This window comes from Varroa jacobsoni, unplaced genomic scaffold, assembly GCF_002532875.2.
Source record: "Varroa jacobsoni isolate VJ856 unplaced genomic scaffold, vjacob_1.0 scaffold_1070, whole genome shotgun sequence".
Classification (NCBI taxonomy): domain Eukaryota; kingdom Metazoa; phylum Arthropoda; class Arachnida; order Mesostigmata; family Varroidae; genus Varroa; species Varroa jacobsoni.
In genome coordinates this window covers 1-206,098 of record NW_019213972.1, presented here as the reverse complement: position 1 = coordinate 206,098, position 206,098 = coordinate 1, and the positions used below count along the sequence as shown (strand labels likewise).

Below are 206,098 nucleotides of genomic sequence, written 5' to 3'. Positions count from 1 at the left end.
CTAAAGGCTCTGCGACAGGTTGTAAGGTTTCGATGATCCAATAGGCAAAGCTAAAGTAATTCAGTTCAATCAATAAGCATCGATTATCAGTATTAGCGTTTGTTCTGGATAAGCTGCATTGTACCGTCGTCATCAGAAAGCTCTAGACAAAAGTTTAAGTCCATCAATTGGTCCTAGGTGGATCATTAGAACATTAGGATTATTCATGACTAGCGAACAACCAAAAAGCGATCCTTTGAACCATCGAATAATTGGCTTCTTGGTTTAGCCGTGATGAGTCTAGATGTCGCCACTTTCTCATAAATTTTTTTAATTAACGGTATTATTCAGGCCTTGGTAAGACACTGGTAGTTGACTTCGTCTTTTTTTTTTCAGGTAAATCCGATCGGTTCGGTGGTCCTTACTTCCCTCTTCACATGTCTCGGTAGGTTACGTATCGTCATCGCACAAGAACGAAACTCCCGCGGGAAAATGAACAGCTTTTTAGTACTAATGACAGTTGTTTGCTTAATTTTGCCGATGCAGCCTCAATTGCGGAGGTTTGCGCACTTTTTAGGTTTGATACTGTCAAATTCCAAATTAAATCATTAGTAATCGGCTAAGCAGGGGATACTTGTAAAATCTCAATAAGGAAGATCTATAGTGTCAGGTATCCATAGACCACACTCAATTTTATTTCAACCGTACTTTAAAAACACTTTGGGCCATAAGTATCATAAGATTATATATAAGAAAAATTCAATAGACCAAATTATGATTCACAAGTACACCTTGGATGAAACTCGTATTCGCTTCATGCCTCTGTGATACTGCACGTATACAAAGTTTGTCCAGCGTATGTCGAACCCCAGCCTTATCACGCTCTTCACATTTATTTTTACCATTCGATTTTTAATTGTCCGTGTCTTTGGAAGTGGCTTCCTTTATTCTACATGTTCATCGATTCAGTACATCGTTCACTCTAACTGCGCATGACATTTTCATTTATTGCTATTAAGATGGAACTTAATTGTACCTTCAAAAAAAAGCGTGCATGCTACGCCGCTTCGTTGAGTGAAACGAATGGCCTGGAAGGACGAGCAAAAGCATTACCTCACAGCCGTCCTTCCTGCTACGACTAGACGCACACTTGTCTGTTGGCAACCGTGAGGCCAGCTGCTTTAAATTGATTCAATGAAAAATCAGAGGAAAGGCAATGTGCTAGAGTACAAAATAGCCGAGAGCAGACGCACACGATGACTCGAACGGCGACAGACGCACAAACTAACGCTTGACCAGCAGACATGGTAACGATTAGGCGAAAGGACGAAAAGATGTTTTGCAAATTTGGTCATATCTGTGACAATGCGGATCTCTGCAGACGCTTTTGCCCTCGTGTGCTTGTTTACCATGGGTTACTTCGTTACCTTATCGAATAGGCAGTCGTTTATTTTGAATCAATTTCGATGAAATAGTTGACATGACGACACGCTCCCGAGGATCCCGCGCGTAATACCACGGCATGATATTGCAATGGTGATTACTGACAAATTGATTCTTGAATAAAAGAAAACCCGAGTTCGGTGAAAGGAATGTTGATAACTTCTATAAAACGTAAATTGTAAATAGAATTAATAATGGAATCATGTCAGTAGGGCTGCGCCTAAACTGCACTAGCTATAGCCTACCCTAGGCGAGTAAAGGGACATGCTCAGCCTATTTAGGCATTTATCTGTGTATATATCATTTTTGCATGTCCTACCAATATTGAAACCTTTCTCCCATACAGTTATTGGGTAGCTATGTGTGTATATGGATATGGATTGAAGACATAATAGAATGTCACCTTTACTTTGTCAAAACGAACACAATTAGTGCGTTCAGATTTAAACTAGATCCACTCATTCCTATCCAAACAATAGTGCCAGCTTCGCTTACTTATCGCCCTATATATTCTCTACATAAGCACAGATGATGTCCCGTTTTGGTGGTAGCTGTTTTAACAGCTATTGTCAATTCGGTTCTGAACTAGAAATTGAAGTACTTAGAACCACGATTGGACTTTTGGATTCAATTAAATAGATGCCTCTCTGCATCGCCATGAAGTGCCGACATATTATATTCTCGTGTGGTATATCGATACCGAAATCGAGCTACAATTTAATCGAAAAATTCGAAACAAACGCAAAAAATACAATTCACAAGGGAAACAATGTTAGTCGAGCATCCTCTACTCTGCTAAAAAAAAGGGGGCATGGAAGAAAAACACGTTAACTGTCGTTTTCTGTACTGCATTCAACAATTAGCGTTCTGCAGCTAACGCGAGAAAAGATTGATCAAATAAATCACCAAATGTATAAACGAATCTTTACTTCAGCTAGGAATGATTTTGTTACGATTATATTAGGGTTCAGTGAAACATCAATTCAACTTCACAGAGAATTACATATGCCTCTGATTATTATACTGACCCAGGTGGCCTATCTTGCAGTATATACTATATAAAAATATATTAATAAAGTTATAGCTCTATCCCGAGTTAAGCTCGACGTATCGTGCTTGTAAGAGGTCTGCTGTAATAATAAAATAGTTATTTTTATTATTACTTGGGTGATAAGATGCATCGGCTTCCTCAGACGGGGTAGTGTGCGCAACAGTGGCAACGAAGACTAATGAGCTTCATTTCTGTCGCGATGGGCTGGAATGGATCCAACGAAGCTCGTCCTTCTCTTACCTTCTGTACACGCCTATATGATAATTTAGACATCTAGCAATTTCGAATTATAAGATAACATTGCAAGGTCACCCTGACCCATACAACATCATTACGCGCGAAACCTACGAACAAATTACTGCGCCTGTCCAATCAGTACTGTTATACTTTTTTTTTCTGTCATCTGTGATGTTCGATTAAAAATAAGGTGGCTTAGTAAGTTAACTGCAGGACCAAACAGGTGTCCGGCTTATTACTACACATAGACAACTTTTTTGTGTTTCTCCTGCGAAATATTCCGCAACATCAAACAGTTTTTCTCCGGTTCACGTACTGATTCGTACTATAGTGGATTAATATAGTTCCACCGTACAAGACATTAAGAGCTTGTAACATCAACGGGGCGTAAAACCCGAGAACAAGTTCAACAAATTCCTTGTCAATACTATATATAAATAAAAACGATCTGCGCTTGTAATACAAAAGCAAGATATGTTCATTTATGAATGATTTGTAGGCTTTCAAGACATTCTAAACAACAAACAAGTTATTTTCAATTATCTTATAGAGAGGTTCGCGAATGAAGATATCTTACGGGCTAGAGAGCATGAAGATCCTGCCTAAAGCAATGACGTTTCACCTTAGCACCTATATTATGCCTTTAGACACAAGTTTCAAAGGATCCAAAATAACAACTGCTGCTGTATAATCCGAAATAACGAAATTTATTTTAATCACATTGGCTAACAACATCGGGCAAAAGAGGAGTGTTCTTGGTAAAATTTCCCGATAAAACAGTATGCCGATTTATATTAGTAACGTGTGTTTTAAATAGGTCCGGTACGCCCTGTTAACGCACGAAATGGTTTGCGTCAACCGTTTTTAGTTACGTGTGGTTGCATACTTGTCCCACGAATGGTACGAATACGTTGGCTTAAAGATTATTCGATCAGAGAAGGGTAATACTGGCCTCGGTAAGAAAAGAGCTGGCTTATTCTATTTTTAAGACGAATGTACTATTTCAGAAGAGAGAGTGTCCTGCGAAGAATTCTCTCAGTTTGAACTGAGAACAACTTCCAGGGTTACGAGGATACCTATACCGGCTGCATTCAAAGCTAATTAATCCAAGAGGGCGAAACACTTTAGACCTTGTCGCTTGTTTAATATCGTTCCAAATTTCAGTCGGCCAGAACGGTGCTGTTTGTGTGAATTTAAAGGTTGAAACAGTTGTGTGCGACCGTGCTGAAGGCTATCAAACAGATCTGACAAATCAATTCCCGCCGCAGTTCAGGGGAAAGTAATGTCTGTATTAGTATCGCATATGGCAAACTTACTTGGATAGAAAAAGAACACTTTGAATACTGGGAGCCAATCTATCATAATACCAATTCGGAGAGTATAAGCTCTGATCGATCCGTCATATCGGTGGAACGATAAATATTCATCCATAATCAAGAGCGGAAGAAAGATTATCAAGCAAGACTATTCCTTCATGACACTCGAACGAACAATATTAGAAATAGGTAGTAACAAGGAAGTCGCTGGTCTGCAAAGACACGCGGAGGTAGCGTGATAAGCGAAGGTCAGATCTATTTAGGAAAACATAATTATATAGGTTATCTAACATATTTACCGTGTATTATCGTAAACCAGGCATATTTATCAACATTAACTAATACGACTTGTCTTTATGAAAGATGCTAAAATATTCTTAATTATTTCTGTAGCCAAACTAGACAACTTCCTCTGATAGCTGACACACGCTGTGAAGCTCATAGATCGTAGAAACGATGCAATGGATTTTGGCTGGGCTCGTAAAGGAGTGGAAAAACGTTGCTGCTACTGCCCAGTTAGCTTTATTATTTTGTCATCCGTCCGAGTCCCATATTTTTTTGTCTAGGACTTAGTATCCCGCTCAATGAAATATTGTCTATGTATTCATCTATAATGGCTACCTCCTTATTAGAAGGACGTTACAAGATTAATTGTTCACGTCGTCTGTCGGTGCTATGCGGTTAACGACATACGTGTTTCTATACGTTTTGCTTAACTGTTAATTTTTTCTTCTTCGTTGGGGTAGTACATCGAGTATGTCCGATAGCGTTATACACCACGCACTGCGTTTTACACTAGGAACTATAACCTGATATCGCGATAATTTACTCGTTACTTGTTATGCGGTATACAGTGGTGCTTATTATGTTGCTGTGCAGTATAGCTTTGGATACTGTTTTCTTAGGCGGCACAACCCGTTGGGGCGCTGTTGAAGGAGTGGCAGCCATTTAAAAAGAAGCCAGTAATAATTTAGACATGATCTCAATATGGGCAGCTAGATATTTTCGAACCATCACGGCAGTGCACCGGTAACCGATCGCTAGCTCTCAATGGCAGTAATATTGCTGTGTTAGTTGAGTACTTCGAAAACGAACAAGCAAGGAATAGCTTAGAACAATGCCGTAAATCTGATGTTAATCATACGCTATACGTTAGTATCTTTTCTACTGACGGTCGTTGTGCATTATGGATCCATGTCAAGTTGTTCTACTGTTATTAATAAGCAGTATTACACTAAGACGCCTTATGAAGACTGCCTAATGCTGTCCGTCAGAATAGGCTCGATCTCTGGACCGACTTGCACAACAAAAAAAAACAAAACAAAAAAAACAACGCGTTTTTGCAGAACTCTTTGATGCTTGCATTGCCTCAACGTTTACGTTCTCCGATTCTAGTCCCCTGCTACTATTTCTGTTCTCGAAGCTCAGTAAACACCTCGAAGAAAAGCTCTGAAACGATCGAGAAAGACCAAGGAAAATTAAATCGAAACTGCTCAACGAAAAAAAAACTTCACTCCTGCGATTGAGTTCGAAAATTGCTCTAAAGACAAACAAAAAAATGGGCGCAACTGAACTGCGTGCCATTGGTTCGAAGTCAAATTTTCGTTTTTAACTTAGTAGTACGCATTATATATTAGGACCGCTCTAGCTATAAAGGTAAGGTATAACTGATGCTGATGGTAACTTTTCGATGTCTTCATCATCATACGCTTGATAGATAATTCGTTTGTTTTTCTCTTAACAGAATCCTGTTCTTTAATAAAGTGTTGTACTACTTTTACCAGCTCTGTTGTTTTACTACTCATTGCCGCCGTGGCTCTAATTTCTAACTGTTAAGCGGATCCAGTTTAGAACTGGGAGCCAACCGTTTAATAGATGCCCGACGGAGGTACTGGACGCAAAACCTGAAGCATAAAAAGATGAATAATCGCATTCTATTCAACATCATTTTGTTGGCTTACATAAACATCCCTACATAGTCCTGTAAAACTTGGCAATAACAGTAAATTATCCTTATAGCAGGCAACAGTTATCTGCAGTTGTCATGATACTCCCTAGGTATTTTTCTCGGAGGACGGAACTGGGCGATCGAGCTTCAATTGGAACGACGGACCGCTGTAATAGGTGTTTTGGTGATGGAATAAATAAGGTCGGGCACCAACGAAGCAAGGAATGTAATATAAGCAAAAATACAAAGCCAACCGTGCGGGCATGTAGATCTGAGAGGAGCAACGTTGACCTCTGGAAGCGCAGAAAACGGGCCGAGATGTGGCACGAAGCAACACAAGGCGAAGATGGCTATTTCAAATTGTTTTACCCAGACGAGACCTTTCTCGAACAGGAAACTGCTCACCAGGCACGGATGTCATCCTATAGCCATCATAGCTCTCATCTCTGACAAAAACATCGCCATATTAGAAATACGTTCAATCCATGGTATAATGGCTCTCTTAGGAAGGTTGAAGTTGGCTTGTGGTATCCCCGAATGGCATTTTGCGACGCACACAATAGTATACGCACAACGCGTAAGGAGCGAGTATTGATGTCACGTCCCTCGGCCGCAGTCATGAGCAACTACTCGTCTGATGTCGGACGCTGGAATATGTTCGTTCTGACGTACTAGCTTAGGTTTTGTACGGATTCACTAGCGTTTTCATCTTGCCACGCCTCACCTATTTGCAGTAGCTCGTTTTGCCAAAATCTCCTATTCCCAGCTCCATTTCTATTCTCGCGCCTAAATACAACCACAAATGCTGTGGTTTTCAGCTAGCCATATCATATATTGTCTTTGGCCTGTTAAAATCTTCTGTAGAAATTTATTAAAAACAATGCCTAGCAAAAATCGGGAGACGACTCCACGTCGAAAATGTATGCAGGTGGAAAAGCCTGCCAGAGTGCTGCCCATTCCCATCCAATCTCTAAGTGGAATTAATTTATAGTTTATGGATAGCTTCTAGTAAGTAAGCTGTTCTTCAAGAGGCACACACGAGTATGGCAGTCTTTTGTTGAACTGCTGTCACTTACGTTTTAGCCATCCAGTCAACAGGGTCGAGTTCCAGAAGTGTCACCAATGAATTCTACATCTAAGAAAAGACAGAAGGTTATCCAAACCACCGGCAGCTAGCTCAAAAGGTATCACAACATATTTGTAGTAGGCTACCGCCAAATTTATCTGATGAATCCTGAGTTACCAATACGAAACTCCACGTCATTGAATATAGATAACGGAAAAATGAGTAGAGGCCGACTATCAAAACAATCCTACGTTCGACATCAAGCAGTCCTGCGCTCTGTTTATCAGGGTCTTTTGGGGGGTTGTGGACTAGCTCCGTACTCTGTAAAATAATATGATTGCAAGGAAGCCGTTCGTTACAAAATGATGTATATGTTGTTTGTCAATAGGTTAAATCGCTTCAAATACGACTTAGATATGCATAGGTTCGTTCAAATATGGTACAGATAAGCTACAAAGAATGGTGTCCGTAGCGTAATAGACGGTCCTTGTATAGTCTACACCACCATTAGTCGAAATCAACATACGCATTATATTGTGCCAAAATTTCAGTATTTTGTGATTTTCGTAAAGGTGTGCTACTGAACCCATGTTTTTCCATTCATCGAACTCGGATGTTAAAGGTTGCCGCACTAATTTGCAGTGTCTTTTTCTAGTGTCTTATGTAGAAAGACCTGGTATTTTATTCGGATGTTCAAAAGGCCAACTATAATAAAGATTCTTGTGCGGTTTTGAGTCTGAAGTTTTCATTTAATAAAGGGCACTTCAGTACCGAAAAAAGTGTAAGCCTGAAGCAAGTGTTACGAAAACACGGTATACCGTGCAATGGGATCTCTCTTTAACACCTCTGATACTGCATAAACAAACAAGTAGGTGCTGAAGCGCTCGCATAGGTCGAGCGAATTAAAGTTCGCATTTTCCCGCTTCAGTTTCCATACAAATCATTTAAGAAGGTAGAAGTAGCAAAAACAAGGAAACGTAATCTGCGTTAAGTTTGTGTACCGCGCATAGTGAGACTGAATACTACTTAAAATGTAGCCTTATCCTTTAAGAAAAGTGTATTTGATTAATATAGCATTACATTACCACTACGTAGTATTTCCCTCTGGTTGCATAGCGGTGCTAAGTCGGGTCGACCAAAGCGCCGTAAAAGCTCTGAGCCCTTTCAACAATGTACAGCAATGTTTAGCTGACCGTTATTTACGTGCTTGAATGTTCGTAAGCTTTAATCCCAAGTGGGGTTCAGAGTAAAGTACGCATCATTTTTCGGTAATAAATACACTCTACAATATTGTTTTCTTGTTTCTTCCAAAAAAAAAAAGAACAAAATTTGTAGCAACGCCTAATGACAGTAGTACACAAAAATCTCAAACACTTTTATTGTCTCTAGTCTAGCAGATCGTCTACGTGCGTCATTGAATCAGTCGTAGCTGAACTGGCTGGCAAAGAAGCGTAGCATTGTTTTCATGGACAGAAAGCACATATTTGTATTCCGTTCGTCTCTCTTTCCTTTTGTTCCCAAACGGGAACGAACTAGCGGCGTGTCGAGCGGCAAATGCGGTGGCGTTTGCATTTTGAAGTAAGAAGTGCGTCTCCATCATCACAGTGTACAATTGATTCAACAATTACAGATCCAAGGTCGTCACAAGCGTCACTTATTTGCTGATCACGTAGTGGAACATAAAACGTACTAACGACTTCCTTGATCACACCATCTTCCCTGATGAAACCCATTTTAACTTAATGATTATGTAGCTAGGGCGCAGATATACCAAAAGTGGGTGTCGAGTAAACACTTACTCATACAAGGCCACTGTGCGGTGCGATTGTAAAGGGAACTGTGCCATTGGACCCTGTTTCTTTTAACATGAAGATGAAATGCCTGCCGGTCGATGGGAGTTCTACCGTGGCATGTTGAAAGGCCTGTTAGAGACCGAAATGGATACAAACAGCTTTTGATTTCAGCAAGGCGCGGCCTTCTGCCGCACCGGGTCCAGCTGCCTGGAACAATGTTTCCAAGCCGGCTGATCTCATTCCGCGGCGATAGTATCGAGTAGCGTCCCCAATCATACAACTTGACTTGTTTCGATTTTTACCTGTTAGGCTATGTCAGGGGCAGTGTTTATAAAATAACACCGAAAATAATCCATATTCTTAAATACCGTATTCGTGAAGTGATCGATGAAGTTGGTATTGAATTATTCACGCGTGTAATGCAAATTAGTGCGGAACAGATTGAGTTCTACAAGTGGTCCCTAGGGCGATATTATATTTCTTTATAAAGCAAATTACGTATTCTCAATTTTGTTGACATAAAAAAAATCAAGCAAGCGCGAAAGTAGTAGTTTATAGTATATACTTAAATGATATATTGTAGAACTATTCTAACCTCATTAGAGGCGTGCACAACTTCACCCCGGAAGACTTTAGAATGAGACCTATCTGGTCGGATGGGTTAATATAGACTTTTTAAAAAATCTGAAATCGACACGCTCATTTTACGTGAAGCAGAATCTGTTACACATCAGTCACATTTGATTTAGGACATCTTGAAAAAAAAAATAGCAAATTTCTATAAACGTATCTGTTGGTACTGACAGGTGTTTTGCAAAAATTGATTTCAAATTTCTTAAAAGCATTTTTTTTGGCGCAGGACAGGCGCGTTACACGTTACACTTTAACTTTAACTTGAATTAGCGATGTTTTGACCATACATCTAAAAAAAACTGTCAATTTCTTAACCATATGGTTGGACCATTATATTGGGCGTTAAAATACACGATAGGCCTTTGTCCCATCACAATTACCACCATATTCAAATTCCTCACAAGATGTAGGAAGAAAAAGCAATGAGAATAGGAAGAGATTCAATATGTATAAGCTAGGAACCCAGACCTGTTAGCCGGTGGAGACAGCAAACTGGCCGATGTGTTGGCTTTCTGAGTGAGACTAGTGCGAGCAACCATTTCAGCAGTTATTTCAGAGAATTTGGGATAGGGTTACGTAGGATTAGAAATAGATTGAAAAACTATGAGCCACTGGACGTGGGCAATTACCTATTACCCGCCAGCAACCATTGCTGCTCACCTGATCGACACTATCATAACTGCAGTAGTGAACTTGAGCCGAGGCGGCAATGCTCCGTACTACTGTTGTTCGCATCGACAAAAGCGGGTAGCAAGTCGATAAAAATCCAAGCGTCGAGGGTGGAACCCGCCCGCAAAAACAGGCCCGTGAAGAAGATACTCTTCTAAGAGGACAAGCCGACAAAAAAGAGGGGGGGGGGGGGCTCATCTAGCGTCTAGGCAGAGTGAGAAAGAGGGTAACGCAGGCCCATGTGTCTGCGTCTGAGTCTCTGTGATGGTCCTAGATCGTCTCTACGAGGAAGTCCAATGCTGCCAATGACCGGCAGCCACTTCTGTCGTTCCGTCTTCCTTTGGATATTTTTCATGAAAGGGAATTCGTTTGATACGATCGGATCGCTAGCGCGCACGTTGCAGTTGCGCCACTGCCGCTTGTGCTTTTCAGCTGTTCCCTTACGTGTGCAACCGGTATGGAAGTCACGTCCGCTTGGCAGCGATTGCTACACCGTAGAACAAGAGAAGCTGATAGTGAATGGACGAAGGCGTAAACTTTGCGACGAAAAAGGAATGCTGCAACTGAAAAAGGAAGCAGAAAGAAAAAAACAGGCCAAAAGGAGAAAAAAGTGACACGGCGGCTAGAAGATGGGGTGTAACAGCAGCAGCTGCAGCCGCAGGAGTAGTGCGGGCCAGGAAAGAACCTGTTATAAGTGGAGAGTTGACACCTGCGTTTTAACACGTACTGAAGCTGCACTATCCGCTGTTTCTTTTGCAGGAACCGAACCAAGACGTGTTTGGCGATGGGATGGACGGCCAGTGGATGGGTTGGTCCGGAGATGGTGTTCGTGTTTAAGTTCGCCTTTTCAGTGGCAGAAGCAGCTGTAGAAAGAGGACAAGCGACTCTTTCCTCCCTTTAATATTTTAGTTGTCCCTACAACTGCCGACCCGGGTTCCGATCGCCCCCATTGCAAATGAACCTCTTTTCCGGTGCCCACGCATTGATATCCTGCTCCAGCCTACCCAAATCGTCCTTGTAGTAGAAAACGAGCAAAAAGCGTAGTCATGTTTATAGTATAGGTATTGTCTGAACGGACAAAATAAGCGCGAAAACCCCAACTAAACTGCTCATAGTTTAACGTAGAAAAGCAGTCTACTGTTTCAGTAGTCCATTTTCTGTTTCCACCGGCCAAAGAGAGTAAAAATTATTTCTGAACTATAACACGCACGCATCAGTACTTTTGATTTGCTTGTAAGACAAAAAAAGCCTGTGGCACAATGACAACTACTTCCGTCCGGTACAATGATGCTTAAAATGGTCAGACGTAAGCGCGCGGGGAATTGCGACCCAGAATTTGAATATATTATGGAAAAAAACATTGAAACGCAGCTAGGGATTGTATTCAAGACCTCGCGTTGCCGTTAGCGCTTTACTCACCACGGCGGTAGTTTACCAATATACGCCCGTAACGACATCGATTTATTCACTATACGCCGTAATATATTTATCTTATTGGGTGTTGTTTTCCTATGCCCATTTCGATTTCCAAACGTCTACCATAGTCAGGGGAGAGAATTCTGAGCTTCAACTTCACCTTTGGCGAAACATGCTACAAATCAATTTTACTTGATGGAAGAAGTGCCTTGCTCAGCGCCAGTTTACCAGATAAGCTGGCTGACTTTAAGGAAAATACTTGCTCAGGTAGCCATGGAAGGCGGCGTAGTTTAGGTGGTTAATGCGCGTCTCTCAAAGTGCCATGGCAGACATAAGCACGCGGCCATTGCTAATCCGGATTTCAGCATTGTCAAATGATTACTGTTAGAGAAGTATCCAAATCCAGAATGTTCCGTTTGAGATGATACCTAGCGCTCGATGCATTTGATACATATAAACTATTGAAGTGTTCATTTAGATTGCTAACGACATATAGGATAATGACATTATCGATTTATGTAATTACCTGGATTTGTAAACCTTTCGCTTCTATATCTCACACAAGATATCACGTGAGCAAGCTCTACAACAAGGAACGCTGAATCTAATAAAAATCCACCTTGACTAAACGATCGGCAAAGGAAAATTATAGCTGATTTCGAAGACGCTGAGAGTAAACGTACATTTGAAAAATACATACCGCCATACAAGGGATAAAATGTATTCTGTAAAAATACTTGTGAAATAGAAAAAATGTTGATATTTTGCTTTTTAAAAACCACCCATCAGCGAAAAAAACCCTAGACAAAAAGCAAAGACAGACAAAACACAATTTAGCGCCAAAGAACTAAGATTCAACAATTCGTGATATATAATGAGAGTTTAAAAAAAACTCGTACTGCTACGAGATAAATAATTAGCGCCGGTGGTTCGTTCAGGTCTATTGGCGAGTATGTATCATACAGGGTTAGTTCGTTTACAGCTGTGTCAGACATTTAGGCAAACTACAGACATTAACGTTAGCTCTTTGATGATATGAAGGACATGATATCATCTTTAGCTATGCTAATTAGGCACGGTACAGTGAAGGATTTTGTTTCAGGCTACGTCCAAATGGCCAAGTTGCTTTAAGGTGAGGGTTTCCTTAAAAATATTATAGGCCTAGCGACGTATAATCATAATGTAATATTTATGGTTCACCATTCTATCGAAGTTAGTTCGGCTGTTAATTATAATATCGCCGAACTGGGCTGGACTTAAGTACTTATGTTGCTCTAGATCATTCACTATTTATCGTGTCGACATTTCATGAAAATTCATGTCTATTTTAGACATTGTTTCCATTAATCAGCCTGTTACATCTATACCAAATTAGAGCCATGATATGTTAACGTTTGTTTTTCGGCGTGTTGCCCGCCGTGACATACATTGTCGTACGTAAACGCAGCAGCCAGTAACCAATTCTGTAGGTGCTTGGCATTATTTACACACACACATATATATATATATATATATATACTTCTTGAATCGGCGGTCCTACAAGTGGCCGAGATGTCTTACAGCTTTACTCAAGTACAATTTCAAATGGTGCCGGCGATACACGAAGGGACCTGTTGTGTTCAAGTAAGAAGAGTCGAAAAACGTCGATCAGTGCTTATCAATGAGAAGATTGAAAGCACCTCTTCCCGAATGCCCATTCAGTTCCGGGGATGCAACGCGATTACATTATCGTGAGCAGACGATTGGCTACGGACATTTAACCAGCTCTCCAATTTAGTCGTCGATTCATTGTAAAAAGTATCTCTATTTCAACCTGAAGTCCGTCGAATTTTGCGGTAGGACCAATAGCGGTGGAATGTGCAGTACAGGCCAGAAATGTTCCCTGTATATGTATATGTACATGCTTGGAAAGGCTTTAATGGTGGTTCTGGTGTAGTCTGCTTCAACTCTTTGGATCCCATTGAAGTATCTTCATTATTTCAGCGTCCGATCGTTCCATCGTGCTCGAACCGATAGTCGATGTGTTAGGGGAATCCATACAAATGTGTGCATGCATATGTAATATTTGGCTAGGCAGCACGGTCAACAACGGACGTCAACACGGTTATATGTACATATAACCGTGTCGTGTTGTCACTTAAGCGATGTGCTTCTTTTTGTTCATTAAATAATGAAAGGAATTATGAAAAATGATGGCACTTCGACTTTCACACTCGCACGAGCAAGCGTGTCACCGGTAGTGTTTCATACTACACGGCAGAAGGGTGAACTCGAAGATACGTGTTACTGAAGGGTTGCGTATGCTTTTGTGTGCGTGTGCGTGTGTGTTCTATCGCAGGAAAGAGAGCTCATTGGGCGGCAATTGCAAAGGACATTGGGTGTAGTGGTTCTATTCTTCAATAGAGGCAGAACAGTCGCTTAGCAGACGTGCCAGTGCTCATAGCTGCAAAAACATGTCTCAGCCAGCTTTCACTGGTAGTGACAACGCAAAGAGGACGGCGAGGTGGGAAAATATGGCTATTAAGATCTTATAGGTTGGATCGCCACTTAGAGAAAAACACCCTCGGTATGTAGTTAATAATCGTTGCAGCGTTAGAGCCTTGGCTAACGGTAGTTCACGTAGGAACGATAAACATTATTGTACTATGGTCTATGTCGAAATTCGTTATTTAACTAATTTTAAGTACACGTATTTCTAATTATACCACTAGCAGCATAGGTCTATTTGCATATATGTAAACAACGATCTGAACAAGATTTGCCATATGTCATGCGCTACGAAGTCTCTCTGAGGCGATCGGCTTCGAAACGAGGAAATGCGACCAGAGACTTAGCTAATTTAGCATCGTCTGCGCACTGCACCAGTCGCTTCAGGGTGACCTATGGGCCTAGAGAAGGTAAGGTTGCTAAGTAAGGTTGCTAAATATGGCTGCGGTGGCTGTGGCCTGTCGGTAATAAAGCACTGCGCGAAAGCGATGACAAATGTGCGCGTGAACTTCTAGTGCTGCAACATGGACCGGATTAATCAATAGGAAGACGGTACTGAACACAGCACGTGCAGTTTTTCTCTCTACCTTTTTGGATGTCTCGCTTAGGACGCGGGGTCCATTGGCTTTAATGAAAAAGGGCACCGTTTCTGTGCCATCCTGAAGGACTTCGGTATTTCAGCGCCTGGAGTATATAGATCATGTGACAAGTCAAAAGTTGTGAAATTTGGTTTGCGTAAATGCTGAGGGTAACCTACAATTATGCAGAGAAAGGAGCTACGCTTCAACGCTCGAGTTACCTAAAACATTTGGTACGTAAAACTTAGCATACAATTAGTCCTTTATATAATGTAAGGGCATTTTTGAAATGTTCTATTTCCCTTCTACATTGTTCTCGTTTGAGCATTTGAACACCATAAAATACAATGCTTTTCATGGTTCTAGAAGAAGATATGGTTTACACTCAAAAATTGGTCATTGGTTATCTCTTTGCTAAAATAAATCCCAAAACACGTGTTTCTCATTATCTATCACTATTCAATATGTGTAGATAAAAGAAGTTATTTTTATCTTGCATTATATTTTTGAAAATTTCCATGCCTGTTACAAGGACAAAATAAATGGCTGATCAATCCATTTTAAATCGTTGCGCATGCCCGACATTGAAAACTCAAACTATAAATGCAGCGTAAAGATTTGAATTTAGTTTAGATCCGATAGAGGTTCCCTTATATTACCTTTTTAAATACCTAGATTTTGAATGACCAAAACACAGGCTTGAATCAAGACTGCACAAAATCAAGAATGTCCATATGTTAGGCTTAAAGGTTAGCCGGAATGCTAGGAAGATCGGCTGCGTGTTCCTAGGAAAAGTCGATTCCTCATTATAATGCTGGTTATCAACTTTTCGCTTGAATCCATTTTGACGCGTCGACTGTCTGTTAACAATGCAGTTAATTGGCCGTTTAAGCAGAGGAATTAGGGGCATTACTGTAGATTGTTGCCCAGTTTTAATGTATCGATCTGGTTCCAAAGAACAGGCTACATGCGACCTCGAAAGAAAAAAAGCATGTTAACAAAAAGATGCGCTGAAAATTCCAAGGTTTTATTTATTTATGATTTTTCTTTATGCTAAGTTCAAGACACCTTTCGGTTGGCGCAATATAATAATAGCTTGCTTAAAATTTCGATCAAAAAACTTTCAATGAAGTTTGAAGGAGACAAACTAAACTTGAGCTAATTGAGTGCCATTGGAAAATTATAAGTTTATTATTATAAGAAGTTTAAAAACAAAGGCATATTGAAAACGTTGGATAGTTTTTTTTTTTTTTAATGGTTTTTCGTGAGGTAGAGCGTTGTGGGAATTTATTAAAGGTTGTAATAAAACAATGTTTATTAATGGCCCAGTAATTTTAAGTACGGAAATTAGGAGGGTGATAATCATAGAAAAGGTGTCGATACCTCAGGATTATAAACAGTGGAGTCAGCTGCTGACGCTTTGAGCATAACAACGCATCGGGAACGTCTGTTTCAGTAAAAGCATGTAGTTATTGCCAGCTTAATAGAAGATTTCACGGAGTACGTGTGAAAAAATGGAAAATAAAGTTAGCTTCGTAAGTTGAATCCAGCACAAACGGAAACCCTGTGGTTTTCTCTAGAGGCAATTTGCGCTATCATGAAATTTTCCGGCCAACTACATAGCTCCGGACAACCTATTCTACACAAATTATTGTTAAAATCTGGCAATATTAGAATTTGTTCAATAATATAGAGAAAACACTTCCTTCTCTTCCACTTTGGGCCGTTTCACTTGAGTCTATACTATCGCTAGTTATCGTTATCATCATCGGCATGATTATCACCTTTCTTAATAATTACGTTGATGAAGTTGGTGAAGTACAGCGATCGCTCCTCTTAGCAGAAGATGTGTTAACTTAGGGTTGTTAATGCGGTTCCGGCCGTCGATCGCCGAAGTTCCATCAAAACAATTCCATCGTTTTAGGCTACTCTGGTAATGATTTTTGGCTCGGAAAAGAAAAGATAATCGTTGATTCCCTATGATACGGTTCGTTGAACTTCAACTGACGCCTCAAACGATTTAAAACGATTTGAGCATCAACGCTCGTCTATAAACCTCTTATGAATAAATATTTATGACATGATCTAAGGATATAGAGAATGATTCAATAATAGGAGTCTACTGTATCGTAGCAGAGACACAAAAAAAACTTGTTTTTTGACAGGAACGATATGATTGGCAAATATGGGAGAACCTCAAACGCAGCCATAACGAAAAATTATAGGTTAATAAATACAATGATGGACAATGTTGTATAATAACTGCGCCAATATAATAGCAAAAAGTGGCTCAGAGAAAAGTAACCAATGTTGATCTGATCCAAGGTAATGTCAGGATAATAACCGCCTTTCAGACGCTAGGTCATTGGCAAACCACGCTATATTGCCCTTTATATAGCAAGCTGTTCATTCCGATGCCTTCCATTCGTAGGGAAGCGTATGCCAAAATTTCCAGTAAATCACGACTGTTTCGTTGAGACTCCACAGCCAGTTGGTAACGAAAGACAAGACAGGTGTAATTTTAAGATAATAGGACCTTTAAAAGTCCAGGAAATAGAGGTACAAGAGGATTCAGGGTGCCTTAAAATTTTTCTATGTACCCCAAAGATTTATACACTCTGTATTTGTTCAGATACGGAGGTTTAGTAAGCTATAATATTTAGTGGTATAACAAAGTTATTATGTATTTGGTAGGTGAGCGAATTAAAATACGTGGAACAGAGGTCTGGGGTGTCAAAGAGATCTAACTTCGTAGCCTTGTACAGACGGTGACGAACAAGCCCTTCAATAAACAGATGCTGCAGTTGTCGATAGCAAGTGAACATTTGTGCCAAAATAACGTTTCGTGCGACCGTTTAAAAAATTATATAGCGGTAATTTTAAAAACATTCGATATCGATACTCAATCGTTGCTGAGATGTGAAAGCACACTGTGCTGAATAAAGCAAGATGAAAAGAAGGAACAGTGAAAAGGCTAAATCTTATGTCCATGAAGTTTACTTAAGATAAGTATTTACCACTACTTAGAAGAAACGTGGAATAGAGATGAAAAAGCCTACTGGACAACTACCAAGCACAACTCAACTTTCCTCATTTGAGCCATAACGTGTCTTATTTTAATTACCTATTAGTAAATAAAGCAATTTCGAAATTGAACATGTGCATGATCCAAAATTGTCAGTAGGATACTAGATTACTGAAAGAAAAACTATTAAAATAATAAGACTAGTATTAATAATAGTAGTAATAAAATAATAAGAAGATCTGTAATTGTTAACTTTTTTATTTAAATTTTCGCTTGGATATTTAATGTGTAGTATTTGCTAATCTAATCGGCCTAGATAAAAATAGATAATTACTGTCAAATACTTACTACCTATTCCTATTTGTGTGCCCGCTTATTACAGTATATAACTGTTTGCTTCATTGCTATCCTTATTATCATCTATAATATTAGCATTAGCATCATCATTGTGAAAGACACGCCCTATATATATATATATATATATATATATATAATTAATCCTTGTTCCAGTAGATGACCTTGACTCGTAAATACTAAGCTCATCTATTGGGTACTTGTATTTTCCGTCAGGTCGCATGTGCGTCCTTTTATCGATTTGTCTGCACAACTTTTATTTTATTTTAGTTTATTCATTACTGTCCTTATTATTTGTTTATTCATTACTGCCTTTATTATTTTGTATATAAATAGAATATATCATTTGTTTACCAGAATGGATGCTCTTACCGAAATTTATGGGCGTGGTTTGTATGCCACCCTACCCGTAATAGAACGTTTTATAAATACCTCTGTACTCGTAACTTATTGACGACGTATAATAATGTCGTGTATCTAATACATATATATATATGTATATATAAATATGCTGACAAACGTCATACTATCCTCTGGCAATGATCACACTACCTTGTATCCGGATGTTCAGAACACTACTACTCCCTTACACTCAGTACTCATAACATATGTTTTGGATGACATTTTTTTTTGTCAAGTAACTTATTTCGAAGGGGTTCGTAAAAAAAAAGATCGAAAGTTTTCAACTTCGGATTCAAGGTTGAAGCTGAAAACTGGCTTTTAAATAGATTAGATTTGTGACCAGGCGAAGCAAAACGTTTTTCTGCGGGAATTACTTTTATTAAATTTAAGTAATAATAATAGTTAATTATATAAAAATGGACCATCGAGTACGAAATAATAGGTCTTTCGAATTTCTAATATGTGCCATATTTATTATTATAGTAGTATTTCATATTTAATACCAAAATGAATTGCAATCATAGAAGTGCTGAGATAATAATATTATCTTTACCATCGATAATAAAGCTTATATATAATAATACTTCATGCATAGTAAAAGTATATAATGCACTTTTAATTATAGAAAGAATCATTCTAATAACCCACAATATTATCATAAAAAAAGGTAGTAACGATAACACGAAAACTGATACTATAAAAAAGGGTTTCATCCATTCCCTAATTGATGATTGATTATTTCATTGAGCAGTAAGTAGGTCCTGCCTATTCCGATTGTTCGAAGGCGCTGCAAGACGAAACCCAATAAGCAAACGCTCTCAGCTCAGATTTTTCATAGAAACTCTTAACAGATTCGTGTTCGTTTGGCCGGTATTTGAAAGTTATGGATGATTGATAAGATGTTTGTACGTAAAAGCTAATCATTTTTTAACATCGCCATGTCATAGCAATGCACAGTGTTTCTAAGTGACAGACTTCCTTGTTTGTCAATAAACACTTATATAACAAGGTAGACATATAACATATGTCTACTTCTCTAAGTTAAATAAGTTACAAATGTATCTAACAATTACGACATTGTTATACTATTTAGTATATTTAACATATGTTTTGTTGTTGTTGTTGTTGTTTTGTCGATGTGTACTCGTTAGCGGTACGTCGCGTTGATAGACCCGCAAATGAAGGTCGTAGTCGACATTTTTCGGTGCTACGATCTTGGCTCCTTTTAATTTTGATGGCATTCTGTTTGTCCTTTATACTCTTATCGTTTTCGAAGCAGAGCCTATTTGAACACTGAAGATCTTGTTATATGCCCCTCCCCCTACGTTCTTGGTTCGTTTATGTCTCCTTAGTTGCACCCCGCGTTTATAGTAAATTCTATCCTTTGTTTTATTCTAGCGAATGAGCAATGCCCGTAGCGTTACTGGGTTACGCTTCGTGTGTAGCGTTGCCCATGGGCCTTTCTGCTCATTCCTTCTCTTTCTCGCCTCGAACAATATATAGAAGTATATGCACACTGGAACATAAGTGTAAGTTATGTCTATATAAGTCAACGTGACTCGGTCTATTCCTGCAACTACATGCCGTATACTTTGTGTATCTACACTGTTTTGCTGTTCAGCCATAGCTGGTATCAGTAAATGTCTATCTTGGAGCATTAGGTAAGCATCATGCACTACATGCAGCTATGCAGGGAATCTAATCCTTGCTGCGCTTGAGCATTATTTGCTAGTTCTATACGTTTCAGTTGGCTGGTTTGTTTTTATGTGCTGTTTATGACAGCATTAACCTTCCCTGTCAGAAAAAGTCGATCAGCTGCACAACAGTCACATTTTTTCCCTAATCGCCTATTTAAATCTGATATTGCACTGTCCATGCGTCCGCCTTTGCTCTGTCGTCGTCTGTTACCATTTTGCGTGTTGTTCTGCCATATATACTGTTGTTGTTGTTGTTGTTATATAATGATATCTTAAGCGTTGTCAACCGTCCCTCGCGACAGACAAGCGGTAGTCACCGTAAGCCTTGATGTGTGAGGCGGTAATATTGTACCATGGAGTATAACTAATAGCGGATTGATTGATTGATCGATCGATAAATAGAACGCCAAGAGGGCTAAACACGAAGATATTGTGAGAAGGACGACGGTGGATCATGGGTGCATATATCAGCGCAACCCGAAAAGGGGCTGGTTTGGTAAGGTTTGTTTGCGATGTAGCCCAGCAAACTAAGCTCGTAATGGTGGCTCAGTATGGTCGATGTACAATAACTGCAATCACCGTTGTGACTCAATAAGAGAGAAAAGGATTATTACTCTCGCAGGCGTTGTTACTGGTAGACACCAACGAAAATAGATGATATTACGTTATTGAGCTTCACCATTTATCGAGTCATATATCTCGCACGAAGAGCTGGTCCAGGTCTACGGGCAGATAACACTTGATTCATATATCTATTTATAGTAGACCAATTTCTTACCCAGAAGCTTATTTAGACCCAGAAGCTTAATGGCATACCCTCGGCCAGTTCGTCCAAGTGATGTTGGCAAACCATGTTCATTGTAGCATATCAGAATACGAGATATAAGCGTCAGCGCCTATCTTTTTATGGATCGAGTAAGGGTTTCAATTTTCTACTTTGTTTCATATTGACTTCATAAAGGAGTATCAGTAAAGTTTAATCGAAGATATATATATATATATACAACACCTGTGTAATGACTGCCAACCAAAAAATGATGCGATCTCTGGAAGTACTAAACATCTCATATCTCTTAGAGCAGCAATAAAGGGCAGAGGCACCCTAATACTAATGCCCCTATTAACAAATGTGTCACTGTTTATATCTCTTGCTACCTTAAGGTTATCTCGAACTTTTTAAATAATAAAAAGTATGTATGTATAGATAATTCGTCTGTTGCTCTATTTAATTATTTTACTATAGGAATAATACGGAGAGTCATCCTTGTTGCGGAGAAAAAATTTCAGACTGGAACCAAGCATCTAAATCTGGTTATTAAAAAACAAAAGAATATTAAACGAATACTACGTACCTTTAAGATAATCCGTGTTAATGAGTCGTTTTGATAATAATTAAAGACAACGAGGCTCGCTACCGGTCCCCACTTGCCCACAGGAGCATTGTTGGCTGGTCTGACTTGTCTTTTAGCAAAGGCCTAACAGTTCCGCGGACGTCACGGGCGTGTACGCGTATATATATATATATGTATAGTTTATACTTGTGTAAAGAGAAGACTGTTGCATCCTTTAAAAGATCTCGTAGAAACTCGTATAGTTGAAGCGTTTAGAAAACCACGGCCTTGGATTGATACGAATCGATCGATGACATCTTTAACTATAGTTCGTTACAAATGATGTCTGTATGCGCTCCTGTTTCGTAAATTAAATATCTTGTCGTCTGCTTAATTTTGCGAGAACGGAAAAAGAACAACAAACGCAAATAACGCCATCTCGCATGAGAAAGTAGATCAAGCTGCTTTTTGATGTCGAGTATTTTTTGTCGTTCCCTATTTACCGTTAAGTCCAGATGTTACTGGATCGACCTGGAGATTTATTGACATCTCGAGTGTGTGCGTGCAGGCGTGCGTGCGTGCGTGCGTGCGTGCGTGCGTGCGTGTGTGTGTGTGTGTGTGTGTGTGTGTGCGCGTGCGTGCGTGTGTGTGTGCGTGTATTCTATGCGGAAAACAAGTAGCGATATCGATTGCTAGAATACGGTTAGATGTAGTGGTAGTCGTAGAAAGAAGAGGTGTAAAAGAGGCAAAGGCCATCCTCCGGAGAGGAGCGACTCGCCTAAAGGCGGGCATCGACGGAGTTTAGTTGTGGTTTGGCATCATTTTCACAAAATGTCCAGATTTCGTTCGTTGATTCATATACCGGCTCACATATGGCAATAAGTGTTCTCGCATGCGGGCACGGTACAGTAAAAGATGGACAATATAAAGTTGTTTTGACTTATCTTGCATTACTTGAAATAGTCGAGTGTTAGTAAAATAGAACAGGCGCTATACGGCGAGTGCCGCTAGAACAATTGTCGTCGAAAAATTGCTTGTCACATTGTAAAGATATACGGCAGAGTAAACTGTCGATTCTCAACTAGTTGAGCATCATTGGCATTAGTGATTGACTGCAGAGTTACGTTGATGCTGGTGGAGAGCTTCCACCGCGGTCCAGATCTGCTCGAAATTTTGGTCACCTCTCACTTGAACCTTGTCGTATATTGTTCCCTACGTAAGCTTTGCGTGTGAATGTACATACGTATCTTTATCTATGTTCATAATCGATGTCTTTCTTCCCATACACGCTCGACGTCCCTGTTATGATGGAGCAAGAAAACAGCCTGAACACAAGGTTTCGCTTGTAGTTACCCTTCAATTTTCATAAACTCCCCAATGATTCGAATGTACAGAAGGCATTGAATGAACTGAGTCTGTCGTATGACTCGACCTTACCGAGTGGTTCGAGTGTCTGAAAATACCGAACAGCAGAAAGTATCGATGGTAAGACGATACAAACATTCTAACACAACCTGCTTTGATTGTTATTTTTCCTAGTACTTTCAGTTATCTATTCTAACAGAATTAGTACGGATATTAACTGAGTGCAAACAAAGCATGCTCGCAATGGACGCCGTGAGGTGTATGAGGCCGTACAGTTGTACGGAGTCAGCCAGTTTCCACCACTGCCTTATAGGCGCTGCACTTTGAAGTCGCCTTGGGCCTGTCTTTTTCCTAACCTGTTGTCTGCATCAAGTTATGGCTATACAATCGTATTCTGTATACCTGGACTGCAGAGTGCCGGTCCTACTGAGGTGGCTGGCGGAGGTCTGTCGAGAGAAAGAGCCCGACCCAATGTGCGCCTTGCTTCCGCTCTGTGGATCGCCGCTGCCGTGCGAGTTACCATTATATTGCTGGTGCTGTTGCTTCTGTCGAAATTGCTGATGATACTGTAGGTCATGCAAGCGAAGCTCGCGTATATCCTGTAGGGTAGCTGGACGGGCTATCTTGGTCTTAGCGACCACGCCGCTTTCACCGCTGCTCATGCTGTTGAGATTGGCTATTTGCCGTTGCAGCTGATGAAGATGGAGCGAATCTGCCAATGCTACGCCAGGAGCATCAGCCTCGTCGTGTAAAGCACCAGCTGCGCCTGTCCCTACGGCACCGTCCATATCCTGTGTCTGATCGTCCATGTCCTCTCTAACCGCGAAACGAATGCGAAAACGCCAAATGACAACACTATAATCTCCCAATTCCCAAACAGCTTTTCACTACAGTGACATACATAATTAGTTTAGACCGTCACTGAGCAAAGTTAATTGGCCTAGTTGTTTTATCTACAGTACGTAATTTTTGTTAATCAACAAACTAAATGGAATACACTGTCCACTTCTGCCTACATGAAGAAAAAAATATCCAAAACTGGGGTTTTGTAACAACGTCGTACATATATATATATAATTAAGCTTCAGTATTAACGTTTTGATTTTGTGGAACTTGTTTGGGAGTAGGACTCATTTGGGACAGTGGAAGTGTGTTTGCCTGTGACAAACCAGTGCAAACTCGGTACTTCTTAGATAAAATTCTAGTTCTAATTGTTTTACATTGGGATGTAACTTAACGATTACGTCCTACGAATAATCTGTTACGCCCAGAAAGAGTCTCATGGTAGGAAAAGGCGATAACAAAGGCTACGATGATCATCTAAATAAAAGTGTTAAGGTAGGCACTAGTATTTGCGGAGCTTTTTATTACCTTGAATCAAAGTTTGGTCTCGAGCCCTGACATGCGAGGACGTGCCGCATCTCTTTGAAGAATTCGCACAAAATATGTCCCTGTAATAAAACAAACGCCTATAAGAACGAGAAAATATGATATAAGACCGGTTTTATTATGTTTGCAAAGAAAAATTGCATCTAATTCAATAACACAGCTTTCCTTGTGAAACGTGGAAGACCCTTGCAGTTGTTAGTCCCGCTGCTATATGGCCGCCTCCGTAGCCTTCCATAACTGGCTTAGATAGAGCAGATTTATGCGTAGTAAACGCCTTAATGAAATGGAGATCAATTTTTTTATCATTATTTCGCGATCGTGCTTTTTACGTACTTTAATGTTCGTGAATTAAACGATGTTATCAAGCGCCTTATAGTTCAATTATGCTATCACAGTCCTTCGTTTCTAGCTTTCTCCTTTCGGTGTTGGTTACTCAGCTCAATTACGGTGATTGATGACCACCTTTGTGGCACTCCTTGATCATCGGCAGGCCTAAACCGTACTCAACTAACCGCTTAAAGCCTTCTGCTAACCCTTAAATCGGTGCTCTGATGGCTGAAAGCTATATTGGTTTTCTGCGACTTGCTCATAGGGCGAGAATAGCTACTTGACAAAAGAACATTGTTGTTCATCATTCAATTCGATTGTTTTCATAGATTCGATCATAGCTGTATAATACTTGTCACGGTGTAAATGTGGCCATCACGAATCGCGTTCCTTCCACTTAAGCCTATAGCGAATATTTGTGCATTCACCTTACAAGCATCACCCTTAGCTGACTTCACTACACGTAAAAAAGGGCTGTGGTCGAAGCCGAAGACGTATATGTGTAGAAGGTTGCTCAACGGTCGAGAAAAAGTAGATCCCCTTCACAAATGCTCCTGTACTCTATTGCTGAGGCGTGTTTGCGGTAGACTGAACCTAATAGATGTGCGTGGCAACTATGGAACGCGACAGTGGTAGTCTTAGCGGTAAAATGCGGCGTCCGTTAGAGAATAGATGGACCGAGGAGGAGCTTAAGGTGACAATCTCTGAAAGATGCGTCGCTTTTCGGAGTTTTCGACGGGTAGAGTAGCGGGTGCAGCTGCTGTCTATTGCGTTCCCTACTGTTTCGCCTATGGCTGCTTATGAATGCAGGACAGCAGATTATAGACGTAACGAGGCACTGAAACATGCGTAAGAATGCTCAGAGTGAAGTGGAACCTAGAAAAGATGGCAGTAAGGGGTTGTGGCCAGCCGGTTAACTGGCAGGCCGTAGCCCACTGTGCTCTTTGCCGTTGATCTAAGGCCACAAACGTGGCAAAGGAATCAAGAAAAGGTAATCTGGTGGTGCCTGGCGTGAGGCAAAGACGTCAATGATTGTCTGGCAAGCATCAAGAAACAGTACGTACCTAAGTGTAAACGCTTTCAATGTAAGCCGAAAATACTCCCATAGAGTAATATAAAAGGACGAGAGGAAATCGAAGGTTCCAGTAGTCGGGATATGGCAATTACTGAAAGAAGGAAAGCTGGAGCAGATGTAGAAAAAGCATTGGCTTACTGCATAGTGGCGTAGACCGAGCAAACGGCAGAGGAAAGTAATCAGCATTAGAACTGGTCCCTTCGTGAGCATTACAGACCGCAGCTATCCGTCGATAACCGTGTGCTGCTTCTGCTTGGTTTGACCTGGTTCTTGTTCAAAGGGTCTGTTCATCTGCCATGCCGTCACCATCGTAGCGTTGTTGCGCTCCTGGTTTCCGTGCCAGCCGTCACTTTCGTTTTTCCTGGGTATTGCGGAAACTGCAAGTTGACGTAGGCCATCACGAAACACCGCAAAGCGTTTTGCCATCTACCCGAGAGAGATCAGGCTAGGAGCAGGATTGAGGGGGGGGGGGGGGGTCCGATGAGGAAGTAAGGCTTAACTGGGCTGGCTGTTACGCGACGCAACTCGACTGCATGGTAAGCTCCATTATACTACTTACTCGTTGGCCGTAGGGCAGCTTGGCGCGCTTCCAGCAGAACTCGCAGACAACGATGATTACGCCGACGGTGCAACCCACGATGAGGGTAAGGAAGACGCCTCCCACCGAGCCCATGTCCATCTCGCTCGTCGACGACGCGCCCTTCTCGTCGTCACACTTCACCAGTCCGCCTTGTTGCTAACGATGAACGCCGAAAAAACGGCGAGTAATAAATAATAAATCAGGATTGAAACAATAACGATCAACAAATTAGAAATAACGGATAATAATACGAATGCACCAGCGTGTATATAATAGCGTAATAAAGCATTTCATCATCATCGTTATCATCATAATGGTATGTCAAGTATCAAGTATCAAGTGGCTTATTCTAAAATAGTACCAAATTATGTCGTCACGTGCTTTTTTTTTATATATACGTTTTCTTATATATACATTTATATATATATATATATATATACATATATAAGCTGTTCTCGTAAACTGTTGACAACAGGATTTATTCAGTCAGTATAATATTTTATATTCTGTTACGACAAATGTTAAATACCCGTCTATCGTTAGAGCAGACTCAGATAGGGTAGGTTTTTATTAGAAAATATTGCGAGATTTTTCGTATTGTGTTTACTCAAATACTGCCTTAGTCTGGCAAACAGGAACCGCAAAAAATAAAGTAACACCGGATGAAATCAATCAAAACCTGCTCATATAAATAGTAGTATTTACATCATGGCAACTAGGACATGTTTCAGTAGGAATTACTACCAATCGCAATGTATTATTCTATTAGCTATAACCTTACAACAAAGACTTCTCTCAACATAAATCGCTAGTGATAACCCCGGTCTGGCCCATCACTGCCCGTTGACACCAACGTAACAAAAACATAATTTTATAAAAATCCAACCTGATCTTATGCAATTTCTTCTGTATCTGAAGATCGTCAAAACGCTGGTTTTTCAATTTCACATTGATGCTATTGTTGCGTAGTGTCGATCGTAAGCACTGACAAGTTTCGATATCTGTCAGTATCACAACATAAATCAGGCAACGATCATACGTTATCAGTTGTATTGTTTTCTAAAAGTTTCGTGAGTCATATACTCTCCGCGGACACGTACCGTGCGGATCCTTAGCAGAACTTCGAAAGTTCGATCACTTGGACTTGAGTAAACGCAAGCAATTTTTTCTCGCAGAGTAGCAATTTGACGGACAACGATCTCTGATAGTTGTTTTCGTTCGTGTACCATAGTGTTGAGTTTCTGATCGTACAGCGCTTGCGATTATGAGATCTACAATGTACATTGAGGGAAGTGGGCCTGTGATCATATTCGTGAAAAATATGCACCTGCTGCCCACTTTCTTACAGCCGTGTCGACAAATACTACACGATGTTCATTCTCGAACAAGAAGTTCCTAAACACGGGTTTCGAAATAACGATATTTTTATCATTGGCGGGAATAACTAGATTGTTACTAGCAATGTCGCCTGCTTGTGATTTAGCTAGCAGTTAAACACTTTTGCTTTATATTGAACTAAAATTTACCATTTCAGCCCAAAAACGTAACAACTATATAAGAAGTTCCATATTTTTTAGACGCTAACTCTCTAGATATTGAGAATCCCCTTCAAATAGATGTATACATCTACTAGTAAACGTACAATTTAGTTAGCGATTCAGCGAAAAACATGTTACAGATATCACGATAACCCCACTTTAACAGAGCATGTATTTGGGCTTCTGAATTTTTGTTTTCGTAATATGTTCAACGACCCATACACGTTTTTAGGCCTTAGTTATATGATAGCTGCTTTCTACGCGCTTCGCCTATAATGCACAGCGCGACAGAAGGTGCGTCCGTAGGTAACAACAGTTGGGTACCTGTACTTTTAAGCACCTTTATCTTTTATATGGAGACCTGCATTCGAATTTATAATATAGTTAAATGAATTTAAACATTTTTCAAACCCGCTGCAACCTGCTAACAACTCCGTCGGTTCCCTTTTCTGCTGGAACAATGAAGCCGCATTGCTCGTACAAGCTATACTTAGTAGAATCCTATCAACGCATTGATATAGCGAAAACCACTGTACAAACGATAACATGGAGCCTTACGTTATAATACGTTATCTTAGCTGTACATAATTGTATAGTACGTACCTTCCACCATTTCATTTTTAAAGAATGCAGAACTCCCTTTTCCTGAAGGATTAAAATTGCCGATGTGAGAGCACTGCGTAGAGGGGACTCTGAAATTTTATCGAGTCAAACGCAGTATTTACGTCAAAACTTCAACAGTATTGCACACTGCATTTGGCAGTCTCTAAGAACACCGTCAAAAGATTGTTATGAAGTCTCAGTGGGCACAGTAACATCCGAAACAGCTGAATTGTACACTGCTATAGTTATATCTAATTTTTTCTCTGGTTTAGGTATGGCACTATCATACATTGGGGTCGACGTCGGACATTAAAAATAAAGCAAAAAACCTTGAATAATAGGTTAACACATTCCAGCGGCGAGCGAAGGAACAAATAACATGCAAGACCAAAGTAAACTTGTCAATGGCGAATCCTGTACTACAGTCATCTTGCTCCTATAATAACGTTCACTAGTTTTCATGCCTGGTCGTAGATATGGAGGGGTGCTTAGCGACTACATTGCTTGAAACTGAGAAGTTCCACATACGCATACGTACTCAAAGGTGTAGCGATACCGTAGCCTTTGTTATCAAGCAGACCTCCGATCTGTGTGAGGTTGCAGTTTCTTTCAACGAGGTACTCGATTGACAGAGCCTCCATCAAGTAAGCGTAGTCCCCACGCAGCACCCTCTCTATACCCTCCTTGTTCGACGACGTGAACACTGCCGGTCGTGCCGTCTCCATGTACGTCCACATCCGCTTCATCACCGGGTCGTTATGTTTCTGCTCAAGGTTGTCGTGCGCAACACTTTTAGACACAAAGATCTTCAAACAAATTAAACTATGGAGTTATAAAACAACTTTAACAACAATGGCGTCACAAGCCGCAACATTAGCCTCTATGCGGAAGTGTTCCGCGCGAAGACTTTCACAAGTGGAATTACGCCTAATGAAACGTACAAGAACACGTTTAATCCCTTTGTTTAGAAATCAGATAAGTAAATGTGTTTATTTCAGGTACTGCCTCAAAGAGAGATTGCCACAGACGGCCGTTCTGTCCACCATAAAACGAAGTGTGTTTACACCGGTCTCGAAGTCAGTGAACTCCTCAGATAGATCACATTCTAATAGGCAAACGCGTTACTACTACTACTACTGCTACTACCATGGAAATATCACCACCAAGACTCGTCTGATGTTATAAACCAAACATATATTAGGTTTCTCTTAAAAATATAGCCACTTAACCGCATTTAGGAATTCATAATACATTTACGCAAGTATAATTTGATGCTCCTCAGTAGGTGTATTTATTTAGCAATACAGGTTATATGGTGTTAAATGAACGGTTCGTACCAATATTAAGTAAAGAGAAATGGGTGCCTAGTCTTTTTATGATAATACTGGCACCGCTGCTGTTCCTGCCATTGTAGCCGTTGGGGCACAGTCATTCATGAGCATGTGACTCTACAATAAAAAAACTGCCGACGGAAGGAAGAGCTCGGGCAAAGTGAAACGTACGAAGCGTCAACTATTCGTCGATATCGTCGCATTTTTGGAAAGACTAAAAAAAAAAATAAGAAAAAACGATAGAAAGCCAACTTTCGTAATTCTGTAGTGACTCCGGAGGCGCCGTTGGGTTTATGGTACGATAATTTCGAAAATAACCAACAGAAACCATTAGCCACTTAATCGACCCCAGCGTCATGCTGCTTTAGTACAGTCGCAGAAGACAAGTTGAGTTAGTCGGTGAACTTGGCGAACTAAAGGCCTCGGTCCAAACAAAATAGCCTCCATAACACTTCAGGCTTTGGGTTGGGGCTAACGCTAATTTACCTATGTGGACAGTTATTTGCCACAACAAATGCAACTCTTCTCTTCATACGAGCGCCTATAAGACACAGCAACGAGGTCAAAAAGTGTTGTTGGGCAGTGCGCGCTCACTGTATTAGGACTCCGATTTGCATATGATGACGAAAAAACCGGCACGCGTGACGGACGCAGCAGCAGCCAGACTAAAATAAGCCATCACTCGTATGTGCGATGAGCTCTTACTGGCTATCGCCCGGTAAAGAGATTACACCACGGCTCGTGCGTATGTAGGTGGAAGCGTGTTTGCGAATGGGTCATTTCGCAAAGATTGCTTTCAGCATAATATCAATCAAGGTTTATAGCATAGTAATCCGTAAATGTAGGCCGCTGTTGAGCTATAATGCGTGTATGGCATTTTTACCTTGAAGAAACCATATGTGGATCCTCCTCCAAGGCATCCGTAGGCGATCTTAGTCTGCTTGGCCAGATCGTTGGCATTTTCAATGGGGGCTCCCATCCGGGCGGCTGTTAGGAAAGCCGCGAGATTCGCTGTATACGATGAAATAAGGATCAACGTGAAGAAGTACCAGATCGAGGCCAGGACACGAGTTGAGATGGCCCTGTGCATGTTATAACCCATATTGTTAAAATAAAGAGAAATGTAAAGGTTAAGACAGAGATGTGGTAAACTGTTATGAAGTTATAGTGGATAGTTACTTAAGTTAGTACGAACAACTTCATATTCTATTTCCAATGAAATAAAAGTGAAAGACGATTAATTTATTTTCGTGGTTTCGGAAGATTTAATTTATTCGTAATCGAACGATTCTGTTGCACTAAAAGCTATCATTTGTTTTCTCTGCCTTAAGGTTAACTGGAAGATAGGTCAAAGGTTCATACATCGAAACTTGTCTATAGATGATTAACTATCTAGGAAGCGGTCCACGTCTAAGAATCGTTAGAAAAATTTCTACTACACAGGACCTGATCCTATTACTAAAACCTGGTACTGTCAAAGAGCAACGGTTATAAAGAAGTAATTATGGTCTTGATCCATGCGCTTTATGTTTGCTGCTTTTTCTTACCTAGGTACCAGATCGGAGCCTTGCTGCATAATGGAACCCATAGTGAACCAGAACGCGTTTTGCAGAGAGCTGAACTGGTTTTCCGGCTCCGACTGGGGATCGCAAGGGTGTGAGGGCACCCATTCATACGGCGTGAATCGGCCCAGCACGTAGACGAGGATCGATACGAACGTGTACACGGTGAGCGTGTAAAACCATACGACGATCGAAAACGGATAGAGAAATGAGAATATGGCCGGTTCCGATTTTTCAGGCTTTTTAAACAGGATTGATATTCCCGTGTTCATGAACGGAATAGTGAAGTCTACCACCTGCTCACGTTCATATGTGATCGTTAGATCAACAACTGCAATGTCCGCTTTCTGTAAATAAATGACAGTAAAGCCAAAAAAAGTTCAGGTAAATGCAACGAAGTTCAAGGTGATGATTCATTCATCATTGTTACTCCTATTTTGTTTTAATGGTAAAAAATTTATTCCGAATATATAGCTAAGGGTCTACTGTCGAAAGACGATATTTTATTATTATTATTATTATGGAAAGATCATAGCTGATTTCTAGTAGTACGTATTCGAAATAAGTTCGTTCCGATAAATTTGTCCATGTCAGCTATGTGACCAATACGTTCAGCTGCGTATGTGTGGCGCTAGATATATTAACTTAGAACTGTACCTAAGACGGCAAGTTCCAGCAGACGCCTGAAATTCGGTGCGGTAGTTTGTTTTTCTGGCTTTGTTTGCCTATGATTTATCCTATTGTCGTTCAAGCCCCCTTCAAGAGATGGCGTAGCCATTGATCGTTGGATGTTCGGTGAACACAATGGATTACGCCTCACGTTCATTGGAGCAGTCTGACTATATCAACAGATAGGTCCTGGAGAATCAAACGGTCAACTTTGTGTACGGGAAACTATTTGTTTATTAAATTTATGTGGAACTCTTTATTTTATTCGAATTTATGTAGAATTTTGATAGAAATGTTTCAACACACTGGATTTTCCAACAAATGACGGGAAATACGTTTGTAATCTATGGTCCATCCCTGTGGTCCACGAGTCGATTATCTTAAAACTTTCAAGAAAATTTTAAGATAATCTAGATTGAATGGAAAATTGAAGGGCTCCGTATTTATTATACCATGGTATGCCTCTTATATTTAGTGGAAGTTAATATAAATAGAACTGTTATAAATGAAACGGCCCATCATATACACAAAGATACCATTCAATCAGCAGCCTCTTTGTATGATAAGTAATCTACATCACAGGACGCATGGCAAAATCGATGTTCTTTTTGGGAAGCGTTTTACAATAAATGGTACGCTATTGTTTACGTAGATAAGAAACATAAAAATGATTACATTGTCTTCAGAGTGTGTTATTTAGTTTGTAAGAAACCACATAGAAGATGTCGCTCCCTGTCATGAGTGGTCATTTTACGCTCATTCCTAAACGCGGATTTTTAGATTCAGCTATAAAACGACCATGTTTCATAGCAAGACGATTGACAAAAAGTCAATTATTCTCTGCGAACAGTGGCAAATGACTTACGAAATAGCCGCAGGAAGAAGCATATACGTCTGTGACCAAATCGTCTAGCACATAAAATCGAATCAAAGGAATTAGGATTAAAGCCTGTAGCTTGCACGGAATACAGCCATTGACTAAGCTCCCTACCGCCCGCCGCAGTAAACCACGCTCACTTTTAAGTATGTACCGTGCATAGTGCCAGTAAGTGTATTTAATGTACTGGATATTCCTAAACTTCACTTTTAGATACTATAGGATAAAACCGTTTCGAAAAACCCATCCTGCAATAATAACTTAACAGATATTAGGTATATTAGCAGAGTAACGTTTGACACCCACTTCAGGCGTTGGTTTAACAACGAAAGCTATTGAAACGGCTTCTCTTCAAGCAAATGGCGTCTTAATGAAAATATTGTTGAGTTATCTGTACGCAGTTCCGAAGAGCTCTGCCTCTCTATATTTGTACTGCTAGCAGCCGTGTTTGCCGGGCAAGGTAACTGCATCGTCACAACTCACTTCTCACAACCGCAGTTACCATATATATTGAAATTTAGTACTCATCCATGATTTACTACTATTTTGCATATAATTTATACGCGATATTTCCTAGGTCGTAAAAGCCACTTTGGGCTGACGACACGCATATCGAAAAAAACCAATGGCGATATCAAAGCGATTCATCTGGATATCCGAGCCCACACGAACTTTAAAGTGGTCGTTACTCAACCGGCGAAAAATTCCGTAAACTTAAAAAACCTTTTATAAACAAAAATCAATATAATTTTCTTTTAGAAACGAATATGGTTATCTTTGGAACGCCACTGCGTTTCCAGAAGTCTAGAACCGTCCGCTTAACCACAACGAACAGTCTGTTGTCGGCATTTACCTATCAGCTACAGAAGATGCTTTAGCCAGATTTTGCCGGACTGGTAAAGGACGACCAGCGTTTAACTAGGTAGGAAAATTCCGACAGTGATCAGGGCGTGATGGAAAAATATGGAGAGGCCAGTTTTCTAAGGCGAAAGGTGCAATGCTCAAACTCAGGTAACAACAAAAATGTGGATTGACCCAATAACTGATACAAAGCTTCAACGCACTTTCTCAATACATCCTCATTTACTTGTCAGCCAAGTTAGGCAGCCACAGTTAAAATGACCTGCAAAATAAAATGGTTGATATCATTACAACTACGAATTCGCGAACGGTATATTTCAACGCGATGTTTCGACTTGCAGAACCTGTAATCGTAATTAGAAGGGTTAAACCCGCAGATGTGGCGTCACTGTGCGTTAAATTAAAGTTTGTATTGATCGACTCTAAATAAATATGGCTCCTCTAGGCTACCGAGGGCTCTACTAGGTAAACACGATTTTTTTTTCCTATGTTAAGGTAGAAGTTGCTCAGCTACTCCGCTCTTTACACTGCAATGTGGCAGGCATACCCTAATAAATAATGTATATATATTTTAGAATGATTTTTACGACTGGATGCATTCCACGTCAGAAATATCCACGTAACGCTTCTGGCCAAAAAAAGTAAAGCTGAAACTTTCCGTTAGATCTAGATTGACCAGTTGAGGCTCAAAACTCCGCGGCGTTCCTACATGGTCGAGATCACTTCCACTCTATCTAGACTATGCGTTTCGAATAAATGCAGAGCCGGTTATATACTCATTATATGTTAAATAATCAGTTTTTAGTAGACCATCCAGCAAAAACGCATTCTTAGTTTTAACAACGATATCTAGAAAAGGACGCCGGACCTCATCCCTAACGCATTAATTGCGACCCTATAAAACCTTTATCCGCTAGCTTGCTGGCCATCTGACCATTTGCCTCCCCGCACTAAATCGAAACCCTATTCCCATCCATTTGTCATATATCTATCTACCGAATGTACTTAAAACAGCATTGAATATTATATATATTAAGTTAGGAAGAATAATATGTCGTGCAAATGTAGAAATATCTTAGCCATATATATTAGCAAAAGACGACAAAACAATTCATAGTATTACATTGATGATGTTTTTATCATGACAAGTTTAGTAATTTAGCGTCGTACACACTTATACTGGCACATTTTGAAACAAATGTACCGTATTGCACGACAGCTAGCCATTATTATGCATAATAATAACAGTGTTTTTCTAGAAATGGTGTAAATAACATGGTCGATCTCTCCAATTTAATGAAATACTACCGTCTATTGAGAAAGCCGTATCCTTCAGTGTTCACCGTCCCATAGAGGTACACATCTAAAAGCTAATTATGATTATTATTCCCAGTAAAATTATATCATATAATCGCTTTCTTCTGAAATGGACCAACGCGCATGCGCGTATAAAAAAAAAATCAATAGTCTTCGTTCAAAAGGACACAAACTATTCTGGCCTCGTGCTGGATACTAACTACAAGAGGTGATCACTTTATTATCACTAACCCTTTGAATGAGTTCACCGACCATTCCGTTCCATTTTCCGTCTGGTTGACGACTTCCGTACTTTCGATCTGGCGATATGTAAAACGTGTAGTTAAATTTGTACAGGCTTGCCAGTGCGGCGATAAGATCAATTGCATAGCCGTAGAACCGATCATTGCCAGTACGATTTTCCGAAGGCGGATGTAACATCGTGTATGGTTCATTCTGCGAAATGAGACCGAACAACAAAAACAACGGGGTTTGTCGTGCTGTTGTGAAAACCGGCAAAGGAAAACAGAAATGTATTTCTCTCTGCATCCTCAGATCTATTAATAAATATATCCAATCCGAAAACGTTTATTAAGAGAGCTTCTTTGAACAGCCGGATACTAATCTATTTCTAGGAAAATTTCAGACGTTTACTGTGGCAGCTTAACGCAGAAAACAAACTAGCAGGGGTAACCAACCCTAGTTGTACTTATAGCATCGTATAACAAAAGGACCATCGAGAAGATGCAGTTCAGGAGCAGAAGGATTCTGCTCTGTTCAGCCTGTGGCCATTAGAGACGCTACCATAAAATAGCTGAAGGTGAGGTAAAATAACTAAATTTAGACATTTTATTATTATTGCTTTCAGCGGTAAAATTAAACTTGTTACTAATGACGCATAACTTACACATATTAGTACCTAATACGTGTAAGTTGTGGAGTTTTTTTTTTAAGTTCAAGTTCTGCCATCAGTGGGACGAATGTTTTCTCAAAGCTATGAAGTTCATCGTTGTCGTCATAGTCGTTGGAAAAGTTCATCATGTTCCATGAAGATTGTAAGAATCTTATACGCTACGAGATACTCCTATTCTCATACACTTGGTTATATTCCTGCTAGAAAAACACAATTCATTTTGTCAAAGATTTTGGAACACGGCGTGATTTCATACTCAAGGTAAATCCTACAGCCAACATGCACTCAAGATGGCATTTCCATGCCCATAGAGCTTCTCTGAATCTTTGAGAATTCAGATGGTCATTTCTAGGAATCGTATGGGTTCAGTGTTTCAATTTCTTATCGGAGTGTAATCTATCGCTAAACTAGCACCCATTTTAGGAAAATAGCAACAGGTATACGAATCTCAAGTATAAAGCGCGAAGTATATAAAGGAACTATTATGCCAAGGTCATGTTTGGTTCGTGAGAGCTACGACCGTAAAGGGTCATTTCTGCTAGTAGATTTTCTTTTTAAAAAACTTTCTCCTTCGCGCTCAGCGTCGATGTATACTTATTTCGGAGAACTTAATTCTCCAGTAAATTGAAGACATCATATGAAAGCTTAATTTCATATTTAGTTTAATTATTTTCACATATATTAACGCCCGAATAGCATCTAGTCAAACTCTATATTTAACAAATCAGAGTCTCACGGTGATTCAGAGCGTTTGAAGTATATCAGTACCAACTTCCTGTTGATATCGATTAGCTAGACTCTCGGGCCGCCAATCCGCTTTTCTACCTTTGACTTGATTACTTTGATTCTTTTACTTAACTTAACATAGCATATAGCAACAATCATAACATTGCGATAACTTGCCCGCACTCTTTTGAAGTTACTTCGTCCGCTTATTTAACACGAATGAATTTTAGTTGTCTTACAATAAAATTCTCAAGGCTTCGAGTTTTCCGTCCGGTATCGCCGTTAGACATTCAATCAGATGGCTGGTTCCCACTACGAAATGAAGTGTGTCTATGTTCAGGCTTAAACCTAAATCATGGGACGTCCCTAAGGCCCCAATACAGATTCACACCTAACCTAACAAATTATTACAAACCTACATCTTTGCGATTCCGATATGCTTGAGAACCGCTGCTTCCATCCCGTTATTATTACCTTTGATTCGGTCTATAGCTTCATTCATCCTGACCTTCCAGTAGAATGTTCCTGATTTGAATTTCGTATTCGTTATAATTATATGATGATATTAACAACGTTTCTTTTTCTTTTAAGAAGTTTTCTATAAACCTGCTGATATGGACCATATAGTTAAGATATATTTCACTGACCAAATGCGCATCACGGTTCCTATAAAGGAAGGAAGTGTCCGAAGGACCGGCGTAGACTTAGCGTTGAATCTGTTTTTCAAAACATGAGAAACGAACACCTTTCTAATGTGGTCCTTTCAGGACATCTTAACGGTTTCAAGTAAACTGCCAAAAATAAATCAGCTTTTATAAAAAACGGCATTATGAAACAATCGAGCAATATATACTTAGATGAAGCACTATTTAGCCAATGGTTGTTGAAAAGAAAGAGTGAACTTGTTGAAATTGTATTGCACTCTATCTATGCGAGAAAGAAAAATCTCTCCGGAGAACAGTATTCATTCTATCAAGGAACATAAACCATATATGGCAAAACAGTTTTGCTTTCATCAACCCTTTCAACTATCTACCAACCAGTATAATTACACCTTCGTACAAGGGAAAGAAACTGTCCTTCGGAATAAAGCATTTGTCTATTTCAACAATTTTAGCAATTACGAAGTATTTCAATGACGATCAGTATTTTACTGCCGGATGATAGAAATATGTCGAATAGCGGAAACTACTTGTAAAAATAATGTTGTGCCCGTACTAGAGTGCTTGAAAAACACTTTCTAGCATGAATACTTCAGAAAATCTTAACGGTTGTTGAACAGATCCCAAAAATGACTAGCTTCGCTCTCTATCGGAGAAAGGGACTGCTTCAAAAACAAATCATTAGAAATCAGCCTGTTCAGATTACTAAACGAAACCGATGCGAATTTGAGAGATAGAATGCAAGCAAACAAACAAACAGACGCAATACTATATATATATATATATATATATATATATATATACATTTTACGATTTTATTACATAACTTAATATTTTAGAAATAGTACTGAGTATTTCTTAGTTTATTCTACTCGTCGATTTAATAAAAGTGTAGAAATATTTCTCAACTTATTTTTTAACAACAATATTGCGTTAAATTGCTGCACTTACAAGCACGGTTACAACTCGCAAGGTCATTCCTTCGAGCGTTCGGCTGAGGTCCGCTTCCTGTTCAGTGCGATTGGCAGCATTAAGCTTGAGACCCTCTCGCGGGCTCCATGAAGCAATCTTTTTTAGCCCCGTGTATTTGAGCTCCACGACGTCCAGGCCGAACTCGTCTCGTGTCCCAGTGCGACGGTTCAAACGTAAGTCCCCACTCAGCCCCCGGATTCGCGCCTAGAATAGATAAGAAGAGTATAGGATCTCGATATTCTGTATACAGTCAGGTACTATAAATCATTCGTACCATATAAATACCCAGATGCATTCAAGACAAACATGTTTAACAAAGGTCATCTCAGTGACGACTAAGGCAGTTGTGAGGCTGGTACCATAAGCCAGTATGGTATAAATTGCGAGCTTGGATCTTATCATTGGATATTTCATCGGCGAACACCCGATTCACACCCGGCGATCACCCCGTTAAAGATCCGGGTTAGAAGAGGGAGTGATTTTTATGAGAGGAAAAAGCTACCGAATAGTAACGAGGGCCCACGGGAGTTTCGCGGCTACGACGCTGAGTGCGCGCATTTCATCACTCTCGCATTAGTATCAAAAAAAAAAACCCTGGAGTCGAAAATGCTGAGGCGTTCCCGGCCAAGGGTCGCCGAACGACAAGAAACTATGTTTTTCCTGATGTGCAAGACTATCTAATTTACAACACAGTTTAGCCACTATAGTATGTAACCTAAATTGTGTACAGCAAACTCGAGTGTCAAGTGCTCAGAGAATATATATACACACGAGTTAGAAATTATTTTTCCGGACATTCCTCCTGGTATGGTTAATTCAATTCTTCCTTAAGTGTTCTGCTCAGTCGTCTATAACAGAGCACGATAGACCAACCTATTATTACTAGTTATTACAAGGTTAAATATTTCAAGTATGAGCTAAAAGAATATTGTATATATTGAAAAAAAAAAAGATTCAAAGCCCTAAGCGAAACAATCCGCACTGTTCGCCGCTAAAATTATACTGCAGATATTGCAATTATCTGTGCTTTCAGCGGCCACTAAAAAATACCCTATTTCCAGCATACTGCTTCTTGAAATGTATGATTTTCTCAGCTACAAGTAAATTGTTTGTCTTATGGGTCGTCTTCACGTGTATGTGTCTTAAAGAAAAAGTCCAATACGATTTTGCTGCATAGAGACTATTTTCTGCAAAGGAGCGTATATATAAACCCAATGGAAAATTATCTATCTTCCACGTCTGTGAAACATTTTTGACCTATTAACATGTGTGTTAGACAATTTATGAACGGCTCACTAATAATTAGTTCCTCATTGCTCAACTTATGTTAGGCAAAAACCTTGGCATACTAACGTAACGTTGTTCAATCACTTATTTTCTTACATCATTCTCTTATTATTATATTAGTGCTACGTCGTTATATTAGCAAGGGCAGAATTTAGTTTTGTCGAGGCATAACTATGTAATTGGTTTTTTCCAACCGATCAATTTTAATGTCGGGAAAGCCATTCGCACGTAATTGAACATACCTTTCCAGGCACGTAACTTGTTTCGAATAGTAATATGCCTCTCGTCTCAACCGACAGTCTTCGATGGAAGAACATACAAAATATCAGATGCGTATAGTGACCTTAGTTCTTGTAGAACAAACCGATAATGAAAACACCAGCGGACGTAGTGTATGGATGTTGTTTGATAGGGGAGCCTTGAGTGACTCCTCAGAAACGCTATTATCTACTAGCGCCAGAACAGCCGCAGATAAGACGACAAAAAGTCTTCACAAAGAGGTGTGCGTGTATATTTACCCACTGAGAAGATACTGATTGTTTTTGTTCTACGATGGCTCTATTCTTCAGTAGTGACAGGATCACACAGACACCTCTAGAGTAACGAGTTCATTTGACCGAATCTGTCTATAATTTAAGGGTTCAGTGTCAAAAAAGCTGAAATCAAATGTGCACATTATGCAGACAATCGAATTACTAAAAAGTCTATTAATTAAAAATAACAACTTACAAGGTTTATAACTCAGTTATCTTTATTTAATGTGTTTGCGAAAGAGTCCTTTAAATCATATCTTTTCTCGAAGCACAAAGTATAGATTTCATTCCATTGCTATGATATGCAATGGAACTACTCAAATGTAAACGGTAAAAGTTAACATTTGAGCTTTACAGAGGTCCTGTTACGCAAGTTGAATTTACGTTAATTACGAATTTCCAATTTTATATATTCCCGTTGTACTGAGCCAGTCGTAATACGTGTGATTAGTCCCATGCTGTTTTTTTTTTATTAGCAAAAGAATTGCCATCAACGATTGTTGGAGGAACAATCATCATAAAGCGTTACCATCGTTTATTTTAGATATCAATGTACGCCGTTGAGAAACATACTTCATATAATGTAACTCTTCATAAACAACAGGTCTCCATAACACTTCTCGGAGTACCACAAATATTTCATTACCAACACCGACTGGAAAAACAACTGTCTCTAGGCAAAAAGAGGAATAGGACAAAAACGCTTGTTGAGTTTAGGAGCTGTTTATAAACAGTAATTCTACTACTAAACCATAATGAAAGCTATGTAATAGTACGATAAATAATAAAGGAAATTACGTTAACAAATTAAGCATACCAGTGACCTCTGGCTGTTCTGGCCTCCCCTGAGCGCTCAAGCAGAGCCGCACTTGGCCGCGCCACCTCAGCAGAGTGACACAATAGCTACTATTATTTTGTCGGGCTACGGATCCTTCTTACCCCTTTGATGGCCTCAAGCAGGGCTTTGCCGTGCTCCCAGTGCGCGCTCCGGTTGCAGTCAAGCTGCGAAAGGACCAACGGGCCCGCCCTTAAGTCCTTGTCCTTGCTGTTGTCCTTGCCTTTAGCGGCTTTGTTATCCTTCGCGGCCTCTTTATCCTTCTCCAGGAGAGCCTCTACGCCCGCTGCAACCAAGCTGACTGCGTCATACAGCAGAGCCTCCGCTGTCTGCAAAAAAGCGGGAGTACAAACACAGTAAAGCTTTACGGGCACATCGCTTCATGTACAAGTGCTAGAAGACTGACCATCGCGTTATGTGGTGTTTACCCTTAACACTTATTTTCATATTGTAGCCTATTTAAAGGCCAGAGCAAACTACTAGTTAGACATGAGCAATGTAACCGATCATCGCCAAGTCTATATGCCGGCATATAAGATTAATTTTATTATTGACTACCGAATTAGTTTCAGGATTCAAAATATCACTAGCGAATACAGTGATGTTGTTTAGCCTTAATACATAGCCATTTTAATGATTGTTCATATTAATTGTCTTTTGGTGGGGTTCTTTTCATGAAATTACAAATAGAAGGCAAAAGAATGAAATCGTGATAGTAAGTATCTGCTCTTCGTTGACTTCACGTTTATAGACTGGACGTGACCAACCTTGCCCCCTATTTTCCTTTGTTTGACAGAATCGAAGGAAAATGAACGATTACGTCGCCGAATAGAATAATTATAACGGCGAATAAATTAACACAAGGGATTTATTTAAAGTAGCTGTTGCCAAAATGGTTGATCAGTAGGCAGATGACACGCGTTGGAAGGCAGTTCGAGACTCTACAGGCTTAGGTAAGGCGGTAAGAGGTGTCGTAGTTGATCAAAATGTTACACATATCTCAAGGGGGCCGTAACGCGATCGTATTAGCACAGTTAAACTCACTCAGAGCTAAATGGCCCAACGGGGCATTTGTGTATGTAGATGCAATGACAGATCATTGGGCCTTGTATTGTCATATACACACAGCGCCACCTAAGGCAGACGCAACCAGGCGCAAATAATAATAGCACTAATGCAAAAAAATAAGCGCGTTGTCTGCAGTTCAATCACGCATACGGTATTGTTACACGCATTTAGTACTGCCTGCCTTTTTATTTTCTCTGTTGCCATTCTGAGCTTCGTGGAATCGTTGCTATGCCGATACCAAAAAGCTGCTTGGGACGCCTATCGGTTTAGCGGAGGCATAGTGCATACCCAACTTTCATTAGTACTGTGGCAGTATAGACTAGTTCAAGCAAACTGCCTCTAGGGGTACGATTACCCCTCGGGAAGAAAGAAAGCACGAGGTACATTTAAGCTAGCAAAAGTACTCCAGCGACAATGGCAACACAAGTACAGAAAACTCAATTAGCTTTCGTGGAGGGAAATAAGCGATAAAGTGCTTGCTGCAGTGCTATGGGAAACAGGCAGTGGAGGAAAAAATACGAGAACAGCGTAAGGGTAGAACCCAGCAAGTTTGTGTCCTCATATGGAAATGCTCGTTGGTATGGCAAATTGCTCGGGGATGACCTCGGATAGCTATTCGAGACCGTGAGAACACGAGCCCGAAAACGACAAGCAATGCAACGAGATAAAACGGAAGGCGTAAGCGGTAATAGATTTTGTACCAGCAGCACCGACACCAATAAAAAACAAGGCGCAGAACAGGCAGGGCTATCCGTACGCAGTCGCCCCCCCCCCCCCCCCCCTGACTTTGACCGATGCTTTTCTGTCCAGAGAGCTGGCCTCGATTTGCAATTCCTACTTCCGGTGAACGAAAAAAAATTTTACCTCACGCGTGTTTAAAAAGATGCCACTATAAATACTTCGCTGGCCATTACCTACAAAGGTCGATTTAAAAGTGTATATATATACTACCGATTTCTTCTAGGAGGTACGTAGTATACAGATAGTAGCCCATAGTCCATACATTGGCTTTACACGTACAGCTGATGCCGTCTTCCCGCGACCGATACAAGACGCGTGGAATGAAACAGAGTAAGACTGCGTGGCCGATAAACCGAGAAGGTGCATTGGGGAATGTCGAAGACGGAGCAAATTCGTTGTCTACGTCGAGTAGAAGTAAAACAACTCGGAACAAGCCGGTAACGACTTCAGCTGACCGCCCCATGTTTCGCGTCTCCACGAGTGATGTGACTGAGAAAAGGGCCACCAGTAACACGGGGTAGTAACACCGAGAATGGAATTCGTCAACCTTATGAACGCGCCCACATGCACGCCTATTCGCACAGAGGCGCAGACAGACGCACGTCGAAGAAACCTAGCAACTACAGGAGTAGCTGGAGCGGAATTGCAGTAGTCGTGAAACGAACGCTAACAATTTACAATAATCATTTTTTTTAGACTTGCAGCTTTAGAGGTGGTATACTTTAAATTGGTTTGGAGCGCTTTATAGTCTTGTTATGGAAACGAACCGTAAGTTCTTGGAGAATTGCATGCAAATGCTACTACTGATGTAACCCTAACTGCGAGCGTAAACCTGAATCAAGTCACGGAATGGAAAACGTGTCCTTTATTATTATAAAGCCTTTTATAGATACAGTGCTGTAAAAAAAAAAAAAACCACAAAGTTTTTTTTCTCGAGTTAGCAAAAGGCCACGATGAACTGACGCAAATTATTTATTACAGCTGCCGAAGTTCATGTGAGAGTATCTTATTTAGCTTTAACACTTGTTATTTTTTATCAACTTAGCAGTTTCTAAATGTTCCATTTAGATCGATTTTACCCAAAGATTCAAATACGTATAGTGCAGGAAGAAAAGTAGACCTGTTTTGTCAAGGCAGTTTTAGAAAATTCTGGCAAAAAAAATCAAGTGGATTTAATAGATAGCTAATCTATAGAGCCGGTTGGCACTACAACAGGCACAGGCAAGAATGAACGGTGAAATATACCCTGGGAGGTAGCAAGGTTTAGGGTTATTCAAGAGGGGCGAACCTCGACTGGCTTGAGGTTTTTGGAAGGTTGGAAGAAGATTTTTGGCCATGGAGAAGCGCATCAACCTACCGTAGATAAGGCAAAGGCACCATTACCAATTAATTTTTCCAGATGATCATTTGTATGCAGAACACATACTACTGTACAGCGTGGATTTAACTGATACGTTTAATCAGCCGGCTCTACGTAAAATCGCCGTGTGCCCTGCGGGCTGGGGTAGAGGGGGCTGGGGGGCGGATCTGTAAACGAAAGCTCTAATCCAATGTTAGACTTATATAAGAATGGTTTAGCAGTAAGACTACATTAATATCATACATATTCAGTTTCGTCACCTAATAGCTTGCTGTAGCATGTACGTAAAAGGTACGACCCACACAGCTGTTCAGTATAAAAGTAAAAGTATCACTACATTATTGACAGGGGCAAGTCTTCAAATTATTTTTCATTACGATGGCACTAGATTCACGAGTATTTGAGTATCATGGCCTGTGACGCTGCTGGTAATTTGTCTTGTAATATAGCAACCGTCGGTCTGTAAGAAACTTGAAGGACAGTTTCACGGAAACTGAAATATTCACTAAGTATATAGCAACACTAAACTATTACTAGTCGTTCCCATCCGTAGGTACGTTTTATTCAAGGGAAGCAACTTGTCTGTCTATTCCAATGTAAGTTTTTCCCTATTTTATCATAACGTATGCAGTGGTACATATAAGCAGGCAATCGGTACGCCTGCAGCCGTTAATGGCATTTCTCGAGATATGCAAGCTATTATGATGCCTTATATTGCGTTATGGAGCGTCGCCATTGAAAGATGTTATGAAGTATGTTAGAGCTATTTGAAGCTTCTCTCGAAGATGTTCGGTCATACATATTAATTTCTGCGATATCGTTGACGTTTGAAAAGGATTTTCCAGAAAAATTTTAAACAACAATTCGTGATTAGAATTTACCCTGCCGACTGTGACGTAAATGATAATGTTCATCTATATATTTTTATTACACCTAGAATTGATTTATTCAACGCAATCCAACATTTTACGGAAACGAGCACCCTTTGATGCCGATCTAAATCTTAGGGAAATATATTAAGTTAGCCTCGTCAACGTTTCTGGCCATGAGACAACGTAGATGGCCTTGGTACTGATTGAAACCCAGAAAATTTCGCTTTTTTACCTATTGATTTGTCAGTATTAAGTATGACTATAATTGGAGATGTTCTCATGCGCACTTAGTGATTCCCAAACTATTTTTTAATCTGACATCTCAATTAAATGTTGAAATGTCTTACAGCCGTCTACCGCGTGCAGAAGCTTTCGAATGACCCGTAATAATGATTAAGATCATCCCTAATAAACTAATCGGGTTATTTCAGAAATATTCAGATGGATTGCAACGCGTGAATAGCTTCAGACCTTGATTCGAAGGTGGCCGTTTTATGTGTGTGAACATGTATTAAACATACTGTCAAATCTGCTAGCACACACTGTGAAACTAAAGCTTTCGCAATTATTACCTCGTCCTGGCGGTTACTTTTTCTATTAATCTCTTGCAGCTTTATATTGAGTTACTAACGCCTTTCTATTATTTGTCTAACAGCCTTTCAGCCATCGCACCTGTACGACAGCTGTCCGTTCTCCATTTATCAGCCTACCTGCTGCTCCTCGACCTTCTTTAGGACATTCCTTCTACTGAATATACTCCTCGCTGTTGTTTTCTTTTCAAGAACGCAGCGCTAAGGGAGATGATTAACGACTGACTCTTTTACGAGCCACTTACCCAAACCAAAGCGGAAGGCAGACATACTGTTTATATTATGGATCACATAATACATGCCACATAGCTTCTACTACGATCATGTGACGGACTCCCAATGCACCTTATACCGCCCCGCACTTTGCTGGAGAACGTATCCGCATAGAAAAGCCATAGAGAAGCAGGCCTCATTGAGGAGTGGTATAACGCGCGTGTACTAGGACAGTGGGACGGACCGATGGGCGAACGAACGAACCACCGTTATGCTGCGCGGGTAATCTTCTCATAAAGTAAATCTGCTCGGGGAAAAGAGCACGCCGTTCTGATTATGAAGCTGCCTGGCAGCAAGCACGACCGGCACCAAGCATGATTATTGCTAGGCAACTGGACCACGGTTGTGCCGCCGTGGAAACACGCGGCTCGGAGGATTATACACACCTGAATCGGAGAAGAGGACAGGCTGACGGTGCGATTGCCATCCCGTTTGCGTAAAAAAAAATGATATATACTTATATGTATATAGCGAAAGTTATAGTTTCTATCCAGTATTTATTCTAGGCCAGTTTCTCGTTGTACGTGCAGCTCGTGCCGAGCTGAAAATGAGGTGAGTTAGTGAAAGACTAGACGAAGGGCAGGGTTGTCGTAATTTGGCATACTTTTCTTCCACATCCTTCGTTATGAACCTTTCTCGTAGCGAGAAACGCAATTGTTACCGTTCCTTCGTCCGGCTATCACCGATGCCGTACAATCATTATAGGCAAAGATACAGTTGATGATAGCCTGTAGCCGCTTTCGTTAGACTCTTCCATTGCTTCTACACAGTGGTGATTTATATAATTTGGAGAAATGCTACCATCGCGGCTCCACACACAGATGCGTTAACCGTGAGTCAATTTACTTTGTCCTGCACGGGTTGGAATGCACGATTGTCCTTCCATGATTTATCCGATGTTGGTGCCAGATGAGGTATGGCAGCTCATTGGGTCTCCATTGGGAATTCAAGTAGCTTCAGATGCCAATGGTGTGCTAAAAAGTTAAATTGTGACGAAGCTGAAGTTTTGACGAAATCGTTCACATGTATTGTACTCTCATTGTAGCAAGGACAGGTAATCGTCGTTAAAAGTAACATCTCGACAATGCATGCCCACTCATAATGGTAAAGAAAGTACTTCTGCCGCAAGTGCTGATGGCGTTAGGAACGTTTTAGCTAACATTGACTATATCATTGCTATGTGTATTAATACGCAATTTTGACTGAGTTTAAAACAAAGCCATCAAATAATACTAGCGAACAATCCCTACTGAAACTCCAATACTCTTCAACTATAAAATCAAGACCGATTGACAAATGACTGGAATATAAGCTAATCTGCATTGACTGTTTACGATCTGTGCTGGGGTATGCCTTCGGAGGTAATTCAACACATGTATCATGATTCAATTGCCAAAATAAGAGTTTTTGGAGCTAATCTATTTTGACTCTAAATGGTATATTGATCTGTACAGGAAATAATGATACTGTAAATCCACACGTGTCTCAGGCGTCTAAAGACTTACGAATCTCGCGTGTTGCTCATCTGCCCATGTTCTACACTCAGCTTAACGACTGCTACGAAAATATAAGTTATTCCGTTTAGATTCTTACTTAGATCTCGATATAACGAGACGGACACAGTAAGCCAGAGCGAGCAAACTATGAATGGCCGCAGAAGCATGTGCTAAGGGCTGATTTTGCCGCTGCCGCTCACTTACCGAAGTGAGGTGCAAGCTGGTACCCAAGGGTTAGCAGACAAAAAAAATACTCGTTGGCCAGAGGGAAGTCCTGTACAAGCTTGCTGTCGGTCGGAGTCTGCGTTGAATTCCTATGCAGATTCTTTTTCTTCCCAACATTTATGTATATATTTAGTACATATGCTTAGGTAACACTCTCGGCCCGTTGCTTTCGTCCATATCAATCGACCTCCACTGCAGCACATTGAATAGCGACTCTGTCGACAGGGTGAATATCGGACCCTTTCGCTGCCACCGATGTACGGCAAACCCAGTCAGTAATTGATTATTTCCCAGCGAGAAAGGAGTGCCAGCAAGCTGTGCGGGTACGTATGGCCGAGTGTGATCATGACAGACGGAAAAAAGCGTTAGAAAAGGAGGAGGGGTACCAGAATGTATCTTCGAGCGTTACAGTAACTAATGCTATCCTATATTATGTACGTTTAGTGTGTAAAGGCCATATTTGCAAGGGTCTCCTTGACCGCCCATTCAGGACCCGTATACATGCAAGTACACATTCACAAACACGTACAAGTTTTCTTATAGATGAGAGAAACGGCGTCATAGATCTGTTTCCGTTCAGTGCCAGCAGTTTTCGCTACTACCCGTATGTGTCGATCGAATCGGCGTGTATCGATATGCCTTTAAAATTGATATTTACCGTTTGAATTGTAACTCAAATACGAGGCCAAAACTCGAATGAGGTCAGTGAGCTTAGGGCTTTTAGCAGGCCTGCCAGACCCATGACGTGGTTCTCTACAGTCCTGTCGCCGGGGGTCGGGGAAAACTAGGCCGTCCTGGCCTAACACAGCCGAACCGCCGTCTTTCAACCGATTGAACACCCATTTCCTTTACCTGCAAAGGCACTCACAGTAGTCAGTAGAGTGCCCCAGTAAAGCTTCCAATGGCAGTAGAGTATAAGAGAAAACTGACAGAGCTTAGAACAGGGAGCGAAAGAGCACGGGATAAGGTAAAGTTTTGACAACTGACCGGCCTGATACCTTCGAGGTGGCGACAGTTCATTACCATGGTCGAAGCCATTCTTCAACTAGTTCTGTGCCTGGTTCGCGCCTATTCGCCCTAATTATTTCGTAAAATTCCAATAAGTCTTTTTTCGCAGTGCTTTCCAGTAACTGCGTCTGTCAATGTTTTCCGCACGACAGTCCTAAAGCAGGTTCTGCGTTAGGCTATTGGCTTTCAACACGTTTAGTTCACAAAACTTGAAAAGTCTACTTAGTCTAAGGCTGCCAAGTTTGTCCGAATGTTTTATAACTTATTCGGCAATCGTCCATAAAGAACAGCGTCCGTTTGTCGCATGACAATCCTATGGAACTGGTCCAGCAATGGTGATTATAGACTAAAATGTGATATATTTACTTTGTATTAATCGAAGGGATCATTGTTTCGCCGGTAATGTGTAGTACGAGGTTCGACCAAATATAGCTTCTAAATAACGTAACAGACGGTCAGAGATTTCATATCCACCAGTAAACTAAGTTCACTCAATCGCGAATTAGTTATGGTTAGTGATTGTTTTTGTTTTCACTATCATCGTTGAGTATTTTTTTGTTTTTTACTCAGTGTAGGACAGCTACGTATCTAGCGTAATGAAACACGTTAGCATTTTTGAAATTGGTTGATGAAGTAGAATCATTACACGATACAGGTTAGGATAGGGATAGGAATTGAAATGTAGAGAAAGCGAGTAACAATATATAATGCGTTTTTCTATCATCTACCATATTTAATCATACCTGGTAATTTGCATGGACATTTGAGCCAAGAATTTTCAGTTAACCAAAATTTTACGGTAATAGTATCGCTTAGTTAATAAAAATAATATTTTCTACTTATGTAAATAGACCAAAACTGTATTTACTTAAATAGTGCAGAATCAGCATTCCCTAACTTCAGCCTACAAGTAATAGATAAATTTCACCAGAATTTTTACAACAACTATCTTCGAGTGGGAGAAAACCAGAGAGACAAAGAGCTTTCAACAAAGCAGATAATTGGATACCTATTTCAATATGTTCCATGATCATATCAAACGTAGTTTCATCGGAGCGTCAATAATGTAGCAGCACATATATCAAACGTAGTTGCAAAATTTTGACTGGGTCAGACTGAAGCCTTGAAGAGGCATTGGCATTGCAGTGCTATCTTTTGATGGGTCGGAAAAAAGGTAACGCTCGCAGTGGCATCCACACTCGGACCGATGGGGGTTCATGGCACCGTTGCCTGAATACAAAAGCAGAAGGTAGGAAAGAAAAGGAACAAACGGCGTAATATGGATAGCGCAATAAACACGTGCAATAAATATAGAATGAAGACGACAAGCGCGCCATCTGTGACTTGTTTTTAGAAACGTGACGATGTGCTGCGTCTCTTTGAAGGACACAGGAGACATGAAATGGCTTGAACAAGTAACACTGTACAATGCATAGCGTCAGTATTCCAGATTGAGGCAATTTCGGAAAAAGCGTTTCCTCTAGAAAAAAAAAGTACTGTGCGTACATATAACAGTTACGCTTAAAACTGCACAATTTTAATTCGGTCAAAAACAAATCACCACGTGGTATGAATGGAATGAAGGAAATCCTTTGAAAACTGCCAAGGAACATGCCTCCTACAACCATCATATGGAATACGCAGATGACTTCATGAAATATAGGACTGCACTTATAGCTATTATAGAACACTGTCTATATGACGATCGCATAAAACAGAATAACATCCAGAACAAAGTGTAAAGGGTCCATATCGATTCGAAGTTATCCGTCCTAACTCGAACCACAGCTTTCGCCATCACACAGAAAGGCCAATGACGTACAGGGAGCAAAGAAAAAGAAACGGTACATACTTTATGTCTCACCAATGTAACAAGCAGACCGAAAGATTATGGCTACTTCTACAAAGCGATCTTTGAGACTAGTGAGACCGTCGCCAAGGCGATAGTCTTCACGACAGTTAATTTTTTTTGAGGTGGTGGGGCCCGATCCACATTAGCATCGAAAATACGGCAGACTAGAACATGAGGAGTAATTACGTCGATGCAGCCTGTAAACAGGCTTGAGAGGAAATAAGCAGTTCCTTATACGCAAATCCAAATACGGTATATGGTATGTAAAAGTGGAATATGGTAGAATACGAGCAACACTTGTCCTCAAAACAAAGAAAGATGAACTTCTAATAATTGCTCAATGCAACTCTAAAGATTCCGACACCTTAGCAAGCTTTCTGTTTTAGTTCGTTTATCAAGACACTGACATGTGTTAGTTCTTACCAAAATATGAGTATTTTCACTGCGAAACTTCCATCATTACCTGGCAACGCATACAAACACACGAGATCGCCTCTGTACCAATGTTGTACAGTCCCCCTGATCGGCTGAAGACTGAGGATGACTACGTTTCCATTGAATCAAAGAGGATTGTCGCGATGTGCGTAAGATAGCCGGGATCGCCTCGAGAGCCGGTCATTAAATTGATTCCGTACATAGAGCGACAGTACTGTGAAAACGAGGACTATATAACTTAAATGTGTGACAGGACAAGCAAGCGAGCAGTAGAACGTTTTCCTTACTCGGAACTGTAGGTGACCATGATTTTTGGGTAACACACCGTCGACTGATTTTCAACGGTCCTGAAACCAATGGGATTGTTTGTCGTATGCTTTTTTTTCCCTATGCCTAAAACAAACATAGGATTATTCCACAAAAAATATGGGGTCAGTCAAGGAGTAGCGATCATACAGCATATACCCACTGACTTGGACATTCCTATGGGAATCAACAAGGTTTTTAATAGAATACTAGACAGTGTTGCTTGCAACTAATGACACTCACTATATTAGCGCACTCGTGCATCCAGATGTCGAATTGTATCACGAACTCATCACAAGGTTGCTCCAGTTATATACAGAGCAAATAAAAACCAGGAAAACTAGGCCGCGGCGGAACCACGGTTGCTCGGGAACTAAGATTATGAAACATTGAGGTTAGGCGTCAGCATTTATTCGTCCTACTACAGCACACAAAAATTTTATTAGAACGCATCATAGCGCAGGCTAAACGTAAACAGCCGGCGGGAAAGCCAACTCCTAAACTAGGAGCAGTAACAATCTCACTTGTGTCTGCGCCAGGCACGAGAATAGCGTATATCAACCCGTGTCGATCCGAGTCGCCTACAGTTCTAATTTAACAGTGTTCTGGCCAGGCAAGATAGAAGGCAATGTATGAAAATGCCTGCTCAAATGACGACAGCAGATGAAGAAATAAATTAGAGTAAACAATCAAGAAATCATACCCTAAACCCTGAGATGAATGAATTTCCGTGAAACGACAACCCCACTGCGATCCGGTATTTGATACTGATTACGAAGAATGACCGATAAGCACAGATCAGTGAACGCTTTCATGCACACAGATGATTTTCCGGCGTACACACCATTTGTAACAAATACTCTCTGACTTCATTTACGTATCAGAGATCAGACTAGAGATCAACGCATAGAAATCGCAAGTCCTAAACTTCAAACAAAGGGGACAGTTATCAAATGTAGGTACACTTCGACTAAACGAAGAAGTACTGGATAACCCGCTAACTCCGAGTGGTAGATCGTTTGCAGCGCACCTAGAAAAGAAAGCTTTTATATTCTCATCTGTGATCGAAGGACTGCGGAGACCTGTTGACTACCTCGTTTCATTCTTCCTAGATAAGATGCTCCAGATATCCTCTGATGAGATAGAGCCATGTTGGGATAATCTTTCTGTCTATGCATCTTACGCATAGAAAAGGCTAAATTTTCCTTCCAGTGGGACTGCATCCGTCCATAAAGAAGCGATCAGACTACGCACTGGCAGATACGCCGCTGTTTGTCGTAAACTATACTTACTGCCAGAAAAATTTGGATATCTCCAATTTATTAGAAGTTCTTAGATAGAAGAAAATATCCGACTTTGACGCTACATTTTCTAACACTAAGACAACACCATAAGCTGTACACTCACCAGATATGCGGTCCGTGGGTTCTGTAACGTCTTCTGTAACATTCATTATCATTATTTCAGAGATACGTATTTTTGCAAATACTGTTACCTGCTATGCCTTCGATATCATGCCGAGAACTCGAAAGTATTACAATACTGCTGACAGGACTGACATCAACGTAAAAACCTCTTGACAATCATAGGAGCAGACATGCTTCTAACTGTTGTTCAGTAGTCGCTGCATCACATACGTACGTTCAGGTGTCTGCTTGGCTGTAGGAGTAACGATTTTCTTCGGCCTGGTAGTGATATTCCCAAACCTCTGATCGATTGAAAAGTGAGATTCGTAAGAAGGAAAAGAACTACCAACGTTGGTGTTTTTTTATTTGATAATATTCCGCACTTGTCAATGGTCTTCGAACGGTGCCCCCCCCTATGTGTTTTTCATAATCACACACGGAGAATATATACATATACACAGACTGTGAGGACCGCCCTACTGAAACATTCTGTTCTATATATAAATATAGGTATATTCTAGGGTGTACGTCATAACTGTGTTCGAGGTGACCTATGAATGTGTTTATCACCGTATAGAATTTCAAAGGCGCAAAAATCTATAGGCAGTCTAGTATATTTTCGGTAGGGCACTTACTAGGGCAGGCCAAAGCAAATGGTGGACTGGTGGGTCATAATCCCCCCCCCCCCCCCCAAGGGAGATTCAAAAAAGCTCGATTGACCCTAGTCTGTCACACGCGCTGATATTGTTTAAAACTATGTACAAACTCTGTTAATATGCAACCACCATTACTCTAAATGTTACCGGCTCCTATTCAGACATAATTAACGCTTTTAGGAATGTAAGTCTGCGCAATATTTTACGGACTCCTTAATTAGAGAATAACACTCATTCTTGCTTTTAGGCGGTGCTAGAGAGGAGAGGGGTAAGCTTCGTTGACTTTCATTAAGAAGATCTACAATGCTATCGATTGCGAAGCTTGGTGAATATGCTTATGACAAAACAGTTAGTTCTGTTTTCTAATAATCAATAGTGCTCTAAAGCTGAGAATTGTAAAAAATATCTATTATTCTACAATTCTGGCCAGAGTCCTGAATTTAGCCTATGAAGGCTTGTTTGTTTGTAGCAAAAAGCGATTACATAGTCCTGTTCTGATAGCGGTGTTTTTATTGCGAATACTGTAATGGTTTGCATAAGCTAGACATACATTCTTTCAACATTTATCCAATCTGTTTTGTCAAGACATAAAAAGCGTTTTTTTAGCAACAAGCAAATTCTAACTGTGTTTATTACTAAGTGATATGCTTATTTTAATGCTAGAGCCAAAAAACTTCTATCCACGCGGAACAATATATGTGGTTACATTAGGTTGACTTTCGAAAACCCGTTTGTTGTTTTTCTGTCGGCCCCGTTTACGCAGGTATCTACGCAAATGTGCCTGCCTTGTGCTGATGAATATTTTTTTGGCGAGACAATAAAAAGACACGATTTTAACGAAGATAATGGTTTTCCTTTAAGGGAAGTTTCCTCGAACAGATCGTATTTGCCTTCTTGTTAAAATCAACCGCACAACAGGGAAACGAACACAGAAATATTAAATCAAACGTCTGTAGAAACGTATGCTTTGTCTAGAACAAAGCATCTAGGAGGATAGTAGTGAATCAACACAAATATACATGGTGATAACGGTACGTGTTTCACGAGAACAATAAGATTAACCGATAATTTTCTTCAGCGAACTATATTTATTAAGGTGCATCCACTAATACGGTATAGTTAGATTTTTCAAAAATGCCTCAGTCGTTGACATAAAATTTTCCGTTTACCGAAAGTATTCTGAAATTAATCTTATTGATTTTCGAATTCTAAGCGAAAAATAGAAAAATCATCGATATCTATTGAAGATTTTTTGATGTGCTGAAAATTCACAGAAAAATTAGCACAAATCGCCGTAGCATGGCTGTTTTGCACGTAAATAATCGTCAAAAAAAATTACTAAACAGCGTTTTTTCAACAATATATAATATAAAATAAGTTGATAATTTCTCAGCCGCGGGCTATTTCTATGTGCACTGATATTATTTTTCAGCCAGGCACGGAAAAGGTATGAAATGCAGGCATCACGAAAGTCTTCGATAAGTATCACGGCCCCATTTTGATCAAACGTCAGCCAAAATACTTTAAATTAAATGAAAAATAGTAACATTTTCCAAACATTAAGAGATCTATTTTACGTTAAAAAAAATATTATTCCGTTGAAACGTGCTTAATAATAATAATATATAACTACACCAATAGATGCTTTTAGAACCTTTCAGTACTTATGCACTTCTTTCTTTTTGTGATCTTCGTCGTTCTTAAGGTAAATATAAAAAACCGAAATCAACCGAGCGAACATTTTACACAAAAAATATTTCGTCTCGAACGATTTACGTCTCGTTCGACAAAGGTCGAGATGTTTCCTTTGATAGGCAAGGTTCCTAGAGATTTCGCTCCTTACCTTTGGCTTTTTTTAAAAGCGGCACTGCACGCAATCTTGGATAAACCCTATTTTTTTTTTTATAAACAAATTCCTAAATCATCTTTTCGCTTTCTTTGCCATTATCTAACAACTCTAAAAAAGTAAAAACGTCCGCAGTGTATTCAAGCCTCTAATTCCATGGAAGTTACTTACCGACATCTGATCAATAGAAGCTGGTAGTCCGCTGCTAAGGTCACGGGGTTTTCGCCAAAAAAGCGCTGTTCCAGTTAAACCCCTTTTTCCTGGCGATCCTAAACCCTTTGAATGGCTGGCACTGACACCAGAATCCGGTTGGAGACCCTGAGTAAGCGCCCAGTCGCGTCGCACGAGCTGCACGGCTACGCGATCCGGGTCGATGATGCGGAATGCGGTCACGTTAGCTTTAAGCGAGTAGAACTCGCGTAAATCCAAGGTGTGGAAATCCTAGACACAGGAAAAGTCATCAATTAGAAAAAAAACAGCGGTTATTCAAATTTAGACACAATTTCAAGAATAAGTAGTTTGCCTCATAACTGTCCTTGGGCTGCATATCTTCCGTATTGATTTATAGAGTTTCTGGCACCGCCAGCATTGGTTTGCTTGTTATTGGTCGACTCCTATATGTATATGTACTGCCTCTTCACCGTGCTCAGAGCGGTCATATTTTATATGGCAATAGCCTCAACTTAAGAGGACCGCTCCTTTGAAAAAACTTACGTACACTTTTTAGTAAAGGTTTGTAATCTCTACGCACAAAAGGCACGACTTAGTCAAACAGCAGTCCTTCTCGTTCAGTTTTTCTTTCGGAAAATTTGAATATCTCATTTGCAGAACGACATACCTGCATGAAGCCACATCATAGTCAGCACATTGACCATACTTCAGAGAAAAAAGTCATGCATACGGTACGCCTCTTACGGTCCTTTCCAGCTTTCAAACTAAGGAAATCAGTTCAAATCATAGCATAATACGATGAACGCCTCGTCATTGAAACACGCAGAACAAAACTCAGCTAGCTTTCCTTACATGTCGTACAGTCATAGACTTCCTTTGCAATGCCACTCTGTGTCATGCGATTCCTTTATCCTCTACACCTCTATCTATGTATATAGTTATTTTTCCTTGTTTCCCTCTCTGTTTTATGTTGCAGCTTCTTACATTCTAAGGCTTTTGTTGCTCTGCTTTAAGTAGCAGAAGAGCATAAGAATAGGCAAAATCTTGTAGGAAGTGGGGGGTTTTGTGTCAGTGGATGCGCCTGTCTTCAGGAAGAGGATATCTTTCGATATGGAATGCATACAGAAAATGCTACTTTCGAACCTATTCAAGAGCAGACAAGCGTGTAGAACGGACCTCCGCCCTCTTTCGTTCACACATTGGCCTCAGACATACACACACGCACACATCCACTTGCGCGTTTTAGATCACGCCCCACCGTCTTCACTGTTGATGGTAACGTAGTAATTTCATTCACAGTAATGCTTGTATATCTGTGGACCTCAGTGCATGAGAACCAGCGTTGCCTTGTGTTGTCAGCGGCAGGCTGAATAATATACTACTGTGCAGACGGTTTGGCAAGCGCATCCCTCTTAGATGTTGTAAGCTACAGTAAAATACGTTCATGAAATCTTACGGTGTCCAATGCAAGGCGGCTGCAGGGACGAGGGGAAAGAAGCGTTGAAGAGGATAAAAGTAGGATACCGAAAGAGAAGCACAAATTCCAGCCCGTCACCGGCTCACTTGCAGTAACATCTTTTTCCTTCTTCACATCCTTTAACTTATCCTCTTTTTCGTTGGGCTTAGCTCTGTCGGCTAGGATACCGCTGTCAGATGGTCACGATTTTACCCGTCGCGCTACCTAAGAGCACTGGGCCAGCCTGGTTTAGCTGTGCCGGTATGCGAGCTGGCGTCCCCAAGTCTTCACTTGCGCTTGGATGGTTTCGCCTTGAGCTTGTTTGGGGGTGCATCCTATGTAATATATATAGCCTTCTTCAAACAACCCCTCGTGCCCACAAAGACCAGTATGTCTACTCTGGCGCGTATCCCTTCCATAGTTCATTGGCAATACTTGTACAGTCTTATGCACAAATAATACGAGTAACCGCGGCAATTGGATGTAAAGGTAAGTGCATGGTTTGAGACAGCTGACCAGTAACCCAGACGCTGTCAACGGCAGATGGGCGAGAGTACCGTAAATTGATAACAGCTCCGCGGAGACAATAATTTTCGTCTGGACGCTATGATCGATGATAGTCGATACTATACGTAATATTTTTCTTTTGTGCTTAAATTAAAACATCGGAAAGTATAAAATGTAGATAATAATCGGAAGTTGGGATACGTGTATATGGTACTCACGAGGCCCATGACAATATAGTCGTGGTAGAGTGTCGTTTGATTCACCTCCTCCGCCTAGAACGAAACCATATATAATTAGAAGCTTAAAATTAACATTTAAGGTCATGGTCAAGGCTTTATCTAAATCGTTCAAGCCTTAAGACCAAAGTTTTCTAATTGAGCCACAGTTTGGGCCGGATCGATCGACGACACTTCTTAAATGACACTACAACGCCATCTTAGAAAGCTCTGAAGTCTACTTCATACAAGTATATAATAATATGCGAACCGATTAAGTTCAAGCTTCATATTCAGCTATTAAAGATATGTTTGGAATTAATTTGTCCTTATCCAGCAGTTCATCAGCTTTTGCACCACATTAATTATTTTATAGTTTGAGGATAATTACATCAACAGTTTATAGAAAACGGTGTGTGAAGATCTTCAGATTGTGTGGCCATGTGCAAATGTATTGGAAACGTACGCACATCTTCAGGCTACGTGGAAACGTGGCATACCCTCCGAAGCGGAATATTTATAATATATCAATACTCGATATATAATTTATAAATAATGGCAAAATTAGCTTAGATAATAGATAATAGCGCAAAGTAATGGAAATCTCTATATTCCAAACTGAAACATAGCAACGATTCCAAATCTCGTAATCAATGAAGTGTGCTCAGCGTAAATGACAACCGGGGCAGCTACGATATAACTTAAATATCTTTGACAACAAGCTGCGATATCGAAGTTGTAGTTACAGCGCCATCTATCATTCAAGCATGCTAAACTTATGCACAAAAATGGTTATGCATTGGTAGCCTATATGTTGCCTAATTATTAGGTATCCTAGAGATGAACATAACATATTTTAAGTAAATATTCTCTTGTTGTTCCCTATTGCCGACAGAGGTTTGTGGCCTTAAGCATGTTAAAAAAACTTTCAGTTCCTTTCAAGTATTTCATGACTTCAACGTGTGACTATGTCCGTACAATCAGAGCACATTTAACGAGCCCTATATATTTAGGGGAAATATATAGAGCATAAAGAAAAACATACAGTGACTTAAACGTTATTTCCTTTGAATTTCTTTATGCATAATATAGCTTTTTTCTTATTTTGATAAATATAAGAAAGTTACCTACGGTAATATATCACAATACTAATATGGCAGCTATATTCCAGTGAAAACGCTAAATATGGACAATGAACCACATACTTAAGCATATGGAACGATAACACAAAAACTTAACAACAGAGAGATAACATACAAAGCCAACCGGATATTGCATTACTGTAACTATATAGTTATAAGTTCCGTATTATATTACGTTTATGGTTCGTATAGAAAAGGCTCGTCGGTTCTGATGCGTTTACATGCGACAACCTCACCTCATCAACATCAAAAAAATCGTCTCTCATTCTCCTCTAAATTTGAATGATCTGAGGATGATCCAGAGGAAAAGAAGAGAAATGGACAGATAAACATTACTATTTCCTGCCAACGAGTAGACGCCGATATGAGAGGTATCAACGGTAGCAAGCGTTCGTCATCCTTCTAACATTTTGCTTAATCCCTAATCACCATAGCTTGAAAAATAGGAGTGTTAGTTCCAATACAATCTATAACTTTATAGCTAAACTATCGGCTGTCTTTAGCGAGAGGTTTTCATCGATGTACGTTATAACGTTTTCACAAGGAGGCTGTTTGAAGACGCAAAAGAAGCTTATCTCTTCATTTACTTTTTGACGTTATGCAGAGACAGATTTTAAGCGGAGATTATGCTGACCGCATATACCAAACTCATTTAGCCGATCAAGTCAAAAGCCCGATTTCTACATCGATTTTTGGTTATCAGTCGTATTGCCCAGTTGCCAAAGGCTGTAACGTAATGAGCCGGTGTGGAATCCAAAGTGATGCCGACCTCTTGACCCTGAACAGCATGTCAACTTTTGCTTGCTTGAATATTGTACTTCAAAGAACTTTCGTTACCTGCGGCCTGTGTGATCGACGAGAATCAATGGAGCCTAGATCGTACTGCTAATTACATATTGCTTGTCGCCAATGGCAGCAACTGACGTCTAGTTCTTTGCCGAAAGTTGTTCCCAGCGAAAATGAGATCAGTGAATTTTCTGCACGTACATACAAATACAAAAATGTGCAGTACCTTTTCAGCCGTGCTTATAATAGATTCGTACCTTTTTCTTAATTAGGACAGTTGATAATTTCCGTTTAATGCCTCACACATGCAGTCATCTATATACTGGGCTGATCGATGATAATAGGAACTACGATGTTCCAGTATGGAAATTATAAATGTTTTTTTCACGTTACTTCTTTACCTCTCGGAATAGCTGCGGCACTTTGGTGAGTTCAAGGTGTAGAATGATATTGTAGATGTTTTTACTGCCGATGTCCTTGAGCATCTTCTTGAAGGATAGCGCGGGGTTGTATGGGTACATCAGCACATTTGGAGGATTTAAGGAAGCGTTGAGCACATCTTTCAGCGCGACAAACACTGGAAACGAATAAAAAGAGGCGCTAAACATACATGATCTATCAAAACCGAATGAATTTAAATTAAGGTCGGACTACTTTAGCTGCCTAAAAAGCACACATCCTCATCATTTGGTATGCAGATCATAGCTTCTCAAGGATCAACCACGTGAACCTAAGTGTATATTGCGCAATTTGATCAAAGTTCATATGTCAACACGATTCGCTTAAATTAAACAATTAAAAAAATATTGGCCATATCTAGTAATCACTTGGGGTCACTTGCCACTAAAAGCTTAAGTATGAATGTTTTAGTTCATAGACGATCCTTTATGTTTTTGGATATTTTGAAAGCGATTACCTCATTACCCCTGGTCGACTTTAAGCAGTACAATGAGACCGCTAATTTCAAAATATTCGAGAGCATACAGGATCATCGGTTGGTTGCCTAAAGCATTCATCCTTAAGCCTAGACGATTCTGTACGCTCTTGGGCATATCAATTGATGTATGTTCACTTCTGTTTTACCACATAATAAATTACTAAACATACGTTGATGGCAGTTTTTTGAATCTCGAGTATACTAATTAGTAAGTTAAGAACGTACACCTATCTTCAATGAAAGGAAAAGAGTTACATCAATTACAGGTAGGCAGACGGAACCGTTGAAATTTTTACAAGCAACCTTCACAGGGACCATATGTGTTAAATAATTAGCAATAACTTATGATTGAGGAACTACGCGATTGCCATGGACCGTTTCTAAATTACGCATCGGAAAACTTCTGCATGAGGATTAGGAATATCGCCACTGGCTAACTTGTTATAATTATATACATCAACAATCTTTCCTCTGAAGCCGCTGTCAACATTGATTACTACAGTACATCTAAAAAATTAATGATACGACCGCCTCAGCGGATTATTGTTCCTTGGTCAAATTCGGTACAAACCTGTATCTTGTGTAAGCTGCGGTAACCATTTTCATGGCATTTTCCTTGGTTTTTTGCACGCAAGCACGTCCATTGGAGAGCCAAAATTAGCACAGGTTTACACCGTTGCCTTTGATTGATAAATATAATTTCATTCTATTGCGTACCTTGTAAGACATCGTCTTATTAACCCGTTAAATATATAAGTCATTTAACTACACACTCTTGCAGAGGCTTCATACCTCTACGGCAGTGGAATGAAATATCCAATATACCAAAGAAAAAAAGGCACCATTTCACAACTATATTCCATAAGTAGTGTCGACTATCACCTGCAGAGCCTGTTGGAATCTTGTGAATCGGAGTTACGCGTACTTTACATATATACCTTATTTAACAAAACATTTTTAATAGTTAGTATTTGTACCAAATTTTCAAATACTTTTCTGCATTAGTTGCAACTAGTTTCTATGTATATATAATTAGATTAAGGAACTCAGGCGTTTGGTGTAACGAGATCTAATTTATGTTCCTCAAGATCCTCAAACCTAAAAAATACGCTATTGAAAATCTCTCTTTAGGACAGGTTGACAAATGCCTTAACGCAAAATATGGCGCTTCAAATTTCCGCCATTGTTTTTTGTTCCAACGCTATTTAATTTACTATATTGAGGTACCTTCGAGTCATTGCACGTGACTCGATGTTTTAAGAGCAATAATAAAATTGCTACCATTTCAAGTTTCAACGTAACTTATACGAGGAGGTGGTTTTGGTAGTAGGAAAATAAAATAGAGGATTACGTACCATCGACATTTTATATTTGTTTCGTTCGCGAATCTCAGTCTCGTAACTGGCTTGAACTATTATTTAGCTATCTATCTAAATTAAGTATTTAACTATAACGTCTTCGACTTTTTGCATCAGGTAGCTTATATCTGTCGCTTAGCTCTTTCTTTTTCTACTTCATCTGTTTGCCTTGATAAATAGCATAGTCATCAAAAATTTGAGACTAAGTAAGATGAGCATACCCTCTTCATATCTTATCCTTTTTTTTGGCTCAATATGTTCCTCAACCCGCAGGAACGTTCTCTGTTCATCACCGCGTTTTCCTTTTCTTGCTGATCTTCTCCCTACGTCAGTGAATGCGTTCCACTTGCAATCTCGCAGCTGTAACTCGTCATGCTGTGCGCGATAATGATGTTCGCGTTGGCGGGCAAGGTCACCAACTGTGCCTCGCGTCGTATTGGCTCTTATTACTCATTCTCGTATAAGCAACGCTAGGCTAGCAATAGAAAGCCACACTTTCCTCTCGGAATATTTTGGACCGTTTTCGGAAACGTCATCCAGTAGCTACCGACACTGATCGACGCTGGTTGGCGTTCACTGCCTCACGGTTTTCCGCTTTCTGCTAGATACTAGAGACTGCCCTCGGCCCTGTCGTAGTCCTTTGGTCTTCCTGCTCATTCATTGTGTCCTTCTTCACACTCCTATCCAGTCGACCTGTCTGTTTGCTTTTGAATGGTAGTCGACGGATCACAGCATTGTGTGGAGCATGTGATGGCGCCCGTCGTCGTGATGGTAGTGGTAACGATGGGGTCGTTGTACTTTTAGCGTTGTATGTTGACTCCTAGCGCTGCTTGTGCTGCTCTTAAGTTGTACGCATCTCGCTTTGGGTGTTCTTCGTTTCCCATCGTTATATGATGATGCGATGCCAGTCGTTTTCGTTTCCCACTACGTCTGGAACGGGGAAAGCGGACGGAAGGTTGAATGTCGTCGACGAGACGATAGCAAAAGAAGCAGTATGGTAAGAAGACGTTGGCTGGCTGACACCAATTACGTTCCACGGCTAGTCGAACCGGCACCTGCTAGAAGAAGCAGCGGTACGCCACAACCTGGCCTTTCATCATAGCGCGAAATTTTCTGTTCGCGCGCTCTCTACACTCTGTGTGCTTGTAACAAGCAAGCGAAACAAACGTTGTCTGTACGGGACATGAAGGCCTACAACCAGCCAGCTACCCAGGCCACGCTTGTATTACTCTTCTTTTACTACGGACGGTACGAATCTGCAGTAGGATCTCTCACACCTCTATCCATTAGCAAGGCGCTGTTCTTTGCCTCGGTGTTGGCTTATTTGTCCGTCGCAAACCGATACGTTATACCTTGTGAACGACATGCTCATCCTCTCTCGAAATACCTCGTTTCTGTCTGTACCTGCTTCTTTCTCTCTATAATTTTTTTAGAAATTATGGTTTTTTTCAAGAAAATTCGCTGTCAAGGGGCAATCAAATATTTGAAGGGGCGTGTCTATGTACGCGTTCCTCAGGCATTGCTTATATACAGTGACCAAGTTATGTATGAACATATGAAAATTGTACGTGCTAGCACGTTAGAGGTATTGAGAATGCCAAAGCGGTAACGAGGCTTAAAGTACCTGAACTATGTTGGGTACGGGTACTTAGCTTTTTTCTTAATGGGAAAATTTGAACGGATCAAGCACTACTCTGACAAATAAATATTAGCATTGGCATTCATCTTTTTAGTCATCATGACTGGTCACTACAACGACGAACCCGTTAAACGAACACAACGCAAAATTGTACTCCGTTTGGCACGCACATAAACGGCCTTTTTATCTAACAGCCTTTTTTGCTTATTCATTTTGGTAATCGTTAGTTATATATATGGCTTCTATACTAATATTGCACCCGCTAAGTTCTCTCACCATTGTCATTATCGTAGAGCACGGCGAACGACTTCCACTTGCGGCTCTTAATGAGATCATAGTAGGCCTTATTCAGCTGATTTACGGCCGGGTGCAGCTGCAGTGAAAATGGACTTCGTCGTTCACGGAATCCTCCGGCAGATGTCTTTAGATGAGGCACGTGAAGACGAGCGGCCGCAGATGCCACGTACGTGGCCACTTGCCACGACGTGGGGCCTACGAGCGCTACCACTCCTTGCCGAGCCAGTTCACATACTGGGTCATCATATGAATGAGTTGACCGTTTTTATTATCGATGTTCGAACCCAGTCCAACATTGATCATCAATCAATCAAGCACATTGGAATGACCACGCATATAGAAAAAAAAAGAGATCTATATTAGAAAAATATACAACACCTTTGCTTGAGAGTTCATTAACAGTGTTATAGCTCAAAGGTTTAGTTTATTATATCTATAAAGAGTAGGCGAAACGCTTTCGTCCATCTTTAATCATTATCTTATTTATTTGGTCCTGCCTAAACTCATTCCATCCTGGCCACAGCCCGCCAAACTCGTGCGGTTTTTACGCGTGTAGGACGCGTTAATCAATAATCTGTGAAATCAAAGAACCTGCATTAGTATCAGCTTTATACACATAGTTTTCGCCTATCTTTAGACAATAAGCTTGTTGAAATTCGTTGATTAGTCTCAGGAAAAATTTTTGCATGGTAAATTAAAAAAAAAATAACCGCCGGCATAGTAAAAAAATGCCTATTGCACTTAATAGTTTGCAGCCTTTCTACTGAGGTGGAATTAAGATTCGTTTCCGGATCGAACTATTTCTTAGATGAAATAAAAACGTATGACAATCACATTACAACCTACATAATATCCCTCGGATAAAATGTTCCGCCAATGTGACTCCTGCACTGAAAGAGAAGGACATTCTATGAAAGTCTAGAGGCAATATTCGATATAGTTATGTTACTCTCTCTGAATGCTAAGTCGTACATTCTACCGAATAGGCATTTTCTGTGTGTGTTTGTGTCTGAAATGGCCTTGAACGGAAAACCACTATATCATTTGCCCTTTACCGACCTTGTATTATTGTTATTGTCGTCTCTGCATACACTGTGAATCTTAGTTGTTTATACCTTTGTACTCAAGATATCCAAAATGAGTACCGTTATGAGGCACCAAGGGATGTAAAACACTATATATGTTAACTGAAAAGTTCAAGTAAAAAACCTAGCATTAACTTCCAGTTATGCGTTAGATATTGTTAGGGCATTAATAACACCGGGCAAATGGCCAAATCGCTTGTCTAGCGACGCGTCACTGCAGACATAAGCTTGAAACGTATGGATACAGCGAAAGAAGATTTGTGCCTTTGTGCGAACGCTATGTTTATGCATTTTTGCTTTTTCCTACTTTATAAATATTTCGGTGTTGGCTTTTGTACTTACCGCATTTCGAAGCAACAAAACTGTCTCCCGGATTTGTTTTAAAGGAGATCGACTGCAGTTCTCTACCCCTGAGTAGGGCTCCATCACGATTTACCCGCTCCACAGCCCGCGAGAGATGCTCATCGAGATGGCTATTTTCTCCTTGGTCAAACACGCCGCCTTAATGAACAATTTGAAAAAGGCAAGGAAATACCAAATGATCATATCAAGGTCCAGTTAGGTAGACCTTTAGTCCCACTAGCTTTGCTAACCTACAACAAAGGCCTTTTTTTGTTTTTCCATAAGCATTAAGCTCTTTTTTACGTCGTGGGTATGTATGTGTAGGAACCTAAGTCTTTTGGTAACAAATAAGGAACTATAAGACATTTGTAGATCGTTTTGATTTCTTTGCAGAGCCGAACGGTGTTTTTGTATGTAGAGATTAAATCAAGGTTTTTTCAGAGTCGAAACAACACTGTCGAAAACACAATACACCCCCCGCATTTTAGCAGTTTGAGCGAAACATGAGATTTTGGTATTTTTTCTGTAGCCATAATTCTATTTCACGCAAGAACATAAACAGAGATGCAATGTGAGAGATTAAGCCCTGAATAATTAAAATGTCCATTTGCTAATATACCGGCGCAATCTTAAAATGCGTTTTGGGAGTATTTTTACACGTAGACATCATTGCTTTAAACGTTCGTGCCATGACAAACCGCTATAGTAAAGCGCCCGTTGCCGCATCATGCATAGCGCTGCTTTGTCCTCTTCAGAACCCTGACGGCTCCTAATATAAAGCCGTTCATTTGGTTAAGACGCGGCGCATTTAAAGGAGGTGAACATTTTGCACGCCATAATAGGCAATTTATATGGTGGTGTAGGGGGACTATCAACTGTGCCCAGGGGCATTTCCTCAATGATGACTCATTTTTGATAAGACAATGTTAGTCACTTCGTAACACTCCTCCAACAGAAACCATGCAATATCGTTTCACGCGGCCTAGAAACATCCCGTGAGAGAACGGTCACAGATACTTGAGTTCACCGAGCAATCAAGGCAAGCAAAGGGGATAGATTTTTTTGTTAATATCATAGAGCTAAGATGCCATAGGTCGTCACATTTTTTATTATTCGATGAATCAGGGTTATTCTATCCAACAGCCTCATTCAATAAAATGTCAGTACATATCGGTTTGACGATAATGCGGATTCTTTTTAGTTTTCTGCTTGCTACTAGGTATCTCTGACCACAGGTTCTATACTGACAATACGGTTCGTTGAACGAAAGCTTATTCTAAGAGATAAATATTTAGGCATTTACCCAATACGAGGCAAGGGAAAGAATCCCTCGCGGATTTTCTTTGTCGCTTCATCGATGAGCACTTGACCATCTTTGCCATACGTTAAGGACACAGCCACTTATAGTAGCCAATTCGAACCTAAGAGGTTTGAACTAATCTTTCGCGGCTCGGCTACCGAAATTAGTGCGGTGATATCCTGGAAAATTTTGAATAATAAACTTCCAGAATATCACCGTCCGGTAGAGGGCAGGATTGTCGAGTTGACGATTTGTGTACAAAACAGTGGATACGACAAAGGATAGCCCGCTACTAATTCATCTCGCTGAGTCTTTGGGATCTGCTGAATTTATTTTAGAGAACTTATTACTAAATAGAGAATAAACTTGTTTTACGCCCGGAACTAGCTAAGCATGGATAGCTAAGCATGACCAACGATTTGGTCTTTGGCAATGCACAGTTCCGAACCCGGTTCGCTAGGACGGTGAGCTGTCACACTATCGCAGGCGTTGTTTATTAATGGTTATTTATAAATAATGTCTCACTTATTGCTAACTCCCTGTTTGGAAGACATTGTCTAATTTATTTGAAAACCTGTTTTCCTTATGGTAATAGCACTACTTTAGATTAAGTCGGACCACAGTTACGCAAATGCTTTGTCTCAACTATGTTAAATTTCAATCATGCTTGAGACCAATGGCGCACTACAACAAGAGCAAACACGTCATCTTTATGAGGAGCAGCCTCATATGGACAATCTAAGGTCGCCTATTATTGTTGCAGCGTCTTATCAAGTTATTCTATGTTCTTCCTGAACGCATATGGAGTCAGACGGCTCAAGGAAGTTCTTCACACTTTGGCGTGTATTTTTCGAGCTCTCGTAGTCCTTAACAATTATTGTCTCGGTTGACGCTCCGCCATCGATTTCCTCGATGATGTACAGCAACACATTAGAACTGTAAGTGGGACATCGGAGCCGTTCATCCTGTCGGCTCACTAAATGCTGTATTTACCTGCTGCTACAAGCGAGCACGCGTGGAGTATTGCGGATCCGGAGAGCCAGGATCCGTAACCCTGCACTAGAAACACGTGACAGATATTATCATATATCATATTCCGATATAGTTTTCCTTATCTCGCCTTATGATATATAATGTAAAACATGAAGTGGAAGACCCTGGATATTTATTATATACGGTCAGTAAAGCAGACAATGTTTAGGGAGTACACCTAGATATCTCAGTATATTTCTGTTTATTATAAATAAAAATCTCCTAGAGGCACAGCTAAGAGTATCCAACGATCGTACTTGATTTGCTTTATTAACTGCAAGACATAAATGCTAAGAAAACCAATGTATTAGGCCATTTTTTTGCCGACGGAATCCTTACCAAAGAATTAAGGCACTTGTCTTCTATTGACCTATGTATTCGTTTATGGTTTTGCGTATCACACTTGAGTGTTTCAGTGTGCACTGTCGACAAGTATGAGGCACAGTTCTAGATTTTTCGAGAGTTCAGTCTTTTTAATTAGCGTTCATTATCGGCTAACGGTTTTTAGCATAGCTACTTAAACAATGTCCATAGATATTCGATGGTATTTGAGTGAAGTTATTGTAGTAGCCACTTTAGCGTACGATATCTGTGCCTCCGAGCTTGTTTCCATCCATGTTTGCCTCGTTGTCCAAAAAAACATTGAGTTTCAGAACCATTTTTCTCTTTCTATTCAGACTATTGCAACCAAAAACGATGCTATAGCGGGTTTCATTTTTGTGACACAACAACAGTCTTTGAAGGCCACCGTCACCCCTAGCCATGTTATTCTTTTTATGATTATTATTATTTTTTAGGGTTAGCACGCGCTGCCAAAGACCATCGTAAGCCTAAAGTTCAGTTTAAGCGCATCTTTTTGCGATGATATTTTACAAGAAGAGACAGACAGCGTATTTTTAAATGACAAAATGTTTATGCAGAACGGTACCTCGAAATCTCGACCAAGACTGACTACGATATGGTGTCAGGATATACATATGGAAGTGATCGCTGGAGCGGCTTAATGCAGCCGCCAGTGAACATCTATGGGCCCGCCCTAGACCGTGACGCTTTGGGTGAATAGTGCTGTCGAAAAGCGTTCATTAATTGTCGGTACGTTTTCAAAAGGAATTGTTGTCCTAAAAAAATGCTTAAGAGAGTTTGTGAACATTGTAAATATATTTACGGAACGAAAATAGCAGGATGGCCGCGTCCTTCGAGAAGATGTCCGGTTCTAATTTTTATTAACTTCATCCATGGCGCCAGGGGAGTGCGGCACCGTAGGGTATTCGAACGGCATCACGATGCCGACGTCCGCGGCTGCCTGAATTAATGCACGGCACGGCAGGTACTTCGAAATGAATCGTACGCGCAAAGCTGTTGGTTGCGAGATGATGGCATCCCGTTCGCTGAAGTGCTATGTCGAAATGGTATGAAATATTTGCACGTGGTCTTCAGAAGAGTACGCAACCTATGGCAAGTCAACCGAAGCTTGTCAGCATGAAAGTTCATAAATACCAAATGGAAATACAGTTGTACTTTCGAAATTATCTAACCTTAGCACAAGTTCGACGCCTACGGGAGATCGGTTGGTTTCCCGTTCTTTTATTCCCGAATTCTATTATTCTCTGAACGATGGATGTATAAATAAGTATCAATATTTTCTAATGAAGTTTGAAAGCGCGGCAAAGGAAGAAGCTGCAGGCTTGACGTTTGATAGATCGTAGGCGCAGGTTGTCGTTGAACATTCCAAACCCGATAACGAGAGAGTGGATATTATGGCAATGAAATTGACGAGGCGTAAGCGTGTACAGAGGAATATGATGAGATAGTGTAAAAGTTTTCCGCTGACTGACTTGAGGAAAAATAAGTTGATATATTGTACATCACAGACGAAGAGACAAGACAACCTCTAAAAAATTGACCCCTTCAATTTTTGTTTTTCGTCGTGAAAATTTTGGAGTATTTTTAGTTAAATCGGTAGTGGACCAAGTGAAACGCAATGTAAAAAGCAGCTGATGCGACAGGGGTCGCTGTGAAAAAAGTAGTTGCCCGTTTGTGCCTTCGGCAGAGTGCAAAGTATCAACCGAGGATTGAAGTTTTCACAATAAAGTTTTTTTGCGGATATCAAGCGATTCGTGTTCGATGAACAAAAAAGATATGACGCCATAATAAGCCTCTCATACGCTGAATTTAAGCATAGAAAATCAACGCCGCCAAACAGGCCTTGTAGTCGCGCTTCAAATAATGTCACCGACTATAAATTCTTTTGTAGGAGAAAGTTTCGAAATAAACTTATTGTTACGGTCGACGCTCTCTTAATGACATCCTAACACAGACTTGAATGTAAAACTTGAAACACCCATTACGCTTGATCCTACACAGAAAGCAATGGCTATTTATTTTTTTTGATGCCAATACGTCGAGCCTGATAAAGTATGTTCCCTTATTACAGTATTTTTTTTAAATAGGAAAAACGTCGTTTATTTTTTGAATTGTAACTTTTTATGCTAAGTTACTATAAATTGTCTGAAAAGTATTTTGAGTTATGTTAAATCGCAGGGTTCATTCTATTTGTATTATATAATTGTTGTGCCGGTAATACTTTCACTAAACATTGCCGGATATGTCTGGCCCCAGGATGAAACGAACAGTGCCAAGGACAGAATCGCAATTATCGGTATTTGTAGATATATTACAAAAGAAGAGCATAAATATGGAAAACTAATAAGTTACTTGTCGGGTCTAGTTTGAAAACGACAAGCCTCGGTCACGTCGTTCCAATCGGCGGCTACAGTGAGATTTCCTGATCACTCGAAAAAGCAAAACATGGAAGGAATGAATGCCATTTGACTAACTGGGTCGAAAGGCGCCAGCTGGGACATTGGGCAATTGTCCGACCTTCGTTGCCCAGAATTGGTTGAAGATCCCCCCAAAAATGTCATCAAATCCACTTTCTGAAAGGGCCGCTTTTATGTAGTGGAAAGAATATTCCGCTTTTAAGAGCTTGTATAAAGGACTGCAACTTCGGTAAAATGGTGATAATAGAACGCCAACCCCAAAAAGTCTCAGAGCCATTGAATTATCGTGCCCCCCCCCCCCCCCTTATGGTCCCCGTCGTTTGTGCGCTTTTTTAGTTCTTGAAAGCACTTGTGCGAAGACTCTGTATCCTGTCTCGATAAAATTCCGAATTGCGTACGTACACTCCAGTACTTCAAGCTGTGGATTTTAGCGAAGAATAGCTATCGACGATAAGCTAGGTATTGCCTGAATTTTTCGGCGAATGCAGAATGTCGCATTGCCATGTAAACGCTATCTGGTACCCAACACGCCTTTGAAATGTGGCAGGAGTGTTTGCATACTGTATTTACTTGAATCGATTCGTACTATCCAAGGTACAAAATGCCCAGGGATAATATCCACTCTGTCGAAAAGTGGACCGTGGAGAAGTTTACGCACCATCTTGTCGATTCTTTCGAGGCTCGTGGGTTTACAGTAACGAGAACATATCTCGCCTGGTTACCGCGCCTAGCTTAAGGTAATTGACGCAACGCCGTACCTATCAATCCTCATTTTCAGTTAGACCAGCTAGGCTCAAGGCCCAGAGGCTCGAGCAAAATTATTGCACTTCTACGGAGCATCGTATTTTTTTCAATTTTTTTTTGTTTGCTGTATTGTATTGTACTTTTTCGGAGCCCGTTATGCAGACGCCCGTGTTCGGGTCGTAGCCTGGACAAATAAGTGCTAGGCAGCTATTCTAATGTCCTAACTAAGTTGCCATAGTCTTCGTAAAGCTGCTTTACGTTACAGATGAGGTTGATTTTCACATATTACAAAAAAGATGTGTACGTAAAGCGAAGTGCTCGTTAATTAGGACTGACTAGTAGTTACATTTCAACAGTAACCATAAGAAAGCAGCAAGAATGGCTGAGTGAGGGCAGCTAGAAAAATGCGTTGAAGATCCTTTGCCCCTTTTTGCAGGGCAGTTCGCACATGTCAAACTGTCCGTAAAGAGGCGCAAGAATTTTCGAAAATATTCACCGTTGGAGCTCATCGCAACACTCAAAGGAGATGATAGATCAAACACTTCCGTCAGAAACTACCGTTAATACATGTACCAAAATATTAATATTATTAAAAATGGCTCTCTAAGCGCTTTTTGTGGATATTTCGCTTGCGAAAAGTAGTCTTTAGCACATATAGAAGATTTATCGGTTTGTCTTACAGAGATCTTTTCTAGGAAACTGTATGGAAACTGACGAAAATAGCACCGAAAAATGAAGGAAGCTTTACGTTGATGGTTGATCTAGCTCTAGCTCTAGGGGGTCGGATAGTAATAGTTGACCTTCAGTTGAGTTTCGATCGGAACGCGTTCTTTTCTGCCATGGCTGCAAGTTTGCGTACAGCTTCGATGCTGACACGAACCACTTATACATGTTAATTACTGATACGTGTAGCTATCCTCGACCATAGCGCTATTTCTTGAAGTTTTTTTTCATGAAAGCCCGGCTCATCATAAAATTCTCATATAAAGGATTTTAACTTGGCGCTAGACTCGAATTGTTCATGCAACTAACCCATAACTCGTTCTGTGTGCGTAAGTTAACCACGGTGTCAGCCTTATTTGGCTTTAGCAGGCCATTTGACCTCATTCATTTGATCTTTTTTATGTAGTCCTTTTCAATCTAGAGCAAATAATGTTTGTTAAAATAAATTGCCTAGAATCACTCTACATCAATACGCGAGTATGAGTCTCTAGTCAACAATATATTTGGCATGACAAAGACTAGTATGGAGATCTTGGTGCTATCTCTTTTCATTAAATTATGTAACTCAATAATCTGCAATATAATAATGTATAAGCACAATGTGTTTGTGTGTCGATCTGATGTGAAATTTATTTACATCTTGCTGGACATGTACTTATCTTATTGCGTCAGGCGCACCAATGCCATTGGGATCAAACGGTTAGCCGGACACAGATGTCCCAAACCTTAGTCTGCCCATAGTGATAGCATCCCCGCGGGGTATGCGGGAAGTTTTTATGCGAACATAACCAAAACATTAGCGATTTTTATGTGCCGATGATGATGATGACAGACGCAGTTAGAAGAATCACTAGGAATCGTCAGCCAGTCAAGCGAAAGACTGTACAATGAATTGACAGTCCCGAGGCATACGAAGGGCGTATGGGAATCTTTTGGTCAGTTTTCAACCACGTGCTGAGACTGGATTAGTGTTTATCTATAGAGATAATGCAATAAACGATATTAAAGCCATTTAACGATAAACAACCGTTCTCTGGGCTTTGTATATATTTTGACAGTTATGTTACATATCCCGCTTGGCGACAGACGGCTAATGAAACGGAGTCAATTTTTCAAGAAAGGTTCTTTAGCTAGTGGCACGATGAACAAAGCGTTAAGGAGTTCATGTCCTCAAACGGTGCCTACTATTATGAGTTTCACACAGGGCTTTAGTTACTTCTGTACAACACGAATAGTTTCCATGATAGCCTTCTTTCAAGGCACCATTTATTATGTGTACTAGAAGGAACTAAGATACTGTATCTAGACAGCTCTAAAAATTAGATTAGCAAAACCAAAAACACCGTGACTTTTTAAATAGTCCACTTCTACATACAGCAGAAATGTTACTATTGGAAATTCTGGCTATGTTACTGCTCCACAGATGTGCTCAATGTCGTGTTTATGCTCACAGGGGTCTACTCATGTATCACCTGAGTTTGTATCCGTACAAGTTTTTACCTACGCTTTCTTGAATTCACCGTTTCGTGGTAGGCGTCTTCACTAAGGGAGCCCGACCATCTGAGAACGAACGCTTTTCGTCCCAGCACTTTTCTCCAAGTTAACGGCTTGTCGCGAGAACCACGAGCATTCGCCAGCCTCGTGTGTTCGCACAAGTAAGTGTTCGACGAAAGTCACTGAAGTACTGAAGGTTTCTCGCGTGTGATGAACGCGCTTCTCAATATTCTATAACATTATCGGCATCCAATCACAGCCCAACAACAAAACGGCGCAAATGATCCTGTTCAGGTCTACCTAAAGTTCTGTTTTAAGAGAGATTCAAATATCAACAACTAAGCATTATCAACCTTTGGGCTGCACTCGGTATGGAACTAGCACTCGTTATCTAGCTTTTCGAAATCATTCTTATTAGGTATCTGGCCTCTACTGCGCGACGCATGATAACCAATTTCCTAAAAAATTAACTAGCTTTTCTTCACTCCATTTAGGTTCCGGCGTTGAGTTGTGCTCAAAGTTCAAGCTTGCAACTAAAATATATTTAGTAGCTTAAATATCGTAAAGCTTTTTCGACGGCTGATTATCCGAAGTTAAACTTCGAAACAAATAACTATCATAGTTAGTGTCTATGCGCGTGAAATGCTTTTGCAATAAAGTGTTCACGTAGCGAAAATGGACAAGGGAGGACCTTTCTGCAAAAACTGAAACCATACAAAAAGGCAGCGATTTTACCTCTGATTGCTACTAGCCTAATTGCTATCGATTGAATGGGTCGTTAGCGTTTGGCTAACATTAATGCGTTACGCATCCTCTGTATATCGAGGGTCTTACGTCAGTTAATATTATCTGTAACTAAGATATGTAATAGACCTACCAATAGCAAATGCGTCCGTTGACGACTTCGCGCCGTCGACAGCACTCGGAAGACATGCGGCGGCTGCCAAGACAACCATTAGGGGCAAAAGAGCGTTGCCCATCCCTGTTCCGGAAACAGTATACAGTGACGTAGCCACGTATCGACTGGCTAAACGATGTATTAGCTGACGAATACAAACTAAAGGCTCGTCATTTCTAGCAGTGACATCTAGCGATCTCTGTCGATTTAGTCTGTATCTTTTTCTTGGCTTTGCTTCCGGATCACGCAGGTATTTGCTTTCAGCTTTGCTGGGCATATGTGCGGGCCAAACAGGAGATCTCCATAGGCTTAAGAGTTCTGGTTTGCCGATAGCAAGCTGCTGGCTGTTGTGATCCAAAGTAGACGTCGTCGAACTGTAATTATCATCGTCGCCCCCCTTTTGCTCGTCGCCGTCTTTATCATCGGCATAAACTTCATTAGAGTCATTTCTACAAATGTTAGAGATCATCCCTCCGTGATTTTTGCACGCGTTCAGTACTGTGGACGTTGTCGTTACTGCTTTGCTTTTGAGCGTTAAATCGTTATGATTGTTTGTCGTTATCTCCGTATTGTAAATCTCTAAAAGGAAGACATTCACGTCGATTTGTTTTTCCAGTGAGCTTCTCGTTGGGCATAAAAAAGACGAAGCAGAAGTTTGTATACTATTGACTACCATCGACGATAAGACGTGATCTCGCGATCTAGGTTCCAATTGGTAATCGATAAAAGGGGTTCTCGTATCTAAGCAACGACATTGAAAACGATGCAGATTCCTTAGGTTTGATACACGATCCCCCGGTATGACCCTTTGACCGGCTGTGACCTTGTCGAAGTCTTGACTGTTTAGCAAATCTTGATAATTTGTTTTATTCTTTTTAATGCCATACTTATAATAACTATAACGATTGGTGTCATTAACACGCTGATTCCACTGGTTGTTCATGACGGCCTGGGTTTTAGCAGAGCCAGCTTTTAATCTCAGCTCTAAACGTGGTACTTGCCACGCTGCGGTAGGTCTGGTTTTTGTAGCCGGCGATGATTGCGGCCAATCCGATACGTCGTCGGAACTCATTTTTCTGCTTTCGTTAGTGTCAATTAGGCGTGTTAACACTACGTCGATTCTTCGCTTTTACCATCGTATCGAAAAGCAGAACGCTGCAATATAACAAAACGACAAGAAAATTGGATTAGTCTAGCTTAATTAGAATTGTATTTCTGTTACTATACTTCTATATTCTGAGTTTCTCCTAAGCAGACAAGTGATGCCCTACTATACTGGAACTGTTCAATGCTCGAGCAATCTTCTTCACATAGGTTTTGTTGGACAAAGCCTTTTACCGTGCTTGTGAACCTGGTACTCGCTAATAGTTTACGCTCGTTACAGACAACAGCCCTAAAGTATAAAACTAAGGTTCTAATAATAACGTTGTGAAGGATTGAAGAATTTAAACAGGTTCGAAGTCATTTACCGCAGTGCGTATGGGCAGCTTAATTATGAAGTCACGGATTTTTTTTACAAGATCATGCTCCATTGGATGCTGGTCGAATGGCCTGCAAAGCTTCCAAGGGGTGAACATTTGCCCCTTTGGCTAGAATATGAAGTGCCTTCGACTTTGATACTCAAGCTGATATAAAAGTTAAAGAAAATAAGGTCAAGAAAAACGACGTCTTGCTAGAGACGAGGACTTTTGCGTTACTCTATCGAGGCGAGAAAGAAACGAGCGACTGCAGCGTCGCTGGACCCAGGCTTGAAAAAAGCCAGCCAAACTCTCCAGGGACATCAGTCATTTAGCCTGAAATCCTCCCACGAAATCCGGCCAACCTTTGCCCGTTTCTTGCAAGCAAACACCGCTAGACGCACACTTAGATATGGGGGCACACGCACACATCTTCTCAACCCTGTTGGGGAGCGCGACGTCATTTCAGACTTGCCTATGGATACCACCGTACGAAACAACAAACGTTCGTGCTCAGGCGCTATCTCATTTCTCTGCAAACGCCTCGTGTACCATGTGTGAACTCGAGGATGCAGTGAACGGTAGAAGGTGCCAGGCAAAATGATAACGAAACGTGCGAAAATGAACATTTTTGAAAAATAGAACACTTCATTAAAGCTAGCCCGTTGTCACATTATTAAATCCAATAATTCGTTCTGGGGAATGCTTTTAGTTAGAAAGAGTGGGCGCTGACATAATTACCACTAAATCGTCTCATAATTGCTGCTATGGTAAAGCAAGTAAATACAACAAAGCAAGTTCTTGAAACTTTTCGGCTACCAATATGACTAGCAGAAGTAGAACATTTAACGGTAGTGCCAGAGATTGTACAATAAGCCAGCTATTGTGTAATTCAGCCGTATAGTTTTTTTTTTTAGAAAAACTACTGATTTTATCCCATTTCTGCGTGATCAGACGGTATGGTATTTCTGGAATCAGAGCGTATTTGCATGATGAACTAATTTGAGGCTAGCCACCCTAATTTTCGCATAGGTTCATAGGTATATGTAACTAAATTGACTGATACATTAAAATGCTCAGAAGTCTTGGCGCATCTACCTCAAATGGTTCCTACTTTACTCAGTGACGTTCCGAGCAGTCTTTGGCCTCCTTTTTCAGTCACTGCATTATTTGTATGTACATCGTAAGTGAAAAAATTGAATTTTCGATAGATTTATTTTGCATTACACCTTAATCAAATCCCTGTCGGAAAACGTCGATGAATGTTAGTCGCCATGTTTCGAAGTCGTTGTCCCCCCCCCCGCCCGCCCCGCTGAAGCATGTACACGGTTGTTGACGACAGTCCAAGTTTGAGATGGAGCTCACTTCTTTGAGGTGCTGCTGAGGTACGCTAGTCACAAACGACTGGTGAACCGGCCGTTGTCGGGCAACAACTTAACAAATGTTAGATGAAGATCTGGTAATGCCTTTTTAGCCAATAAACTAAAAATTATTGGATGCCCATAAACGGTTGCACATTTGCATTCAAGTTGAGTATCGATGCGCTTTAGTATCCTTTTGAATTTGAAGGTTCGGTGTTTAGAAAATACAAATATTCCGCGAACGCCGCAATGTCCTATTCTGCTGATTTGTCTTTTAGTCATCTGCAAATACCAATTAGTGGCAATGCCGTATCGAGATAAGGCTCGGGGATTCGGAACATATCGATCCATGACTATAGATAGTGTCGCTCATTCAGAAGGAAAAGCCAGTGCTTGCATTATAGTTTTCGCAGTATTGCAAGCATGGCTTAAGAGTTTCATTGGCGCAATTTAAAAATACGTACAGCCAAGCGCTTCGCAACTATCTGTATAAATCTTTTTTTCGGCGACCAGATTGATTGATATTCTATATAATCATTACCAACATTACATAGTAGGATGGATACGTTTCAAAATAACGTATTCGTTTCTCAGAAGCTAATCGTTGATTCTGTAGGTTTCAGCAAACTGAGCGAGCGCTCTTTCGCTAGGAAAGGAACACTACAGATCATATGAAACAGGTTCTTCAGGCTTCAGAAGAGTTCACAGAGATAATGTTCTTCTTGGCAGGGATGCTGACGGACGAAGGGGAAGAATGAAGAATTAATCTAAAGGTAAAGAATGTAGGATGTTAATCGATTGGTATTTAGCAGAAAGTTTTACGCACCTTATGGCTGGGGACACTCTGGATACTATCGAGAGAGCATTAAAAAACTTAAATGTCAAGACAGAGCAATTCCGTTAATGCAGAAAGTACAACGCAGACTGATCGTGCACACCATGAGAAAGATTTGCAGAGAAACTAATTCGTTTGATTTTTATACAGAACATTTTTTCCTTATTTGGGTAAAGTTTTTTTTTCTCTGTGATTGTTTGAAATATAAAACTAGAGTTTTCAATGATTGAAACTCGGACGCTGTACCGTTAATGCGCTTAAATCTGATGCCTAAAACGACGACCTTTGAGGATCTATCTCATTACAATGTTTAAATGATACGAACACGCTGCAAATTAGGCACGAGTGAATCCGAAGAAAACGTGTGTTTACTCAAAGGAAAGTCGCCTAATTCTGCAAACTGTCCTTTATTATTATTAAAGAACGTGCATTGTTAAAACTTGTTGATGTTTCGAGTAAAGGACAGCTTTTAATGACAATAGTTCCATCTGGGCCTTTTCTTATCGATTGTATCTGAGCAAAAAATTAATTTTCACGAGATCGTTTGCATAATTTTTGACGGCCAAGCTTATCTCATATCAGCAACACGTAAAGCTTCGAAATAATTTTAAATGTTCCCTTTGCAGATGTGCGAATGCCTTTATAACTAGGTGGCCGAGTGACGTTTTCATGCTCTATATATATTGTAACCCGTCGCATGTAAATCTGGGCTGTTCAGCGATTGCATGGGCCTTTTTTTAAGTATACTTTTATTTTCAAGTAGCCAACTAGTATCAGCTCGTTGGCATAGGCTGATACGTGATTTTGCCGAGAGATATTTCAGCCATAGCGCAACAGTTTATCATTAGATGAATTTCTATATTAATACGCTAACCTTGAAAAGTATGGTGACCTTCACTAAACATCGCATTCAAAACGTGAACACAGCATGCACCACTGGCCGAAAATCTGATTTTATCTATGATAAGAACATCCTCTGAATTGTGAGCAAGCCAACGCTCATTTCCGTGATTGATCGGCACACCTTCTGGATTTCTGCAATTGATTGGCGCATCCTTTGTATTACGACTAAGCTAAGGATGTTTTCTGTGCTTGTTCTTCGCGTCATTTTTTCGCCTAAAAAATGGAAGAAAACATACTGTGTCATTATCAAGCGAACTCAGGATTCGACACGGATCAAATCTTTTGAAAGATACCCTGACATGGTGGCCTTATTCAGATAAACATAAACATCCTTGCAATAATGTGCTACATTGCCATAACAATAGCTAGTTAGAACCGCTGCATAGAGAAACGAGCAAAATGAAAACATGTTACCTAGTAAACTCTTTTTATCATTGTATCCAACAATCGGTTCCAGATGAGATCCGTAGTTGAGTAAGACTGACTATATCGAATTCTATGGTACACCCTAAAAGCATACAGACCATTAATAGTATATCCTAGTACATATATCAATCCGCTACACTTAGGCAACGCTATCGGGCTAAGTGCCCTCATTCCGCAGTCATCGTCCTTTCACGTCCCATGTTTTCCCACACTGCAGTATTGCCTCAGCCCAGGAGCAATTTGTTTGATTACCTTTGTTGACTGAGACATTTACATGAGTTAGGTGAAGTTCTTATTTTAGGCAATACTATTTAACTGAATAGCCCAGAGCAGCTGCCGTTCTAAGTTGTGGACGTTGTGATTTTTGAAGAAAATCTCCCCAAAAAAAGCCCAGCTAGGCGCCTCCGCATATCGTAATTCAGGGAACTTGCGCCTTACAGAATCTACGCTCATTTAATCACTGTAACTAATACCTTGTTTCATCGGCATTTTCTCGTTGCCCTGTAGTAGCAGCAGCTTAGGGCCAGTGACGTCTCCCTGTATAACATCGCGCCTTCAATCTGCGTATAGCTTGGAAGGCTTTGCTAAAGCTACAGAATGACAACGGTTCAGCTTGCCGCTGCAGGACCTGACGAGACTCCAAGGCGACAGTATGTAAACCGGTCAACGTTTTTTGAGTACTTTTATCGCCAACGGCTACCGAGGAGTGTTTAAACAAAGGTCCACGGTTTGCGAATGATACAGATATTTCTACTTCGCGGTCAGCCCGGAAAAGTCTGTGTACGAATTCATTCTCACTGCTGTAATAAAAAAAAAAAAGTAAAAAAAAAAGACACCGACTCAGTTAGAGTGCCAATCGAGTTTTAGCCCCGCTCCATCAAGCAGTGCTCGATTAGCCTGCACAAAATTCACGAACATTCCTTAGCGGGTCTACACGAAATTCAAAAACTCTTCGAGAACCTGAACTTTTTTTCCGCAAAGGGACCCTCAGTCCTGAATCCTTGGTCTTTATTTTTTCGCGGTTATACTATGCCGAAAAGGCTTATTTTGGGGGACCTGCTAACTCTCCGTGCTGCCGCGTTCTCAGAGCATTGTTTTTCGCTTGTCCTTTATCTATTTAGTCCGTTCTTCTGGGTTGTTACTGCCAACTTCGAGGCTCTCCTCGTCTGTGCGTTGGACGACTTTCATCAAGCCGTGTACAATTTCGTGCATCCCATAACGCGGCTGTTAAATTGTAACGCATCAATTGTAGCTTCGTCTTTGTCAGCCAACATTAACTCTATAAAGCTTTACGTTACCGCCTAAATACAAGACTATTTATTAGTTCATTTCAATCAATACATTTGGACCAGCTCGAAAGCGATTTTAACAAAATTGTTCGCGTTAATTCATCGCATACAGACGAGGAAATATTGGTTTCGTGCTTAAAAAAAATGAATTTTTTTCCCATGCTTTTCATGAATTCGATAAATTTCAAGCTTCGTTATTGAACTTTGTGAGCTTGATAGAGTGGCCTAGACCTAACCGAGGTAGCATACATAAATATGCCTTTATTTAGTCCTGGTACTTTCCCACTCATTTATTTCGCTATTTTTTTAACGTTCTTGTTTTCAGCATTCGTTTTATTATTGCAATAGTTAGCGCTATTATTGCGATGCTTAGAAAAACGTGTCTGTCATTTTATGATTTATTTTCTGCGCGAAATCCAGCATTTGAAATGGCTATAGGTTATTTACACATAGACCAGTTTCAATCTTGTGCAACATAGGGGTTGTATCTAATGTAAAGTACCTCTCCCAATGATGTAAGTAGACAAAATTCATAAAATGTGATTTTAGAAATCTGCCTTCTAAATTTGTTATTTATACGATGGCGGTTTTTCTTGTGGATACAACTCTTATTTTCCGAAAGAAATATCCAAATTATCGAATTTTGAAAAAGCTACCTCTATTTCAAAGTCCCAGTTCTATGTACAAGGAATAATAAAACCGAATTTGAAGGACAACGTAAGACTTTTCTAATAAGACGCAACATTTAGCCATAAGCCAGTAAAAAAAAAAAAACTACCGTGCACATATTACCGACGTTACCTAACGTCATCAAATCTATTGAAAGAAATTCCCATTGAAACGTTAAATAAGATGCAAATAACCAGCGTCTAGCGACCTTCATGTCAGCGGTCTCTGATCAGCACTTAGATGTAATGCAGGACAGTTTTTAATAGCTAGGCTTTTAGGCTGACACGGCTTAATGAAACTCATTTATTGAGGAAGCACTTTTGCTTTTTCTCATTCAACATGCCCTGTCCTAAAAACTGTAATCTGTTGAGTATCCTATACATTTTAAATATGAAGCCTACCATATAAAAAGGCTAATTAGCCGGAATACGTTAGTGGCACTTGCCTGCTAGCCAACAACGATGAGTAATAAATGATCTTCACATCCTACATATACGGGTGCAATGACATGCCAAGAGGGGCAGTTTGGATCTTGATTCTAGGCATATTTATGCAAATATCTGTGATAAGCATATCTCCATTACTTGAATTTATCAATTCTCTTTCTAATTCTGTCACGTAGTCCAATATCGCAGCCGACACAGGCACGCACCTTCTCTCTGATAACGATTTTTTCCAACGAGAGCTTGCAATTATGTTTTTGATAACCTCAATGGATAAATACGTTTTTTTTGCTCTTGTAAGAGACTTTATGTATTAGACAGAAGCCAGTGTAATAATAGCCGTAATGTTGGGCTAAAATACTTCAGGCAATAGAATGACGGATTGAAATAAGAGGCGCTTTGTATCACTAACAAGTGAGAGTTGTCAAATCTTGACATTTTCGCTCCGCGTGCGCTTACAGGAAGGGCGAGATGGATGTCGTTCTAGAGAGAGTATACCGCGTATTAACACTACTGGGCACTTCAACGACGGATGATCGTTTAGCGGGCTGACCGTCTCTAATCGATTGTCATCCACGGATAGCGTCCACGGTCAATCCTTCACACTTCAACTTCTTCTTAGACGCTTGACGTCGTGACCTGGCGTTAGGTAACAGAATCGTAACGGAAGACCAGGTACACGAAACATCCCTTCCCCTAGTAGCTATTATCAGCGACACCTTGCGAGAAGGCTTCTAGATACGATTTTGGTTTAATATTGGTCTGTCCCGGCAAGCGCTGTCGGTGCTTCAGAATTAGATCCTCTGATGACGATTCGAATTTTCCAAAAGTTTCTATTGTTTCTATGGTGCGTACTGAGCAGTTCTTTAAAATGTTTACATCGAGGCTTGATACACATATCGGATGGCGATGGTTAAGATAACTAACTAGAAAAACGCGATATTTCAACGTCTAAGAATTTGCCAGTAGCTTTTGAGTCGTGGTTTGGCCTTACATTATGGCTATATTCCTTGTTAATCGTTGCTGTCGACATACAATGAACTTGATTATCAAGATCGAGAAAACACTTACTGCGCACATGAATTTCTTGGCACTATTTCCACTGTCTGCCACGAAAGCTCAACTCCAGTGAGTGCAATTGATCACTGTGAAGTTGACTGAGATTGTTGAAGGCCACTGGGGGGCACGCGTGGCTCTGACACACGTAACGTGTGACCTTAAGGCGCCATTGTGCCTCACTCCGAACATGTTTCTGGCTGAATTGCATAAGATACCGATTCTTCTATTTGAGTAGTGAAGGTCTTTGTTGACAACGTATCGCAACGTCATATCCTGAAATCCAATAAGACGTCTTATTTCAGATAATCTAGGAATGCAGGTTACGCTGTGTTGTAGTAGCTGTGTTACGCTGTGTAGACCGTTTTCTAATGCGGACCTCGTGAAGGCTGTTTGATTAAACCGTGGTTCAATCGCTGATACTGAAGTTATATAAGTTGCCAAAAGAGACGCAGTTACATTGCCAAGTTCTTACTGTGGTCAAAATGATTGTAAAAATTATGAAGAGCCAGGTTTCTTCAAAAAGTAGACCGTTAAAGACACGTAAATAGGCTTGCAACACGTTTACCAGAACGCTCCGCAGACCTTTAACCAGGAAGAGCATCACCATGCCTTCGCTGCGTTGCCCCGGGGACCAACTGAAACAATCTGTTCTGCCTTGTCACAAAAAATCTTCACATTCACAAAAAAGGTATTTATTAGATACACAGCAGCTTGGTACGTGAACCGAAATCTGACAGTCCCATACGCACTTGATATTGTTACCTTTGTGCATCGCATACGCTTTAAAGTGATGAAAATGATGAACATTTCGTCCGACGACTGCACTTACGGAACGTAGTTGGTGTGTGACACGGTCCTTTTACTTACGACAGCGTCATGATCATTAGGTACTTGTAGGACAACATTTTAATAAGTACTATTCCCGTTAATATTACCAACCGACAAGGAGAAACACTTGAACAATATGACAAAACGATTCAAAATTTTGTCGTTGCTCAAGCTCGTGAAGAAGATGGGACACCAAACAGTACGTTCGCCAAAAAGGAATTTATTTTAAATTTCCACATTTAGCTTGATGAATTCGCTTTGCTGAAGGTAGCTTGATAATATTGGTATGAGACGATTGGCTACGCTATTATGAGAAATATTGAATGAGAAAGACAAGCAGCTAGATTGGCGAATAGCGGACAATTTTACATTAAATTTGCATCACACATTGGGAACATATCGTCCCGTCCACATGAGATCACGAGATGACTTGGTTTGGTTTGTATCAAACTGTAAGGAGCAAGCAGTAATATTTTCTCAACAGGATTACGTTTCAAATTGTGCCCAATAGGGAAATATTTCAAGTGATTCGAGTAATCGATTAATTCGCTAAACTATCCACGCGCATCCATCTGTCCAAATCTGTAAAATCATAAAATGTTATGGCCCTTCGCCAGACCGCAACCACTCGGCATCGTACTTGAAGACGTAACATTTCAAAAAGTACGAGGCGTCGTATCCTCACATACACCTTGGGCCTTTGTGCCTGCAGTGTCCACCTGACTTGACAACTCGAGCCTACGGACCATATGGAAAAGAATTTGTTGATTGGGTCATAATTGAAGGGCGGTAAAGGGATAGTGAGCTTCCTAGTAAAATCATTTTTATCTATGAAGTCGATTTTGCTCATAAACATGCGAAGTTATCGCAATCCGAAGTGACCACATGTGTTCTACGCAAAGAAAGTGCATCCCATACGTTACACTGTTGGGTACAGATTTTGGGTTGAAAATATCACTGGACCATTTTTTTTAAAGACGCTGCCAAGGGTATATAAACAGCCTATGGTGAGCAGTGTTGGGGCGCGATGTTTTTGTTCCTTAAATATTTACAATAAATAAAATACTTATTTATATGGACCCATTTTATACAACAAAATGATGTTTTTGCGTGAGCTTTGCTGTTTATTAGTATTCCTTGCACAGGAGGGCCTGCATCGGGAGGATTTCGGCATTTTGACGGACTGATCCTAATAGAACTCTACCAAGGGAAACACCGGACAGTGGTTGCTCTAAGCACGCATGCCCACATGTTAATCACTGTTCTCTAAGCCCCCAGAGTACTGTACTGAGCGCGAACTAGGCCAAGCCTAAGTAGTGCGAACCTATACAGACCGCACATTTGCTCAGCCCTCTTGCATTCGAGATATTAAGTGGCTCTTGCCCCACCAAGACTAACCTACTAAAAGACGGCCTGTCAGCGGCTGGCGATTATTACCGAAGATAAACATATAAGGCAACTTTTGCTGCCATGTCTTTGATTAAACATACCGATGGGAAACGTCATCGCTGCACTTAAATGAATTAATTAATTGGATCCAGGGTTTGAGAAGCGAGGTATAGAATAGGCAAATGAGAAGTGTTTTTTTTTTTCTTTTAATACATTCACACAATGCTACTATAACATTTTATAGACATTAGTATTTATTAGGTTACGTTATTGACGCAACAATGCGACCCGCTCTATCAGTATTAAGTCTTCGGATGCTGGGCACGGTACATGCTGATTCGGTTGCCTGTCGCACCCTGATTCATCAGTTGTTAAAAATAAGCTATACTGACTGCTAAACCGTAGGACATATTAATGATAACCGTACGAACAGTCAAGTAAAAACTGCAATGCCCCATTATCTGCAAACTGCCATCTCGCCCAAAACTTCATAGGGCATTTTGCAAATCAGCAGTGCTTTCTGACTCACTCAAATTCGTAACTTTGAACCTGATATTGTTCTCTGGTGGCAGATGGCGCCTCACACACAGAGGCGACTTTAACTATATGAAAGCTTAACGCAAGATTCGATATTTACATCTGCAGAAACCTGCTACGATTTGTTGAAACCACATTTACCTGACCTTCTTACTCCAGTTTTATTCAGGTTAGTAGACCAGATGAGTTTTCAAAAGTTTCCCAGCATCTAAACAAGTCATGTCCATAACGACGTGCACCGCCAGTCTTGTAGCTATATTTAGGTGTTCTTGACGAATATTAATTTATACGCTGTTTAAAACGTTTCTATTTAAAAACGGGGTGTGATGGCGACTCATAATAGTACCTTTTTGACCGAGAATGAGGTCGTAGGTATAAAGATAGAAGTAAGAAAAGCAGCACGGTCGGATGGGATACCACCGAAGGTTGTAAAACACTTGTTAACCAACCACACAGAGACCACTCAAAAAACGGTCACCAAACCCCTAAGATAAGAAAGACCACTTCTCAAAAAAGGTGAAAAATACGAAGCTTGCAAAGGCTTTTGACCGAAGCCAGTCTGTTACCTCAGTACAATGAATAAGGTATTGGGTTCAAAGTGAGTCGATCGACACATTTAGCCATAGAGGTAAAGTATACTGGAAGAAAATGAGAAAAAATGCGGAAGTGCAGGGGTACGTGTTCGGCTATTCTTCTGGGAGTAAGATATACCTTTAGCTTGATGTGCTGAGAAGTAATCATGGACAAGCTGCAAAATACGGGACAGTCCCTGTATCTCCGACGTGTTATCTCTGACTAGCCAAGTGACCCAAAAAATCCGAGCAAAAGATTGCACTAAGTACGAAATCATAGTAGAAGCGCCGTAGGAAGGTGCGTCCTAGGACTAGTTCTATGGAACTTCACCTACGACAAAACACTCGCAATATTCAGGCTATGAGGAATAAACGGGGCAGCTTATATAAACGACTTATTGTTGGTGATTGCTACTAGGACAAAGACAGAAATGGAGACTAAGATAAATACAGCGTTGGACAACGTGGCAAACTCGATGGGTATACGCCAACTGGAGCTAGCAACTGAAAAGGTTAGGTTAGGTTAGCTTCACTGGAAGGTAGCAATATAGGGATCTGAAAATTACTTCGGAATGATACCAAGTCCAATTAGTTAAGGTAGTTAGATATCGAGGATTGAAGCTTTGCCAAGATCTGGTAAGAAGTGCGCATATAAGGCAAGCGGCAAAGGAAATCGATACAGCCGCTTAAAGCCTGAACTCGAGAAATGACCACAAAGAAGAAGAAGGAGCTACTTGCCTTAGGGGGAAAGTCCATAGTAAAAGCTACGAAATTAACGAAAAACACGTACATTTGCTAGAAGATAAAATTCTTCAATACAATTGTTGCCGTAATTTTCTCACCTATAAAGAATCCTTCAAAACAGGCCCAGAAGACTTCTATGAAATGTCCAACTCTTCTGCGAATCGCCAGAGCGTGATTCCAAGATTCTTCAACAAAAGCCGTTTTGCTTCTTCCACATTTTCATTTATACATGCTCTAATAGATTACTTAAAACAAGAGTTGTATCCAAGGCTATCTCGTTCGTCACGAGATTGTTGATAATACTTGTCCAGTGAGTGAAAAGAAATGTATGAGGATTAGAAATTTACCTGAGAGACGGTTAGGCAGCATACTCTTTAGTGATTTCAAGAAGAATGGGCTAATGTATCGAGGGTTGTTACATGCTTTCAGAGATTTATACCAAAAATTAAAGCACGGAAAACACTTCGGAGAATCGAAGTGTCATCTGACGCAGATTCTTATTTGTCACAAATGTTTCTGAGGATATGTTCAAACGTGCCAAACAACTCGTGTATACTATGTGACAATGAGACTAGCACGATGAAACACTGTCCACGGAAAAGAGGTTGAAACTGACAGAAAGCAAGGGCGACCATTTAGGACCTACGCGGTGCTGAGCAAGATGCTTAACGATAAAAAAGAGCTGGGCGGCGGTCTTTGATTACATCTTGAAACTGATGAAGACAAGGGTCAAAAGAGACTAGGAATGAAAAAGACACAATTACAAAGCTCAAGCTGTTACATCCCTGCATGGCTTGAAACGATAGTGTCTGTGTACTGGAACTATTTAGGATTAAGGCAAGGATTGGCCTAGTACCAAAAATAAGGAAAGGTGCGAACTTAATAAAACACTTGTTGAAGCCCCATAGTATCATGGAAAATACCTTTAGTCCTATTCATCATCAACGGGTTTAAGCGTTAATAATTTAAATAGAAGGACCATCTCTACCTGATTAAGTAAAAACGGTCCATCACTGATATTGCTGCCCAAGTCTTGTGGTATTTACGTATAACTTTCCGATAATTTGCTTCGCTCCGCCTTTACAGTTTGTATATACGAAAGTTTCAATACTAACCGTACATGCAACATCACTTCGCTAACATCAGTAGCCAGCAAATGTTTTCATTGCGTTTCAATTTGGCGGTACGAGTATTTTTACTTTGCAAACCTATTGATGCAAATTTCATAATTAAGTATCTACATATAATATATAAATATATACAGGACAATTTTTATATACTGCGTACAATTCTTATTTTTCAGTGTGGAAGTCGTTTCTAGCGGACCAATTGAACGACTGTAGAATGGCTAAAATTAGGTACTATAAATGCATGGGGGTACTATTCTTATTAATCTAGAATAATTAAAATCTCTTCACACTATTTGTTCCTCTAAAAACACTATTCAGTCTTCGTTCGATTAGAAAGTCCAATAATATAGGCAGTATCTTCTCTGTTAAAACAATTAAAGATCTCTAATTAGATACAATTAACTATATGGTAAGGAAAAAATTATATCAAATATTTGCTGACTCAGCAGGTACGTAATTCTCTGCGGTTCGAATGAGATATATAGTAGCTAATTTAAACGCAAGTTTCATAATGTTAACTTGATTCTGTCGTTAAATTTTGTGCCGGTAACTAAGCCAACGTTAATTGCAACCCCTTCACTCTAGCTAGCCTAGCTTTGCAGCATAAAATTTGCTTAAAAAGCTAGTAACTAGGGCTGGCTGGCTGGCTGGCTGGGTAACTTCGGACGAGTTGTTTCACTCGCCTCGTATTTTTTTCATTCATACATTTGTGCACATCTGCACAAGATCTTGGAATATATTTACACAATGTGGTTACATGGATTCTAGAACAGTGCCGGGCCCAAAGCCATCGTCGTGATGCTGAACGGCTTTATTCCAGTTGCGATCGCTTCTTTAAGTAGACTTCCATCCAAGAAAAATGATACAGTTTAATCAGAGGAACGATTTCTACAAATAAATTCCCCGAAAAGGATAACTCACCTGCACCCCTATAACCATCTGTAGTCTAGCAACAGCCTTAGATAATATGTGTTAGCTGGGGCACGTTTGATTGTTGCTACAACAATGATAAACTCTAGGTTAATTAGAAAACCAAATTTTAGAACCAAACTATAGAGTACGTGTCAAACTGTCATCGTGTTGTTTCTCGACTCTGTGGCAGGGAGGGTTACTACGTAACGGGTTTGCCTACGGAAGATGGATGATACGTAATGTTCTAGGTTCGAACCCTCGCGTAGACACACCTTGTTTCGTGCTAGAAGCCAGCCGTGTGAAGCAATGCCCAACGGCTTGAACGAGCTTACAGCTCGAAGCATTTCATCGTCATGCTGCTTAACCTCAATCCTTCTGATTTCGCCACACATTTATAAACAAAACTAAGCGACAACCCTTAAAAAAGATCGAAACACCAAAAACAAACGTTATGCTTAGATAGACAAACATAAAAAAAAGGCTAGTAACTACCTACTGGTAGAATAAATGAGCCTACGAAAAGGTAACAGCAAATAGTCAACCATTATTGATCGAGAATATATGGCAGCTTATTCGTTGCCTATATTTCGGAATATAGCAAGCCGACCTTGACAATACGGCCTAAGCTCTGTAGCAGCCACCACTCTTTACTACGTTTTTGGAAAGTTTCTTTTTTAACTCTTACCCAATCGTAACGCTGACAACAACAACAACAACTAAATATTACTAGCAAAGTATTATGAGTGACGCAGATAAAAACTGGTATATAAGTAGTAATTATTGCTTTTTGTGTTTTCAATTTTCGCCTGCTGACCGTCATATGCTCTATGCAGGTACGGAAACCTCTCGTTGATACACAATGTGTTCTATATAATAAGAAGTAACATACTTTATATATATATATATTTGTGTACGACGATCAGCAAAAAAACTAGCAGAGTTATTTTTTTGTTCCCTTATGATTCGAATAGTACTTGGTAGCCATCTTAAAAATATGTGACTGGAAATCCTTGGCTGAACCGACGTCTTCGACTGCGGACTAATTGCAGTTCTATTCGTTGGTATTATCTAACATATTAATAAGTAACTGTGGCCACAAATAGTTTCGGAGAAATATTAACAAATTAACCAGGCTGGCTTTTTGACAAATGTTTTTCACTTACTAATAACCTTATCCGCACTCACGTTTCTTTATTATTTTTTTCCACATATCACATGCGATGACCAGCTTCCTTTACAATAAGTTGGGTTGTACGCGTCGCGAGAAAGCCTCGTTTGCACCATTGGCCTTTCAGGCCTATCAATACAGGGGTCCGTTCTGATGAGTAACTGTTTGTTTACCCTATTATCCAAACTGGGCTCAAGCTGATGGCAATGGGGTATTTGTCAATGTTCAGCAAACAAGCGTTAGACCGAAGACGTTGCCACTTACCCTTACGGCATGCATCCGACTAAACCCACTAAACACAATAAGCAGACATGCCGTTCAGTGCTATACACGTCTTTCGTTCTTCTGTAGAAAAAAAGCGGAAGAAGTGAAAGGCAGGAAGGGGAGATATTGGTTGTGGAGGCGCAAACACTTTTTTTTCGACTGAACGAAGAAAGTAAACAGTCAAGACAGCTGGCGCCTAGGTAGCGTACAAAGTATCAGAGAGAAAGACCACGCGCATTCGGTCGGTCAGAAAAAGGCAGCAGACTTAGGAAGCCATTTTCCCTATCATAAACCACTTGACGTCAGCTGTGAGTGTCATACAAATACGACAGGCAAAGAAATAAATGCCGGTGAGCCTTATTATTTATGTGACCATTATTTACCTTAGTAATTTTTCAGTCGCTTATTTGTCCTGAAAATATGCAAATGGAGTAAACTGCATGTATCTTATAGACTCGACGAATCTTTTTTTTGTACAAAAACCAAGCAAAAATACGGCTATAAAAAAATATTCTTCTTCTTTTTCCTGCCATTTCACCGTTTGTGCTTGCGGTCATAGTGAAGTTCTGGAAGCGTAAAACGTGTAAAAGTGCGCCCATCTAAAGAAAATCTCCTACGGCTTTGTAGTGCATCAGAGTAAACGTCACAAAAGAAAAAATTTTAATTATTATTACTATTTTTTTAATTAATATTAACTATTGTTTATTTATTGTTCATGCACACTAACTTCAGCTGAAAACAAGTCACGTAGTGATCTTCAGGGAAGTTCAACTCTGTGTATAATCAACTAGCAATCACTAACAAAAAGATAATGTATTTGGCCTATGACGGATATGGTAGTTTGTCGTGTCGTTTCCAGCGATTTGAGGGGTCGTTCGGAATCGACTATATGGTGCCACTTTCTTAGTATGTCAAGCCTCTAACAATGCACCATTGGTTGCCTATTGAGCTTGCCTTGCTTTCTCCATTTGGATATCCAGAGTGAGTTAGTTGCTTATTATGATGCACCCTTTTCTGGTTCGGCTATCTCATCTTATGACTTTTTTGACCTATATATATATATATATATATATATATACTAAAAAGGACACTAAAGTTTGATATCGTTGCTACTAACTCGAAGTCATACGTCCGAAAGCTTAGACATAAACAAGGAGGCCTTAGTCGATCTATTGCCCTAATAAAATTCCCAGTTTCCTACTCTCGCTTTGTACTTTCTCTGACGATGTTTTATACTGATTGAGATAATGCCTCAGCGGTAAAAATCGATTCAGGATACAGTAGAAATTTACTTAGTAGGATATACTACAATCCGCTGGTTAGTACGTTTACTTACCACACTGGCTTTTATTTACCAGTTATACAATGTCGCGTTCCTTTCAAAAGTTGCGGAGCATGTAACTGCAATCGACACACTCGGTATATTGTAAGTAATATGATAGCAAAGTAGTTTCGGACGTTTAACTTGGCAGCCAATTTGAGAGGGTTATCCGTATAAACCCCTGCCGGCTAAATAAAGTAGAAGACCAACAAGATTTTAGGGCCGGACTGAAAACTGTGCTTTAAACCTCGTTTATAAAATGTAGGGCAAAAATACAAAAATTCCCAGTTGAACCTTTCACTTTTTCAATTTTTGCGAAATAGCAACGCAAACGAAAATAAGACTTTTACGCGCTTACGTCATATGAGTGTTTTCTAAGGTCTTTGTTTTTCTAGTTTCCAGATATGAATAATCTATCTACCCTTAGGTCAATTTTCATCTTTAGATTAAGGGTAAGTTTGCTCGGAAACTCATTGCCGTATTTACGTAGATGGCGTATGCACTAGTGCGTTTTTCATACCGTTACATAAGTGCTGAAATTCTCCAAAATGCAATAAAAAATCACTTGGTCTATTATTTTGGATCGCATTTAAATAATCGAGCATCGTATTACATAGCCTTTACGAAAACGAATAGGTTGGTCGAGACAGCCGGGGACACTAAGTAAATGGCCATCGCATGAAGGTCGGAACACAACAAAAGGACACCATACGTAAGTGGATAGATAGGCCACGAGACTATTGCTGACATTGGCTGAACATCTGTGTCTGTCTCTTCAACGGAAAAACGTAGGAGCTGTAGACGAAAACGAAAGGATGTCGTTTCTGGCTCGAATCGAGCTTTGATCTCGCCAATAACTCTCTTGTGGCCCTCTTCCAATTGTTTGCCAGTATGTTTCCATGGAACAGGACAAGCTTTTTCGGCCTGCTGCCCTTATATTGTTTGTTGGCCCTTATGTTTCTATCTCCTGGCAACAATCGTCCTTGTTCCTAGATATGACAAGGTTATTCTCCTTACAGGGTTTTGATAATCGTCTGTTTCTCTTTTTGCTTGAGAAGATTTCGCTTAATATCTCGTAAAGCCTTTTACTGTCTTCCTTTTATATATAAGTTTATATATGTAAGTCGATACAAACGTAAGTTTCCGTTACGTTAAGCGTTATGATATCTGTAAAAGTCCTGCGGCCGTCGAGACGGCATGAAGCGATTGATTATTGTTACTGTGCCATATGAAAAAGTATAATGCCTTTAAGCACTGAAGTACTTATGAAGGTGAGTCGATGCTTTACTGAAACTCACTTCCGCCTTTTGTTAATTTTGCAGACGTTTTATTCGCCGTTCCACCTAAAAATTATTTTGTGTTAGCTCTACAGCACGTTCCTAAGACAGTTATTTTAGGGAGGAGCAACAATAAGATACGAGCGCAGTATTCTTCGTAAAACATGATTTCCACGTGGCCCACCACCGCTCAAGACGATATTCTCAGGGTACTATGACAGACATTGGGTTGCTTATTAAGGGGGCTGAACAACTAGGGTACTGATGTATCGAAGCGTATGTACATGCTAACCTTACAACTATAATCCTAAAAGGGTCTAATTGAGTTATTACATTTGAAAGCTCCAAAAACGCAAGGAGAACCTTTCTCACGTACCATCTGCAAGCTTTTAAAAATTTATAGACCGTTTTAGACGGATACTTGGTTAAAAACAAACATTTTCCCAAAGACGACGGGCAAAGAATATAGGGAATGTGATGAGCTAGCTACTGATTCGTCGCAAAACACAATTAATAAGAATTTATTTTTAATGATGTTACTGTAATCGATTCTTGGAAAGAATTAGAGGAAGCGCGTGCTTTAATTATTGAAAAGCCTGAAAAAAGCAACTTCACGACTCAGTTTATTTTTTTCTTTAATGTTCGAATTTTGATGTCTGGTATTGCCGTTAAGCATTCCATCACACGGCTGTCTTTAAGCACAAAACGAAGTGTATCTTTAAGACTAGCAGGCAGGTAGTATATACAGAACCCCAAACAAAATAAACTTTCATTTTTATTTACATTTAAATAATATTTGCATTGCAAAGGGGTCGATATAAATTGTATCAGAGATATTCGAGATTATTACTGTGCTCCTTGTTGAACGCGCTCGTCATGGGGGGGGGGGGGGGCTATTGATTCACAAATTTCATTCGGTGCAATGCAGAATTCTTGCACAATTGCGGCTTTTCAACCTTCGAGTATCATCAGTTTTCCAGCGTAGAGCTTATCTCCAGGGTATCCCCCACAAGAAGTTAGCTATTGGCGTCTGGTATGGAAAATGGGCAGGGTATTTTATGGGGCCTATTCGTTGAACCCATTCGTTTGGAAAATTCTCACCCAGATATGCTTTTGTCTCACGATGATATTGCGCACGTGCTCTTCCCTGTTGAAAATCAACTTGTTTCCTTCAAAAAAATTCCCTTATTCTTGCATTATTATTCTTATAGCTTATTCCTTAACATCTTCTTGCAGTAGGCTCAGGTAAGTAATACTAGTCAGGGAAATGTAAAAAACGAACGGCACAATTAATCGTTTGCTTGAAATTTCACGCCGTACAGAAATTCCTGGTATATCTTTATGGTGTTTTTGTCTAACAAGTGGAATTGCTTTACAGTTGCTTGTTTCGCTTAATTGTTCCATTAAATTTGAATGTAGCTTCATCGCTACGAACAATCTTCACTGAAAATTATGTATTTTGTTCACGTCTTTGCAAACGGCATCCACATGGCTGTTTCCTTCAGTGTGGATTTTTGTGTTGACCGCTGTTAGAATGGAACTTTTCTATTAACAATGTCTCCAAATGTGATAGACAACTGATTTGCTTAGGTCAAACTCTGAGGCGTGATCACTCGACAGATTGGTAGTATGTTTGCTATGCCTTTTCAGGAAAGCTCGCTGATATTCTTGGAATATTGTCTAATAACATCTTGGAGAGCTCCATCTATTTCAAACTTATACTTTGCCTAATTAATTGTAGGTTACGTAAATGGGTCTGCTTGAAACTCCGTGCACTATTGTTTTTGTTACATGATCATTCTTCGAATGGCGCTTTAAAATAACTTTTCTCTGCATGAAAATGCATCGTGATGTACTCAATTTTCAATTGTTTACACAACGAAAAAAATCGAATGGTCGGAATGTTAAAACTGTTAAACGGTTAAACATTTTATAGGATATTCTGTGTATATAAAATGCTAATCATAGTCTTTCCCTTTGCGATCGACGTTTACCTTTGCTGGTACAGAAAGTGAAGCCTTACACTACAGAAGATGGGTCGAATAGAAAGATCGTTGGGTAAGTTGCCCCATCCCACAAGGGCAAGAGAAAACGATGTATTATTACACGCTGTGCTGGTTATTCGAATTGGTATTTTCTATCCCTCAACGATAAACCATGACGACGCGACTATTGACATTTACCGCTTGTAGTTATGTCACAATTTGAGTGATTGTCAGGACTCGTATGCCCGTTGTCCAAGCTTTATGGTCATCATTGATTTTTTGGGTCTTTGGAGTTTTCTAGTAGAAGGAGTGTTCCGACAACGACTGAGAGCGTAGTCTATGTAGACAGGCATCGAGAAGAAGTTTCGAGTATTGAGCAAACGGATAGTTTCTACAGTACGGAATGAAATGGAAGGTTAGGGGGTCGAAAAGGTAAATGGACATTTCAAGTTGGCTCGCATCTCGGTGCCCTGCTTTGACGGCCGTGCGTGGTACAGCACGGAAAAAACCAGAACGTGTGCGTTCAGGAGAAACTAAGTCTAGGGCAGGAGGTCTGGCGGACCAACTAGCAGGCAATCGCCCGGGCGAGCGATGTTGACTTGGAGAACCCTTTTCATGAGCGGAGGCAAACTAGAATCGTCTCGCTTTCGTTCTTAACGATCTCTGTAGGAACGCTGCTATCCAAAGGACGACGAATTAACTTGGTGATGTGTTGCGAGGGCGGATACAATGTTCATTAGTAGAAAAAAAAAGGAACTTGCTTGAAAGCTTTCTATGCGGCTGGCTGTATTATATTAAGATAGTCGGTTCGTCGATCAGTCAGCCTCTATGAAACGCGAAGAAAAGGCTCCCTTAAGGAACGGAGGAAACGAAAGGCGGAAAAGCTGCTGCTACTACTGCTCCGTCTCTTGGTGAGTAGAAACCTCCGAGAAAAACGCGATGAAGGGAAGTGCTCTAGCAGAAGTGAACCCTTCGCGGATGAAGCAAACGTTCTATGAACCACGAAGCCACAAAAAATAGAGAGGAAGCAGCCACCAACGAGAGGACTAACGATTAGAGATGGTCAAGAAGAGAAAAAATGCACACGAAAGAAAAGAGAAGGAAAAGATGGCAATAGAGCCACCAGCTGCTGCTAGTCCTACATTTTACGTTATTTTAAGATGTTCCCCTGATGCTGACGATGGGCCGTTGAAAGCATCATCGACTCTCTTAGCATCGGCTGGAGCGCGATGTGCCGTGGTACGAAACACAAATGCAAGGGCAGACGTCGCAGAATCGCAAACGATCCGGCTATGCCCTGAAAAAGCACTAGTATAGAGTAACACAACCGCACATACGGTCATACAAGACGGGCATACGCTTACAACAACGACCCCAAGAGCAACAACAACGACATCCACAGGAGGAAAAAGAGAGTGAATGGGAGCTGGGAGCAAGGAAATAGGTAAACACGTTCTATGAATACGCACGTCATTGTGTTCCAGTCAAAAGCAGCAGACAACTGGGCCAGCTCGCAGCACTGGTAATCAATTGGACGTATTCAAAACGATGTTATAAGTGATAATTCGCATATGTGTAGAGGTCAGTTAACGGTGGAAAGCAGGAAAAAACGTAAAATAGTATTTCCATAAAGAAGTTCCTAAATGAGCAAAGCAGCTCCATAAGGCACAAGGCACAACTAAAAAAAAAGCTGGAAGCAAAAGCTCATAGAGAAAGAGTGTTTACCTAAGATGTTTATAAGGTCATGCAACTTGGCCTTAACCGACTGCCATGAAAGATGTACACATCAATGAATACAATCGGAGTACGTTTGTAATTTTGTATATTGAGCATTGTACGACACATTGTATAAAAAACAAGTTGACAACTTGTTCCTTATATATCGTACATGGCTTGGTGAATATAAACAACAGATATGTGTAGTTATCCTTTCTTCCCAGTACCAGCAGGCCATAACTATGCTCGAGCACATTGTGGATGATATTTTTGGTGCCGCTGCAATACGCTTCGAAATATAACTAGCTTCTGTAAAGTCACAGTAGATCCTGATCAAGTAAAAGCCATCTCTTCTTTACGTACGTTTCCACTTTTCGAAGATATGCAACATGGCGAAATACTTTGCGACGGCCGCCTTTGTTTACTCGTTAGTATATAACCGTTGCTGACATCTCAGTAGGTTCGTCCAAAGTAGGAGTGTGGTAGTTCGACTCGCTTTGGCTCTCAGCCCTCTGTGCGGATTGAATTTTGGAAAGTCTTAAGTTATTCCATAATCTGAACCCGGGGTCCACGTAAGTTAACAGTAATATATATCCTTTCTTATACTGTTTGAGGTTAGATGGAAGACGCCATCTAGCATTAGTTCAATAGGTCGACTCAAGCCAAGGCAGATGAACACGGCCAAACCTTACCGCTACACCTTATCCGTAAAAGGAAACGCTGTGTTTTAAACACGGCCTTCTTTTTTCCACCGGATATGGGGCCTATCCTGATTGGGATCACATCCCTGTATCATGAATCTTCTACGCAGGTTGCTTTTGATTAACTGGATGTCACCTATACGTGGATTACACTATATATGATAGAAACGATCAGACTGATCCCTTATAGTAGTCTTCTTTCGTTGCAGATTTTTGCGGACAACAAGTGCGGATTTTTCACTATCGATACCGGAAGAACAAAGGTGCTTGACTGAGTAGACTGACATAAATCCTTGTAATAAATAATTCTTAAATAAAAATAATTCTTTAAATGGCATCGATAGCAGCAAATGCGGGGGTAAAGGGCATATTTACAAATTGCTCCCCGTTTCTCTATATCTTTATTAAGAAAACGAAATATAATAGATAGAGGGGGGGGGGGGGGGGATCATCACTAGTAGCATCCAACCTAAAGATCGATACAACTAAGACTGATAAAAATTAATTTTTTCTTGTGTTATAAAATATATTTCTAGGTGGTATGGAGTCCTAACGTCCTACATCTCTATTAAAAAACTAGATAAAAGCTCATGCTTCCTGAGCTCGGTTTAGCCTACATCAAAAAATCGGTTGTATCCCAGACGACACCCATTTTGACCAAGGTGACCCTTGATGGTTACGGTTACGTGGTCGCTACTTATAGATTAACGTCTTTAAATAATACACAGTTGAGCCCTATTTTTAAAAAGGAAGGAGAACATATAACTCAAAGCAATTCACTGTTCTTCGTAAAAAAGGTTTGCTTCGATAAACACTGAATACTCAAAACAATCTTATATACGCGAGTGTTCGTTCTAATAAAAGGAAACAATTTACTTTTACAATAAACAGATGAGAGACTTGAACGCATGAGTGAAAAGGCTAATTTTCTAGTTGCAAATCGTTTCAGCGTGAAAAAAGACGTAGGAAGTTAGCCTGACGCGAGAAAATAATAAGCGGTACACGTATGGGGGTAGCCCCTCACAATAGTTTCCTATCATAGGATTCGTTTTTTTCCTTACAGGCTGGACAGGCTATGGAGGCGACCTCCGAAAATGAACAAACTTATTGCGGGTAGCCAGATCACACCCAAAGAATGGGGGTCCTTCAAGCGATTGTTATTATATGCGGAAGCTCTACCTTTAAATGTTCATGACAACCGAAAAAACAAAGCAACGCATTGCAATAGCTTATTATTATTATTATTATTATTATGGCAATTTATGCTTGCTCGTACGGGCTGTTTCCTCAGTTTTACAAACACGATCAGTATGATGGCGCGCACTTCTACGGTGTTTTCTGTTAGAGCTATTAATACTAACATTACGTTTCTAGGACAGTTTCGCTAATCCCTTTACGAAATGTATCCCGCCAGGAGCTGCGCCAGTTTGAATACGACATGTAGCTTTTTACGCGGCGTTCTGCCGGGCACATAATATAGATATACTCTTCGCCGTCTGTGTCCTCTGGATGACCGAGCGATCTAAGTGGTTGTTGGTTTGTTCGGTTACTCGTCACCACCGCCATCTGTACTACAGGCCTCTACCCGTTATCATGTCTTGTAGGAGGCAGTGGCCCGAAAGAGAGCAGCAGGGGCTAGCACCTGCATTCACACGAACGCGGCTACCGAACATTCCCTGAGCAGCACCAGAACGGTTGCAACTCTTGCTAATACTAAGGCTGCCGTTGTTACCTCCGCTAGCGCTCTCAAAGACCACACCCTCTCGTCACCAAAAATATAATAGTATTTACACGTTGAATCGTCTGTCACTATGACAATATTGCCCTGCGCCACATCGGAACAAAGATTGAGCATAAGTCTTAGTACGCCGTGCTGCCCCAGTGTGTATTTGTGTTCGTTTATATATACTTGTAATTGTAGTAACATGGAGGATGCCGTCATCGTTCGCTTAACAGATTCCAGCCGAGCTCCCTATACGTCGGGTTTTTACAGCACAAAATCATTGTTGTCCTTCTGATGTATAGATACAACACAGCGGATGCCCCGCTTTCCGTTCCTTACTCGACTTTCCCTTTCCTTCTCTCCTTTTTCTTCCCCCCGGGGCATCGTATCGTCGAAAGAAAGAATTTTTTTAGGGAACCGCGATGGCAAAAAAACGCTTCGACAGCGTTTGAGGCTGCTGTTTTGATTGCTGGCAGATGCTACCGGGTGCTAGCAGCCGGCCACAGTAGCAAAGTTTCTGAAGGGAGATGCAGACGAACGATGCCTTGATGCGCGACAGCTGAACTTAAACGGTGGAACCAAGTAGCGCGATATGGTAATCAAGGGCTTTTTACGTCTCTCCATGAATAGTCTTAGCAGGTTCATCTAAACGATAGGATTTTGCCAGCTAAGCAGTAATTGGCGGTACTAAGAGCTGTGATGAAACTCAAATAGATTGACATGAATAATTCGCATTTGCAGTAATGGCTTAGCAAAAATTTTCTTTCTCATTCATAAAGGTATGACTGTATCGTATAATGAGCTTCTGTTAGTGCAATTGGTGGCGCACTCGTCTGGTAAAAGGAAATTACATTGGCAAAAGCAGTATTGCAAACGCTCACGCCTCTTCGCTGCGCCCGCAAAATTCACTGAGAATAGTGTTCAGTTCGAGAGTAAGCGCTCATACGTGGCGAAGTAGAAAGAAATTACTCAGAATAACACAGAAAAATTTCGTTAGCCTTGTACCAGTTTCTACAAGAGAACGTTTTGTTAGAAATAATACTATGGGTACTGAAATGTTCATTTGCATAAAACTACGGACAGCTGTTGCGGTTAATTTAGGTCTCAGTGACTCGTTACGTTTTCCTATGCAAGGAGTGCATGGTGTAGAGCAACGTGTTTTTTTCGGGAAAACAACGATAACAGAGGAGTTTGCTTCGTGAACAAGTATTTGTGTGTGTTAAGTATTGCCACCGTAAAGGCCACGTTCTTCATTCAGCAAATTCGGTTGGTAGATTCGATCACGATAATCAGCATCTTACCCCTCTGATAAATAATCACGTTAGTCGTAATAGGACCACAGACTGTGCCAATGTCGTTTTTTTCTTCTTTCTTCGAAAGTCTTATGGTGCCATCACGGTTCATTCGCATTATTGACTATCTCCTCGATCGTCAAAATGTTTACAAAGGGGTATTTTCGGTTTATAAGCACCTTCAAATGAGTGATAATTCATAAATCTTTGCGCGTGCCGTTAGCAGCTTAATCTATCTGCATACCCATGGCACTTAGACCCTTATTAAACGTGTAAACGTAAAAATGCCACTCAACTAGATAGTAGAAACTCTATTTCTATTTATAGATAGATAGATAGATAGATAGAGTAGATAGATGGATAGATAGGATAGGATAGGATAGATGGGGTAGGTAGGTAAGTAGGTAGATAGATAGGTATTGCACGACTTCAGTGTGTATCAGTGTATATTTATTTCCTGCGAAAAAGTCTTACAAATATTCACTGGAATTAGCCGTTCGCTAAATCTATTGGCAGTCTGCTTTCTGCTCTTTGTTTTATTATCAACACAAATTCGAACTCAGTTATAGATTTAAGAAAGCATTACACTAACAACATATTAAATGTTAAACTTTAGTTGTTTTTGTATATAGTTGTCTGCGCACCGAGTCTACGATCGATCAAACGTGTGTGCTACATGATTGTTGTAAGACATGTGGTAACAGCTTTATTTTGCCGCAGTATCGTATGCATTTACATGAAAGTAACGCGTTCAAGTCGGTAATCTCTGATGCGCCTAAAAGGAGAAGCAGGAAATAACGAGATATACCAATGCCAAGATTTTTTCTTCATTGTAAAAGCGTTAGCTTGCTTTTACTAACTTCTAGAGACGAGTCATCACGATCAAATCGTTCTTCTGCTCTCCGCCCTTACTGCCCTCCTGTCTTCTATTCTTTCGCAGACCTTTCTTTTTTCTAGGCCAGAAAAAAAACTTGCCGCCTATACAGTTGGCCATTGTGGGTGAAAATCGTGGGTTGCGTAAGATGACCGCCGTTCGGCGGACGCTGATTTGTACCGCTGCTATGTCTAAATTTCTTTATTCTATTGAAGCATGTAGTAATCATATTGTATATACAAACACTACTTTGAATGGCAGTGGTACGGTTTGTTTTCTGGCACATATTTGACAGAGTAGCTCTTTCAGTCCATAGAACTCGTCAGCCATTATATTGACGGCGGCTTCTCGATGAATATGGCTGTGATTCGTTGAGGCTCCATCTTGCCGGTTAACTTCTACAAATAATTAGCTGCGTTATTTTACCTTACATACATTCAGTCATTCCGCAGTTCGTTACACAGTACATTTTATGATACTATTCTTATAAAAGAACCCTATTTGATCACTATTTGATTGTGGCTAGCCCTTTGCTAGGAAAGAGCGAAATCAATAATGGCAGCTGAAACAGACACGATGGCATAAAAAAAAAACTTGCTAGCCACAGCAAACATCTCTAATATATAATACGTTTATAATTCAATTACGCTTCGACGGTCAGACAGAGCAATGCACACGTACGAGACAATGCATTTTGTTGGCTTAGTGAAGACCTGCGTTGTGAGTGAAGATTACTAGTCATACTTACTTACTTACTAAATTGTATTTACCTGGCCACCGATTTAATTTGTACTTTTGACATAAGACCTATTGAGTAGAATTCATTTAATTCTACCCAACTTTGAAATTAGATAAGTATTAAAAGAGTAATGGTAACATACATGTGCATGTACATACGGTATAACATGCAAAAGCGGATTTAAACTTTTGCACAGCGGAAATTGTCCGTCTATCTCTGCCGCGTGTATCGGCTGTAGATGAATTTTACACAAATTCCGTAAGCAATGGAAGCATACAAAACTTAACGTTAATTTCGAAATATCTATAATCTACCATGGTATGAATTTGAACGAAAAATTCTTCCCTGCTTCTTTCATTACTTGCCGTTTTCTGCAGAAATTGGCCTAAGCTAAAGAAATCCGTAGTAAATCTATGCGAGATAAAAGATCTCGTCTCAACGAGACAAGATAGATTCGCACCATACCTTAACTATAGCAATTAGTGGCAATAATACTAGTGGCTATAGCAGACATAATCAGTGAATGTACGATTTAGTCGGTGTTTTGCGCTGATAATTTGGGCTCGACTAGCGCCTGTAGCGCATAGCAAATGAGAACCGATTAGACAAGTTTTTTTCTTGAGACTGCTGATTTTGGCTCCATCCAGCACGTGTAAAGGGCGTTACTCTGGACAAATCGTAGCGTCCTTCACCGTAACCTTCACCATTTTGTTGTTGCAAGATTCAATCTTGAGATGTACGTCATTGGCAAACTTTTTCTTCCACCTTAAAGGCTTCTTCCCTCATTCAACCAATAGTTCTCATTTCTAACAATTAATGTGTCCTCGGTTTGACCCGCCAAATTTTACAGTAGGGGCTGCTTCTAGGGCAAAATCCGATAAGCAATGCAGGCTGACTGCTCATCTACTGGCGATGCCACACTAGAGAAATGCATTTTTAAGCCTCTTTGCGCGTCTCCCCTTTGGAGCCCATTTCTACCGCCGATCCACGACAGTCCTCGTCTCGTCTCTCATGGGACTCAGATTCCTATTGAGTGTCGAGAACTATCCAGACGCGTGTTGCGTCTTGCATACCAATCCGCTAGGACAAACTGGGCCCTGCCCTTGGCCTAACCGTTCTGGCCAACACTTATTGGCTAGGCGCAAACGCCGTTGCGATCCAGGCAGTTCCATCTTCACTTCGACACGCACACACAGCCAATCAACCACGAAGCCACAAACTAGTCCTAATAACCGAATTACAATAGGACAACAGCGGACCGGATAGCATTCCATAGTTCGCTTCGTCAGTAATCCTTCTTCTGCTGCGTACATGGGAGTCAGGCTGAGACATTTTGGCTAGAATACAAAGTAGCGGCTAATCACTCGGAGGAGTCGGCAAGAGTTGACTGTGGTATACAAATGGTCCCCTGAAAAGGACCCTTGCCCAGTCTGTCAGCTTAGAGGCGTAGATCCCAGCGGATCATTAGGCCAACTATTTCCCACATCACTAATAACAACGTGAAAGGAAAACAAAAATAACAGCTGTAGTACATAAGAAGATTGGCTATGCCGCCATTGTCAGCAGCCCGAGCAGACAGTAACAAGTTGTGTATACTCTGTGAATCTCATACAATAACTACAACAACAGAGCGAGCTTGTAACATGCACAGAGCCCCGATTCAAGTCGGGTTATTTTATTCTATTACGAATGGGAAAGATGCTAGATAACTGCTACAAATGTACTATTGTCGTTTTGTTGAAAGTTGTCTGCATTAAAAGTCAACTTAATTTGTTTGGCAAGTAGTTGTATCATGTATCAGAAACATGTAAGTTAGACAGCCACTCGCTTCGAACGAGACCCTTTATTCAACATCCTATACCATATTTTCCGATCTTGTAATACTGGAGTATGAAATTGCTTCCCAAACTAGGCGATGCGGATAGGCCTGAAGTAATTTATCGTAAATAACCTATTTATGTATGTAACGATTACAGAATTCCATCCAAGCTACATCTTCTATAGGTTAGATATTTATTTGCAATCCCGTTAGCATCATATTAGCCAATACGAGATCGCCGCTACGAGACGAACCGATGAATATCATCCCAGCGGAGTTCTATTCCTTTATCAATGATAACTGAAATCACTGTCCGGATACCAAACCGTCATTGTGCCATATTGAATGGGACTTGTTAAATTGCGTGGACAGAACGAAGGTTAGGTTAACTGAGGCATGTGGTGGCTATAAGATCACTGTAAACAAATATCTACTACAAAGGTCAATCCGCGTTTTTTTTTCCAATAAAATCTTAATACGCTTTCTATCTGGAAGAATCAACAGCTTTCATAGAACGTCTCGTTAAGCCAAAATTTCAATCAACTGACGAAACAGAAGTACGCGGTATTAGTCGTCAAATCTTTGGTGAATTATCGTAGTGAAGTAGTAAGTTTACAGGTTCATAGGAAGGCGAGGTCAGTTCGAATATCTTTACGAACGTTGGCACAGTTTCCAATCGTTTGTTGGTAAACATATTCGCGTGCATGCCAAAACAATGGTATCTGCTTTTGATTAAAGTAGTTAAGCAATTAAGTAAAGGCATTTATTTGACTCAGCGCTTAGAAACCAGCTTTCTCCCAAGGAATCCAAGTTTACCTCACGTAATCCTCTTAGCAGGAGAACAGTGATGAGCGATTTGTTCGCGCCCGTCTCTTATGCTTTGCTAGAAGTTGTGCAGAAGTCGCATCTGCGGTCAAGCCAAACAATGATTCGCATTGTCTGTTTATCCGCACCCGTGTCCGTCTTCATCTGCAAGAACATATCTTATTCAGCTAAGTCAGAGTATTTGTTGAAAGCTTCTTCTCAGATATGATCAGATATCTTCTTTTAGCAGGGTCCTTCGTTCGCTGTAAATAACAAGCGTTCTATGTTGAATAGAATATGACCGCTGACTGAAGACCACATGATGATCAAGTACTACTCATCTGTGTCAGCAAAGTGGAGGAGCTTCCAGTTCCGGTATCGATTACGCGTGCCCCAGGGGCCAATCAAGACCGGCCACAGAGCTCATCGTATATATGGAATTAGAAGTGAGAAAGGGCAAAACGGGGAGTGACCAACAAAGAAGCCAGGATGAGATTAGTAATGGCCTGGAGCCAAATCAGTCCTTTGTTTTCCACTGCTATTCGCCAGTTCTTCGAAGAAGACCGATTTTAAATAGAACGTAGTTCGTTGGCCCAGCAGGGGATTACTGTGGACATAGTCACTTCAAAAACGATCTTCTCAGGACGAAGAGTAACGAAGAGGAGTGCCGCACTGAGAACCAAAGATATCGGCGTGTATGTGTGCGTGAGGGAGCGGGGATTCTAAAGACCAGGGTAACACAGAGGCGGGGTTTGCAACGTAGCAGATATGAAAGGAGAATGAGGGAATAACGAGCTTTGTGAGTGGTACCTACTATCACCTGTTCGTGTTCGCTGCGTTCCGCCTGCAGGTGGCAACTTAGAGGTAGGTATCTTCCGCATAAATTTCTGATACTGTAACAGGTAACGCGAATCATATAATGAAATAGATAAGGCATGCAATGGACCAATTCACTCGACAGCCATGCTATTTAATGCCCGTGATTACGGTATAATTACTGTGATTGGTATTGGCTAAGAATGAGGACCTTGACCCTGATGCTGTGCACAAGAACAAGGAGTGCATCAAATAGACTTGACCATTTTTAGTTGAATAATAATAGTTATACATTCTAATATGATAAGAATCATTACTATTATGAATAACTTTTTAATTAAAGAATTTTAAAATATATGTGTCGATACTTTTAAAACGTTGGCGTCCGCGTGCTCTTTTAAATAATTAGCATTAGATAACTTTCTTGTAGCTTACATAACTTGAAATTATAAATTGTTTTCATATGTATCTATTTGTATGTGCACGATTTATGCATTGTCGAAGGAAATAATTACTGTTGTAGTAAAAATTCATTACTACTAATTCGTTACTTACCCTAATTAAAACTAATCCTAATAATATCCTAACTACCCAATAAACTGATTCTCAAGCTCAAAAATGACTTACTTTTCTTATACTATGGTCTTTGTTCACGAACTATAGCTAATTTTGCAGCAGATTTAGGTATATAAAGTTGCTCTGATTTCTTTAACGAGGTCTAACTAGAAAAGTCAACGAGGCAAAATCTATTTAGCGAACGGGTCTGCACTACCATCAAGTCTTAATTTCAGAGTATTCCAAATCTCGCCTAATCAATTATCAGACCTTTTCTGATACACTCTGGGTAATGTCCCGGTGTGGCTCACTGTACACTATCACAATTATGGTTTTCTACATATGACCTATGATTAGCTAGCGAAAATGTGAGTCCCTCAACTAGATCTTGCTAGCAGCCATTCTTACATTGTCGCCGGCACTAATTCGAAACTGCTGCCAGACGAAACTACAGTGCATATGATCCCTCTCCCCTTCTCTCTCTCTCTCTCTCTCTCTCTATATATATATATATATATATATATATATATATATAAATAACCCGTAGTACACCAGTTTTTTTCTAAAATAACACAAATTCGTCGTGGCAGACATTCGTGCATCGTTTCCATTATTTATATGGACATCAGCTACTATTCAACGAACCCCGTCCAGATTTTGTAAACAGAATCTAGCCGCTGAATGTGTGATCTCAGAAACAAAGTGGAAAATCTAAAAACCAGAGTTTATGAATGTAATCCGAAACTATTTTTTTTTTTAAATTTTTTGATCGGGAATACGATGTCACAGATTGTTTTTGAGGATCTCAGTCACATGTAATAAAAGTGAGACTTTTCCGATCCATAATTCATTTGAAAATTAGGTAACACGTTGTTTTCGGTGTTCTCCTAGGAAAAATTATTATTATAGATACAAAAATAAACCGTAGAAATAATTGTTACCCACGATACAGTGAATGAGCAACAAGCCCTAACCTGATAAACTTTGATACGTTTACTAGTACTAATAGGAAGACATTCCCACGCTTGTAAAGCAGACATTAGTGTAGATACCAAATGAAGATTGTAATCGCGTGAATGGTGGTATTCTGAATAAAGCTGATCGTCAGGAAATTTTTTTTTAGTTAACCTATCATTTAATATCTGTTTTTGTTTAGATAGTGTCAATAGAAAAGCGTAACAAAAAAAACTGACTTTAGATGCGTCCTATTACATATGCTAAAGTTAAGGATTTGCTTTATTCACTGGCCCTACATGCATCAATATTTTAAACAGGTCCACATCTGCTTGCGGCGAAATAATATTAGGTCCTGTTTAAAATATTCCTCTTAGAATCTCTTATATGTATAAACAATGAAGCGAGAAGCCACAACGCTGCGTTTCGGAAACGCTGCGTCCAATGAATGGAGGAGTGTTTGCATAGGAAAGAAACACAATTTTGCAGGTCGGCCATTCATTGATCTGATTAGCCTGTGCGATGTCGAGTAACCATCGAGGGCTCTTCACGGGACCGCTGCAACCCCTTCTATGATTTTTTCTTCCCTTGCGAAATGCTATCCTCCACCAGAAAGTTGCCTTTCTTCGCGAACAGCTAAAACACTCGCTGCCCGTACATGCATCAGCAATGATTATATACTCTGTACGTGCGCCGTTGTTAGAGGCAAACAAATCGTCATCGCCGATGGAAACTAGGTCTACATTTCTGAGATGTGTTCCAGAAGAATCGGACCACGTATGTAAGCTGTCGTTAGCTATTGAAGAGCTACTGGGAAACAGCGATAAAAAGATCTAGTTTGTCTACTATCCACCGAAATTAAGTGGCCTACAATGCGTAGCTATCGACTTTAAACGGAAAATCTAAGTACTGATTTGTCTCGTAATAGTTCAGCTGAAATAATATGCTGCAGTGTGCGAATTTTAGCATCCATTTATGCATCGCACAAGCGTTTGAGGTTTGTAAATTTGTGGACGTATGCTGTTACACATAAGTGAACGAATAAACAAAGACACACACATGGAACTCGCACAGAATTGTTACAATGTGCACTCTGTGTACGGTTAGACAATTTACCATTGACCTTCGAAACAGACTGGCCTTTCCTTGTGTCAACTAAAATCGTAAAGTTTAGGTCACCCCGCTGTCGTCTTCCATCTGAACTTCCGCTGAGCATCCGATATATGGTACCATTTGACTGCTAATCAATTGATGAAAAGTGAGCGGATATCTGTAGGCCTTTAACTGTTGTCAGTATAGGCCGACATATGCGCAGTCCACGATTCTTCAGTGTTAGGCAACATTGGTAGGGATCACCAGTGTTCTGGCGGTACAGCTGGTGCGTTCTGGAATCTGAGCGCCTTTTAGGTGACCTCGAACGAGTTGGCCTCTTGCCAAATCAAGTTGGCCACGATTGGTTCAATCCTATCAGTCATATATTTGCCCTCACTGACAGAAGACGTCTCTTCGTATATTTCCGATAAGTCCGCTGTCCCAATCGGCAGAAGACGAAAGGTCATCGCTGACGAATCGACCTTTTCGACAATCCAGCTGCGACCTTCGGAGCACCTTGATGAACCTGAAATGCCGACAAGCTTAGACAATATCAAAGGCGTCAAAGGGTATATATAAACGATGAGTCTAACACTGACGGTATCTGCCGAGAGACTCATACAAAGTAAAACAGGTAGGGAGTATCAAAAACTCCGAAAACCATTTTTTCGGTGCAGCATACAAAAGTCACTTAACTAGTACATCATTGCTTAATATTTGGTAGCTGTAAGTATAATGAATAATGTAAACAATTCATAACGCAATGCAGCCTATTGTTCAGAAGTTTATAAGATATTTTTTGATTGAAAATGATGATTGGCATTATACGACGTGTTACATGTTTCTTAGATTTTCAAGTATACCATTATTTAGTTCAAATGGGTGTAAATGCAGTGTCTAGCTGCCTACAGTAAGCAAGTGTGTATATATCCCCGTAACAGACCGAACATATCGCGTGCTCTGGTATATCTCGTTCCCTACGCTTCAATAGCTTGAATCGACTGTCTACCAGAACAAGCAACGTTTAACCATAAAAAGGAATCGCAATCTCGGAAGGGCGACAAGGTTTCGACTGGCGGCCGCGCCATCTTTTCAGGAGCTTAGAACAGCCTCTAACAAGACAACAGACACAACGACTTCTATAACAATGAGGTAGTATGTACTGTTGCGACATCATATATAATACGGTACAGTCAAGCCAGGAAGAGAGACGATGGAAAAAGGGGATCAGTAAAAGCCATCAACCAACCCTCCTCGGGGTACAGTGAACTGGCGGATAGATAAACGCCCGTTTACGTAGGGCGGAGCAGGCCGGACGGATCGGGGTGGAGCGGAGGAACCGAGGTCATCTGCTACTGGCTCCCAGCTCGCGCCGTTTCTGGTAGCACCGGTAACGCGTGTGGAAGACGTGGTGTCTATAAATGGGAAAATGGCGTCCTCTATTACCTCTACAATGGAGGGAGGGTGATAAAAAAAAAAACTAAAAAAAAGAGGGCTCCAGAACAAAGGAAAGTCAAGATGAAGCAAAACGCGGCTAGGAAACAAGAAAAAACGAGCGGATATTTGAGATAAATTTATTCAGTTGAAATGAATGCTGAGACACGCAGGATTGCGTCGTATATATATACACATATAGAAAGAGAGAGAGAGAGAAGAAGAGAGATAAGCAACGAGTGTTGCAGCATCATTTATATAATTTTGCGGCTTCTTTTTATGTCTGTGGTTTATATAGAGATACATATTAGCCTTTCTTGTTTACAGCAAAAACATGCATTCACTATATAGTACATAAATAGGTTTATGATAGTTTGTCCGATTCACTTTTTACGCATCTCAGGAATCCATTGCATCTGCCGGAATCAAAGCAGGGTGCAATGGCGCATTGATGATTGCTACGGTCATCGCAAATGTTCTCCTTGTCTGCTACATTAGAACGGCGAGAGCAGACGAAACGATTCGTACGGCTTGGTTCAGACCTTCTCCGTCTCTTTGCTCTACGGTTCTACAGGTGCCTGTTCTATCGGGCAATGATACTCTCATTAATATAATCAGGCAACCGCGCACTGTCGGCAATGTTGCAACTGCTACTAATGAAGATAATAATCGTTGCGGCGATGGCATCATTCGAGTCATGCAAATGGCCGGCAGATGTCATCGACGTCGTTCAGCATGTATTCCTTCGCTTTTCCGTTCATCGTTATTCGAAGTGAACAGCCAATGCCGAACGCGCGGGATTACTATCCTAAGAGTGAGGCTGCTGTAAGAGGGGATCATAGTTTCACCACGCTCGACCTTGTCGTCTTCTCGCTAATCGGTCTTAGAGCTGTTGAAACTGGTCGCCGTCGTTTCACTCTCTGCACGCTCTCGGAGAAAATCGCGGAGAAGAGCCCCTTGATCAGCGAATTCATTATCATTTTCTCGGAAAGCTTCCGCTGGTCGTTATCGTTTTTGCTGTGATTAGACATAATTTTTTTCGTACTTCGAATCTTTCTATGTGAGTATCTGTCATTGCAAAAAAACATGTGTCGCCTTGGTCTTGCGTGAGACGTTTTCGACAATCAGGGACATTTGTCAACGGAATGTTAGATCACTTCAGGTGGCCAAACCGACGATTGAACAGAATGCTTTTCAAATAATTGCGCCATTTATAGTAAATACATTATGATCAAATGTAGACCTAATTTGCTCAACTAGTACTATGTCTTTAACCATAACTTTATCCGCTAATACATGGTTGGATGCCAATCAATGTCAACCTATGCCAGACCAGCTTTATATCAAAAATATCTAAATTCTCGTAGGACCCTGTAAATGGTTTTGCGTTGGAAAACTCGTATACCAAATATGAAAACGTGACGGCCAAAGATGCTGCCCTTTTATCAAAGAAAGTACAACTTGTGAAGTAAACATTCGACAAGGTATATTTTTAGCACTATGGTTCATATATATCAGGATTTTTAGTCCAAATACGTCTCGGATTACACGGTTAGTCACTTCAGGGGAATTTTTGGTCAGATCAAACTTTGAGAGTCCTTTAAAAATTCTAGCATCACTTCTGGTCAATACATTCGTAAAATCAAGTGGCAAGTAGCTCGATAAAATCTGGATACGATGATATAGGATAGGCAGATCTAAGGTACTTGGACGAGCAAGCAGAGTCGCTTCCCTAACAGCACGATACACACCTGTGAAATTGTACTTTTAGTAAAAAGACAATTTTGTGATGATCTAATCAGTAATCTACCCTACATCTTCACATCAGGCGAAGCGCATCAGTTAAACATACATTTCAATCTAGAAACAATCACAGCAAACTAACACAATCAACAAAGATCTTCAACCTTTAGTGGAAAGATGCGGTCTGTGTAATAAATGGGGCCTCAAAAGAATATTATTCTACGAAAATCTATAATAATCCAAAGGATCAAATAGTACAATCAAGGCAGAGGGTCCCGAATCTCCGAATCCACGTAAGTTGGGCATAAGTGCAAGTTAAAACTCTTCGCTATGAAAACTCTAGAGAGATGTGCCGGCTGTCGACTTTATTAACTGGGATCTGGCTTTCAAAACCCGTCCACAGAAAGATAAAAACTTGTAGAAGAATTTATTAGAATTAGAAAAATTCGTTCTGATACAGTGGAGGTAATCAAACACAGATATGATGGTATTCCCCTAGAAAAGTGAGATAAATTTTATAAGTAACTTAACCGTAGAATGAATTTGTCAAGCAACTTAGAGCAGATATGCTCATAACCTTTAACTTTCTAACCGGCCAAGTGTGCTAAGCAGCCATTTCAAACGAAACAGGCGGCCAAAAAAAAGTCATGAAGCTTGTCCTAAAGTAATGAAAGAAATCCGGGGCGTCGATAAAGTCACTTATTCAGAATACGTTACCTCAGTGGCGGTAGCCTAGAAAAAAAACGAGTCACATTAGTTTATTTCCAGATGTTCCCACCGATTTGAATGATGTATTAGAACGTTATTATCAACTACTCGTAAAAAAAAGGTAATAAAAAAGTTCGGGTCAACTAGTGTGTTGGCGAATTTAGTTGATATCATAGTGGATTTACCATTAGAGAACGTACTAAAGGCATGATGAACTTTTCCAACAAACTAAAAACGCCATATTCAGTATGATGTTTATTATTACACCAGAGAGTCACAAGTTAAAATGAAGTTAGTTATTGAAAAACGCGTCTCCGCTTTCACGATGTTACGATCCTTCCTCTGAGCCGCAGACGGACTTTTTTTTTTTCTTTGAACTCTAAAGCTGGAACGGTTAGAAGAACGCTGGAAGCAATAAACTTGAAATAATCTCGCATTCAGATCTACTGCTCTTCTACAATCTTTTACTACAATCGCAATTGTTGAAGCCAACTAGTTAACAAAGAAGTTCTAGCAAGAACTTATTGTTGCTCGTCAGACCAAAACCATATACGCACCGATCATGACCAACTGCTAACCATATTTAGGTTAGATAGGTTACGAACGTGAGCGGCACAATTCAACATATAACATGAAGGCCAATAGTCGAACCATTGAATTAGTAAAGCTTTCTAGAATCATCAGTTATCGTCTTCTAGTGCTAAATCTGCTAAGACCACTAACGATGTTACTTCAGATTAATTTTGCGGGCCGAAAACTTTGTCACCTCACACAGCTGACATGATTCTTTAGTTATAAGGAATTTCTATTGAAACTATGCTTTCTCATTGTAGTAATCAACCACCTAAAAATTCCGCAAAAATGGCCTAGAGCCACATGAACATTAGGATTAATTTTGCAGGAAAATATTACAAGAATATTGGAATTATAAAGTATTCTTTGGAACAAAAGAGGAAATCCTATAAGAAAAAGATTAACTAATGAGTAGTTATATATATATACATATATATATATATATATAAAGTATTAAGGTATTTTTTTTTATTAGTATATCAAAAGAATGAGGTAGAAGAATCTGCTTAACTTAACCCAACACAAACTGATATTCTTCTAATTCTTAATCTGCCTATTACGATTACTAATCTAAATTAGTATAAGTAAATTGTACCAGTACCTTTATGATTACAAGAAAATATTCATCGTTTTAAATAATTATATAGATTTAATATCTACAAAAACTCTATATTTTAAAATACATAATTACAGAAATAAAAAGGATTTAAATTGTTAATAAGATTTATATTACGAATATCTCCAATTTGTAGTTATTAACAGTAACAAAGCTTTGCAAAAGTTGATCATGTCAACACTGCACAGTTCCATCTGCACTCAAATGACCTGGCTAAGAGGTTCTTCGATCTTCGAAAAATAAATTATGAAGAATGACGACACCGGCGATTCGGATTCAGTACGTATCGTACTTCTAATATCCGACAGAGGTTTTGCAAATTTCAAAGGAAATACGCCAGCAGAGCCTTTCCTAGGGACGGAATTGAGGACAGTCTTTGATTTCTTGAGTTCTTCTCGGAAAGAAAGGATCCCTATTACGAACGAACGCTTTACTTCCAAGTAAAATTTTCGGTATTTGACAGCAACGCATGGGTATGCGAGCTGAGGACGAGGACACATGAATTAGTCACCAGGACAAGTTCTAGCACGCATTGGAACCTTCATGTACAGAAGCACGAAACAACGAATAGACACAATATATGATTGTGATGATAGATGATGAGAGACAAATGATAAAGTTTCTTAAATATGACATTATGAACATAATCAACGCCGATCTCATTTCGCGTACGATATTTATCTTTTATTTTCAGCTGATTCGCGTCTCTTGTAAAAGTGACCAACAGTAAAAGTATTATTATATTAACTATATATAAGTATATTAACTAAAGAGCTTCATTCGAGATACGTGCACAGGAAACACTATACAAATGAATTACTTAAAAAAAAATTAGTATATATATATATATATCCGCATTGACCTTTTCGTGGATGGTGGCCGTGTATTCGATGTGTCTAGCCTATGCAAAGTCCGTCGAACGAGTTTATTTGGATGAGCTGCTTAGCACCTTACACAGTATAATGTGAGTCGTTGACCCTGTTTCAATTCAGAAGAGGAATAACACTGGAAGAAAGTAGTGGGCAATTCAAAAAAGCCCGAGATCATCAATGCATAAATGTCTGCGGACTGCCCCCCGCGCTCGCCGTGAATTTCCTAAGACAACATGCATATGTTATCGTTGCAATAACTACGCTTTCTTTCGGTCCATGGAGTAAAAAACATTGTCAATATGTTTCAAAGTACTGAAAAGCCAAAGAAGAGCGTAAAAAATGATTTTGTCTCAGAGGGAAGAATTCGGAAAGCGGGCAAACATGGATTAAGAAAAACAATATTTTTCATCCATTCATAAATGGGGAAAAGGGACGCGAAACGTCTCTTGCTACCCAAACGGCAGCACCTCCTACCAGTTCTTTGGCGTGATCTACGCCACGGCCTCATAATGTACTGTTGCTCGATGGGGATTCCGTGCTACTTTCCCATGATTTTTTTTAAGCTTACGTTTAATTAGTTGTTTCCCTGATTCCAGCCGCTACACAAAAACACCGCCGATATTAAGAGGTGTAGGTCGCACTTTTCCCTGGGGCATAATGCCAAACAAAGAAATGACAACGATTTGATTTGCCTCTGCCCTTCATATCCTTCTTGTAAAGTAAATTGCGTACCTTCGTACATAATAACGCACCTTCAACGCATATTAACTCAACTCTGAGGACGTCCTTTGGTAGGAGGTTTATTGGCACCTTCCAGACAGTGGTAAGAATTATTAGCCTCCCAGACTTTCTCGATCCGTTCGCGGTGATCTCTTCACGGGATAGCAATAATCGTTCGAATCTTCCGGGATACTGCTTGCCATGCATAGTTTTCTTCTTAAAGAAGATCTATACATCAGCAAGCATCGCCATGATGAAAAAATTACTTTTATGACTGTGAGCAACATAATACACAACAAACAGATGTCCTGGAGAGAGCAGATGTGCGTTCCTGGAGTCGCCATATGTTGCTTAATTTTGGCAAAAATAACGAGAGCATCCGCTCACAAGAGCGTTGGGCAGTTGATATAGCTCGGACCTAGATATTTCTATAGAAATCAATAGCTTCCAGGCTATATCGATATCCTCAGAAGTACTGATAACAAAATGCTTGGTAGAGATTTACGTTGACTTTGTTCTTTGAAGAAAAACCCGATTGAACAATGATAAGAAGAATGCTTTAGTCCTGAGTGTTAAAAACTGGGTTTTTCTTCCATCGGAATGCTGTATCCAAGCCTAATTAAAATTACTAATTAGCAGTTTTTTGAGGCCGTGCTGACCATTGACCTTTCATAAATGCAATACTACTAAATAACGTTATCTCGTGACTCTCCTCCGCCACATGATAATATTTATTTCTGATGGAAATTTATCGACGCAACACCTTCGGCGCGGAAATTAACAAGTTCTGTCATCGATGCATTTATATGAACATCTACAAAGCAATACGATGATGATAGCAGTTAGTTGCTCATCGTATCAAACGCGATAATAGTAGTGGAACAACGGTAGTTGTTAAAAATCAGCTACTAGGGCATACGAAGGGCAATGGTTGTACAATGACGGGGACGCTGTGGGTGAGATCCCTTGACTGGCGAAGTGAACTGCCACTTAGATAGACTTAAATTTGCTTATACAGTGCGCCCACAATGTAAAGCGTGTCCTCAACTCAAAGGATTTTTATGTCCTTTTCCCTTTTATTCCTGGTCCATATTTCCCTTGGCAGTAAAAGTCTGAGCTCTATCACGTACGGGTACATATTATTATAATAAACATTAAATAAAATTTTGATCCGTAAACCTGATATTCATTTTGACAAGCCAAAAAAAAAACTAGCAGTTGTTTCAAGGTCATTGTACTACTTAGTTTCTAGTACAGCAGTGGTACGTTAAGCGTAATTCCTTTGCTTACTTCTAACCATATAAAAGCAAAAACAAATAGGCCGAACACAGCGTGACCGCCAGTTGTTGAGGCCCATTTAGCCTGATTCGTTGGCAAATACCAACTCCGAATGGCTACATTTTATATGGTGAAAACTCGTAAAAACAGCTTCTTCGCACTCTTCCTATCACATAGCCGGTACGCAGGCTTGTCAGCCTTCAGCTACTATAGTTCTCTTTATAGTCATGCGACACTTCAGCGCAGACCTTCGAACTTTGTCTGCTTGCGCGTCAAGAGTGAGCCTATGCATCGTGTCTAATAAATTGCCGAACAACTTCTGAAATTACAAAATATTTGTCTTACCATACGTATATTTTTTATGTAGTACATATATATATATATATATATATATATATACATCGTATAGTATGTAATGAAGTCTACGGGTGCAGTAGGATTAAGGCGTGTAATGATGATGGTGACATCGTCGCTGCCTTCGTTTGGAAAACAAGAGAAACAGGAGGGAGGGTAGAAAGTATCGTTTTGGTCCAGCAGTTACGGTTACGCTGCGCGCGTTTCCGTGGTTCCGCCGACAGCGGCGTCAACCCTCCTCCTTTTCCCTAGCGCTGGCCCAGCTGCTGCTGTTGGAAAGCTACGGTGCGGCCTTGTCTTAGGTACGCGACACGCAAGGTCCGATGCCGTGCCAAACTCTTTTTATTACACTGTTTTTCCGCAGTATTCCCTTCTGGTCCTGATTTTCCTACTAGCAGAGCTTATCCGTTACCGATTTCTGTCGGGAAGTATTTATTTGGGGTTTATTTGCTAGTCGTTCCCGTTCGACAAATACACTAAGCCCATATATGGATGTGTATGTGTCCATATAGACATAAACGCATGGGTGGGTACAGGGAGACACTGCGTAGTTACGTCGAAGGTAACGTATTTGAGTTGAACTGAACTGCTAAAGGTTATTCCGGGTTTATGACCCGCTTACAGCTCGGTCTAGACACGCCATCTTGCTGCGAACTATTGCACATGACAATAAAAAAAAAAGGATACCAGTTATCGAAATTGCAGTAAGCACCAGTTACAAGTCAGTAACTCAGGCCCTCTAATACATTTACAGCGCGCACAAATGTTAAATACAGCTTTGACCTCTGCTAGATTTCGCAGAGCAGTAGCTAGTAAGCGTAAAGGGTAGGCGTGACTGGTCAGACTTTTCTCTCTCTTTCTTGGTAACCGTTCCTTTGTGAATGTGTTCGTGGTCAGTTTGAGTGTCAAGTTTGCTTGTTTCAACTGTTTAGGATTTGACTTTAGGCTGTTTTCTCTGTCGTGCATTCTCTGCCTTGCCGTACGCTTTTATCCTGTCGGCCTTCGCCTGCTTCCCAAGCGCAGGAAAGAGGTTGGACAATCGAAGAGATAGAATTGGTTGATGGTAGTCTTGCAGGATGCCAGCTGCTAGGATTACCACACAAATCCTGCTCCGGTCTCTCTATACGACGAACGCAATCCACTTTAGAAGCGAGACGGCTAGTTCAGTCCGGCTCTTTTTTATCCTAGCGGCGACCTTTCGACGACCCTTCTGTGCCTGACTTCGTTCGCCAGAGCACAGTGTCCCTCTCCTGACCATAGCAGAAGGAAGTGATTAAACGACAATTTCACAACGACTTCTCTGAGCGGCCTCTGGCATTAAAACCGTACGGATTTGCTTTAGCATTTCCCTTATTGCTCGTGCTTACTACCTAAGGCTTCCTATACGAGTTAACCTTTGAGGCCAAAATTCAAATACAAATGAATCGTCAAACAGCTCTGTGTTACTAAAGAGCGCAAAATACTGATTGCTATTCATTAGATAATAACTTCCTTAAAAAAAAAGAAGGCTATTGTCTAGTGTATTGCAGTTTCGCGGTAACCAGCTTTGTTACTTCAGCAATGGCTCAGTGATCAGAGAGCGTTGTCAACTAGAAGCAAATGTTGTTAGGTTGAGAAATTTGCTCGTTATCTAAACGCATAATGGTATAAATACATGCAGTGCTTGTAATGATTAAAACTATTTGTTATTACATAGTGATAGGTACACAGTGTGTTTAGGGTGTCCAAGGTAAAGCGGTTCCTGTGAAATGGACCTGATTTTTTTAGCATTAATTTTGCTAGTTCTAGAGAATGTAACCATTTCGAAGATTTTGACGGTAGAATCTCGATAGTGATTTCTAGCGGAGAACTTTGTCGCCTGATTGTGCAGCAGTAATGCCTAAAACGGAAACTTCAAGAGCGAACGATGATATAACTACTACGCTAAAAAGCGGAACGAGTTTCTAGCTATCAGAATGCAAATGCATAAAATTCAATCAAATAAAACCTACATTCTCCGTAACAGAAATAGTAAATACGTCGTTCTAGTGCAAAAAAGCGTGACGTCGAAAAATCTTGGCATTAACTCCTTTCTTGGCATATATATATATATATATATTTTTTTTTTGTTTGGTAGTATAGAAGAAAAGGTTCTATACTGTAAGCAGCATTTTACTGTTCACTTAATTTTGCCGCCAGGTCAAATAATGCACCAACGTTATCATCAGACTTTAACTCTCCTTATATATATATATATATATATATATATATATATATATATATGTACCGTTATTTTTAAACTCGAAATGTTCACACCATACTCAACAATGTGGCGAAAAAGGTATTTGCGTATATCGGCAACATATAGGAATTTTATACATCACTGCAAACAACAGCTGCCATCTTTGTAACAGGAACAATATTCTTTGTAATATAAATGGCCGTTAATAATCAACTTTCGAAATAAGTTCATTGGGCTAAATATTAAAAGCATTTTCATAAACTCTTCTAGCTAGTTAATTCTCAATTTTCATCTATATCATTAGGTAATAATCTGCATAAACCCAAAACTCACGTTACGTTTATTAAACTGAAGGCTATATGAAGCCCCTATAGGGACGTACTTTGAGGTGGCCTTTACCTTGTTCGCCTTAATGTGCTGTTCCTCTGAGCCAGAACTCCTTGTTCCTCTTCTTATTATTATTATCAAGTTATCTTCTTCCGTTCTTTCAACGTTACCTTTCCTCTTTTTTTTCAGTCTACCAATCTACCGGCGCTTGCTTTACGCACGTTTCCGTCATCGTATAGATTCAGGCTTCGGTGATGCGGTCCAGTTTCAGCCAGTAACTCTATATTTCCTTAATGGGTGCACACGCCAAACGCTGCGCCCGGGCGCCTTTACTCAATTGCCATTCCATCGCTAACGGTGCTATCTCAACTAGTGTAGTGTACTGTCGCCAGCTGGCGAGAGTATCCCGAGAGCAGGCCAAGCGGCGGCCTGTCGTTGCGCTTAGTGGTGGTAGCTGCAGTAGTAGTAGCAGCAGTGGAAAGGTCTACGGGCTGGGTCTAAGGGCGCCGACTCAGCGTGCCTAGCAATGCTGAGAGCGGAATGACGGGGCAGTACACGTAAATGGCCTCAAAAGGCCATCAGTGGTGAAAGTGGCCGGAGAAGAATACCGGCAGAGCAGAACGCCGGAGTGGAAAGGAAGACTATACGATAGTACATAGATGTAGAGGAGTAGTGGTCAGGAGACGAGGGCTGTTGGAGAAAACTTGAGACCAAGAAGGAAGAAGTTTAAAATCGTGCGAATTAGACTAAAGCAGTAGTTCACACAAGATGGACAGGATGATGTGCTTCATTTGGGTCGGTGACTTGGTCGCTGTACTTCGTTGAGCTCGCGAACCAATGGAGGAAGAGATTCTTGGCGCAAAGCTGGCAGCAACCGCTCCGTCTGGAACCGGACCTCGTAGGGTAGTTGGAAAGCAAAAAAGCTAAAAGACATGTCCGCTTTCTGCCAGTGCCACTTTTGCTGCCACTTTTGCTGCTGGTGCGGCTTCTTTTGCGGCCCTGGCAGCTGAGAGACTTTCAACGGCGGTGTCCCAAGTAACGGAAGCGAGGAGCAGGGATGACTAACGAGAAATGGGATAAGTACTACGAAGCAGATGTGTGTCTTCCAGGTCAAACGGGCGGCGGCTGCACGGAATGTAGGCAGGAAGAAAGGTCTAACCCGGGGAATGATGGAAGGAGGAGGGTAACCGTCTATCCGTCTCATATAACTAGCGCTTGAGATAGGCGGTGCTGTGTGTGTTGGGAAGGGGGGATGAAGAGAAGATATAAGAGAATTCGAAACAGTCTGCGTTGTAGTCAATGGAAAAGTCAATGTGAGCGAATAGAGTAAACTGGTTAGCAACGAAACGAGTGCAGCGAGGTTTGCACAAGCCGATGAACGCCGAACTGTTAAAGATGAGATGACACAAATTCAATCATCGGGGTCGCTAGTTACCCTGCAGTAGCCGTCGCTGCTACAAGAGTCGATGATGGTGCCGGCGGGTATCCCTCTTCTGTTTCAGCCTGCGAGCGACATTTGTGGAATAGACAGATTAGAATAAAGAGGAGTGGAATGAGTCCTGAACAGAAATCGAAGGCGTCGCAAATGCAAAATGAACAGTTTTCTTATGACTGGATTATCGAAACAGTGGAAAAAGTAAATTTCTATAATTTTATGTAGAAATCGAGTTAGGCTAAAGCCAATTCTTTGCGGTGTGCGCTAGTCTACCCAATGGTAACTGAAAAAAATGCGTCTTAAGAGCCGAAAGAGTCCTGCAAGAAGCACATGTAGCCTAAACATGATGTACGTCTGGAGTTTAAAGTAATTAAAATACGACAAATACCAAACATTAATGCTTTACATAGTAATTGCCTAGGTACGAAAAATTGCCCCTGAGAGAGGATTCTATTTCTAGCAGTGCTGACAAAAGGGTATATTTCCGCGCAGCAATTAACAAAAATAGGTAATATCTGATTTTGAAGGAATCTGCTATATTATTGCGACACTTGTCTAAACGTAAATAGACATGACCTGAGTATTTCTTTATCGTTAGCATAAATAGTGAAGTGAAATCCGTGAGAGAAATGAAAAAAAAACAGGTCTAAGTAACAAAAAAAAACGTGACCCTTTGCTACGATGTGGCAGAACTGAATAATGTAATGTAGCGTCTGGACATGAAAGACCGAAGTAAGGCATACACAAGTGTTTATAATAATAACAACAATATTTTGACAAATTTTCAAGCTTGAGGAAGCCGCATAGATTTTTTCCGTGCTTAACGAAATCAGAATACTGCACTAGCGATTGTCAATACCTTAGCCTATTACATGACCAGGCAGAGGGGATGCTATGAACTAGGCTGTACGAAGTAACAAACGAATAAATTTGTCTAATTTAAGAAGCTTATTAGCTGCCAAAATGTCGTAAGTAATTGACACGTGGGCATAATGTACCTAGAACAACAGCTAAAGTAAACGACCAGACATGCCCACAATGGCACACGGGTCACAATTTTTTAAACGACCAATTCATAAACAAACCATGATACTTGTTTGAAGTATCTACCATGCACAAACGCTTTGGCTCATGTAGAATACTATCGCTGAACTAAAAATGCACACATTGTAAGTTCCTTAAATAAATATTTCATAATTCCAAAAGTCACGATATCTTACGACCGTCGTTCCTTTAACCAAATCTCAAGTGTTCTAAAAGGTAAAAAATACTATCCGAGGCTGTTATCAGAAAGCGCACGAAGAGTTGTCGAAGATCAATTTAAAGGGCTTAACGACGTAAGACAGCTTCAAAGTATGTCGTCCGAGTACAATCTACATGCGTTAGGGCACTTCTGAGGCGGTCATTTTAATAGGCCAAAAGGCTAGTGGAAAACTACAACTTAACAAAGAATCAAGAAAAAGTGCTTGTAGCAAATAGCAATAGCTTTTGTTATATGGTCCACAAAAAAAAATGTCAGATTACATGTTATTTTGGCTATGTATAGATCGTGTATAGGTAGTCATTTCATCTTAGTAAATCGGCAGAGTACAATTTGTTGGATTAATTATTGGTCGACGCTTATACCCAATTGCACATTCAGATCGTGAAGCATTCTCATCTCTGGGATGGTTGTTCTAGACGTTACCCCGTTATCATTTAACGTGAATATACTAAACCGAATGGAAAACAAATCGTGCTCGAGTAACAGTTCGTAGCTAGGACGTAGAACAAGTTGAACTCCGTTCTCAGCCTACGACTAACTACAGCGCTATAGTAGACGTTACGCTGCTACAGTAGCGTAACGCCTAAATGGTTTCTAGCTCATTTCTTCTAGGGCTTTCAACTCCTCACCCGCCCATCTGTCAATTCAGCGACTGCAGATTCGTGCGTATCCATATATAGTCTGTATAGAATGAACGAAGGTAAATGGGGTTCGAGAAGGACGAGAAAAGGGGTGTATTCTGCTGCATAGTCGTTGCCGTCACCAACAACGGAGCGAAGTCTGTAGTAGCGATGCGGAGGCTAGCGCCTGCGGCACGACTTATAGGCTACCGCAAACAAGCAGCTTGATCTGAGCAGACCAATGTAGAAAGAGATATTCATCAGCTTTTCTAACCTTCTGTACTTGTGGCTTTTCTAAGCACATTCTTTGGTACGAACGACTACGTAAAAGCGGTAACAATAGCATCAGCAGCAAACCGCCATCGTGGAATTGGCTATGAAGGCGCAGGCAGCGTCAGCCCAAGCCAAAGGATCATGCGGTCAAGGAGAAAACGAAAGCAGACACGTAATCCCAAAAATGAAAGAAAGAGGAAAAAAGGAAAGCTGCCTCAGTATCACTATCGCTCGTCGTTAACATGGGCAGCCGCAGTGGCAGCATCAGCCACTACATTCGTCAAACCTCTTGGGCCCATATAGCTGTGCTTCGTGGGTTACTCCTGGAAGATCATGTCAGGACCATTGGTGGCTGAATATTTCTTCACGGTAACATCCGTGACCATACACCAAACAGTCTTGCTGCTCCCTTTCGTTACTCCCAACAGTGCTCAGACTGGAAACATTGTCAACCCCAATAGCAGTCAGTTACTGAACTTTGAGATAAGAATAACTATAAGATTGAAACCTACAACTATATTAACAGAAAAAAAGAGGGATGCCAAATAAAGTGGACTAATGGGATTAGTCACTGACCTTGTAAATTTCAATCAGTTCAATTTGACCACTTCAAGAGTGACGTTTAAGTTCTTGCTTGAATCGTTCGTATATACCATATGGGATGGTATATATATACTAAAAGTTGAAAAGTACAATATTATTTTGCGAACCAGTCAAAACCTAAGCAGTCGAAATAGCCAGCCTGTTGTCGAGAGGTTAGGTGATCTGGGGTAGTCGGTGCCCTTGCCGACAAAGTACACAAGGCCACCACTATGTAACTTAAACCTTCCTTTTCAAACAATGGACGGCTCAACCAAGAGTGGCCCAGCCACTGGCGTATAACCCTTTCTCTAACTCTCTTCCTGTATAGGGATCCGCTTCAACTTTATATTTATATGTTCTGGCAATCCCCTAGGTTGGGTCGAAAGATACCCGTGAGCTTCTGTGACACAGACTGGCTGCTGGAGGCTAGATTCCATAGGACATTGAAATTCTTTCAAGTCAATACATTGGCCACGTTCGCCTAGTCTTTGCCTTGAAACCACGTGCGCTGTCGACACGCACGAGGGAACCAAAGAATTCTAGGCAACCGATAGGAACCCAATAGCCCTAGACTAGGCCGACGCTGCCCGGTCTCGCAGAATGAACGAAGGCGAGCTGAAGCACGTCACGGCCAGACGGGTCCTGGAATATACCATTCGATTTGTAAGGAGGCGGAGAACGAACTGCGGTTAGATCTACGGCTTACTGAACGGTGCGCAGCTTCTTCCCCACTGCGACACTGCCCCGACGCCAGTGAACAAACGCGTTAGAAGAAGGAACTCGCTTGAACAGCGTTCTGTAGTGTAAGCGTGTTGTGTCACTTGGGCTAGACCTGAACAGAAAGCTTCGATGTTTTACACAGTGAACGTACACCCCTTGAAACAATAAAACAGGTGGTGATATATGTATTCGTCCCCTGTCTCAAGAAAGTTAACTTGAGCGGATGTTGTAGCGGCATCGTAGACAACGACTACTTCTAGCACACTAAAAACCTGATACCAAGTTATGATCTCATATGCAATATTTCAAAAACAAGGTCTTGATTGCAAAATTGGAAGATATTTTGCACTGTCTTTGCACAAGCAATATCAATTGATGACGATTGCAAAATAGCCCCGACGCGGAACCTCGCTTGACTCTAGAAAAAGCACCCTTTAGCATTTTCCAATGTTTAACACCAAATAAGTTGGTGCTTGACTGTGAAGTTTCAAACAGCAATCAGCAATGTATCGATAGCAGGATCATTACCGACAGATGCTGGCACAGTAAGGCTGTTAAGCCGATAGGCGTACTACAAAACTCTTCGAAACCTTATCGTTATGTATGGCGGTGTTATGATTTGCCTGTTTATACAGACCAAAAGTTGCTCTTTCACCCCCTCAGAGTGCCCCGAGTTTCCCTGAGTGTTTTTGTTCTTATGTCAGCCCAGCCTAATAGTTTAATCTACACTATACACTGATAACTATTGAAGCTAAATGTCCCGCCAGGATTAAATCCTTTTCGTACAATTTCTAAATCACAGCCCTGTACGGTTCAGCATAAATCTTCAGCAATAACATCACAAGTACCGTGCTCCAGGTTGTCAATCGCTAATGGCACCATTTGATATTACTTTGTTATTTACACACCTTACAGGAAAAGTTAATTTCAAACTTGGAGCGGCCTTTCGACGTTACCGCCATGCAACGGATCAGCTGGTCTGAGAACGTGTTGCATCCAGATCGATTGTTTACCGTGCCGTTTTGTAGAATTAAAGGTTGTTTGCATACAGTGCGTTCATTTCGCTCGATAAGACTCGTTATTGACTGTTGCCGCCGGTCTATCGTTATGTGGAAAAAAATAGAGATTTAAACACTTATGCTTAGCCTATCGAAGGACCAGATGCAACAATTTTATTTATTCACACAACCATTTAGCTGACAATGAGCTTCATCAGAAAGGACGTGACCAAAGAAGTATCTAGCAGATGCTTTGCGCTTCAGCGTGTATTCAACGAATAAACGACGTTTTTTATAGTCCTCGATCGCTAATTATCGAGTCAGTTGCCCCTGGCAGAGATAAAGGGGCGATTCCTGCTTCACAAGACGTCAAAGGTTGATACGCTGCGTTGTTGAATACGACACCGTGATGAGGTCGTTGCCGTGCAGCTCTTCCGGCTCATGATCGTTTGGCTTAACTTTATCCGCGACTGAGCCGGTAGCACCAGCTTTCCGGATCAACCGCTTCAGTGTGAGCTTCGCCAACACGAAGTATTCTCTGTATTCTGCCATACACTTGCGGAATGTCATCATAATCGGATCGCCATATCAAAAAAAACAAACTCTATTCCAAGCTGACCGCGAACCGCAAACACCTCCGTCTTTAGCGTGTGATAAGCTGTTACCTTTTTTGTTAACTCAAACACCGTGTCAGACAGACATTGATGTGCCTCGTCGTCTCGAAGTCGAAACGGCATGAGTCCGACTGTACTTCAAAATGTTCTAAAAGCCTACCAGCTAACTATGTTGTCTAAGTTGAACTAAAATCATCTTTATATGTCAGGTAGAAGACGGTATATGCGTATAGTACTACCACTGCATAAATTCTACGATATTTGTATTGTTATCAGTACTCGTCATACAAACGCTACTAATTGGTTTTCGAGTTTTTCAGGCTATTTGCGGAGAAAACTAGTTTTTCATTCCTGCGATACAAGCCATCTCAGGTTTAGATGCCGCGTCCCTCGAGATTGCCTGTTGAGGAATCCTTTGTCATTAGAATTTCACGTGGGTAACGTGTAACTGCGTTATTAGATGTGTAACTGCGCAGTATTTCTAAGTTGTTTGAATCGGATATAAAGCATTTTCCTCGTGGCAGAAATGATACGAAGTTTATCTATTTCTTAATAGAACGTATCGCAATCGGGGGTGGTATCACGGGTGGTATAGATTAAAACAATCGTTCTCATATCTGGCTTAGCTATTTGTGAATCCTTGACGCTAGCCATACAAGTATATTATAATTGTTCCAGATGTTTTTGTGATAGTGAAATCTTTTCCGCTTCGGTTCACTAATGCGACTCAGACGAATTGTGACTTCAAGCAACGCCTCTAGCATCTCATAAATCTTACTTCCTTTTCACGTTGGCCATGTCGATGGAGATGCCCTCTTATGCAAAAGCCACTGGTGGCTTTCTCGTACAGTCCTCATATTGCGAGCAATCTAGGATTGTATCGAATACTACATAGATATTATATCTACAGCATAGGGTACTATATATATAGTATGCTATGCTAGCCACGCGATAACGTGTTCTGTAGAATACAGCTCTTTCACTTACCGCTGGGACGCTCAGCTGCTACATTAGCGATGGGAGCAAAGTCACTCACTGTACATCCGTAAAGTGTAAGCGAGTCATGTTTTGGTCAGTGGTCTGCCAAACATGGTACGATACCTTTAAGTCGTTTTTTCTTCTTGTAAACGTTTGACCGACGAGGGCAAGCGGGCAGACAGTACGACAAAGACAAGGCATGTGTTAAACGCTCAAATAATATTTCATAGTGCACTCCTCAACGTCTGTCTCTCTTAAGGGGCTACAAACTGTCTGAACAAAGATGGAAGATGATAATAAAATGAGCCTGTGGTTTTATTCGATTTCATACCTATTTTTTCTTCTAAGACGAGTGTTTCGCTCAGTAGGTTGTTAGATATCAATATCTGGCGCTGATGAAATTGTATAAGAGCCAAGTTTGAACAAAGCGTATTAAACAGTAACTTCGATGGCGTCCTTGAGGTTGCTCACTTATAGTTTCAGCCAATGATTGCTCTCTCAGGATAATTCCTTTATGGCATTGGACGCAGACGTGCTTACCAGTAGTTTATTTTTACTGGTTCTCCATAGTGCAAGCAGGTCTTGAATATAAGATTACCAATTATTTCGCGACTTAGTAGGCTGATTTTCCGCAACATTCTAAGCGTTTTAGATTTACGATGTCAAGCCAGCTAAGTAGTACAAAATATTTTTTTGATTACAAGTCACCTGTTCTATAGATGGCTTTGATTGACAAGGCTGGTAGCAACCCTTAACGAGTTCATGAATTCTCAGAAAAGCATTATGTGTTACATCGAGCCAATATATCAATTCGTGTCGATTAGGCCACTAGGAAAAACGCCAATCGATACCTGCTAAACCTGTAAAGGACAGAAGATAAAAATGAACCACATTACCGCTTTTGATGTATTACATGACTTACCATAGCATTCCCTATGAGCCTGAGCTCTGAGCCTTAACTGTTTTTAGGTATATTATAAATAGGGGTAGAGATCTTTAGGTAAATGGGTCGTGTCCAAAGAAAGTTACGCAGCTCGTTCAGTTGTTCGAAGTAAACATTGGTATTAGTGTGGCCTGCAATAAATGTAAAAATTGCGACGATTATCTCGAACTTTATCTTATGTACGTGGGTATTGAGAACGACCGTATTCATCGATACATGTTCGCAGAGCCATGTCTTCGCTGTTTGAGGCTATCGTCTTCGTAAATCGACAAATAAATCGGTCTCTAGCCAATATATTTTAGGCTGGCTTGGTTCCTTAACTTTTAACAGCCATCTCAGTGGTAGCTAACGATACGACGATTTGCGTACGTTACTGTGAGGCTGCATTGATGTTCATAGAAAAAAAACAACAAAAAGATTTAGTTTGGTTTAGGACAAACGCAGTTCTTGAACAGAATAGGCCATCAAAATAACGAGCTCTTAAGCCTACCTAAATTAAATTTATATACCTTTAAAACTGCGCCCAGTAAATTCAGGGTAGACATTTTTATGGGCGTCAGTTCTGGATGCATTTTGTATCGTTTGTCGGCACAATCGCTTCTCTCATTTAAAGTATGCTTTAAATCATCTACAACTCGTTGGGCACTTGTCTTTAAAAGATAAGATGAACTTGCTGAAAATAAAAGATCAAAAAAAGGTGCCTCAACATATTACGAGCTATTATGTAAACTTACTAAGTATTGTGATTGACAAATGCGTGGATAGAGTGTGCACGTACTGCTGGAGTGAAGAAATTTAACTTTTGTTTTTTTTCAAGATATCTTTGACGAACCATAATTAAAGCATGTATCAGGTGAATTTGGTTTGGCGATCAACCATTTCTTTAATTGACTTCTAATATCGATCAATATTTTCCAAATGTTTAAATGGTCCGTTTGTGCTACACTCTTCCATAACCCGTACATTATACATTTCTATTTTGCTTCCTTTGTTTTACTTAATATTAGATGTTATAAAATTAGAAATAACCCAAGACGAGCCTTCTTAGCTGCAGAAAATTGACTGATCACTTCGATTTTGTTCCGAAGAAGTGTAATATATGTGTCGAAAAGATTTTATTAATTTTTGCCTTTTACTGTCTCACTAGTAAAAATGAGCAAAAGAATCGAAAATCCTAGAACTTAGGAAGATAGACAATCTTTCAGTATAAATTACACCTGCTTATAAACGAAAGAAACTGGGCCGCACGAAAAGTAGCCACATGTCATAAAAATAATAAATCGCTATGGGTGATATTTTGTCAATTCTTGACAATTTCAGCGAAAGTAGCAATTTTAGCGTTAAATCGTAAAAAGTAAGATTTTTATATCTTACTTTTATCGCCGAATCATCTCTCTGGTGTAAGGCAGAGCTTGAGGAGATATCATCCACTTTACAATATTGTCCTTTGAGAAACGTTCAACCGTTATCGAGTAAATCGACAAACCGGCCAACTTGCCCGAATCAATGGAGCCCGTGAATAGAAACATTTATCCACTGCACTTGCATCTTAATCCACAATGAGGGTCTAACACCGTCAAAAAAAAATTAGCCCAGTTCGACCGCACTACGCCCGATAGATATACGAATAGGCAAACAGATAGATAGATTTACTTTCAGCAATATATCGAAATAACTAGATTTGCCTATCTAGTAATAGTTTTGTTAGCACTTACCAAAATGATACGGGAACGTAAAGCGCAATTAGTTTAAGTTGAGATGGTAGCTAGTTTTGAATTGAGCCACAGTAGCTCATTTGAATATTAGTAAATTGTTGAAGGACAGTTTGTGCTGAACAGAAAAGCACCCGAGGCAAACGGTCGTCATAAAAGGAATAAAAATGGTATTAAGCCGATAACTATTCTTCACACTGTTGCATACACAAACTGATCTTGTTCTTCTTTAGCCTGACCAAAATCGAGATTGATTCCAATCTTTGCAACGTTTAGCGTATGATGTAACTGGTCCGAACGTGTTAAGGCAACTTTCTTGCGACGCAAGTTATTCACTACGGCAACGTCTTTGCTGTTCTAGTTTGTCGATACTTCTGCTATTGTATTCCTGGCAGGGTATCTCGAAAAGTTGACATTGCGACCATTACGGTCGTCGGCTTCGCGTGATATATGTATATAATGGCATACAGTGATAATGTAATTACCAGAAATGGTTGTCGCTTGGCAAATAATTACTGAATCATCACGCTCGCGTCTGATCGGTCAGTAGTGTAGTCTAAAGCGGTCAGGCATACAGCCGACATACTATTTACTGTTGAAAGAGGGGAACACTGTAGCTCACCATAATTTCCTTAGGGTCTTGATGGTCAATGGTAGACCATTAGGTGACTTCCTTCAACGTACGAAAATAAATAAAGGATAGCACTATACGGATGGTTAATAAAGGCGGACTGCATTAGGTCTCCAGAACAAAGCAAACTTGTTGAAGATACTTGGATCGATGGTAGGTTTGTGTACAATGCTTTCTTCAACTTTTATACTTTTCATATCACTACGTACTCTGCCCTACGTTTGCTACTATGTTTGTCTGTCAAAATTGATAACTGCTCATCTTGCTATCAAGCGTGGTTCAAATCAAGGTCGAGTTCGGTCATTCTATTGTCGAAAAATGTACTTCATCAAGCGGAGTCGAAAGTTGTCCGCCGCTCCCCAATATTTGAGGATCACGTAAGGAGTTACAGATGACTACCCAATTGGGTAAATTTTTGTGTTCTGTTTGACCAAAACATAGTCGTTCACTGTGAACGGAGGCGGCAAAGACGGTTGCGGTATGATCCTATCCTATCCTATCGATGTTATCGGCGTTTATTCTTCTTGATTACTCTTGAGAATGCGATGTTGGGTAATCCAGGACAACTTTTGATAGGATAATCGTAGCACTCTGTTTTTTCTATGATGAAGCAACACACACCGGTGACGCTTTTTTCGGCAACACAAACAGCAATAACAACGTTATATTACATAGACATTGTATGATGAGATGCCGCGTTGCGGCTGCGGCCACATGATATTTTCTTGGCTTCAACTTTTTGTCGGCTCGAACTCCGCTGCAGACGCTGCGTTGGTGAGGCTGGTGGTGACTTGCTAGCGTCAAAATGGATGCTGGTAGACTTCATTTGTAGTAATGATACCAGTAGTAATTGTAATAGTAGAAGTAGAATGGTGTCTTCAGTTGTAGAGGTAGTATATGTAACATGAAGAATAGCGTAGGGCGAAGGCGGATACGGCAATGGATCATGATCGATCAGGATCAATTGTGCAATGTTATCTCTATTGCCAGTTAGATTTGGCTGCTTGAGAGGAAGATGCAGTAAACGTCAAGGAGAAAAAGAAGAAGAAGGTTAAACGTGAACCTGACGAGACGGCGGCACAGCAGAGATATTCGAACAGTTATCTTCCGCTTTACATTTACAACTGATTCATTTGTTTTTAGCTTATTTTTTGCTTGCTTGCTTGCTTGAATGTCTGTTTTTTGCCGTCGTCTCGTAGTGCACGCTATATAGGGCCTACTCAGTGCCAGCCACCACTGCCTTCAGGTGATGGCTGTGGGGTGAGTCACACGCAAGGCACTCGCGGTTCCACTGACAAACGCTACTGCACCTCTCGACCGACCGAGCATCCTGCAAGCGCGGACAGTCACGCCTGTACCACGTGAGGCCATGAGAGAGGCACGATGGAAAGGGGTCCTGTGGGGAGCGCACCTTCTCCCAATGAGGGTTGCTTGCTAAATGAAGGAAAGAGTAGCAATGAGGGGTTGCTGATGACCCTGCGGATCGACCTAGCAAAAGGAGGAATGAAGGACGCCACTGACGACAGCAACAACAGAACTGCTTCTCAACTAAACCTTAGCATAGAAATGTACGTGAATACGAAAACATTATACGGCGGACAACATCTGCCTAAAATAACTACAGGTGTTTTTTCTTTGCCTCAGTAACGTCACAGTTGACTGCAAATGGTGGCCCTACCACACAACTACAAGAACTATATAATAGACAAACGAAAATTAAACATTTTTGCAATTTGATATTATTAACAGTGTACCTGCTAATTCGCGAAACAAACGATTGTTTGCATTTTTATAAAAAAAAAAAAACAAACATAGTCATATGTAGTTCGAGCAAATAACACCAGCCATCGATGTAACCGTACACAGCTGCAAGCTTTGAGCTGTGGCATGTTATTATATCCATAAAGATGTAAGATATATGTAAGTAAGGGCTAGATAAACATATCTACCTCTACTATATACGTTGTATAGATCGGTAAACAAAGAGACTATCGATACGGCTCGTTCATTAGTACCGCCACTGTCGTCATCGAATCGGCAGCGTCATTAGCAATAACAACAGTAGCAACGTTATCACCATCCATTGCTGCTGCTGGGAGCCGTCTGCGAAAAACGGTACCTAGCTAAACGGTAAGATGGTATCCAGTCCCCAGCGAGAGTAACTTGGGTTTACCCGACTGCTTGTTGCCTCAGGGCATTACGCGAGGAAGCCTTATTGCTGCAGTAGCAACCTGTTATTACGCTTGTCGGTAAATAGCTTCGGACTGCTAGAAAGAATCGATAACCATATGCACAACTATCGACTCTTCACAATCATTATATGAATATCTATTTATTATTATTATTATTATTATCTGTAAGTCAAGAAAATAGAAAAAACATATAACGACTTATCAGATTATGAACAGGAACACGACTTCAGAGGGGGCAATGGTATCCTGCGTACATAACTTTCTTTATGTCTGTCGTACATGCACCATTGGTTTGATTCATGGAAAGCCGGTTATCTACATAACTTGCAATAAAGCCTTAGCTCAGCAAAACGAGCCGACAATCTCTTCAGAACTCTAATTCAGTAGAAAGACTATTGATTAGAAAAGCTCCTCTTATCGTCTATCGTATGCAAGTACAGCTTTGAAATATAATAATATAGAGTTTCACGTAAGTCAGAAAAAAAAACAGCAATTAATTCGCTATTTTCGAGCTTCTGAGCTGCCACCTTTAAATTGAGCAGCTGCGTTCCTACAGGGTTTCTTTTTTTACTCGCGAAATCTTACCCTGTACGCGTGTATTGCCAAGCTGGCGCACCGTCGACTGATGATCTGCATCGAAGTATCTGCTTCACTTCGTGAGTTGGCAACCGTTGGAAACTGTCGAGAGTGTTACAGCTTGTAAATACTAACCTAAATAAGTGTCGAAATACTTAAATTATATCGTAGCAAAGCAGAAATCACTAACACGACAATCACTGAATTCTCTATGTATTTCTTTGAATGTCTAATGGATTATTAATTTCTCATCAGCTTAAGTGTCGTATAAGTGCGACAAAAACACAACGGTCCTTTTCTGCTATAACTATACAAGTGTACCGACATTACAATATTGTACTTTTCATTCTAGCAATAGCCCATTATAAGAATAGGTAATAGCTCCTCGTGCGTTATAGTTGCAACTCAACTTACATCGAGTTTGCCTAAAAGAGTCATCGGCAGCAATACTATTAGAGAGAAAAAAACCGTACGCCTCTAGGAAAATAATTTCGAAATATTCGTTATAATTCCGTATTGTTCCCACCATGCGCTTATCGTTCCCCATTGGAGGATTAAAATATTTCTAGCACAAATGTTTGTTCTCGAACTAAGACCCGTTGCTCATCATGGCAACGTATTAAGTGAAGACCTGCATAATCATGTGACGATCAATTGCCTCTGTTCCCACCAAGATGCTGAAAACAGCTGAATAACTATGGCCTGACTACGAGTATGGAGGAGCCAGAACCAGTTTTCTGCCTACTACGCGCTGTTACTAGAACAGTTCGAGAAAATGCTTAAGTATCAACTGGGAATCGAAACGGGGTCATAATGACTATGAATTCACCGCTGTACCCGCCTCGTCCTGGTAGCACCCCAGCATAAATTCAATTTTAGCCACAAAGTTTATACTTCGTCCTCTATTGCTACATAAATTGAAAATACATTAAATGTGTGGAACTCATCTTTTGGACCCGAACGCTCGGGTTTACATGCCATAAAAAATGCAATCACGATTAACTTCTTCAACGTAATTATAATAATTGGAAATAATTTAATAGCAGATATAAATAACTTAAGACGAACAGTGGTGTCAACTCATTTCAAACGTTTACTAGACTGTTATATATGTAGTTATTACTGAAGTTTCAAGTGTGCATGTTCAAATCTCTACTGTTTTGCAACGCAGCTTTGAGTTCTAAAGACAAGCAAGCCAAACGTTCGTTGACAGTCTAGAAAAAGTTTCTTGTAAATAGAAAGTTTCTCATTTTACATCTGTTAAAGTTGTGGGAGATATGTCAACTATTTGAGTAAAAAACAGGTTTATTTTTGCGATATATTTGCAGGTAGGACACGATAGTCCCTATGATTGCTGTAGTACTGTGCTACAGCGATGTTACGGAGTATAATATAACACAGGTGTATAATTGAAATATGTTTAATTAACTTATTAAATATGTTTGCATTTCTATAGTTAATAGTGTTCGTCCCTTCCAGATTCCACACTAAAAAGAAGCCTGCGAAACAAATATAGTCGTCAATTTCTTGCTCGTAGTCGATCGATTTCCTTGAATGCAGCTTTCCGCCAAATGGCTCATATTTAATGTACTGTGAATAAGACGTAACCTCTCACTTCAGCCACGCGCGAAAAACAGGCTTGCTAGAAATATAAGCACGATTTCAGAGTCCAGCAGCGTCAGATACGAGAAGTGCGACGCGTCGCGTTGTGAATTCTAGAGTCTGCGCCGTCTCTCTTCCCTATATATCCTTTTCGATCTAAACATCAAAAGGAAGATGGGCTTCTTAGGCTTAGGGTACACGAAATAAAAATGTAAAAAGCACCAGCTTATAGTCGGCAATATTTTACGTTTTATTTCATACTTCTGTGACAGGGACCAACACGTGCCGCCATCCTAACACCTCTTCCTAAAAACCTCACATGATAAGGCCTCGTGTAACACCGTAGAGATCTGTAGTATCGTACTGTTCATGGTATAGGTCAAACAGCTCGTGCTGATGTAAGCTTTGTGTAGCGATTATTTCAGCACGGTTCTGACTAACGTTGAGCGAAAATGGATCAATGCACCATGTTGGAAGACGTAAAACGCGGGAGACTGACAAAGATAGACCTGTGACGTTGTAACAATACCGCCAGTAATGTGAACAATTTACAATAAGATTGAAGTTATCAGATCTGTTCGCAGTGCCCCGAGAAGCGCACTACGCAATCGGCAAAGAAAAAAAAAAAAGTGCTGGTAAGTAAAAAAAAATTATCATAAATCCCTAAACTGTTCACACGAAGAGCTCCTCTCGAAATATCTCTGTATATATTTGTATATATGTGGTGTATATATAGCAAACGGCAGACACGTCCAAATAGTAAAGGTCATCGATTTGGACTGCTAAACTAAAATGTTGTTGCTAGAACATTGTTGTGGATGTTGCCCTTTAAACCTATATTAAGGCTACGGCACTACGACACAGTACTATAACAGCTGTGAAGGTGGCATTACGGCGCGCGTACTACATTTGTATTATACAATTAAATCCGTTTTTCCTTGCAGTAGTTCGTGTATCTCCTGCTACTTCAATAGGTACCAAATGAAGACCCTCCGTCTGTCAGGCGACTCTGTGTGTAGTAAAAGCTTAGTTGAGCAACAAGAAAACGCCTATACACATTATGACTTAAACAAATAATGTTATAGTATTGATTAAATGACGCTGAAACAACCGACATGAGTCAATATTTTGGTCAACGATTTATATCTATAAAATAGATTTGCGTACGGCTATCTTGGTCCTCTGTAAAAAGGATTCAAACACTACGAGTGTCCGTAGGTTTCCAGTTCGTGTTCCCAGCCAAAAGCTACGCACTAAATGGTCATTTTCTAGTCGCTGCGATGTAGTTATCCTAGGTTACTGAGACTACAATCGACAAATAGATTTATGATGTCTTTCGGCCTAGCATTGCTCGAAACGTCATGCCCTAAAGCTTTACATGAATGCCTTCCTATTTCCGAGCAATCGTCGCAGAGACAACAATGGATTCTTTGGAGAGGTGTGTGTTTGCCCCCGAAACGTAGCAGTTTCAGGGAAACTTGGATTAACTGGTCTTTGTTTGTCCTAATTAAGGTACGTTAGGGTTAAGGATAACGCATAAGTTCAGCTAACCCATAGACCTTATAAAAATTCATGCTGACGTGGCCACCCGGCTGTTAAATACACATCCCTATATTCGGATAAATTCACACTCGTGACGCCTGATAGATTATATATAACAGTATTAGGACTTTACAGACATCAAAAATGTCTCTACTGCATAAATCCATACATTTTTCCGTTTCTTTTGAGTTCCTCCGTTGGTTCTTTTTGAAATATTCCTGGCCCCTCTATGATTTTCACTATCGCACACTTCACGAGACATCGAAACGAACGAAGCAATGTTTCTTCAATGTCCTATCAGAGACAAATCGGTCCAAGCAATTGATGCGGAAGGTGCCGTCTGAATTGTACCGTATATTAGGGGCATCGTTTTTTCTTTTGATAGTACAAAATGTGCCAGTCGTGTCTGACGCCGTTCGATCGTTCAGCTCCATAGGGAGGCACCGCTGCGAATCGGAAGACACTTATATATCAGTCATTTTGAGCGGATGTTGGGGTGCAATGAAGGTTGCTCTCACTTCTTTCCTATATGTATGCTATTATGAACGGCCGTTTCTTGCCTGAAGGCATTACGCGATCTGCCTTCGCCTGCAAGTTTGATTGCAAATGATGATATTTGGTGTGCAGAGCTACAGAAGCTGTTCGTAGAGACGCTCCCACGTACATTCATGTGTCCGTGCTATATCGATTCTATCAACAATCGCCTAAAACACTGAAAGACACCGCAGATCGAAACCTTTAAAGATGTAATGACATTCGATCAAGCACAATTTCAATGTAAAACGCGTCGAACTCAAGCAGTTGAGGACTGGGGAGATCTTCTACGAGAAATACTACTATAGATTACATTGTACAAGATATATAAATAATAAACCTATAACTACTTGTTAAAACTAGTGTATGAAAGGAAAGCATGTAAATTATCAGCGGGGTTCAAACTTTTGCTTATTAAGGATGCAAATGTTGTATCTTCTCGAACGAGACCTATAAATCGTTGGGACAGTTAGTGCGGAAATGGAGATCACATGATGATACTACAACCTGATGATGCAAATGATTTTAAAAATTACCTGTAGCAGGTACAGAGGACAGTACTGACGGTTCAAGGAATTCATTTTGAAGAGCTTAGCCTGCTGAGATAGTAGCGGAACAAAGCGACAATTAGTTCATTAGGTGAGAAGGGTGCAGGAGGGGGCGAACTAATCTATGCCTCAGGAGTATGTGCTACGATGAAGTTGCAAAAATATATCGCATGTACTTCTATCTGCACAGCTAGGTGATGCAAGAAAACAAATGGTGCGGAGTTTTACGAAAGTTTGGTAGGAGCACAACACGATCCAAGGAGAACAAATCAGGTACGATAATAAAATATCACCCCCATTACACCTATCAAGCATACTGTTCGATTTAACCGCGCTGGACTACATCATATATTTGAGGAGGTCTACAAAACTAAGTAACAGCGTATTAACAGCCTGAACATGCAAACGATATTTTACTACTTCTAGAAAGTAATAATCAGTAGAAAAAAAGCTTCAGGCCTGATTGATAAGCGAAGCACACCATAGGGCGACGAGATTTACCTGAAGGGGAAACAGATACTCTTCGAACGGTAACAGTAATACAACTCATTGGCAGCTATCTGTAGCACTAGGCTGACTCGCGGAGATTAAAGGCAGATGTTATTTTCGTTTGAAAGAAAAACGGTTCAGACTTTTGTGATAATAAACATCGACACTAAACAGGCGTTCAACTCTCATTCAGTATTTGGCCTCGTAGAGCAATCTGGGGGCCTCCTCAGTGTTTCCGTTTCTGTGTGTACCTACAAACTCGACATATGAATCTTGCTTGATCTATTAAATATGCAATACATCTATCGATTTCTCTCTTTAGCTAAAGACCTAGTAAACAACAAATGTCGAAGTGAACTGGAATCCAATTAGCTGGGTCGCATATAAAAATATCTAATATAGAGAAAGGAAAATGCTTTCTAAATGATCGCTGGATCGCCTGGACGAGAAACGTCGATAGATTCAAAAATGTTTGGATTTATTGTGAAATTTCTCGCATACTAGCGGACACGGTGCTATATGTTTAGATAAGATTTCCCTAACAAATATGAGATTTCAACCATAGGTCAAAGTTTTTTTAACTGTTTGACATTTAACAAATACGAGTTAACGAATAAAAATCTAGAAAAATATATTTTAATTAGTACACCTCTTGGATACTACCTGATTAGAAGAAAAGGCCTGAGCTAGTAAATCCATACCTGCTAAGTTTAGGGCTGTAATGTATAAATGTCATACTTTGAAATATCGTTGTGACGAGAGCTGTGACTGGAGAGAGGGCCATTGGTCGTACAGTGAGTGGAAGGTAGCAGAGCTCTAAAAGGCAACTTGATATGAGGAGTGAGCCAAGGTTAAACCGCTGTCTGGCACAACAGAAGCCAAACATTGCCGACACTTTGTATCATTCTGTTAAAGAGCGCGACACGCATTTGGCCCTAGACACTAGAACTCAGACTAATCCACTTTCAGATATCCTGGTCGATAACACAATACCGCAACGTAAAACATACTGGCACGCAGCCTGACGAAGAGAGTCGCATGATCAAAAGAGACGTTTACGTCATATTTTAATTATATCTCTTACATCGATGATTGAACAAATGGTCATGAATCCTTGCTCGATCGCTGAGTCATCTCTCATCGTTCTTTATTAAGTACATTCGCATACGTAATGGTTTCTGACGTATGTATTCGTCTATCATGTATGCGCGAACGAAGTATCCCGAGAAGCGAAGACTCCTTTTTCTAGCATTTCCTATGAGCCAACTCAGAATTAATCAGTTACCGTCCACGACTGCTAATTCTTCCAGGCAGAGTTCCCCAGGGAGCCCACGAGTTAAAGCAGGGAACTGTCACTTAGTCAATCCCGCGTAACCCCTATTGATAGTCCAGTAAACCAACGTAGCAGTCGCTCAAGCCGCTATAATAACGACGACAACGTGAACCTTAGGACCTCGAATTACCTTTCACCAGGCTCTGATTTAGTGTTGATGCACGTTTTCCTGATTTACCTTTGTAGAAACTCCCTATTGGACTAGTCTAGTTAGAGATTGCCCCCCACCCCCAAATCGGAAAGTTTACTGCTGGTCCGTGTAATACTCTGATTTAATCTGATTGAGGAACTAACTGTAATGGCCGATCAGAGGGCAGCTGTGCTTTCGTTGACTGCTTACTGCAGTAAACACGTGAGAAGGGTGGTCGTAAAGAGAGCACTGCATATACGTTTGTAATAGAGTCTCTGTGCATTTGTCGATTGCATAAGAGCTATGTATATCAAATAATGCTGGGTTCACTAGCATCAACTCCGACATTCAACCCGGGTCACGATTTAGGATAGCTTGCGATGTGCTTACATAGATATAATTAATTTGGTTTCTTCTGGGGGGTGCTGTCATTCTGTCTATAATAATAATAATAATAATAATACATCTTTGCTTTATTTGTCACGATTACCGTACAAGTAATGTTATTGTTGTCTTTTAAAAACTAATATGTAGAAATAACGTTAACAGTACAACAATTTCACCTAAATATTGACATAAGCTCATTAGTACGATTTGTTATTATGGTTACCGCCACAAGACATCCTTAGGGTGACAAAAACACATGTATCACCAGCAACGCTTATAAAACTATATTCGTACTGCCTTCGAAATTATTCTTTTCACAGCCTCGACCGTAATAATAGATAACATAGAAACAGTGTGAACCGGTGTAGCCGCGCAAATTCAACTGAGGAGAAGATAGAGGAAAAGTCGCTCAAAGCTCTTGGCTAAATGCCAATGGTAAAAGCGTCGGCACGTTTCGGGGGCCGCCCTGTCACCTTATGGCGAGACGCGTCCTAGCAGATTGCAAATACACATCGTACGGCTAGACTTCGTTAAGGCTACAATGTGCCTCTATGCTGCTCTTTCCCTTTTCACTTCTTTCCACCCTCTTGCATTACGCGTTACCGAGGAACCATGCAGTCAAATCCCAACCAAGAAACCACCAGCTTTCGGCGAAGACGGCGGCGGCAAAGCACACTAACGTATGTACTGGCTTCGAAGTTGTGTCTACGAGGGCAATAGGCTATCAAAACAGCCTACAAGTAGGCGGTGGTCTAGTGAGACACAGAGCGCGACGATACTAATAACAGTGGGTTACCATTGGCTGAGGCTGTGCGGTTAAAGGTAATTGTGATGATGATAGCGGCTTAATATTTATAACAGTTGCTTACAGTGCATAGATAGGCAGGCAGGCAGGCAGGCAGGTAGGCAGGCAAATAACAGCATTTCACTTCTACGATTGAAAGTACTATCATTTGCAGGAAGTAAACGTAGTTAGGTAAGAGCGAGGGCAAGAACGATATTTCCTCCATGTTGCTTCTTTAGCTGTCATAATGCGCTGACTATGCTTATACGGTAGCCATTTTTTCTAGCTTCTGCTGATGTTGACAAGAGTGCTCTAGGCTTTCATTACAATAGAGACAATTAAAAAGGGCGTAATACAACTTCTGTACAGCGAACCGTCCATATCCGTTTTTCGTTCAGTACTCTTTCAAGAATCAATCTTGAAGCAAGCGTCCCGCCCCTCATTTATGTAACATACTGGTACACAACAGGGAATATTGATGCAATAAACTAAATCGCTCAACGACTATACTACTAAATTTAATTAAAGTATTCGAAAACGGTTTGGTCAAAGCCGAAAAATCCAGTCACCTAAAGTGAGCTAAGTATATGTCATAATAAATTTTTCTTAAACATAGATAATGTGATCCAAAAGCGATCTCGTATCGGACGGTAAATAACAAAGGTCCATATATGTGTGTGCGTATATATATATATATTTCAATGATAAAGAACTTCGAGGTGGCATTTCTTCTAATATTGCTTACTCGCGTAGACAATCGTCAGGCGTCATCTATTATGTTGGCGTCGTCCATTACTTTCGAAGCTTAGTACAGCCTTACACATGGATTAACTCACACACACGCGCCCCACTTTTACCTTCGCAATCGAACTAGTTGCCGGCCCTATAGACTTCCCGTTAGGAAAAGCCGCCGTTGGTATTATAACGAGGCTTTTCTACGACCCTGAAGCACTTCACCATCGTTCAGTAAGCTCTGTCTTAGAATTTTTGGTGCTGTCAATGCAACAACAATAATAACAAGTTATATTGATAGTGTCCAGAGCGTAATTACAAATTGAATGCCTTGTCGGCATTTGTGTTGTCCTTATTTAGTAATACTCAGCATTCCACCAGGGTATACGTCTGTCCTAGTTTTTTATTGTGTAGTCCCACTGCATACAGACAGGATCTCTCTATAAAACTGCCAGAAGGAAGCAAATATTTAGCGAGGATAATAAAGTCCTGCTGCAACGAAAGCATCAACTTTGTGTGTTAACGCGCTCATGTGACAACATTTTCTTAATGGTGATTAAGGGAGACATCTTCGTGACGTAGACGTATACGATAGAGAAACAAAAAGTGCTATAGGCTATAAGTCATTTTCACCGAAGTAAAACTCACCAAATCCTTCGATGGGTTACAGCGCCATCGTCATAGGACAGCTAGCCGGTAAAAATTAAGGACCTACGGCAACAGCAACAACAAAAAAGAGGCCAAAAATGTCTCCTGGACTGTGCGCGTGCTACAAGTGTGTCGTGTCCGGTCGTCGGTGGAATCTTGTGAGTGATTTTTTTCTAGCTCAGCTCAAAGTCGTCGGTATTCTGAATGGACAGTTATCCCTTATAGAGAAATTAATAGACAATCACACTTAATTGTGCTAGGAGTTTCCGGCTTACACACTGAAGTACAGATAGTACACACAGCCGGTGAATATACTACATATGTCTATATAAATTTTGAAAGAAGACGTGTACTTGATGTAGTGCCGCATTAAGATAGAGGGACAATTCAGAGAGATGTTCCTCAGATTCTTTGTGGCTGAACAATAATTTAGGCCTTAAGAAAATTTCATACTTAATTATTATTAAACAAAGCGATTAAAGCGACACTGCATTTCTAGAGGAAAACGCTCTTCATAAATGTTCGCTTATGCTTGTCCCTATTTGAAGCCTTTTAGTATAGACATCACTACAGTAAGTTCACGAATTCAAAAATAGCAGAGATAGGGTTGAAGTAGTGTTCACGAACGCGAAGCGTAACGTAAGCCATTGCTAGTAAAAAGTCTCTACTTAGTGTTGGAGGATGGAGGAGACTTCTTCATGAAGCAGTGACCCGCAATGATTTCCTCCCCCCACCACCGCTACCATGATCACTAGAATAAAAGAACTTAAAATCTAATGTATCTACTAACTGTACCCTCGTAAAATGAAAGGGATATATGCTTGTTCAAAGTCTGCATTAAGACAGCGAGTTACCCTCTAGGAGACGTATAGAAGCTGTTTCAGAAAAAAAGAAACAGTAAGGTAAGCTTAGCTATCTATAAGCTATTCGAAGAGCATGTGAGAGTTGTCTGAACAAGCCTTGTAGTTCATGCGTTTCTTTTCAATTTTGTACAGACAGTTACGGATATCATCCGTGACAGGCCACTTGTACGAGCCTGTGGTAGCGTGTCCAACTTACGGGATCTCTTCGCTGAGGATAAATGCGATGAAACCAACCCGTTAACCGCCATCTCAGAACGAAAAAGGATCTTAGTCGCTCTATATTTTGGAGCTGCATTTCGCGATTCTTGCCAGTGAGTAGTTCCCTCTATCGAGGTTTGTCTGACCAAATTAAATAAAATTTTTATATCGCTCACAGATGGTTTAATCAGCGTTATTTATTATCGGCAGCTTTTTTAATGAGTTTATTTGAAAGCTTAAGCAAGCCTAGATTTCCCAGGCGTAAAAGTTCTTATTTAATGTTGCTGCTGTCTTCTATAATGAATTTATCCAATGATATCGTTTTGAACAAGGGTTTTATAGAACAATATCGAAGCACAATAAACGCCCCGCGGCGTCTCATATTTAGATGAAGTTCATCTTCGAATCTGCTCGTAAACGTGCATATCGCGAGTCACAATACGGTGTTGATACAGGTAGAAACTGGCAGTCACAGAGTCTCAGCTAGCGGCGTCAACACGGCCGGCTTTAAGTTAATAATATTATTTGATATTATAAAAAAAAATATAGCTTGTTATTTTCTAAATTGAGCGGTACTTCTGTCCTATATCAACCTGTCGTATGAGCGTCTGAAATGAAATGCGCTACATGTTAAAAAGTATCGAAATATTTGTGTTTTTTTCATCATTCCTGTCTATGATAGGTGTCTCTGCCGTTCTTCACAATAAAGGACAATATTCAGTGAGTTGAAAGTCACTTCACGTATCCAAATTGTTTGGATATGCCTTTTTTTATTTTCCCTTATTTTGGTTTTTGAATCCGTATGATATAAGTGTCTCGTTATAAATACAGAATGTATTTTTAGCTAAGTCAGTGACTGGTAGCCAATGCATCTTTTCAATGAGTGATGCTTGTATTTAGCAAATATGTGGGATGCACGTTTTGCGACCCAAGACACGGCAAACGCAATCATGTCGTCTTTGCTCCTTAACAGATTTGAGATGTGCAGACGATACGTTCAAAGAAGGGTCGTAATGCTCGGTCCTGTACTCATTTTTTGTCGCTAAAATCTGCCGAAATTTAATTTGACGATTCAGTTAAATACAGGAATTACTCAAGGCATCTGAAGATTTCACTTGGATAGCTCCATAGGCAATTAGAATTTTCTCAAGTTGAAGTTTCTAGTCGAATAAAGACTATTATGGTTCAAAATAACTGAAATGTAGCCGCTTTTGAAAACCAGTTCCAAAGTTATCGGGTTTAGAGGTTAGCGTAGGCAGGCTGCAGAACGTGACGGGTTGGGGGTAGGCTGAATGGTGCTAACAGAACGCTGCTTCAATTCCCTCAGTCTTTAGTTCCTTCGAAACGCATTCTTTAATACAAAGTGTGACATGACCTTAATCCGCAATAGACTTCGCTGAATCGGATCGTAACATCATCACAGTCATCATTGTTGTCATCATGAGCTTCGCCATTAACAGAACGCTCCTGCGCTCGCAAGGAACCATACTGTTACTGAGGAAACCCATGGTTCTAATAACTTTATAATCATAAAAAAACATGGCACAAAAATATTTTACAATAGACAGCTGTAATCTTTTTACGAGCTATACTCAAGACTTTGTATAGTCTCATATCCTTTTTGTCGTTGCGGAAAGCTCAACTAACCTCTCTTTAATATGACCTTAGGTTTGCAATAGCGGCCACTTTCTATTAAAATTATTCCATAAGTTTACTCGGTAGGAAGCAAATTGATGTATATACAGCTTGTTTGGATTATGCAGTTCTTAAACGTCGGGACGTAGAAGGATACGTAAATACAGGGCTTAAACAGACTCTAAACGGTAAACGCCTATGCGGTATTACAAACTTTATAGCAGTTATTATTGAAGGATCAATCCACTTCTAGTGAAGCACAAATCTGGTACTTCACTAGAAGTGAAGTAATCTTTGTGAGAGTGGCCATGCTTTCCCAACCTTTTCGAACAGGTTTACAATGAAAATAAGAATTTAGTGGACAAAAAAATGAAGGGAATCACATTTGAATACGCATGTTATAGATCATATAGCGTAAATCTATTAAAAAGTAAACCTAAAAAACATATGAACGGAAATAATAATACTAAACTCAGTAACCTATTCCTTCTACTTGATTCTAAAATACTTCCCGACCACATTTCACTTGCCTTCTATACGTGGTTCCATTTGATGTATTTGTATTTTTCCGCCAGGGAAGGTGCTACTAGCTGAGCTGCATATAGAAAATCTAACGTTAGCCTAGCGCGTTAAACATAAGCTGCACTCTTTTTATATAACGCCAACAGTTCCATTTCAGTATCAGATAAAGGCTTCCTTAGCCTATACCAGTTCTTCAAACAATAGAGCTAATTCAAAGGTATAACAACTCGCAGACCTAATTTATTTTTGCAAATAGGCGCGCTATATTAGTCTATGTTGAAGACTGTAGTACTGACTGATGAGTGCAATATTAGAGAAGGCACCTTTGGGGCTTTTATGAGCGTACAGATCGAAAATATCCGAACGGCTAAATACGTTGTGATATAGCTTTAGACTCAACTAAGCTTGTAGCAACGCAAAATGACTAAGTAATTTTTAGATAATGCATACATAATTCAGACCACAGTTATATTGAATGTAAAAAAATTGGTTTTTGTAGCAAGCAAACATTTATCACGTCCATGCTTAAAGTGGACAGATGTAGATGACCGATCCCCCCTCGTAGCGTAGTGAATGACGTATTTGCCTGCTTGACACGTAGTGCTTTAAGCATGAGTCCGGGCATAGAAGCGCTTCGTTTTGTGCTAGAAGTCAGCCGTCTATCTAATAACGCCTAACAACTTAAACACCATATGTAAAACACGTTGCAGATATTTAGTATTACAGAAAAAATGGTCTTTGAGTATTTAGGACCTTAATGGAGCCAATCCTGATCGACGAAAGACTAGACTGTTATTAACACGATAAGGTGAGCCTGGATCTTGCAGAGCATTAGCAACATGCGCTGGTGTCCAATCGAATTATATCTTAAGCACGCGAATCTATCCAAAAGGAAAGGCATTACCGACAATTTAGAAGGCTCGTGTCTATCGCAATAACTCGTATTCGCCTTATGTCAATGCTCGAGTCAGGGTACGTTGTTAAACGGATTAATCCCGAGCTGAACCAGCGGTACAGTACGAAAAAACGCGAGACCTGAAAAGACGGTGAGGGCATCTCAGCCGGCAATACTGGCTGAGTGAAATCGACTGATTTACATATTTAAGCTTACAATAAATGCCCTTGGTAGGAACTAATCGATAGAACCAACAAGAGGAAGTTACAATCGGGCTGATACATTATTAAACGTTACAGAATCCTTCCATTGTAATGCGAAGACTATTGATCCGTAACCCATTGACTTCTATCATTGGAAATTATGATAATTATGGGTGTTCTACTTTGCGTTCGATTCTCAAAGCAGCGGTCGTCTCAATATCCAGCCAGATGTTAAACCGACAAGCTATTGCGTCCGAGTTGTCAGTATTGAGCTGACGAAATTTATCAGTTAGAAGTATGTCCGTGAGTAGAATAACATTAGACTAAATCTAGTTTCTATCAAAGATCCTACTTCAAACTCTGACGAGCTTCGGTCGATAGTCGTATGACGACACGGTCGGAAAATAAATGTCGTCCTTTAGGAACGTTCCGATCGGCCTCTTGCCTTCGCAGCATTATCTTTATGACCAAACTTAGCGCCGACACTTAATAGTTATCATATCAATAGAATATATTACTCCTATCTCAGTGTACATTTCTAAATATGGCTGGCATTGTTCGAATATTTTTTATGCTTTGTCTGTAGGCATGAATCTAATTTAGTAAAATAGATGTAGTTATATTTTACTGGGCGAATTAGTGTGAATGTTCGTCACGAGGAGATTAAAAGTTAAATGTAAGTTTAACTTTATTATAAATCGTCACGCTTTCCCAGGAGAACTCGCATTTAGCTGGCATAACATTTTGTATTGGGTTGCCCAAAACGACGACGATATAGCCACAATCTATAATGGCATGCTCTTCTTATCTTCTATGTTGGTGCACCTGTACGTTCAAACCTTTGTTTGCAAGAGTGTTCGCTAACGAGCTGTGGATTGCACAGCGTTCACTGTATGCAGCAGGACTACGCCTTGAGATCGTATACGTTTCTGCCGACAGAAATGCAGATGAATTGTTCAACTTCATGAAGTCGCGACCCCAATGGCACGCTCTACGCTTCAATGACCCAGCCGTTAGGTAAGCAGAGTTTACGATTCTCTACTAACATGTACTCGGGCTTGCGCGTACGAAAGTCACTAAAAGGCTACAAATTTTCCAAAGCAAGCTGCAGCTTGATGGCTCACGTTGCCTGATTTCAACTGAAAGTTGACGGTAAATACATAAATGATTCTGTGAACTCTGCCTATACTAGAGTTACATTGAACCACAGATATATATCTATCGGAAGAATACGGATCAAGTTAAGTGCTTAACTATTAAATTTTCTGCCTTTAACTTTACCAATTAGTGTACACAAAATGGTTATAATCTGGAGCCTACAAAACCTGAAATAGGAAGGAAAGTGCCAAAATAGCTACTATTCCTTGAAGATCTCGAGCAACAAATAACCAGTCGCATTGACCTTGCAGCATCTATCCACCTAATTTTCCTTCAGTAGGGTTTGTTCGTGCGGTTCGATGTATAATAAGCCTAAAATGCAGTTGTTTTAGAGATCTTCTGCTGAACGGTACGTGCTTTGCTTTATCGAATTTCAGTGAACTGCGTTCATTTTTGTCCATTCGTGAGGTGCCTGCTTTAGTCGTGATCGACAACGTTGGTCTCGTAGCACGTTCTGGTCGTCGGGATTTACAAACGCTTGGTCCTATTGCCATCTGGTGCAAGTGGACCAGCTCTAAGCCAGCCTCCTCTGCTCCTGCTAGGTCAGCAGGACCGTCAACCATATCCTCAGGGCCGTATGCGTCAAGGAAAGCAGGTCCTTCAAGAAATGCCATAAAGCCGCTCAGAAATAATTAAAACTAGCTAGGAAACAGATAATATCTAATCAAATACGTACGGATCAAATGATACCTAGCTGTACCCCAGGTGGCTCGAACATCCGGTGGGAATATCTACTAGCCTCCTCGTATCTAAACCCGTCTTAAAATGTAGGTTACAATCTTACGTCGAACGCTGTATTATAGCTACCAAATATAGTGGATATACTGTTCAGTCGATGAATAAATTCTACTCAGTCTGGAGTTGGTACTTTCGAGCCATTAGACCCTTTAACTAAGCTATTAGTTTGTATACGATATAATTCAGTTAAAATATTATGAATCAAACTTTGAATTCTGCCAGCATAGAAAACTCATAGATATCGGTTGCATACATATTTCTCGGGGTTTGTGATCATATTTGGGCTAGACCCATTTTTTATATGACCCTAAAGCGCTTGAAAAGTGTGCGCAAGAATCTTTCGTTGCGCCTCGACATTTGCACCAAAAAGTCCCCTTGAGAAAAAATTGCACCTCGTGCACAATTAATATGATGTCACTTAGCAACATCGTGGGTTAGCAGGTTGATGCAATAGCTGAAGACCAGTGCCATTTTATTATACAAATATTTAATGGTACGTCTTTACTGAACTTCGTTTGTGCTGATGATTGTACATCAGATAACTATTAGCACCATTTAATTAGTTTAAACTAGCAAGATAGCTTTCAATTTATTAGATAATCAATTCAATCTACATAATAAACGTAGGACTTGGTCGATGCATCCATTCAGTCATCTGGACGCGTTTTATTTTTGAAAATGTTTGTTCTTCGCAATATATACGGCGTTCGATCGTTAGGAGTGGCAGGAAGAGTTAAATTGTATAGTTTTCATAATTACTTGCAAATCTCACTGGATACGTTGGCTATGGAAATTATTATAAACAAAAGCGCTAGGTATAAACACGATCGATCAAAACGACTGATGCGATATATTTTGATCAGGTTCGCGTAAATACCCGTGACATTTCCAAATATAATTTAGCGCGTAGTCTGCAGCTGCTTATTCGAAAACAACCAGTCGTCGGAATAAACGCTGCCACAGGAACTTATCCCTTGGAAACAACAATGGGCCCCAGTTTGCCTAGCTTGCTTGGTAAGTTTACCCATACAGTCTAATCGAGTACAAGTAGGAGTCTATAAATGTTTACCATGTAAATACGGCATGTGTCTAAAGGTGTGCGTAAAATTTCGTCGTTACGCAAAGCTGTTGTACAAGTACTACACTACGATGCTAATGGTGTTACCTTCGATCCACAACGGAGTTTCAAATTATTTAGCTTCTTAATATTAGTTCGCCTTGCGATTACATTTTTTTTTCGTAATATTGCATATTCGAAGTTATCTCTACGACAGCCCAAATAATACACCCGAACTTGATGTGCTTGAAGTATCAGTTCCTTCAAGCCTACGCCAAACGTAGTATTATTTCACCTAGGCAGAAATAATGCGTAATAATTTATAGCCCGGAAAGATGCCACGCGTCACTGTACACTAAAAAAAGCTGTACATTTATGTACTTATCGAAATATGCCAGTATATGAATATGTACGTGACAGTCGTACGGCCTTTCGCGCAGAAGGGACGACTAAAAGTCTTGACTGTATTGCAAAGCTGTTTGTGATCACTGGTCATTGTGAGTTAGTTAGAAAATTAGAATAGTTATATATCTGGCCGCGGAATTGTATCATGTGCCAAGTTCTGTTTTCACCTATAGAGATAACACAGGATTTGATATCGATCGCTACGCGCTACAAAATTTCCATTGTTACAAGGATATGAGAACTATTTTGACAAATTCATCCTAAAAGACGTTTTGTATTCTTGCGATTGTAGCGCGGCTGATTAATGTACCCGTTTGGGTAAACGAAAACCCGAATAGTCTGCGAACGAGCGAGCTACAAGCGATCCACAAACAAAGCATCTCCGAGCTCATTGAAATAAGGTTCTAAATGTATGTATTTTACATTGTTCGCGTACGCGCACTATTTCGAAACGATTATGATAGGCTAATATATATAATTCTTCTATATAATTCGATTTTCGATATTAATCCAGTTGATACTATTAGGCAAAGAACGAGTGAAGAGATTTTAAAAACTCGGAAAGGTTCAATTTTTCTTGTTTAGTCGTTTGTCGGTTTTCGACGAGTGCCTGAATGTTTCATAACGCATTTGAGTTAGCCCTTGTCATCAGGCGTTTCTCAATCGGAGCAGGCAAGTGACGTATGGCGTTAGTAAAGAAAAATTCCTAATTATTCAACCCAACAACATATACATATGCAACATATTGAATACTAGCAAAAAAAAATTAAGAATGGATCTTGATGGCGTTTGTGTAATTACCCTTGACCAATGTATTTCTATACAGACATAAAGTCTAACAGCACACAAGCAATGGGTAGATATATTCATGACCACACGTTCGGCAAGTATGCTACTGGATACTGTTTAGGTCGAATTGTATGGTCTTGTGGACTACCTTCGTATGGTTACAAATATTCTATGCTATTTATATATTTACTGGCCTTAAATTTTTGTCGACAATGCTGATATGGTTTAACTTGTTTGTATGTAACAACATGCTCATTCAAGCGTTCCTCCTAACGACGTATTCAACACTTTTCTCGACCAATCCAAGCTGCCAAACGCTAAACAAAAATCGGTTCTGGTAAGTTTGGTGCCAATGCAGCAAGAACTTGTATAGGAGAAAAAGTTCAGGAATCCTACGTCATTTTCTAACACTTCAAAACCCTCGCGTAACACGATATTACCGGAGAATTAACATAGAAGTTTCGCGGCTGATTTTTTTTATGAACAAATGATTATTTTAAATAGTAACTATATCGTACAACGTTTATTAAGACACTATATTACATTTTTAGTGTTCTTGACTTGCATATTCGGGGTCTTTCGGTACCCCTCTGTTTATCCCCCTGGCCCCCAGCCGTCCAACTATGCGAAAACACAAATCGCCTGACCCAAATTAGATACAAATTTTCAAACTCTAAGAGATAAACTGAATAACAAAAATAAATGAAAAAAAAAACTCTTTTCATCCACCTTTGCTGCTAGCAGTCAATACAAATTAAAAACTGAATATCACGATATCAGAGGGAGTGGGGGACCATCAAAACACGTTTCATCATACGGATTATACGAGTCCGATAATTATAATATCGTATGTGCTCAAATTTTTCGCAGCAAACAGCATCTGATATCAGCAGTAGGAGCAACGAGTCGATTTCGATCGTTGTCGTTTGAAACAATTTAACCTGAACGGCTATGGAGACTCGTGGCTTTAGTTGAAAGAACAACTGCCTGACAAACCCCTCTTTCTACAGAAAGCGTCTAAGAGACTTTTAATAGATTCAAATTTCCACAGAATATCAATACCAGTAATTCGGATATGAAATATGTTACTATTGTCCTTCTGCAGACTCTTTGCACTTTATATAACCTGCAAAGGAGTATAAACAATATAAAGTTTGGGAAGTGTTCAATTGTACAATTGCGAGGCGGAGATCGATTTTGATTCTTGCTGTATGATATACTTTTCGACTTGAATTCTGTTCATACTTTTAACCTCGTTCGATTTCATTACAAATGAGAGGACCTACAAAAGAAAGCGTAACCTGGTAGGCATAGGTTATCCTCGTCCCCTACTTTTTTCCGATGCTTGTGTCTGAGTTAGTGACTGGAAGAATACGTTAAGGTTGTTTCAGGATACCTACATTTCATAATGCTAATAAAAATTGTGATTTTTGTTTAAGATATTGAATTTACCGTTCTTTTAGATATTCTAATATAGACCCCTCTGCCCTAAAATAAATGCCGCATTTTTATAATCTCTTTCGAAAAGGTCATAATTGTGTTTACAAATACATTGACTAGTTACGCAGAGCTCGGGACACTTTTATATTGAAATATTTCTAAAAAATTTTAAGGCCTGTCTGAATAATCATGGGTTATTATTAGGTGCGTACGCAGTATAACTGTGCAGTGGTTTAATACCCTCTTAGCAGATCCTTTGATAAAGGTTTGCGACTCTGATTGACTACGACAAACGTCAGGTGTGTACGTTAAAAATGATGCAGATTAGTAATGTGGACTATAAACGGGTGAGCGATAAGTTGATTGACGACGGAATGCAAACCTATGGACAGGCACTTTAATATCTTTATTATTATCTTTAATATTAAGGCGCCTTAGTACAGCTAATTAAGTTACCTGAGCACGAGCCAAAAAACGGCGCGCAAATTTCCGGTGATAGATGAGGCAGTAACGAACTTTGTATACTGGCGTCGCGGAAGTTGCATGTTCGAATCCGCTCGTTTGCGCGACAGATTTTTCACGCTGCCTTTAGTTGGCTAACCTTCCGTCTCCATTATGAATTCGTCTCAGCGTAACGCAACAGTAAATAAATATGATATTATATATAGGTTGTATTTACATACTGCTTTCTGAATTATTTTCACTGGCTTTCGATGTTCAGCAGCGATAAGCTGTAAACAAGAACGAATCTATTATTATTATTAAGGCGTAAGCCTTATGTATATACTGTACGCTATAATTGAGTGAGATTTGATTTTGATCAAATCTTTCGATACGTTAGTCCGCTTCGAGCATAAATGGCAACTGCTCTCACATGATTTCTTTCCGCTGTCTGCTGTAGAGGCTCGGCAAAAAGAGGCGAACCTTTTGAAGTGTGTATCACCTTGTCCTGAGATACTTATGTGATGTACTAGTTAAGCCAAAATATTAATAAGCATTGAATATCTATTTAAAAATACTTAAAAAAAAAGGCAGATTTTCAACTTCGATGACTTAGCTTTAGACTAAACGGTTTAACACACAGTGTTATTTTCAGCGATATGCTATGGTGAAAATCGTTTTCCTGTCATTTTTCTGCCTACTGCATAGTTTGTTACTAGGCAATACGAGTAACAATAGTATATTATAATAAGGTAACTTGCTACACGGTACTCTTGCACTCCAGGCATATGCACGTAGCTCTCATGCACTGCTCATTGCCAAAATGTATTTTTCTATTTTCACAAGTTATAGATGAATACGAAATAGCCAAACGCGGTATGACATAAAGCCACTTAACAGCTAAAGCACAACATTAACAAGAATATTTAAGTGTTTGTTGCCCAGTGTTGAGCCCGGAAGTGACCCAAATAGGTGAATACTTTGAAGTATCATTAGACATTACTATAACTTATGCTATTGTAATAGGCTAAGTATGTCGATGATCTATTCCGACATTAAAATCGCACTTAGCTATCTTTCTCAAAAAAGTCACAGGTCGTTCCTTTTCTCCAACTAATCTGAGGAAGGTACCCAACACTGGTCTCTCTACGGGCTCTCTATGTAGGTTAGGCGATCTTTGCTTCGGTCTATTTGACTGCCTTTTCGTCAATATACCAAATAACATATAATGTTTTTTTTTAGAAAAACTTTATCGCGCTAGATATAATTGTTACTGAAATGCTATTCTCTGTTAAGCGTTGCGCGCGCAAAAAAAACACTGCCAAGCTTTACACCCCTCCTTTTATTATCCATAGTTAGGGCTTAGAAGGGCAGGCGTAATAAAATAGCTAATATTAATAATAATTTCATTAATAAACCAGTAGTAAGCAAATAATGAACAAAGCACAGCTTGAAACTGGCTGGAAGAAGTGTTATTTTCGAAAGGAAGTTTTTGTGTTAATTCGACCTCAGTGCAACTGGTTTTTAACTGGTTTCTTTCAATCAAGTCAGCTGAATGGAAATCTGTATGCTATTTCTAGTTATGGCTCTGTTGGCAAAGAGCTTAACGATTCTCGCCGCTTCTTTGCAGATAGGTGGTTTGATGATAGCTCTTTTAATTGTGCTTCCCCAGATGGCTCAAACGATCTTCATCCTCCGAAAAAACCAAATAATGATTTGTTTCTTTTAGAGACGCTCGTTTTGTTGTACACAGGAAACGACGGGCCTTATACACGGCCTGGGTTTAAGGCATTTGCTGTAAAGGCTAGGTTTGCACTGTCTGCAGACATTGTCTGGCGGGCGAAGTTTTCTTGAAAGGGAAAGACTTTATTTTTTTTATTTAGGCGCAGATTACATGCTACAAAAAGGTAGCCGCAAAAGTGTAGAATCTCTCATGCTTGTGGTCGCGCACTCGATAATCCAGAGCGATAATGGATATTTCAGATTGTCAAAGCTTTATAGAACTAGCTAAACAGCTCTCTGAGTACCCAAATAAATAACCTAAAATACGAGTATATATATCTTAACGTTTATCGGAGTAACCAACACAACGCGAGTAGCACCATCTGTGGTGGTGGCAAAAGCTACAAAGAAGTTAGCAAGCGAAGAAATCCTAGCCCGCGAGGTTTGTGCTCGATCTGTTTGAAGGATACAGCCTTAATTTGAAAGTGCAATCCCGACCTGAATCTCATAAATAATGAAATAACTCTAAACCTCCTATTTATAATCGTAGCCTGAAGTAAATATCTCTATGAAATAATAAGGGGTTGGATATTCTAAAATTTTGATCTAGTTCAATTAAAAATCTCACAAAATCGTTATCAGCTAATCGTCTATCTATGAACGCCGAAATAGTTTATCCCAGCATTTTCCTTTGTTATTTATTATGTCCTGGAATCTTCTGTTTTCCGAGTCCTAATAGGCCATGATGTTGTTTTTGAACGTAGGACCCTTTGGACTGGATCCGACTAGCTGTTTAATTTGCTTAACGAATACAATAGATACATTCACTTCAAGTAACAATAAACCTCCTGCTGCAATTCGAGCTCATATATTTATTATATTACGACAATTATATTTACAAGATAGCGGCGTTTCGTTTAGAACGGAAAACTGGCTATTTCAGAACATGGAAAGATGCCAATCTGTCAGCTTTCCTAAAAACTCATATAAACCGGAAACTATAGAGGAATAAATATTCGGTACCTAATATTGGCGATATCTGCGAAGCAATTACACGAGTTTTAATGAGAGATTGTTCGCAATTAGATCTCGTTCAGCTAATTTCAGCAACATTACTGTTTATTACTAATGTATTATGTGTATGTGTGTGGGCTAAAAAAGAAGCGAGCTTTCTTTTGTACGTATTTGAGTATCCCGTAGACACGATTGACATATAGTACTCGCGGAGAAAATCACCAAGAAATCGGCAGAAAAACGTAGCGGACGTTTGCTAATACAAAATTCGAAAAGAAACGTACTTTACTACATTATAAAACACAAACAATTAACAACAAAGTAGCAGAAGCATTTCGTATGCGCGTCTACCTCGCTTGGTGTCGCCGCTCGCTGCGGGGAGAAACACCACTATTCGTATCATTATCATATTGAGAAATAAATTAATCAGCTCTCACTGAACTGCCAGGTTCCCCCGGCATTTACTTATGCTCGCCAGCGCTGCGGGAAGGACGGGCTGAAATCAAACCAAAATATATCATCGTGTAGAGTTATCATTGTAACAGAACGGGAAGCTTAGCATTAACAAGTCTTGGAGCAATTCAGTCTAGAAATCGCTTTTTCCCTTTACATTTATACGAGGAAAATAAAAACGAAAAGCGTATATATTTGATAAATTTCGGCTTTTTGCCTTGTAGCAAGATCGCTTTTAGCCCAACGCAGGTTAAACCCTCTGTATCATTTGGAACAAGACCTATTATAAACCTTAAGCAATATGTGGGCGTATAGAGAAACTCACGCTTGCATTTGCAGTACGAGCAGCGCGTGCCGGGTTTTTGTTGAATATAGCAACCGTATCGGGCTGGGCAGGACGAAATTGTTGGACAGTCTGCTCGGTCACCCTGAAGTCCTTTCCAATAGTCATCGCCATGAGGATGTTGGTTCTGGATTGTGCTGAGATGAGCAGGGAAGCTTGGCCTGGGGGGATGGACGGGCGGGTATTCGTGCTCATTTAAAGCAGGACCAGTTGGAGCGAACAGAGCGTTCACACTGTTTCCGGAGAGAATGTTCTCGTGCAAATATGCCGCGGCTATACGAAGAGCGCGCCGTAAGGTGGTCGTCGCACAGAGGTGGATGAGGGACCGAGCACGATGAAATACAGAACAGTTAAGGCACATTGATTGGTATCTTTTACAGAATGTAGAAAGTTTTATCGAATTTTTGTGGACTCAAAACACTTAACGAATCAACGTATCGCTCACGACAATTCTATAGTAATACGCTGCATAACTTTCACTATCTAAAGACATTATAAAAATATAATATCAACATGTTTCAGTAAACCAGCGAAGTTTATTTGCTATATACAATATCGATTATCTTGCTTGTACAGAGAAACGAAGACAACGCTTTAAAGAGGTTTATTTTGAAAAAAACTAGAACAATCTATTAAATAACATAAACAATATATGCTTTTCGATAGATTGCCCTTAACGACAGGAGTAACTGGCAATTGGAAATTGCCCATTTAAGTTCCTGACTTGTAGCCACGCATATACACCTTTACAATTTAATAGTCGGATTTTTACCAGTCTGTGCAGTAATCTTGCTTGTTTCCCATGAAGCAGTACTGCTGATAATCGACTCAATCGTTCGAAGTTCGACACGGTGAATATTTTTGTAAAAAAAAAAAGTTTTTCTATTTCCTCCCTTTAGCAACAACTTCGATATTCTAATTTCTTAAAACTTGCTGAACTTGGCCACAAACTTAGTTATACTTATAGGCTAACAATACTATGCAATCAATGTTTTAAATAAGAGAAATATCATTTACTAAAGCTGTTCTTGCTGAAGCAGAAACATTTATGACTTTTTTGTGGACGCCTCAGGTCCTCCCCTGAAAAAGAGTAACCATGGGCCTAATTGTGGTGGCAAGCTGCCCACCATCCATACATTCCATCATACAACTGTCAAATTTAATATTTTTTTTTTATTGTATGACGTGGCACGGTCGCATTGGTATACTGAATTCTCCACTGTTGTAACAACAAATGTTCTATGCCGATCTTTTGTTTTAGGTAAAGAGGTATACGTCTTATTTTAGTACATTTATATTCACACGACGATAACGATATCAATAGGCCTATTATATTCAATGATATAATTAAACGACATTTCTTCAACGCTAACTAAAATTCCATTGCGTATACCTTTGTATTGTTATTATTTTAATTCTTCGCCTCCAGTTGATTGCCTGTTTTAGGTATACATATGTCCATATTCATTCATGACAGCGTAGCATGGTTCCACTTCATCACAGCACGATATATTTATAATTGCTTGCACGACTTGTCTACGTGCCGATGTATGTAATGTCCACATATACATGTAACATTTATATGCCGAGCGTTGCTTTACAGGTGAAGTATTTCAAAATAGGTCCACATATTTGTATTTAAATCTACATATTATACTTTCACGTATAATTGAAAATTGACAGACTACAGATTACCATAAACTACACTTAAACTATAGTTTCCACTAAGTCCTAAAACCATTTGAGACCTTCGGGCTTCTTCGCTTCCGATGAACCGAGTTGACGACAAATAGATCGTTGTGAGGAACTCGTCAGGAAAACGAAACAGTAGGCGACTTCATACGGGCCCGAACGCTAATAAAATTGTTGATCTTCAATATAACGCTTAACTCTAATCAATTGTAGTTCCTTTACCAAACGTAATTCAAATCAGTCTAGTAGAGTAGTGTTTGGTCAAAAATCCTACTACCATCTGATGTCGTACCTTTGCAGGATATACTGCTCCTACAATATATCCTTTACAGTGTATACACGTAGTAAATTAATTTAGACAAAACATTCTCACATCGCATAGAAAGCCTCAGTCTTCTTAATCTTTCCATTGGCCACAGTCGAAGAAATTTGCAGTAAGTCAAGCTTACGTAAGATGAGTGTGGATTAAGCAATTTCTAGAAACTCATTAGTTATTCCGCTAAACTGTGTTCAATCAGAAATTAAAAAAAAAAAAAAAAAACACCAGAACGATAGAAAATGCACCGGGAATGCTGTTTCGTAAGGTACGGTGGGGTATTAATGGCGCCATTAACAATTATTACGGAAACTAAACGCCAGAAAATCCGTCACACGATCGAATCAGACAAATACTGTATGTGGATCAGCGTTTATTAGACGTCAGTGTATTGTTTGTTTCTGTAAACGCTACACAACATTTTTTTTTTTTCTAAATGGATGTCGATATATTTTATGTTCAATGTTTTTAGTTACCGTTCTATTGATTATAAAATGATTCTCATCCGTGAGTCTTTAACCGTTTTTTGTTGACTGGTCAAATATTCTGATGTGAATTTGTATAGTGTTTGTAAGTGGGCCCGCAGTAACCGCGTTTCCATTTTCTAACGATTACATATAGATATATATATACATTGGGTCGTGGAAACAGTATTAACCATGTTTCCAGCTAGATGGCTATCTCAAACAAGATGCGTCAAGTCGCCGGTGGCTGGTGTTTTTTTGAAAGCTGAGATTTAACAATAGTAGATCTATTAGAATTGTTGGAACGTTTTTATTCAGAGTTAAGATAGCGAGGTTTCGAGATGACCATAATTCCTACAAAATTTCGCTGTATTACATATTTTTATTATGATACAGACACAAATTTTGGCAAGGCCCATAACTGGGGCTGTTTATAACCAATATGCGTTATCGAAAGAATGGCTCAAACCTAGTTTTCTCGCTTTCGTTTTAGGAATTTTAATCTATACGATGCTCTCCGTAGTAAGCAATCAATTATGAAAGAAGTTGATGAGATGATCGCGAAAGTTGGCCAAGAGAGCTACGTCAGTGGCCATTTCTGAAGTGGTCGATCACGAGTAATAAAAAAAGATCACATATAATAATAATGTGTGAATAATAAAAAAAAAAAATGTGCTCCACAATATGTGCCAAACCTAGGCTGAAGAAGGTCGTGCTATGTGTCTAGTGGGATTGGAAAGGAACCACGCGTTATAAATTTCTGCCGCCAACAAAACGGGTTACTCAGACCTCTATGGTAAACGACTAACACGACTTCAACAACCCCTTAAAAAAAACTAACGAAAGAAAAGAAGTGTCCCTTTCCGCCATGACAATGCCAAACCTCGTAGATCTTTCCCTAGCTGGAAAAAATTAACAGAAACATTTCGATGCATTTGACAGATAACCCTAATTTTGCACCATCAGGCTATCAGCTCTTTCGGTCTTTGCAGAAGTCCCTTAATGGTCTCAATAGGGGAATGCAAAAATTGAAAAAAGTCAACATTTTTTTCTAGCCACCAGAATTCACAGAAGTTTTGCAGTTTATCATGACACCAGGACAATGGCAGAAGGTTATTAATCGAAACGGCAAACAAATAGTTGAATAATGTTATTTTAAGATACAAAAAGTCGATCACTTCTTTCCCTCTCGCTCTCTCTCTCCCTCTATATATATATATATATATATATATATATATATATATGGAAGAAAATGCGTAGTATTTTAATTTAAGGCAGGAATAACAGTTATTTTCTCAGAAATTATAAACGCTCCGAAAGTTCCTTTAAATTAGTTTTTTTAGTGGACTCAACATCAATAACTTATAATTATTTGTCCAGCCTGAAGAGAAATCAAGCCACAAAGCAAGCAAGGTAGGACAGATTTAACAGTATACGCATAACAATGCGGACCTTACAAAGAGATAGACTGATTTATTTTAAGGCACCGTTTACTATGCTAATACTGATTTCCCTAAGGTAAGTGCGCCTTTTTAATTGAAAACGTATAGTCCTTATCGTAACCATGTATGCAGTGATAACTATAAGCGGGTAAAAATTATGGGCAGGAATGAGATGGGTGCATCGATAATTCTCGTCTAAACATCCAGCGATGCCAGACAGTAATAAACTGAGTCGACAAGTGCCAGTTGTCCCAGGAGGATTAAATAAAGTTATGCAATATTTTTTTTCTGTGTGCATGTGCTTATTTTTTTTAATAGACTATTTTCTAGTTCATGGTTGTATTCTTTATTTTTAGTTCTGCATTAGAGGAGTTAATAGCTCCATCATGATGAGGCAAAACCGTTGTCATTAACTTTAAGAACACTGAGGAACGCTCAGGCCCAAGATCGTTTAGACTGAGTGTACACCCACTAGCTTGATTGATTATTAGCTTTCTGAGCGAATGAACAGCTAAACTAGATTGTCATATATCACTTGCGCACGAATATAACGTAAATACGTCTTCAAAATGATCTGCCTTCTCGTTGTTAATCACGAAGATAATAAGGAGCCTGCTGTTATTGCTGCCAGCTGTGCTTTACTCGCATTTAGTTATTACAGTGGTTGTTGTTTTTATTGGAAGTCTGCAAGGGTCCTTCTTGCAAGAACGCCAGCTGATTGAGCAAACAACTCTATAAAGATATATTTCTTGATTCATATTCCTATTTAATAGATTTCAATTTCTGGGGAGAGTAAGGTAGCGCTAATTTTTTAGCGTAGAAATGTAAAAACGGACGCTCGGTGCAGCCGGATCAGAACTCGAAATTTGCTAGCGGAGGCTCTTCCCATACGTTCCCATCTATTGAGAATAGATAAATAGTGACGTCCATGCCAACTCATAGCTTGTCGATGGGTTAACGGAAGTGTTCTAACACGGAGCCATTGAGTGTCAACGTGCATCGAATGTTATGCGTGCACAACTCTGAAAAACGTGTCGTAGTTTGAGGTATGGATAACGGACAATATATTATTCATTTGCCAAACATTTTACTTTTTGAGGTAAGTGTAGATAGAACACTTCGCTGGAAGATGCTTAGCTGTGTTTATCTGTACTTAGTAGCAAATGTAATACTTCTATCTCAAGATTTGTATTTGGAGGTACTAGTTACAACAGGAAGAAACATACAAGGAGCTGTACTCTGATGATTGCCAAAGACGAGTGTGTGCCAGTTATTAGCGGGGCTGCGTGTTTTTGGGGCAGCCGGGTAAGGATACGTCAATGGCACAGAATATTCAGGCCCCGCTGACTGACCTGGGGCTGCGGCCACCTGTTGCTGCTGATGTCCATCCTCTGAAAAAATCAACAAAGACAAGTGCATTCAATAGCCGCTTAGTGCACTCTTGTAAATGTCAAGTAAATATTAGGGTAGCTCATCGATGCGATTACGATCTGAAGTCGGTGCTTCAAATTAAACAGATCGTCCATCGCCGTGCAGTAACACGTATGAGGAGGCACTTCCGTCGCTATGTGATTTTTGTAAAACATTCGATCTTATGTTAATAAACATACTCAATTTCTATAAAACAAACAGTGAAATAAACAATTTGTTCTATTTTAATCATGGTTAGCTTTCGTATTTGTTTAGGGTAAATTGAACAGATGGTTTTCGATGATTTAAACCTTGAAGTTCCATTATGAAGGCATTTTCAAGCTCAAACGGAATCTATACGATTAAGTGCGCACCCTCAGTGTTTGTGTTGATGTCAAAAAAAATTACCAATTTACTTCAAAGCTGTTAATTATCGTCCTCAAATGATTTATGTGAATTCTATGTTTCCTTAGCTCGTTCGTCTATCATCATAGACGGTAACAAAGTTGTTATTATAGACCCAGCAAATAGATTTTTTTTTAATTTTAACTATACAGTTTTAGAAATAGTTTCTTTGACGTTTTGTTAAACGACTGTCAATGTCTTTATTTTAGGTACAGAAAGCGTTTGTGTATAGTATTGAACGCTTTTGTTGATACTGCTGGCCGATTTTTATTTTCGTCAACGTTTTTCACTGTAATAACTGTTTCATTTATGGCAGTTATTTAATGCCTAGTTTTTGTAAATAGCATGTTACAAACTGACTGCTTAATAACTTTTTGCCATTTAGATGAGCTGACAACTGAAACTTAGGGGCCCGATGTATGTGGAAAACTGTATACATGAGAATACCTTTTTCTAGGGAACACAAAAAAGGTGTACGGAAGCAGGCGGAAAGTGGCAGATATGCCATTAGATGCTTTGTTTGCCAAATACAATGCCAGTTGATCACTCCGCAGGTTTCAGCGGAAACCTCCCTAATTTAAAATATAAGGTCTATCCTAGATGACATGAAGAGTGACAGGTTGTACCAGCAGATCTGTCGTCAAAAAATTGCCATTTTTTTACAGATATAGACTAATCAAATAACCCATGAAGGGCATGTAACCCCCAAACAATCCCATTTGTGTTCCAGAAGTCAAATTTCACAAAACCGCACCAGCACTTCTTCTTAACAGAAAAGAAACTGCTTTAAATTTCAGCGTTTTCCATTTAGCTCAAATTGAGTGATAGTACTTTAGATTTCATTGCTGTTAGCAAAAATTATTTGGCCATTCTGTTGAGACTTATATCAGTCATCTTTTGTTGACTCTAGTTGAACGGGTGATTTATCTTATATATGAAGAATCCGGGCTGTGTTTTCCGCAGGCCAGGATTAACTGAGTCTTCTGGTCGGGAATATAATGACAATTTAGAGATAATATTATCATATAGTGGTTCCCTGACCTAGCTTTTCCTACTAAAAGTTTTTAAAATCAGAGTTTGTGTAATATTGAAAGCAATAAAGATACAAACTTAGTTTAGTTCGGCCACACAAACGCGAATGGTTCGGATATACCTTTTCATGAAGTACGTTACGAATATTATTTGTCAAGATTTACCAGTGTCTTTCCAAGCCAGTTTATTATGGGAAAGGTTCTTGACAACAGCTATAGAGTCATTTAGCGCTGTTCTACCATCTCAAGAATCGATCTAGGTAAAATTCGTTGCCGAGAAGCACCGACTTAATACTTGTTACACAGTTTAATGTTTAAGAGTAAATAATTTCAAAAGTTCTTTTTACACAAGTGGCTTAAGATATGGAATAATAAAGAGGAAACTGTCATTTATGAAACTTATACCTTCATAATATTTGAGAAGTGGGAGTATGAGCGACGAGTATTGAAATTATTTGCCATAGACGCCGTTCAATCCGGCCCGATTTAAAATGCAGAGATTGTGAGATTGAAGCCGTTACCAACGGCTTGCAATTCTAACTTATAGATGTTCTGTATTTTGAAACATTCAGCCCTATCCTAATTTTTGATTGACTTTATTTGAAAGCAGATAGGAGCCAGACAGGGGTAGACAAATCTACAACGGCCACCATCATTGATACGATCACACCGGAGCGGTGTTAAAAAGAAAACGTAAAATTGTTTTTCTTCGTGTCTTCCCGTTCGTGTCGACATGACTATGCATTCAATGTCGCGATAGCAGCGTCTCGGCATCTTACGTGCGAAGTGACCGCTCGACAAGTTTCATAATCAAGGTCTTGTAATCAAGGTTCATATAAAATCCTATGCACGCAAAGAAAGGAGTGCTAAAAGCCTTCAATTCCTATATAGTACCCGCGACGAGCTATTCGTACAGCTCCTATATGGCCTTATAGCATCATCGGTCTTTAACGCCAGTTGTCTGTATTCTTCGCCCAACGATAAAAATTTTATCACAACTTCGCCTCGTTGTACTCTTCCCACCAAAAACAGCAAGGTCACCAACGGTAACGCAATGTAAAGAAGATGAAAGCATTATAATTTGGGAAGCAAAAGATGCAATTTTGTGCGATTCTTTTTGTCCCGCTCCAAATTGCCCGCAATAACTCCGGTTCCGCACCGATGACCATTCAGGATACAAATGTCGGGAAGCCAAAATGATCTTATTGAAATTACAGAAAGTTTTAACCATTCGCGGCTGCCAGTACCGTTTATCGTCTACTAATAATCTGGGTAAGGCCAGGTGAAGTACACCTTATGTTGCTACCACATCTCTGGCAAAATAGGGGGCAGAAAATTGCATCTGAGAAGCGTAGCATGGAGATAGTGAAATACGTGTTCGGGGTCCTACTTCTAGGAGATGAGTGCCGGTTAGTACACATAAGACCAGTGTAGCATATTAAAAAAACGGAGCTGTATAAATAGATAACGCAACGAAAATATAAGCCAGAGAAGTAATCATAAAGGTGCGCACTGGATTATGACACAGAAAATAAACTGTATCAAAAGGGACCACGAAGCTTCGGGTTTATTTACATGCTTGATATCGATCGAAAATGTTATCAATAATAAATAATAGTACCAATATTTGATATAACATACATGATATAATTTGAAGATAATAGTACCATCGGTACTGTGAAGATGTTCGGCTTGGCAAGTTACTATTGAAAAGGTACTAAGCAGCGTTCTTGCCAGTCAAACACTGAAAGAAGCTTATACCACTGACCGGGCTAATGAGAGACAAGGAAGAATACAGGGAAACTGAATATCGACTTATACTGAACTCGTTCAAAATGGTATAGAGCTCGTATGAGCTAACGCAATAACGTAAATTCAAGTCATACTTTTGAACTTAACATTAACTAATAAATAAATGGAAGTATTTCCTTTTTTTACAAAGGCCATTTCTTGTAAATAAATATACATTGCGGAACAAAACTAAAGGTACCACAACAGACGCCACTGATTTGAAAATATCGACGCCAAGCCTTCAAGTAACTGTGACGATACATGTTGTTGTCAATGGATCGTAGAGAGAGCCGATTAATTCAGAGAATAGTTTAGAGGTACAGGTAATATTTTAAGTTGTCTTTTCATTCCTCGAAAAACAGATCAGAACGCGAATGAGATCAGAGAAAATGTGTTTGTTAACGTTGTTGTAACGTTGAGTCCTAGACGCACAATTTGTCGAGCGTTAACTGCGGATCGAAAATCTGACACATACTGGCATAACAAGCGGATCATTGTAAATTTATATTTGTCATAAATGAACCTTTGGTCGTATTGCGGTTCGTGCAGAGGCTGTATAACGTATTTTCCAATAATGATTATCTTGTTACGATAAAAATACGAGCAATTATACAGTCGTATGTAGTTTTAGACTAGGTAATGATAGTATGTGTTGTAAATTGTTACATTATTATCCATCAAGGACCTTCTGTTGATGTCAACACGCATTACTTACACGGTAGAAATGTGGCCGTGAGAGAATGATATTAGTCGACGATGTCGATTTAAATCAATAGAATACCAAAAAAATGTTTTAGATTATAAAGCTTATAATGATGAACTTACGGAGCAACAGGACGAGCACTTGGTACTGATTGTATGGGGGCTGATTCATACTGCTGGCCGAAAATTGAAGATCTTGGTCAGAATAGCTTGCCGTTCCTGTAACAGTAATTTAATATTGTCATTCCGTTAGAGTAGTCACGGGAACTCTTCGGTCAGTTATTAAAACGGCACAATGGAGAAAACTTTTACGTACTTTACCATCTCAAACGTATGTGCTAACATCCAGTTTAAATCATATTACTAAGTTAGCCGTCCATGTCTACACATAATTTTTTACAGGGTAGTTAATATGTTAGTTAATCGTCATAACTGAAGCTATACTAAGAAAACTGCTATTCGTGAGCACCGCGGAAGTTCAGAAACGGTAGGAATAATACTAAATCTAGTCGAACAATTTGCCACATTTTCCTATATAGATTGTTTTTCGTTGAAATGTGGACTTGCGGGCCTATCAGCAAATCGGGGAAAAATCACAATGCACATTCTCAAAGATAAATGGGCTCCAAACAGCGGTAGATGATATACAGCTCTATAAATACCCACCTATTTCGGTATCCCCAGCAATATACTAAAGTCCACTGGGAAATTAGACTGTGCCTAGCTATTCGGCCCTCGAGATGTATGTGTCGCTGCATGTTCAAAAGTAATCACCGATCAGTGTTTTTCTCTATAATAAAGAAGTAATTTTTAGCTATAATAAAGCAGAACATCATAAATCTGATCACTCAATAAATTGCTGTTAATCCCATTTCATCAGTGACATTTTCTGTTTTAACAAAAATTAACTAACGTTTTGCCGTTGCATAATCTTCGCCGATGCTGAGGTGCCGTTTTCGCAAACCATAACCTTCCCTCAATTAAGTCCATTGAACACGTCTTAGTTAACCCCTTCTTTGATGCTTGTTTTTATATATCAAGTTATACTTCTCCGTTCAAATACGTGCGGCTCATTGATTTAGCTATCTGATCTGTTACCAATAAATTTTTCATTTTCATCGTGCCGGAACATGCTCCTCGACCATTCAAAGGGCTTCTGTTCAGGAGTTCTCCGGCGTTGCGACTTCTTGGGTTATCACACCTCGTATGAAGCCTGTATTGTGTGTACCCTAAAAATTGATTACCACTGCGGTTTTTGTTGTTCGCAACTGATAGTACGCTTAATCGTCGAACAATTTTACGAGACGCAAACTGGTATCCACAAGCCTCTAAAAAATGAGTCATCACTCAATGCGAAACTTCGGATACAAGCGGAAGCTTCAAGAGGTGCCTGCCTTGTTGTTTCTTTTGTTATCAGCAAACGTGCCATTGCGTGCGATCTGCTGATAGACGGAACGAGCATACAGCCAGCGCCCTTACGGCATCAATTTCCAACGCTTGCGGTACCAATGCAGTGCGACAATTTACGTAATTGCCACTGTCGTTTGCTTGTACGATTTATCGTGAACAGAGATGTACTTTTAGCGCAAAGATCAGAAACAGTACTGCCACTATTAAAATACATGCCGTATTGGAAGGATCAGGAGACGGCATCATTTGTCCACGCGGATCAATATATTGCCTAAGCGGCCGATGATGGTACAATGTTCTATTTGAGTGGGTACTTTAGGCCAATTTGACAAGTCACAAGTAGGAACTGGTGTAGAATAAGTGTGGTTAATTACGATCACGCCATACATCGATTATGCAACGCGGCCTCCAGTTTGCCACGTTTCGTTTAAGGAGACGTTGTGACGGTAGCAATGCGCAGTAATCCTTTCTTGCGGAGTTAGCGCTCAAGTGTATACCTACATAATTAATAAAAAAAATCTTAATATTACAAACACAACAATTCTTTTTTCTATCTAAAGTTTTTAGCCATTCTTAGGTGTACCTAGCTTATGCCTCGATTCCAGTAGACTCCGGTCTTTATCTACCAGTTTAAATAAAGGCTGTCTCTACGTCAATAATAAATGTATCTAATATTTTATATCAACTGATCAGATCACATTATTTTTTTATTTTTCAAATGTAAAAAAAAGCTGTTTTAAATGTCTATAATTGCAGTAGTTCTCAATGCACTACCGTAATAATTACTTTCATGTGGACTTTTTTTTTCACAGAAAACATGGAAAGGGCATGAGGATGGTATTGGGCATGATATATTCTCTACATATATTTGCAGTTTAGCCGCTGTATGATCTATAAAAAAGAATTGTATTAACAAGCATCCTAGTCGTCCATGAAAAGCAGCATTTTAGTATCGTATAGAATTATAAATTTACCAGAATCTTGCCGAATGTCCCAGATCAGTTATGCTGCCGAGCTCTGCATAAACAAATACTGCTGTTCGATAAAAACTGCATAAGCGGTCCGTCGAAGAGTACTGATTGTTGTCCGTATAAAAAAAGACTGCCATCGTCGATCTTTGTTTCTTTACGCCCCTGGATATCGACATATCTTTTAATCTTATTTAGCGCCTACATGTGTGTATATATCTACTCACTTGAACGCTTTTTTCGACTACAGCCTGGAAATACTGCACAAGCTGTTATTATACTATAAAACTCTCTCTAGTTTATTCTCACTATCTGCCCTCCTGTACGGTCTCCCACATCGACGTCGTGTCCATCATCAGAGCTCTGGTTCATTTGTCGGGTACGGTTACGTAGACCTGAAGGAAACTTACGCAGTGTTCGTCTCGCGATTCAGATCATATGGGTAGCGTATGATTGAGTTGATTCTCTATGCCACAGGATTGGCAGACGATTGCTAAGAGTTTAGGTGGCTTTGCCGATTTTTTGGAAGTTAGCGTGGCCGACGAATGTCTGCGCGGCTTAACAGCAGGGCCCTTGTATGTGTTCTCCTTGCCTTCCAAATTACATATTAGTCCTTTACCGGCGCAAATGTATGTATCTTCATATTCAGATAATTAAACTATTCGGACTATGAACCTTTCGACCGACTTGACTTGATATATGACCTACCGGTCCATTGGTCTCTGTCCTTGTTTGATTTGTTTGTATTTCTTGCCCAAAACGCCTATATTTTGCATGAGCGAATATATTCGACTGATCCAAAATAATTACATACGCCAATTTTGAGACATGTGTTGTCGTTGCAGTTTCTAGATCGTGTCGATATACCATAAAACCGAAAATTTAGAGTTTCGACACCCGCATTTATCGTCGACATGAGCCCACCACTTTAAGCCTTCTTATAGATGGAACGAATATTATATTCAGCATCATAGCATATGTCTTTTAACGAATGGAAACATAAAAAAGATCTTCAGTTAACACTCTTAGGTGGAAATAAGTATGTATTGACTATGAAAGATAAAATGTAAAGGTTAGTGGATGACGCAACTTCTTCGACTAAGGACTTGGACTTGTAGAAATATGCCGGTTGTATCTACCAGTGATAGGTATTTCCTCTTTTATTAATTTGGCCCAATATAACGTGCCTATAGTCTTTACTATTGTTATAACTAGTACAATGCGAAACATATCGTTGGTTGTCTTGTTGAAAATTCTCTATCGCAATCGATTGGAGCAAAGATGAATTTGCCCCTGTGCTATCGTGGACCAGCTAGAGAAAAACAATAGAAAATCATATTGCACGAGAAATGGATTGTAATTATATGGATTATCACAGCTGATTAAACAGGTCTTCTGCTCGGTGCGGTACTCCGGCAGAATGAGGGACGGCGACACCTTTATCGATTGTTTACTGCAACAAATAGGCAATCGTTCCGTCTTTGACATTTTTCTTACATACAAGCCTAACCAGGCTGACCCCAACTATGTTAAAAGGGCAAAAAATACAACTTAGCATTATTTCAAGAACCAAAGTTAATCTTTAGCGTGTCCGTAAGTCCAATCAGTAAATTTACTCTATAACGGCTCGCTCCAACTCGTACGAGTTTCAATAAATAAATATATTTCAAAATGATTAGCGTAAAAAAGAGGTGGGTCTCTTCAGTCGCCTTAGATTCACCACGGTGTTGATGGTGACTGCCTCTTCACATCTTTTGTGGATTTCCATGGAGTCAGAATTCAACAATTCAGGTAAATGTGCTGCTCAGCGTTTCATACCGACGAGGCAGTTCAGCATCTAGTCTAGATTCAGTAAGGACAGCATCCTTATAGCACCTTTAGGCCGTTTAGGCCTGTCTCTCTAATGTTGATCCCTTAATAGATAACTCTGCTTAGGTCAGTATGATGACAATGTGTTGAGAACGCCGGTCGAATTAGTCATAGAGAACAACTGATATAAAAAATTGAGCAAGTTTAGACCAATTTATTGATTAATAAAATAAGCTTCTTTTTTCGCATCTATGTCTAGCTCATAGTGATAGTAAAAACAACGTAAGCTTATAGTCATGGTATTATTAACGCAATAGATCGTAAAAATAACACACTAATGATCCTATTACAACACAATAGCGAACAGCTGCACTGGGCCCTTTAGCGAAATAAAAGACCTTATGTAGTCCTGACTAACTTACGCTTAGGTTACTCTTATATACAGGTACCTAAGCACAGTATTGTAGCTTAGCATGAATCGATCGTAATGTTGTGAACCTTCGGCAGATTCTTAAAGGTGGTTCACCCTTCACGAAGAAGTTTCCTAGTAATACTTGAAGCTCAAACGCTTGTTTAAATAAACCTAGCTCGCTTACTACCGAAATGCAATGTGTAGAATTGTGGTTATTATACTAGCGGCTGGCAGTATCACCTTGTCCGGAGCTAGTCAGCAGGCCGGTAAAACTATTTTTCTTTATAATCATTTATAATTAACAAATGAAGTTTACTAAATACTTACATAAAATCTTTGGCTATTTGCTACTTGAAACAGATTGAATATCATGACAGAATAGCGATCTTAGAGACCGAGGTACGTTTTAGTGCTGAAAATCAACGCTCAGTAGGTATGTCTGTGTTTCACTATAACTACCTAAGGCTTATAAAAACTTTGGGCACACAGGACCTCAGAAAAGCAACAGTTTATTGCTGCAATCATTTTAACTACTGAAATGGAAGGGTGGACACCAAGAGGGAGGCAACTGCCTCTTAAGACCTGAGAAGAAAGAATTGGTTGCTGAGGCCTTCGAGAAAGGCAAAGCATTGCTAGTGAGCTCATTATGGGCTTAATGTGCTATTCCTAGAAACACGTAATACGGAACTGCAACGAAAACACTGGAGATGATGAAAAAAGCACACAAGGGTTCTTCAAGAACTGATTGTTAGTGTCGCCCTAATCTAGAAAAGTTTATGGGCACAACACGTGCCTGAAGACGACACATTCTTGCCTCAGATGAAACATGGGTCCATCTATTGGGCTCACCATAAAGGATCAAGTGAAGGAATGGTTTCGAGCAGGACAGAAAGCCGTTTCAATGCAAATACTAAAAGAGTCCGAGCGTAAGCTAATGCTCACACCTGCGATGAATACCTGCAAGGAACAAATACACTACTGACTTTTGGAAGGAAAAAAAAAGAGGAAATCATGCTGTCAGATATCTTGAATTTTTCAGGAAATCACATGAATGTATGGAAAATCGGCAGGTACAGTCATTCGATGACAATACAAAGTCTCATTACCATACTCGAATTACGGTTTAAACCAAGACCAGCAGGATGGCCGTAATCTTTCTATTCGCCAATGCAAGGTCCATATAATTTCTATTGCTTCTATTTCTCAAAGAGAGTCATATGCGGCGGAACTTCTCCTCCTATGCAAGGAAATCTTCAATAACAAGATTATATATCGGTAACAAGCACATGGCTGTTCAGACCATGCAGAGGGTGAGTACATCCTAGAATCTTAGACGTGAAGACAACTGCGGTACGGAAGCCTTTGAGCAGGACGGGACTTGACTAACGCACTCCTATCGATTCAATGTAAGATGTATTGAAGTACATTCTGTAAAATGGCAGTGAAAATACTGAAAGTGAACAAGAAAAGCAAAAACAAATCGCGCCAATGAAGACCAATACGAGCGCACGCAGTTTGTATAATGGTCACCAGTAACAAAAGCACAGTGCACCATCGCAAGAGACGAGACATCGATCAGCCTATGCCGCTCATACAGGAAGTATTAGGCGAAAGAATGCCCCATTTTAGCCCATATTGTCCAGCTTCAAATTCGTGTCACTCCAACTGCTTAAAGAGAGCCACAGGTCTTCGACCGTATCTCCTCTCAAATAAGTTACCTAAAATAAAATTTGGTAGGCTATGTAAATCATGTTCAAGCTGTTAGGAACTTACGGTCGTTTGGCTTAAATATATGATTGACAAAGGAGCGTACATATAGAAAATATCCTTATCCTACATTATGTAGACTACAAGTCATGCACGTTCTTCAATTCATTCAATAGGCCCGGAAAATTCAATAGAAGTACGTTTAAAAACAAAGAAAATAGTGGAACCTGCTACTTCATAGCTACAGCGTCGTACCTACAAAACCGAGTGCCAGCAACTATGTTCGCATCAATTCAGTCAATAACACCTAACCTGCAGCTCTTTCTTGGTTGTATTATACTTTCTCATAGTTAATATGAGCGTGTTTTGCATCGCACAAGATATAGAGAGGTATTCTCTGCCGGTAAAGCTCTATTGGCTTAAATTCATGGAAGTATCTAACGAGGCTCGTGAAAACAATTTATCGTTCACTCAACCGGTAATTTAGCATATGTATATTAGCGTATTCCATCGGTAATTATAACTGTTTGTACTCTTTTTTTTCTATAATTGGAGCCATGCATATATGGTATTAGAGAATTCAGAAAGAATAATGCTATAACGACACAGATATAATGGCTAGTCGATAATATATATGTATATATAAGTCTCCGTTGGCCCGCCAATGGCGAGAATTCTGACGGGAATTCTGCATCGGAAGTGGACAGCATCGTAAGGAACGTGTGTTCGGGTGCAATCTTTGCGCTTGTTTGACGTATTTCTAGATGGCCTTGCCGTCGGGAATAAAATGGGATACATTCACGGTAAGCTTGCTGCTTAATGTCAGAACGCGCTTACGTTTTAGCAGTGTCGCAGAAGGATCTCTGTAGATTGTCGATCACTGATCGAATTAACGCCTTTCCAGAGCAATGACATATTTTAATTACGTTCAGAACACGAAGCCTTTAAGTGTGGACTGCTAGGATCGGCGCCGTATCAGAAAATCACATGTCGCAACCACCACGAATACGTTTCTTTTTTTTACATTTGCATATAAACAAACAAATGGGAAAAAAACATGTGAATGGATCTTGACGCGACAGTTTTCGATTATGCCGATTCCGTTGTAGCTGTTTGCTTTCTGTTAATAACCGTAGAAAGATTTTTGGCTCTAACTAGTAATAAATATCCTCGTTATCAAAAGATCTTTGAACGTTTTCCATAGCTACCATGCAGCGACCCTTTTGTGGCATGTCGCGATAACGCTGTACGGCGTTGCTTCGAATATTCGCCCGGGCAGAGGCTCACATATGAGTAATTTGGAGGTAATGAGCAGAAAAAAAGTTACAAGATTACTTTTTATAGCTCCAAAAAAATGTGGCTCGTAAAGTATTCGGAGACTACCCGAAATGAACGATTCGGACCTCGTGTCGAAACCTGAAAGAAACAGCTGCTGGAATCGTTGACTGGCAAATGATAAAAAAACGTATAAATAGATGCCATTTTCTAATATAATATTACGGGTTGTAGAACGCAGCAAGCGAAATCATGTTCACGCTATTCGTATTATCTGGATATCGTACTCTATGACAACGTATTTAAGCAAGTCGTGTTTGCTTAAAATGTACTTGAGGCGTTTTTCATCAATCACGTCAAAAAAATCACTTCGGTGGGTCGTAAGAAAAGGGTCGTAAGAATCATTACATTTCAACAACCTTCACTGAAGAGTATTTCCATTCGATAGCGAATGAGCGATATACGACCAGTCAAGGCCCTGTGCATTACAACTATTATTTATTACTGCAGCGTTACGCAAAAGGCTCAGCGAAAAAGTGGTATTTTCTTCTCATTGCATCGCGAGGAATTGCTTAAGTCGTCATCGACGCAGGAGAAAATAGAAATCTTGTCGGAATACTTCACTTGCTGTTGTCCTATTATGTGGACTTAGACCTTTTGTCTGCTACAGGCAAATAACAATCAGTTGAGCATGCTATATGCAACAAAGTCGTATGTTGATGAGAGGTCTGAACTATGACATTGCGAAGGAACGTTAAGTAGATGCCTCATTAACTTAAAAAAGATGTCGTACGTCCGTTATGCCATCGTTCATTTTTCAGGAGTTACGACGGTAAACAAGAAAGCCTATTATATGGTTTCTAACGTAATGCCTTTTCACGAAATCTGTGGCTGGCGCTGTTGGCCGGCTGACGTTCATCTCGACAGATAAATGCTTCAAGTTATTATATTATATTACTTCAGACAGCTGACTACTTCCACCAGTTCGGACTGACCTGTTGGACGTCAACGGCAGCAAAAACAATAGAACGGCAACCCTAGAGATTTGTTCTGTCGTTCACCCAATTCCGTCCGGTTAGTAATTATAATAAGTATTATTAATAACCGGCATACTGAAGCTATGAATTTTGGCTGAACGTCTTGCAGCCACATGCTCCATTCGTCATATCGATAGTCGTACATCGTTTATGCCCAACAAAGTTTTGATGAACATCTTCCTTCATCAATGCATAGTATTATCGATCGAATTGAATGCTACGCCCCCGTTCCATCACAAACAGTTTCCGTTACGAACGAAGGTCGAACTATGTTTCATAATATTATACATTTATAATGTCCGCCATGGTAGAGTATAGCTTTCAATGAATGTATCGCTTATTCTATATTCTTCCTATTAATCGTATTTAGTTGTTTGTTGCTGGCTTCTGTTGTTGGCATTAAACTAGCACTTTTATTTTCTCGTATTGTGAGATGATAAACAAGTAGTGTTTGAATTCAAAATGGCCACTTGGCAATTGCAGTCCCTCGAAGGCCCTACATCGCCCAGTATACCCAGCTGAACAAGCGAGCCTCAAGACCTGGCTATGAGGAATCACGCGCTCGTTGCATCTCGAATATTTCTGTAAGAGTAAGGATCATAGCCTTACAAACGATGAACTAAGGCAACAGCGAGATAAACAGAAGTACGCTTATTGTCGCCATTGGCGTGTAAAGGTCACGCTGATTTAGAGTAGAAAGAATTGCTATTTGAAGACGCAATTAGGGCAGCAGGTGCTCCGCCCGTACCAAGTAAATACTCATAATCGATAGACCACAGCCAAATCATGTACAGTCTAAAACCTAATTAGTAATCAGTAAATTAATTTTAATGGCTGAAATTCGAAAAAGACTCCGGTGAGAATATATAAGCGGATTATATTATCCATTACGAGCAGACGAAAAGTTCCGTACATCACTACATGATCTACTCTCCCCAACAGTCGATTAAGCTTCATCAATGCGGAACGTTTTAAATGTCAGACGGCCCGTAACAGAAGCACCCTCATAAGCTTCACATCGAGTATGCTTTTAATTGACTTCGAATATGTCTACTACCAAACACTACGGTCTCAATCTATTTTTGTCTGTTATTATAGATATATGTCGCAAAATTAACCATAAACTTAACAAAAATGGAGCCAGCGAGACTTCGAATAAGTGGCAAAGCTGCGATTTATGGCGCGCCATATCGCTTGGGTAGGCTGCTGGGATAGGTTAATCGATTTACCTACTTAGCTTTACTGATTTCGTCGTAGAAAGAAGCCTTGATAACTTCGTCCTTAATATTCGGCCTATCATTGATTGTTCCTTTCAACTGTTTTGCAAGTTTTTAACCTCAGAGTTGCATTAGTTGCCGCCTACGGAGTAAGCTCGACCTGGGAATGATCTTACACTGGTCAATCTCGAGCATTTGAATATAAAAAGTCTCGTTACTCAAGAGAGCTTCACAATTGTACCGGACAACCCATCAACCTCCTGGGCGACGATGCCATCTTAACCTATCGCCAACTCCGGTATTCTGGGTATGCCTGCCAAAATGGGATAGAAAATTGACGGAAGTCAGTTCCTAGGTCTATCAACTACTGAGGAGCATGACAGACGAAACCTCATCGCTCTAATAGATCTACTATCACCATCACCTACGCAGAACACAGGGGTTCCATAGTGAATATTGTTATTGTACTAGGCGTAAGCAACCTTATGAACCGTATCGTGCTTATCAGTTAGATGACATAGTAGCTAACTGAGAAACGATTGTATCATGATGTATAATTTACAATGCCAATCAGTAGCGAATCGTAAACAAACAACTTCGCAAACCATAGGTACCCTTTTCAAGAACCGTTTTAGGATATTAGCTTTTACCAGGTCCGTGTTTAAGCTAGTAAATAAAGCTTAGTATACTAAGGTGTCATACATGTGTATATTTATAATGCATCCTGCCAGGGATGAATAAATGAGCTCGATTGATTGATCATACATATATGAAGAATGTCATTTTTTACGGGCCTTTATCACCACAGGCCGGTTGAAAATATATGGTAGAAGGTTGTACAATACGGCGACCTAGTTGAGTTGAGATGTATTATTTCACACTGTTCGTTCTAGCCACGGAACGAAGTGTCTGTGTCAGAATCCGAACCTATGCATCCACTTGAACTTCGGTAGGCAGACACGTTACCCCCTGCAGTATCAAAGGAACGAGAATAATGTGATGAATGACTATGACTGGGATCCTTATCGTGTTTGCTGTTCCTATAGGCATGAATATACATAAAGTACCATAACATATTTTCTTCGATTTAAAGCTGATTGCTTAATTTTCATCACACGTTTTCATCAAATGTTTTCACAAAGCACATTCGCGTGCTCGAAAAATGTTGTCAAGTTAAATATAATAAGAGAAGCTAGTAACCGTCAAGACTGTAACGGGACTCAAAAAAAAAGGTAAATGTAAAATGCTGATATTGATATGAAAGTACAGGGTTAGAAACTCTCAAATTTGGATCGCACTTTTAAGGGGAATTTACAGCTTGGCTGGATTTTGCTTTGAACCACTTGACTAAATTGGGTGCATGCAATATGGAAATGCATTTCAGATCCTACATTATCTTGTTATATAGATTATCATTGATATACGGATGGATTTCGAAAGTTCATCATCTAAATCAATGACTGTACACTCAAATAGCCGTAACGTCGTACCTTAAAAACTGTAACCCATACCTACAAAATAACTAGCGGTCCTTTTAGCGTCGTAACAGATAATCAATGTTGACTCCCGTGAAATTGACATTCCAAGATTCCGCCTACTAAAGTACTAGAAAAAATTATTCGGTTTCGAAAAATATCGTAACATCAATAAACATGCTTTATAAATTTATCCTGCACATATTAAAATAAGCGAACATTGCTTAGCAAAAATTGCTTGTTTCGGTTTGCTATGTTTTGCACTTGATTCGGGTGTAGTTTAATAACTGTATAATTTCGAGTTAGGCCTGCTTGGCATCGAAAACACCCTGAAGATCAATTATTACTACAGGAGTCAGTTTTCGCCACATTTACAATGAAATTTCGTAATTTCGTCTGCCTGCCGACGGTAACGGAGTCACACGTCTAGGTTTTAGGGAAAGACAGGGCGTAAATAGAGACCATGAAGCATTCCGAATGGACTGCCGGGTGGGAATAGAATACGCGATTTTAACCATCGAGGTTCGATCTGTAAGATACGACCAGCATTAGGCAACCTAGGATCCAGATTCGATTGTGGCATCTAAATAAATAGTTAACCTTATCGAACGCCACCGAGGAATCGAAGAAACACAAGCCAGTCGTGACGCATTTTTTCGACTTTTATATTTGTAGACCGCTCTCCTTAACAGCCATGTTTGTGGTATTAAGCAGTTTGCTTGATGACAGGAAATGTTAAACAGCATGAACAATTTTTTTTTTTCGTCAAGAAACAGGGTTTGCAGTCCTGAATAACAGGTCTGTTGTTTGTTGGCGATCAATCCGACGCTCTCAGAATAGATTTGCGAAACAGTGAGAGGACGACATGATTCTCTAGACTATGAGTGAAGGTAATAGTTAGTACAGCGCGAGAGAACAAGCGGTTTCCCTGTAGAAGATTGCCCATATTTTGTTTGGGGTAAGGCTGCGCTTGCGACTGATCTCGCAGAGTCTTGCAAAAAGAATTTCGATATTGTGCCGTCACCTGCGAAGGTGCATCAAAAGTCGCTTCGCTTGGCTGCATATACGAAACATATCTTTGTCAGTATACAACTAACATTCGCGCTGTCCTTTTAGGTCAGAGAAAAGGCTCCATCGTGAGAATTTAATTGTCTATTTGCGTAACGAAAGAAACTTCGCAGGTCACCAGTATAAATTCCGATTTTCCATGTTGACGGACAGACAGACAGACAGACGTAGAGTATTCTCCAGTTAATATTATATATGAGAATATTTAAAAAAAAAAAACTGAATATTGTGCGTTAACTGAATTGCAGTGGAAAAGGAGCCGTAGCCAGTTCACAAGCCTTAAATTAAGCCTGATCGATTCGTAAGCGGCTTTTGCTAAATTTGAACTGCATAGAGGATTGTGATAAAATAATTAAATTTTATCAAAAACAAGATCTAGGACAGTACTACTCCTAACACACCTTTATCTCTTAACTAGTTCCAGGAAGCCACTAGTGATACAAAAAGATGTTAAAATATATTCGTTTCCGACCGTGGATCCGGTACCATTTGGCGAGGCCTGATTCACAGTGGCAATGCTGACGTATTACCGGAACCTGCACTAGATCATCGAGTGCACCACAGAGCGTCTCGAAGCTATTTTGATGATCACTTGAGGATTCGGTAGGGAAACAGTACATACAGATTAGACGATCGTAGGTTTCATAACTCCACAGAAGATCAATAGCGATTTGATTTTAAAAGTGTGCGTCGCCATATCGCGCAGCGGAATTTAAATTTTACTAAAATCCACACGCTTCCACCGGCAAAACCAAGTTGATCTTTACAGAAGACAGCATAGCTACCACTTAAAAAGATCTGCATTAAAAATTTGATTATTAACCCATTATTCCATAAATCGAAAAGCATTAGCTGAAGTGGAAGTTGTACACTCCAATAGGGGTTCACAAGTAAATAAAGTACCGTTAGGTAGTAGGCAGGTATATGTAGATAAACAGGTTTAGGTTGATCAGAGTTCTAAGCCGAACTGACAAAATCAGGGGTAGCGAAACTCAGTCACTGCTCTTTTTGGGTCAACGATGGTGGGGTTTCATATTCCACCCCTGTGACTCAATATTGTTGTTCCATTGGCCTGCAACCAACCAAACTTCACAAATCGATTTGTGAATCAGTAACAATGAATAAAAAGTGATCCGTGAATCGAGGTTGAACTTTTCTGACCGCAACAAAGGGTATTTTATGACTTTTTTAATTGTCCATGCGTTTGAGCTGCGATGATTTTTTCCAGATTAAATACAAACATTTCTTGACACAGGGAGGGATACCGGAATACAGGGAGTTTCGAGGATGTTTTATTACTATTGGTAGATGCTACTGTCTTTTGCGACATACGTTCTATGAGAAGCTGGAAACTTTCACGAGACAAATTCGCCTACACGCAAAAATCCCGAGAGCCCCCTATGCTTTTAGGTCTGAATTCCCTTTTATTTTATGCTGGTTCTTTGCCGCTTCCGATATGAGAATGTTCACACGAATTGTAGGAAGTTTCTCTGAATAATACTTGAGACGTTAAGTGTCGTTTAGTGCTTTACTGACGTAATACAGATGTACCGTGATACCCGGGTGTACTTATCGGTCGTAGCGACCTCCGCGAAAAAAAAAGCCATACTTTTCACTTTCTCTGTTTCTAGTTTGTGCTAGTTTCTTATTTGTAACGAAGTAAACCCATTTTTTTGGACAGCGTTCATAGTGCGACTTGGAGCGTGTCAGCCATGTTTTCCAGTTCAACGGTATCATTGCGCAGATCAAATAAACGGTCGCAGTTGACATAAACGATTGTGTTGAGTGTTGCAGGTTTCTTTCGGATATCCAACGTAATGTACGTAAAGCCTACCCGCTTGCCACAGTTCTTCATCAGGATATCTTCCGGGTTAATGGAATGATTTCTTTGCTGTAGGAGCAACATCGGCAATAGCGTTTTTTTCGTTTAGGGTCTACACCCATCGTATTGGATCTCCACTGGCACAAACCAAAGAAGACAAACAATGCACTCGGATGACAGAAAGAGCTTTGAGTTCTTGAAAAGTACACGTCCTGGCTGCAATGCGCTTTGCCAGAAACATATAGAAAAAGATCATTACGAACATTAATTGAATCCAGGTGACGAATGATAGTGGAAGTAGTGCATGTCTCACGTAATCATTGCTCGCGTGCAGTCTTCAGCCCAGTTCAGTATTTAAGGATGCCGTCTTTTCAGCTACGACATTATGCGAAAACACCTAAATCGTTGATCAGATGGCCAGTAAAATTGAAGTATTAGTCTCACATTCCGTAGTTCGCTTACACATTAAAATGATGCAGGCAGATAATTTATGTGCAGAAACTCGCCTGTGTGATAACTATTTAAGCATACGTTTACACTACCATTTGGACATGCTTGCAATACGAATATCTAAACCCGAAACAGGTGATGTAATGCTAGTCTACTAACAAAATGGTAGACCTGTACACTACCATGCAGTACGTATGTGCTGCGCGGGACAGATAAGATGCCAAAAACTGGTTTATGGGCATGGATTACGGGTTTTTCAATCTTAACGTTATGGGCAGACAGAGATCGTTGACACAAGAGATACCAATGCTGCGACTGCTTGCCTTAGCAAGCCGGACCAACTGGTAGTATATAATAAAATACCAACTTGATAAACTAGTGTTTTCGTTCAATTCAGTACTTATGCCTCTTGACGAACAGATTTGTTCATCAAGAGGCATCTCGGAACGTCTAGGCAGTAGGACGCCATCCGATGAAAAATACCTAACGCCGTCTAGCAAAGCTATTTTAATTGCCGCAGTTTACTAAACCGCTAACGTGTAGTATTAATTTGAAAAGTGGACGTTTTTGAACTCCGTTCGGTTGTGTATGTTGTAAGCATTAGATTTGAAAGGAAACAATTGAAACTCCGTGAAACAGAACGAGGTGCTACTGTAACTTCAAGACTATAGCAAGGTAAATTTTAGCTAAATATTTATCAGCTAAAGTTTAACTCGTAATAAACAATAATTCCATCGAGGCATATTTATTACTAAGTTGGTGTTGTCGATTATTATATTATAATATGTTCCTTTTTCAAGCTGGAGCATAATGTTTTAAAAGAGCTTGTTATTAATATCTATGTATGTGATTATGAAGATGTTAATACATACATCAGTGCAGAAAAACAAATTGTTGATTTGTTGCATTTACAGGGTATCGGTAGATGCGTGTAGTTGGTACGTCTCTACTTTGTCATGTAAAGGCATTCAAATCAGAGCAACCATCTTAATGGAGTTATTACCTCATATTGTTATTATTATTATTATTATTATTTTACTGAGATAAAATAGCAGGTTGATGTCGACATTCCTGTCAATTTTGTGAGATAACTTCGAATAGCTTTACATAGACCTGAGCACAATGGTCAGCGATCATAGGTTCTAATGTTTTCATTGTTAAACGATTACAGAGCTAGTTATTTTTGCTTGCACAGCATAAGTTATAGTGCCTGTTTGATATCAAAAATAGTAAGTAATGAAACGAGTTGTACGCATCTATAGTCCCATTCAGCTCATTTCCACAAAGCTTTGGCCTGTTTTTCAATAGTTGCCTTCTGCCGTTTTAAGACAGAACTATTATTTGATGCTGCTTGCGTTATTCCTCTTATTGAAAAGATACTTTTGTCTCTTCTTTCAATGGAAGTATCTGCTACGGCTGCTAGGTTCGTCTGCCCTATCTTCTCATAGCCAGAACTATTAGTCCGCAGTTCCAGGTTAGAGCGTTGGAATAGGACACGGTTGGCATCTGCGGTGCATTATTTTAGTGGTCGACCCCCCTCAGCGCAAAAAGTTTGCACAGTGAGTTCATAAATAGAAAGAACTTTTTCCTATTTGATAACTAGACCTTTATTAACCAAGCAGAGTTAGTGCTTTTAGCAGACTTCGAACATGAGATAGAATCGGCAGAGCGAAAAAATGGTAAGCTCCTGATCATGCTGTGATGGCAAGACCTCTGTAGGCATTTTGAAATATTTAAGGGGCAATATAAAGGCAAAAAAGTACAATGCTGGCTATAGCAACAAATGGCAAGCACAGATGTTTAGTTTTTTTCCTATGCCAATCATCAGGACAAAAATATGAAATATTTGGAATGTTTCAATCCCTTCGCGGATTCCTTTGCAAATAAAAAACGGGAATCAGATGATAAATTATTTTTAGCTAGCTTATATTACGCCAGCTTTGATTTTTGTATTCACTACGATGAGTGTCAGTCCGTGTGCACGTCTTGCTAGATGCAATAAAACATTGACTATCTAGGTGGTGTCAATCTACCCGTCGGCGTCGTTTACCACGTTTGTAGAAAGAAAAAAGGTCTCTAAGCGTGGCCAGTTGGCGACTACTGCTAGTCATGAACGCCGCAAACTTCGATGAATTCGAACAAATCAATGGTTCATCAATCAAGTTTCTTCAGAGTGCGGTTGCAGGTAACAGCAAGCTCAGATGGTGGAGGTGCCATAAATATATGACAATAAATCCGGTAAATAACAATTTGCTTACTAATTGCGATTTGGAAAAATACTAGGAGCATCTACCCAGTAGCGATAACTTGATAGATTGTAAGACGAAAAAGATTGTTGCAGATTTGTTTGTCTCATCATAACCATGCAAAGGAGGAAAGAAAGACCCCACGTAAACCTCCGCCATATCATTTCTCAGTATTATTATTGCAACTGGTAGCTTTGTATTTACTGTATTTTGGTATTACTGGGTATCTACTGCATTACACTAGGTAGTTTTGATACAGCATCTATCTGCTTCTTCCCTGTCGAAATGCCGCGAGACTAATATAATTTTCCTCACCACTTTTTACTATATATATTTATCGGAAAAATGTTTTCAATCGTCAAATGTATCGAATGGATCGCACATGGACATGGGTGCGAGAGGTCAAGCAGTTGAAGTTCACAATCGAGTGAAGTGTTATAGGCCTGTGGATGATCGAAACAATAACAACAAAAAGACTAGCGAAAAGGAAAAAGAAAGAGCTAGAACATTGCCTATATGGTTAGACTAGCGTAACGTGACGTGATGGAAGTTCATCACTGAACCAGACTTTCGTGGTGCTCCCGTTTCGTGGTGACGTAATGATAGTTTTTGAATTAGTTGTTGTGCCTCTAATTTCTATCTTTTTGAGATACGTTCAGTAAGTATTAATTCAAATTCATCTAAAATATAATTTAGCTTTATCCACAATAATTTGACGATTTTGCATGTGGAGGGCAACCGTGTTACTGCTTCCGCGGTCGTATCTAATGTGTTTTTCGGCGATGTACCTGTGAACATCTATTGGAACACTTATTTTCGTTTAATCGAAGCCTTGACAATATTTATACTCCTTTCTCCTAAACACAATCACCCACTCAAACTTTAGAAAAGTTTATTAGAAACTTATTTTAACAGCCTGATTTCTACACGCCAAAATACCTCTGCTTTAAATTCGCACCGTCGGATGAAAAATTTACTACACACTGTCAAGACTCGTATCATGACTCATGTCAAGACATACTCAGATATAAGTTCTCTGCAATTTGTAAGGATTATGATATTTGCAGTTCCATAACCAGTCCGTAATAATGATGGGTTGATCCGTGATGAATACGAGAAACAACTACAAATTGGTGTAGATGAGATAGGTATATGTATATAAGCTACATTGATGTCTGTGTGACATACATATCCACATGTAATAAATAGCTCTCAAATAATGGTTTAGTATCGTATTTGGCATCCCTTCCATGGAAAGGGAGTTAACACATATATATGTATATATATATATATATAAAATAAGATTATATTCTATTTATTCGACAACTAAGAAATTCACAAACCCTACCGCCTTTCTCTATCTACGTTTACGACGTTTGCCACAACGGAGTCCCCGCTCGATTATACAACAATCATCAGTTGGCTGGGCATTTGTGCATGAAGTTACACCGAAACGTTGATCTCCCAATTCTATTATAACTGCCGAACGTCACTATCGCTCAGCCATTCTTGAATAAGTTTCTCTGATGTTGGCGTAAGATAGGTATCAGATCCTCCGCTATAATATCCTTATTATATATTTAACAACGCACGAATTGTCTGCAGTGATCATCAACGAATTTGCGTACCGCGGGGATATAGGTATGAAACGTAAACTTTGATTGCGTTAAATCTGATCCAAAGTAAACGTATTTAGGATAAATGTGTTAGGCTTAAGGGTCTTTATCTTTGTTTACAACAACAATTCTAGAGGTATGTCGGAACTTTTGAGTAAGCCTTGGTTGTTGCTGTTCTCAATAGTGAAAAAAGCACGAAAAGGCGGTCAGTTGGCATGAGTCTTACTTTAGAACACACGACAAAAAATACTAGGTGGATTTTTGCAATATTTCATAAGCCCGATCGCATAACAAAAGGTCCATAACAAATCATTTTGTAATATATAAAAAGGAGCATTGTTTGAAATTTCTCAAGCTTAAGTGCTATTTAATGCGTACATTGAAAGTTTTTAAAATAAATTTTATTTAACCTGCACAAGGAAAGAATGTCATATATAAGCGTGCCCAACTTTAAAAAAAGAAATATTGACCCTAGACTTTATTAGCATTTCTTTTTTATGACAACCTTGCTTACTTCTAGCGGTTATTATTACTATTATAACTTTTTGTGTTTTATTGTTCTACAAAAATAAATTGATAAATGAAAGAATTCAACTTTGTTTATGCAGTGCCTTTGGTGGAGCAACCTGCCTTTTTAATTTTAAAGGTGTGAAGTTCTAGGCTCTAAACCAGGCGTGGTCACACATTATTTCGTGCTGAGGGCCAGCTGCCTGAAGTAATACTAAGCCGCAACACCCGACATAAAACTTGAGACGTTGAAGATCTAGAATAGAGTTTTTCTTTTTCCGACGCTTACACGCGAACCTAATGATACGCCCGCTCAATTATTTTTTTTTAACTGATATATAAATCTTAATTATAACAGCGACACGTAGGTAACAAAAAGGCGTCATACTATTAATCATGATGACCCATTTTCGGCCAACAATAACGACAAGAACGGACCAAAGGAAACTGAATCGCTGATCTCATCCACCATTAACTTAAGGACGATTGGTAAACATCATGACACAAATAAGCTGTTCTTAGTGCTTATCAACTTGCAAGCATAGCAAAAAACAAATCGATTCCCGTTTAAATGCTTCAATATGCTTAAACGCCATAAACTTACTTGTCATAAAAAAAATAAACTTTCATTTTTATGAGATGCTTTTAATGTCTCGTAGCCAGTAGCAACATAGACAGAATGGACAGAAAAATTATTTCTAGCAAAAATACCTATTAAACGTATGCTCCCAATATAAATATGGATTATATAAATGCATTTTGAATGACGGGTTGGTAAGCTTCTTGCCTTTGATGATATTTCCTTTCCTGGGTGCTAACTATCTTGCTTACATGAAACGAATAAGGATGTGTTTATATACAATGAACTGAGATATACTTAGCGCGAACGTCAAGAGAAACTGTTGCCAAGGCAATAAAAAAAAAAGAGTACTTTTAGCGGATGTACTAATATCTTTTATTTAGTGGCTTACTTAGTGGGCTCACAACAATGAATGCATTATTATTATTATTACGAACCCACAAGATTTTCCAAATATTCGTTGCAGAGGTCTATGTCGTTGACGCATATAGCCCCATAAAATATAGTTGAATACGACAAAAATGGAGTTATAGGGACTAAAAATCTAGTTCAAACAAGTCAGTCGTTCAACGAGGACGATACTTCATAAACATTTAGTAGCGAACTAGTTAGGTCAAAAATAATAATTCATCTATCAGAAGTTCTCATTAAATTTCGTTGCGAAGTGTTAAACCGCGTCTTGAACTATTCAAATACTAACACACCTACATATTGAAGTTTGTTCGAAAGGCGAAAAGTAACTGCAACAATATGCATACCGATCTCCGAAGCTAATTTAATAATTACCTTGTCCGCGATATTGTTTAGTTTGACGATTATGTTATGCCAATGGGGTCGTAAAACATTTTTCAACAACAACTACATGCTGCCAATATAAATAACTTAGGTTTTTAATAAGTAATAGTCATTGGAAGTCGTCTGTATGATTGAATCGCGTTGTTGTAATTTGCCACCCTGTTTTAGTAACTTAAATAACGAAATAACTTGAGGATTATCATGCAACATCAATCTAGACTTCAGAATCTAGCAATATTTAGCAATAATAGACACATGTTTTATATAGTAGATAAATTGAGAAACCTATGAAAACTTGCGATGCAATTTAAGGGCAGCTGATAGACACAGGATTGTCATGGATAACCAAGATGCGATGAGTGACAAGATTGAAACTATTCTGAGTACGTCGCTCAGCTACATAGCGGTATCATGACCGCCGTCACTCTACTCCTGAAACTTCTCGTACGGAGTTTTTACACAGATTCTGCTTTCCTTTCTCTTGTTTCATTGCATGCATTCACCCTATGGTACGACATGGTTATGTTTACATTTAGGGGCTGATCTAAAGATATGTAAAAGACATTACACCGTATCACGGAACAACCAATTTCTACAGCAGATAGCACTTGGAGCAATAACGGTGACGATAATCACAACGAGCCTGTAAAATTGAGGTGGTCAAATAAAAAACGAAAATTTTCTTATCCCTGCATATATAGATCTAACTGCAGTGCCTGATACGCCGCCTTCTAAAAACTAACCGTATCAAGTGTTAAAGAAAAGCGGGTAAATGTTCTTGTGTCGTTTTCAGACGCAAGCCTAAAACAATTATCAGTTGAGTAGATCCGAAGGGTGTCACTAATCATCGTTGTCGATGATGTCTTTTCTGTTATGGTACGTAACATTGCCAACGACACCTGAACTATTGATATTAAACCTAACTTAATTACTGCTTGAGGGCCATGCAGCTTTATCACGGGTAATGATTTAATATCCACCTCGTGTCTAGTCTAAAAATAAATATTAGATTGAGATCAAACGTAGATCGTATGACAAAACGGAATCCTCGAAAAAGGAGCGATGATAAATTAGAATGGTATTGCTCTCACTGGTACCATAATTGCGACAGTCGTCGTAATTGATAACTATTAGGGTGATCAGATTCCCGCTGCTTCCTACCCTCCAAGCCTATGTTGGCCGTACAGTTGTTTTTTTGAACATCCTCATCATCATTTCGTTATTACTAATAAAACTACTATCGGACTCGACCACATTCTACGACTAGGCAAGCATACTGTTGCTTCTGATGATGCTTTCAAAAGCAGCAGCTGCAGCTATGGCAGCAGGTTAAGTGCGGTAAAATTACCTGTCGGAGCAAGTCCGCTTTGACCATGGCCCACGATACGCGGTGCGTTACTCCGATGTTGTGAACCCGTGCAGCTCGCCTTACGCGGTGGCGCCGTTGTTCACCCGCCTCTACTGTGTACGATTATTACCACGACCGCTGCTGCAATCATGAACATCGTTGTCAGCATCATCATAAACAACGTTGTCATGGATTATCATGCAGCACAGCGTCGCGAAGTATGAAGAAATACCAGGTGATTATGATATCAACAAACAACAATTCAGCGCCCGCTTTTGTGATGGTCCGTTAATAATCCTGAGTTTTCTGAAGAAGACCGGAGCGCCGGTCCTGAATGGCGCCAGCGATATACCTGGGAACCGTCATCAGGACAACAGCTCAACTACAATCGGAGTCGAAACAGCAAATAAAAACAAACGTGAGCAAAACTACTACACTAGTTTTATCTACCCTTTACTGTTTACTGCAATGACTAGATTAGAGCAGACGTCGGTGCAATCATATATCATCAGCCACGGCTTTGGATCTGGGTTGTTACTTAAGGGACGGAGTTTGTAAACTACAGAGACTACCTGCTTCTTGGCTTCGTACCTGTCCATACAACATGTAACTGTGCGGCCAAGGGATAAGCAAGTCGAAATGTTACAGACATATAAATACAAATATAGAAACACACACATGATACGACGATACGTTATCACAGAAAAGCGAGGGACAGCGAAGAGAAAAAAGTTTTCCTTACAGCCTTATTTGCGCCCCTGAAGTCGGGCCATTTATCATGTTCTTGAAATGCTCGTCGCGAAGCGTGAACAATTGCGTGTGTATGTAAACATATATGCCTACAAGTCTGTGATAAATTTATTTCTGCTGACGACGATAACGCTTTGTGACGTGGCTGGTATATATTTAGAGACTCACGTACTTCGAAGAGTAGGCATTATATACAGAAGCCGCTTCAAATTTATATCTTGCTGGATACGTGCATCATGTCAATGTACTCCGACCCCCAGTTTGACTCCTCAAATCATATCGTGATCTAGCTGGACTACTTTCATCTGCAGAATATGGAGTGCATATTGTAACAAACAGCTTAGCAAAAAGCAGAAAGAGGAAAGATCAGATATAGATTATGCCCTCAGCACTGAACATTATATCATTGTGTTGGATCCTGCTTTTGTATTTTTCATTCTGTCCCATAAAGCTGCTCGGCTTTAAATGAAATTGAAACGGATAACATGTAATCAACCAATATGTTGCTATATCCACTCCATTCAAGTTACACTTAGAACTTCTATTTATTTAAAGCTGTGTGTTACAACTAAAACACGACAAGTTTTAGCTATATCACGTCGTCCCATCACTACAATTTCCTTTGAATCAATTATAAAAACAGATACCTGAAACATTTACCCTTGTTGGACAAACGGATCTCTATAGTAAGGACCGTTAGCTTTTATTCATATAATTGTCAATTAGAAACAACCCAGATGAGCAAACAATATTACACTAAAAACCTACGCTTCCGGGCATAATGCTTCATTATAACTAAATAATGCAGACAAAAAACGGATTCCGACATCCAGATATGTCTCTATACGTCAGGTAAATGCTGCTATAAAAAGAATGCCAAACACGTAGTAATCGAAAATTGCTGAAAAAAGGATGCAGGGGCACAAGTTCAAAAAATCAAGAGGCAGAGAGCCTTGATGCGCAAAATGCGCGCAGATGTTTTATTCTGGTACACAGATGATTTTTCAACAAACATACATAGTAAGGGTAGATGAATTTCTTATCATTCGCTTAATGGGTAGATGCACTTCTACGCTTTCCATCCTTCTTAAAAATTATAAATGACAACTACCATAATATTAATAGCGCACGGCACGTGCTGGACGTCTTAAACCGCATGCCTCGCGCCGTTCTAAGACGACTGGTTTGATGTATAAACGTTATATTCTAACAGATTCACATAATATTCAATGAAATTCCAATCGTGTACTATCCGTGTAACCACAAGGCTCCTTTTGTATCTCCGAAAAAGGGACCAAAAGCAAACGAGCGTGTTTTTCGGATTTAGCCAGCATCGCTCGTGAGGAAAGAATATTAACTTGAAGTGTTCAGCTAAATCGGCGTAATCGTCGTATGCCATTTCACTTTCTCAATTACTACATCACTTGTAATAACTTAATGCGCCATTGACATTGCACTGATGTGAAAGACATCACGCATGTAACGATAAACGTGTCCGAATGTGGTGGATTCACTGTCATTGTCTTGTTACAGCCTGCCTGTCTAATGACACACAATTGTCAACAGCCTTACACGGTGGCTAAACAAAACTGTATGCCTTGGTGTCGCAGTAGGCTATCCTCATATCACGGATTATCAGAGTTATCATCAAAGAAAGATCAATCTCCGATAAAAATACACATAACGCATCATATTATTAAATCTGTCTCGAACAGAGAAAACACAAGATTTTCGAGATAATATTAGAGTAGCACGATGCATGAATAATGGGCTTTTTGCTACCATTATGGACTAGTAGGAATAAATTTAAAGTTATAAAGAACATCGACCTATTGTATATATAGGCAGCATACTGGGGAACTTTGCTAAAAAATTGCAAATAACAGCAGTGACGAAGTGAAATAAGACAACGTTGACTATATGCTTTAGCAGTCTGAAATACTGCGGAAATAACGATCTACGTGTTCTTTAGATCGTGTCCTGTGCTTAAACTTCTATCAAGTCAATAAAACGAGCGAGCACGCCTGGATTTACCATGCCCGATGCCGCTAAACGTTAGGCTAATTTAGAAAATTACCTCGAATTTAAAGGTAGGTGATACATAGCGTACTGTTATTTTAGTTCCTCTGCTATGTTGACAGACGGGTATCGTACCATTCGACGTTGACGAATGAATTTTAAACGTGCTTTGTGAGGCAGTTTTTTTATTGTTTTTTTTTAATCAGCTTTTCCTACAGTATATGTTTTGTACTTCCCACTAGGTTGAGGAATCAGTTTGCCCTATAACCTGTTATTAGACCAAACCCAGATGGAGAGATCAGATACGAACAGATTAAAATTCATGAGAAAAGATCGGGCATGATCAGGAAGTAAATGGTTTACTTGTACTTGCTGCATGTTCGACATACATATCATTCGAAGAACGAAAAGGTTATTCATAATGAATGATTTTAAAATGCATTGACTAAGAAGCCACCTGACTAATATCTTAATGCGCATTGTATAAAATACAACAAACATTTCCTAGTGAAATTACTAAGTTTCGTTACAAGTATCTCGGAATGAACGCAACAGGAATCGAAACATAGTCCTTGTACTATAGAACAGCTCAAGTGGTAACCTTCAGAGGCTACTGCTCAAACTATTTACGAATTACAGCACACCGGTGGCTTCATCTACATATATTTAACTAACTGTGGTATATCGACAAGGAGATGTAGAGCATGTATTGCATTCGTGTTGGTATTATATGTCCGTCATACGATCTAGTTCACCCTAAATGCTAAACGTCTAAGCCTTCGATGACATTCGCCTGCGAATGCCAACCTTTACTATAAATATAGTATGCCTATAAATATTGGCATATAAATATATGCCAAGGTTGTCCGATCATCCACAGCCTTTTCGTACCGTCCCGCGAGGTTAGCTTGAAACTGCAATCAGTTCTTTGCTGCAGCGGGTAGACTTCCAAGCATTACGAAAGGTGTACCACAAAGGGCACTAATACGCTTCGACCTCGTCCCCGACCTCTAGTCCCAACAGCGTCTTTGTTTCATGTATCCAGATCCTAAGGGGCCAAACGCGTATATCCGGGACATCGACCCCCATTCAAGCAAACCTGCAATTAGAGCGGTGATCAATTGCAGCCAATGCCGAGATGCGTACCTGCAATGCTCAGAGCGGGTGGCTTCAATAGAGGAAAAAATCGGCGCAAAAAAGAACAGGTAACACAACGCACTCCAACGTGTACCGCTTCTCCTGGATCTCCTGGAACGCACTCCTTCAAACCCGCCCATAATATTCCTTCACACAAGGCGGTGCTTCTACAAATAATTATTAATTATTCAACCTTTGGAAAGGCCATACGAATTACAAATCATAGTGCTCCACTTATACTATGATATCCCACTGAGTTAAATGGAGTGTCATAAACTGACTCACGAAGTTACTAAATGCTCGCGTAACTGCTGCAGCTTTAACAGAAACAATGCATAAGCTATGCTAAAAGAAGCTCTTAGCAGGTGTAATTATTATATGGTAGCGACATTCCCCGTTTGCTTTGTTTCCTTATTTTCGTCTATCTTGCAGAAAGAAATTAAAAATTTCCGTTGTTGTGCTTATATGGGGCTTTCACATATACTGCTATTTCGGTTGCCCATAATGGATTGATGAAGATAATTATAATGCTAAAACCCTATTAAAGTTGTGTCGTTCACCAATAGTCATTTTATTGCTCGATGGTGCCACGAACAAACGTTTATAGATCTTCCGCCACTAAATGGTTTCTACAACGGCCGTTTTTACTAACAAAAAGAAAAGAAATTTAAATTCTTACTACTTTTTCTTAAATATTTTTCATCAACACTATTATTCTTCTTTAAATATATAAACATACAGTTTAATTTTTTCTGTGATTATCGGATATTTAAATTATACCATATCTCCACACACTTCTCCCGTTTATAACCGGACGTCCAACTGTAATTGCGACAAAACTGATGGCGCCAGAATGTCATCATTTGTGTCGTCCTTTGAGGAATAATAAATGTATAAAAAGTAAGTATTGAATCAAAAAGCGAGAAAAATATAAAGACAAGAAATTTACTTTTCTACGACCTTCTATTATAAATCTTATAATAAAATTCTTCCCATAGCGAAATGAGGGTTGTCATCAGGCTTGACGATAGATACGTCTGCTAAACAAAAACGGTTAGAAGTCTAGTCTAGCCGTGTCAGTCAACGTGACATCACAACTTAAGAGATGAACGAAGATGCATCTGTACATTTATTCGTTCGGTAACATTGATATATTTTTATAAGCGCAGCATTATTTGATTGAATACAAAAACAACAGCGTTACGGCGGTGACCCAGGCGAATTCATAATTGATACAAGAATCTCGCCCATAATTACTAATTTCTTGGCAGATCAGTTTTTTTATGAATTATCGATTGTTTTTTACAGAAAAATATGGGGTCAGGACACCCTTTAAAAACCCAACGTTTTTAAAGCGTTCTGCGCGTACATAAGGCATTAAAAGCACAAACACCCTGGAAAGTATTAGTACAGGCGCAAGGGATGATGAAGCGATGACCGTAACAACGATCAGAATCAACCCTATAAGGTCAATAATTAGTTTACATGCAAGACTAAGTTAATGTTGACAGTAAATGCTTTTTTACAAAAGAAAATATATTTTTTTATCGATTACTGGGTAGATCTTAATTCACATAAATAGCCTTGGCTCGGTCGTCCATGTCATATTACTAAATAAAAATCAGTGACTTCAGAAGGCTCAAAGAAATCGGCCGATTACGGTGTTGGTCATTGATCAATTAAAAATAAAATTAAAATTAAAAGAATCATTCTATGAGAGTTTCAAATTGCCCTTTATTTTAAGGGTAAATATATATATATATATATAGAGAGAGAGAGAGAGAGAGAGAGAGAGAGAGAGGGGAGACTGTGTATTGTTCCTCAGTGGCTTCACCCACGCAGCTCATATGATACTGAATTTATTTGTTGAAAAACGGCTACCGCAATGTTAAGGACTTAATTCAAAAAGTTTTACAATCTAATCCAAGTTAGTTCTCCTTGAGATCTCAGAGATATAATAAGTTGCTGCTGTTACCACCTTAAACTCGTCAATAAAAAAAAGAAAAAAAATTTATAAGCAAACGAACACAGCGGGAATCAGAGAAATGAATTGCTGAATATTTTCTTTTGCCTATTCGTCTGTCAGCATTGGTAAATTTCCTCATTCTTTCTAGGCCAGAGCACGATCCCCTGACAGCATTCACGAGCAACACGCATGCTCATATGACTAAACAACTACATCAAACATAATACAGGCAACAGATGTTTAAACAAACTGTGTAATCCACATATCGAAAAATTAGTTATTTTTGATGGTCGTAAAGATTCGTGTTATCAGAAAGTAGTGCATGTATAGAACATCCCTTTGCGCCGCGTCACTTAGTGATTGGTGGAATGACAAAATGACGGTGTAGTATATCGATCGTTAGCCTAGTTACACTGCGTAGTACAGGGAGCTCATAAGAGCATTAAAGACAATAGATTAACGTTATCCGAGGCAGAAAACACAAGGTTTGCATCTGGGATCTGATACCTGTTGTAAAAAGACAAGTGATGATAGACGTGGTGTAATACACATCGCGTTTATCATCGTGCTTTGCTTCTGCTACATTGTGACTTCAGTCTCCAAACTTCTACGCTAGAGAAGTCATACTTGTGTATTCACAAATTGTCTTACAAAAGTTTGAATAATAATAATAGCGAGCGCAAGATTTTAAATGCATCATGTCTATATACTATACTATATACAGTTTTTAAAAATTCGTAAAATTTACTCAGAGAAGAAAACCTTCAATAATAATGCAGAACGCCCTATTATACGAAGGAAACTACCAACCTTACAGACACTATAATTCTGCTAAGGATAGTGGTGATAAAACAACTACATATAAACGACGTTTAGCTGCATAAAAGTATAAACAAAAAATATCTAAGCTACGATTTGGTCTTATCCACAAATAAAAAAAATATAGCAAACAATTTTAGATAATCCTGCTTCGGTTAGCATGTGCTCTCGAAAATTTGCAGCTTTAATTCAATCCCCAGTTTACCGGAAGTGCTTTTCAGTATTCAGATTTGATTGGCTCAACGAATTCAAGAAAATCCTCTTTGGTGCTTCTACTCTGCGAATTTTCTAACACCTTCCATAAAGCATCAGTAATAGAACAACAATATAACAGACGACTTTTGCAGTATGTTACGAACGAATTGCGTTTCTGCGTTCTTACTAATGTTTTAAACTACTTAACACAAATGATAGCTTATTTTTCAGTTCCTGTAATAGTATTCATAATAAAATATGGGTATGAAGGGCCATCTGACAAATACGCTTTTCACATATGCAAATGTATACATATTGGAAACTTGCTTGGTGCTAACCTACTTGGAAGCTACGAAAAAATACGCTTTAAAATGAAATCCCACATATTGTGATAGGCACGGGTTTGAATACGCAATGTATAATCGAGTTTAATCGCGGTGCTATCAGATGTTAGTTTGTCACGCTCGATATCGTACGGCAAAATCCATAGTTCCCAACCAGGTCTATAACTTAGTATTCAAGTTAAGGTGTTGTATCTTGAAAAAACATAATTCAAAAACGTAAAGATTTCTTTTGTGTTAGCAACTTAGTACAAAAAAATTCAGGCACTTCCTACAGTACACATATCGTAAACATTGCCTTTTTAAATAAATTACGCGTCACTATATGTGTAAACGATTATTTAAACCATATCTTCTATTTCGGGCAATCCAAGACACATTCAAAAAGAAAAGCCAAGGTTTCTCTGTAGTTAGCTATCAGTCATAATTTATTGTTCAAAGTGTTTACATTTCAGTTACATTAACGATCCTTCACATGCATGGATCCTTCAAGGCCAGACAAAAAAATTGGCGCAAAGATAAGATTCCTTTTTGCTCTCACTTTTCAACTGGAAAAACATTTGCGCTTGCGTATTTTTCGTTTGTTTCCGAGCGGTTTCCAGGTAACCATTTGACATTTACAACAATCCTCGCGGCGCTACCGTAACGAAAATGTTGCCTGCCAAAGCAGGTCAGTAACTTCTCATAAAATCTACAACGCGCCTTCAGATCAAGACTCTGTATTTTTTGGTATGACAGATGATGGACAGAACACACGCACATATACAGAGTAAAGCAGAGTTTTCAGCTGCTTAGTTCGTTCTTTCGAATGTCACCCTTCTAGCCTCTTCGTTAAAAACAACCTGTTTGTATACAAACTATTGTAGGTGCATTTTTTAGTTTCACTTTGCGCTACCGCAGGGTTCGCCTATACAGTACTACATGTCGACATGGATAAGTCGAACGACTCCTCACCGCACAAAACAAAGTTGCTCAGTACCGGGCCATTATCATTATATACCTTTTAATAGTAAACTAACCTTAGGTTCTCCAGCCCTTTTGTGTGTGCTTCTCCTAGGGACTTTAATCCACCTCGTCCAACCTAAGTCAGCTCCTCAGCAAACCAACTTATTTAACAGTTACCATCACGTTTTCCTGGTTCCCAAAACTCAAAAGAAGGTTATTTAAATATTTCGACGGTCACATAGAATCGAGCGTCTATCTATCTAGATCATTTTTTATGAATATCATGTAAAGATGACTCGCATATCGAATTTCGTATGCGGTGCACATTATTGATGTGATGGTAAACTGTAACGGTTACATGGATAAGGAAACTATTGAGGGTGGCAATTACTGGCCAGTATCCTGACGGTGCAGCTGTTCAAACGGAGGGGATGCGGCACCTCCCCGCAGGGCCAGAACGAGATGCAGGACCGATCCGCCGGTCACCTTATAATCACTCGCAGTTTTGTCATCATTCATCTGTTTGCCAGAAAAGATGAGTCGTTGCTGGGCCGGCGGAATGCCTTCTTTTTCTTCAACCCGCTCCTTGATACGTTCAACTTTGTCCGTGGGCTCGATGTCAATCTCGATTTCCTTTCCGGTTAGAGTCTTCACTTTGATCAGCATTTTCAGCTAGCGTACCTTCGCCGTTGATTAATCCGAACTGTCGAATGCACTGATTTCTCTATACGCGCACGGCACTACCGATAGCTGTTGCTTCCACCGATTCGCACCTATATTAACTAAATTGTATAGCTTGAACACCGGCGGCATGCGACTCTTCAACACTCACACTCGATTGCCAGACAGCCAAAATATGTACAACAACACAGTGGATGAACGCATTGTTTTGAAAAGACAGCGCTACATTCAAACGGTGACTACGAAAAAGAACAGGGACCGCACGCGGCAATATTTGAACAAGCGCCTACCGCGTTTTGCACAAATTATGCGCCCTTGAGATATCGCGACAAGGATTACTCATTATTTGCACAATTCAAGAGCCTGATTTAATGACAAAAATTCCATTTTGTATTTTTTTCATTCAATTCTTTTTTTTTGTCGAGGTCTTATGTCCATTTTATCAGTTTTATAGGTACTTAGAGCTTCATGAATGTGTGGTGATTTGCAAATGACATAAGCCTCATTAGTAACAACGTTTATAATACGCATGACTCCTTGAAGTTGTTGTGTAAATCCTCTGTGGAGTAACGCGTGCAGGTTAATAAGGTCAAATATTTGCACACGCAGTCGAGAAATCAAAATTAATTTTTTTGTTCATGTGACGAAAATCCTGCAGAGTTTACATTTGCTGGTTTTGGCTGTGTTGGCCATTTTACTTTGACTAATTACTAACGAGACTGGCTGAAAATTAGCAAATCAACGTCCTGAAGAACTTCAAATGTTTCGTCTAATAATAGCACATCTTTCCATTTTTCGGTTATCTTTTAGCATCTGAAAAGCTTTATAAGTACACGTTTGAAGGAAAGCTCATTGTACGAAACTTTTTTATCTATTGTTAATAAAAATCCATTGTTTCTTTTGCCTCAATGCAATCTTCTTTAAAGACAAACGTAAATAAGAAATTCTTCGTAGATAAATATCTTTTAATGTCGTTAAAAAATAATTATGATTTCATACGCAAATATAACGATACCATCAGCACATTATCTAGCAGTAAGTATCATTGTAGCTAGATATTAGTGAGGTCTAGATGACCCGTTCTTGATCTAGTAATTTTGGGCAGCAACTAAATTAGACAAATGGGAGATAGATAATTATAAAAGCTATCGTTAGCCTCTGAAGTTAACGCATTTCTTAAACGAGTTCACTATTGGAGTTGTTAGAAAACAAAAAATGTTACACATCTACTGGTTTGCGAAAATCCGTGTTATGCAACTTTGTAAATATTTTTGTTGGTAGACAGGCACTACTAGAAGCCACAAAGTTGCGTAAATGACACGAGCGGACAGTAGAAAATTTGTAACCAAAATCGGCAACCTCTCGACCATTCTTGATACAAACTATGCATTAGGAAATATGGCATTCTATCCGTTCGAAAAAATACATATGCGAAATAAGCGGGTTTGAGTTCAAATAGAGATTAATGTAAACATAAGGAAAATATAAGAGCGGAGTAAAATGTATATATATGTAGATACATATAGCGAATATTATTTTACGTTTACAAAAATATGCTGGTAGTTAAAAGAAATCTGTTCGTTAAAAAGCAAGCCTTGGTAAGTACTATAATGGTACATGGTTTTTTCCATTTATCCTTTCTGCAATATCAGGTTTGTAAAGGTTTAAATGTTGTATGTGAGAAACAAGCATCTCAATAGAGACATGCCGTTTGAAAAACGGTTACACAATGTCATAGGCTTTTTTTTTATAACAATTATTATTACTAATATTTCGGCTACGAGAGATCGACTGACACTGGAAAAAAAGTGAGCCCTAGACGAAGTCAGAGACTTCTTGTTATGATATGAAGCTATATCACAGCTGATCTATTAGTATTTTTCTTTTATTGTTGCAGTGAATCGTATACCGAATTGTAAATCGTTAGCATTTCTCCTTATAGCTATTCTAGCATAGAGGATTGTCGTGACGTTTGTGACATCTGGCCCATATAGACGTCTGACAACTGGGTCTCGTACACATTTCCGCTTTGTGTTCCTTTAAACATTGCGTTGACCCGACTTCCTCCAGACAGCGACCATTTGACCTTCAATGATTCTGTTTAGAGCTAACTAACATGGCGATACAGAGTTGATATGAATCACTTGAATTGTACATAGATTGTAAGTCCTATGAAAAGCAATCGGGATACATGGGCAATACATTGCCGTGTTATAAACGGGTACAGATTTAGATTTGAGTGCCTGCTTCTTTCAGTGCATGCAGTATTACTATTGTGAAAGTAAGCGGATTGGAGTTCTGATTTCATCTACGCTGCCGTCAGCAGTTGGCCCACTAAGAATACTACTTAACAAGATGGCACGAACTACTACAAATCTGGAAATGTTTGCCTCCTCTCTACTCGTTCATCTTTTGTGAAATCAAATGTAAAAAAAAAAACATTTAAGAAGAAGCATCGAAAAAATAATGTAATTTTCCGAATACAAGCGCGCTATACGTTCTTCTCTAAGGGAATTTTAATTGACGTTTTCTAGAAGTGAAATGGTGCTTGTTTTCACAAAAACTTGGGGACTGATTCGAGTTGAGGTGATGGGTGAAATGTCTCTAACAGCGCCTGGAAAAATCGTTTTTATCGTTGGTGCCTATAGCAGTAGTGTCCGTACAGCGAGATATTAAGATTGTATGGAACTCGCGCCAGGATAGCTAAAATATCCTCGCTGAAAAAAATACGATAAAGAAATTGAGGAGCCTTTTTTCCTGTATTTACACTGTCGGTTGAAAGGAGTAAGGTATTATTAGTATGAAGTGGATTTACCACTTTGTTCACGTCGATTTTCTTGGAACAGATATATAATAATTCAGCTTGCTATAATTCCAGACTCTTCTTCTATGGTTATATATGTAAAGAGTAATGTAATTTATACCTAATATACATTTGTTTGTGGCCCTCAAGTCAATTCGATTATCTTGCAAATATCACCCACCGTATATAAATCTAAGAGCATTATTATGAACATAGTAAAAAACATAGGAGGAAGCTTCGTCGGCTATTGAGAGCCAATGGTATTGTCATTTGCTGAATGAAGGATCGATAGACAGAAGCTGAATTATTTGATCTCCTCAAATCAGAAGCTCCATGTGACTGATGTATAGCGTTACGGCGGTAGCCAGTTCTAAGGTAGTGGCTGAGTATGCTCAGCTTTGGCCGTGCGCAGTTACTGCAAGGTGCAAATTTAAGGTCACAGAATTCTACCGAAAAAGTACAACGGGACACACACGCTGCGTTCGGACCTATGTTCATGTGCTCTAATCGTACACATAATCGTTAAAAACAATAGCTCAAATTTTATCAAAATTCTAAATAATTAGCAGAACAGGAAGCAAACCCCCCAAAAGTTCGGTACGAAGAACTGACTTCAGTTCATAGCGGGATATACGATGTCAAAGATTCTAATCAAAGTAATGAGCTTTTCGGGAAACTATTATCACTTTGATAAGCTTTACTCTAAACGAATGCTTCGTTTAGCATGTTTTATAAATTACTCCACACGGGGTAGCATAGGTACGCATCTTTTACCGCCCTTTGTAACAAATGATTCTATTGAGACTTCATTAAAAGTCAACAAAAGCAAACAGCTCGGCAAAATTGATTTTAATTATGCGACTTATTTACAGAAAAAGAAGAAAGAAAAGAGAAAGTTACAAAAAGCGACAAACCAGATCAATGCTAATTTTCAGGTTACGAACAACAAGGTGCCACGCGTGTATTAAATAATCAAACAAATATTTAGTATAAGCTTGAGTTTAGCTTTATTATTTTTTAAACTATCTTTACGAGTATTTATATTCTTTCACTAGGTAATAGTAGAAAACGAATTCTGAATTAGATCTAAAGTGCGATAATGTTGTCACACCTCTAAACTATAATATAAGTATATAATAAAATTATTTGGACTGCATCTTAGTTTTATTAGTTCAGTTCTAAAAACGAGAAACTGCTTCGCTTTATTAACACGTCGCCAATATATGAGGTTACACTCCTTTATTTACTGTAAGCTTGAATTGAGCACTGGGTTCCCTAGACAAAACAAACTTTGTACCTTTAGCTTATTACATACATTTAGCAATATTTATTTGTTCATTAACTTCAGTGAAAAAAAAAACAATTTCATAAATACATCATGGGCCCTTTATACAAAAAAAAAGATCTATATTAAGAAAAAATCACATCTGAGAGCTATCGTCGCCGTTTGTTTGATACATGAGAAAGTCTTGGTGTACGTGTTCGCGAGAACTAAGTGCTTTATCCAAGCCAATTCAATCTTGCAATAGTCGTTACCAGTTAAAGTTGAGCTATTGTTGATACTGGGTCGTCGACCATCGTTGCGATCGGATTCGTTCAAAAAAGGATGATTGGCGACTCGTGATGATGGGATGCTGTTGTGACGGATGAGTTAAAACTCTATAGGAGCGAGAGAAGCGGTAGTCGTGTTGCGCGTTATAACTAGTAACGGGAGGTGACTTTGGGGGGGGGGGGGGGGACAGTGGTTACCGCTGTAGCATTCGACAATGATCACCCCAGTCGTTTTGTGACAGTATCCATATCATAGCTATAGTTATCATATTGAAACAACGCCCAGGCTTTAACATGATGGAGTGGGAAGTAGACGGTAGAGAATAAAGACGTAGAAACATAATAAACTAACCAGAGAAACCCAGTGACGGTTAAACGTTCATTTTGATAGCCACAACAATAACAATGAGCATATAGATATCTATTTCTTCAACGTCTAAAGTCAATCAAATACACCTAACACATTTTTACTAGTGTCTTATTTTCTACCATATCTCATTTACATTCGTGTAGAACCGTTCAGCTCAATTAGGAAGTGAGACTACAATCATTTTTATAAAGGCGGCCTACAAGGTAAATACAACATGTGGCCTTATGTGGATCAATAATCAATCCTATTCGTATGCCTTGTGATATGCCTCCGAGCGTCAAAAATACATTTATAAATTTTTCAAAATAACTCTACATATTTACACTTGTTTACGATATGTTACACATATGCCACACAGAAGCATGGGTCTATAGTGAGTGCAGATCTGAAACAAATTCAAAACTTCTATATTCTGTGGTGTTAATATTCTATGCGGGTAAGTTATCGCATTAGCTATGAAGCAGATTGGAGACAGAATTTTCAAATGTCTACTCGTAAGGAATGACGCTAGAAAACTGCCTCTATAGATATATGGCAGGACCTTAAAGATGTGTGCTCTGTTTTCGCAGAGAAGAAGGGACGAATTATAATGCGCTGTTTCGTTAATAGACAATGTGATTTCAGCTCCTTTATTTGACTGGACTAGATTAGATGGGAACTAACCTTGGAAAAGCGCAGCTAGAAAAATGATGACACACCACGTCGTACGCATTCTGACTATCCAATAGTATAGGCAAATTTTTAGTAGTTCCAGTATGTCAGAGTTGAAGAGTTCCACTTTGTATTCGCAGAATCGCAACGGTTTACTATAAACTGAAACAACACAGTCTCTGTTCGTAGTTGTCTGATGAGAACAAAGTGTACTCTTTTTAGTGTACGACACTTGCTTTAAGAACGGACTATAGCAGTTTCGAAAAGTTCTGTTCACTCCCTAACGGGATATCAACGATGCGGCTCACGTCGTTTGGTCGCTGCGCGAGTTTGAGGTGCCTGCTGCTACCCCCAAAGTCTTCAGCTGCGCTGGTGAGCAAAGCCGTGTTCTGCCAGCACTGCGCGCTTCCTTCTGCGTTTTGGCCCTTTCCAGATCGCTGGATGACAGACGATTTCAGCTAGATAGAGCCAAAAAACCGACACCTGCCACCAGCGTTACGACTGCTTTGCAGCGCGTCATGCGATCGTGTATTTGGTTTAAACGATCTGGCAGCTTTCTTTCCGTTCGACCACCGAATAGGTGGAGAGGTCAATGCGCTATCACGGATCGAACAAACGCACGGAAACTCATTACTTAACTAATAACGGTACGCTGATGATGAGCATTACATATCGTTTAAATTCAATTTGATGCAGATCACTAGACAAATTAGACCTATACTTGGGCGGAAAGATTCTAGTAGGACATATTCTCCTTATCCTATAGTTATACCCTAGTTATTTTTGGCTAAGCTTTTAAAATTTAAAATAAATCCTCTGTTTTTATGTAAGTTTATTTAGTGTTTACCGTTGTTTTATGTGTTCGTGGACTGAGTATAAAAACGATATATAATTTACTTACATATAAAATAGTCAAGGACACTCGTTTGAATAAACCAGAGATTAAGACAAGCTAAGGTTATAATTATTCAATGTTTCTAAGCATAGAAACGCATCAATATAGAAACCATCCACACAAAACTACGATTTAAAAGAGATTTCGTCTTCCCTTTTGTTACAAAGTTCCCAATTTCCCTGCACAATACCTTTCCAGAGTATCCTGTTTATATCATTTCGTTATATAAAAACGTTTCGTTATTCGAAATAATGAGGCGTGCTTTGAGCTGTAAATAAAACAGTCCGAAATCATAAAGGCCCAGTTCAGAAGCCAACCTTTAATGGAGAAACTAACAGAACTTAATTAAAACATGAGCTGCAAATAACTGATCTAATCTACTTGTACAGGACAAGCTGCGTGTATTTTTCATGTTAATGCTTCTGTCATTTATCGAGAAGTCTTATCTTTTGTTATATTTACTTATGGCCGCGTCCGCGTGACAGTGTGGTGGTAACACGTTCGTTTACAAGTGTGGTTTGAATCCGAAAGTGGGCGCATTTAATTTCATCTCCTCTTTCTGGGCACTCGCCATTTAAAACAATGCCTAGTGACTCAAGTGCCAGATGTAAAACTTTGAACTTAATACATTTACTTAGTTATTTAGCAAAGTTCGGTCTATAACGTAAGTTTTTCGTTTTCGAGTACCTTGAATGCGAGTAACTTAAACGAGGCCTGCTCACTATAAGGTCAGGGCTCACAAAGATAGTTTTTTGGAAAAAAAATAATTTGATTCGTAGAGAACACGCGCACGCTTTCTTAAGTGCTACCGCAAATAATTTCAAAGAGTTTATTATAGAAATACAGGATATCTGAGGTTCTATGAACATGGGCATTGAGGGACGATTCTTGGCTTAAAAAAATAGATATCCCATGAGAGTATACAGACAATTCCTGAACTTTCTTTTGGGATCACAACTTATATTGCAGTTACAACTCAGCTTCAAGCCCTTATTAGTTGTTTATCACTTGCATGTATTGCCATTTCGATTCCTGTTTCCGGATCACTAAAACATGTGACTGAATAAACAAGTTCACTTGAGGTGAAAGGTAACTCACTGTCAGGCGCACACTTTTCCATAATTTTTGTTTGAATGAGGCGTAACTCCGGCCACCACAAATAACCAGGCCACAATGAAGGAAGATGTTATTAACTTCTATAAACGAGCATCGTAGAACATTTGTTCAAAATGAAAGACAATATATCGTTTCTCTTGTTTGCAGAGCGGAAGCGGTTGAACAACGTTGTTAAAACCCCGGGGCAATTTGAAGCGTATAGTGAACCAAGCGCTTTGACCGAAGATTAGTTCTCACAGCATTATTTGATGCTGCTAGCACATGTTTATACTGTCTTTCTCTTTATAGTCAATAACTGAATGCTACCCATTTAGGATAAACGGGTAGCATTCAGTTATTGATGCCTAAACCAACATAAGGAACACTGTGAGAGATTAAATTGTGCCTTCTTTTATTTGAAATCATTCCTTCTATTTATAATGTAGACTCTGATCGCACTACCTATGATATCGGATCTTGTAAAGGTCCTCATATGAACCCGCGTAGTAGTGAATCGCACCACATATCGAACATTTTTTAGGTCTATAAGCGGCCCTGGTTCGACTACCTAATTATCGTTGTTTCATAAAAAAAACTTCAAAGTTGCCTTTGAAATATCTGTCTTTTGTTTTTGGAAGTATACAGTATTTGAATAGGAAAGGATTTAAGCATTTCGTTTACCCTTTTTCAGCGAGATATAGCGTATATTGGCTGTGGTCCAATTACGGTGCGTCTATGTCCGAATTCGATTCTAGAATACAGCGTGGCCTTAAAATCGGCATGCAAATAAATTATCCACAAAGCTATAACAGGGACTTGTTTAGAAACACTTATTCGTCCTTATTTCTACTTCATTGTCTGATCGAGTTCCATAGCTGTGCTTTCTAATCTATACATAAACAATGACATGTAGGCGCCTCTAAGATCTGTATTGGTATATTGACACCCGTTCAGGTGTGTCATTAACGGCGACGCAAATAATGTTCGGCCGACCTAAGTTTACTCAATGTATAGTAGCAAAGTATACAAGGAACGTCCAAATCCAAAAGAAGTACAGATCAAATTTATGATACCATACATTCTGTACATAAAAGGCTACTTAGATCTGAAAAATATCTTTTGACAGTTGCAAGTAGTTGATCAGAGTATCGTTTTCGAAAAAAAAAACATGGGGGTTATCTGAAACGTATCAATGAATACGTTTTACTCAATTATTAGCAACCAATAAATAGCGGCTTTACGATGAACACCTTCGTCTGCAGGATGCAAATAAACGCAGCGTTTCCTCATCTAATTATAGACATATTATAGAATGAATAATGGGGAGATAATGTTTCTAACTATTGCCATCATTTCCGTAAAATATTTAACACAATATAGTAGTCCTATACACTGTTGTATATAGTGCCCAGCAAAACTGGTGTGAAAATGAAAGTCCCTCTCTACTGATTTCAAACGAGCTTACTTGGAAAGTGAGGATGAAAGTTTTTTTCGAAAGACGCTACGCTGCCATTATATACACTATGCGCAAGGCATTATTTAGACTCAGGACTTCATATTTAATTATATAATGGGACCAGAGTCGCCTATATAAGTGGCGGTGTATTTCTAGCGTGAAAATATTATTTTAATCGATTCTATATCCGTTCAGGTTATCTGAGAGCTAGATATCTAGGCCTAACTCTTGATTTGTAAACGCCTGTAACTCTCTATTTTTTAGGGTGAAACATTTTAGGTCGCTCGCTGTTTTTTTGGAGAGAACTTAAAACAAGATTCGATCAAAGCAAGATCGTTGCCCTCGAATGTCTAGGTACTACGCACCCCTCCTCCTTCCTCTATCCTCTCTTTCTATACATTTTTTTTTTGTAACACCTTAATTTGGGTATAGGGTCATCGTTGGAAAGTTGTTTGGACAGAGTTCAAATTCGAGTCTTTCGTCAAACACATGCACCTGTCTTGAAAGGATATAGTTTCGTCCATCTCCTGTACTCCATTACGTTGGGCCTCCTGAATCTTTCCCTTTTCTGCAACGAAGCGATACCTATTACATGCTATTACTAGTTAACTTCGCTTACTTTTTGTTTGATTGTCATGGTCCAAGCTTTTTATATGCTATATTATTTTTTTAGGCATTTCGGTTCCGCTGGACGAACTACGAGTAACGAACTAACCCGCTTTATTTGTAACTAATTGTCTGAAAGCCTTTTTCATACTTTGGTCATTCCGATTTTCCTAGGGTTCTGCGGCACATAGGCACTCCGTACAGGCAGATGTTCCAAATTGGCGTTTGTGTGACAGGCGCTTAAAGAACAACCTCTAAATATTATTTATGTGAAAATGGGAGTTGAAATTGATAAACGCACGTTGAATAGAATCGACGTTGTGTAGAAGGAAAAGGTCCAAGCACAATTTATTTTGACATCTTTCTTACGCATTTTATCTGATTTGAGCCCAAAAGGATATTACTTAACCTTTGCAATTTTTTGGTTTCTTCAATTTGATCTGCTACATATATTTTTTTTTATTTGATCGGAGGTTCGCTAGCTTCTGAACTGAACGGAGTCCGAGCGACGTATGGCGCGGAATAAAATAACAACGTGTAAGAAACATTTTGGTTTTACCTACAAGTTATGCTTATTGCAGTTACGGCTGAGTGGGAAGTTTTTGTTTCTAAGAAGATTTCAAGCCCTTCACTTGCTATGCTGCGATGAATGTGAATTTGTCCGGTTATATACGTTAGCCTTACGAGTGGAGCGTTCTGCTGTATTCGGGGGTGCCGTAGACGAAGAGGCAATGGAAAGCATCAAGATTTAATTCCACTCTTAGAAAATAACAGAATGATTTTGTTTCAGAGGTATTGGTTCAGTATTAACCTAAAATGTAAAACCAGCCCTTTGTCCACATCGGTCTTTTATAAGAGCTGGAATTTTTCAGCAGTAGCGCTCTAATTACCATAAGCATTCTTGGATGGACGTAGAAGATTAGCAAACAATTTTGGATGGCCTACCAAAGGTAAGCAGCTATATTCATCCGTCAGACATTGCCGTTCAGTTATTGTCTATCTGCATCTCGGTGAATTGATAAAAACAAAGTGAGAAAGCAACAGGATCATCACATGTTTTTTTGGTTATTTGTATTAAACAGATTCGGAAATTTAGCCCTTTGCTAGCGGGGCCTGAACGCAAGTAGCAAAACGTTGTTGACATGATATCGGTCACGAAGCCATGGGTCAAAATCGCCGTTAAAATGATATATGATCGATATCGTCGCATGTACATAGAGCGTCGCATTTAACTGTCTTATGTTTCCCTGACGATTTCGCCTAGAACAGAGACGGAAAGCCACGTAACGAGATTACGACTGATATGTAGGACGTATCGCTTTAGCTGCTCGAGTGAGGCAACTGTGAAACAATTCATAGTACAAAAAATAGCTAACAGCAAATCAAAGCGATCGAGCAGAGTCCCAACATAGTACACTGTGGCGGGCGTATATTTTAACTTCAACAGGCTAAATGATTTGAAGAATACTGATGCTCCAAGGTCCTTATAACGCTCTCACGCATACGAATGCATACAAGCACCACTTTTACTAATTGTCGAAGTATTTTCAGAATAACTACTCTCCGTTGGGGGCCATTTATAATCACTGACACCGTTATTACTAACAACAGCATCGTAATCGTCATTTTCAAGGGGCGGATTCTGTCATAGGGGAAATTTGCCCAACTATTCAATGGATGAACTGTTGAATGCCTCGAATAGAATAGAAAGAAATGACGGAAAAAACAGCAAATCGATGTCTATATGCACGGCACCTGCCCTCAGCATGGTCAAAGTGTTGCTTTCGGATAACGTTATGATGGAGGAGCGCATCAATCAGGAACAGGCATTGTATCCACGGAAATAACTACCATCGACAGTATTGCACGAGAAGTTTTCGGCTGTAGGAATCTACCTCATGCCTGTTCACTACCTATAGATAATTGCTAACTTTCAATATCCTGTCGAAGTGACGGTGGATATTGTATAACGTGTATTAATCCACCAGTCACGCATTGGGGAAGTCACCAACCCTGTATAAATCATCACCATCATCTGTTTCGACATACTGATGATAATTATGAATATTCATTTCGCGGGTTTCGTCTAGAAATTGGGCAAGTCTAGTAAATTATGTTAGATGCACAGGTTATGGGAGAAATTTGCGCAAATCGGAAATTGTCGATATGCTCATTAAGGCGATATTTTTTAATATTCTAGTATTCGTTGTTGTTATGGTGCAACCATTAATCAACAGCTTCTTCCTAGACACTTGTCCGTTCAACTCACTGTTGCGCTCGTTACTATTTGTAAAATATATTTACAAATAGTAAC

General features: G+C 39.7%; 4 protein-coding genes and 1 long non-coding RNA gene across 8 annotated transcripts; 1 reads left to right on the top strand and 4 right to left on the bottom strand.

Annotated features, from left to right (window-relative positions):
* Positions 1-3,391: 3,391 nt before the first annotated feature.
* On the bottom strand, positions 3,392-128,932 carry LOC111266301 (glutamate receptor ionotropic, kainate 2). Its single transcript, XM_086970860.1, has 19 exons — positions 128,509-128,932; positions 73,846-75,021; positions 64,896-65,054; positions 63,448-63,702; positions 59,639-59,814; positions 57,313-57,366; positions 55,132-55,401; positions 40,931-41,155; positions 38,151-38,375; positions 35,151-35,354; positions 31,181-31,542; positions 30,517-30,715; positions 28,841-29,066; positions 28,299-28,391; positions 26,141-26,310; positions 24,162-24,241; positions 23,193-23,606; positions 21,447-22,878; positions 3,392-5,475 (listed from the first exon to the last, which is right to left on the bottom strand). Exons 2-18 carry the CDS (start codon positions 74,936-74,938, stop codon positions 22,782-22,784), a joined length of 4,302 nt encoding a protein of 1,433 aa, XP_086826986.1. The 5' UTR covers positions 74,939-75,021; positions 128,509-128,932; the 3' UTR covers positions 3,392-5,475; positions 21,447-22,781.
* Positions 128,933-133,732: 4,800 nt separating this feature from the next.
* Positions 133,733-136,302, bottom strand: LOC111266296 (uncharacterized). Its single transcript, XR_002684016.2, has 2 exons — positions 136,119-136,302; positions 133,733-135,760 (listed from the first exon to the last, which is right to left on the bottom strand). It is a non-coding gene; the product is annotated as an uncharacterized LOC111266296 (long non-coding RNA).
* A 2,793-nt stretch (positions 136,303-139,095) lies between these two features.
* Positions 139,096-146,981, top strand: LOC111266295 (nucleoredoxin-like protein 2). 4 transcript variants are annotated; one of them, XM_022843669.2, is made up of 5 exons: positions 139,096-139,291; positions 140,656-140,791; positions 141,629-141,807; positions 145,802-145,966; positions 146,485-146,981. In XM_022843669.2, exons 2-5 carry the CDS (start codon positions 140,732-140,734, stop codon positions 146,741-146,743), a joined length of 663 nt encoding a protein of 220 aa, XP_022699404.1. In that variant the 5' UTR covers positions 139,096-139,291; positions 140,656-140,731; the 3' UTR covers positions 146,744-146,981. The 4 variants fall into 4 exon arrangements, with proteins under 4 accessions (XP_022699404.1, XP_086826978.1, XP_086826977.1 ...); XM_086970852.1 differs by having other exon boundaries at positions 139,130-139,149; XM_086970851.1 differs by lacking the exon at positions 139,096-139,291 and adding an exon at positions 140,063-140,219.
* A 6,570-nt stretch (positions 146,982-153,551) lies between these two features.
* On the bottom strand, positions 153,552-200,257 carry LOC111266293 (uncharacterized). Its single transcript, XM_022843663.2, has 5 exons — positions 199,745-200,257; positions 163,886-163,981; positions 159,650-159,814; positions 154,492-154,782; positions 153,552-154,209 (listed from the first exon to the last, which is right to left on the bottom strand). Exons 1-5 carry the CDS (start codon positions 199,791-199,793, stop codon positions 154,175-154,177), a joined length of 636 nt encoding a protein of 211 aa, XP_022699398.1. The 5' UTR covers positions 199,794-200,257; the 3' UTR covers positions 153,552-154,174.
* Positions 193,131-194,549, bottom strand: Nedd8 (Nedd8 ubiquitin like modifier). The gene has a single exon (XM_022843664.2). The coding sequence runs from the start codon at positions 194,340-194,342 to the stop codon at positions 194,064-194,066; it is 279 nt and encodes a 92-aa protein (XP_022699399.1). The 5' UTR covers positions 194,343-194,549; the 3' UTR covers positions 193,131-194,063.
* Positions 200,258-206,098: the final 5,841 nt, after the last annotated feature.

What these genes read in the sequence shown, in the direction of transcription:
- LOC111266295 (XM_022843669.2), top strand. Translation starts at nt 140,732, where the DNA reads ATGTCTCCTGGACTGTGCGCGTGCTACAAGTGTGTCGTGTCCGGTCGT. An exon ending in GCATTTCGCGATTCTTGCCA is followed by an intron (nt 141,808 to 145,801) that starts GTGAGTAGTTCC and finishes TTTGTTTGCAAG; the next exon opens with AGTGTTCGCTAACGAGCTGT. An exon ending in TTCAATGACCCAGCCGTTAG is followed by an intron (nt 145,967 to 146,484) that starts GTAAGCAGAGTT and finishes ATCGAATTTCAG; the next exon opens with TGAACTGCGTTCATTTTTGT.
- Nedd8 (XM_022843664.2), bottom strand. Translation starts at nt 194,342, where the DNA reads ATGCTGATCAAAGTGAAGACTCTAACCGGAAAGGAAATCGAGATTGAC.
- LOC111266293 (XM_022843663.2), bottom strand. Translation starts at nt 199,793, where the DNA reads ATGCGTACGACGTGGTGTGTCATCATTTTTCTAGCTGCGCTTTTCCAA. An exon ending in TCTAGCTGCGCTTTTCCAAG is followed by an intron (nt 163,982 to 199,744) that starts GTTAGTTCCCAT and finishes TTACTGTTACAG; the next exon opens with GAACGGCAAGCTATTCTGAC. An exon ending in TCATCAGAGTACAGCTCCTT is followed by an intron (nt 154,783 to 159,649) that starts GTATGTTTCTTC and finishes CTCTTCGTATAG; the next exon opens with CCGCGGCATATTTGCACGAG.
- LOC111266301 (XM_086970860.1), bottom strand. Translation starts at nt 74,938, where the DNA reads ATGAGTTCCGACGACGTATCGGATTGGCCGCAATCATCGCCGGCTACA. An exon ending in CTTCTATTGATCAGATGTCG is followed by an intron (nt 41,156 to 55,131) that starts GTAAGTAACTTC and finishes GCTTTTTTGCAG; the next exon opens with ACAGCGGAGGCTCTGCTGTA. An exon ending in TCGGTGAACTCATTCAAAGG is followed by an intron (nt 31,543 to 35,150) that starts GTTAGTGATAAT and finishes ATTTATTTACAG; the next exon opens with AAAGCGGACATTGCAGTTGT.